The following is a 237423-nucleotide window of genomic DNA, read 5'->3' as shown; positions in this document are numbered from 1 at the left end:
ATGGAAAAGGAGAGGAAGATCCCAGAGGTCAGATTTATCTGGTTCTTAAGGTTTTTGAGTTCTTCTCTTCTGGTCCTGGTCACTCGATGGCAAATGCCCTCCACAATGTGGTCATGCTCAAGCACAACTGGTTCATTACCATAATTAAAAGGTTTACCATGTGTGATCGATCACACACTTCATCAAACTGTACTAGACACTGGCCATTCAGAACTAGATCAGTAAAACTATTCCTTTTAGAATAATCCAGAACCCAACACTGGAAACAGAGATTCTAGAGAACAGCTCCAGCTTCAGTCAGTAAACTCAGAAATGACCTGATAGATTCACAATAAATCCAGCTGTACGTTCAGTTCCTCATTAATTACTCCATACTCAACATCCTGTCTGTGAATTACAAGTGTTGGATAAATGAAAAGAGCGTAGGCATAGCAGCTCTGTCTCTGCACCTCTGAACCTGCAGGATCCTAGACACAGTGGAACCCAGGTGAGCATCACCACTCCTGTGTCTCTCTCAAACTCAGCACTGACCTCCAAACTCAGCTCGGAGAAGATCAGGAAGATCCAGCTGTGCTGATGGAGAAACTGCAGCCTCTTCTCAGAAATCTTAAAGCAAAAGTCCAGCACTAAACACTTTTACAGAAATCTGAAATAGAAACACTACAATCCAAACTCCAAATTATTGAATCAGAAATTAGGTTCTATCTGAACTACAACCTCTCCCTCACTCCATGTATTTACTGTTAGAATATTTAGTGAACTATGAAGATGAAACCTGCAGCAGATGATGTACAGAAGTGAAAGTTCTGGTGAAGTTCTGTTAAGAAGATATTTGCATAGACAGAAGACACGTTGCACTGAGCGCTCCATGCTTTAGTGCTCTGAGAGTGTTTATAGTCCTGTGGGTTTAACACTTCATGACTGAGAGCTGCTACAGCAAGTTCTTCACCCACAGCAGCCATGACTTTCATCCCCATCTTCATCTGGACTCTGATCCTCTGCACTAGAGGTGAGACATTGATTCAGACTGAATTTTCACAGCTAGCATGTAATGAACATATTCAGTTAAAATGTTATTAAACAAAGTTCACATAAAGTTCATAAGAGTCAAAAATGTGAAAATATTTCTACTCTATTTCTGTTTCTCCAGAGTCCAAAGGTCAGGTGACTGTGACTCAGACTCCTGAAGTAAAATCTGCTCTTCCAGGAGACACCATCACCATCAGCTGTAGAACCAGTCCTGAGGTGCATCAAGGCTGGGGTTATCAACCTCTTTCCTGGTATCTACAGAAACCTGGAGAAGCTCCTAAACTCCTGATAAAAAAAGCAAGCGAGTTAGAGTCTGGAACACCAGCTCGATTCAGAGGCAGTGGATCTAGATCTGACTTCACTCTGACCATCAGTGGAGTCCAGACTGAAGATGCTGGAGATTATTACTGTATGAGCGTTCACTGTCCTAGCAACTGTGTGTTCACACAGTGATACAGAGTCGTACAAAAACCTCCCTTACTCAGTCAGGCTGCACAGAGACTGCACTGCTGCAGTGGGATCTACTGCAGGTGCTGAGTTGGAGGATGTGAAACAGCACAATCACACTCTGTGGAGGAGAGAAAACACACCACACTGACTCTCTACTGATTATAATCCATATTATTCAGAATGGCATTCTTAACTCAGAGTATCATGTGGGTCTACAGTGTAGACTATACCAACTTCTGCAGTTTTCACAGCAGTACGACTGAATAATGATCAAATTCTTAGTGTAGAACCTGAACACAGCATCTTACTGTAGATCTGTGAACCATCATGGTCAAAATTCAGTAGAGGGTGAATTCTACAGTAAATATATTTTATCCTATGAATTACAAAACATACTTTTAACCTGGATTCATTTTTAAATGTTTCAGCAATAATCCATCTTAACCCAGAAATACATTCTCCATTATTTCCAACCCAGATATTAGTCTTTATCATCTCACAGACAGAAGGACGTCTTTATATCCTCCATAATCAGAGAAAGCTGCAGTCAGTGAGATGATAAGTAGTGAAACATACACAGAGAAAGACGTCCAGTCTTTTAGATAAACAGACATATGCTAGTGGTCTGTTTCCTCAGCTTACTAACGTTACTAGCCGAGCCGTTTCAGCTCATATGGTTCAGCTGGTAAACAGTCAGTCTGTGAAGATGTAGTAAACTGATAGCAAGTGTGAAAAGTGGAGCTGAAAGCTTAATTCCCTTCCGTTTATTCGAGTAGAGATTAATAAGGAACTCTCCATGCCGTCACTCTACGGTACATTGCTATGGTACGTAATGGTAGCCACACTGCACTGGGAGAGAGACGTTACAGAGAGGCTCTCCTTTCTTAGCTAGTGTGCTAGTGTTAATAGCATCACCGAAATTAACAATTTATACATGAAATTTTGATAGATTTTGTTTTCTGGAATTTAGTTGATGACATCACCATTTTGGAGATGCTAGCTAACATTAGCTAGCTTTATTTAGTAAAGATTATCACTCATTTTCTTTTGCTATCTATAACTAAATTAATTTACTATCTATACATTAAAACATTTTAAAATGTTAAAAATGATTATCATAAAGGTTTTCTTTATTGTACAGTATATCATTATTTTATAGAGCTTAATACACAATATTAAAATGAATTCATTGATGCCTTTAAAGGCAGTATAATATTCTGTGCTAAAATGTGATAGTAATTACAGAGCTATGATTATTACTGTAACCATGGTTACAGTTCTGTTATTCTAACTGTAATACAAATGACAGTAAATTTGCAGGCACAGACAGAAGTACCTTTCGAAGGCTGTAGAGCGGTCAAGAAGTGTCCTTTGTAATTTGTATCTGGTTTGTCAGTGATTGTAACGCTGCATGGAGCTTCTCTTTTGCTCATTTTAATCAAAATTGTTTTGATTAATGATAATAAAAAAATCATTATACTGACAACTTATGCAAATGTAACATAACTGGTGGGCCTCCTGTACTCAACTGTATTTAATTAGACCAAGTAAACTTCATGTTTCCAGCTTAAACATTAAACATTACCTGACAATAAACTGGCAATATAACCCTGTGGTAATGCAAGAGTGACCACTGCAGTAATCAGCCAGCCCAGAATCACACTCAGCAACACAGAACATGGTATCTTGCTCCTACAGCCTCCATCACTGAGGCCAGACAGTCAACCATTGTATTATATAAAAGAATAAATACACTCAGACATGAAGGTAGCCTGGGAGGATTAATTACACACTTGTGGAGAGTGTGAGGGGAGGACATGCCTAAAACACACATGGACAAAACTGTTGGTACCCCTCGGTAAATGACAGAAAAACCCACAATGGTCACAGAAATAACTTGAATCTGACAAAAGTAATAATAAATAAAAATGCTATGAAAATTAACCAATGAAAGCCAGACATTGCTTCCCAACCATGCTTCAACAGAATTATTAAAAAAATAAACTCATTATACAGGCCTGGCCAGAAATGGATGGTGTCCTAACGTAATATTTTGTTGTACAACCTGCAATCAAATGATTCCTGTAAGTGTCAAAGACACTTCTGCACCTCTCAGCAGGAATTTTGGCCCACTCTTCATGAGCAAACTGCTCCAGTTGTCTCAGGTTTAAAGGGTGACTTTTCTAGTTTCAGCTCCTTCCAAAGATGTTCAATAGGATTTAGGTCAGAGCTCATAGAAGTCCAATGATTACCTCTTAGCCATTCTTGGGTATTTTTAGGTGTGTGTTTTTTGGGTCATTATCCTGTTGCAAGACCCATGACCTGCAACTGAGACCAAGCTTTCTGACACTGGGCAGCACATTTCTCTCTAGAGTCCCTTGATAGTCTTGAGATTTAATTGTACCCTGCACAGATTCAAGACACCCTGTGCCAGATGCAGCCAAGCAGCCCCAGAACATAACAGAGCCTCCTCCATGTTTCACAGCAGGGACAGCGTTCTTTTCTTAATATGCTTCATTTTCCGTCTGTGAACATAGAGCTGATGTGCCATGGCAAAAAGTTACTTTTTTGTCTCATCTGTCCATAGGACATTCTTCATGAAGCTTTGGGGCTTGTCAACATGTAGTTTGGCAAATTCCAGTCTGGCCTTTTTATGATTAGTTTTCAACAATGGTGTCCTCCTTGGTGGTCTCCCATGAAGTGAACTTTGGCTCAAACAATGACGGATGGTGCGATCTGATACTGATGTTCCTTGAGCTTGAAGTTCACCTTTAATCTATTTCAAAGTTTTTCTGGGCTCTTTTGTTACCATTCGTATTATCCGTCTCTTTGATTTATCATCAATATTTCTCCTGTGGCCACATCCAGGGAGTTTGGCTACAGTCTAATGGATCTTAAATTTCTGAGTAATATGTGCAACTGTAGTCACAGGAACGTCAAGCTGCTTAAAGATGGTCTTATAACCTTTACCTTTAACATGCTTGTCTATAATTGTCTTTCTAATCGCCTGAGACAACTCTTTCCTTCGCTTCCTCTGATCCATGTTGAGTGTGGTACACACCATGTCATCAAACAGCACATTTACTACCTGTAGCCCTATGTATAGGCCCACTGACTGATTACAAGATTGTAGGTGGCACTGATCAAACATAAGGCAAAGCCTAAAGGTCCTGATATTTAATTCAAACAGCTCAGTTCACTCATGTAGTTTCACACAATTGAATAAATTCACCTTAACTCAAAATATTATAACATGTTTGTTTTACACAACTTTTATTCAAAACACATTTTATGAGTGTATCACACAAAATTTTTTTAATAAAACAGCAACTGCATTTTAATAGCATTATACAGAATTACGACAAATACCACACTCACACTGCTTTTCACTGAAATAAAATGGTGTTGCTGAAGATAAAAAAAGAACACAGAAGTCATGAATATCCTGAATGGAGAGAATAACAAAGCTTGTTGAATTTACAATGTTGCAAGGACCACACACAATAATTAAGTAAACTTGACAAATTTATGAAGTAAAAGTAAAGTTTTTGACAAAAACAAAAATTTGTAAAGTAATATCAATAAAAAGTATAGGCAGTATAGGCAACTGAGTTTATTTAAATAACTCACACGTACAACCTTCACACAAAAATATAAATACTTTATATACTGTATACTTAAAAAAAACATACTTAAATGTTTAATTTTGAAATAGTCTTTCCCACTTTGAGATCAATGATAGATTTGCCATGATTGACGAATTATATTTCTAAACTCAGGCTGGGAAGCTTATCTGGTTCAAATAACAAGCATTGATTCTATTAATTGTACTTAAAGATGAAAAAAAGTTAATTAGTAGAAAAAAAAAGTGAAATAATAAATAATAAAGCTCTGTTGAGAAGATATTTGCATAGACAAAGACATGTTGCACTAAGCGCTCCATGCTTCAGTGCTCTGGGAGTGTTTATAGTCCTGTGAGCTTAACACTTCATGACTGAGAGCTGCTACAGCAACTTCTTCACCCACAGCAGCCATGACTTTCATCCCCATCTTCATCTGGACTCTGATCTTCTGCACAAGAGGTGAGACACTGATTCAGATTGAACTTTAAGAGCAAACTTTTCTACATTAAACCTCAAAGTTAAAATATTCTTCATACAAAATTTAATAAAATGCATAAGAGTCTAAAATCTGAAAATGGTTCTACGTTTTCCATTTCTGTTTCTCCAGAGTCTATAGGTCAGGTGACTGTGACTCAGACTCCTGCAGTGAAATCTGCTCTTCCAGGAGACACCGTCACCATCAGCTGTAGAACCAGTCCTGCAGTACATTATCACAGCTCATATGGCCACTACTTACACTGGTATCAGCAGAAACCTGGAGAAGCTCCTAAACTCCTGATTAAACTTGCGAATCAGCTTCAGTCTGGATTTCCAGCTCGATTCAGAGGCAGTGGATCTGGATCTGACTTCACTCTGACCATCAGTGGAGTCCAGACTGAAGATGCTGGAGATTATTACTGTCAGAGTTACCACAGCAGTGGTTATGTGTTCACACAGTGATACAGAGTCGTACAAAAACCTCCCTCACTCAGTCAGGCTGCACAGAGGCTGCACTGCTGCAGTGGGATCTACTGCAGGTGCTGAGTTGGAGGATGTGAAACAGCACAATCACACTCTGTGGAGGAGAGAAAACACACCACACTGACTCACTACTGATTATAATCCATATTATTCAGAATGGCATTCTTAACTCAGAGTATCATGTGGGTCTACAGTGTACACTTTACCAACTTCTGCAGTTTTCACAGCAGTACCACTGAATAATGATCAAATTCTTACTGTAGAACCTGAACACAGCATCTTACTGTAGATCTGTGAACCATCATGGTCAAAATTCAGTAGAGGGTGAATTCTACAGTAAACATATTTTATCCTATGAATTACAAAACATACTTTTAACCTGTATTCATTTCCATTAGTTTCAGCAATAATCCATCTTAACCCAGAAATACATTCTCCATTATTTCCAACCCAGATATTAGTCTTTATCATCTCACAGACAGAAGGACGTCTTTCTATCCTCCATAATCACAGAAAGCTGCAGTCAGTGAGATGATAAGTAGTGAAACATACACAGAGAAAGACGCCCAGTCTTTTAGATAAACAGACATATGCTAGTGGTCTGTTTCCTAACTTACTAACGTTACTAGCCGAGCCGTTTCAGCTCATATGGTTCAGCTGGTAGACAGTCAGTCTGTGAAGATGTAGTAAACTGATAGCAAGTGTGAAAAGTGGAGCTGAAAGCTTAATTTCCTTCCGTTTATTCGAGTAGAGATTAATAAGGAACTTGAACTCGACTCTCGCTGCTGTAAAACTGCTGTAGTGGTTTATTGATTTGGTTCACCTGAGGTTGTGGTATTTAGGGAGCTGATGCGAACCCCCCGTTGCCGAGAATTTAGCGTTGGCGTCTGTCCAAGTAATCTAGTGTCCTGTTAGTGCTTCACGAGGACGTCTGCGAGAGTTCGTCATTTTCCAAGAGTCCTGCTGGGCTATCCATGTTCATGAGAGTACTACTGCTCTGGGTTGTTCTGAGTCGCCCCGGGGATACAGCGACTGATCCCTAGGCTTCGTGTTCACGTCTTGTAAGTTTGGTTGTGCCTGACGAGCGCTGTTTAGGCTTCTCCCTTGCCTTTTTGCTGTCACTGCCAGTGTTCTTAGTTCCTGATCATATCTCCCTGTTTTGGTTATCCTGTTCACACCTATCTCCCTGGCAATCCTCCAGCCTCAGGTTGCTTTCTTGTTTTGCCCCATTTACTTTGTCTCCAGGATGCCTCCAGTACTGGGGTGGGGACAGTCCTATCCCAAACACACGAGTGAAGCATGTTTGTTTTTTGTTACTAGTACTTCTGGTACTTTTCTGCTGCTTCTTGTTTCTGTTAATCCCCTGTTTTGTTTATTAAAGTTCTTGCATTGCACCGTCCCTGCGAGTGTTCACCAGTCATGGTCGGTCCTAGCCAGTCATGACACACTCATTTCCTTTTGCCATCTATAACACAATTAATTTAGTATCTATACATTAAAATGATTTAAAAATGTTAAAAATGATTATAATAAACGTTTTGTTTGTTGTACAGTATATGATTATTTTATAGAGCTTAATACACAATATTAAAATGAATGCAGTGATGCCTTTAAAGGCAGTATAATATTCTGTGCTAAAATGTGACGGTAATTACAGAGCTGTGATTAATACTGTAACCATGGTTACAGTTCTGTTATTCTCACTGTAATCTAAATGACAGTAAAGTTGGCAGACACAGACAGAAGTGTCCTTTGTAATTTGTATCTGGTTTGTCAGTGATTGTAATGCTGCATAGTGCTTCTCTTTTGCTGCTGGATCAGTCAGTGTAAATGATGCTGATAGTGAAAATGATTTCTGGTGTTTGGAACAGAAAGTGTCAAACAGAAATGAGAGCACTGTTTCAGATTCTGAAAGAAAAGCTTTTATTTGAATGAAAATTTGACATTTCCTCATTAAAAGACATTTAAAAGACAATTAAGAGAAAGAAGCTGATCTTCTGATGCAGAGTGAGGCGGAGGTGTGTGAGAGAGCTCACAGGCCAGAGCAGTGGTCTGCGCTCACTGTTTTGCTGACTGGAGTCTGGGAGTCCTTGGTGGCCTCACAGGTCACTGTGTTCTTCAGCCACTGCTGCTGGTCGAGGGTCAGGGTGCTGCTCCAGCTGTAGAGGCCATCGTCCTTTAGAAGAGCGGGACTGTAACTGACCCCCGAGCTCCAGCTGCTACTGCCCACCTTCCAGCTCAACTTCCAGTCAACTTCCAGTGAACATGTGTAGTACCTATAAATAATTGTCTGTGCATACTTTGCAAGTATATAGTTACTTATCTAAAACTACCCAGTATGTATAGAAATACTTGCTACAAAACAATAATTATTCAGAATTGAAATAGTAGGTACTAGTAGACTTTTGTTCATACGTAATGAATTGCATATACATGTACATCAGTACTTACTCAGAAATCATTACTAGTAGTTTTGTGGTACAAACGTCACACTTTTTCCAGCCTAGCAGGAATGTATAGCAGCACTTATTAAACTTTACCAAAGTCTATCAAAGATGTTTTATTTCTAAGCCATTTCTGACTTTTAGGAATGAGGCCAGGGAACTGCAGGATGCCTACCGTTGAGTACTAAAGTAGTACCTTTCTCCACTTTATTCTCCAAAAAGCTGAAGTTCAATGTTTCATTGTATATTAATTGATGTGTTTACTGATAAGTGCTCTGTAAAATTGAAGTAAGAGAGTTGTAAAATGAAGTGAATTCCTGTTTATGGTAATGGAAAAGAGTAAGTGTACTCTCATTGCCATATGCAGAATGCAACAAGACATAAAACATACTGGTATAATATGGTAATTAACCAGTAAGCACCAAAGATCAGTAAGTATCTTATGTCTTTGCAGCATGTAACTCAACACCATGCATACAACAAAATTACTAGGTACATTCACACAGTATGTACAGTGTTTTTCTATGGTGGTAGAACAGTAAAATATAATAAAAACGTATTGTTGTACATAATAATTAATTAGGAAGTACCTGTTCTCTTTTGTACCAGAATACTTCTACTAATGACTGCATGTTTACTAGCCCTAGTCATTTCTAATGTACATGTAGTTTTTATATGTAATTACTTAAATGCAAAGTATGAACAAAAAGTCACTAGTACCTACTACACAATCAATTCTGATTAATTATTGTATAGTAAAAAGTATTGCACAGGTCACTATTTTCAGTGCATTGTGGGTTTTTGTGTTTGCTGAAGTGTATTTTAAATGGTTTAAAGGTATTATTCTTTCTGCTATTATCTAGGCTGTGTCATCAGCTGCAGTGTAAAAGTGCAAGTATCTGTCTTTGTACAGTGAAAAGTGTCCTCTGCATTTGACCCATCTGTGGTAGTGAACACACACACACACACACTAGTGACCCAGAGCTGTGGGCAGCCAACTCCAGCACCCGGGGAGCAAAGAGGATGAAGGGCCTTGCTCAAGGGCCAAACAGGGGCAGCTTGTCAGGTATCGAACCCTCAACCCTGTCATCAATAGCCCAGAGCTCTAACTGCTAAGCCACCACTGCCCTAACTCATTAACCCTCAGTAGACAACAAGTCTTCCTACAGGAACACTATGCTACAAATGAGAACCCCCCACAGGCAGTTCAGTATAAGGATACATTTGCTTAAAGAAAATATAAAAATAAAAAAAAAATGTCACAGAACAAACGTCATTTTTAACACAGAACATTCAGATGATTTTAAGCCACTATTTGAAAGTCTTTTTTCACTACTCATATTTCCATATTTATCCGATATTCATCCGGTTCAAACAACACAGAATCATATTACATTATTGGTTGTATTGATTGTACTAAAAGAGGAAACCCCCGGCAGATGATGTACAGAAGTGAAAGTTCTGGTGAAGTTCTGTTAAGAAGATATTTGCATAGACAGAAGATACGTTGCACTGAGCGCTCCATGCTTCAGTGCTCTGAGAGTGTTTATAGTCCTGTGGGTTTAACACTTCATGACTGAGAGCTGCTACAGCAACTTCTTCACCCACAGCAGCCATGACTGTCATCCCCATCTTCATCTGGACTCTGATCTTCTGCACTAGAGGTGAGACACTGATTCAGTGAAAACAGGTTTTAAAAACAATGTTTCCACATGTTTAGTTTTATGTCTTAAAAGTAAATCAAATAAAATATATCTTGATTTATTTCTGTTTCTCCAGAGTCTATAGGTCAGGTGACTGTGACTCAGACTCCTGCAGTAAAATCTGCTCTTCCTGGAGACACCGTCACCATCAGCTGTAGAGCCAATCAGGCACTGCCTGACTGGAGTTATCAACCTCTTTCCTGGTATCTACAGAAACCTGGAGAAGCTCCTAAACTCCTGATAAAAAAAGCAAGCGAGTTAGAGTCTGGAACACCAGCTCGATTCAGAGGCAGTGGATCTAGATCTGACTTCACTCTGACCATCAGTGGAGTCCAGCCTGAAGATGCTGGAGATTATTACTGTCAGAGTTACCACAGCAGTGGTGGTGTGTTCACACAGTGATACAGAGTCGTACAAAAACCTCCCTCACTCAGTCAGGCTGCACAGAGACTGCACTGTTGCAGTGGGATCTACTGCAGGTGCTGAGTTGGAGGATGTGAAACAGCACAATCACACTCTGTGGAGGAGTATCACCAATAGAATAGGACTCACAGGAGCAGATAAACATAAACCTGCTGGTACCATGCGCTAATGCCAGGTGTGGGCTAAAGGGGTAAAAAGCATCTAGCTTTTAGCTGTGTATCAGTGGAACTGTGGTCTCTGGAGTGATGGTGCTGCTAGATGTAGGCTAAGCATGATATTATATAAGTTCAGGTGATGTTGGGCAAGTGTTTAACGGCAGAAAAGGAGAGGAAGAGCTAAGAGGTCAGATTTATCTGGCACTAAAGATTTTCAGTTCTGGTCCTGGTCACTGGATGACAAGTGCCCTCCACAATGTATCCATGCTTAAACACAACTTATTCACAATTACCAGGCTTGGTGTGTGTGTGTGTTTTGATCACACACATCATTAAACTGTACTGGACACAGGCCATTCAGTACTGAAACAAAAGAACCATTCCTTATAGAATAATCAACCCGACCCAATGCTGGAAACAGAAGCTCTGCAGAACAGCTCCAGCTTCAGTCAGTAAACTCAAACATGACCTGTTTGCCCACACACAGCAGTGTGGCCTTCCCCTGCTCCAGCTCTACACTGGATAGGGGCAGAACTGTCAGGGTGGGCACTGTGTCACCTAGGAGGCACACAAACTGATGTTCAAAATGACCCACTAAATCAATGTTTCCTACTCTGGAAAAGCAGCAGCTGGAACATAATTGTATTAAACTGAAACTGTGATTCTGATATTAAGGTACTCATATTTTAAGACTGTGAACAGCACTCAGGAGTATTCACAGTGTATTATGGGTATTAGTGTTTGCTGGGGTGAGCTGTTTGAAAACTGCCTATTTCAGTGCATCATAAGGGTACTAGATATGCAGTACCGAAGTAGGTAAGTCTGAGTAACTCTGACAGCTTCTACTGGAAAATGTTGTTACTTTTTAAAGCATTTTCTATGTCTTTCTCCATGTTGTCCATTTTCTCTCTGCCAGTATCTAAGCTGCATCTTCAGCTGCAGCATTAAACTCTTTAAGATTCAGTAGTCATTAAAGACCCTCCAAAGGAATCCACGAAGTCTCCCCCTGCTGGCAGTTCAGTGTAAGTTACACTAGCTCAAAGCTGAAGTGAAAACAAAAGACCATTTAGCTTCATGATTTTAATTCAATGAGTAATTATTAATTTAATAATCTTATGGCACAGCACAAAATACTAAAATGTCAGTTTTATGCAAATCAGGATATATAATATATAATAATACTTTTGTAAGGCACTGTATATAAATAACTCACAAGTACAACCTCCACACACTAAAACTCTCATTTTTGTTTAGTTTTTAATTTACAGATTTATTATATCAGGTATTAAAGATGTAATATAAATATTGTGTATTTCTATACAAAGTATATAAATTACATAAAATATATTTCAAATTTACCTCTGTGTGGTCACAATTAATATGGTATGATTAACACAGCCTATTTTTACTAATCATGTTTCTATATTAAGGTTGGTAAGCTCACCTGGTTCACATAGGAAAACATATAACTGTATTGCGTTATTGGCTGTACTGATTTTACTGAAAATGGACCCCCAGTAGATGATCTACAGAAGTTAAAGTTCTGGTGAAGTTCTGTTAAGCAGATATTAGCGTAGACAGAAGTCACGTTGCACTGAGAACATTTTTCCAAATGTTGCATACTTTTCTACAATTACTTTCCCGTGGCTGCATAGCCTTTAAACCTCTGAAGAAGGTCTTATTCAACCCAAAGTTACACCTATTTACAAGTTGATTGGCACACAATGGGCGAGTCCAAGACTGGCACAGACAGAAGTAGCTTGTGTCTATCCTGTCGAAGGCTGTAGGGGTCAAAGCGAACAAAAAGTGTCAAGATCAATACATTTGATCAATGAGCTGATCTTTCTGTATAGAGCTTCTCTATCACTGCTACATGGCTCTGTGGTTGTTTGTTTTTATGGCATTCATTTTATATTTGAAATATTTTAGTCGTCAAGTTGTCAACACTCAGCATTCATTATTGTGATGTGTATTATTGTCTATATATAGAATCAAGTTTTCATACCAAAATCTAAATCATGATATTAATGAAGGAACCATGTCCAAGAATAAAGTGTGTACTGTGTGTGTGTGTGTGTGTGTGTGTTTTCATGTGCAGTAGTTAGTCTACAGGGACTGGATCAGTCAGTGTAAATGATGCTGATAGTGAAAATGATTTCTGGTGTTTGGAACAGAAAGTGTCAAACAGAAATTTAAGCATTTTTTTCAGATTTTAAAAGAAAAGCTTTCAGACAGCAATAGCTCTCATTCCGTCTGTAAAAAAAACAGCTGTGGGAGCACAGATAGGACTGACTTTCTGCAATCTGTGTGTGTGTGTGTCTTTCACTTCTCTCATCTTACAGAGCAGAACTGTGTTTAACGGTGCATCACAAAGGTTTCAAAGTCTATATATCGATATATTACTATATCTGTCTATATCTTAAATCTGCATAACATTACATTTATTTGTCCGTTACGAAGTTGTACGTTAAGATAAAAAAAAAATGTGGACTATACAATTTTAAAAAATGAAATACAAAAAGTTTAATGTATACATTAAATATTAAAAGTTATATTTATGCAGGGACATACTTACCGTACTTAGTGTACTTTTAATGTAATTTTTATAATGTAGCCATGTGCTTCCATAACTTTTTATTTCAATCATTTAAATCACATATCCATGTTTGAAACATTTTAACTATAAATTCACATTGGTTTTGTATCTCGTTAAAGTTGACTAATAATTTATGTATCATTACTACCAAAAACATTTACATGAAAATTCTTGAATTCAAAATTAAGCTTCAAGACTTTCTAAACTGAGAAGAGGTTCAGCAGTTTTCTACTTTTCAAACTGTAACTATGTGGATTGTAATTATTGAGAGACTGGATTGTAGACTGTACCCAAGAAATTCAAAATAATTAAAGTTCTTCAGACTTTGTTGATGCCGAACTGAAATGATCTTAATGAGGCAATTTAATAAATCTATAAATGGCAACACTTAGTAGCCCACACACTTCCTCTAAAGGAAAATGGGTTACAGATGAGAAGCAGGAGGCTATGTTTGACATAATTTAGTTTTCACCTGATTGAAACAACAGAATTTTATCACATTATTAATTGTACTGAAAGATGACATCCCCAGCAGAAGAACTTTCACTTCTGTAGAGGTTCAGTTAAGAAGATATTTGCATAGACAGAAGACACGTTGCACTGAGCGCTCCATGCTTCAGTGCTCTGAGAGTGTTTATAGTCCTGTGAGTTTAACACTTCATGACTGAGAGCTGCTACAGCAACTTCTTCACCCACAGCAGCCATGAATTTCATCCCCATCTTCATCTGGACTCTGATCTTCTGCACTAGAGGTGAGACACTGACTCAGATTGATCAAAATAAGCTGGCCTACATTAAGTTTTAAAAAACTTTGAAAAGCACAAAAATTAAATGGTTAGAAAGTTCTAAAATAATAAAATAGTTCTACTATATTTCTGTTTCTCCAGAGTCCATAAGTCAGGTGACTGTGACTCCTGCAGTGAAATCTGCTCTTCCAGGAGACACCGTCACCATCAGCTGTTGAACCAGTCCTGCAGTATATTATCACAGCTCACACGGCCACTTTTTACACTAGTATCAGCAGAAACCTGGAGAAGCTCCTAAACTCCTGATCAAACTCGCGAATCAGCTTCAGTCTGGATTTCCAGCTCGATTCAGAGGCAGTGGATCTGGATCTGACTTCACTCTGACCATCAGTGGAGTCCAGCCTGAAGATGATGGAGATTATTACTGTCAAAGTTTCCATTATATCAGCAGCACCCACATGTTCACACAGTGATACAGAGTCATACAAAAACCTCCCTCACTCAGTCAGGCTGCGCAGAGACTGCACTGCTGCAGTGGGATCTACTGCAGGTGCTGAGTTGGAGGATGTAAAACAGCACAATCACACTCTGTGTAGGAGAGAAAACACACCACACTGACTCACTACAGACCATAGAAAACATATAAAAGGCAACACCGGTAATGATGATAAGAGATATTTTACATGATTCTATATTCAATTATTACTTATTCTAAAAATAGTAGTAAGTAGGATGCTGGACCAGAGAACATCTGGGCAATGAAGCTTGCTCACACTTACAGCATAAACATCTGCATAGAGATGTGAAACAGGTTCAGAATGAATAACTTCACAGGACCAACAACATATTTTGAATACTGTTTTTTTTATTTATGACTTCTGAGTACTGGCTTAATGTATATATGTTGTTACATTATAAATATATATACAATGACAAAGTGAGTGCTAGAGTGCTATTTATTTTCTTAATGAGGCTGTAATTTGTCATATGTACATTAGTGTGCACATCAAAACCAAAAGTGAGCTGAGGTGCATTTTGTTTCCACTGATATTGCAACAGGTAATATTCTGGCTCTGACTTTACATCTGCAAGGTGGACTAACTACGTAGCAGTGTGTAATAGAATGGACAGTGAGTGGACACAGTGTTTAAGAACTCCAGCAGTTCTGATCCAATCATACCAGCATAACACACACTGACATACTCCCCACCACCATGTCAGTGCCACTACAGTGCTGAGAATGACCCATTGGCCAAAATATACCTGCTTTGTATTGGTCCAGTGGGGTCCTGAGCATTGAAGAACGAGGTGAAGGAGGTGCAGAGAATTAGATGGACTACAGTCTGTAATTATAGAACTATAAGTGGAGCTGATAAAATCAAGTGGCTGGCCAGTGTATACTAATATATATAATATATATATATTAGTATAAATAATATATATATAATTCATTTTAACTACTATTATTTTTATCATGATTTTTAATTAATTTGGCTTGTTTATTGTCTAAAATATTACAATATAAAATATAAAACATATTTTATGCCATAATAATAAATTACAAACTAAATATTTACAAAAATAAATCAATTACATGGGAAATTAAATAAAATAATAGCAATAAAATAATTTTAAAACAATATCCAAAAACAAAATATTACTAATAAATAAAAAATGTGTAATTAGTTGCATAAAAAGTTACAAATACTTAGGATCCAAACTATTAATGCTCTGTACATCATTGTACACCAGTACCACCAGTGTTTTTAGAACTTAAATCGTGCTGATTTAATTTATTTGTTTATTATTTCCTCAGAGCATCAAAAATACTGTAGCTTTTAGTGAAACTCACATGCAAACACATGCACACATGCAAATACTTTCCTGTTGACAGCTACCGCACTGCCGCACATACTAAGAGAGCTGTAGTGCTGATCAGTGTGTTCAGTCCTTTCATAGCCTCTGACCAGGACGGCAGTGATGATGGTGTTTGTTCTACTGTTCCTGACACTGGGGCTCTTTGCTAAAGGTAAGATCAGAAAAAAAAAGGAAAGCTTATGAGAAGAATTGTCATCTTTTTGTTAAATTTTAGGATTAGGAATGATGATGATACTATTGAGCACCTAACTCTAAATGTGTCCATTGTTTCAGGATCTCTGGGGGGAATAGCTTTGAGTCAGTCCCCACAGTATCAGTCTGTACATCCGAGTGAAACTGTCACTATTGTCTGCACGGTCAGTAGAGACATATACAACTACAGAGAGCATTTTATCAACTGGTACATGCAAAAACCTGGTGAAGCTCCAAGAAACATTATGTATAAAGGAGTTCAGCGTCAGTCTGGAGTTCCCGACCGTTTCAGTGGCAGTCGCAAGGACACCGAATTCACTCTTAGAATCACCAGTGTCCAGCATCGAGATGCAGGGTTTTACTACTGTGCACAGGGAAATGTGATTCCCTTCACACAGTGTTAGAGAGCCATACAAAAACCTGCAGCTGCTGAAGTCACACCCATGTAGCTTAGGTAGTAGTTTTGAGGAGGCATATTTTAATGGATCGGGTATTGGCTATTTTAACCTCAACCCAGTTCCGAGTCTTTGTTTCAACAACAGTGTTCAGAGCACCGTCTGGTGTCCTTAACTACAGATGAACTAAAGTCCGGAGTGTGTACAGGGAGCTGATTGGTCAGGGACTTCATCCACCATGTGCAAAAGCATGTAGTACATCAGCAGAACAAATGGATAAAGCAGTTCAATCTGCAGACAGAATATCAACACATATAGAAACTAGGCAAACAATGTACAAATACATTAAGATTAAGAACTTGGCTACCAAATGTCAATCTGCATTATTATTTAATATAGAAAACACAAAGTATCACACAACAAAAGATATATATTTGTTGTCAAAATTAACATGCAAACTAAAGTCACAAGCTTTTATAACCTGATAAGTTTTGATTGGCTGTAATATATATGCAAGTGTTTCTCTTTCCTGTGGCCCAAATATGAATAGTCTAACTTTAGTCCACAGCACTTGTTTTTAGACCTCATCAGGCTTCTCTAAATATTATGTAGCATACTTTCCATTTTGAGTTGATTTGATAAAGATTGTGTTTGTGCAAACAACGCTGGACTGTGAAATAGTACACCACCACAGCTTTGGCACAGCTCCACTTTCACATAGGATCTTGGCAGTCATGAAGGCAGTCTGATTTGCCTTTTTACCAGCATATCAGCAGTTCTTAATCATAATCTGCACAAACTGGAAAAGCTTGGCTACCTTCCTATAGCCTTGTCCTGCGTTGTGAGCATCAAGTGCTTCTGTTTTCAGATCTTTAGGCAACTGCTTAGAGGAGCCCTTGGTTGCATGGTTGTAGTTTTAGAAAATCATAAAATTTAATTTAACTCACAGTTCCTAATTACAGTTGGTGACATGCCTCAGGCCTTATTTGTAGATTAAGGTCTAAAACCTTGTTAAAGACTCTCTGCAATACTTGTTTACTTGTTTATGTTAGGTTTAATTAGTTTTGGGACTTGTTGATGAAGATCTGATCACATTTCAGGGCAGATTTATGCTGAAATTCAAATGCAATGTATAATGGCCTAGTCAACGGCCACAACTAAACTCTATTGAAATACTTTATTAAGACCTAAAACTCACAGTAAATGATCAAAGGCCTAGAAATGTCAATGAGCTGAAGCAGTTCCAGGTCAGGCATTGTGAGATCCTAATTAACAACTACAGAAAGCCTTTGGTTGGCGTTACTGCTCCTAAGGGTTTGTCACAGCTGCACCCAGCTAATGAAAGAACACGTTTTCACACAGGGGGATCATATGTTGAATATCTTTACCTAATAAATACATACAAAGTTCCCTCAGGGTCCCTTTCAAGTGCTAGGTATGGGTATTGGTTATAGGTGTGGTGCCATTCAGTGTTTGAACTGTGCACAAATCAACAATCCAGATGGTTGTAAACACTTTTTACAGGACTGTACATTAAAGTCAGTAAAAACAAATAGTTGTGATTGCTCTGTGTGTGTGAGTGTAATAGCTTAACCAAAGCTCACAAAGCTCTTTTAGAATAAAGCCACTATTTCCAGTTTCTGTTGCTGGGTTCCCTGATGTTAATGCAGTTCAAAGACATGTTGTAATGGTCTAATCACTGGTTACTCCACTAGATGGAGACATTGACTTTAGGTTGGCTGAAAGGAGCTCAGTTGGAGAGCAGACAGGCATGACCTCCATTTAAAGAGCTGCTTTACATACATTTTAACATAATGAAACACACAGAAAAATAAACTTCAGAAGAGTTTGAGTCTTTATCCTGTATTTGAAAAGCATCCTAATCATAGGAACTGAATGAGAGTTGAGTTCCTAAACAAAAGGCTTTCCCTGCTGGAGAAGAAGATTCTCAAAGGTTCTCAAAGGTTATTGTCTCTTGAAAGTCAAAAAGTCTATGCTGTGATAGCTGCCAGAAACAACAGTGAAATAACAGGGAAATCTATGTATTGCTTTGTAGCTTAACAGTTATATAGGCACACACACAGCCTTCAAAGCTCCTGTAGCTGAGCGATGAGTGACGATGGGTAACCAGTATCTTCAGTATCCAGTATCTGGATCATTTATTTTAAAACCTTACTTATGTAGTTTTTACAAAGATTTTGACATTGACCAGTGTTTTCTAATTAAGGATTTGTTCAGTTTATGGGAACAATGGGATCCGTCATTATAAGAGCAGAGCTGTGGAAAACTGAATCTGAATTAATCTGATGTAGACTTTTCTCAAGAACAAATTTAAGAAAATTCTTAGGAAGACACTGGTAAATAAAACCCATTCACGTCAGATTCATGATGTGTTTTTAGACCAGAGAATTGTTTGCAGCTATGCTCTCATTATGATGGATCCCATTGTCCTCGTAAATTAAACAAATCCCTAATTAGAAAACATTGAAGCTATTTTCATATCAAAATTATCTTCTTTGTAAAAACCGCATAGGTGGATTTTAAGAAGAATGGCTGGTGAATGAGGTCTAATATTTTTATGTTGGAAAGATTTAAAGTGCAGCTTTGCGTTTAAAGTGCTACCACTGTGGCCTGAGGGGTCGCGAGTTTGAATCCCGAGCCATGCCGCTTTGCCATCAGCAATCAGAGTCTGACAGAGCACAACTGGCTGTGCTCTTCATGGGTGTGCAGATGGTGTTCTCTCCCCACATCACTCCTGAAGCGATGTTTACCAGCTTAGGTTTCTCTAAGCTGGTGCGGTGGAGCTGGGGACTCCAAACGTGCTTTCCTCCAAACGTGTCGACTGCCTGGCAATGCTCTTTGGCAGCAGTTCGAAAAAGGCAGTAACTGGTTTTGCATTTAAGTCCTTACCCTTCTATTCTCCTGTCAGGAGCATTGCTGGACCTAGGGGAAGCTATGAGTGGGTGGGTTAATTGCCAGTAGCAAATTGTAAAATGGAAAAGTTCTAAAAACATATACAAAAAGTGCTCTTTTACTAAAACATGTAAAAAACACAAATAATAACCTGCAAACCCACACATAGCCTTGTATGTTGTCAGTGGTGTGGAGACTGCAGCCGATACAGAGCTTCACTTCTTACTGAAGTTCTAAAATCTCACAATAGAGCATCATCTGTACAGAGTTAGACAGTAGAGTGAATAATAAATGGGTTAGAATTTTCTGGTATCAGACTGAGCGCAGTCCTACCAGACACCACAGTGCCAGCGATGATCCTGTGCTGAAGATTCCTTTAAATCGCAAATTCACTTTGTGTTTCGGGTTTGAGAAACGAGTGCTGGAGCAAAGAGCTGAGCTGAGACTGCACTGAAGTAGTAGAAGATCTCTCTCAACACAACGGAGAACAGTTTTTAAATAAAATCTTGAAGTCATAGACGTATAACGTCACATCAATATGATACTGTGATCCTGGATGTACACATAACCACAGTGTGTTTGAGAAAGAGAGAGAGAGAGAGAGAGAGAGAGAGAGACAGATTTTGCAACACTGGTGTGAGGATTTGACTGCCTTCAGCCATATCAGCATTGTGGTGGTCAAATATCACTCAAGTTCGTCCCAAAGGTAATGGATGGAACTCCATGACTCCGCAACCCAATGCTGGGGAGCTTTATGCCCTTCTAGCTGACACTTTGCATTGGACATGGTAGTTCTAGGCTCACAAGTGGCTGCTTGGGAAGTTGGTGATGATGAGGATGATGAGGATGATGACCATTTAACATCATGACCTCACTAACATTTGTGTCACTGAATGCAATCAAATTCTCACAGTAACCCTCCAAAAAAGCTGTCCCTGGACAGTCGAGACAGTTACTCCAACAAAAGTAAGATAAACTCTTTCTGATTTCACAGTGTGTTTGAGAAAGAGAGAGAGAGAGAGAGAGAGAGCGAGAGAGAGAGAGAGACAGATTTTGCAACACTGGTGTGAGGATTTGACTGCCTTCAGCCATAGCAGCATTGTGGTGGTCAAATGTCACTCAAGTTCGTCCCAAAGGTAATGGATGGAACTCCATGACTCCGCAACCCAATGCTGGGGAGCTTTATGCCCTTCTAGCTGACACTTTGCATTGGACATGGTAGTTCTTGGCTCACAAGTGGCTGCTTCAGAACATCTGCATTATCTGACAGGCTGTGCAGTATTCTGTAGGGCGGTCCTGCATCCTTCTGTATCACTGGTTTAACAGAATTCACTGTTGCATTTTATTTTCATGTTTTCATTCATCAATACCCAGCATGCACTGAGCAAATATGTCCTAAAACCATTGGGAAGCCCTGCGGTGCTCAACCAATCCTGCCTGCTGGCCTCATCTCTCTGATCTAGAGGCCCCCAACATTCACCCTGAAGCAGTTGTAGTTTTTCCAACTTTTCTTTCACCTTCAAGATACTTCATCAGGTCTGACCATCTTGTATTTTGCAGCTTATCTACATCACGTAGTTCACATGACCAATTACAGTTCCAGATTGTTTTTCAGGATGTTGTAAAAAGTAAACAATTTTTAACAATTGAATAAAACAATGTTACTCATTATTTTGTTTGTAATGTTAAATACTATATCATAAAAACTGTAAACAACAGAAACATGAAAAGCAATTGATGGCTTTAACTGCTTCTTAAACATCATATATTGAGTTAAAATACTGACGTCATCCAGTAATAGTAAATTATTCAGTCTGTGTAATGCACAGTAGAAGTAGGAGGAGGAGGAGAAGAAAAAGTTCAAGGCGAAAAAGAAGAGATGGAAGAAGAAGAAGAAGAAGAAGAAGAAGAAGAAGGATGAGGAGGAGGAGGAGAAGAAGAAGAAGAAGAAGAAGAAGGAAGAGGAGAAGAAGAAGAAGAAGGAAGAGGAGAAGAAGATGAAGAAGAAGAAGAAGGATGAGGAGGAGAAGAAGAAGAAGAAGGAAGAGGAGATGAAGAAGAAGAAGAAGAAGAAGAAGAAGAAGGACGAGGAGAAGAAGAAGAAGAAGAAGAAGAAGAAGAAGAACGAAGAGGAGAAGAAGAAGAAGATGAAGAAGAAGAAGAAGAAGAAGGACGAGGAGGAGAAGAAGAAGAAGAAGAAGAAGAAGGAGGAGGAGGAGGAGGAGGAGGAGGAGGAGCAGAAAGAGTAGAAGAAGAAGTAGGAGGAGAAAAAGTATTAGAAGAAGTATAAACAAAAGAAAATGGATCGTCTTTATAACATATTTACTGAATTAAGGTATTTCTATAGTTCAGTAAGCCTGTGGTCAGAATAATGGTGCAGCAAAACACATTACTCCAAGACATTCTCCTACCTGTGAAACATCTCATTCATAGTCTCTCGCCAGTAAATCCACAATACACACGCAAAGTTACAGAGTACACATTAACTTACCCTACATTTACACCACTGCACTGTTTTAAATGTACACGCTGTAAATCTACACATTATGTCCAAATGCATGTCTACTCCCTGTAGAGTACTGCCAAAAGAATAGGAGCTCTGAAGCAGATAAACATGAAACGATTTATAGCTGTGGAGCAGTGGAACTGTGCTCTCTGGATTCATTCATGATGCTCCATCCACTATTTTTGGGATGAGTTGGGAAGTTGGTGATGATGAGGATGATGAGGATGATGACCATTCAACATCATGACCTCACTAACATTTGTGTCACTGAATGCAATCAAATTCTCACAGTAACCCTCCAAAAAAGCTGTCCCTGGACAGTCGAGACAGTTACTCCAACAAAAGTAAGATAAACTCTTTCTGATTTCAAAAGAAACATTGAATGAACAGGTGTCTCAATATTTCTGTCCATATAGTGTATTTATATATAGGCACTAGTTAAGTTAATGATTCTCTAATGTAAGAAAAGTCTCCCCATCACATGTCATTTGAGCAGGGGGGTCTGTATGGACAGAATCAAGGTATTCTATGTGGTCTCACAGAGTAAAGGATGTTGGCCTGTGTAAAGCAGGTCAGTCGTGTGATGGGGATGTCACAGTGGCAGAGGTAATAGTGGTAATAGAGTGCGGCTCTAGCAGCCTGTGTTTAGTCTGAGCTGAGCAGCTGTATCTACAGAAGAGCAGCTCTTCACACTTCTGCCACTTCTGAGTTGTGGAGAACATGGCGGCATGCGACTTGGAAGATAAACTGTGCGTTAGCCCAACACACACACAGCTGCTGCCAACACCAGGCACTCTGTGTGTATGTGTGTGTGTGTGTGTGTGTGTGTGCACGAGCGTGCATGTGTGCTGCAGAGGGCATGTGAGGAGAGAATAACTCGGCCTGTCTGCGCTCAGTGGGTCACTCTGAGGACGACGACTCCCTCTCTCCCTCCCTCCGTCTGTTCCTCCCACTCTCGCTCATATCCACTCCCTCCTTCCCCCTGTCCCCCTCCCTGCCTGTCTCTCGCTCACTTTTAACTCCGCCCACTGCGCGAGTGTTGTGTTTGGCCTCCTCTGCACTCTGAGCCTGCAAACCCAATCTGTGCTTCTCCCTACTTTCTCTTTCATTCCCTCTCGCACACCACACTTTTCTCACTCTTTCTCTCGGTTCCTCTCACTTCTCTCTCTCTCTCTCTCTCTCTCTCTCTCTCTCTCTCTCTTCCTCCCTCAAACTGCTCACTCTCTCACAGTTCTTTCACTTTTGCTCTGTCACACTTTTTCTTCTTTTCTCACTCTTTCTCACTCATTCTCTCGTTCTGTTACTCTCTCAGGTTCTCCCTCGCATGTCTCTCACTCTTTCGCTTTGTTCTATCACTTTTCTCCTACTCATGGACTCTTCCTTTTCTCACTTTCTCCCATTTTTTCTTTCGCTCTTACACATCTATTACTCTCACTCTTGCTTTCTATGACTTCTCTCACTCTTCTCTCTCTTTCTTTTACTTCTCTCACTCTTTCTTTCTTTAGTTTATCTCACTCTTGTACTCATGTCTCACTTCTGTCACTTTCTCTCTCTTTCTCTTACACATCTTATTTTTTCTCTTCTCTTTCACACATCAGTCTGTCTCTCCTCTTTCTCTCTCTGTTTTCTCACTCACTTCTCTCACTCACTTTTTCTTACACTCTCTTTTACATCTATCACGCTTTCTCACGTACTTTCTGTAGTGTGTACTTATATGTCTCAATTCCTCTCCTTCTCACCCCTTTCACTTTCTCTCACTCTTCTTCATACTCATGTCTCTCATCCTTTCTCTCTCTCTTATACACCTGGATGCCTGTCTCTCACTCCTCTCTCTCTTTCACTTGTTTCTCTCACTCTTTCTCATAATCATGACTCTCACTTTCTTGGTCTTCTCTCACTCTGACTCTCACACATCTCAGTCATTCGTTCTCTTCTATACATCTATCACTCCTTTACTCTTTCTCTTTCACTTCTCACAATCTTTCTTTAATTTCTCTACTTTCACCCCTCTCTCTTTGTTCTCTCACTATTTTATGTCTCACTCTTTCTCCTTTTTATCTGTCTCTCACTCTTTCCAGTTTTTGCCCTTTCTTTGACACACTTCTCCCTTCTCTCTCGCTCTAATTTATGCTTTCTCTCTATAATTATCTTCTCACGTTTTCTCTTCTCTTGCTCTTTATGCTGGAAAAATGAGTAATTCATTATCTGCTTAAAGACTCCTGATACCAGATGACCTGATGTTGTAGTCCACACATCATACCTGTAGTGCTTAGTCCCGTATGAGCATAATTCTGTATTTAAAAATACAGAAAAGTACAGAAACAGATCAGGCTTTTCGTTGCAGGTTGAGGCAAGCAGGGGGTGACTCAGTCTTTTAGTTAGTATATGCTAGTCGGTTTGGTATAGGCTTTTATTACTTGTTAGCTACATTAGCCTCTAGTGCATAAACATGTGTAAACTGTCACTTGAAATATCCTCTTATATCTGACTCAGGCCCAGATGAAGCTGAAAGGTGATCTCAGGTGAGATTTCATATCTTCGTATCTTTCACACAGTTGATTTCCCCAGAACCAGAACTCCAGGCCTCATGACTGGTTCTCACGCCAACTTTGGCATTCCACAGAGCTTTTTTAGGCACCTAATCAGTTTACCAGATCATTACCATACCAGCGCATACACACACAACCACACCCACACATGCATGCATATCACAAGCCTTGTTCTCAGGGAGTTGACGGTATAAGCCATGGCTATGGATATGTGAGGTCGCCCTAACTATAGCAGAGCTTCCATGTGTGTTGAGGATGCTGCACACTCATGACCAACAATACAGACAAGCTACCAAAATATGCTCAAATAATTATGTAATAACCTTCCATTTTTACGTTTAATAAGTGTCTTATTTACAGCTCATTGAAAGGAGGGAGAGCAGCAGATAACCTTGTTTCCTCATTCCAGCCATCTGTGCTGTCTGTTTCCACCAAATCACCCAGCACATTTTCAGGCACCATTAAGAACACGACTGACTCTGATAGAGAGAAAACAGGCTGTAGGTATCTAGCATTAAACCTTACATACCTGCGCACACAATCAGACCTGCTTCAACTCGACTGCTTACCATTCCCTCTTCCAATCTCCGTACCTTTGCTGACCGAGCCTTCTCCAAACTTGCTCCCTGCCTCTGGAACCACAAGTTTAACCGTCCAAAGCTTGGTTTATTGCATTAGGCTTTGGTGAAGGTGAATGTGCTGAAAATAACTAAATCACAGCGCTTGCATCCCGCATGTTGGCCCTGTGTGCAGTCATGGGTCACGGACCTCATTTTTGTACTGTTGTGTACTGTTTCGTACCCAGTGCGCGAAGTCGTGCGTGGCACTCAGGAAAACAGTAAAAACAGAGATACATGTATTTTGCATGACAGCTACGACACTACGACAGCTATGATTATGAGCGGAGGCAGGTTGACAATGTTATGGTACTAGTGTGGAAAATCTCCCCAGCCCCCCACTTCCCCCGATGTGGACATCTGTGCTGTAGCCAGGCCAAGCTGAAAAAAATAGTTTTTATGTGTTAATTAAATTGTAATTAAATTTAAATGTTGCTGATTAGTTAAGAAATAAAATAAATACTGATTACAGTATTTCGGCCTCTCCCCATTCATAGAGACAAAAGCTTGGTTTTGTGTGACTGGAAATAACTGTCCACTAGTGTTGCAAACATGGCCAATAAGTGGACAGAGTAGCCTAAAGACTTTGGTAACACCCCCTTTGGCAAAAATGGAGAAACCCATTTTGGATCTCCATTTTTGCTGTAATTCGCAATGATGAATGGACCAATAGAAATGCTCACAAAAATGGCTTACATTGAAAGTTTTTCATTTTTTTCATTTTTTTCTGTTCTGTTTTTTGTGTGACAGCAGTGAAATACTTTTTAGAGCCAGCTAAGAATCTTTCAAGTCTTCTTTGTAAAAGGCATTTCGTTCTGTGAGATTCTTGGACCATGTTGCTGCACTGCTCTTTCGAGGTCTATTCACAGATTTTGGTACTGTGAGGGCCGTGGCAAAAGAGAGAGGACCAACTTGTTTTGATAACATTTTTACATTTGTAAAGAAACATTGTGAGAGCCAGTGTTCAAAAACCTTTGCCAGAGGAATCTACATGTAACAATAATTAAGGAGCAAGTCAGTCAGTGGTGGTGCTTGGTAATTGCCATGCTGACCATTAATGTGTTTTATCAGACTGTATTTCATAGCTTCAAGCCCTGTGTAGTAAGACCCAATGATGGTGGTTAAACCAATGTAAACATGGTCTGTCATGGTTTACTGCATGTTATGACCAGGTTTGGTGGAAGGCCCTCCCTGGTTGATCTGAGTACATAATGATGAGTGAATCTCTCAGTATTAGGTTTTGACCTAACTTAGAAAACACTGCAACCTGCTAGTGTGGGTCTCTGCAGACTCGCTCCACTAACACACACACACACACACCGCGTCTGGAGAGCACAAAGGCTGCATTCACACTGTGTGCTAGTGTGCTACTTTCTTTATTCAGTGTGAAGTCACATTCAGTCAGTTCTGGCCAAGTGCTTTTGTCCTTCAGAGGATCAGCTTTCCACCTGAGCGAGGCCAGACCATCTCACTGTCTCGTCTCTCTCTCTCTCTCTTACACACACACACACTTATTCACTTGCGCTCAGCCCTCTAGCAGGGTTTTATAGTGTGTGAACCCTATTCCTTTCCAATCTGCAACCTTCACCGGTCATTTCAGGTGGCCCGTTTTTGGAAGGGTATACATTTATCTTCAAACAGTAGAAGTTATGCCATGATTGTGTATCACCCAGTTGCCAACTTTACTTGTTAGCATAGGCTAATACAGGGTGAGCACACTTCCTCTTTTTTCTGGCCATATCCTGTTTTTGGGTTTTTGGGAAATGCACCTAGACAGGATTTCTAAATAGTGTAAAATATCTAGGACTTTGCATTGATATTACACCAGTGGATAGATTTTTACAACCTTAATCACACCATTACGTCCCACCCTCTCACTAGAACACCTGGTCTATACCTAGTTTACTTACATCTGCCATACCTATATGCAAACATTGGTCAAACAGCTTACCAGAGAAAGCAAGAGGCTGTTTAGCAAAAGCACATGGCGATTGACTACAGCCTAAAGATGCCTAAACACAAAAGTAAATGAATACAAATCGGTTCTAGATAAAAAAAAATCCTGTTTTTTTTTCTTGTTGGGACAAAATAAAGCAATATTCAAAGCAATATTCAGCAGCTGTAAAGTTCGCCTTGATGCTCCTTTAAAACATATCAGTAATTTATTAGCTGAGTGTGTGTAGATGCACAATTTGTCACATGTTTGAAAACCTTACAAAAATATTGTCTGAACATTTCACATTGAATGGACTGAAAGAAATTGACCCACCCACCACAAATATAAAAAATGTCTTAAAAAACTATTGTTTCGAGAGAGAGTGACCGACAGCAAGAGAGTGAAAAGCATCCTGATTTGTCAAAATCAAGACAAGCGTTTTGGTTATTAGTGGCTTATATCTTGCAACTCTCCCATGTTTTGGTCAGTGTCTTTCTTATTGTGAAATCCATTGTGAAACCCAATACACTGACTTTAATTTAGGCACGTGAGGCCTGCTGTACCGTAGATGTTCATTTGGGTTTCTTTTGTAATTCTGGATGAATTATTGATGTGCTCTTGGTGAGATTTTGGTCACTTCTGGGAAGGCTCATCACTGATTCAAGTTTTCTTCATTTGTGGATAATGGCCTTTCAACTTTCATCTAAAGGTTTTGTGTAGTTGGCCTTGGGACTGGCATCTAGATCATGTGCCTCAGAATGTTGCAGGTTATGACCTCCTCCTCTCACCCCTTTTTTAATAAGTTAATGTGAAGTATATTTTCCAGGGTCCACCATTATTTTAAAGCAATAAAAAAAACATACTGCTGCTCCTCTTAGGCCCGATACATACTTCACGCAAGAATGCCAATGCAGACGTGTGGTTGCATTTGCTTTTCCAGTCCACTGTCATGGCGGACCAGTTTTGATTTTAACTTGTCTTCCAAAAAGTGCCATCCTTGACATCCTTGAAGTCTTTGGGGCGATCTAGATTTTTTGGCAAAAGCAAGACGAGCCTTTGTGTTCTTTTGGTCAGCAGTGGTTTTGTCTTGCAACTCTCCCATAGATGCCATGTTTGCAGTGTCTTTCTTATTGTGAAATCCTATACATTGACTTTAATGTATAAGGCAAGTAAGGTCTGCAGTTCCTTAGATATTTACTTGGGTTCCTTTTGCGACCTCCTGGATGAGTCGATGATGTGCTCTTGGTGAAATATTTGTAGGCCTGTCACATTTTTGGGAAGGTTTACCACTGTTCCAAGTTTTCTCCATTTAAGGTTATGGCCATCACTAGCCACATTTACTGCTGCTCCTCTTAGGCCCATACATACTTCACGCAAGGACGCCAATGCAACCGCTTTGGGATCCGTGGCTATGTTTAAAAATGTGTTACAACACATTTCATAACACAATGCAAGTGCTAGCTGCATTCTGAGCGTTGTGGCAAGGGGGAGCTACAGCGACAGCCAATTTGTCTTGCACTGCCACTGTGCTTTTTCAGTCCACTGTCATGTCAGACCAGTTTTAACCACCACAGTACCATGAGTTTTCAGAACGTACACTTAGTTTATACAGTTTGCAAGTGTTGGGCGGGCATTGTCATTTGTGTTTGCGTTGAGTAGACAAGACAAGACAACCATATTGACCATTTGTGACGGACACAGATGGAATTTGGCTTCTGCTTTTATCCCGTCTGTGCAGTGAACACACATATACACACCAGTGAAACACACACAGTGGACAGTGAGTACACATGCCCAGAACGGTGGGCAGCCATTGCTGCAGTGCTCAGGAAGCAGAAAGGGTAAAGGGCCTTGCTCAAGGGCCCAACAGTGGCAGCTTGCCGGAGCTCTAACCACAGAGCTGAGCCACCGCTGCCCCCAGTACGTTTCAGATCCTACTTTGACTGGACTCACATGATGCTCATTATCATTATAATTATAATCATTATATGCTCATTATAAATGATGACCTACACTAAGAAGTATTCTACACATGCACGTCATTTTTGAGTACTTGTAGCGTGCAAGTAAAAAGAGATTTTCATCAGATTGTTGCGTAGCGTGGACATATAAACACCTCAGTCAGAATCTATAATCGGAATGAACTCAACAGATTGGAGAAAATCTCTGAATGTAAACATAGCCAGTGTGGTTCTCTGGAATTCCAGAGCCTTAGCGATGCACTGTAACCGTTTCCAGAATAAGCTTTGAATACATTTTTATATTCAATAAATGGAATGATATGGAATTGTAATTGAAATGTATCATATGTTCCAATTAGTTGATAGAAACTAGGAAATATTTTTTCCACAGCAGTATACCCATTTGCAATATGTCTACATACATATATTTTGAAAAAATGCCCTATATCTTTTATAGGTACACCTCAATAACTTAAATATGATACCTTCAAACTTGTAAACTGGAGCAATTCCTTTTGTCCAGTAATTTGGCAGCTGTGGCAGTGTGGCAGTGTTTGCTGGTGTGTGGCCCTGAAAGGGAGTGCGTGTGTATGCCTGTGTTTGTGTCACGTCAGTAGCCTCTCCAATGACTCTAAGAAAAACAGGTCAGGCATGGCTGTGCTGCTATATGCTGTCCTCATATGACCTCCAGCCCTCTGTGTGTGTGCACGCACACGCGTGTTTTAATCTCATGGCTATACAGCTGTATGTGTGTGTGTGTTTTTTTTCCATGTCACATAGCCTCACATCCAGCAGCCAGTTAGCAGAGTGGACACAGATTGAGAAAATGGACAGCGTTGACGCAATTGACACAAATATATTGTCACTGTCCTGCAAAGATCTCTTCATGTTTGCTGTGTTTGGCTTCTTGACATCATTTAAATCTGGCAGTTGTTCTTCACATTGTCTGACGTATGGACCAATAGAAATGCTCCTCTTTTTACATTGACTTTCATTGAAAGTTTAGAAGGTTTTTACCTCTCCTGTAAAGTTGACATTTGGGAGGTACAAGGTTTCTGCATGACGGTGATGCTACATTTGTATTAATATACCTAAGAGAAAATAATTGTAGTGTGACTAAACCTTGTTAATCCTAGGCTTAAAACTGACCACACAGTACCCTGGCCTAATGCCAGCAGCCATTACTTCAAACCTCAGTTGGCAAAAAATGTGAGTTTGCAAACACTACAGGAACAGTCTGAACAGGCATTAATGCATACATGAGGTCCTTACGTGGCCCCTACACGTGACTATGTGAGGGCACATTTGACCTGCTTTTCTAACACTACACACACTGCACACAGCACTCTCTCTCTCACACACACACACACACACATACACACACACACACACATACACACAGAGCTTATAGGCTACAGACTATATGCTAATGTTTTATGTCTGACCTCCTTTTCTAACACTGCACAGTCTACACACACACCCGCACAGCTGTATAGGCTAGAGCTTGTGTAATGACCGTATACATAGCGCTACAGCTGAAACATGTGACCTTCTTTTTTTAAGCACTCATTGCAGAAAGTGTACACACACACACACAGACACACACATGCGCAATAACACCCACACAGCTGTATAGACTAAATAGACTAAAGGCTTACTGAGGACAGAGAATGCAACGTCATAGCAGCCATGACTGACCTGCTTTCCAAACTCTCTCTCTCTCCCTCTCTCTAACACACACACAGAGAACTGTGTCTCCCTAAAGCTTCATAGGGTAAAGACAAAGTTAAAATCTTCTGTTCCTCTATATAAGGCTTCTGACATCACTGGGGGAGGAAGAAGGAGAAGCTCAGAGCTGGAAAGAGGGTATGTAAGGACACTGATGTAGTATTTAAACATGGTCTCACTACACACACACGTCTCGTATGATATATACATATGTATAGTATATATGTGCACACCTTATTAAGAACTTTACACTATTACTGGTTAAAGCCTCCTTTTGTTCTCAAAACAGCCTCCATTCTTCATGGCATGGATTCCTCAAGATGTTTCCACAAATTCCTTTGATATTCTGGGCCATGTTGGCACGATTGTGTCAACAAATTCCTTTACAATTTTCAGGGACCACATGCCACATGTTGACTGTGAATCCATTGAAGATCACTGAACTCATTGCCAAGTTCATGAAATCAGTTTGAGATGACCTTTGCTTTGTGACATGCTGGAAGTAGCCATTAGAAGATGGGTAAATTGTGATCATGATGGGATGCACATGGCAGTTCCCAAACTGAAGGCTGTGGCCTTTAATCAATGATTGATTGATATGAATAGCATCAAACAGAGCCAAGGAAACATTCTCTACACCATAACACCACCTCCACCAGCCTGGACTGTTCACAGTATTTCAGGTTGCTTCCATGGACTCTTGCTATTGATGATACATTTTTCCAGTCTTCAGCTGTCCAGATTTGGTGAGCCTGTGCCCAGTGCAGCCTCAGCTTTCTGTTCTTGGCTGACAGAAGTGGAACCTGGCATGGTTTCCCCCATTTCTATATAGCTCATTTGCCTCAAGGTTGGACGTGGCCATTCTCAGGTTGGACGTTCATTCTCAAATGCTTTCCTGCCCACCACAATTGTCCAGAGTGGTAATCTGATTACCTGTAGCCTTTCTGTCAGCTTCAACCACTCTGGCCATTCTCTGCTGACCTCTCTCATCAACAAAGCATTTCCTTGTGTAGAATTGCTGCTCACTGGATGTGGTTTCATTATTACACCACTCTGACTGAACTCTGGAGACTTTTGTGCTAAAAATCCCAGGAGATTAGCAGTTCTAGAAATACTCAAACAATCATGCTACGTACAAAATCACTAAGTGACGATGGTACATATAGTGATGCCTGACCTGCTTTTCAGATATACACTCACAGACACAAAATATATTCCCTGTAGAGACTTACACACAGCAAAAAATCCTCTGAGGAGAGACACACACACACACCAAACCTTTTATGCTTAGTTAATTCAGATAGTCCAATATAGATGGTCAGGAAATTCTCAGATAATGCAGAATATGCCGTCGAGTGAGTTTGAGAGTTACAGTGCGTTACTACATTGAGTTTAGGCCTTGGCTTGTGGTTAGTGTTTTAGGGAGAGTTAAGTTTAGTGTTTAGTTTAGTGAGTGTAGGTTTAGAAAATTGGGGTTAAAGAAATACTCCAGATGTTTTCATATAGTCAGTTATCAACAAAACACTGTTGACTCAAAACATTTGTAATCATGGTACCTACCTTGTGGTTTCCTTTATAACTGTTCAAAACATAGTCAAATAACTACAGATGCAGCCAGTTATGATTGCTGGAGTATACTTTTTAAAGGGAGCATACTTTTTAAATATCATTTCTTTAGATTTCCGATGTAGTACCTATGTAAAATGCATAGCTATGTAGTGCATACAGTATGAAAACTAAGCCGCATAAACAGCCCATGCAATTCATCATTTTTGTGATGTCATTAAAACCAGTATATTTATGTATATTGGCCTTTACTGTACAGTTACAGTCAACTCTGCACACCATTTCACCTATAACTTATTCTGCAATAGATTGAGTTAACATCTACACACACTCCCCAATAATTATGAAGACAGGTTTTTAGAAAATATGCAGTTTTATTTTACACACTGTCCCAAAAATAGATTCTTTAGGTGTTACGCATCTGTACACACCCTTAGCATAATTGCTTGATGCACCTCTGGCAGCAATTGCAGCTTTAATGTGTCTTAGGAAAGAAGCTACGAGCACACTTGTTTCTGGACATTTTTACCCATTACTCTTGGCATATCCTTGCAGGCTCTGTCAGATTGGATGGGGAGCATAACTATACAGCCATTTTCAGCTCCTTCCACAGATGTTGAATTGGATTCAGGTCTGGGCTCTGGCTGGGCCACTTAAGGACATTCACAGACTTTCTCTGAAGCCACTCCTTTGTTCTCTTGGCTGTGGGCTTCAGGTCGTTGTCATGTTGGAAGGAAGTCCAGAGCACTCTGGAGCAGGTTTTCTTCAATGATCTTGGAGTACGTATCTGCATTCATCTTCTCCTCTATCAGTACTAGTCGACCCAGTCCTGCTGCAGTAAAACATCTGATGCTGCCACCACCATGCTTCACTGTAGTGATGGCATTAGCCAGGTGATGAGCAGTACCTGGTTTCCTTTAGATATGTGACACCTCATATTCAAGCCAAAAGGTATCATTTTGGTGTAACCAGACCAGAGAATCTTGTTTCTCATGCTTTGAGAGTTCTCTTGGTCTTCTGGTTGTGTCTTTTGGCAAACTCCAAGCGGTGTCTTTGAGTGGCTTCCCTCTAGCAACTCTAACATTAAGGCCTGATTTGTGGAGTGCTGCCTGGATGGTTGACCTTCTAAAAGTTCTCCCAGCTCCACAGGGATACACTGGAGCTCTGTTGGAGTGACCCTTGGGTTCCTGCTCACCGCACTGACCAAGATCTTCAAGATCTTCACTGTTTGGCTGGGCGGCCAGGTCTAGGAAGATTCTTGTTGGTTCCAAACTTCTTCAAAGAGAATATCAAAGGGCGTACACACTTGTGTACATATGATATTTTACATTTAGATTTTTTATAAATTAGCACAAATCTCTAAACCCCTGCTTTCACTTTGCCATTCTGGGCTATTTTGTGTAGAATAAATCTGTAATGTTATAAAACATGAAGAAGGTGAACAGTGTGTGCAGACTTTCCTGGCTTAACTGGTTGGGTTAAGCTTGACAGCCCCCAAAAAATCAACAACTAAACAATGTAAAAGAACATCGGAAACAAACTTTTTTTGTTCCTGGCTGCTCCAAAGGCTTACATGATGTCACTTCCTCTTGATGTCATTTAAAGTAACAGTACATTAATCACACACAAAAAGAGTTGACGGGGTGGTAAGAGAAACTGATGGACTCAAAACATGAAAGTTTTACAAAAAATAGTTAGAAAAGTTTGTTATTTTGAATACACATACAATCCTAAAATGTTTAAAAGATTGGTGATATTTTAGATGCAAATATCATGTTCGATATGAACAATATGAATATGTGAAAAAGGTACTAATAATGGTACCCTACATCAAGCTTTGGGAACACATTGACACAGTTTTGGTCCCTACTGCATCTCATCAAAGGATGCAGATGTAAATGACACCCCTTTCTGAAAAAGCCTGAGCTGCTATAAAGGGTTTTTGAGCCAAACCTAGAGGAACCAGTTTTGGTTCCACAAAAAAATATTTCCAAAAGACATGTGAGTGTGAAGAACCTTTAAACTGGCCACAACCTTTACACCCACTTCTTTTAACATACACATCTCTTTTACAAAAATGGTATGAAACCAACAATGACTTAAGAGCATTGAGGTTCAGGTTGTGTATAAATGAATTACACTTATGTTAATGAATAAATGTAGGTTGTTGTGGACCACTCAAAAAAGCGTTATCCAACTTTCTGCATGGAAGCCCCCCCAAACACACACATACACAGCAAAAACTTTATCTGTGAAGAGTCTCTCTCTTAAACTCTCTGTGTGGACACTAAGTGTCCCCTGGTGCCCCACGTTCTCCTGCCCCTCTCAGGAGCTATCGCAGCATGGTAATCAGAGTGGCATTTCTATTGTGTCAGCGACGTACCTTGCCAACTGCATGCTCTCTTCCACTCTCTCTCTCTCTCTCTCTCTCTCACACACACACACACACACACACACACACACACACACGGTGAGGTTTATCTAGGTCACAGCTGACATGAAAGTGTGCGGAGTGTACAGACATTTTAATCAGGCGGCTCTAACCTCTCTACTGCTTCACTTTTAATAACCCACAGCATGTGCACACACATACATACACACACTCATTCTGTGCTTTCTTTTCTTCTGGGCTTTGTATTTAATGTTGATATAGCCCCCACCCCCTTCCCCAGTCACACTACACTGCAGCTCCATTGTGTGTCTCTGTCTGTCCTCGCACAACCTGCCGTGTCCTTAAAGAACCTCCGCTCAACGCTGCCCTGCTCCGCTCTACAGCCTGCAGGGAAACGCACTCTTCTCAGCTGATAGTTTTGCATACTGCCCTACAGCCTATAGCAGTGCTACAGGTTCAAACACTTTACAACCTATTCCACTGTTATCATGTACCAACTTTACAGACTTTAGCACTGTAACTGTCTAAGAACCTTTACAACTTTACAACTGTGACTAAATACCATTATTTACAGACTTCAGCACTGTGTTACTATCTTACTTCACAGACTTCAGCACTGTGACTACCTACCATTATATACAGACTTCAGCACTGTGTTACTGTTCCACTTTTTAACCCACTTTATAGAATTTAGCACTGTGACTACTTACCATTCTTTACAGACTTCAATACTGTTACCAGATACCATTCTTTACATCCCTCAACTGTTACCATATACCACACTTTGAATACTTCAGCACTGTTACCATATGCCACTCTTTACAGACTTCAGCAAAGTGACTACACTTTACCACACTTTACAGACTTCAGCACTTTGACTACCTACCAAACTTTACAGACCTCAGCACTGTGATTACCTACCACTCTTTACAGACTTTAGCGCTGTTACTGTCCCACTTTACAGACTTCAGCACTGTTACTGTCCCACTTTACAGACTTCAGCACTGTTACTGTCCCACTTTACAGACTTCAGCACTGTGTTACTGTCCCACTTTACAGACTTTAGCACTGTGACTGCTTACCCCACTTTACAGACTTCAACACTGTGACTACCTACCATTTTTTACACACTTCAGCACTGTGACTACCATATCTCACACTCACACTTTGTCAGTAGATGCCTATCCTACTCCACCCTTTCTACTATACTCCTAAGCCTATAGCATTGTTTGCGTAGACTAGTGTACAGCCTTTGTGGAAGGACTATCATATCCTATCAGACTGGAGATGTATGCAACTCTTGTCCTGGAATATCCTAGTCCAGCACAGTTTGGTGATTTCCCTGAACAAACACACCTGATTCAACGGTTAATTATTAGATTTGTAACAACTGGGTTATCACCACACTGTGCTGGACAAAGAGCCTCTAGGACTAGAGTTGAGGACCCTTACCCTATGGCACAATTAGCCTTTTTTACAGTTCTTACCATATGCTGCCGCTCTAGTCCACACCCCCTTGTTACCACACTATTTTACCACACTATATAATACAAACATTTACACTTAACACATGCTCTCATCTAAATAGACTCCAAAAATATAATCCAAAAATATGCCTAGATAGTGGGAATAGACTAGTGTCTAAAGATACCAAGATTACATACTGATCCAAAAGTCAATATGGATACTTAGATGAAAAGCACTACACCAACAGCAACATTCACTACACCAATACCTGACTGTCAAAGTAATGAAAATAAAGCATATAAGTGCAAACAATATTTTGGAGGTGCCAAAGAATGCATTTATCAAGTACTTTAGGTTGCTGTGGGCAGTGGTGGTTCAGCGGTTAGAGCGCCGGGCTATTGATAACAGGGTTGTGGGTTCAATTCCCGGGCTCGGCAAGCTGCCACTGTTGGGCCCTTGAGCAAGGCCCTTTACCCTCTCTGCTCCCCGGGCACTGGAGTTGGCTGCCCACCGCTCTGGGTGTGTGTGTGTACTCACTGCCCCTAACACATGTGTGTGTGTGAGTGTGTGTTCACTACCAGATGGGTTAAATGCGGAGGACACATTTCGCTGTACACTGTACAGTGACAAATACATGCACCTTTACCTTTACCTTTTGTTCAATGTATAAACAGTAGGTATGTGCCTTAGGTTGTGGTGAAAACTGCACAGATATCATTTAACAAGCCAATTTACCACCCTGTTATTGTACCTCAGAATGAAACTTTTTTCCATTTATGGACTGCTTGTAGAAAAAAAAAACATGATATGCTCTGATTTTATTGGCTGGTTTATAGCACTGGCGGCGGCTCACAGAATCTGTGTTTTATAGCATAGTTTTAACACTCCGACAAAAACACTGTAATTATTTTGAGTCTAACCGGACAGTATGGCTGTTCTCTTGGTGTGTCCTCCAAGAGCGATGTGCTGTTAGCAAGCTGAAGAGACTGTAGTCGGGTTAGCTTTTAGCCTCTTACCATATCCTATGTCGTTATTTCAGGTCTGGCTTTCTTGAGTCTTGCCAGTGAAAAACAAGCTGGTGCTTTCCTTCCTGATGTGTGTTTAGCCCCAGTTGGGTTCTGTGAGGTAGTTCAGTTTGTTTTTTAAGGGAGCGAACAATGAAGAGAAAAGATTGTAAAAGCCACGTGGCTAGTGTTACCTTCTAACCTAGCACAGATACCTGTTTGCTCCCCATGTCTTCTACTTCGCCATGTATCGATTTAGAGTACACTGGCACAGGTGGGCACAGCAGGGCACCTATAATAACTGCAAAATTAGTGTTAAGTGCTCTTAAATGAGAATGTCACCATTTGACTTGTTGTTTGTTATTTTGAAACTGTAAAAACTTTAAAAACAAATAAATATAGAAGTAATCTTTTATGTATTATTTCATTTTTACCCAATTTTCCTCCTCAGTTTCCCCACATGCCTCTTCCAACACATGCGCAACCAGCACATCGCCTCTTTTCTAAACTGCTGCTAATGCAACATCACCAAGCAACCAACACCCTGGGAGAAAGGGGCCAGGTACCCAGTCCTGATGCATCAACTAGCAGACACCAGCATCAAACCTTGTTGCCAGAACAGAGGAATATAGGTTATAACAAAGGTTATACCTCAGCCTATAGTTTTGTCAAGGTTATGCTCTTTTAGGTAAAGGACAAATACTGTATATGATGTTTAGTTACAGTTTATTTAGTTAGAGGCAGCATGCAGACACAGATATACAAGGCACAGCTAACTACAGGTATTTTGTTCTCACATCTCCACACTATTCAGGCCTCCTGAATATTTATGCTATTTTAAGTTCATGCTTATTATTTTCTGCTTGTCTTTTAATAGCTTTAGTTTACTACAATAGTCCTGGCCTAAAAGCTGGTTTTCTTTGAGGACTGAATTTAAGAGCCAAAAGACAAAAATGTGGACTTGCTGGAGGTCCTGTGTTTTATTCCACTGTGCTGTATCCTGTCATTCTCCAATTTGACACTTTTACTATACTCTAATTGGCCATGCTCTTGCTGGCAGAGAAGGACAGCAGGGGACCTTTTTCTCTCTGTCTAATCACTATGTGACACCACTTAGGCATCTGAATGGTTGTGCAGCAGGGTCAGACGCTCCTTCTCTGAGAGGAATGAGCTGCTTGATTTTGCTGCATGGCTGGGAGGTCGGAAGGGTGATTGGCTTCATACACACCATAGAAGAATCTAAGTCATTATCTACTAACAAATCAAGCAACTTTAGTCACGCCAAAATAATTTACTATACCTGCTCAAGTGACACTGTTCACTCTATTCTAAAAGGGTTTCTGGACTCTTCTGAACCCTTTTTTCTGCTGTTATGAGTCAAAGAACCCTTTTGGCTTGCAGAGAACAGGCCCAGTGTGGGACTGGGTGTAGTGAATTCTTTTGGTATGACTCAATAAAGAATCATCTAAAAATGGTTTATCTTGGGTATAAAGGATGGTATTAGAGTTCTATAGAGATGCATAATGCAGATATGGGCCAGCAGCTTCAGGTAACGTTCACATTGACCATCAGAATGAGGTGAAAAAATGTGATCTCAGTGATTTCGAACATGGTTGGTGCTACATTTGCTGTTTTTTTTTTTGCAGGCAAAACACCTTGTTTGGGAGAGAGGTCAACAGAGAATAGTGATATTCGTTGGAGGTGACAGAAAGATAACCACAGATAAAGCATCTCAGAACATACAACACAACATCCAACCCTGAGGTGGACGGGCTACAACAGCAGAAGATTATGTTGGGTTCTACTACTGCCAGCCAAGAACCGAAAGTTGAGGCTACAGTGAGTGCACACTCACTAAAACTCAACAGTTGAAGAATGGAGAAACATAGCCTGATTTGATGGATCACACTTTCTGCTGAGACACATAGATGGTTTAGCCCAACAGCATGACCCCATGGACCAAACATGACTGTCACCAGTCTAGGCAGTTAGGGGTGGTGTAATGGTGTGGTGAATGGTTTATTGGCCAGCTTTGGGTCTGTTCATGCAAATCAATTATCACTTAAATGCCACAGCCTATGTAAGTATTGTTGCTGACTATTTGCAGCCCTTCATGATCATATTTTACCCATCTTACCTCTTTTGCTTCTTCCCACAAAGAGAAAGCCATCTCACAAAGGTTTCATGAACATAACAATGAGTTCAGTGACTTCAGTGGCCGTCCCAGTCATCTGATCTTTGAGCTGAGGTAGATCATAGGAAATTCACAGCATAAAAGATCTGAAAAACCTACAGGAATTTAGTGATGCAATCTTGTTAATATTGACCAGATCCTAAAAGCAATGTTTCAAACTTGTTGTGGAATTGAGGTTGCTTTGAGTGAAAAGGGAGGCCCTATTCCCTGATTGTATAGTGTTCCTAATAAAGTGACTGGTGAGTGTAGTTTCCACCAGATTTTGATGTATACGTGTATGTATTTTCTATTTTCTTTGAGTGCCTCTAAGAACACTGTTGCAGGTGTAAGAAGATCTCATCTCATTTCTTGGAGGATTTGGAAAGAGAAAGGAAAAATGTGTTGGAATTGAATGTAGGGCAATGCTACTAGACTTTATTCCAAGCCATTTCTACTGGATCATTCATCATCAAACACTCACACAAAGTGAAGGGCAGCTGGTGTTTTCAAATGCCGTTAGAAAATAGCTTTTCAAATGACAGTTATGTTGTCACAGTCTTTAATCTTGGTGCTTGGTGTGAGATTCATCATTCAATTCAAATTGCCAACCATGCCTATTGCGGCAGGAATCATAACCAGCTCTACGCCAAAACAGCAATGATATGCAGATAGCCTGAATTCATAACGAGAAAACTAAAAAAAAAAATCACTAAAAAAGAAAACTCCCTAAAACTTTTTTTTCTTTTTTGGGTCAATTACAATTGAAGCTGCAAGCTGTGTGAAGCTAGAATCAAAGAGCTGGAGCGCATCCAAAGGAAATGCTTTGGTTTTTAGCAGTGTGGGCCACTGCTGACCCTCAAGCTTTCTCTCCCATCTCGTTCCCACAATACACACAGCATTAGGGCTGAGAAACTCTGATTAGGCATATTTATCTGAATGGTTCATAGACAATGCTTTGACTTTTAGCTTCTGCACTCAGTACAGTAATAGGTTGAACACCTTAAGAAAGAGTCACCTAAGTAACACAAGTCTTTCACTTATGTCAGCTGACAAACTTTGATTATCTGCTGGCTCCTGTATGTCTTTTGCCACTAGATTGTCATAATGTCAAAAATGATCACAGTGAGACTCTTCACTGCCCAGCACAGTTCCAAATTCCAATGACTGGATTGTTTAAAATCCAATCATACAATGTTTCCTTGGGAAGCAGATAAGGGGAACAAGCTTGATTGGATTTCCTGTCTATATGCAGTCTGCGAAGGCCAGCCTACAATACCTCAACTCAGAGCTTTATTTGTGAATGCTGAGGTCCCAGAACAAAGATGGATCTTTCAGATTGATGGGGTGGGAGGAGATCCCAGAACAAAACAAAACAAAAAGAGCTGGATAAGACACAAAGCTCAGTGGATCTTACAATTGACTAAACACTTGCTAAATGCACGAGAAGGTTGTAAAACAAGCCAACGGTAGATGGATGCTAAACCTACTGCAATCTAAGCCCTGTCTCAATTAGAAACAGTCCTGTTAGCTGAAAATATACATGTTGTGCAGTTGACTCCAGACAGCTGTTACATCTGTGGACAACTCTTCACCAAAAGAAAACTTATGGCAAGGATCGGATGGTGCTCCATCCAATACTTTTGCAATGAGTTGGGGAGTTGGAGATGAGGTGGGGTGGTGATCATCCAACATCCTGACCTCACTAACGCTCTTGTCCCTGAATGTAATCAAATCCTTAGTGCAATGCTCCAAAATCTAGTAGAAAGCCCTCCCTTGACAGTAGAGAAATGAACTCCAATAACAGCTGGATAAACTCTTTTTTTAATACCCTTAATTTTGGAAGAAACATTAAATGAGCAGGTGTCCCAATACTTTTGTCTATATAATGCAGTAAAACAAGTCAACTGTGTTTTCACTGTGAAAAGAGGGCAGACCTGGTGCAAATTAAACCCAGCATCAACTAGAAACAGCTACAATTCCATAAGTGTAGCTTAAAGTATACATCTTGTGCCATAGTTATTAGATCTGTGAGCAGCTCTGTGTCATAGGAAACATATGGCACTTCCTGAGGTCTACAGTTCAAACTGAGAGTTTTTTAGAGGCTGCTGGTCGAAAATTACCTCAACCCTTTTGAGAACTGGTATGTCCTTAAAGTTGGAGGCAGGTATTTCATCAAAGCCAAGTGTGAAGGCTGAAGTCTGGAAGTGCCTTTCTTTAACAGATTCAGAACTCAAGGCCACCACCCACTCTTTAAAAAAGGTGCTACAAAGGGTTCCACTGGCTGGTTCCCTGAAGATTAATGTTTTAAAATATGTGTGTGACAAACTTTTTAATTTTTGTTCCCTTCTCCCAATTGAAGACTCCCAATTAACCCATCTGTTCATAACTCCCTCTAGCACTAGCAATGCTTCAGACACTAGGAATGTGAGGACTTAACATATCTCCTCCGGCCTCCACCTTTTTTCATAATATACTCGGAGGAAAGCACAAGGTCCCTTAACTTCGCTGTGCCAGCTAAAAGACCACCTTTAAGAGTGATGAGCACCATCTATGCACCTAGAGAGAGCACAGACAATTTTGCTCTCTCTGACTCTGGCTCGGGAATCATACCTCTTCCCAGGGCCCCTCTGAGCCTGTGACAACATGCAATGTTTTTTTTTTTTTCTTTTTTTAAATTTAAGTGTTATTTTGTATAACCTTTTACATGATGTGACGTTTTTTTTTTAATTAGTCATTATTATTTTTAAGGAGACTGAAAGTGTGTCCAGTATGGCATCATCTTTATTTTAAAGAGTTCAGACCACCTTTCTGAACCCAGAGTAATTTTAGAAGTGAGATGTAATCAGTGTCTTCAGGGCTTTTAGAGAAGCCTATTAATTTCCAGAAAAATATATGTGTAATCTGTAGTTACTAGTTTATTATTTTCAATATAACAATGCTCATATTTCACCGGTATAAGCAATACAATCCTACTCCTTTTACTGTGTAGTTTTGGTTGCAAACAAAAGAGATACCAAATAAAATGAGAAGATTATTCCATCAGAAAATGTCCCACATAATAACATCTTTTCAGATACAGTCAAGCAAGTTCTTCTATTGGTTAGGTTTTCAGGAGCTAGTCTGAAAGCCTTTTACAGTTTAGTTTTTTCTGGTGAGAAAAGAGTACGATTGAGTTATTGATCACGTGATCAATGTCTACCACCAAGAATCCAACTAGTGTTTTCCATTTGTAACAACTTTGGTGGCTCTTTGAGTGTAAGTTAGAGGTCAGACAGTTCACAAATGCTGCAGAACAACTGAAATTTGGTGACAGTTAGTGGTGTAACAGATTACGAATAACATAACCTGTGGGATGCACACGAACTGTGGATTAGATCACCAAAGAACACAGTTTTACTGCTGATGTTACATTTTTCACGGGAATATTTGGCTCATCTTAGACGCAGAGCTGCAGTGAAAACAAAGTCTGAGCAGCTGTCTGTCACATGAACGAAGCATGCATCTAAAGCTGTTATGCCTGTAAACATTGAGCTACAAGATCTATAAGACAGCATGGCTGCACACTTGCAGTGCCATCACTCTTGTATGTGAGTGGAGAGCAGAGGTCTATTAGTGTGAGGTGTCTCATATAGAGTAATGTAAAGAGAGTAGTGTAAAAAGGAGAAATCTTCAAGTAAGTCAACCTCAGCGCGACAGACTCTACTGTTAACTTCTAATATGGAACGGAATGTAAAAAAATAAATAAAATACACATGGGGAAGTGGCAATCGCACCACACAGCCACTACGTCAAACAGACTGTGTCAAAATAAAAGTCACTAACACAAAATAGCTTAAATTACTGTCTGGCCTTTTTTTATTTTACCACTAATCGCAGTGGAATTAACCAACTACAACTTCCAACATATTCCAACAGACGGGACCAATTCCTTGAGGGGAAAACATGTCATTCTACACTATACACTATATGTACAATTGTATTGGGACACTCGTTGTTATTATTTCACATTCGTTATTTGATTGTTTTCAGCGACAAGAGCTTTAGAGGTCAGGATGTTGGATGATCATCACTGCTCCAGAGGGTCTAGACAAGCTGTGTCAGCAATGGGTGCAACTTAAAGTAGCTAAATGCATTCTTTAGAGGCTGTGTCCATTAACATTTGAATATATAGTGTACATTACTAACTGTAAATACAAGCCTTAGTCTAGCCAGATTTAGTCTGTTGTTAGAAATGGAAAACAGCATGTTTGTGTCTTTTACTAAAGGATCACTGAGCAATGCTCCATACAATATAAAACATCGGTTACAAGCTCCAAATAAAGCATGAAACGTCTTACGAGCATCAAATGTTAAATTAGTGCTAATACAGGGGCTCATTAATGGTGGAACAGTTGTCCCTATAGAAGATTCCCAGTTCGATCACCTGTGTTCCTACAGCCATGATCTCCTATCATCATTCTGGGTAATGCTAGCCAGTGGCAGTTAGTTTTATCCTCCAAGCATGTTTAGCTGTTAACAGTAATTTGAAAAGATGTGATTGGCTGACTTTATGGGACTCCGAGGAAGCACATGCTAGCCTTCACCTTCCCAGCACTGGTAGCATTGCGTGATAGGAAAGTATTTTGGGTGGACTAAATTAGAGTTGTACTAGAATCCCCTACATATCCACGTTTTATCAAATTTTCACATTGATGGCTCAAACTGAGGCCTAACTCTAATAGTCTAGGTTTGCCACTGAAGTCTGGACTTTGGTGCTAATCCTGTGATTTCAGTGCTAAATCAGCAAACAGAATCAACCCTTAAGCTAAGGGGAGAAAAACAGATTTGTCTCACATGAGCCAAGAGTACCTTCCAATGCAGTGATCCAGATTCGTCATGTTTATAGACAACCAGAAGTATCATTTTCATGTAGATATGCCAGGTACCTAGCTGTTTGTAGTGTACTGAGTGAAGTCACCATCAAATTCATCTGTCAAGAAGGTTTGTGAGGGGGCAGGAATCTAGTCCACTCTCTCGCTCTCTCTCACACACACTCACTCATACTCTCATCATGTTGCCCAGAGCAGATGGAGGACACTGAGCTATTGTTTCATTCAGTTCTCTGATCATTCTACTAAAGAAGCCTGTGTGGGGTGCTTTACCAAAAAATGCCTTCCCCTTGCATAGACGGAGTAAAATCCCTCTGAAACAGGGACTGGCTATTCCATAAAACATTATGTAATGAACAGACATTGCATAAGATGTAGCTCTGGCACCAGCTGCACTGTAACTCTCTGTACCACACTGTAAATCCCCTCTCAATGTTCCACCCATCAGGGTTAGCGTCCTGTATTTTACATCGCTCTGCCCTAATCACCTCTCTATACCCCTTAAGATATTTAAGGGAAGTGTTCCAGACACAGATTAAGCCCAGCCAGGGACTAAAGTCACCATTCATAAGAATTTTCCCATTCAAAATCAATTTCAGTCCTGAGCCAGGCTTAAGTGTGTCAGGCCTCCTAGCCCTTGGAGTTTTTTTTTTTTCAGTTCATGGAGCTGCGAAACGCCCAGCAGGCATGAAGAGGAAAAAAACTGTCAAATTCACAACTATAATAAGTTTTCTCATGACTCCAACATCTGCTCTCTTGCTGACGAAGGCACAGAACAGTTCTGGCCCTAAAAACATCCAGAAACATTTAATAATATGGCAGGAGGTTCAGGGCTTTCAAAGGCAGCACAACTAGACATGCCAACAGTTTTCTACCCCAGTGGCCCTCGTTACCACAGGGGACACCCTGTACTATCACAATCACATCACTTTTTGGCCTTTTTTTGTGCCATGGCTCATTTTATGCCATGCCATACTTAATATAAAGGATGCACTGATATGGGATTTCTGGGCAGGTCTCAACATTGGATACAAACGAAAACACATTATGATTTTATGCATATAGTTTTAGGAACAGCTCTAAAGCCGAGCAGTGGACTATATGTTCCTTTCAATGGACAAATCTCTAATCCAAATGTCGTGTAATCCAGGACTTGGCTTAACCCCTGCCTGGGAATTTGACCCTAAACAAATTTAGCAAGATAAAATGTTTACACATGCAAAATTCAGAACAATGCAACAAACGGTCATGTTAGCTTGGTTTTCAGCAGCAACCAGCAGGTTGCTTACAGGCAATATGAGATAATGGCTTAGACTGAGGGGATAGTTGTAACACTCACTAAAATGTCTGGTAAATTGATGCAAAGATACTCAATTCAATACACTTTTAGTGAAAAGAGAATGTGTTAAACACAGATTTTTTTTTTATTGCACTTATTTGCCATCAAATGCAGATTTAATCATTTTTGATGGACTACCTATAAATATGAACTGAATTTATATTTAAACTAGAAAATATGAAAAATAATTATATTGCACCTAGGCCCATAAGACCATTGACCCAGGTGGAATGTTGTAGAATAAATAAAATAATAAAATACTATACTTATTAGTGCCTTTTCTTATTGTGATAAAAATATAGCAACTATTTTAGGGTAAAAACCTCAACATATCATACCAATGATTTTATTATTAATAACTTTTATTTTATCACTTGAAATAAACTTGAAACTGCATTTTATTGAAGCTTTTGAGTTGTAAAATGGGTTGAAACAGATCTTTAGAAGCAAAATATCCACTTTTAATATGAGCTGGTTTTGTCATAAGCACTAACTAAGCACACATACATTTTGTATACACATTCACATGATGCTTCCAGGATGTTGAGTATGTATAATTTAGGGACTTCATGAGTTAAAGTGAAGGACAAACTGCTGTAATTTTCCACATTTTTAAAAGGGTCTTTGACACACGTCACCACGGGCGATGGAGATGGATGATGGGAAGCTTAGATGTAACAGTGTGGTAAACTAACCCCCCTGTGTGGAGGCTGTACTTTAGCCTGTCTAGCTCTCACTGTGGGTTAATTATGTACTTCAAAATGACACTATGTCACAGCCACCAAGAGAGAGATTATAATACTCCCTGAGTGAATGCTGCAATGTATGCTTACAACATAGTAATCAAACACACTTCAAAATTACGTTTATGTGAGGGAGGTTTTTGTGTGATATATAAAAAAGAAACATGCAGAAATATTCATCATGAATCTTGAAAAATATCTGTCTGATTACTGTCAACATGCACAGATGATGTTGCTATGGGAACATGAGAAGATGACCAAAAGCATGCTCTGCTTGAATCTGTTTAAACACACAAGTTTCATGTCTGCTTTAGTTGTGCTCTGCTCCTCCCCTGCGTTTACTGATGCTAATACATAAGAAATATAAATAATATAAAAATATAAAATATAAACACTGGGGAAGAATGGAGTTTTCTTTTTCATGTATTAATGATGATAATGTGGTTAATAATGCAATAAATTGAATTAGAGAGCCCAGCGTTGTCTTAAAATACATTCAATAAATACATAACCAAATATTGATTTGAACATTCTGTAAGAGGCAAATCATTTTGGATGCAAATATCATCCCTAATTATTATGCCTATTTTTTTCTTTTAATACTATCTGTAACATACTCAACACAAGAAACCAGCTTCTAAATATGTGACTTCAAAAAGCACCAATAACTATCAAAAACTGGGAAATCACAAGCAGTATCTATAAAGCAATGACATTAAAAGGCACATTTTCACTGACGAATCTATAAAGAACAATTGCAGCTGCTGCAGGGAAACACGTACTGAATGTTATGCTGCTGGAAAGTAAAGGCGCAGACTCGTCCTTGACCCAGGAAAATCCCATTCTTATCCAAAGCCAGGGGCAACACTGGAAGTTGCGTCCTAGTGCTTGGTTGTAACGATCCACATGGTCATCCTTGTGACTAGTAGAGAGTGAGAAAATATTACAGTAAATGTAGAGAGTGTTTTGTGTGCTAGCTTCATTTAAAAATGCCCTCAGTCCAACACCACTTCAAGACAACTCAGCTGTTGTGGAGTCTGGATGACACAAGAGACACTGAGAGCAATATTGGAGATAGTGTAGACAATAAGACCTGAACAGTATAACTGTTACCAATACTGACTTTAAACAGATACATAATTCATTTACCAATATTATCAGTTGAATCATATTTTAAAATATAAAAATGAAAGGCTGCATTGTATAAGTTGAATATAGTTTGTGTTTTACTAACTTACATGACTCATTCCACTATAATACATACGTACAAAAAGTACAAACAACTTTGACCAAGTTTTTTAGAATTTATTTCTAATCTTACCCCATTTTTCACCAAATGTTTCACCCCCCTCCGCCGTCACCATCACTAGCAATGGCCCCAAAACTAGGAGGATGAAGCATATGTCTTATCTGACCCATGAGAAGCCAGCTACTGCCACCTGCATGCTCTGAGGAAAGCATGGGTCCCCAGCTCTGATGTAACAGCCAACAGACACCTGTGCTGACCCACATCACACTAGGAGTGATGTGGGGAGGAAGTGACCTCAACCCACTCCTGAGAGAGCAAGACCAGGTGTGCTCTTTTGGACGGCTGCTGCTGACAGCAAACAGCATGACCCGCGTTACGCATATTACAGAGGTGGGCCAATGTATTGTTTGTTGTAGAGTCTTGCCCAAGAACTCTTATTGGTGTAGCGCTGCATTGTCACCCAGACTGTGAATCGAACCCCAGTCTCCCACGTTGTGTAGAAGCTCTCTGGCAGGTAGTGGTGTTATCTGTTGCACCACACCTTAGACCACTGAACCACTTAGAGCTCAACTTGACCAGGTTAACCACTCTGATTTTCATTTGTTCATTTTCCTAGAATTTTTATTTATTAATACTTTTGTCAGACTCAAGTTATTTCTGTGACCATTGTGGGTTTTTCCTTTATTAACCAAGGGGTACCAACAATTTTGTCCACATGTGTATAAGCATGAGAGACTCTTCTCCACTGGCTCCAAATAAACCAGAGAGATCTTAATACTAAAATTCAGTGCTGTACTGTGTAACCCGTAATTATCTGGTTTAATCACGCTAACTTATGTATTTTTAGACTTGTGGCAAATATGTTAGCTAGCATGCTAGATTTAAGTCAGTTTCACTTAAATCACCCTACTGTTGCAACCACCACTACTTTACATAGCTTTATGCTTAAGCTTAGTGTGGATACTGTTCTGTGGTGAGTATTATTTAATGACATGGCAATATTACATTCACGTTTGTGTTTTTACTGTTTATGGTAGCTGTATAAGCCAGTCTGTAATGACTGATTTAGTTACAAGCTAAACACAGCTACACACCACAGCAGTTCTACATGGTTTTACTGTGCCAATCTGTGCTTTCACCAGTATCAAGTTAGCAATTCATTGAATGGTGACAGTTATTTAAAGTACTTTTCTGTTTTTACTGTATATGGTTAGCAAGTTAGAACATTATAACATTAGCATGCTAACTGTACCAAAACCGAGGACTTTTCGTTATCCAGGCTTCTGGTCCGGCCTCAGTCATATCCATTTCACAAGGCAAAATGCGAGAAAGTCTTGGGCAGTTCAAACACGGCTTTAGAGATACTACATTTAAAGAGTGGGTTGAAAAGGGTTATTGTGCTTATACTTTTATAGATAATAGTCCACCAAATATTATCTAGCTGACTACAGAATGGCTAGAGAATATAGAATGAACAAGTTAAACATCCTTTTCAGCCTATTCAAATAAAACATAGGTCAATACATTGTCGCTGTCACACACACAAAATATATTTCTATTAGTCCAGACATAATGTAAAGAACATCTGCCAGATTTAAATTATGTCAAAAAGTGTGACACCAACAATATACATCAGGCACTTATTGTATATAGGTATTATACCTGATATTTACTTTTGTTTACTATCTACCAATCAAAAATATATGTCTGTATTATATGTCATTATGTCTGTATTATGCGTGTGCCCAGTATATAATACATACTGTATATACACATACTGTATGTACATTATATATATATATATATCTATATCTATATCTATATCTATCTATCGATCTATCTATCTATCTATCTATCTATCTATCTATATATATATATATATATATATTAACATCCTCAAAATGGTATTAAATTGCGGAAACTGTAATGAAGTTCTGTTATTAAGGCCTTTAAAGGGTATAAAATCAGTAAATAGGATCTAAAATCTAAAAAAAAAACTGCAGAAACCCTTTGTTACCTGCAACCTGTGGCTATCATGAAATTCTGGCTTGCTCAGAAATAAGTCATTCTGTTCATTATAATAAAAATCAGGCTCCTTCTATTTGCTTAATCGGCAGGACAAAAAAGATCCATGGAACCTGGTTTCTTCTATCGGCTTATTAAAAAACAAAAAGATATATTTCCCAGAAGTAAAATTTTCCACAAGTTTTTGAATAGGCTGTGTTTTATTTGATTACAGCAGACATGTCTTTTGGAGAGTAGTAAGCAGGACCTTGGTATAAGTACAGTATTTCTAATATATGTGATGCTGACACTACAGAAGCAGTACATACGGAGCGTGTATCTGGTAACAGGTTAACTTCTTTTTTCTATGGACGGAGTTGAACTAGCACTACGTTTACAAAGCCAACACGTATAAAGGCTGGCAACTGCTGTGTGTTTTCCTAAGCAGGACAGATCTGCAAGAGAAGAGTTACAGGTTAAACTGTCTTGTAGACATATCAGATAGGATTGTGTGTGTGTGATTGTTTTTGTCCATCAGTGTGTTTAACAGCAAAGTGATTTTCCTTTTTTTTTTTTTTTTTGAAACTTTTTGTTTTGTTTTTAAAATGTCACGCTGTAAGAACTGTAATTATAGCAAAAGCGACGGCGAGTAATATCCAGAAAGTATAACAGCACCTTGAATCAGTCGTTTAAAAGAAGTCCCTCCAAAGACAAACTGTAATGAAAGTCCGGCTCTGTAAAACTGTCTGATGTATTGCCCAACGCCTGTAGTGGTGCATGGTGTTATTACAAAATGTAGCATGTGTCCACTGAAAAGACCAGCCAGAGCAAAAACTGGGGGCCACTTGCTCCCATTATAAAATGTAACAAAAGTTCCCCCAACATTGTACAAATCTGTAGCAGTACAGAAAAAAATATTTACAAGAACCCTTTTTTTTATTTTATTTTTTTTAAGTGTAGTTATGCAGCAAATCCAGCTTTGGCACACAACGGTCTCCATCTCCTCAGTGCATTCACTCTGTCCCCTCCCTGGTGCCAAACCATCACACAATGCGGCGAAAGCGCTCCCACAACGTTCCAGTAACGCTTCACCAGCGCTCCCGACACCCAGCACTCCATGCAGTGATGAGGCCCCTTCCGCTTCTGACTGGCGCCGTGTGCTAGCTGGCACAATGGAAGAGGGCAAGAGTGAAAATCATTGGTTCCAAAAATACAACATTTCAAAGTAAGCTTCTGTTCCTCTTCTTTTCTTCCACTTCTGTGCAAAATGACAGCGGCAGCAGCTCCTACCTGTCGGGAATGGGAACAAAGCCATCATTACCACTCTGACAGCCTGAGTCACTCGCTACCCCAGCCCGCTGATGAACCCCAAAGGGAACCTCATGCTTGCTTCAATATTCCCTGCACCTGCACGGCTGAACTCAAGCTGCTCCGTGGACTTTAGTTACTCTGCCACATTTACAAATAATTGGATCATCAAAAAGACGGGAAATTACAGTGCCAAGACAATCCCGCTGAGTTTGACATCTTACCTCCAATCTTTTGTCTATATTTATCTCCCTAATTAGCTAAGAATGAGCTATTGGCTGAACCTTCAATAGCTACAGTAAAACAAATTGACACTTAACAAATCCTCCTCTCCTATATTTCACAAGGAACCTGTACAATTAAGGTGCAACTTCTAATTAAATTGAGACACGTATTAAAGTTGTATTAAACTTGTATCCAAATTTTGTTTTTTTCCGTGAACCATTTTTTAGTTTTACCATAAACTGTTAAACTGAACTCAAATGACAATGGCAAGTCACTGAGGCAACGTTAGGACAAGCGATAAATCAATATGCAACCTTCAGGCCAAATGCAAAAATATTAATTAATATTCCGTTAAAGTTTATGCAAACATTTGCTTAAGCAGCCTGAACTGCTAAAAATGTCCCTCCGCTCCTAAAGTTCATGAAACAAAGCTGTTTTTCACACTTCGGTAGCTTTAGCTTTTTGCGGTAAAAGCGGTGTCTCTTACAATGAACAATGTTGCTAGCCGTCAAGTCTGCATTATTTGCATAGCAACATCCCAGTATGTCTCAAATCCCTGCTGTTTAGCTTTGTTTTTTCTTAACGGAACAACATCAAAGAGTCCAACCTGGGTTCCAGTCCTCTATTCCAAATTTCCATGGCAACAGCCAAAAATGTCCTTTGATGAGGAGTGGTCTATTGTGTCCCCTCAGTCTCTATAATCACTAGACTGGAAAGGCATAAGAAAAAAAAATTACTTCATGATCAAACTTACCCTCTTCTCCTGCCCCTTCTCCCTCCTGTGGCCTAATCCGTGTCTGAGACCAGCTCTCGTGACGCCATCCTGGCCTTCACCCCTATTGCTTCCTCCATCCAACCCCCACACTCCCCTCCACCGCCTCCATTCTGACCTCCGTTCCTCCCCACTTCGGGCCCACGCTGGCCTAGGGTGTTGCTGAACCAGTCTTTGATCTCTTGGCTGCTTAGTTTGGTGCACTCTGCTCTAGGCATCTTCCGTTCCTGGCCTGGCTGAGTGACACCGCAGGGCTGCTCTGAGATCAGCCGTCCGTTCAGCTCGCTGCCGCTCAGCTTGTAGAACAGCTCCTTCCACTCCACAGCGCCGCTGCGAAGAGCCAGGCGGCTGTCTTTAAACCACCGGACAATGTCTGTACGAGCCAATCCTGTCTGTACCTCCAGACGACTGTATTCCTCAGGCGAAGGCCACCGTGTTTGTACAAAGACATCTTTGAGGAGGTTAAGGGACTTCCTGTCCAGAGGACCAGAGGATGAGGCGGGTGCAATGATGGGAGGGAGAGGGCTCATGGGCAGGCCACCCTGTTTGTGAACCCCGTTAAGCAAAGCATGTTGGTGGTGAGGACGTGATCTCCTCTCCGCAATGTCAGTTCTCTTTGAGCCCATGGAATTTAACAGGGCTTTTTCTAAGTTGTCTCGAAGTGCTCGTCGTTCCAGGAACCAGCTGTCAACCTCCTCTCTGGAGAGTCTGGTGGTAACTGCGATATGGTCAACCTCGTTGTACGATGGGAAACTATTCCTTTGAAAACTCTCCTCTAAAACCTTCAGCTGCTCAGCAGTTTTCCCTTTCACTCTTTCCAGGAGAGGGAACTGGGTTGGGACTGTTTTCGGACGCTCCTTTGGAGCAAAGTCACTATTTAAGTGCTGTGAACCATTGTGGGCCGGTGCACTCTGGTCAGTAAACCAATTCTTACCGTCCCCACAGGGGACTCTATTGCTGTTCTGACTCTCTGAGGGTCGACTCTCCGAGCCGGTCAGCTTTTGCTCCGCCGCTGGCTCTAGTGGTTTACACTCCAGAGAGAAAGTAGGGACAAAGGGATGGACAATAGGTTGCGCTCGTGCAGTCTGAATGATTGTTGGTCTCTTCAATTGTGAAGTCACCAGGGGGGGCACCAAGGGTAGGTTTACATCAGTAGGTAGAGGTGACAATTTATCCTTAGAAATGACCGAAGAGGAGGGCACATGATTCCTCAGTTGTTGGGGAACCATAGACCTCTTCAGCTCTGTGGACAGTAAGGGCACCATAGATAGTCTATCTCTGGGTAACAAGGGAGGGGGAGCCATAGGTATCTTATCTTTGGGAGATACAAGTGGGAATACCATTGGTAATTTTCCCTTGGGCATAACGTAAGGGGCAACAATGGGTCTCTTTATGTCTGGAGCAATCGAAGGTGGGGGCATGCATCTCCTACTATCTGGGGGTACAGGAGGAGGAGCCATGGGTAGTCTTTCTAAGGGAGGGACTGGTGGGGGTGCCATGCGTAGCTTCTCTTTGGGATCCTCTGGGGGAATCATGGGACGCTTTACTTCCTGGGCCACCAATGGAGTTCCAAGGGAACGCTTCAGATTATGCATACTACTTACAGTAGTCACAGTGACAGTTGCACATGTAGCAGGTGATCCATTTGCAGTGGTCACAGACAGGGTGGACTGTCCAAATACATGGCAGGAGACTGCTGGTGCAACAGACTGGCTGGTGGCGATTGGCTCGCTCACGGGCGAAGGCAAAATGGTGAAAGTCTGGTCAACAGGTGGCATGCAGCCATTGAACATTTTCTTCCGAGCTTCCTCTACCTCCTCTGGTGACCAGGTGATTCCCTGCTTCAGACGCTGCGTAGTGAACCACACCTTGATTTGCTCTTCTGGATGTTTGGATGCAGCAGTGAGCCATGAGAGCTCAGCATGAGTTGGATAGGGGAATTTGTTAAAGGACGTGATGAGTGTAGTGTTGCTGTCCAACAAGGGATTGTACTTACTTGCATTCAGAGGAACAGCGACTGTTGGAATGGAGTTAAGGTTGGGCGGGCGCTGCAGCAGAGGCATGACGTGGGAGAGGCCCTGCAGGATCATGGGCTCAGGGATGATGATTGTTCCATTAACATTTACCGCAGTGATCTGATCCTTGAACATTAGATTATCTAAATGACTCTCAACCTCATTTTCATTGTGAAATATTCCAGGCTTTCCAACATTTTGTGTGGTTGAAGAGCACGAGGGTAAAAAGCCATCATCATCATCGTCATTGTCTTGTACGTGTTTAGCGTCTACAGAACTTGAATCTTGCTCATTCTCAATGGTTTGCTCTAGGATGGTCTGGTTGTCGAGTTTAATTCTCTTAAACTTGAAATTGCTTTCGCCTGGATGCTCTGTTTCATTGTGTTCTGTAAGAGAGTCAAACTTCTTGGTGCTGAAGTTGCAGATGGCACACAGGTACAGTGGGTTCAGGATGACATTGGGGTGAGTAGAGTACACATGCTCTTTGAATTCGTTGAGATTCTGAGTGGAGAAAGAGCAGTACTTGCACTGGTAGTCCCTTCCTTGCTGTTTCTGTGGGAAAAGAGACTTCTGGATTTCCATCTTTCCTTCTGTCCCTTCCACATGACTCAGCTCCTCGTGCTCAGTCTCACCCTCTCTTGCTGACACTTGATGCAGATCTAATGAAGGCTGCAGAGAAGAAGACCTATCCTCTACTACTTCATCAGCCAAGATATCCATTTCCACAGGGCTGTCCATTGGCACATCGCTGACGCAGACCATGCAGGGAGTGAAGGACTTTCTTCGGCTGGACATGGTAATCGTAGTGACAGGGTTCAGGGATAAGCCTGACAGAGTAGATGGGAGGGGTTGCAAAGGAAAGGAGGGAGAGAGGGATGGAGGTGTTCAGAGTGGATTCCCGGCACGAGAGCGGGACTCTGCAGTTCCTCAGTCCGCTCCGGAGTCTCCCAGCCTTCGCTCCGGAGTCTCCCGTTGACCGGGAACATCAGCTCCAGTGCAGGGCTTCATAAGACCTCATCACACAACACACCTGCACACAGAGAACAGGAGAAAGGATGAATGCTTAAGAAGTAAACCTACTAAGTAACAAAGTTACTCTGTGCCAAAATCTGCCGTTGCTGTTTGTGAAACCAGATTAATTTGTATTGACCAAATGCAAGATTGCTGTTTTCTGTCAGATCCATGTAACCTCGACATTTGTGAGTGTATCAATCCTACTTTCATTGCATTTTGATAAATTAAGAACGAACGCAAACTAAATAACATTTAACAATGTATTATTATAAAACCCACACAATCATTTCTGTACAGGTTCATGTTAAAGTTTTGCTCCAGTGCTCTTCATCATAATTTATATGAAAAGACAAACAAAAAAGCACCACATACTTGAACAGTGGAAGACCCCCCTTCACTCCCCCCCCCATCTCTAACAAAACAGTCAATAAGATCAAGGAGAGCCCATCTTTGCCGCAAACCAGAACAGAGGAGAGGTCTATGAGTTTGCTGGAGAGGTCCACGAGTTCAGGCATTCCACAGAGCAAGCCAACACAACTCAGCACAGGATGCGAGATTTATCAACAGCCTCAGCTAGGGAGTGAGAGAGCGACAAAAGAAGACAAAAAGGAATTAAAGAAAACGAAAAAAGAGAGAGAGAGAGAGACAGTCCTGTGCAAAAGTTCAGGCACCTTTGAGTGACAACTTTTTTTTTATATAGAAAAGTAGTAAACAGCCTCTATAGCTAATCAAACACTTTCAACATTTTCAGCAAATGCTAATGTACAGTTACTCTGTTTATTATAACAAATAAATAATGATTAATATGCTCTGTGCAAGAGTCAAAACTTTGTAACCCCCTCTGGCAGAAATTTCAGCTTGCCAACGCTTTTGTAGCCAGGTAAAACTCTTGAGTTCTTGTAGTTCGGTTTTGCTCACTCTACATTACAGCAGGCCTCTAGATAGATAGAGATATTCCTGGGTTGTAATGAATATACCTTTTGTTTTAGATCTGTCCACAAATGTTCTATGGTGTTTGGGCCAAGGAGACTGTAAAGGTCATTTCAACAGATGCAGTTTTTCCAGGTAGATCATGGTGGATTTTGAGATATATTCTGGATCAGCTTCAGCCTTCCAACTGATGGTTCTTCCCTTCTGATGGTTCTTCTATGCCTCCCTCCACCTGTGCAGTATTGCCAATGCCACTGGCAACAACACAACCCCAAAGCATGATTCATCCACCATGCGTTTTTCTAGTCTTTATTACTAGATCACAAATCGGTCCAACGTTCATGCAGGATCATATGGGGGTTTTGATTTACCCTTCTTACCAGCATGTGAACGGTTCTCTCTGAGTTTTCTTGGTCTTCTAGACCTCATCTTGACCTTCACAGTTCTCACAGAGCCCGTAGTATTTGATGAGAGATACAAGATTTAAAGCCTCAAGAGAATTTATAGAGCTTGAATTTGTATAAATGTGTGAAGAAAATCCAGCTGACAGATTCTAATTGCAGAACTGCTAATTGAGGTCTGAGATCTTGTCAAAAAACATCTTGAGCCTTCGCAATGCGTCGGGTGCCCAAACCTAACAGTGATGATTGAGTGTTGCATTTGATTAGCTACAGAGGCTGTGTTTACTACTGCTGAGTTTAAATAAAAAGGACAGAATGTGTCATTCGGCCAAGGTTGCCAAACCTTTTGAATAAGATTGTATAACTGTATACTATATTCAGTCCAAGTGACTTTACTCCAGACTGTCCAAGGCAATCCCTCTCTCTTTTTTCCATTACATCAGATTCTACGAGGTTGATGAACACCGGGAATTTTTCAAGGGCTGAACCTAGTCTTTAATGCCAGATCACAAATCGCATTCAGTTCCTCTTACCAGAGACACAGCATTTTTGTGCTCTTAGGAAGGTCTGATAAAATCAGCGTAGATAGAACACTTTAGTCTTGAACTCTTACAGTAAAATGAAGTTTACCAGTTTCTGTTGTATGTAAATTCTTGGTATAGTTTTCTTTTTTTTATAAACATGTATGATGGTTGATGACATGAGGACCTGTAACTTCATCTGTTCTGCATTAGAATCTTTTCTTGGCCCGAAGAAGAGTTCAAATACAATTACTTATGTACATCTTTAATCAGCAGATGGCTCATTCTCTAACCTTTAAATTGTCCAACATCATTACAATAAAATGACTGATCAGCTCAAGCCTATGCCCACCCCATTCTACAGTACAGGTCACAATCCAATGTATTTTCATCATTTCTATCAGGCTACAATGCAGTATTTCAGAAAACAGAAAAGCTTCATGTCCAAAGACTGAAGACCCTTAAACGATGATTTACCTTCAGCTATATCTCAGAGCACAACCCACACAGTCAATCACAGCACCAGGATCATTTCAGGTTTCCTCCCAGTGAGTGACTATTTTCTTCTTTCTCTGTCTCCTTACAAATTGAACATAGAGAAACTGTCCACCTTCTTTGAGTAATCCCATGACAAACTCTTAAAAGGGCTCTAATCATGGAAAGCTTTTCCTCAGAAAAAAAAAAAATCTTTTATTTATTTTTTTATTTTATGTAAAGTATTTACATATATCCATCCACTCAGCCTACAGCAGTTTGGCCCCACCCAATAGGGGGATTTTCAGTCTGGAAATTTTCTACAGAAGACGCAAGACAAGACAGCCAACCAGAACAGAGCTCACATATTTCAGTCTTAAAGCACAGAAACAAAAACAGCCATTTAATTCTAAAGGAATTAAGAAAGATTGAAAAACGGGCATGTAAAAATGACCTACGACTTGAATGGACCTTAAATGAAATCAAATACAAAAGGAATGCAGGATATGGGCCATTGAGCTACCTTAAAGTGTTGTGTATTAACATGGTAATTGTTACAGCCATTTAATTAAGGCTTATGTTTGCATCTATCTATCGATTTATACTGGTCAGCCAGAACACTGAATCCACTGACTGGAGAAGTGGATAACACTGATTATCTGGTTACAATGGTGCCTGTCAAGGGGTGGGATACAGGCTAATCTAGGATTAGGCAACAAGTTCTTAAAGTCGATGTGTTGGAAGCTGAAAAAATGGGCAAGCATAAGAATTCGGAGACAGATTGTGATAGCTAGAGGACTGGGCCTGAGCATCTCCAAAACATCAGGCAGGTCTTGTGGGGTGGTCATGGTATGCAGTGCTCAGTATATACCAAAAGTACCCTAAGGAAGGCCAACCGGTGAAACAGCAGCTGGGTCATGGGAACCCAAGGCTTATTGATGTGATTTAAGCCGGCCCCACCTCGCAACTTACAGGCCTTAAAGGATCTGCTGCTAACATGAGGTGCCTTAAGAAGTCTTGTGGCATCCATGCTTCTGATGGTCAGAGTTGTTTTGGTGGCACAAGGAGGACCTACAGGCAGAGGTTGTTCATGGGATCCATGGAGGCCCACCTCACAACGACTCAATCGCTTGGTGCCAGATACCACAGGACACCTTCATAGGTTGTAGTCCATGCCTCGAATAATCAGAACTGATTTGGTGGCACAAGGGGGACCTACACAATATTAGGCAGAGGTCGTTGATGGGATCTATAAAGCCCCCACCTTGCAGTGTTCTGGACTTAAAGAATCTGCTTGATCTATTTAATTAAAAAATCTATTCAAAATGTATTTTTACAGCACCTTTCACAACAAATGTTGTCACAAAGCACTTTACAGAGATTCAGGTCCATGCCTCTTATAGGCAAGCACCACATCTCTTGGTTCGAGATATCACATAACACTCCTCAGGTCTTGTGGAGTGCATGATGTGCTGGTCAGAGCCGTTTTGGTGGCATATAAGGGATCGACACAATATTATACAGGTGGTTTTAATGGTATGGCAGAGTGGTGCACACTGACATTCTTATGGGGAAACAAAAAGCAGCAAACTACCGAATGATCGATTTGTCTACTTCCCCATCCATCTCATAATCAAGCCCTGAAAAGAACAACACAGCATAGCCAATCAATACCTCAGACTGACCACTCTGCGTAATGCTTTCATTATTAAAGAAGGAGGAAAGTGAGCCAGCCCTGAAATCCTCACCAGTACTTCATTCACCGTAGTCGACCTGCGCAACATAAGGGGGAATTGTACCATTCATTTCAGTGGGGAACACACCTCCACACACACACGCACATGCGCGCACACACACACACACCCTTCTTTAGATTAAATAAACTGTCTGCCGTCTTTCTGACTATTAAAAATGTTAAAATATGAAGCCTGGCTTCATAACCATGTTGTTGTTATGGCAACAGCAGAGCGGTGTGATGGTCCACTGTCACCTCTGCGCTGCATATTAATGACTCCGCCTCTCTCTCAGGTGCTAATTAGAAACACACTCACAGCCGTCCAGCGGAGCGGAGACGAGCCTGTACGCGTGAGAGAGAGAGCGAGAGAGAGAGAGAGAGAGTGAGTGTGTGATGGGTTGGTGAGGGGTGTGTGAGTGTGTGTGTGTGAGTGAGTAATGATCCGTTCCGGTTGGTGAGTGAAGCCGGCACGAGCTGGCATCACCGCGGTGACGGGGCCGCCGTGATAAAACATGCATGAGTCGTCTTCTGTCCTCAACTCACACCGTGTTCTCCTTAAAGAAAGACACACACACACACACACACGTGCACAACTGCACACAGAAAGGTCTCGGCATCTTCATTAAAAAAGGAAAAGGGAAAAGTTCCTCTCTTTAACACACACTCCCGCAGAGCCTCAGAACTGAGAATTTTAACACCCCGATATTACTTTCTTAATTTAAACCCACTTACTTGATGACTTCACTACTGATACGCATGTCTGTTATAGGTTTCTCCTGACAGCAGCAGACAGAGAGGGGGTTTACAGTCGGGAAACATGATATGCTATCACTATAATGATAAATTACATTACAATACATTTGCTGAGCACATCTTGGGCATCACCAGTGTTTAAAAAAACACTCGAGAAGTGCATGGATCAGACAGAACAGACAGATTTAGACCACTTCCAGAGAGCCTGTAAACAACAACAACCAGTGTAGAGTAGCTGCGTAAACTGCATAGTAACAAGCAGCTGATTGGATGTCAGCACATCCCACCCTTATCTTATTAGAATAGTTTATTTTCAGCAGCAGTGTGATTTTTCTTTCTGTATTTCAAACCTTTTTAATAAAATGTCTCACTACTGTTATGCTGGTGTATTTTGTCCCCTCCAACTTTGAAAAAGTCAATGGAAAATCAATGCATGTTCGTGTATACCATACCCACCACCCTTGAGGGTGCCATGAGATGTTAAATGAGTCTTTTAAGTTTGATGTACTGTATGATGTATAAATAGTAAGAATGTAATTTTGGTTGGGGCTAAAATAACTAGATGCCATTCAACAAGCCTATTTACCACCCTGTTATCTTATACTTTAACAAGCCTATTTACCACCATGTAAACAACAACAACAAGCTCTGCTTTTATTGGCTAGGTTTTCTGGCACCACAATGAACACAGTAGCCACATACCATAACATTATTTTTAACACTGTTACAAAAACCCTGTATTTATGTCATTATTATGTGTATTTATTGCCAAGTCTAGCGTTGCTGAGTTTTTTGGTTCTCGGTCAGCGTGGTGTACAGTTACCAAGCTAAAGAGATTGTAGTCTGGTATAAGTAGCTGTTAGCCTAGTACTCTCCTAGGAGCCGCTAGCTTTATCTCCCTCCCCTGTGACTCTCCATTATTCTTAGCCTTTTTAGTCTGGCTTTGATATTCTCCCGAAGTAACAGCTGTGTTAAGCCTAGTTGGCTGGATGTACAAGATTGGGCGGTATATTGGTAATATGGTATACCACAGTATTTGAAAATGTTGACGATCTAAAAATTGCAGAATTACGATGTCTTAGATGTGAAACATCCATTACAATATGGAAATGCAAATAAGCTAACAGAGCTAACCGCCAAGTTACTGCCGGTATATATTCTACACAATGTACAAAGTACTTCAAACGCCGTCGTCTTGAACACCTGACACAAATAACACAAGGCTAATACTGCACACCCCATAAACTAGCATTACTGTGGTTGTGTAAATTTTAACTTTAGGTAAATCTTACTCTCAGTGCAAACAACAGTATTTTCCAACGGCTTCAAATGGGTCTCAGTTAATCAAAGGTCAGAACCAGACCTACTCGCCCTAAATAGAGCTGACTGCAGTAACGGTGAAGCTCGATGTTGTAGGCTTAAAAGGACTAGTCCAAATGGTTAACAAATCTAACGTGTGAAACATTTGACAACACTCTTGGGATGGAATCACAGATAGGCTGAGTGAATCTCAAAATGAACCCTTTCTAGTAATAAAAGCTGTAAGTACAAACACCCAAAATAAAACCTGATTTTGATACCTTTTTTTGTTGTCAAAAAATTCGAACCTCACTGACTACCAGATCTTCTCTTTTGACACGTACTAGTCCCATTAAAAAACAATCAGGATCCAGTTTTCTTAGTGCCTTAGTTTTTAGATAGTCTTAACTGAAAGAGAGAGTGTTCAGTGCTCAGGGATGCTCACTCTATCATTTAAGAATCCTCTGTGAGCTAAAATGCTTTTAGGAAACCCAGCCTAGGATGGTGTTAAAGTTCACTGAAACAAAAAAAAGGTAAGTATAATGAACTCAAATTATCTGTTTCAACTAAACACTGAATCTATTTTACCAGATTTAGAACTCAAAAGAAACTTCTGGTTGAAATTACAGCAATCAAAGTACCTGTTTGACCAGACACACCATTTTAGCAAAAAATATCCTCAACAAGCCTGCCCAGCGACAACAAAGATAAATTGGTGCATACCAGTCCATGTTTGCATCATGAATTGTAGAGTGGGATGTAACCACACAAAAAAAACTCGAAAAAAAAACAACCAGTCAAGCAATGCTCAAACATTACAGTAAATAGTGGAACAGGTTTTAGGCTGTGCAATTCACTGGATCAATGAATGCACTTTCACCCAATTCGGTATTAAAGCCGCTAACACAACACACCAGCCAATGTTCACAAATCTATACATGTAGTGAGTGTATACTTAACAACAAGCGCAATTTCTGTAAAGGCTGAGGCTGTTTGCATTGGTTTTTAACAGCACTTGCTATACAGGCCCACAAACTTATAGGTCAGTCTGTTCACAGTAATCTCCAGTCCTACAAGACCAGGCTTCTATATCTACTAACCCCTTTAACAGCCCATGGACCGCTGACAGGTCGTAAGTGTCATTAAAAACTTCTATTACCAGAGAATAGCACCACCGGTTTGTACAAAAGTCCCTGTAGTTACTGAATAATATGCCTTAGTGTGTGATAAGCCTTGCTGTGTTAAGGTGTTAATGGGGAGAAACCCAAATGGTTGATACTGAAGGTCAGATTATCACAGTTTGTCCACATTGAGGGTGGCTTTCCCCACTAACACGTCGACCCTCCTTCTCTAGTAGCTTAAACGGCAAGCTGATCGGGACTTTATCCACAAACAGCCGCCATGTTGAGCGTTACGAGAACTGTCATTCATATTTGAACCAGACGCCTATCACCTTCTCAATAACATGTTTGGCCATGACAGTTTTATTGCTCTATCAGTACCACCAAGTCTTGTAGTATCAGCAGTTATCTTTAACTGTGTACAGGGCTCAACAGGTACCTTAACAAACATTCACTTAGTCTGTCCTGGTGGTTGGGTGACCAAATCACAGCCGTGATAGTATTCGTGATAATACACTCCTGCCCATGTTTTACTGCTCAAATGATTTTCTATATAGGACTAGAATACAAATCTATATATACACACACATTTCATACATGCCTAAAATCTTAATTTATTTCTGAAAGCTATGAAAAGATGACTAGAAGATATTTAAATAACTAATAAACATCATCTTCCACCTAATGTTTAGCTTTGTAGAACGATTTCACTTTCTAAATGGGCTACAATGTGTGGAACGATACAACAGATGAGGTGAAGGTTCTTGATCTGGTTGGTCAAAATGGCCGTCTCACCACACTGACTTCTCTGCACAAAACTAATGAAGATCTGGATGCAATTTAAGCAGCTTGAAGGAAGTTTTTCGGGCGTGTATTTACAGAGATGAGCTTGGTGGCAGTCTAAACCCTGTATTAGTTAATGTTAGCCTAGCAGCACCTCTTCTAAACTTAAGAAGCACACTTTAGATACTAAACATGCTGAACAGGCTGATCAAGTTAGTGATCCATCATTTGAATGATGTGTCTACTGCAGAAATGCATATCGTGATGATAAATATTTGATGAATTGTGCGGCCCTAAACCCGACTGGGAGACTGTCCGAAACGTATGACCAGTGTCCATAGATGGTGCATGCTGCTGTTAGATGGTTTGCTTATCACAATTCTTTGTTCAGCAGCCTTTCCGCCTGGCAGATGTGATTTCAATGCATGGCACACAGCTTTACACTGTAAAATGTTCATTGTGTATATGCACGCCACTGTAAACTCTCTCAACTGTGAAAGCTGTCAAAAAAAGGCCAAAAATATGGATCCAGTTTGGATCAAAACCATTCCAGCAGCTCATATGGAAAAAGCTAAAGGGCGCTTAATCAAATCAATATACACTGCACAAAACAAAGACAATCAAAGAAGATTGCATCTGAAAGAAAACGGACGAGCGGCCAAAAGCATCTCTCCATGATCTAAACTCCAGTTCACTCTGCTGTGAAGGAGGCTGCGTGTTGCTTGTGCAGTTGTTTTAATCTAAAGGTGAGGAGTTCACTGTCTAATGGCACGTTACAGCAACAGCACTGTGAGCGCAACTCTGACTGAGCTTAAAAGCCAAATTTACTGATATAATACAGGATAAAACCCATCTGTGTGCGAGAGAGCGAGAGTGGGAGAGAGAGACCCTGCGCTCCTTCTCTCTGTAGGATGCTGAATTTGAATGAGCCCAGAATTAATTTAAATCTTATCAGAAAGGTCTTTAATACATTATCAGTTCTGCAGAGACAATAGGCATAATCACTTTAATGCTCTGAACTGAGAGCCATGCAGAGACAGAGAGCGACAGAGAGAGAGAGAGAAAAGGTACATTGTACTTGTACTACAAACATTTAATAAAAGAGCCCAACAAGTGTGTACACACACACACACACACACACACACCACAGTGTTAGAAACAGAAGACAACGTGTTACAAAAACACGCTCTAGTGCAGCAATGCTTTACATTCATATTGTAATGTGGTGTGGTTTTAATGATTTAATGCAGTAAAGCTGTGGTGTTTTAATGGTTTAATGTTGTAACAGTACAGGTGAGTGTGTAGTAGTGTAACGGTACTGTAATGCTGTAACACTATAGGTGAGTGTGTAGTAGTGTAACAGTACTATAATTCTGTAACAGTACAGGTGAGTGTGTAGTAGTGTAACGGTACTGTAATGCTGTAACACTATAGGTGAGTGTGTAGTAGTGTAACAGTACTATAATTCTGTAACAGTACAGGTGAGTGTGTAGTAGTGTAACGGTATTGTAATGCTGTAACACTATAGGTGAGTGTGTAGTAGTGTAACGGTACTGTAATGCTGTAACACTATAGGTGAGTGTGTAGTAGTATAACAGTACTGTAATGTTGTAACAGTACAGGTGAGCGTGTAGTAGTGTAACAGTACTATAATTCTGTAACACTATAGGTGAGTGTGTAGTAGTATAACGGTACTGTAATGTTGTAACAGTACAGGTGAGTGTGTAGTAGTGTAACAGTACTATAATTCTGTAACAGTACAGGTGAGTGTGTAGTAGTGTAACGGTACTGTAATGCTGTAACACTATAGGTGAGTGTGTAGTAGTGTAACAGTCCTGTAATGCTGTAACAGTACAGGTGAGTGTGTAGTAGTATAACGGTACTGTAATGTTGTAACAGTACAGGTGAGTGTGTAGTACTATAACAGTACTGTAATGCTGTAACAGTACAGGTGAGTGTGTAGTAGTGTAACAGTACTATAATTCTGTAACAGTACAGGTGAGTGTGTAGTAGTGTAACGGTACTGTAATGCTGTAACAGTACAGGTGAGTGTGTAGTAGTGTAACAGTACTATAATTCTGTAACAGTACAGGTGAGTGTGTAGTAGTGTAACGGTACTGTAATGCTGTAACAGTACAGGTGAGTGTGTAGCAGTTTAACGGTACTGTAATGTTGTAACAGTACAGGTGAGTGTGTAGTAGTGTAACAGTACTATAATTCTGTAACAGTACAGGTGAGTGTGTAGTAGTGTAACGGTACTGTAATGTTGTAACAGTACAGGTGAGTGTGTAGTAGTGTAACAGTACTATAATTCTGTAACAGTACAGGTGAGTGTGTAGTAGTATAACGGTACTGTAATGTTGTAACAGTACAGGTGAGCGTGTAGTAGTGTAACAGTACTATAATTCTGTAACAGTACAGGTGAGTGTGTAGTAGTGTAACGGTACTGTAATGCTGTAACACTACAGGTGAGTGTGTAGTAGTGTAACAGTACTGTAATGCTGTAACACTATAGGTGAGTGTGTAGTAGTGTAACAGTCCTGTAATGCTGTAACAGTACAGGTGAGTGTGTAGTAGTGTAACAGTACTATAATTCTGTAACAGTACAGGTGAGTGTGTAGTAGTGTAACGGTACTGTAATGCTGTAACACTACAGGTGAGTGTGTAGTAGTGTAACAGTACTGTAATGCTGTAACACTATAGGTGAGTGTGTAGTAGTGTAACAGTCCTGTAATGCTGTAACAGTACAGGTGAGTGTGTAGTAGTGTAACAGTACTATAATTCTGTAACAGTACAGGTGAGTGTGTAGTAGTATAACGGTACTGTAATGTTGTAACAGTACAGGTGAGCGTGTAGTAGTGTAACAGTACTATAATTCTGTAACAGTACAGGTGAGTGTGTAGTAGTGTAACGGTACTGTAATGCTGTAACAGTACAGGTGAGTGTGTAGCAGTTTAACGGTACTGTAATGCTTTAACAGTACAAGTGAGTGTGTAGTAGTGTAACAGTACTGTAATGCTGTAACAGTACAGGTGAGTGTGAGGGCAGTAGGGTAACAGTGCTGTAAAGCCAAAGGTGTGTAGGAGTGGTAGTAATATAAGAGTACTGTAACAAAATAGGTGAGTGTGAGGACAGCAGTGAAACACCGTAACGCTTTAGGTGAACGCGAGGGCAGTAGTGTGATGGCGCCATTCAGGCAGAGCCAGAGCCAGAGCCTGATGCTGACGTTTGGATTTTCTGCTCAGTAACGGAGCCTCATTAGAATAATCAGAGTCTAATGGCAGATTTGGGGTGAAACCCCCGAGGAGAAGGACTCCAGCACAGAACAGGACACTCAAGTAGTTGCCTTGGTAACCACCAGCAAGCCTCAAGTGTGATTGGATGGCTGTCCTCTTCAGGCTCCGAAGCGAAAGCCACTCAAGACAAGCTTAGCGTTGATTATTGATCTGATTGATTAAACGCTGCAGATGGGACAAGCCTTTAAGATTCATGCAGAAACTTCAGGCGTCCGGAGAAAATTTCCACATCATATATCTGTATGGATCTCAGATAAACAGCACAGCAAGCAGAGTTCTGTTACACTAACGAGTCCCACAATTCAGGGGGAACATGCCTCAGTGCCTCATGATGAGCAGTCTGAAAGGGGACTGACTCAACAGCATTGATTTGAGAATGTTAGAACTGTTTACAATGATATTCAACAGTATGCATGGATTGTTTGAAATGTATACAACCAAAAACAAGCTTTCTATATTGTTTTCAACCATCTTTGATTGCCTTCCTCTAAGCATTTGTGAATTCTGTATACTAAAATAAAAAATATATATATGTCATGGAGAAATTGGAAATTTAATAATGCACTGAATTGTTTCTTAAGAGAACTGTCATTGATTTTTACGGTTGCGAGATTAGAGATTTGCACTTCTAACATCAACATAGAGAAGGAGCACAAAGAAAATGTGATAAATGCTGCATATCTCTATGTATATATTTATGTATATATACTTTTTGACATAATGACAATCGGGCATTTGTCCTTTACATTGTCTTAAATTTTAGGATGAACAGACCAATAGAAATGCTACAAAATTACACACACATATATACATATATACATGTATACATTGATTTCTTATATTTGAAATCTTCAATGAAATTCAGCTGACAATTCTAAACAATTCAGTTACCATGCAGTGCTGTTTTCAAGGTGGTTTTTAAATAACAGCTCGCTGCATTAATACAGAATTAAACTGATGTGTGCGCTCATGTGCATACCTCAATTATTCTATAGCGGCTTTAAAACCCGGCTTAGCGGATTTCAGAACTAATCAGATTTTGGACCTACTCAGAACTTCATACAGTTATTATTAAGGATACACTGAGCTTTCCAGTCAAAACAGACGTCTGCTGATTCATGTCTGGTCACTCGCACTGCGTGTGTAAACTGCTCTATATGAGGGTCTGGCGCCAGGCCACGAGCCTCTGCATTAAGCAGGTTTGAGAGCTGTACAGCCGGCCAAGCGGCAAATAGTTTGGCTGCACACTCTGTACAGCCTGTTTAAGCGGAGACGTGGAAAACGCCTGACTCCCTCATTCTTCGGCCTGCTCTCTGTGTCCCTCTCCCTCCTCCCTCACTCTCCCTTCATGGAGACACACATGCGGTATCGATCTGTTTACACTGGGGCGGAGCGCTGTTTGTAGCGACTCTAAACAACAGCAGGAACTACAGAAAAAGACAGAAAGACAGACAGAGAGAGAGGGAGAGAGATAGAGAGAGAGAGAGAGAGAGAGAGAGAGAAAGAAAGGAGAACAGGGAAAAGGAGAGAAGCTGTGGGCGCTGCTGACTGTGGAATAAAGGGGTAGGAATAATAAACACGAGGGCGTCTGTGTATATACGTTTGCGCCAGCGCTCGGCGGATGGTCGGGACATTTGAAGAAGCCTTCTGCACTTTTGGAGACACCGCCCCTACAGGCCACATGATGGGAATAGCACAGCCTCCGCTCTGCTGTGCATATGTGTATGTGTCCTTCCATCCATACATCCGTCCGTCAGCAGAGTTGATGAAGGTAACACAGACCGTGCAGATGTGTGGTTTGAGCAGACTGGGTTTTTCAGTAAATGTGTGAAAGCCTTCTGCACGAGAAAAAGGAAGGAAAAAACACAAACAGCTGTCCTCACCAGTACAGATGTCCAGCTGTAAAACACACCCGCACACACACACGCAAGTGAAGGTAAAAACACTAGGCAGCATTCACTTAAAGTGATAGTTCAGTGAAATATCTAACTCCGACACCAGTCAAAAGTCCAGTTTTTTGCAAGGTCAGTGTATTTGGTCATACCCAGAGATCTCAGACATCAATTACCTATCAGAGCTATGACTTGTTCACAATGATCGCTATGAAAAAGGCCAGGTGATGCAAATGTCCAAGCTTTATAAATACTCTGACTCCTCCAACCTTGTCCCAACACACATCATGAACTCCTCTAAACAGCTGTCTAGCACTTAAAATAACCAAGATCCACAAAGCAGGAGAAGGCTATGAGGCTGTTTCCTCAGTTCGTCTTAACGCAATTAAGAAAGGGCAGTTAATAGGAATGGTGGCAGTCAAGTTGAGGTGTGGAAGACCTCAAGAAAAGATTACAACTTGTAGGATTGTTGTCTGACTGTAAAATATGTTCAGGAAGATTAAGCAGAGTGGTGGTGCATGGTTCTACTATGACAACTGCACAAATGTGGCCTTTATGCATCACTCAATTCAGTGTCAGATGGAAAAACAAGCCTTATGCATCCTGGAAAAGTTCTTTGGACTGCTGAAGATTAAAAGCAGGTGCAAGATTTCATGAATAGAACACCTCTCCAACTGTTAAGAACGGGGGTGGATTGATCATGCTTTAGGCTTGTGTTGCATCCAGTGGTACAGGGAGAATTTCACTGGTAGATGGAAGAATGGATTCAATGAAAACCGATTTAAACATCACACCATCTGTAAAAAGCTGAAGATGAAAAGATGATAATGAGCCTGACCTTCCTCAATATCAACAACAGATTCTCACAGTCCTCCCACCTAAATCCCAGACCTCAGAAAAGCAGATCATAGGACTGATCAAAATCTCACATAACTAGAAGGCTTTTGGAGGAAGAATGTACGCAAATCCCATAAACAAACATTTAGAAGCTTTGATACTTGCCAATAGGGATATTACTAAGAACTGACCATGCAGGGCGCCCAGACTTCTACTTCAGACCTTTATCCTTTTATAAATTATACACAAATTTTAAATAATATTTACCCAGTAATAATAAGTTATCAAGTCATTTTTTGATTCACTTACAGTATATGGTGGGGGGGGGGCTGTATCTGTAGGAGTGATGCATTGGGATTAGGGAGACGTGAATTAGGGGCAAAGGTCCACATGGAAGACCTCCTCACCCTCAATTCTGAAGCCACACCTGGGACACATGCAGTCAGGACTTTACTCACTTATATGTAACTTGAGTAAAACTACCAATAATTAGTATTTCCTCATTAACAATATATGTACTGTGACTTTGGTACTAATATGCGACACTATTGTGTTTAACAAGTCTTTATAAGTGGCAGCCGACCCCCCGTCGTGGTGGTACTGTCGCACATGTATTCTGTGAAAATCAGCACCACTGTTGAAGTTCCACACGGTCACTTTCGAGTGAGCATCAAGTCAGAAACTTGTTGCTTTTGTTGTTCTGTATTTCTTGGTAAGCAACAACACACCCATGTGCTAGTTAGCCTAGTCATGAATGTATCCAGTGTATTGAAAATACTTCTCAATATTTTAAGTATTCAGTCCAGTCCAGAATTACAGTTAAACCAATGCATTACTACATGATAATTTATTTACTTAATAACAAGGGTCGCAAAGGGGTGGAAAATGATGGATTTCCAGTGATAGATTGATAGTTTTCCAGTGCATTACCGTTAACTTTCCATGGGAACTTCAGAAATATTCCAAATTGTAAACTTTCCATGGAAATTTGGGGAACTTTATTGAAAATTTATTGGAATTAATAGGAAATATTGTATAATTTAAAGGACATTTATCATACACTATTACCAATGTACTGTTTCGAAAAATCCTCTGGACATATGCTGTACATGTGATGGAGGAATGAACAGTGGATGCAGGGGCTGTGGTCTTAATAGGCCTGCAGTGTGTAATGTGCCATGTGCCTGGGATTGAGTGCTCGCTTTGCTATTCAACTGTGTTGGTATCATATCTAATTATTTTAGCCAAGATTATGCTATTTTTTTTATTTACCAACTATAGTTGTAGTACATTAGTTATAATATACTAAGTTTCTCACCTTTAGCTTTGAATATTCCCAAAATTACCCCTTTATTCCCATGGGAAATTTACAAACTTCGAAAATTCCCGGAATTTTGCAACCATATTATAATAAACAGATAAATTTTGCCTTTAACACTGAAATGTGTGAATCACGTCTATTCTAAATGGTTGCCCTGTACACCCTCAAAAATAGTGGTGCTTCAAAAGGTTCTTTAAGTTATGTCATAGAGGATAGAGATATCAACACCGTTCCACCTCCACCTAGCAATACCATAGCAACCACCTGGGATACCATAGCAACAGCTTAGGAACCATCAAGCAATGCCACAGCAATCGCCTAGCAACACTATAGCATCCATCTAGCAACAACGTAGTAACACCATAGCAACCACCTGGGATATTTTTGCAACCACCAAGCAACCACCATAATAGTCACCTGAACTATCACAGCAACCACTTAAAAAACACCATAACAAACACATGGGATACCATAGCAAGTACCTGAGTAATCAAGATATTAGCCACCTGGAACAAGCTAGCAACCACCTGAAATATCATAGCAACCACTTAGATAAACAGTGTTACTCTAGCCTAGCAACACCATTTCCTTTTGCCTTGCTTTTTCTATTTTAAATATGAAGGTGTTTCAATATAAATGTTATATGATGTGTTTTGTATTAAAATTCATTATATATTACTGAAAGAAAGGGGAATAAATGATTACTGCCAGTTCCATTTCACTAAAGGCCTTAGAAACGAGTGATTCTGTTAATATTACACGTTGATAAATATAAAAACAATATAAAAACAATAAATATTAGTATTTTATGGCAGCTAATTAATATCAGCCAAATGTCACAAGTGACTGGCTCGGATATACAAGACCTTTAATGGGATCTTCAAGGCTGATCTGATATTAGTGCTCTGCCTGTTGTTTGATACTGCACATGGGACTGCAGGCGTGTGCTCCTCAGACACCAAAAACCATTCTAGACTGAAGATTTACAATGGAGAAGTCCCACAGTGACAGTGCAGTTTTAGTCCAAAACTACATTTGGTGAGTTTTTGATCACTTTCTGCCTCGAATATCTGAAACCTTAAATCACAAAACGCCTCCCTCTGCCAGAGCACCGTCCCTCTGTGACTGTGCACAACAGGCCAGCGATACTTCTTTAATATCTGGGCCGTTTTCAGATCTGAAAAACAAGGCACCCAGTTGTGGGCAATTCTACAGAATCCCAGCTGAACTGAAATTCACAAGAACCTAAAACTGCGATTGAGCCCATTTTAAAAACAACATCTCACCTGCACTTCTCGTATTAAAGCTCTAACGTCAAAGAGCCGGCAGCTCTTTGGCAACAAGGATTTGCAGACAGTTCTGACAGGTTTTGGATCAGCGTGCAGTTTATAACCCTGCCTGGGTGTGCAATCTTCCTCTCGGGGTTGCTCAGCTAAACTGGGTCATGCAGCGAAAGAGAACCTCTTTACATCACCCTGAAGAAGGTCAGCTCCTCACGGGCCACTCTGTCCTCTCTGTGTGCTGTGCCCGTGACAATCGACTGGCTGGCTGAACCTCTGACCTGAGAACGGCAGAGATGACGCAACTCTGAGGGCACGAATGTTTACAAAATGTGAAACTGGTCCATAGGCCGAAAGCAACAGTCACTATTTTAGACTTCTGGGTGCTCTACATTCTGGGATGCTTTCACGCTTTAGCAACTGGGACTGTCATAAGGGTTATGTCGTCTATCGTGCCACTGGGCCACCTATATCCAATCACTACTTTTCCTTATGTGTGACCAATCACAGTGTTTCTGTAGGTTTTTCAATGAAGTATTCAGGTAACCCAACCCAACTCAAGTCAGTGGTCAAAGGTCTTATTCACCAAACATTCTTAAGGAAAAATCTCTTTTTAAAGCAACATTATGTAGCTTTCTTAGCTCTGTATAATTATGTAGCATGCTGATGTTATTACTACGCCGAGCTCGGCACACTGCTAGCTGCACTATGAAATTCTGGTAAAGTGAACGGGCCAACGCTCGACAGAACTGTGCCTGCCAGGAGTCATATTTGAGTAAAATCCTGTAATATCACTCTACCGCTTCAGTCCACATGCTTCTTTCACATTCAGGGATGGTTGTGTATCTCCCAGCTTGTCATAAAATGCTGTGTAAAGTGTGTCCGTTAGCAGTGGCCCATTAGACCTCATGACTTTAGGGGGAGCCCAGGAGGAAGACTCTGCAATTCTTGCATACTGCTGCTTTAAAACTCAAAGGATTCTGACATTCACCAATGTTTTCTTATTGAAGATTTGTTCAATTTATTATTATTATATTATAAGAGCACAGCTGCCAACCATTCTGTGGTTAGTGGTCAGTGTAGTGAAGGCCAGTTCTTAACAATTTCACATTACAGAGTCACCAGTGTGTTTGTATATGTTCAGTATTCGCTTTTCGTAATAAACTGCTACATAAGGTTATTTGGGAGAACCAACTTTTGGTTTACCTGAAGAACCTTTCGAAAAAGATGTGACATATGCAGAACCATTAAATTGGTACAATATCATTTAAATCAAACAAATGTGCACAGATCCTCTTTATAAACTTTGGCTGAGTGGTTTATGGAACCAAAGGTGGTTCTTCTACAGCATCATCTTTATTTTTAAGAGCGTACGAGGCTGTAGAACTGCAAGACTAGTATTTGAGTCCATATTGTGCAGCTCTAATAGCAGCTTTGACCTACAAGGAAGGAAAACAAAGCACAATGTGGCATTTCTTAAGTAACATAGCCAAATACTGAGCAGGAAACCAAAGATTATTGCTTAAATACAAGTACCATTTCGAGCGATCGCAGCTAGGCCAAAGGTGAAATACGTAACAGCAGGTTGTTAGCTAGCCTGGTAATGTGTCAACTGCACTTAGTAGTTAACTATTAAATGTGCACCTTAACATTGAAGTCTAATAAACAGCTGTATGCTGGGTCAAATCTCACCTCAGCTCACTTATAAGCTATAAAACTACAGCCAGAAATAAGAGGACTATAAGCTATAAGGTGACTGTTTCTACTGTCCTTCATATTTATCATATTTTTATTGTACTTTTTTATTTTATGTAGCCCTGTTCTGTGAAGTGTTGTTTTACACTCTTAAAAAAAATAGGTACTACAAAGGGTTCTTTAAGCAGTGGCATCAATGAACTATTGCTTTTAATGAAGAACCATTTTTTCTAAAATAAACTTTTTCGAAAAGAACCTTTAAAGCACAAATGGTTCCTCTATGTAGAGTTTTTCTGTAGAATTTATAGGAGTGTATGCTGCATCATGGTCCTTGAGGAACGTCATTCGTCCTTGTTAACAGTGTACGACAATAAAATCTCTTGGACGTGAACAACATAATTTCTACAACACTATTATTGTTAGGTGTCGGGGAAGAAGAGATCTGAACCCTTAAACCAGTGATTCCCAATGCTGGTCCTGGAAGAATCTCTGCTCTGCACATTCGAATGCCAACATACCATACATGATCCAACTAATCAGATGACGGATGAGGCTTTTCTGCGCTGAAGTGAGTGTTACAGCAGGAAAACACCAAATGTGCAGGGCAGAGGTTGTTCCAGAACCAGGGTTGGTCCCGCCTGGTTCTTCAGTTCTGGTGTCCAGGTCGTTTTGGCGATATCTCTGTTCTCAGTTCAAACACACACACACTAGTTTGATGTAATATATAAACTTCTCAGCTGCATGGTTCTCTCCCCAGTCTATACCGTCCATATATGGAAAGCAAGCTGCATAAACCAGTTTGTATTTCATTGTTTTACTGATGTCATCAAAAATTTTATATGTACCGTACATACTGTAAATCAGCCTATTCATCCTACAACTGTTTTGCTAATGCTGGCGTTTTAAGGAGAGTTTCAGGGTAGACTGCTTGTGATGGTAACAAAAACAGGCAGTTAAATGTGGAAAATGGTTGTATATTCATTTTGCCATTCTTCTGTTTTTGGCATTATGTGAATCTGGCAGTTCTTTAAAATTATCTTGATGAATGCTCTAATATAAATGCTCTAAAATGACTTGGAATATATATATATATTATTTTTACATTGAATTTTATTTAAATGTCCACTGAAAGATTTTTTTTTTTACCTCCTACAGTAAATGTATTATTTTGGAGATACAAGGTTTTTGCGTGACAGCAACAACATGCAAAGAGGAAAAATCTGCTTAGTTTTCAATAAAAGGTCAACAGAAAAAGTATTTCTGAAGCATTTCTATAGGTCCATTCATAATTCAATGTTGGTCCTATGTAAAGAACACTGCCAGATTCACATTATGGCAAAAGGTCAAAAAACATTTGTTTCTAAAATAAATTAAAAAAAAAAAAACTTTAGGTTTAAAGTGGATGTAAAGGTTCTTTATACGTCTGAAGGTTCTTCACAGTCATGTTTCTCTTGCAAAAATGGTTCCTCTATGTATAAGTTCTTTGTAGTACCTTTATTTCTAGGAGTATATGTTGCATCATGGTCCTTAAGAAACATTATTTTACTTCACTGTGTCCTTTTTAGCAGTGAATGACAATAAAGTTGGACGTGAAGTACATTGTTTTTACACCACTGCTATTGTTAGGTGTCTAAGAGAATGAATTTTTACATTTCTTTACATTGTTTGAATATGATGAATAGACCAACAGAAATGCTGCAAAATGACTTGGAATTTAAGCTTTTTACACTGACTTCCACTGAAACTTAAGAAGGTTTTTTTCCTCCTACTGTAAAGTTATCATTTTGGAGTTTTTGCTTGACAGCAACAACATGCAAGGGACAAAATCTGCTTAACTTTCAATAAAAGTCATCAGAAACAGTCTTTTAAAAGCATTTCTATTGGTCCAATCATAAATTTGATACAATGTAAAGACCACTGCCAGATTCACATGATGTCAAAAGATTTTTTGAGTGACAGCAATGATATGTACTTCTAAAAGGATGTGAATGCTCCTATTAGTTTAACATACAAACAAATGTAACTAATAAATGAAGGGGGTTGGTGGGGGGGCGGGGGGGGGTGTTACACATTTCACTATTTTCAGGGTCTTCAGGTATTGTTTCTACATTTGTTTGGGAGCAGGTTTAATGCAATTGCTCCACATCACAGCCAATAAGAGCAGAGGGCTGACCCTCTCTGACACTCCACAGAACAAATAAACACACTCGAGAGGAGTCCACCCCCGCCTCCTCATCCAACCAGATTTATTACAGCACATTAGCAGCACAGGAATTTCATCTGCGGCCAAGCTCAATATTGACTCCAAAGGAGCTGACTCCTCTGATAGATTCAGAGAGCAGGTCAGTAAGCGTATAGTGCGTTCACACATCCACATAAACTCATAGTTTAAAGAGCACAGCTACCGCATGGTACACAATTCACCTCCATTGACATCCATTCATTAGACTGAAGGCTGTTCTGCCCTTCAGTCAACAGTGTTACAAGAGCAATATTACAAGGCCAACGGCAACAGAGCTCTTTGTGCTCATTTCTGAATGCTACCTTCACGGACACGGCCAGATAAGCTGAGGATGCCCTCAGCTCAGAGTTACCAGTTATCAATTTTTTCTAACTCATCCTTCAAGCAAAGACACTAAATACACAACCACATCAGTGTGCTGCCCTGTAGTCCGGTCTTCTGCCTCAGCTGACAAAATTCACAACATACTGTACACAGTATTGCCATTCAGTACCGAAAAGTACCAGAAAAGGACTGGATGATGAAATCGAATATCACATTTAATATATATCAAGTATATTTTGAATGATATAAAATGACATACATTGACATTACATGAATAAATTCTATGCCAAAATAATGCCCTAGCTGACCCTTGTTGTCTTGCTAGACACCTCTATTTATGAGCATTATTGGGCCTGTCAGGATGATCATTTTTTTGTATGATAAACTGTCAAAGAAATATTTGTGATAAGTCATTTTAAGACACTGATATGTTGATAATATAATAGCATTGTAATGCAATTACACAATTTTAAAGAGCAGTGAAGTTTATTCAGTGGTATTGTGATTTTTAAAAATGAATATTAAATAAATAAATCACTGTTTTTAAACAAAGTCGACATAAAGACTCATGGTTCATGGGCACTACTCACTCATTTGCCAAAATCTTTCCACACCGGAGCTGTGGAATGTGCCTTTGACCCCATGTCCATTCGTTCCAAACGTTCTGGCTGGAATTATGCAGTCTTTGATAAAAAACAGCTATTTGCTTCGAGTATCGCGTATTTGCCTGTCGCTAGGGGTGTAATGGATCATAGAAGTCACAGTTTCATGGTGTCTGCGTCATGGATCGGATCATTTTTCGCAGAAAAAAAGAAGGGAGACAAACTTTGCTCTCCACTGAAACATAAGAGTGATGTCCCTACAGATGTGTGACCATGCTCAATCTATTGCCATTGTCATATGAATATAGACCAGTCGCCTTCTGTGCTGTTGTTGTGCTCAGGTTTGTTTCAGGTTAGTAGTGTTAAGTCTTTACTTTACTCTATCTCCACAAAGCTAGCTAGTTTTACACATTTTTACAGTTTTACTGTGGCTTTGTCCGAGTTTGAGACAGATAAAGAAAAAAAAACTGCAGTCTGTGCGAGGTCAGGAGCATGCATGACGGTTCGGAAACCTTTGCGGAACACTTGCTGTTTCACAACAGCTGCAACACACGCTTTGAGAGGTTTGTCTTGCATGGAATACAAGCTACAAATGTCCGTGTATTGCTTGAGTAAACGATGTGAAAGACCTGTCGCAGTCCACTCTGTGTGTATAGAGGCGCCATTATGGATGTACTGGTCACCTGCGACAGAGAGCAGACTAGGGAACAGAACAGCATGACTACTCAAAGGTATGAGGTCATGTTGAGGTCATGTCCATATATTGTATGATAAGTCGATAATGTCATTATCGTGACAGACCCAGGCATAAAATCACTAAAACCATATCTAGGACTCAACTATTAGCTATTAGTTAGCAATCAGGCAGGTCAGTATCCCAGTAAACCAGTAGGAGGTATTTCCACTCCCCATAACACTGATATTCAGCGTAAACGTTTTAAAAGTTGGCAAAACAGCTGGTAAACAAACACTCTAAACTGTTTAGTGTGTGTAAATGGATTGATGGCCCTGTTGCTCTATATCTTCTTTTCTTCTAAAAGTACTGATTAATGACTGGACTATATATTCTTAGTCAAACAGTAAATTCCAGTTTGCAGAGAATCAAGACCATTTCTCACTCAGATTCAAGTCAGTTTGGCATGTTTCTTGGGTCCAATTGTGCTTTAATCAGAAACGTACAGAACAAAACTGCAGCTAGTTTGAGTAAAACATTATAGAAAACAGCTGTAAGTCCACTGCAAAAAGGCTCTAATAAATCCTCCAAACAATGTATTACTCATCCCTAAATGGATGGCCAAACCATGTGCAGACAATAACCATACCATATAATTGATTTATTTAATAACAACTTCAATACAAAGTAGTTTCAAGCATGTAACTACACTGATCAGGCACAACATTAAAACCTCCAGCCTAATATTACGGTTCCCCTTATGCGGTCAAAACAGTTCTGACCCATCAATAAATGGACTCCACAACACCTCTGAAGGCATCCTGTGGTACCAAGACCTTAGAAGCAGATCCTTTATGTTGTGAGGTAGGGCCTCCATGAGCATCAACGAGCCTTGGGCACCCATGACTCTGTCACCAGTTCACCAGTGACTGTCCCTTCCTGGAGAACATTTGGTGGGTACTGACCACTGCAGACCAGAAACACTCCACAAGTCCTGTCAGTGTGGAGATGTTCTGACTTAGTAGTTTAGCCATCACAATCTGGCCCTTGTCAAAGTGTCTCAGATCCTTATGCTTACTCATTTTTCATCATCACCTTCACAATGCCTGATTTAATGTAACGAAGCAAACCAGGTTCTGGATGGTCACTAAAACTAATATTAACTTTCCTTAAAGAGAAGCTTGAAAATAGCCAAACACACACATACATACATCTACTGAGCTTTAAATGAGCTGTTTTTAAATTAAAAGCCGGCTCAAACAATAAGGATAGGGCTGTTTGAGGCCATCATTCTTGGGCTTAATCAGAGTATCCAATATCCTCTCCGCTTACAAAGATCTATATCATGGGACACCAACATAGTGCTAAATTCACAGTCATATCTATATACCTGCCACCCATCAGCCGCTATGCAATACATTAACTAACACCAGCCTCCTGGCGTCCCCTTCTACTGTAGAGGCACTGCTCTGAGGAAAATGAAGCAGGCTCAGCAGTGTGTGCATGTGTGTGTGTGTTCATGCAGATGAGAAGATTAATTTAGTTGGACTCATCTGGAGTGAGAACTGGTGCTCTGAGACAATAACACACAAGGCGCTTTCTCTCTCTCTTACACACACACACAAAACCTCAATTATCATGCATTTTGCTTTTCTCCCACACCAGCTATAGTGAAGGAGTGAACAGCCCAGTGCGCACAGATTGAGGCTGGGTGCGGAAGAAGTGTGTGCAGACCCAGTGGAGCGACTACAGGGCAAACATTTCTAATGAGAGTGATGAACTCATGCTGGGGAATCCAAATTAGACCCCCAGTATGATGAACATGCATAGGCAGTCTATTTGTGGACCGGTTCTGCACAGCCTAGCATGAGAACAGGCCGGCCTAAAAGCTTGATAATGCATTCATTCATTCATATACACACACACACACACACACACACACACACACACACACACACACACACACACACAGTGCACACAGCACACATACACACAGCATGTGATCCCTGTTGGGCTAGAGTGTGTGTGTGTGTGCAGGGTTTATTACTGTAGCACACTAGCTCATGTGTTTAGCAGCTGGTATTTCCATAAGAAACCATAGCCACACTTGACCACTGCTGCTATGGACCCCATTTTCATGCTGGCCCCGCCCCCAACACCAAACCCAACCAATGAAAATAAAGCATAGGGTGCAAAAACAAGCATTGCATACTCACAGAACTTCCTGGGCTGGGCGGGGCTTCACCCCAGGGGACGGCCTCCTGTAGGGCTCCTGCTTTTTCCCGCTCTCTCTCACTCTATCACTATTACTATTACTCTCTCTCTCTCTCCTTTACCTTCTTTTCTGTTCTCCACTGATGCCAGTCTCTTTCGGAAGCCCACTGAGTTTCTCTTTCCTTTCTGCTTTCTTCCCCCCTCTCTCTCTCTCTCTCTCTCTCTCTTTTCAGTATCTCTCTGTCTCTGGTCCAGCAGCTCTCTGGAATCTGAGACGAGAGAAAAATGTCAGCAGTAGAGGAGGGTGTGTGTGTGTGTATGTGCGTATGTGTGTGTCCTCTCCTAGACAGGCCCTGAGACTACTACGCTTTTGTGTTTGCCAAAAAAAACTAGAAGGCTGTTACCTGGGAAACGTGTGGTATGGCAGCGGGCTGCTCAGATTTGGCAAGGTTATTTGAATGACAAACCACAGCACATGATGCAGCGCTTTGCCGAGCTCGGATACAGCCCGGCTCGCTCAGCAGTGATGCAGCACTTCATATAGGTGACGTTGGCCTATAACTCAACAGCAAAACGGGCCTTTACAGAGCTCTCATCAATCAAAGCCATGTGAGTCAGCAGTGATGATGACACTGAGCCTTATGCAGGTTAACCAGTGATGGTCAATCAACACCAGTACTGAGAGGACAATGAAACTAGGCCTTTACTTCATTCAGAAAAAAATAACTCGCTCTGAACATAAAGGCTACTGTCTCTACTCTCCAGGAAAGGTTTTTTTTTTTACTAGATTTTGGAGGATCAGTCATGTGAAGATATGGTTGCATTTCTCAACAAGCGTGTTAGTCAGGATCAGGATGACGGATGATCGTCACCCTACCTCTTCCCCAACTCCCCAACTCATCCTAACAGTACTGGATGGAGTACCACCATCACTCCAGAGCACACAGTTCTCAGGGCCTTCATACCCCTGTTTATCTGCAACAGTCCTATTCTTTTGGCAATACTTCTTGCCGTGAAAATTTGATTGCATTCAACAAGATAAGTGTTACCAAGATCATGATGTTGGATGGTCATCACCCCACCTTATCATCCTCAACTTCCCAATTCATCCCAAAAATAGTGGATGGAGCATCATTGATAATTCCAGAGGACATAGTTTCCTTGGTCCACAGCTTAATACGGGGGGCCTTGATACCCCTCTAGCCCACACCTGGCATTAGGCATAGTGCCAATAGGTTCATGTTTATCTGCTTCAAAGAGTCCTATTCTATTGGTAATACTTCTCTACAGGGAATAGATTGTGAATGTAGTGAATCTTAAAATTCAATACTTTTATGGTATACTGAATATAAATAACATTGGTGATAAAACTGGTGATGGTTTTCCTAGACCCCCCTCACCTGTTCCAAAAAAGTAGGCCATAATGTTAACTTCTTATTTTTCAGTGGTTTGGAAATTGTGAATGGAATGGCTGTCTTTAATAATTTTATATATAAATATTAATTAATTAATTGATTAATGTATTTAATGTTTTAAAATCTTTTTTTTGAGTGAGAAAAAGTTTTAATGTAATTCAGTTTCACCTAAAACAAACTTTTTAGGCCTATGGATCAGCAGTATGTCTGAAGTTGGAAGAATGAAGCATATGCTGAAAAAAACAACCTGTCTACAGTGAAGCATGGCAGTGGCTCAGTGATGGTCTGGAGCTGCTTTGCTTCCTCTGGCGCTGGAAACCTGCAGCTTGTGGAGGGCAAGATGGATTCAGTCAAGTATCAGAAAATCCTAGGAGAAAACGTCATGCCTTCTGTGAGGAAGGTGACGCTTGGGTGGCATTGGACCTTGCAACAGGACTATGACCCCAAGCATACCTTAAAGTCCACCAAGGCTTGGTTTCAGAAGAAGTTCTGGAGGATTCTGGAGTGTCCATCACAGTCGCTTGACTTAAACCCCACTGAAAACCCTTTGAAGAAGGGGATTTAAAGAAGACGGTTGCTGCAGCAAACCCAAGAATATTAGTAATCGCTGACAGAAGCTGGAGTAAGGCGATACATCACTTCTACTAAGTACTAAAGACACTTGTCATGAAGAGGTTGAATAATTCTGAAACTGCAGAAGCCATTAAAGTGTCATTTGACCAAAGAATGACCAAAAGATTTGCCAACAACCCAACAACATGTTTATCACATTATATAATGCACCTGTAATACCATTAAATTATTTCCACTCCTAAAAACTACAGCAGAAGTAGTGATTGTACTGTTTTAGCACTCAAATAGCCTGTTTGTAGTCTCCATGTATTTTTTTAAGTGACTAAACTGAAAGGAAGAAGAAGTGGCTTCAAGCTGCTCGATGCACCGATTCAAACTACACTAAATGGAGGATGCTGTTTATGTGGTGTGTGGGAGAGCAGGATAAAGCTAGCTCCATTCCCAGGGCAGCCCTTACTTACTGTTTTCACCAGCTGGCTAACACAAAGTCAGTCCCTGTCGCACGTACAGTACACTGGTGATTTCTGCTACACTCATATTTAAAACAAAAGCAGATTATTTTTTCAGCTGTCTGGAAGCTAATGTTAGGCCAGCTGGCTACAGGTGCTAAGCTGTGCTGTAACATTTTGGTTGGGCTTTTGAGTCAGTTATTTGTGGTGTGAGAGAGCTGTGCATTGCTAACAATGAGCTACTATTCTATTCATAAGCGGAGAGATTATTCAGCTAATAGTTTACCACCTATTTAAGCAAACTGACCTAGCCATGACAGCCACCGGTTAGTTAGTATTTGCTAAGATTTGAGGTTTGTACACTCTTAAAAATGGTTTATTCAAATAGTTCTTTCAGCAGTGCACTAGAAAAACCACTCAATGTAAGTTTAGTCCAATGTAAGGAAAGGTTCTTCACACTGAAACACTCTTTCTCATTACAAACTCATGAAATATATGCTGCTCAACACCTTAACCAGTATGGAGATCTCAATGAAACTGGGCCTTTCATTATTAACTCTAAAAAAACACAGGAAATCCACTAAAGAAATTGTGTTAATAACCAAGAAACTGATATTTAGTGCTTCTGTACTTCAACATTTCCATTCAAATAATTTTTTTAAACGTTTAACGCTTTAAAAATCACCTGCTGATGTAGGCTGTGGAAATGGTAATTGTCAATAACTGTTGACAAAACATTTTTTCATTCAAAATCAGTAGAAAACCCAGCACGTCAGTACATCAGACACTTTTTATCTCTGACAAATTGTGCATTTACACATAAACTTAGTGCCATAAGACCAATTTCCCTCATATTCCTCTTGCATCAAACCCACTGGCTGCTTCCCAAACCAAACACATGCACACTATATAGAGCACTACCTTTAGTTAGTGTAGTATGTGCATTTACATTTACCGAATTTGGCTAAGCCTCTTATCCAGAGTGACTTACATTTAAATCACACTACAGAGGTAAGAGAACATAGAGTTAGGACTCTTGCCCAAGGAATCAAACCCTTGTCTGGCACAGGGAAGGCTGTGTTGTTACCCACTACACTACACTGACACGGACACTACACAAGTGTAGAAGTGTGTCATTTAGGATGTAGAAAATAAACACAGCCGCCACAGAGGAGAGGTGGAGCTGGACCAAGGATTAGGCCAGGGCATGTTTAAAAGTCATGCGGCCACTTTTCAGCTTTTGGTCCAGGAGGTCCAGAAAAGGCTGCAGATGCTCTAATCCCATCCAGCATTTTCTGCTGATATAGATGGTTAACAACTACAAAGTTCAATTGGCACCAGTGAAGTGGTGGGATATATTAGGCAGCAAGTGAACAGTCAAGTTATTGAAGTCGATGTGTTGGAAAATTAGGCAAGCAGAAGAATCTGAGTACAATGACAAGATATTCTCAAATGACAAATTGTGCTGGGAAGGCACCAGAGTCAGAGCATCTCCAAAAACATCAGGCAGGTCATGTAGGGTGTTCCCAATATGCATTAACCAGTACCTACCAAACGTGCTTAAAGACGGACAACTGGTGAACCTGTGCCAGGTTTATGAGCGCCCAAGGCCCATTGATGTGGTCCATGGAGGCCCACTTCACCTCAACTCACAGGACTTAAAGGATCTACTGCTAACGTGTTGGTGCCAGATGACACCTCTGACACCTTCAGAGTTCTTGTGGAGTCCAAGCCCTGACGGGTCAGAGCTATTTTGGCGGCATGAGGGGAACCTACACTGTATTAGGCTGGTGCTTTTAATGTTATGGCTGATCAGTGTATCAAATAAAAACAAAAATAACACAGATATGCCATCTCTGGTTCTATGCTGCTTTACTCAGGTAAACTAATGATGGTCGACCATCACCAACAGCCTACTGAGATTACAGTGATACTGGGGACTAAACAAATAAGTCTATGAATATGAATACATAAGGCAGCCAAGAGGGGTTTATCTCAGAAACTTGACTGTCTACATAATGAATCACTACATATGCTTGACATCAGCCTGACCCGAAAGTTAGCCCACCCAGGTAGTGACATGCTTTCACATTTTTTCCCCCCACGTGCCACGGGGAGCCATTCTATCCCACGCACTTTTGAGATTTCACACTTTTTCCAATTACCATCCTCCCCTGAGCTATGAGAGGAAAATCAGATGATAATTACAGCGAGATTCTCCAATACAATGCACAGTAAACTGAAACAAACAATAACAGATAAGCCAATCTTTCTGAAACTGCGGCTGGAAACGGCAACACCGCAAACTGTCCGAAACAGCAACTGTAGCAACAGCAAAGCTAAAGAGCATGTATTTAAGGATGGTCAAACCAGCATACTGTAACATAGGCCTTCAGAGAATGCTGGGCATCCCCAACTATGGATCATCATGGAGCATGGAGCATCACTGACTCGCATATTTAGAGCTTTATCTACTCTAGCACATCCACTCCACTTAAGGATGGGCTAATTAGCTGATTTTGTTTAATCAGGTGAGCTACAGCAGGCAACACACTAAAATATGGAAGTATGAGTGAGTGTATTCCAAGATTAGGATTGGCTACTCTTAACCCAGAACAATCCACTCAGGAAAAGGTCATCACTACCAAGCAGTAAGATACAACAGACTCATATTCAGAGGTGACGCATTGAGCTGCAACGCTAGATGCAGTTCAATGAGCAGACAATGTCATGTACTCCACATGCTCTATATGATATTCAGGTTCAAATGTTATTAAATATTACAGGTGAAGTAAATATAGCCTGTTCAATTCTCAAGGATAAAGACAGGTTGGAAAAAGGTCATAAAAATGATTGGTTATGGCTGCTTTTGGTATACTTGTAACTCAACAACCTAACAACAAACACGGTACATCAATTTCAAAGGAAAAATAAAACACATGAAAAATGAAGGATATGAGCCCTTTAAGTTTGCCTTGATAAACATAATGAACCATGGCTTCCTGAGCGCTGACCCTCTATACTAAAGGAAAGTCTTACATATCTGACATGGTTTGTTTTGATTGGACTGCCCGTGTTCTGTTTTCTTGTCTTAAAATGACGCCAATGTGAATCATAGTGTTGTAAACAGACATAAACCAGGTCTCCAGAAAAGCAACCTGTGGTTTATTTAGTTCTTATGCATTTTGAGCTGCTCTTTCAAAACAATCTGAGGCACCCAGCAGATGACATACACTGCAGTTAGCCATTTTTTTACTCTCTCTCAGAACTGCTAAAATAAAAATCACCATCACTCTGACAAGATCAGGATCATGGACAAGATCAGCCGGCACTGACTTACTGTACATTCTTAAAAATAAAAGGTTCTACAAAAGGTTCTTTAAGAAGAACCACTTTTGCTTCCAGAAAGAACCCGTGTTTGTAACAGAGATGTGTGAGTGTGAAGAACCTGTGTAATCTGAAGTGCAAGTGAAGGTTATTTAGGTCTTTAAAAGGTTCTTCTCTATAGCAGGGGAGGGCAACAAGAGCCAGGGTCCAGCACAGTCTGCAGATTAACCTGCTGTAACAGACCTACTAAACCCAGCAATTAACAGGTGAGCTGAATCAGTGGAATCTGGCCTTGCCGAACCGGAACTGCCCACCTCTGGCAATGGCACTCCAAGACCAGGGTTGGGTGCCTTTGCTCCAGACCAATCCGGGAGTGCCACTCTGAAAGTTTGGCACTGGCAAGTAAAGTTAAAGTATAGCATAACATAGCCATAGCCAGTAAAGATGCATTGCTGAACATTGGTTTACAGCGACAAGCTAGATTGTTCCTTTGTGGTCAGTATGGTGAAACTGTTTTTGCGAGGTGGCTGCAGTGGTGTTGTTACATGGCTGCCATGGTGTATCAGGTTGCTGTGGTATCCCAAGTGTTTGATATGATATTGATAAGTGATTATGTGTCCGCTTTGGTGTTGCTAGGTGGTTGCTATGGTATCCCAAATGTGGTTACGTTCTACTTATGTGGTTACTTTCAGGATGCTGGGTTACAATGGTGTTGTAAGGTGATTGCAGTGGCGTTGTTACACTGCTGCCATGATATTTCAGGTGGGTGCAATGGTGTAGCTTGATGGTTGTTTTGGTGTTGCTAGGTGGTCACTTTGGAGTTGCTTAGAGGTTGCTGGGGTGTTACTAGGCAGTAAGTTGTTTAGTCATTGGTAGGAGGTTGCTGCGTGGCTGCTATAGTGTTTCTAAGTAGTTGCTAGACGAGTGCTTTTTCGGGTGATTGCTCCGATGTCTCAGGTGGTTGCTATGGTGTTGCTAGGCAGTTGATATGGTGTCACAGGTGGTTTTGTAACCAGTTCATTCCTGTGAAATTTTTAAAAATTGAAAAAAGTCTTGCCACACGAAAACAGTGCATCAAAAAGCTGTCTACACGCCTGAATCACACAATCAGATCTTTAGTCAATTTCGCAGAAAGGAGATATAAATAAAAGAAAGCAAATTGTGTTTAGCTTATTAAGACCTGTCATGGGTTCTATAGAAGCTTTCACTTTTTTCCCTGGTGCTAGAACTTTTTAGCAGCAAGTAAAGTTTGTTTTTTTGAGCTCAAGCCGTTTTGGCCTGCAGTTGGGAGCTACTGAGTATGGGCAGCTAGAAAGCAAGCCAGGAACCAGCCAATTTGGCACTTTTGTGCAGTACTTCCATAACTGCACAAAATGAACAAAAATGGATATTAAACACACTGTTAAACTGCTTTTGCTTCATGCTAAACTCATCTACACCCAAGACCCAAGTTCTACATAGTGCCCAGAAAGCACTTTGGCTCTCAGTAACAGTAGCTGAACAATGTTATACACAGTCATTTTTTAAAGTATCACATGCACTAGTTTTTTCTATTCAACCTGACAGAGGACCATTTCAGCATTGACATTAGGGTTGCAAGATACTGGAAAAATGAACATAGCAATAACTTTTTTTCCTGCAATATATTTTACAATTCTAGAAATGACTGAATGTTTTTATTTTACCAGATTTCACCAGAAATCACCTGAAGTCAATGATCCACCATGTCATGATATTATTAATGTACTTTGTGTATACAAGATTGGAGAAAAATGAATGACATTGAGTAGATGGAATCTGCCTCTGGTAGATCTGTCATGGAAAATGAGAACAGTGTGCATTTTCCTTTTGTATTAAGCAGCAAAAAGAGGTGTAGCAAAACGTGTTTAGCCGATTTCATTGTACCTGACACCTGACATTCAACATCCCTGAGGGGGGACTTTTGTGCTTGTTCACATTGTGATGGCGACGCTAAAACAATATATTAAATTGATCAATATCAATTATAGTACACATTTCATTTTATACATACACTGGATCAACCATAACATTAACACCACTGACAGGTGAAGTGATCATTCTCATCTACAGTGGCATCTCTCTAGGGGTGGGATATATTGCGCAGCAGGTGAACAGTCAGTTCTTGCAGGTGATGTGTTAAAAGCAGGCAATGGCAAAAAATATATATATGGCAAAGCATATGGATCTGAGCCACTATGGCAAGAGTCAAATTGTGATGGTTAGACAACTGGGTCAGAACATCTCCAAAACATCAGGCAGGTCTTGAAGGCTTTGGTCTGGTATGCAGTGGTCAGGGCCTACCAAAAGTGGTCCATAGAAAGGACAACCTGTGACCTGGTGACAGGGTCATGGGTACCTAAGGCTCATTGATGCTCCATATAGGCCCCACTTCACAACTTACAGGACTTAAAAGATCTGCTGCTAACGTCTTGGTGCCAGATTCCACATGACGCCTTCAGAGGTCTTGTCGATTCCATGACTAGAATGGCCAGATCTGTTGTGGCGGCACAAGGAGGACATACTTAATATTTGACAGGTAATAATAAAGTTATGGGTGATTCACAATAGAGAACATCACTGTTCTGCAGCGAATCGGACAGGTGTTCTCTATATTGTGTCCAAAATGTCACAATGATTGGACCAATAGAAATGCTCCAAAAGTACCTACCTTGACTTCCATTGAAAGTTAAGTTTTTTTTCCCTACTCCTGTAATGTCACTTTTTTGGAGATATTAGGTTTGTTAAATATGTGTCTTGCAAACATATGTTTGTATATGTTGATATTTGGTTGAAATATAGTCCCGCATTTGAAAATGGTCAATTTCAAATGACTTGGCCTTTCAATCACATATATATGTATCAAGTAAAAGGTAAAAGTAACCAACTCCAATGCCCAGAGAAGCAAAGAGGGTAAAGGGCCTTGCTTAAGGGCCAAAAAGGTCAAGCCCGGGTATCGAACCCACAACCCAGCCCGGAGCTCTAACCGCTAAGCCACCACTGCCCCACTAAATATATGTTGGATATATATTTAAATTCCATAGATTATATATTTATTTATTTATTTGTAGCATTTAACTGAACTATATGTTGCCATATATCAGATTTCCATGGGTTAAAAGAACCCCAGAGGAAATTTGTGTAGGTAAACTTTGCCCTGTGAATTGACAAACTTTGGAAACATTAGAGGCACAGAAATCAAGAGGACAGTCTGTGGAGGAAGGGCTACTCCGCTGATACGTCGTCTCCTGTTATCAAAGTTAGCTTTTCATTGAACTATACGTCCCCTTCAAAATCATATCACACCAGGACAGCAAGACAAAAGAGCAGTGCCACCGTGGCTTAACTGCTGGGGAAGTTACATCAATTTGCTTTCTGGATAGCTCTCTTAATTATTTCACTCTGGTGGGCTTTGCTGTTTAAAAGTGAAGAAAAATGACCAATTTTATTCAGGGTATAAACTAATGAGGGTAAATTCTAGGTATCAAACAAGCCTCCAGCTGCTTCTGGGCTTTTTTATGGACCTACATGAAGCCACACACTGCTTCACAAACGTAAGCGTGTGTGCACCTTACACACACACACACACACACACACACACACACACACACACACACACACACACACACTACAGTAGGAACAGAGTGGGGAAAGGAGAGGCTCTTCTCTAAGACACCGCAGCAGAGGGAACACACCCTGAGGTGGAAACCTAACAGCTCTGTACAGTTCAGCTGTTGCGGACTGTAAAAGTGGCCTTTATCTAGCCTGACCTCATGGCCTTCTGTGTGGCCAATGGAAATGGGACAAGTGGTGTTATCTTCTGCAGTGGTAGCAGCCAACTTACAGCTGCAGAAGCCAAACTCGTGGCCTACAGACTTTCAGACTTCTACGGTCCTCGGCTATATTTAAATTAAAACTGCTATTGAGTGATCGAGGGAGCGATTATGGCAGTGATTAAACGGACCACACATGGTGAGCTCTGTATGGTGGATCGCTCTTAAGCCTAGTTCATGCTCATCTGATGAAGACGAGATGGTTTAAGGAGGTTTTAAAAGGCAGTTTGTTCAGTCTGAGCTGTCTAGTTTCACAGATTTGAATGCTGGTAGTTGAACAAACTACATTTCTGAGGTGTAAAGAAGACAGGCTCCTCCAAAATACCATCTAACCGTGTTCTAACCAGATGCAGCACATCAGCTAGATTCTAATCTATAGGCATTTGTAGTAATAAATGACTTTTCCCTTGCATTTCTATTGATTACATTTAAAGATTTTAAAAGGTTTTTCAGTTGTATGTGTTTACTTCGATTGCTTCTATCTTGTAATATTGTTCAATAAGTGAAGATCAAATGTCCAGATTTTGAAATACATTAAAAAAAGACGATGTTTTTTATGGAATTTCCAAATTTTTTCACATGACTACATGATTTCTACACCAGTCAACACACCTCAACATATACCTCTCCCCTGGTGAAATACTGTCCAAAGGACGTTTGTCCTGCACATACATTCAGTACCTCTGAACGTATGATGAAAGTCAAAGGATTCAAAAATCAGGAAAAGGCTCTGAATATGCTCAAACAGAAGACAACATGATGCCACATTTGCTTTTCCCATACTCATGTTGACATCTTTAACGGCTGTCTCAGAACTGATCCACTTCTTTATCTCCAAAAACTACCCAAACACCCTGCTACCCCATTAGACATAAGCCTATCATGATAATTAGAGTACCCTCCGTTATGGTTGGGACTAGACATGCAGCGGCTTGCAAAAATGTGAGCACCACTTGTCAAAATACACTATATGTCCTATATGACACCCCTTCTATAGACTGCATTCAGCTACTTTAAGTTGCACTCATTGCTGACACAGATGTGCAAATGCACACAGACAGCTTGTCTAGTCCCTGTAGAAATGCACTGCCAATAGAATCTGACTTTCTGGAGCAGATAAACATGAACCTACTGATATAAATACTTTTTGGATAAGTTGGGTTGATCATCAAACGTCCTGACCTCACTAACACTCATGTTGCTGAATGCAATCAGATCCTTGCAGCAAATCAAACCAAATCCTTACAGCAAGGCTTCAAAATTGAGACAGTTGAGACTCCAACAAAAGCACCTCTAAACTAGAGTATCAAGGGTTCTACCTCCGTGGCTGAAAACGAAACAAGAAAGGGAAACCAAAGACATGCCTGGTTTTTAGATTTGAACTGTGGTGGATTAGTTCACCTCATTATTTCTGTTCATACTCCAACAAAAAACAAAAATAAACCCTTTTAAAACCCTTGATTTCATTGAAGACACAACGAAGGAGCAGGTGTCCCAATACTTTTTTTTTAAATTATTTATTTTAATCATTTTAAATCAAGGAGCTGTGAGGGCTATGGCACAACCTCCAGCTTGCACCTCTTGCTGTGTTTATGATCATCACGCTGCTGTAGAAATCTAGGAAATTCACTGGAAAGCTTTTTTTTTTTACAGACTGTGTGATGTCTGCTTCCTGAATTTACCTGATGTGAAAAGTTTCCTGTGCCACTGGCTGCAACACAAGACTAAAGCAGGATCGATCCACTCCCATGCTTAACAGTCGGAGAGGTGTTCTTTTCACGAAACTCTGCACCCTCTCTCCTCCAAAAAATAGCTTTGCTTATTGTGGCCAAACGGTTCTGAAGTCTACAGAATTGCATCAGGCTTGTTCAGATGCTCCTTTGAAAATGTCTGACGCTGAATTTTGTGGTTAGCACACAGGAAAGAGCTTCTTTTGAGGATTCTTTCATGAAGGTCATGTGTGCAGGTGTTGCTGCACAGTAGAAATAATACACTAATCTTGCTAAAAATGCAGAAAATAATTTTTTTATCTTTGAAAGAGTCATGCCTTTTGGAAATCAGTTCATCTTCTACTCACTTAACTATTCACAGTGAAAGAACATCTGACCAGGGGTGCCCAAGCTTTTGCATGCCATTGAATTTTCTTTCTTTTTTAATCTCTGTACTCAATAGTTTTGAAATTCAGACTCAAAGTAATTCACATCTGGTTGAAGTGCACATTCTCTTCAAGGTACCATAATGTTTGACACATTAGGCTTCACGAGTGATTGTGATTACTTGGAGAGTTTATTTACTTCATTAGTGTAAGCACAGGAGAAGACAAGATGTCCTCCACATCTAGTCGAGATTCTAGGCCTTAAGTCGTCTGAAGTCTGCTCCAACATAAGGACCACAGTTGTGCCAATGAAATTCAAGGAAACCATAGGAAGGCTGAGAAACAAGAATAAAACAGTAAGAGACATCAGCCAAACCTTAGGCACACCAAATCCAGCTGTTATTAAAAAGAAGAAGGTTATTAAAAAAACAAAGAGAGCTGGTGAGCTTAGAAACCATAATGGGATTGGTGGGCCTCCACAGGTGATGATGGACGAATTCTCACAAAAATGAAAAAAAAAAAGAAAAAAATATATATAACTGTCCAACAGACCAGACACACTCTTCAGGAGGCAGGTGTGGATTTGTTAATGACTACTTTTTCCACAGAAGACTTCATGACCAGAAATAATGAGGTGAACTAATCCACCACAGTTCAAATCTAAAAACCGGGCATGTCTTTGGTTTCCCTTTCTTTTGTTTTCAGGCAAGGAGAACCATTGATACTCTAGTTTAGAGGTCATATAGGTGGACTGCAGCCCAGGTTCGAACCCATGTTCTATCTGGACCTGGACCCATGACCAATACATACTGAGAACTACTGAATTTTTATTTTGGTTTTCTTTTAACCGGCACACTGTTATTAGCCTTTATGGCACAGGTTTACAGGTCCAGGAGACTCACAGACCAATCACATGTAATTATCACAGGTGATGCTATACAGTCAATCAGATCTGTGCACCATTAAAGGGCTGAGGCTCGAAGAGGCGAGGCGAGAAACAGCAGTCAGAGAAGAAAGTGAGTCAGAGGAAAACTAATTCACATGCCGTCTCTAAAAAGAAGCGTGAAAACGAGCTTTTAATCAAGAATGGACAGACTGGTACATGTTTGTTCTTGCCATGGGCAATTCTTAACCAGTACGTCTTATATGTTACAATACTGTGGCAATTGTGAAAGGCAGTAATGCCAGGGGCCACCACGAGCATTTAACGAGAAAATGGATTTACGAGTATGTTATTTATAATTTGTACAGTTCAGTGTGAAAACTGACATTAGATATATACTGAAATATACTGCATATTATATATTGATGCACTGTGATCATGGCAGGTTGACACTGTGTTTCTGAGAAGTGATACAGTATTGCAAAACATATTACTACAATACTTTGATATGCTCACATTTTCTAATACTCCTAGTGATCGGTAGCATTCTCACAGTTCTAGTGCAAAAGCGCCATTTGAATTATGTAGGGGTGCTTTAAGCTGAATAATAGCCCCACACTCAACATCTCATTTACACAAATGGTTCTTTAAAAATTCATCCATTGTCCAGTATTGTTTTAATGGAAAACACACATAATCAAACACAGTGACTACAGGGTTAGAGGCTCACCTCCACATTACACACTTCTGTGAAATCAGTATTATGATGGCCAACATCACTATGATTATCCAACAGCATCTTGCACAGCTCTGCTCTGGAGACTCTTGAGTGTTGGTGATTTCTTAAAACCGATTTGTGCACCCAAAATGTTTACCTTCTAATCATCACGAAAATGCTGGTAACATACCCATGCTGGTAAACACAGAATGATCAACAATCAGCGTGCCGAAGTCCCACTGACGGAGAAACTGAAATCAGGGCAAGCAGTAACAGGTGCCTTTGCCACGCTGCTGTTTGTTCAGCAATAGTGTAAGAAGATTAACCTATGTGCCCATTGTTCCCACGCATTATGGCTTCAGAATTAGCGGTTTGCTCCAATCTGGGCTTGCCGTCTACCCTCACCGGCCCAAATACTTCCAGGATCTATGTGGGGCTGTCGCCACTGATTATATTAGTCAGAAAGAATGAAGTACAAGTAATAAGTGTTTACTAGGCCTTCAAAAACAAAGCATTCAATAAACAAAAATAATATGAATAAATGAGATCGTCCTGTTACTGTACGGGAAGAAATATGCATACTATTATACAACTTGTCAAATAGTCTACAGAGATATGATGATATCAGAATCATATCAGTGGATATTTGCATAAAAAAATTACACCGAACCGATGTTTAGATTTGGCCCAAACTAATATTCTGTAACAATTTTAGATTTATTGAACTCCAGGGCAGCAGAATGATTAGGCGAGGCTGGACTAGTTCATTAAATATCTGCATGTCAATCATTTTACTGAATTTGCTAGTGTGGACCACGCCCTGAGATGGAACAGAAGGGTGTTTGGAGTAGGGGTTGGCTTTCCTGTGGTCTGTGCATGAAGCCGGACCCCCGTTGGTGGTGAGTGATGGAAGAAAAAGAAGAGACGGGGTAGAGGTGGGTTCGGCGTTTGTTCGACACAGAGTTGAACTGAGAAATGGGGGGTATATAAGGGGCTCGAGAGCCAGGTGAAGGAGTTGCTCGGGGCGTGGTCCTTCTCCCACTCGTCATAACTCCTCTTAAAGAATGTTATAAAGAATGATATTTCTCTACAAAGGTAATCCAGGAGGAATTAGTCCTTGTTCCTATGTTTTTATAAATATTTATGTACTGATATCTGCAGGTATGCACATGAAAACTGTCAGATATCAGCCATGGCCCACAATTCCTGTATCGGAGCATCCCTAAACTAAATCACTGCCAAATACAATTTTACAATTTGACTACAATTTTAACCTGTGATTCGCTGCAGCCCTGGATCAAAGCTTAGCCAAAAGTGGGCATATTTGAAGCAAACCCATGAGATGTGGAGCCCCTGTGAGCAGGGTGGGGCGGCCTGCCTCTGCTTCTTCCTGATCGGAGTGAGAGATTTTTGGAGGAGGCGTTCTGGCTCTACGTTCTCTCTGGTTGGCAGTCTGCAAACTCCAAACTACGATTCTGGCAACACACTGTACAGCAAATATCTCACACCCGGGGGAGGGAGGGAAGGAGAGAAAGATAACGAGAGAGAGAAGGAGAAGGAGTAAAAAAAAAAGAAAGAAAGAAAGAAGAAGCAGCAGCTGAAGAAACAAATAAACAAACAGGCGTACAATTCATTAACAGAGGGCATAAGTCGTAAGTCCTTTAAAGTAGTCTAAAGCTCTAGTAAGGAGAGTAAGGAGGAGGTGGTAGACTCATAAAAATGTTGAGAGTGAGAATGAGGTTCGAGAGTGGTTTATGGGCACACAGTTCTGGAAGAGTAGGACATTTTACATTATGTGGAGGTTCTTTAAACTTCTCATTTGCACAAATGGTTCTTCAAAAGAACTCTTCAGCGAAAGCTTCTTCAGGAAACCAAAAGTAAGCCTAGTTCTTCTATGGAGTCGCTCCAAAGAATGCTATTTGGCAGCATGGTTTTTAAGAGTGTAGCTGTGTCTCCATGCTATTTACACTTCAGTTTAAGATATACGACACAGAACGTGGCATGTAAACACCTCTTCCAGTCCTACGTTCTGAATAAGACTTACAGTCTGTTGGGGTTACTCTAGACGGCACATTGCAGGAATATTAACAAGTCTTTTAATCGAACCCTGTTTCAGATCAACCAAAAAGGATTCTGTACCCACCTACTCTGGACTTCTCTGGCTTTTCGTGCATGTCCTTTTCAGCACCCTTTCGCTAATTGCTTCAGGACCACCCAATGCCAAGCACAGGCCAGCAACAGATAATTATGAGCACTGAAAAAACATGGCCAGTGCATTTCGTGGGCTGCTCCAGCAGGCATGCTCCGTAATGGCTCGGAGTCTTGGAGAAGTAAAGTTTATGTGCTACACATGACTTGCACTTTCTGGCAGCCCGGCCTCACTTGCACAATCATCCTGAAAAGCTCTGCAGTATGTAAACAACGGAATTATGCAAGCTGGCAATTCAAACGAGATACAGATGAATGCACGTCTTCATGCTGGAACAGAAATCTGACCCCCACACCCCTCCAGAAGAAAAAAAGAAACCTGCCTCAATACAAATAACACAAAGGAAAGCTCACTCAACGCTCCTCAAAACAAAACAAAATCAATATCAAACGGGCCTGATATTACAGTCCGAGTGCTAAAGGCCAAAGGCACAGTGTGCACATTTCTCTCGCTTCTCAAAGACTCGTGATAAAAGTCCTTTGTCGGGGAGGCAGATTCACATTTCTACTCAGAGCCATGTCCTAAAATCTAGGCCAGTAACCTAGAAAGTTCAATAGGCATTCCAAAACACAGACACGGTCTAGATTCGGATACCTACAGGGTTTAACATCAATGCTGACAGATACACCCTTGAATTAAAGGGCCTGCATCATGAAAAGCCATGCGTATTTGCATTTTACAAACGTCCACATTTGATAGCTAAGCTGTAATAACATATCTTTTTAACCCACTGCTTCTGTGACGTCACAAAAACCAACACATTTACATAAATCGGTGCATTCAGACATCAGCAGTTCAGCCCCACCCATTACTGTAGAACTCATATAGAATAAGCCATTCGAGTTTGCCTGGAATGTTTTTTGACCCAGAATAAATACAGAATCACCAATCAGAACAGAGCTCATTTACATATAGCAGTTTTACAGTTGGTTTTGGTACATCAACCCAACCAGGCATCACAAAAATATGTCTCAGGAAAATAAAGCACAAGAAAAAGGTAGAATATGAGCACTTTTTTAAATGACTAAATTACGTTTCAAAATGTACCACATGGGATCAGATGACTGCATATGGTTCTAACAAAGCTGCCTTATTTATTAATACAGGTTTGCAATGCTTCGACCTCTGCTGTCTTTTTCAGACAATCACAGCCCACCAACAATCATACAGTTAAAAACCTACATAGTAAAACTAAACTTAACCAAAGTCCTTATAGGAAAGTCTGTTCACTCTGCGGCCATCTTTGCAACACTGCCAAGCAGTTATCATCAGTCATACAAGACCAGGCTACTATCTCTCTGAATGTGGAAATCCCAAAATACTGAAACTGAAGGTCAGATTACGGCTTCAAAAACCTATTAAAAATCACTGATAAAATCTAACAAAAACCTCCTGAACAGTTAGTAGCATTCAGCTCAACGCAGCACAAAAAACGTGACGTGTTCTGGATACTGCGCTTGTGCACATCTCCACATCTTGGTCGTGCCGTAACCAGCAAGCTGACTGGCTCTTTTTGTTGAAGGACGGGACTTTGTCCATAAACAGACGCCATATTGATGGTTATGAAAACTCACATTCACATTTCAATGATTAGCAGGTCTCCTCATTTCAATCTCTCTGTCTTATCATACAGTACTATTGATACCGTGATGGTTAATAAGTGATACATTGTGCCACAATACACACCTAAAAACTGCAACATGAGGTAAAGGATATATCTGGAAATTTCTGGAAATAAAGGCTAGATTAGTCAATTAATGATAAAATTGGGCACCGAAATGAGCTGTTTATAGAAAAGCATTGACTTCCAGTTATAGGTTTATTCAATAGCACCTACTATGATGGACAGTAATAGGACTGTATGAGCAACAAATTAAATAAGTAATTAAATAAGTAACATGAATAAGTTATAATGTACATGATTGTTTGTAACAGTTGCATAAAAATTTATATAATATGCAGCCAAAACAGCCTATTTTTAATTCATTGATTTTTGTTATGTCACAAAACCCAAAGTTTAACCCCGTCCACTCAACCTAAACTATAAGGGCTGTCTCAGTATGGACTGCTTTTTAAAACAAGGCACAATTCAACAAATAAAGGACCCAATCAGAACAGAGCTTGCTTACATACTAAAAGCTTGACCTCTGCTTCTTCCATACACAGACATGGTACATTTGTGCTGATGATGAAGAGCAATGGGACTGTATACACAAATATATATTTATATATATATATATATATATATATATATAGCCAAAAGTATTTACACCACTGCATCCGACCTTTCACATTACGCTTGGATTATGCTTGTCATTAGGCTTGGATGCAGCTGCTCAGCCAATAGAAACCCATTCCATGAAGCTCTCTACGCCCTCTGTTCTTGAGCTAGTCTGAAGGCCACATGAAGTTTGGACGTCTGTAGCGATCGACGCTGCAGAAAGTTGGTGACGTCTGTGCACAATGCGCCTCAGCATCCGCTGACCCCGCTTTATTATTTCACATTTACGTTACTGACCACTAACAGCTGACCGTGGAATATTTAGTAGCGAGGAAATGGACTTGTTGAACAGGTGGCATCCTATCACCCATTCTTTTACAACTGTTTGTAGAAGCAGTCTGCATGCCTAGCTACTTGATTTTATACACCTGTGGCCACAGAACTAAACGAAACTCCTGAATTCAATGACTTGGATGGGTGAGTGAATACTTTTTGACAATATAGTGTATAAAATACAAACGCTTCAAAACTTACCATCCGCTCCCTGGTTTCCACATGGCAACTACGCTGTTTTTACTGTACTGTGTCCCAAAAATCAAAGCCTTCCAACAGCAGTTCAGCTCTGCTCATTCATGCAACCTTCAGTTATAAGGAGTGTCTAACCCAGAACAGCGCTCACATACATAGACCAGTCACAGCGACAACAACAGCCTATGTAATTTTAAGGAACATAGAGAGGTTGGATAATGGTGATGTAAAATTAATGACAACTGCTTTTGGAAGCTACATAAGCTCAGGATATGAGCCCTGTACAAACTAACGTCCTGCACTTCAACGTCAACATCACTGGATTTGTCCTACAGAGCCAAGACAGCATAAAACCGTATCACCGTCCAGTTCCTCACAGCCTGCGTCGGACAACTGACCGCAGAAAATGGCTGCATTTTTGATCCGTCTCAGATTCGTACTCCAAGAAAAACACAAATGCTCAAGTGTCACTCACTCAATCATTATGGCCATTCACTCAGTCAGGAAAGCACAGGGATATGAGGGCTGGCGTTCAGCTCTCATTTACCAGCAGTGTAAGTAAGTGGAGCTGTAGATCACTGTGCATTGTGCTCAGCAGTACAGAGATGGGAGCGACCACCTTCCTCTGAAACGTGAAGCATTACTCCCTACTTAGAAAGGAAATGAACACTCAGCATGTGACATTCTGGTTAAGTGGAGAAGTGAAGGACACTTGAATGCAGTAGAAGCAACTGAATTCATTAACCGGTGAAAGAATCCCAACCTTCCTGCTCACGAATACAGGCGAAACCACGCTGGACCATTTTGATGCCATGCCTCTTGGACTTCCACGCAAAATAACAACCGGTGTGGAGTGGTGAGGGTTTTGTTTAGTGTCTGAAGGCCAGTGGAAGAGGTCAGAGGGTCAAGTGCAATGTGCTTGGGTTGTAAATGCTGAAAGCTACTAACTGCAAAAAGGCTGTCCTTAACTTGACATGATGGGTGGATACTTTTGTCCCCCAAAATAAAACTTAAACTCCTGCTACAGTAGCTGGCTAACTAATTAACCAACTAACTAACTAACTAATTAACCAACTAACTAACTAACTGTCCCCTCATGTCAAGTTTAAGGACACTTCCAGTACACTGCTACTGCCATTAGCGGTCAGCTAGTGCCCCAAGACTTGCATTTAAGCACTTCTTTGAAGGCCTTAACTTAAACAGCGCCACATGACAACAACATAAAACTCCTCTGGGAAATGTTGCCAGGTAAACACAGTCAGGTCGACGCCATGCAGCCCCCCAAAAAAGCTGGCAGGCGGGCAGGCGGGCGGGCAGGCGCGGAGAAGACGGCTAGCAGAGCTAGCAGAATACCATGACAACTGTACTTGAGAGCTAACGCTACGTTAGCCAGCCTGCTAACCAGCCCGTGCCCCTCTAAACACACACCTCCGCACCCACAGCGTACCGGGGCTACTTTAGGGTATAAAGTTAATTTTCGCAGCTGTTTTGGGGGTTATTGTGAGCGTGTAAGACGGGACGACCCTCATCCACGTCTGGCAACGACGAAAAAGTCGTTTATAAGCTGGGAAAGTGAGTAAAAATCACGAAAAAGCCGCACACACGGACTACTACTACTACTGCTGCTGCTGCTGCTGCTGCTCCTCCTGCTCCCGCTGCCGCTGCCGCTGCCGCTGCTGGCAGTGTTGTTGACGGCGTTGAAGTGAAACCGGGCGCTGAACTTCGAGCCGTACGCGGATAAAATGACGAAGAAAAACATCAACACAAATGAAATAGATGCTTACCTGCTTCTAAACGGGAGTCTGCCGCTCTTCTGGGAAGCCTGAGATTAAGATTAAACACCAACAACAGCACTAAGAAATCTTTTCCGCCTCCAAATTCGCCGTTGTTTAAGAAGGAGGCAGCAGAAGCAGCAGCGGCGCCCCATAAAACACAATTTGTAATCCTAAAGATTTCTGGCGGATCCTAAAGACGAGCGTAGTGGGGAGAAAAAAATAAAAAAGCAAGTGGCTGTGCGACGAAAAACCCCACATGATCTGGTACGTCAGCATATATTTTCATACGACACCAAAAATATTTTCATTCAATGCATTAAGGAGCAGGACGAGCCCATGCATCTGCTCCGGCAGCGCGCGCAGCAGCACGGAAAGGGGAGTAGACAGCGATAATACCCGCATAAAAATCAACTTTATGCCCATAAAAGTGACGGCATTGCACGCTGGCATGAGCCTGTTTTATAAACACCGGGTTTTAACCCCACTAAAATAAGACAGCATGTACGTACTTTTCATTAATACTGTCCTTCTGCCATTCATTCCAGCCAGTCACTCCAGCAGGAGCCTCGAGCCTGTGCCTCGAGCCTGTGCCTAACACTCCCATTACTGACTGTAAGTTGCATAAACGGGAGAGCTGGTATGAATTTCCAGTATTGCCAGCATGATAGAGACAAAAAAAAAATGTTTTGTTTTGGCTGCCATTTGGCTGGCATTTCCCAGCTAACAGTAAGTATGCATATTAATTAGTTGTCATATTTTCCATGACGTCTCATTGTAAATGTCAAAGGGGGGGAGGAGGGGAGGGGAAGGGGGGGGGGGGGTGGGGGTAATAAAACAACAATACGATGCTTTTGGCAATGTATATGTTTTGGTTTCACTGGCTTCAAAAAGAGCGCAGGGAATAATGAGCAAACAGCGCCACCTGCTGTTAAATCTGTTAACTCACCACAGCTCCAGGCCTACAGAAGAAGTGGTCTGGAGACCTGCCTGTCAGCTTTTTTTTATCATGACATTTGCACATGGTGTTTGTGCAGAATTTCAGTTTTGACCTAGCCCAGCCCAAATGAGGCTGTGTTCCAGTACCTGGATTTGGACAAGGCATCTCCAGCATTCGACTGTGGTGTGTGGGCCAGATGAAAGCAATCCCAGTATCTTGGAATACCAAATTGAACCCTCCTATTGTCCAGCTCCAGTCATTTGGACTAGTGAGTCCCAACCCTGGGCTTGAGGAGCCCCTACCCTGCACTTTTTGGTGGTTTTCTGCTTAACACATCACATCATCCAACTCAGGAAGGGCTTGGTTTTATCTGACTAGCTGGATCAGGTGTGTTGGGTGAAGAGTAAACACTATACATGTGCCGGGCAGGGTTGGGAACCACCTGCTTTGGACCACATGCACTGGACAGTATGGTCTTCAGAGGTGTTTAGAGAGTGACCCAAGCCCAATTCTGAGATACTGTGACTACTCATGGCCTACAGTTGCTCCTTCCATCCAGCTCACACATGTGAGCCACATGTAGCCCAGAGTACAAAGGCCATGGAAATCCTTAAATGTGGCGGCCACAGCTGGGCCGGTTTGGGCACACAGTACACTTGCCATTGCCATTGAGACCCAGACTTGTCAGCTGTCTAGGTTGGGACTTCAGAGCAATGCTCACTCCAGTATAATTAAGCAGTGATCCTAAAGCAAATTTCAGTTGGACCCCTTTGAAGTTCAGCAGAACTTTGTATATCTTTGTACAACTTTCTTCAGTTGGGCACTCTTCTACTATTTTTGTGATCTGTTTGGTCTAACATAAGATGGTAACACTATGAAATGATGTATGCATGAGCAATACATTTACATTTATGGCATTTTAGCAGACGCTCTTATCCAGAGCAACCTACAAGGTTACTTATATCACAGAGGTGGGCCAATGTAGTGTTAGGAGTCTGGCCCAAGGACTCTTATTGATGTACCGCAGCATAGTCAGGAATCGAACCCTGGTCTCCTACATGGTGTTGTAACTCAGTGGCAGGTAGTGGTGTTATCTGTTGTGCCACACCAACCACATAGCAAAGCAATGCAGCTGCTGAACCAACAGAACAGATTGAAATGAACCCCTCAAAAGCTAGGGTGTAAATGTTAATGACTAAAATGCAACCAGGGCTGCCAATTTGTACTGTTTTCTTGGCATGAGATTTAGGTTGGTGTCTAGCCCCAAATGGGCTGAGCGGGGGGAGATGGGAGTGTTGGTAGCATCTCTCTGTTGTGCAGTTGGCTGGCTGAACAGGTTTGTAGTGGTGGGTGGGGGGTGTGCTCTCCTTACTACCTTCTAAAGATCAGAGCCAAAAAATCCAAAGCGACAGCTGTAGGAAACTTTATCAGTAGTCAAATTTATCCGGAGGTTGTTTTGGAATGAAAGAGCTTCTTAGGTTAAGTCTGGCTCCAGTCTCGTAGACCACCTGCAATGGACAGTTTCATGTTTTTGTCCCTCTAATACAAACACTCCTTATTCAGCTCCAGATAGACTTCATCATTAGCTAATCAGGGGAAACACCATGCTGGTAGACTACAAGGCTGCAGTTTAGTGATGAGATGAACCAAGTGTGTTACAGCAGGGCAAACGCAAAACTGCAGTGCAGGAGGACTATAAGATTGAAGCTGGCAAACACTGATCTGCCGAACACTAATGAGGCACACGTTGACTGCCTAAAAGACTGCCAGAGTCTTTGGATGTGGTCTTAGTCCAAGACTCTAAGGCTGTGTTAATGGGTGTTTTCACACTAGCGTTTTTTTTGCAGACCCGGGAGCACTTGCTTTGAGAGTTTGGTAAAGTGTGAAAGCTGCTTTCGAGCCTGGAAGCAGTCCAGATCACCATTCTCTGGTCCTCCTGAAATCGGTGGCCTGGGGTTTGCTTCAGGCAGACTCTGGTGCAGTCTTCTGTGCTTGTGGAAGCTGTCTGCTCGCGGTGCCACCAGTGAGGTAACGCGATTGCTTCATTTTTTCACGGGACTCCTTCGACTTATCGCCTGCATGTCTAAAAACCTTCTCCTACACTGTTAAAAGTACGGCTTTTCTTCTACACTGTTAAGGAACCTGAGGAACTTTTAGGGATTCTTCAATTTCAAATCTCTTAAGGTGCTCTGAAGAACCTTCAAGAAAAGGTTGTTTGAAGAAAAATGTCCTTAAAGGTTGCTCAAAGCACATACAGTTCATCCACAAAGCATCCACAGTTTCAAATTGAAGAACCCTCAAAAATACCTCAAGAATCTTCTACTTTTAACAATACATGAGAGCTTGACAAGTCCAGAATGGGTCCTGCGTGCAGACTTGAGTATTCAGGACAAGTGTGAAAACACCCTATATCTGTAGTTCTCCATCATGGACGATGATGGTCACCCACAACACACCATCATTATGGACCAAAGGAGCAAGTTCAGTGGCAGGTTGCTGTCACAGAGCTGCTCTACAGACAGACTAAGGAGATCCTTTGTTCCGAGAGACATCAGGCTCTTCACCTCTTACCAGTGGGGCTGGAAGAGGGAGGGGGAAGGATGAGGACTGAGTCTCTTATGTTTAATCATAGGTTTATTTATCTGCACTATTTACACTTTACTGTACATCCTGTACATCTGCACTCCTGGACACTATTGACACTTTAAAAACTATATGCACATATTTATTCAGTGTTGTCATCTGTCCTCATCATTCCTTATTCTTTATAAACAGAACTGCCTTTCATCTCTGCTTGATTTGCATATGTACAATAATTACAATATTGTTTTGTATTACTGTGCTGTATTGTGCAATTGCTACTGGCTGCGAAATTCCCCTTGAGATCAATAAAGTAAGTATCTAGCCATCCCTCCATCCATGCATTTAGTTAGTTAGTTAGTTCAATTCTCTTCGTCCTACCTAAAGCAGAAAATGATGCTTTAGTGCAGCTTAGTTCTGGTTCATTTAGGCTGCTTTCTGCTCAGAACGGGATCCGTTTGGTTTAAAACAGAATGGTAGCAATAGAGTGAACAATAGAAAAGCAGTACAGACGCTCAACCAACAGAACGGATTGAGATTGGCTGCCTAAAAGGTGTTAAATGTTAATTAATAAAATGTAACCAGAGCTGCCAACTTTTACAAAAGTTTCTTGGAGCGAGATTCAGGTCATGATGTCCAGCTAAATTTATTTTCAGCTATATTTACCATTAAGCGAAAATATGTAAACAAAAGACATATGGATAAAATGGATTGTGTGATTTACAGTGATTTTGCATACAGAACTTTCTGAGGCACACTGTCGCACAGGGTTTTATATAGTAGTTGATGAAGCACGGTGGGTACCAACACTGCCCTTCTCATGGCAGGTACCATGGCCAGACAAACATACCAAGGTACTAGAATAAGCAAAGCTTGAGAAGGACTCCTAACTGTATTTTGTCTACCTGTGATTGAAATGGCAAATGCCACAGTGCTACAAATGAACGTGTAAATGATTATAGAGCTGTAAATCACAAATGCTGTTTGGTGCCATGATTTTAAGGTGTGTTACATACTTTACAGAGATTATCAAACATGTCAGCATGTCAAAACAGCATCTGATGCTAATTGGTTGCAGTTACCAAAGTACCAAGGTCTCCAGAGAAGACACACTGCTCTCCTTTGTTTGGTCTGTTTAGGGACCTTTCATCAATCTTACATTCATATTTCAGTTGAATCACACTGGAGACTGTCCTTATTCACTTGTTTTAATAAACCATACCAACATCAGAGTTTGCTTTGATCAAACCCAGCCTGCCCAGTCTCAGCAAACCTAAAGTCAGGGGTGGAAGACTCGAGGGCCAACGTCTAGAACAGTGTGCTAATTTTCCTGCCGAACCATTTCTTTTATGTTGTTTTTTAGGCTCTCTTTGGACAGGCTGTTTATTGCAGGAGGTCTTTCCTGATTTGAGATATATTTTATGGTCAGATGCAGGAGCTGAGAACCAAAGCAAGGCCTTCTGGAGCCGGTGGGAGCTGCCCTTCTCTTTAATTGGGTATGTACCGGGGTGTGTGTGAGCGTGTATTGGCAGATGTTTGGTTACTAACATGAATTTATTCATGGATCTGCCGTGGAGTGCACTCGCATTTACATGCAGATTTGGCTGATAGATTGTCTGTTGTCTTGCCCCCTTGCTGTGTCTTTCAAATTTGAACTGATGTTTGGCCGGATGGGATCCCAATTACAGGCGCCACTGTGGAGACGCGGAGGAGCCGAATTCAAGGCTACAGAGAAATAGGCCTGATTTCTGCCCATGGAGAGCTAACTGACACTTAAAGTGATAGTTTTCCCCTCTCACTTCAGATCTTGTCAAACAGCCAAAACATGTTTGGCGTCTGAGGTTTGCTTCTTTAGTTTTACACTGGAGCAACAGATATTATACCTCACTGATTAGCATAGTGCTAATCTAAATGATCATACACTGTATGGAAAAAAGCATTCATGGTTTCTTCTGAAATCAAGGGCATTAAAATTAATAAGTGTTTATCCTGCATTTCTTGGAGTAACTGTCTCTACTGTCTAGGGAAGGTTTTCTGCTAGATATTGGAGCACTGTTGTGAGGATTTGATTGCATTCAGTGACAAGAACATTAATGAGTCTGGATGTTGGATGATCCTCACCTCATCCCCAACTGGGATGCCAAAATTATTGGATGGCGCACCATCATTCAAGAGAACACAGTTCCACTCTATGCCCTTTGCTAGCCCACGCCTGGCATTAGGCATAGTTCATTACAGGAACTCGACAAGCTGTGTTCGCGCATTTGCACATCTGTGTCAGCAACAGGTGCAACTTAAAGGAGCTGAATGCATTCATTAGTTTTTATGTACTTGATTTTTCAAGAGATATTTTAGGTTAGATAGAAGATAATGCTTAATATCATTAAATGTGTTTGAAAGGATTTGAATGGTGAAAAGCAGAAAATGCTCCTAACTTCTAACACCCTAGCAACCCCTAAACTCCATATTTTACACATCTTTCTGATCAGACATACAGTTTCCACATAGTGGCAAATTTCTTTTTAGACATTTTCCCATAGGAATTAATTGGGGGCAAAACACACAGGGGATACCACAACAACTAATTGCCAACATCCTAGCAACCACTAAGCAACTCCATAACGGCCATCTGAGATACCATATTAACCACCTAACAACACCATAGCAACTATCTAATAACACTATACCAGTAACACTCTAGCAACTCCCTAGAACACCTAGCTACACCCTACAACCACTATAACTCCATAACGAACACCTGGAATACCATAGTAACCACCCAGCACCACTAATGGACTGATCACCCCAGAGCCCAGACCTTAACATCATTGAATGTGTTTGGTAGGATTTGGATTAGATTGGATGGTGAAAATCAGAAAATCTTTTAAGACTGGACTTCACTGAACTTTTTCAACAGATTTCTGCTGAAAGCGAATCTCCTGAAAGCTGGAAGCTGTAATAGTAGTAAAAGTTGGATCTCTAAACACTTAAACATCTGATATAAAAGTTAGTGGAGGAGCATTCTGGGTCATGTTCTGGTTAAAGAGATGTTTTCTGTTTTTTACTTGAGGAACTTTGACTACAGTTTAATACAACAATAAAGGTGGTCTAAATAAAGGTGTGTTGTGTTGAACAAGCTCACAGAGACCGGTGTAAATGACCATTACCCCAAAACCAGTGAAGCAAAGTAGTGCAATACTTCCAGTCTTGCCTGGTTCAGTTTTTCTTCGTTGACCTGGAAAATGTCTTAGGGGGAGACAGTCAGTCTTGGTTTCCATGGCGAGAGACATTGATTATATCATTATCATTTATGGGCTCCTGCTGCGTAATATTAAGAAATGTCTCTGACCTGAACTAAAGATAATGACATTTAAAAGGCTTTTAATAGACGATTCTGCTGTGAAGAGTGTACACATCCTTTCAAGTTCTGTGAACCATAAAACACACACACCCTCTCATGGACTTACATAGACAGATTTGAATTCTGAAGCCATGGTTGTGGGTAGGCATGGTAGGAACTACTTTACATTTACTCAGTTCTCGGGTTCTGTTCAGTCACAATTTAGTGAGTTAGCGCTTTCATGGGTTTAGTCTCATTCCTGTTGTGTTGGTTCAGCATCTGGCCTGCTTTAGCGTTGTTCACACCTCTCAGTGTGGAGCTTCAAAGCTTTATTTTACACCAAAAGGATCAAAAAAGAGAAGACCCTATTACAAAAACATTACACTGCATAGGCTGTCTATAGGATGATGATCCTCAATGAGGGGTCTGATGATACTCTGGGGTTTGTGAGTTTACATCAGTTCATCTGAGCCGGTAGAAGCTCTGACATGTGCCAAAGGTTTAAGGACCCCTGCTAATCCAATATCACAGCAACCATTAAACAAATGTTTGCGAACCCCATATTCAGTCTAACTGTGTGATTCAGGCTTGTATACAGCTTTCTGTTTAGACATACAGTTTCCGCACAGTGGCATATTTTAGACATAGCAAATGAGGCCATTAAGCTAGCCACGCTACAATTGGTGACAAAGCACCCAGCAACACCAGCAAGGCAAAATGAAAATTTCAAGCGCAAGAATAAGACATTTGATCTTCATAAATAATGAATAGTGAGTCTGGACACTGTTAGAGGCTCAGCAGATTGCTGGAAGCCAAAGGCCACACATCACTGGACAAGAGCTTCTGCTCATATCAGATAAATATGATGGTTTATTGATGAACATACACTATATGTGCAAATGTTTGTGACCAGCTCTTCTAATGAATGCGTTAGGCTACTTTGTTACATCCATTGCTGACACCGATGTGCAAATGCACACACTCACAGCTTGTCTAGTCCCTGTAGAGAAGCACTTCCGTAGAATATAACTCTCTGGAGCAGATAATTATGAACATATTGGCCACATGTCTAATGCCAGGTGTGCGCTAGAGGGGTATAAAGTTGAGGTTAGAGTTTGGGGATGAGGTGGGATGGTGATTATTCAACATCCTGACCTCATTAACTCTCTTGCTACTGAATGCATATAGATTCTCACAGCAGTGCTCCAAAATCTAGTAGAAAGCCTATCCCTGGAGAGTAGAGACAGTTACTGCAACAAAAGGACTCTTTTTGTATCCTTGATTTGGGAAGAAATAAAAATAAACAGGTGTCCCAATACTTTTGTCCATATATTGCATTTACCTGAAATGTGGGCCGTTTCACTGTATTCATAAAATAAATCTGTGGGGATTTTTTTTACACTAAGGACTGCGTCCCTGGTCACCAACAGTGTGAGAACCCCTATCATCTGAAACTAAGTTCTCGAGGGTTTTTCGCTTGATGTGATTAGAGTTATGAATACTTGAAAATGATTCAAATTGACCTCATCAGTGTTGGCAGTGATTTGTGGAATATCATAGTGTTCATACTTACGCAAAACATTCAACTCTCTGGTCTAAACACCAAATGATTATTGGATTTAATGTAATTTATATCTATATGTTGTAATTACACTAAGTGTGTCGCCCTAATGGGAGAATTCTGAACTGGGATGTCAGATTTCACGAGTTTCAAAAAGGAAACTTCAACTGGAATGTCTAATTAAAGCAGTTGTGGACAGAATACTGTCCAACTTCTGTCTGTGGACATGTTTCCATGATGTTTGGATATACAAAATACTACTGAGTGTGTTTTTATCAACTAGTATGGTGGTTGGTGTGGCGCAACAGAGAACACCACTACCTGCCACTGAGCTACCACACCATGTTGGAGACTGGGGTTTGATTCCTGGTCTGGGCGACTATGCTGCGCTACACCAATAAGAGTCATTGGGCAAGACTTCTAACCCTACGTTGGCCCACCTCTGTAGTATCGCTGAAAGTGCTAACCTGGGGCATAAAAAGTGGGGCATATTTTGGTTAGATTTCCCATAAAACACCAGTAAAGGAGTGTCGAGGACTATTACAGGACAAATATGACTTGGGTTATGTGGGGTTGCACAGTTCTGGTGAGAGGTCTGGTGCAGCAAGGGTTAGGATTAGTTTGTGTTATTGTTGATTATTTATTCCAAACCCTTGTGGTCACTATTTTTTCTTAAATGTAGTAGTGTTGTAAGCCTTGTTGTGAGCCAAAACCGTTGTATGCCGGTTTTATGTTGCTCTATACACATCTTCCATAAGACACGCATGTAAAGGCAATTTCTATTTGAAGTTCATAAGATGTATTGAACCATATATCATTTTTTTTTATAATTATTTTTCCAGTTTGTCCCGTCACACAAATAAACAGTAAGTGTGCATTGCAATGTGTAAAGTGTGTCCCTGCAGAGAATGTGATCTTATTTTTACTCTTAACAGCAGATGTATTTTGGCTAGTAACACAACTTTTGCATATGACTGTAGACAGTCCTAAATCAGACCGGTGGACTACCAGAAAGAGGCTCAGGTGTAGTCCATTTTCCAGCCCTGCAGTCTCTTCAGATTAGTAAGGAATAAGAGCAGTGGAAAGACTGAGAGCGAAGCTACCTCTGAATCTTAGTCCCATGCCAACACTTGTATGTACCGCTTGTACTTACAGCCTTTAACCACTAGATATCAGTATTGTATTGCTGGCATTTAAATCTTTCCACAAACGAGAGTCACTCATCATAGGCTTTCTTCTACAGGCAACAAGCAATTCAGATTTTAATTTCAGATTCAAGCAGGACAGATTTTCTACAAACTGAACAGCAAGAGGTCACACAGAGGTCAGATTTCAAATGCCATGGGTTGCTCAATCAGCTCAAATCTTTTACTCCCACATTTTTCCTCTCCAAAACACTTCGGGATAAATCTGACTATGGATAAAGTTTCCTACAGCTGCCGTTCTGAGTTGCTTTGGTTAAACCCACTCTGGACTGGTAACACTGAGGCCATTCACGGTTGGACCAACCTGAATCGGATTCAGTTTGGATTTTTTAGACATGTGACTCAATTTGACCAGTCAGATTCGTTCTTAAGCAAGCTAGAAAACTTGAGGGGAAGCTTTGAATGATGTACTGTGGAAATCATTACTGTAGTCATAATTATTTGAAAATGAGCTGTTAACCATTTAACCACATTTCAAGTACAGTTTTCATTGTCTGTCTTGTTTCCTCATTCCTCTTTTCACAAGGCTGAAGGTTCCTTCTAATTTCTGTTCCACCTTGAATGGTGTTGACTCCCAGAGTTAATCAACAAATGCATTTTCACCTTGGCTTAGATGAAGCACGACCAAGAGGAAATGCAATTGCAAAAATGGGGGATTGGGTGACTGTTATTCCATTTTTAATATGTCAGAGACCCTCCAGTAAGATAAAGAAAATGAAATGTCAAAAAGACTTACTTTTTTAGTTTTCCCATATGAAATGTGTCGGCTTTGATGTACAGAAATGCAAACGCAAATACACATTTTGCATTTGAATTTGTATTATGTCTTAAATTATGCGCACCCATATGTGAAATGCAACACTGTTTAAGTAGGATTTTCACATTTGCATTGGAAATGAGTCTGGAATATGCTGATTAAATCTGGGATGTATGTTTTAATCTACATTGTAAGTCCTAGCATTTGTGTATTTGTGTGTTTTTTAGCCTAAATTGCAATGCCCCCTGCTTTGGGCTGTAGAGCAGTACAACGGTGTTCTCTGGAGTGGTGAAGCTCTGGGATGTGCTGGAGTGGCAGAACTAATTATCCATCATTAGCATGTGATGTCACTAATGTTCTTGTATTTGAATAAAGTCAAATCCTCACAGTATCTACTCAGATGTGTAGAGGCCAGTACTACACTGTTAAAAGTATCCTTAAGGATCCTTGAGGAACTTCTGGAGGTTCTTCAGATTGAAACTTAAATCAGAAGAATCGCTGTATGTACAGCTGTCTACAAACTTTTGACCATATAGTGTCATTTCTAGAGCAAGTGAAGCTCTTCCTAGTGTCATCAATATTCTGCTGAATGTAAAGGTGAAGGTTTGATAACTTGGTCTGCTAAGCTGCAACTGTTGAGCTTTTAAGCAAGGCTCTTAAACCTCTCTGCTCCAGTCTGAATGTCTGACCCTTCCTTGGGGGGAGCCGTGGCCTAAAGGCTAGAGAAATAGGCTTGGGGCTGGAAGCAGAAGAGTTGATCACAAGGTTGTGGGTTCGAGATCCAGGCTACTGATGCCACTGGTGGACCCTAGGGTCTGCAAAGCTTAACCTTAATCCTTAAACCTTAATCTGCTCCAAGGTAGCTGTAGCTTGGCTGACCCTGTGAGGGGGCTGCTGTGGACTAAAGCCAAGAAAAGTGATCTGGGGCCAAGAAGGTTGCTGGTTTGATCCTCTGGACCGGCAGGAAGTACAAGAGTTGTCTGGGTGGAGTGTCCACTAGATACCCGGTTGTGCTAAGTTGCCACTGTTGTCCTCTTGATCCCAGAAGGTTACCAGTTCAATCCCCTGGGACAGCAGGAATTGGGGCGGGTGAGTAAAGGAACAGTGCCTTTCAGCCCCTAATAGCTCCCCAGACACTGAGTGGCTACCCACCACTCCAGGTGTGTGTGTGCTCACTGCCCTTGTTCACAAGTGTGTGTATGTGTGTGTGTATGTTCATGGATGGGTAACAAATGGAGTCTAGATTCTGGAGTTCTGTTGTGCAATAGCCTTAAAGTGAGATCTTAGTCACTGATGTTCTTTTTACACCATAGGCTGTATTGGCTTTCAGTGTTCCCAGTATGACTCAGCTGTAGACTGGTGAGTAAAAGTAGCAGCCTGCTGAAGGTAAAGTGTAAAAACGAACATCTGTTTGCTTCTAATGAGCAGCAAAACCTTGTGCAATTCAACAGAAAACAAGCCCAATCCAGAGAGCACAGTGTGCTTATCACTCATAGGGGGTGCTCAGTGACAAGCTGTCCTGAAGATAGATCCTGTGGTCTGTGTGAACCCCTGAACCTATTAACACCTTTGATGACAAAGGTGCCTTGCTGAAAAGCCAGCATACACCAGCATGAATTCCATGCTGGAGATCAGTATAGGAGCTTCCGTTGTTAGAGACTTGCACTCAAAACACAACATTGGCCAGCTGGTATTTGCTGGTGGTCCATGCAGGGTGTAAGGAAGCCTGAGTGTAGAGAAAAAAAGGGATGTAGAATGAGAAATAGAAGTGTGTGTGTGTGTGTGTGTGTGTGTGTTACTTTACATATAATCAAGAATCAGTTCTGAGAAGTGCATGTGTGTAAATAACAGGGTTGTTGTTTCTAAGAGGTAGCAGAGAAAACATCTGCCTCACAGTGCTATTTAGATCTGTCTCTGTCCTCCTCTTCCCCTATCCCTTCTCCACGCCTTTATTTGACCTAAATACTTTACAAACTGTGTTATCATCATGACCCTACATGCCTGAGACAAGGAGAATTACTGCTGAGAGAGAGAGTGAGAGAGAGAGAGAAAGAATGTATCTCTTGATACATGTCCCTAAAGGGCCCATATCCTTTAGTTTTCCCTCAGGTCCACTTGTTTGTGAGGATTTATAAACCACAAACAGTAGAGATGTTCTGATCCAGTTATTTTTGCCCCTGATCTGAGTATCTTAATGCTGAGTGATGGCTGATATAATACTGATCTGATCTTTGTAATTTTATAAATAATAGAGCAGTTTAGTTATGATGTCCAGAAATGAATACTGATGTGAAATCAGTTTTGTTTCATTTAATGGCCTATTTTGTTTAATCACAAAAAATATATATTTAGAAAACGATAATCTGTTCTTACAGCTTTCAACACCGAGGGCCAGCAGGCAACAATTACATGAAATATAAATGTGCATCCAATAGAATGTAGCCAGGGAGGAAGGACTACATACTGACCGGGAGTAAAGGATGTGGTGACACGCCCAGTATGCAAATAGATGATGCCAGGAGCCAATAGGAAAGGAGTTTTACTTCAAGATGATGCACACTCAAACCCACTGTATATTATATATTGGCAACATCACGATATTATGGGTATTAAGAGAAATAAAGAAGGTTATTGTGGTGGTACTTTATTATATTTTTTATTGCTTTAAAAATAAGTTTGAGTCAAAAAACAATGAATCCTTGAGAGTGTAATGATGATGCTCTCCATAAACACCTGTAAATGGTTTAAAAATGGAATAAAACAAATCTCTAAGCCAGGTAATCACACTGACACCATAACACGATACCCACAGTTTATGGGCAAACACAATTAAGAATCTACTGTTCAACAGATTCCACAAAGTCAATCTAAACATATATATATATTAATACATTTAGCACCGTTCTATTCCATAAACTTATAAGCATATGTGAACTGGAATGTACAACAGCAAGAAAATCATGACTGTAACGTCTAGCAGGTTAAGGAAGTTCTGTTTGATAGATGTTAATATTGTACCGCATCACACTGTAGAGACCAATGAAACAAAATAAATAATTTGAAGGATGAAAACGAAAGCTTGCTCTCAATAAAAAGAAAAACAACAAAACTTCAGCCAAGATTTCTGTTCTTTGTCATCATAGTTGAGAGAAACTCTTATCAACATACTTATCTACAAAATCCACTAGAATCAACTTAACATACATGTGATTAATATTATAAACAGGCACTTAATACAGAGGCATTTGAACTCTAGACTTTACATGGGGATTAAAAGAGGATGAATTAAACAGCCTGGAGGACGAAGGACGTGTCCGTTGGTTTAAAAAAGCCAGTTTCATGTGATTGAAGCACAATTTAGATCTTATCTTAGCGATTAAATATTATCGTAAACATCAAAAAGTGGTCTGTACATGATGGCTGATATGCAAGTTAATTTACAATGACCGAAAGAGAGAGAGAGATCGAGAGAGAGAGAGATAGAGAGAGAGAGAATCTCTCCTGTGTTCACGGTATATCAGGCACTTAGATACTTTCACACAATACATCTCACTGTGCTACTTGACCCCAAACACTTCTCTTAATCCTACTCATTCATCAACACCCAGGAGTGTTGTTCGTAAAACTCTACAGCTGATATCTGCAATAATGAACAGGGTCACAGAGCCCTGAATCTACTACGGAATTTTACAGGAAGAATCACATTTGCACAGTTTTAACTGTTTTAAAGTAGTTGACTAGCTAGGACATGTTTGGTGTCTGAAGCACGCTGGAGATACAAGGCTAATGTAGCTAACAAATATTAGAAGCACGCTCAATACTTACGCCACAAAGCAAACATCAGTATCTTGTTTATCTGCTACTTATGGCGGCATTAAAATACAGGAATAACTTCTGGTAACGAGACTGTGTGAAAAATCTCTGAAAGGCTCACTGTTGTGCAACCATAATACGACCATATTTGCTGCTAGCGTTTAGCTGGTCTACCTTGGAACTGATAAGGCCTGACAGCCTTAGGCAGTATAAATTCTCTGTGAGAGACTGGAGACAAAAGAGATTTGAGACAAACTTGTGGAAATACAACATAAACGTCACACAGCTCATTCCTCCCAACTCAGAATACAGCATATGCCACTATGTTGGCACTTTTTACTAAGTGAAATTAATAATTGTGCAATCTTGCAAGACCTAGTTGTCATAGTAACAGCAAAACTTCAAAAACGTTCAGAAAAATATCAGTATTGTATGTATAGATAGATATTTTCATTTAATTTGTTTTAGTTTTGCCTTATGCTATTACATATGGAACTGTCTGGGGAATAGGAATAGACAAATGGTGACTTCGTTACCATGAAACATTGCGGTCTATCAACTTCACACTAGCCTCCCCATAGGGGCTCCAAAAATCAGCGTCATCAGCATATGGACATCAAAGTTGATGGAAACCAATGCGCTTCGGCAAATGTGCATCAAAGACGAATAAAAAAATAGCTGATTCAAAGTGTGAATGGCACGTAATGCACGGTCATTGCGTATTTGTAGGGTATAACAAGTGTAACTGACACTGTACAGCAATGTTTTTGTCAGACGCAGTTCTGAAGCCTTCCGCTGCCGTTGCGTTTACTGCAGTTCGAGTTGATTGTTTAAGCATGGAAAACCACAGTAGGTGGTAAAACTAATAACTGACAAAAATGGAGATGTTTTTCATTGGACAGCAGTGATTTTCGATAACTGTGCACTTTAATAATCAGAAAGTTGAGTGCATGTAAATGCACTCCCTACTTAACCCTCATAAGCAAGTGATGATTCTACAATGTTACATTAGCCTTGTAGCTTCAGCTCGTAGTCTCTTGTCTACCAAACATGTCTATGTTAACTGACCACCTTTAGTGATAGAAAAACTGTGTAAACGTGATTGCCACATTATCCCTCTAAGGGTTAAAGAGGGTTAACAGAAGGTTTTCAGAAGTGAGCGGTCATTTCTGAGTCTCCTTTCTGACCCCGTCTCCACTTCGCTATGCTGCGAGTCCGCCGCTGAATCCCTGGTGACCGCAGCTCCTCCGTCTCTTCCGCTATGACTGGGTCATCCGGTTCGACTGGGCGAGGCTGGGGGTAGTTGGGCTGGTAGTAGGAGGGGTACGTCCCGTAACTTCCGTAGGGGTCCTCCTCTCCTCCCTCTTCCTCAGGGCCGTACGTTTGGTACGTGTTTGGCGGCAGTTGGACTATGGGAATATCGCTGTCAGTCACTTCACGGTCAAACTCCCTCTCTGACCACCACCAAGCGGCACGGAGGCGAAACGGCGAGAGCACACACACATACGCATAGAGTGGACGGACAGGACACACAAGCACATGGTTACTGGTGACATCACTGCACCCGCAGCAGCAAGCAGGACGTGGAGTTAAGAGTGTGAGTGATCAGTGTGTTTGTGTTTGTGTGTGTGTGTGTTTGTGTGTGTGTGTGTTAGCTAGATGAGCTCATTCATGAACACCAACACATATGACCCCCGCCAGTCAGTACATTAGCAACATGTGGCTGGGTAGCAACAATGCAACCGAATGGTCAACAGGTGTGTCCAAGGCAGAGCAAGCGTTGTGTAGGTGTATGTGAGTGTGTGTGTGTGTGTGTGTGTGTGTGAATGTGTGTTAGGAAAAGACTCCAGGCATCTGCACCATCAACAACCTACACAGAGTGTGTGTGAATGGAGCCTACTGCTCAGTACTCATTCACAAACTGAATCTGGTCGTCAACTAGAGAGAGAGACAGACAGACAGACAGACAGACAGAAAAAGAGCAGGAGGTCAGTAAGACAGTGATCTCTTCATGCGGGATTTCGTCAGATTCACTGGTGACACCACAGTGATGATGCTTCTTTATCATTCAGCTGATAAAGATATCAATCAGTAATGGTCAAACACACTCAAAAACACACACACATACACAGAAATCTGTACGCAGGGTTGGGTAGTAATGAAATACGTCTAACAGCATTCCATAATCAGGATATTAAAAAAGGTAACTGTAACCCCCAAGAAATGCTGCACTCTCATTTTCACTGTAAAAGAGATGCAGATGAACATAAATACAGTAAAGTCACAAGAATTTCTCATTCTGAAGAAATGTAATAGATTTGGTGAGCTAGTCTGAAGAATAAAGCTTGGTTTAAGGTTTCTCAACTGTGCAGAAAGTAGGGTTTATTAGGGTATTATTATACAATTTATTTTAGATGAATTTTAATGATTGAATGAATCATGTACTATGCACTGAGAGTTATTCATATAGTACATAATTGGAGGTCTTTTGTGTGAAAATTGTAAATAACTACATTGTTAGTTGTAATGATGCCAAAAGTAAACTTTGTTAAGACCATATTATTAAAAAAACTACTGCTTTCTGAAATGGAGTAGAACCTATAGCACCTGAAATGTCCAATAAGCAACATAGAAGCTAAGCAGATATCAGTCTAACCCTTAAAATAAACAATGCAGATTATATGAACACATAATGACATAATGGAGATTTTGTTTTAGCAAGTAAAAAGCAAGTACCGTCATTAGAGACTATATTTGTGATGTAAATTGACTTATTAAATGCTTATTTACTGCTTTTTATTTAGGACAATTAAAGTATTAAATAATGTTTTAGTTTCTGTTAACATAAAGGAAATAAAATGTTTAAAAAGGTTTTAGTTTTGGTTGAAATAAAGGAAATAAAGTGTTAATACAGTTATTTTTGTCCTTGTAATAAATCAAATAAAATTAGGTTTTATGTTTCTTAAAATAAAAGAAATACATTGTTATTATAAAGTTTTATTTTTCCTTCAAATAAATTAAATAAGTAATTAAATTATGTTTTATTTTTCCTCAAAAAAATTAAATAAAGCATCAAAATTAAGTTTTATTTTTCCTTAAAATTAAGTGTTAATGTTACTGACTCGCTTTTTATGGTCTTCATTTTTATGGTCTTCATTTTTTTCTAGGTCTTTATTTGAAAAGACATAGAAAATTCATGTTAATGTAACCCCTCCCTACCCTGTCTGCACGTAAGCACTGCATAACTTACATGCTTGGCATAAACTCTTATGTCAACAGTTGGCATGAACCTCTACGCATCTGACACACCATCATCACATCACAACGTGACCCCCATCCGAATCCTGATAGTGTTGACATAGGTGCTATGCTTATGGAATGCTTAAGTGGAGAATACACTGAGCACTTCAGTATAACTGCAACACTAACACACAAACACACACACATTCATACACACTGCTGTTTGGATCTGAGGTGACACACATTCTTGAAAATAAAGGTGCTTCAGATGATTCTTTGAGTGATGCCACCTTCACTTGCTGTCAAAGTCCTAAACTAATTTCCAAGGCTCTTCACATTAGCTTCTTAATAGGACCAAACTGGGTCTTCTGTGGCATCACTGAGAGAAGCATTTGAAGCATCACTGTTTTTAAGAGTGTAGGAAGATCCACACAGTACTGAAGGCCACAATACCAGCGAGAACTTTTTAACAGATCATTAACAGATCAATCTTCTGTTTAAAGCCCGCTCCTCATATCCAGCATGGCTTCTCCATCAGTGCTGATGAGGGGAGCACTGCAAAGATGCCATCATTACATCCCTATTGCTGTTGACCCACACACCTGCCATCCTGTCCTTTAAAAAGCTCTCTGCACATCAGTGGCCTTCATGTTCTGTTTGAAATGCTGAACTCCACCATGCAGTAACACTTATGGACTGTATCTGTTAGAACTGCTAAAGCATTGTGTTCTGAGAGACCCCGATCTTCAGACTCTCATAACAGAATGCAGAGTTCTCAATTTCCATGCAAGTTTAGGTACAACCACGTGCAAGAAAACTTTCGGAACATCAAAACAGTTTGATGTGTTGATATGATGGTGTAAAAACAATGATGCATGAATAGGTAATGTAGTAGTGCATAGTCCTGACATATCAGGAAGCATGTCATGGTATGTTTAAGGACTGATCTTTAACGGTTTATTACTGCAATACTGTTCATACCTGGTATTAACATGCGATTCAGATCTGGACAGTCTGAATTCTGTTGACACTTTTCATTAAAATGAGTGTCCAGTGTGACCAGAGGGGTATACCACAAAGCAGGATTTGTCAGTTTGCCAGATAATCTAAGCCCAAAGTCAAATCTGTCCAGTAGGAAAAAAGCTGAGAACAATCCTCAACTTTGGGCTTAAGATATCTGGCTAATAGAGAAACCCTGCTTTGTGGTACACCCCTCAAATGAGATCCCTGTGTAAAAGGTACCCTTCAGGGAGTCCGGAAGTGTGAATGGTGAAGAGGAATAGTGATGGGTTTCACAATGCAGTGGAACAATAAATGGTCCATACATTTCAATTACAGCTCTCTATACAGCTCTATAGGTCAATCCACAAGGATACTCACTCAGTTATACTACCAGCTGTGGTTGATCATCTAATGGCAAAGAAGCACATAGGCAACATGGAGAGAGAAACCAGTGTCCATAACAGTAATAATTATGTTTTCAACAGACGGATTTTTTTTATTTTCTACTGTCCTAACAGTGTCTGCACCCGGAAAATGCAGTCCATTTACGTTTCTGTTAAATGTGGTCGAGATCCGTCTCTGATCACCTCCGAATGTGATCTGATCACATTTTCTGTCCCGGTTGTGTTTACTGTAGGTTTATCTGTGGTCAAGTAAAATGGTCTGAGCGTGTTCTGATCATCAAAGGCAGCTGGTAATGCCAGGTGTAAACAGCCTTAATGCATGGTGATTAACTAATGCTATAAACAAGTGTGTGCATGTGTGTGTGTGAGTGTAAAAGTCCAGGATAACACCTGTTTAACACCATGTCTCTGAGCAGTGAGTGTGTTTAATGTCTAATACTGGATAAACATTAATGCAGGCAAAATGAACAATGTCTTGCTGTGATATCTTCTAAGAGATAAAGCTTCAGCTACTGTATGGATCTGTTCAATTCCATGCTTGCACTCTTAGAGCCAGTTTCCCAGGCATGGATTGAGCATAGTCCTGGACTATACATCTTTTTGAATGGAGATTTTCCACTAAAAGGAAAATATAGTCCCTGACTAGGTTATATAATCCCTGTCTGGGAAACCAACCCTTAAAATAAAGTTGCTGCAAAGGGCTTTTTGAGTGAAACTAATTTGTGGTTCCATAAAGAAATGCCTGTGAAAGAGATATATGTATATGTGAGGAATCTTTTAAAGGTTTAAAGTAATGGATGTTAACTTAAAGCTTCTTTATGGAACCAACTAAGGTTCTTCTATGGCATCTTTGCTCTCGCTAACAGCTTGTAAGTTCTTGTTAGAGTGGAGGCTCTCAAGATGAACTGGAGCTCCACTTTGCTGCTGCTTTAGGTAGTTTGCTGCTGGTTGGTTTATGTACAGGTCTCTTGCAAGGGCTGTCCGGAGTAGTCTGCTGATGGTGTCACTGTACACGCTGCATACAGCAGATAAGCACCTGGGCTTAGGAAAATATGTTAATGGTATTAATTCTCATTTATTGATTGATTAATTGCATTAACACTATATTATTATGTTGACTAATTTTATTGCATAACATTTTATTTGTATTAATATAAGCACTCACTTCCCAGATGAACAGCTTTAAATATCAGTTCTCTCAAATCTTTTGCCAAGCACTGTATGCTCTGTGTATATGTGTGTGTGTGTGGGTGACTGTGTGTGTGTGAGAGAGAGAGAGAGAGAGAGAGAGAGAGAGAGAGAAAGACTCACCTCCAACGTTGTATCCGCAGGAGTTTGGATCACAATAGCCCGGGGGTCCGGCAGGTCCTACTGGCCCAGGCATGCCCGGCCTGCCCGGGGTTCCAGAGTTACCAGGGCGACCAGCGGGTCCTGGACCACCAGCCCTTCCCTCACCAGGTGGCCCTGAGAGCACACACACACACACACACAACCACAAATGCATAACATAGTCACACACACACACACACACACACACACACAATAACTTGTTAAGGCATATTAATTGAACAATTAGCATAGAAAAAGCACAATGTTGCCGTGTTCACTCTGCAACACACATGTAGAAATGAGTGCTGAGTGTTTCTGACAAACGCTGATCCACAGCTGCTGCGGTAATGGGTTACAGACCTCAGTGAGGTCTCTTCATTTCCTCTGTGTGTGTGTGTGTGTGTATATATGTTTTTGTGTGTGTGTGTGCTGGCAAACTCTGCTTCTGTTTAGGGCTGTTTAGCATTGACTACAACACCCATGATGCAATGCATTCAGCTCAGGACTTACAGGTGTAAAAATATGGCTGCCTGTTTGATCCGGTACAAGTCTTGTGTTAAATCTATTCTGGTAATTAGATTTTAGGGACTGGTTTGGTAACCTTAGCATCAGAAATATAAAGCTTGCTTATGCTTTTAGCTGTAGCAGGGCCAGCGGCAGGACCGGCTAGATAAGAGGACAAAATACATAACCAAGGGCTTATCTTTACCCAATGAATGGCTGGAGATATACTGATATCAGGGAAACAGGCTAATCTGCTGCAGTTAGCGTACATTTATCCCAAACTAGCATACATTGTCAAACACACAGATACACCTGGCCCAATCTGGCAACATGATAAATGACTGTAAGTGACTAATGTTTTTACTATCTGAAGGCCTGGCGGCAGAAGTACACAGCCAGGCGTGGCCTAGAGGGAAATAACAACCCCCACCCCCCCCCAAGCATTGAACTGTGGAGCCGTGGAACTGTGTGCTCTGGAATGATGGTGCTCCATCCAATATTTTTGGGATGAGTTGTGGAGTTGGGGATTAACATCCTGACCTCAATAACAGTTTTGTCACTTCATACAATCGAATTCTCACAAAAAATGCTCCAAAATTTAGTAGAAAGCATTACCTGGACAGTAGAGACGGCATAAAACATTTTAATATCCATGATTTCAGAAGAAACAATGAATGAGCAGGTGTCCCAATACTTTTGTCCATATACTAAATGTATATATATATGAAGTTAAGAAGTTATTTACTTCTTTTTGTGCTTCTTGTGATTGAAATTTTATGTTACACAGGTTAAATGTGGTTTATATAAAGGTGAGTAGAGTGGCCTAAGCCTATACCGAAGTAGAAGTACTGTTACTTCTGTGAAATAATGACTAAAGTAGAAGTATCTTGAATACAGGTTCAAAAGTTAAGTACAAGTACTGAGTAGAACGGTCAGCTTGGCTTTGACACTTGAATCTGTCACTTGTTTGTCAAATATTCAAATATATTCATCTTTTTTAAATACAGTGTTCTTCACTTCAATGAGTGTGTGTGTGTGTGCTCATAAATGTCAAGAATCCCCAAAGGGAACAACAAACCAGCTGTTCTCCGTGTGTGATGGTCATCTAAAAAGGCGCTTAGGTTTAATGTGAACTGTTTAAAGACTCAGACATGACCTCAACCAGTGATACCTTAGCTTGAAAGGTATGTAAAGGGTGTAAAATGTACAGGGTGGAAAAGCTGAGAGCTTAGTGTTCTCTGCCTGTATTGTACAGGTTTGACGTTGAACTGCATGGTGGTGTAGGAATAGCAGCCTTCCTATAGTGTTTTATCATTCCCTCTTCATCCTTAAAGTTCTCCTTTCTGATCTTTTTATCTCTTAGAGTTCAATAGTACCCTTGTGTGTGTGTGTGCGTGTGTGCGTGTGTGTGTGCACATGTGTTTACCTGGAGGCCCTTGTGGTCCTCTGGGGCCCTGGACACCCACACCTGGGCTTCCCTTCTCTCCTTTTTCACCTGAAAGACCTGATTACACACACACATATACACACGCTCATTACCACTCCTTAGTTATATTCAGCAGTGGAACGCAGGACACATTCCTTTTCCACACGTCTCACTCCTGCTTTGACAGACACTTACTTCTTTCCCCAAGAGCCTTAAAGGGAAATTCCATCGCAAAATATTTTCATATTCACTTCAATTGTCTGTCACCGATCAGAGAGAATGTGATCTAAACTGCTGCATGGTTCACTTTCTAAGACAGATCTCACACAGACAAGCTCAGCATGGAGTAATGCAGAATGCATATGATAAATGAACTGCAAAATAGGATGAAACAGACTGTAAAAACAACGCAGAGCCAATAAAAAGGCTAAAATGAGAATTCTGTTATTTATGTTGTCTATTATCAAATGATATATTGATGAAAGTCAATTGTGTCACACATAATGTCACACATTCTGGTAGATTTGTGATTTTTTTTTTTTTTTATTTAACTAATTTTCTCCCCAGTTTAATAATTGCCAAGTAGCTAGGACTCACATGATGCTACCAATGCTGAGATGGTGAAGGCTAGCACATATTTCTGCTAACACAAACGGCCAATTCTGCTATCAGCTATTCATTCTGCCACATCAGCTATTCGTTCTTTTACATTGATTTATTATTCATTACTGTATACGCCCATATCAGCCACATCAGTAGCACCACTGAATTGAAAACCAACAAGCTCATCAGAACATCTCCAAAACATCAGACAGGTCTTGTGGGGTTTTTCTGGTATGCAGTGGTCAATTCCTACCAAAAGTGCCCCAAATAAGGACAACCGGTTGACCGATGAGAGGAATCATGGGCACTTAAGGTTTACTGAAGCAATCCATTGAGGCACAACCTTACTGGTCTTGGTGCCAGATACCACAGCACACTTTCAGAGGTATTGTTGAGTCCATGGTATGAATAGTCAGAGCTGTTGTGGTGGTCACCTGTATATGACACTACTGATTACATGCCAAATACTTGCCACGACCCTGGATCTAACAGTTGCTGCTATTTTCACTGTGCTGCTGCTAAAATCATTTCAAGATAGATTATCTAATTATCTCCCAAATCTCTTTCGCTCATCACATCTGCACTCAAGATCCCACTTCATCCATGATCTCCACTGTAATCAGCACCTCTGGTTCCGGGTTGGCCGTTCTCTCCATTAGTTCCAGGAAATCCTGGTCGTCCAGGCGGACCCTGCTCTCCTTGTTGTCCTGGAGGACCTGGGCGGCCTGGCTCTCCAGGAGGCCCGGCAACTGTGCGGATCGACACCGGCTGACTCGGAACTTGATTCAGGAGGGAGTTGTAACGGGCCATGTGACCTAAAAGAGTGAAAGAGGAAAGAAAGGCTTCAGAAGCAGTAGCACAAACATACACACAAAACACATTTTGATCAAATAATTGTAAAGCCCAAAGATAACTGGGGAGGTGGTGTTGAAATACACGTGGGAACCCCTGTGAGATTCGTCAGAAAATAAGCCTGTGTTGAAAAACCAACAGTGTTAAAATCTCAAGAGTCTGCAGGGCTTTCATTGAAGAACAGAATATCCCAGAATAGATTAGAATATCCCAGTATCTATGCTGATGTGATAATAAAATGTAATGTGAAATGGTGTAAAATGTTAAGATCACCTCCATAATGATAACTAAACAACTGATTTCCTTCTTTTAGTTAATTTCCAGTCAGAACAGACGTTCAGCTCAAGTCAAGTCTGAATGTTCTTTCTACTGAAGTCAATTTGGCTCCTCAGGGCCTCCGAGTGTAAATGCACAAAGTATGGCTCATGAACATCTTTCTCATAAATGTTTGCTGTATTTCAGCAGTATTGCTCTCGATGTGGCATGGGCACTAAAAGTGGGCCAAGTGACATTAGCATACCCCTGATCAATCATAGGAGTCAGAGTAAACCTGAGCAACCTGGATAGCTAAAGCTAAACCACGGCCCTGATGCGGCACCTTGGCCCGGGAGGTCCACTGGGGTGTCCACCCGTACCCCACCCTACTGACACATGTGTAAGTGGCTGCTGAAGCGGAGAAATTTCCCCAGTTGCAGCTCGAGCTTGTATCTATCTATCTTATTCTATATCTATATCATTGAACCCTAAAGATCAGTGAAATCACAACCGCAGTTTAAAGTAAAAAAATATGCGTGTTGCCATGGTAACGCAAAAAATTTTGTTCACCAGTGATGGAGGGCTGTCAGCCATACACATTTATTACCATATTAGAATATAAGAATATTAAGACCACACCCAGACGTTGTCTGAGAGGTCTGATGAGCGCATTTTGGTATTTTCATATTTCTGCTTTGTGTTTTCTATTTTAAACTGTGCTGAATGTTTTACTTAAGTTTAGTGTTATACAGCAAAAAGTTTATGCATCAAAATGTGTTCCCCATGGGCCTTAAACTCAATTGCTATTTGACTGTAAACTGAATAAAGGACAGATGGACTGTATGTAGCTCTGATATTTTTACTGATAGGTTACTGTATCGCAAAAGTCAAATGATCTGAATACCAGATGATAGAAATGCATGTGATATCTAAATATTTGAATAACCAAGCCCCTCCCCACTGAATGCACATCGTATCAGTGCTGTAGACTCACTCTGTATGAGCTGTTCACAGACTTGTCTGGCAATGGCTTGTACTGAAGACGTAGACTGCAAATCCCCCTGTAGAACACATACACACACACACACACACATTCTCACAGGTACAGCTGAGACTGATTTACAGTGCTACCTTACACTGCTTAGACACAAGCTGGGCTTTTTTGCTACAGCATGTAAACAGCAAGCTATGAGTCAAGATGCTGCAATAATCACTGTAATGATGGAGCTCTGGAGATGAGCCAGAACTCATCTTCACCCGCCGTACATGCGGGTCAGCACACTTGTACACACACATGCACACAGAGAAACATTAATGCGGCTGTGATGAGTCAAGTACAGCTGTTCTCTGTTTTGCCTGTATGTCTCTCTGCACATACTACACTAGTCTATACCAACATTTCAAAGCATGGTACTGTTAACAGAACGCATTGCAAACACTCATCAGATCAGAGGACCTACCCGTTCTCCTTTCTCTCCTTTGGTGCCTGGGGAACCCTAAGAGAGACACAAAGCAGGTTTGTTAAAACATTAGTCTTGATGAGGTGAGTAATGTGTATTAGAGCAAGTAAAGTAAGCAGATTTATGCATTGGGGATTGTGGCCATGTTCATCCTTTTGAGTTCACAGCTTACCCATCTTCCAGCAGCTATTTCCAGCATGATGATGCACCATGTCACAAAGCAAAAGACTCTTATACTGGTTTTATGAACCTGACATGACTGTTCTTCAGTGGCCTTCCCAGATCTGAATCCAGTAGAAAACTTTGGGATACTTGGCACAGCTAGAGATGCACAGCATGGAATTGCTGCTAAACAATCTGCATCTGTGTGATGCCATCATGTCAACTTGGCTACTGCTGTAGACACTGATCATAAAGCTATGCTAAACCAACATTCAAATGGGCTATTTAGTGTTATTTAGAGCTACGTAGAGCTTAGTGAACTAGCTTCCCAACCCAACAACAAGATCGGAGTGTTGTGGGGCACCACATCCAAAACAGAAGAGGACCTGTGTCTATGGTTGAGGCGCTAAATGTAAAACATCCACTCAGTTATTACCACTTTGTGGAGGGTAAACTCGGTTTTGAAGCTCTGGTGAAATGGACATGTCAGGTGCTTGTGAGACTGTCAGATAAGACATTAGCCTAAGAGCTAATCTGGCTAACACTGTTAAAGTTCTCCACTTCTTCCAGTTAATGTAATGCCCTCTAACTGAGCATATTATAGTACACTCTGTATTTTTATGATCTCTGTGGGTGCAATTTATATCAAGCCCCCCCCCCCATTGTTCAATGGCCAATAAGGTGAATATTTTTTTTTATATTACACCCAAACTGGTTTAACTGAAATTTTAAAAAATATCTCAAATTTGCAGATAAAGGAGTTCCACAGACTTTCAGCACACACCATCGTTTAAGAACCACTTTTCATAACCTCAGTAGTTTTTGAAAGAATTGTTGGACTTACCGGTGGGCCTTGCTCTCCAATGGGTCCAGGAGGGCCGTTCTGACCCGGTGCCCCTGGAGCTCCTGGATTTCCCTGAAAAGAAAAGAGAGCAGCTGTAATAGCAGATAACCACTCCAGCCTCCAGCTGGAAAAAGCATGGAGCAGTTAAATAAGTGTTTATCTATGAGATGGTGGTGGGATGAAAGAGAAAGGATTGTGAAATCAGACAGAAGAGGACTGTGTGAGCACTTGGGCAATAGCACGAAATGTCCACACCAAAAATGAATAGTAAGCCTTAGTGAGGCTTTAGAGAAGCATGAACAAACAATGGGTGGAACAGTAAGGCTGTGGGTGAAAGAGATGAAAGGAGAGCAATAAAGGGGGGTTTTTAGCTAGCAGAACAACTTCATGGTACTTCAATAGTAGATACTTTGCATACATGTGTACTGACATCTAGTTTAACCCTTTTTTTTCTAAATATGTGGCTTTACAATAATGTACTCTTATTCTCTTACTCACAGTAGCAATTCATACATAACATTAATTATACATTGACATACAGTGCATCATATATTAACCATTTTACTTTACCCATTCCTCCAACTATAGTTGGCTGTAATGAATCTGAGTGTAGAGTGATAAACAGAGCCCAGGGGTGCAACCCAAGAGGGCAACACCTAAAGCATGCATATACAAAATGTATACAGTCCTCAAGAAAATTCACCTATTTTTCTGAGACAAAGGAAAGCATACTTTGTTTGCAGAAAATGAATCATTATTTGCTTTAATTTGCCTCTAACTTAGTTACCATGATGATCTAAATAGGTTTCTCATGAAGCCAGCACCTGCAGAGCGGTACGGAATCTAGAACTGAACAGGTCTCAGGATTGATCCTTATGAAACACCTGTGGAAAAACTGTCACTTTGAATACACTGAGAGTAAATGTGAACGATGCCTTTCAAACTCTGCTGCCCTAAATAAGCTGACCAAGACCATCCATTTTTTCTAAACGAACTCTAAATGAACGGTGTGGTTTGTTTGAAGCATGAACACAATACAAGCCTAACACTTTTACACAGTACTGTAATATAGTAGTAAATAAGCTCACAATGCAAAATGGGTGAGGGTAGTGAATGGCAGACAACCAAGCAGAACAGGTGACTGACAGGAGAAATAGGATGCATGGGCAAAGGTGTGTGTGTGTAGGTGCCATGTATACTCACAATAGACCCTGGGGGACCCACTCTGCCCTGGGGTCCATCTTTACCCGGCAAACCCTGTGGAACAGGACACATTCATTGATGTCTAGGGCTATGTGACCACTTGTTAAATAACGATTGACATGACTTTTAGTCAATCACTTCTTAAGTCTTTCCCCTCCGTCATGGACATTTACACTGCCCGCTGCATCCGCAAAGCAACCAGCATTGTGGATGACTCCACCCACCCTTCACACAGATTGTTCTCTCTCCTGCCATCAAGAAGAAGGTACCGCAGTATCCGGTCCAACACGACCAGACTCTGCAATAGCTTCTTCCCCCAAGCCATCAGACATCTCAACTCAACTCAACTTCTGAACTGATGTCTTTTCTGTTACATGCACACACTCTCTCTCTCCAACCATTTACCCCAGATAAAATGGGAAGCATTTTTGCACAAAGCATTTGCACTAATAACTTTACTACCTCACTGGACTCAATATTTATTACACACTGCATAATTTGCACACTACCCCCAATTATTTATTATTCTCTGTCTGTACTGTGTTGTGTTGTCTGTCCGCATTTGTATTGTGTTGTACTAACGTTGTTTCGTTTCACTGTGTACTCTGTGTGTAGTTGAAATGCCAGTAAAACCCACTTGACTTGACTTGACTTGTTTGCAGCTGTTTTTAGGTACAACTATCAAGCAAAGTGTCACACTCTGACAAAACTCCTCAGAGGAAACCTGGAGTTGACAGTGGCAGTATATTAGTCACAAGTATTAGACTAAGAGTCTGTTAAATGGTGGTGCTGAGTTTGGGGGACATAGGGACATCAAGAGAGCAGCTGATCACATATTCTATTCAATTCACCAACGCTTGAGCAACTCACAGAGGTGGGTTTGTGCAGGGCATTATGACTGGCTTTTAAAACCAGGTGGAAATCTGCACAAGAGTCTGAAAAGACATGTTATTGAGAGACTTCCTTCAACAATGACAGCAGACACAGCAGCGAGATGGAGGCACAAACACATGTTGAACCAGAGAGCCAGATGTTCTCTGCAAGAAGATGCAATCCTGTTGCACTGATTCTCAAGTCTGTTTTTAGCTGAAGTAGAATTACACAACTGTAGGACGTTCTGGTGGAAAAGAACTTGACTCAGACGGGAATCTCTTGAATCTCACTGAACTTTCAGTTTCAGGTTTGTCTCAAGCTTGTTTACAGTCCCACTCAAACCCAGTTCCAAGAATGCACTGTCAGTAGGCCCACACATCCGCTGCATCGCTCTCACTTACAGTTTTATAAAAGAATGTGAACAAGAGGACGAGCTTTCCTCAGAATATAGTGTGGCACTGACTTCGTCTAGGGTTATCTTTTAGGATTTTTAAAAATATTTTCAGGACATCTCCCATGACTTCCCCATGACCACATACATACAATGAGCATCCCGAAAAAAAAACAAAAAAAACAAACATTAACCATATAGGATTGTTAACATTTTGAATTTAATGCAAATATTTTCTATAAAAAAACAAATCCAAATGTAAATTATATGGTGTTTTTCAAATGTGAGGCTTATTGGCATCCGAACTGCCGTAGGAGAAGACCTGTATCCACTTGGCATTGCTGCATTACAAACTCCAATTAACAGGGTAACATTGGCTAAAATATCCAATCTTAATGGCCTAATAGCTCATTTTTTCCAGGACGTCAGTAATATTAACAGGACCACCACTGCCGGCATAGGCTCAATGGTATTTAAACAATTGCGAGTTGGGGCCAAAGTATATGCACTTTATTTAGAACAGGGCTCTGTGGCATAAAAAGACTTCTATTATGTTTCAGGTGACCCTGCCTGGAAAAAAATAACTAAAGCCCCGCTCTCAGAACCACATGTTGTAGACCACATATTACTAGTTTTTAGATAGTAGTAGTAGTGTTTCTGGGCAAAGCCAGCGGTCACTGATATAGTGATGTTATAGCGATTGTAACGCTGTGATATCAATGCTAATGCCACAGTAGTCTTCGCACCACTCCTTTACAATAATACTTCAAGCAAAGAGACCCAACCTCAGCTTACCTAAGACTACATCTCCTTTCAGCAGCACAGATACTTGTTAGTTTTGTGGCATAATGTAGTCCTCAGACCATTAGTATGAGAAAATGTCTTTTAACTCTGGTCCTAGAGAAGCCCTTGCCCTTCCCAGTGTACCCATTATACCTGCTCCCAACACACCTGAACCTATTAATAGACTAATTTACTAAATTATAATAATAAATAATAATTATCTAAATTGTTGTGCAGGAACAGGAAAACACTAACATTGGTAAACAGGAAACATTCTAGGACCAGAGTTGTGAACTTGTGAATGTAGCTACCAATTAGGTAATAACTCTGGTAATGACAGTCAGTCAGCAACAGGAACATTACCCTGGGTCCTGGAGGGCCCTCTCGTCCTGGAGACCCTGGTGATCCTGGTACGCCCTGCAGACATACACAAAGGGTGAGAGGAGGGAGATGAGATAAAATGTATACAGTCTGGTACAGTTGTGCAGTCATACACTGACATACAGACATACTGACACAGCTTATGCAGTTCAAGCAGATATAATAAGTTTACCTGAGCCCCTCGAGGACCTGCTTCACCTTTCTCCCCTCTCTCACCTGGGCCACCCTAAACACACACACACAGGCACATTAGTAACCCACAGTTCACTTGCCTGCTGCATTCTCCTATTAAACATGGTGGTGGTTGCTCCTGCTCTTCCTGGGATTCTTTTAATTTTAGATGTAAGGGTTCATTAAACAGTGCTGGTTTAGCTAAATGATTTCACTGCCTGCCCATGTACTGCTATTTAAAGGCCATGATTATGCAGCTCCTTCATCTATAAACCCTTTACAAGATAAGAGAATCTCTGACACCTGTCAGGACAGCAGTGAGACAGCAAACCCTATCATTACATTATCATATATCATTCTTAACAGCAGTGTGGATGTATGAGGGGTATTAGGGCACAGAAACCTCCCACTTACTCACGAACGTACTCTCTCACACAGACACACACACATATTTATCAAAGACAGCACCAGTTGCAAATCTTTGTATATTACTGTGACCTTTCGGACATGAACAGAATCAACCGAAAAAACAAAAAAAAAAATTATTCATCCGTTTATTTGAAACTCTAGCACCTATAAGACCTACCATGCAAAGTATTCCAGACTTTGACTTTTTTACTCTATATATGTCATTGTAAAACTAATAACACAATCAGTTGTGATGTTCTTTTATTGAGCACACTGAATTTACATCCACAGTACAGGCTAGAAAAAGTAAGTGAACCCTTTGTTTTTTTGGTACTTGAGGTTCCGCATTAGTTACAAATAAAATGTGGTCCGTTTGTTGTCTCAATTCAGTCACAATTATAGACAAACACAATCTAACTAAACTAAAATGCTAAAAGGTCATTAGCAATCTTGTGTAGCTTGTGTGTGCTTTTCCAGCTACTCTGCAAATTGTTTGCATCAAGACATGGTTCACCAGTCTTTAACCAGTCTTTCTGGAGAAGGACAGATTTGTTAGTAACCATAATATGGGTGCCCTTATTTATTGAGAAAAGGTCCTTCCAATCTCATCTCCTTTATTGAAAAAACAATTTGGCAATTTGTTCTTAGAGAAGTCATTAACACAGATGTTCACTTTTCTAGCCTGCACTGTGGATGTTTACTCAATGTGCAATGTGTTATTAGTTTTAGTTAGACAGTGTTTGGCTATTATTGTGAATTAGATCATGGACAGACCATTATATAACTACCAAATATAACTACTCCCAAGGGCATATACAAAGGTTTGGACACCTCTGTGTCCAAACCCACCTCTATATATATTTATTAATATATTTATTACATTTATCTTTTGGAAGAGTAATAAAACAGAACATGTGTGCATGAGTTGTTGTTGTATGTATGTTACCGGCGGGCCTCTGATAGATCGTCCACTGGGCCCCTGGGGGCCAGGAGGGCCCTGAGGCCCTGATAAACCAGCATCCCCCATTGGACCCACTGCTCCCTACATAACACATAACATCATTATCATGAAAGAGCATCCACATGTATTAAGTGCAGTCTAGTAGGGCAGTTTAGATCATGCATAAAACTGTACCACAGGGCCAGGCTCTCCTCGGTCACCTCTCGCTCCCCTGATACCAACACTTCCCTGTCGAGCACACACACACACACACACACACACACACACACACACAATTAACTTCAGTTGAAAAACAATGCATAGCTTCGAAATCTAGATGTTGCAGTTATGAGTTAATATAAGAGAAGAATGCTGTATTTTTATATTTTATATTCATTACTCTTTCCTAGGTCATGTTTTTTTTATTTTTACAACAAACTGTAAAAAGTGCTGAACGCAACAACACATATAACTGCATTCAAATACTAATGTTAAACGAATGGTACAATAACAACTACAATAGTAATAGAGTTAAGGGTAGCTGATTGTGAGAGAATATGAGGTGACATTCACAACTGCAAAAATAAAATTCCTGCCTGTCAGAGTGTTTTATTACTAAATCAGCAGTGTGTGTAATTAATAGAGTGGACATGTTGGTCAGGTGCATACCTGTGGTCCAGGGGGACCAGGAGGGCCTTTACTGTCCTGAGTGCAGGTGCAGGCCCGAGGAAGTGCGGGGCAGTCTGCCTCCTTTCTCTAGAGTTGCCAACATAAATCAAATTAATGACAACAACAGCAGTTTTAGAGCTAATACAGTATTGATACAGGGTTTACCAGTTTACCAGTGAGATATGGGAGCTCAATCTGAACGTCTGAAAAATAACAATGGCTGCCTTATTCTAAGCCGCTGTATTTACTTTTTGTGGATATCGGAAACAATGAGTGGGGCTTTACTCCTATAGGTCTATATAAAGTATACGTAGAGAAATAAAGGTGTTTCAAATGGCTCTTTAAGCATTAGTACAGTAGAAGATTTGGTTCCATAAAGAACCATTTCACAACCCTGTTATCGATATCCCGGCGCTCTAACCGCTGAGCCACCACTGCCTCAGAACGTTCATACAAAGTACATGTTACTCCTGAGGCAACCAATCACCACTCTGTCTGACGCTCATCCTCACCTGAATACTAACTATTGTCACCTGTGCCTGATTTACCATGTCCTATATAACCTGTGGCCTTGTTCACTTCTTTGTAAAGTATTGCCACTGTTATCCAATGACACACTGAGTGATTGTATCTCTGCCATTTCTGTGTTTGACCCCTGTCTGTATTTTGACCATCTTTTTGGCTCTTGTCCTTTGGCTCAGTCTGCTGTATTTTGCCTGGTTGACCATTTTTCTATAAAAGCAACAGAACACTCAATTTTGCCCAAAACAACCTGGATGTTCCACCATGTTTCTGGGAAAATGTTCTATGTACAGAAGAGACAGAAGTGAAACTTGTTTTAGCACACATGCACACCAATACCAAAACCTCATTCCACATGTGAAGCATGGTGAAGGGAGCATCATGATTTGGGGCTGGAAAAAACAATGAATTCAAAGGTGTACTAAACAGTTTACATGAGAATGTAAGGGCAGTAGGTCATGTTCTTAACCTGAAGAGCCATTGGGTGATAATGCAACAAGAAGCCTTGCCTGTTTTTTGACCATATTCTCAAATTATGAGTTTTTATGAGCAGTTATGATTATGAGCAGTTTTTTGGCCTCTAAGTTAATGTCAGACATTGCAAAACTGTTGTATAAATCTAAAAGAACACTTGAGAACATAGAACATCACAGCTGTGGTGATCTACAATAAAATCATTACAGATGTGATGTAATGCATACTGTTTTCCATGCTCTTTTCCACCAAACAGTGGGATGATAAACTTACCAGACTGGGAAGATCACAGCACTTGTCCCTACGAGCCCACGATGTACTACACACAATATCAAATGACTGCAGCTGAAACTACACATACACACACACACACACACAAACACATACACACAAATAAACACATACATACATAAACATTGTGAGACCTAGGTCCAGCATTATTTATATAAATGTCTATATATAAATGTACTTAAATAGATATAAGGTATTGGCATTCACACTCCACACACCACATACACACTCAGCCCTTCAGCATACCGGTGCAGAGTTGTCCTTGTCTCCTCTGGAGCGGACCATCCTGCCCAGAACCTCCAGTCCATCAATGGTGATGTTGCCAGCAGCATTAATAGGTTTTTCCCCAGCCAGGTTACAGTCCACCATCACCTGAGCCAGCGTCTTACTCACCGCTATGTGCAGCTACAAACACATAAGCGCAAAGCAGACATAATAAAACACACATAACTATTTACAGCATCACTGCAAGCTGGATATCTGAGGGAATAAGACACTCATATATAGAAAACCTTGGTACAATTCCCTGTACGACACAGCTCTAAAAATGTTGACCACAGCTCATTCTAATGCTACATTCACCCTAATGTGACTGCATGTGTAATTTGAAGTGTTTAGCTACTGCAGTCCTTCGCAATATGTTTATTACGGAAATCTATATAATAAACACAGTTAGTTTTGCTGCCTCAAACAAGACTAAGCTAAATGACTAGATATGAGAAGCAGAGTCAAACACTGAAAAACAAACTGTAAACTGATATGATATTAAAATCCATTGTTAAGCATAAATGTATACTGTGTTTCATTTCATTTCCTGTAAAAATTTTTTAACTTGATTGAAGTACAGGAGATTGTGTGTTGGTGTAATAGCAGTAGTAGTAGAAGTAGTAGTTGTCATAGTAGTAGCAGTAGAAGTAGTAGTAGTAGCAATAAGAGTAGTAGTAGTTGCTGTAGTAGTAGCAGCAGTAGTAGTCGTAGTAGTAGTAGTAGTAGTAGTTGCAACAGCAGTAGTAGTAGTACTAACAGTAGTAGTAGTAGTAATAGTAGTAACAGTAGAAGTAGGAGTAGTAACAGTAGAAGTAGCAGTAGTGGTAATACTAATTGTTGTAGTAGTAGCAGCAGTAGTGGTAGTAGCAGTAGTAATAGTAGTTGTAGTAGTAGTGGTAATAGTAGTAACAGTAGAAGTAGGAGTAGTAACAGTAGAAGTAGCAGTAGTGGTAGTGGTAATACTAATTGTTGTAGTAGTAGCAGTAGTTGTGGTTGTAGTAGTAGTTGTAGTTGCAGTAGTAATAGGCAAACTGTATGTGTGTGTGAGTATGCATACAGTTGCACATCTGTATCAGCAATGTGTGCAACTTAAAGTAGCTGAATGCATTCATTAGAAAGGTGTGTCCACAAACATTTGGACACATTGTATATATAGAGTTTCGAGCACTCATTTTTTTATTGCATCCTGAATTTCCATTTTAACCAAGATTGTTCAATTCAGTCAATCACTACTAATAATAATATATTAAGCACAGTGCAGTAATACAGAACTACGAGTTATCAGGAGTGTCTATGAAGAGTTCGGTGTTTGTTGGAGTTGTTTTCTCTCTTTGTTTTACTGAGCAGTGGCAGTGAACGGACCTGCTGTATGATTTTTTACAGGCTGATCTGTGAGCTGTCAATCAGGACTTTAACAAGCCCAAGCAGATATGATCTGCAGCGCCGGCACTTCTGCAGGAAACCTACAATAACTCCATCATCAAAACACGAAAGCTAGACATTACAGAGGAATCGGCTCCAGAAATGGACGCTTTCCTTCACACTCCTCGACTGGAGCAGCAGTAATATATACTGTGTTGTGTATGGGGTATGGTTTGGGGGTGAGGTTGCTGAACGCTACATTTAGAGTGATTTTGCAGCTGTCAGCACCACAACCCTGCACGCACACACACACAAACATACACAAAACAGACCTTTCTGGAGAGTTTCCAAAGGACTGGAGTTTTAAAACTGGCCACATACGGTAAACCAAACCCAAACCAAACCAAACTCCAGACATACTGTTCTTTATCACCACACTATTCCCTTAAACAACATCAACCAGGACCCACTACAGAAGTAGAAGTACTGTCATGTGAAAAGATTATAACACCTCATGTCTTAAGATACACTAATTTTCTATAACATTAGAACCACCTGTCTAAAATGAGGTAGGTCCCCCTTGAGCCACCACAGCAGAGTTGACCAATCCAGGTATACAAGACCTCTGAAGGTCCAAGATCCTTTTAGTCCTGTAAGTTGTGAGGTGGGGTTTTCATGGATTGCATCAATGAGCCTTAGGTGCCCAAGGCGTCCCTGTCGCTGGTTCACTGGTTGTCCTTTCTTAGGACACTCTTGGTAGGTACTGACTACTACATACCAGGAAACTCAAAGAAAGGGTCTCAGATCCTTATGCTTGCTTGTATTTCACTTCGCCTGTCAAGTGTACTAATGCTATGGCTGATATTTTGAACATATGGGCGTTTAACCTTCATTAGAACAATATTGAGGGATAGAGGTCATATAACTAAACACATACAACTGGAGCAAATCATTAGTAAAATATAATAAATAGAAAAGTAATTTTCCTGTGAGGAAAATGTTAGAACAGCCCCACATTTATTACTACTAAACATGTTTAACATTAGAATCAGCTGCTCCACATCAGCTGCAGATGATCAGAACATGGTTAGAGAGGATTTTGGAGGAGCCTGTCTTAGTTAAACCTCAGACATTTATTTGGTTTGATCATCACTGTTAAAGTGAGTGGTGTCTCTATGGACAGATACAAAGAGCTCCCTGGGGCCTTCAGAAATTAGACTATAGATGCAGGTGAGTCTGGGAGGGGATTTAAAAAGATCTCAGAACAGTGTGGGAGAACATTTACATCCACTTCCAACAGGGCCAGGTCAGTTCGGCCCAAGAGCAGACCACACGATGTGTAAAGGAGTCTTAAACAATCCTAAAATATCCTTATAGGACCTCCAGGTAGCTCTTGCTACAGTTGAGGTACAACATCTACCATCAGAAAATGCAACTTTGAGGAGGCAGAAAACTTTTTTCACAAGAAATGTGCAATTGTTTTGCAATTGAATTTATTTGGTTGTATGTGTTCAGTCATATCACCTCCATCTTCTCATATTGTTTAAAAGAAGATCACATGCCCATGTGTTTAAATATGTTGAAAACACGATGGTTATAATGGGGTGTCCTATTTTTTTCACATAGCTGTACACTGTGTTGTAATCATGGATTCTGCATATCAGGCACTATTCAGTTATTTCAAAGTGACAAACTGAGTGAATTTTTTAGGACAACAGTTCTCCATCTTGGCAGCTCATGTGAGTAGTTTTGGAGCTAGCTCCTCTAACATAATGCTGGAGAGCAGTATTTGGCAGGATTTCTCATGGATTAGACTAGTTCTGTGGTTGAATGAATCATTAGTTGGTAACGAAAGCATATTTTGGTTGTTTTGTTGTTGTTGGGTGTTTTAGGTTGGCCGAGGTTCAGGTTTAGATGTAACAGGTGGAAACAGATGGCTATTGCAAAACCAAAACCCTTCTAAAAGTCTGAAGCACTGAGAGTGTGGGGGTGTGTGAGCACTGACCTTGTGGAAGCTGCCATAGAAAAGTTTCTTAATCTCTGGGCCCTCGAATGTTACCGTCTGAAAATCACCCCTATAATCGTTATTGAAGAACGTCAGTGTCTTCCCTGAATCTGCAGACAGAAAGAGAGAGAAAGAAAGAGATTTAACCACCAAAACATTTGTATTTATACAGTCATGTGAATTATACAGTCAATTGTACAGTCATGTAAATAAAATATGGACACCCCTTGTACTGGATGCATTCAGCTTTACTTTATGCTGAACCCATTGCTCACACAGATGTGCAAATGCACACAAACAGCTTGTCTATTTAGTATAGAAAAGTATTGCCAATAGATTAGGACTCTCTATAGCAGATACACATACCCATATTGACTTCAAGCCTATATATTTGATTTTGGACAGAACAATGAATGAGCAGGTGTATCAATACTTTTGTCACCCTTTGGCTGAAATCACCCCAATCAGACATTTCCTATAAGCATGTACCGCTCTCTAACATTTACTGGAAGAACAGTTTTCCCAGTCCTCCATTAAGAATTCTTTCAGCAGTGTGAGGTTTGAGGGGTTTCTGACATGCACTGCATTCCAATAGGATTAAGGTCTGAGCTTTAGGCCATTCCTTTTTTAATGATGTTTAAAGACATTTCTTCAGTTGTATGTGTTCAATTATCTCCATCTCTCAATATATATATATATATATATATATATATATATATATATATATATATATATATAATGAAGATCAAATGTCCACATGTTTATAAAGGTTAAAGAAGCCTAAAATGCTTTCCATGGAGTGTCCTATTTATATCACATGGCTGTTTTGCTTGTATACAAGCTTCATAGTTGAATGGTAGACTCTAGGGCTTTACAGATGTTCAACAGATGTTCAAATTGGGTCTCTCTACTCACTGTCCAGGATGACGCCCACTAATGGTTCATTTCTGCTGTTGAGAATCTCCCATAATGCAAAGGGCTCCTGGGGGGTTTCAGGCAGCAGGCGGAACAGCATGGTGATGGTGTAATCAGACGGCAGACCCTCAGGGTGGATAAACCTGTTAAAAGTTCGCTCAGATCAGCTACTCAGACTGTACACACACCTAAACAAACTCAAAATGGAGCTTGAGAGCTTGTGTCTATATATATATATATATATATATTTTTTTTTTTTTTTTTATAATAATTTATTACTTTTTTATTAATTGTATATTTTTTAATAAATATAAATGTTCATTGTTCATTCATTATTATGTATGTAACACACTTGAAGTTGCAATATGCGAGTGAGTGAGTGAGTCTTTATTTAGATATTTATGTTTAGATATTACGTTTTCTACAACTTTTCAAAAAGTAAATTTTAGTAATTTAGTAGTAAATTAGCTTCTGTCTAACGTGGCACATTCTTAGATTGAACAGCTATGAGATGTCTGAACACCATGCTCCACCGGAGGAGAGTAAAGAGCCTGTGTCTTGTGTTTTGCGTTTTAGCTATAGGCCGATTCTCAATCTGCAGTCTTGTCTATGCTTGTGTTTCTGTGGACTTGTGAAAGGGCATCAGTTACAGCCCAAGTACCGAATGCCCGGATGTGTTCTTCTTCCGCCCGTATCATGGAGGATGCATCAGGACATGACTTCTGTGGACTTTAGAAGTTTTTTACTCGTGAGCCGAATCAGTAATACCAAGTACACAAGCCCGCACTTTTGGTGTACTTTGTATGGGTTATTTATTCATGGAGAAACTAGACTGATAAACAGTTTATAAATGTAATAATCCACTGTTTCAACATTAAAGAAGAAAATCTCACATATAAACATTATTTAATATTACTTAACAGGCTTTTAAAAGTCAGATGAAGAGTCCTTCATAGTTCTCTCTCAGTCCAGGTTTCCCAAGACAGTCATTACCACCATTAAGACAATCACTGCTGATAGCCAATTACATTGTCTTATAGCTTAAGCCTGATAGGAAGCATCACCGTAACACTGTGGCAGCATTTGTAGTGAATGTACTGCTTGGTATCATTAGGAAAAGTTTGTTTCAAGAATTAATATTCCTTTCAGAAATTCAGCCTAAGGCACCAGTGTAACTGTGTGTGTGTGTGTGGGTGTTGGTGTGTGTGCTCTGTAAAGAGCAGGATGCAGTATTACCCTGTGATTTTCCAGCATACACTGTGCTGCCCACATCAGAGGCAGGTGGAGATGTTAAATGAAGCAGAAAGAGTTGGAAAACTCCGCAATTGTCGTTGACAATAGTGGAGGATGAAAAAACTAAATCTACATTAGACACGGCTTATTAAACACAGCGTGCCATTATAGCCGCGTATTGTCAGAGTGTGTGCTTGAGTGGTTCTGACGGAAAGACGTAGGCAGTAAGTAATTGCTTACACTTGCTTACACTGCCTGTGAAGAGTCTGAGGACACCTAACTTATTATTTTTTTCCTGTTTAATAAAATTGAGAAACTTTTCACTTCACATTATGAATTTCTGCTACACAAAAGTGATGCAAGTCAAGAAACAATAAAACCTGGTCTATTTATCTCAACTTAATACTAGGAATGAAACATTTGGTTCAAAGTAGTTGAAGTTGAATACACCCAGATCAACTGCTTATTACCACATACAGTCATTTTATTGATCTTATTAGGTTTTCTCTTTTTTTACAATGTAGGTGAAGTCTTAAGAAATCTTAATATAACATAAATATTTAAGACTGTATTGGTGACCGTACTTTAGAGTCTTTTTAAGTAACACAGAAGCTCACCAATTTAATCCCCTGGTCATGAAGACAGTGCTCATCAGTGCTCATTCAACCCTTTTAGGTGGCTAACTCCTTAAAATTCCACCTATATTACACCCTGAGCCTTATTATTATATGACCACAGTGACTGCAATGCAAACAAGCTGCTGGCTAATTCTTAAAGTACAGAAGAGTGTAATTAGGATTAGGGCCAGGGTTGGGATTAGGTTTTGGGTTGAGGTTAGGATTAGGGCCAGGATGATGGTTAATATTAGGTTTTGGGTTGAGGTTAAGGTTAGGATAAAGTTCAGAATTAGGGGTTAGGCTCTGCATAATAGATGTAACATATTAAATCTACAGTAAATCTACATTCATGTCATTGTGTGGCAACCTAAGATTATTTAATCCAGAAAAAAAAATTTAAATCTGTGCTTTTAATAATAGTTTGGGGGGGGGGATAATTTTTTAGGCAAAACCATGAAAGACACTTGAATGAACTTGAATGAAGCTGAGTTCTAAATATACTTACTCGCAGGGTTAACATATACAGTAACAGCTTCATACAAACAAAACCTTTGCAGACATTTTTTTGTACTTAAGTGTATGTGTGTGTGTGTGTGTGTGTGTGTGTGTGTGTGTGTGTGTGTGTACCTTGTAGGCAGTGCCAATAGTGCATCGCTGGCTAGTCTGTAGCTGTTGAAACTGTTGAAAGTTCCTGGCTCCATTGAAATGCCCTCCAGATTACTGTACAGATGCTCCACCAGCCCAAACATTTCCATCATCCTAAAGCCTGTGTGTAAAATGTGTTAATCATGAGAATTTGGCAAATGACAAACGTTTGACCGGTAGTGAGTCTGTAAACACAGACAATTCTAGGTGGATAAATCTGGGGTCAAAAGTTTGATGACACTTTATGTGGAGTGGTCCTTTGTAGATGTAATAAAGTCTTAACAGAGTATCAGTAACACATCAACATCTGAATACACTGATGTCAATATCTTGAAGATGTTCAGTTGATGCATTAATGAAATGAATGTAGATTTACTGTAGATTTAATACGTTACTTCCATTATGCAGAGCCTAACCCCTAATCCTGAACCTTATCCTAACAATAACCTCAACCCAAAACATAATATTAACCATCGTCCTGGCCATATTCCTAACCTCAAACTCAACCCAAAACCTAATCCCAACCCTGGCCCTAATCCTAACCATAACCACAACCCAAAACCTAATCCTGACCATCATTCTGGCCCAAATCCTAACCTCAACCTCAACTCCAAAACCTAATCTTGATCCTCCTTCTGGCCCTTATCCTAACCCTCAACTCCAACCCAAAACCTAATCCTAATCCTAATCCTAACCCTAATCCTAATCCTAACCTTAACCTTAACCTCAACTCAAAACCTAATCCTAACCCTAACCCTGACCCTAATCGTAACCTTATTCTCAACCCATAACCTAATCCTAACCTTCAACCCAAAACATAATCCTAACACTAACCCTGGCCCCTAACTTTAACCTCAACCAAAAACCTAATCTTAACCCAAATCCTAACCTTAATCTTAACCCAAAAGCTAACCCTGACCCTCATCCTGGCCCCTTCTCCTCAGCCTAATCCAGTGAAGCTCCAGTTCCAGTCTGGTGTCAGCAGCAGGTCTGTAGCAGATGGTTGAGGGTGTGATTTGTATTAGAGCAGAGATTAGAGAGATGTTCAGTAATTTATCAGGTTAATCTACAGATCTGAACTTCTGACTTTCCAAATAAAGTGAAGAACAACTGAATTCAGTTTTGAGTAAAAGTCTCTTGATGATCTACTGAATGTTCAGATGCTGCTGCATCACTGATCTGGAGTTGGTATGTTACTGATGAGTGTTTATTTAATCTAAAAAGGAACACTCCAAATCAAGTCACCAAAACTTCATCAGCCTGGTCAAACCCTCAGAATCAAAGACGTAGATGCTAAAACCTCTACAACTACTCATTCCAAATATAATATCAGAATGTGGTTGAACTACTGTGTGTATGAGTTCCCAGCTGTGTGCCCAGTGGTGCGGATGTGTAACTGACCTGGTAGTGTGCTGCCACTCATTGGTACAGATGGACAAGCTGCAAAACACAAGCACAGAATTAAATGAGTCAGAACAGACGTGTCTTTCTAAGTCACACACTAACACACAGACGGATGTAGCTTTGAGACGTACTCGCTGTCGCAGCCTCACAGACAAAAGTGATGAGCTTCTCCTCAATCTTTTTGAAAGCATCCAGATCGTCCACAAAGAACACGTGCCTTTCACTAGGCTTGCTGGCGATGCTCACCAACTCCCCGTAATCAGCATCAGCAAATCCAATCGCAAACACAATATAACCTGCACACACACACACACACACACACACACATTTCAAATACATATTTAAGTGTAGCATTTCTATATCGTCACTATGGTGACAGAGTGGTCATTTTTATTAAGGCATAGTCACAACAACAACAATATTAAGATAATATACTGAGGCCACAAGATAATATATATAAGGGTTGCAAGATAATCTATTAAGGCCACAAGATACTATATTAAGCCTATGAGATAGTATATTGAGGCCACAAGATAATATATTAAGGCTATGAGATAGTATATTAAATCTATTAAGGCCACAAGATACTATATTAAGCCTATGAGATAGTATACTGAGGCCACAAGATAATATATATGAGGGTTGCAAGATAATCTATTAAGGCCACAAGATACTATATTAAGGCTATGAGATAGTATATTGAAGCCACAAGTTAACATATTAATGCTATGAGATAGTGTATTAAGGGCACAAGATACTATATTAATGCTATGAGATAGTATATTGAGACCGGAAGATACTATATTAAGGTGATCAGATAGTATATTGAGGCCACAAGTTAACAAATTAAGGCTATGAGATAGTATATTGAGGCCACAAGATACTATATTAAGGCGATGAGATATTATATTGAGGCCACAAGATAATACATTAAGACTGCAAGATATCATATTGAATCTGTAAGATAACTTATTAAAGCCGCAACATAATATTTTGAGATCACAAGATAATACAGTATAGTGAGTTCACAAGATAAAATATTAAGACCACAAAATAATATACTGAGTCAATGAGATAATATACTGAGGTCACATGATATGACTCACTATTTCTTCATGACTACTAGAACAACCATATCACCTTCAGTGGTAAAAAATCTGTGGTTAAGTTTCAGTGTGGTTAAATTTGAGCATTTTTAGTGTTCAGTGTTTTAAACAGATGTTTGTGTTTTTGTGAAACACTTGTTCCTTGTTCCTGAAAGAAAAATGAATTTAAAAATGTCTTTTGGCAAGAATAAAATGTCCTAACATCAACATAACCGCTGTTCTTCAGTTTGCTTTTTCGGCAAGGACTGTGCTGAAGTAATTGTATCCCGGTTCAACCCATTCATACATTCTAATCATGTAAATTCATTCATTTTTCCATTTTATGTTTAATAAATTACATTCTACAGGCTTCCGAGGAGATAGTGGGAGACACATTTACATTTGTAAGGCATTTAGCAGATGCTCTTATGCAGAATGACTTGCTTTATACGTGAGAAAGATTAGTAAAGCTGAACTCAGGCAGGCAGGACTGATTTCTACATAGATTAGCAGCAAGATAGATAATAGTTAGACCACAATGCAGATGTGCCAGACAAAGTGCCAACAGTAAATAATACAACACTTTGTTTATTGGGGAGTTTGTTCCACCACATGGACGACTGGGCAGAGAAAAGTCTTGGTACCTGACTTGACCATGTAGCTTGAAGGAATGTGGGTCAAGCCAAGATGTACATGAAGTTTAAAGAGCTTAAGGTACCTTTGCATTACAGTCATATGTTTGACATTTGGCTGATGCTCTTATCCAGAATGACTTACATTTAAATTATGTTACACAGGTAGGAGAATGTAGAGTTGGTGTAGAGTGGTGTGGACTTAAACCAAAGTCTGCCTGCCAGTGATTTACTCTTAGTTGCCAGTCACACAGCAGATCTAATGACAGATCCACAGAGACAGAGAGATCCATAGACACCAACAGGTTACTCACCCTCCATCTGAATCTCCCGGGAGATCTTGTTGACATCATCTTGGGAACGGCCGTCTGTCAGGACCACCAGCACCTTTGGCACGCCCCGTCTACTTCCTCCCGCCACAGTGAAGATAGCATCCTTTACATGCTGCATGGCTCGTCCTACAGGTCAAACAGAGCAATTAACAGAGGTCATTGGTCAGTTAACAACAAAGAGCTATCCGATATTAAGTTTTATGGGGCCTGCTTTGGTGTGTGTGTGTGTGTGTGTGTGTGTGTGTGTGTGTGATGGGTGTCCTTTCAAACTCTCTCAAGCATGCTTCTTGCTTTGTTGTTTATGGGACCACTGTGACTGAAAAGCACCCCTCTAGACTGCACAATATGCTCATGTTTAAGCTGAAAATCCATCAACTATGATGATCAAGACTGAGGATTATTTCTCTCTAGACACTTTTCCTACAGCTTCATTTCTATCCACCATATAGCAGCACTTTGTAGTTACAGAGTTGTAAAGTTACAGACTGTAGTCCATCTGTTTTATTATTTGAGTGGTGGATCATTCTTAGCACTGCAGTGACACAGACATGGTGGTGCCGTATTAGTGTGCTCCTATAAGCTGATACAATGGGCAATGAATAAAATAGACAGTGTAGAAACATGGAGGTGATATTAATGTTATGTCTGAAGTTATTATTCTGGACATATGAGGTTATGTTTCAACACTGACAATACGTACTGTCATTTTACAGAAGGATATCTAACTATGCCATCTACAGCACCTCTGAAACACACTCGGTACAAAGTAGAGAATAGCTGATCCTGCCTGTTTTAGTGTTTCCTCCTTTGTATGAAATCCTCTGAATGGCGTCCAGCAGACTCTCTTTGTTGTCATATGAGTTTAGTTTAAACTCAGTGCGAGCGTCATCGCTGAACTGGGCTATGGCCACCTGCCAGGAGAGAGATGAAGAAAGAAAAAAGATTAAGGAAACCATTACACTGTAATGAGATGTAGAACCTGATGTCCTCAGAAACTTCTCGACGTTTTCCCACTTTTCTGAAAGGACATGGGAATATATATATATATATATATATATATATATATATATATATATATATATATATATATATATATATATATATATATGTGTGTGTGTGTGTGTGTGTGTGTGTGTTATTTTTATGTATATAATTATATTTTGTAAGTTGATTAAGATATGAAATGAGATTTGATGTAGTGTCTTAACCAAGACAAATGTAGTCTAATGAAGCCTATGGAGCAGTGAAACCCCCACCCAGGCCTAGCTGATAAAACATTAAGTGATTTGATTGCAATCATCAGCTGATCACCGAAATCAAAGAGGTTTTCAATATCAGTGATTCACCTTTAAACAAATGAAGCTTATGTCTTCAAAAACTGATACTAGAAGAAGTCTAGCCATTCACTTACAGCAGCACACAACCAGTGGGGCAGTCCTCTGAGTTAGTAGGCAGCTAAAGTGACTGAGCTCTAGATTTTATTTATAAAAAAGAGACTATGTCCTCTGCTCAGCTTTCTGAAAGGTGGCACAGAATACATTTATTAAGTATTTTCTTGTTGAAGTGTGTGACTTTGGTTGGGGTGAAAAATGTTCAACTGCTGCTTAACGAGCCTGACACTTTACAACCCTGTTATTTTATCTCAGAATCAAATACATATCGAGTACTCACTGATGACACTGATTATACTGTAATAAGATTTTTGCAGTGCTGCCCTGTCCAGGTCTGACCTGTGTGCCTCGGGGGCCAATTTCATCCAAAGCTCCAGTCGTGCTGTGCAGGAAGCGGATGATTTTCACAAAGTTATCATCACCGATACTCCACGATCCATCAACCAGGAACACCAGATCAGCCTTTGCAGCTCTGCATACTGATAGGGAGAGAGAAAGACAAGGGCGGAGGGGGATGTAAGAGCTTTTGCTGTTAATGATGTACCTAAATATCTTAATTATACATAAATAATAAAAATCGTAAAGAGATGGAAACTAGACAGTAAAAATGACAGTAACTTTTAGACTTCTAACAGTTTTAACAGTTTCACAGAAAATGTTTCCCTTCAGAGGCTTGTTCTACACACTCTCTTACAAACTCTCCTACACACTCTCCTACACACTCTCCTACACACTCTCCTACACACTCTGATCAAAAGAGAAGAAATATTCTGATTTTCTATAGTAGAGACTCAAGCACTCAGGTGGAACTTCTGCTCTTTCTCTCTTTCTATCTAAGTCTCTCTATCGCTATCTCTCTCTCACACACACTGTCTGTCTCTCTCAATGTATCTCTCTCTTTCTCTCTCTGTTTCTTGGTCTATCTCTCTCATTAGCTGAAGTGTGTGTGATTTCAGAATCAGCGTCTTCAGGACTGAACGTCAGAGTCTAACAGATAGCGGGAGGCCGTCTCCATGGTGACAGTCGGATGTTGATCCTTCAGTCTGAGTCTCTGATTAAGCCTAATTAGCAGATAAATTATGATATTGATCGTCCTGCTCAGCTACTTGGGGCCGGAGATGACAAAGACCAGACAAACTGACCTTTAAAACTGTCAGGAGTCAGGAGAGTTTTCAGAGCACAGACCTTTACCATGATCCACAATTCTCATAATATAATAATAATAATAAAAAAGACAGTTATCATAATTAATTCAATATTTGTTCATAGTGTGAAATCAATTTAAATCATTCAGAGTTTAAGAAACGAGAAGCAGATAAACTCACGAAACTGGACTTTCGAAAGTTTTTCAATCATGTTTTGACTGTTTATTCTTAAATGGCAAATAGTGCCATATTAATAATTTCGCAAATATTGAGTTTTCCAGTCGGGTGGCTTATCTTCTGCAATAAAGTGGTGTGTTCCAAAAGGAGCTTTTTTAAAGTTGACGTTTTAAAGCTTACCTTCTTTAGCTACAGGAATGGTGGGCAGGGGGGTGGTGGTAGGGGGCCTGGTGGGAGGTAGAGTGGGTACAGGGACTGCAGAAACGCACACACACACACAAAAGTAAAGAAACAGAGGAAGAAGGTGAATGAGTTTGGATTATGCACCTCAAATCAGTTTGTCACAATGTCCTGATTTTGGAGGAAAACCAACAATACATACAACTGAACTGAACTGGAACTGAACCAATACATACAGTGTTGGGTGTCTTAGACCAGTGTTTCTCCTCTGTGGTCCAGGAGGCACCTTGTTTGCCCTTCACCCAGCACACCTGATTTAACTACTGAGTTAATTAACAAGCAGGTGCAGGGTGTGTGTTAAATGTCCAGGGCAGGGTGCCTCCAGGACCAGGGTTGAGAGACCTTTGCACAGTAATGCATGTAATATGTACTGAATAGGACATGGTGCCATGGTGTATACATTTTATTTTTCAGTGGAAATAACAAAAAAACAGATATAAATTAAAACATAAAACTTAAATATGACATTGTTTTGGTTTTCTGCACATTTTGAGCACAATTTATGTCCTATTATATTTGCTAAATTTAACATATTGGAAAAATAAAGCATATAAAGCATAATAACAGTGTTTTCCATTTTATTGGATTTATCATTTACATTCAACAGTGCATATTATTTGACCAGAGGTGCACATTTTATATATATATATATATATATATATATATATATATATATATATATATATATATATATATATATGATATAACGGTATGATTTTTAATTATTTTTAATGTCAGATATCATAGAGCACCTTCAGAGGTCTTGTAGAGTGAGATGTTTTGGTGGCACACAGAGGACCAACAGCACATGCATAACATCATCATGTTTTCATAAGGTCATAATGTTTTGGTTCATTAATGTATATACAATATAACACGTGTGACATATGCATTATCTTTTGATCTGACGTGGCAGCTCTAGTCTCTCTGATCTGTCTGATTATGGGTGTGATTGTGTGTGTGATTACCCCCAACCATGTATCTCTGTACTGAGTGTGTTCCTGGTGTGTGAGTGTAATGCTGCTGCAGACAGCATGTGTGTGATGAGGGCAATTACGGGACCTGCCCACACCGCCGCTGGGAAACACGCAGACACACAGACAACCGCAATGTTTTACATTTTAGGATCGACTTCAAAACAAAGCCATAAATCCAATGTATGGCTGAGTGCTGCCATACGAAACCCCACCACAAACACAAAGACTGGGGCAATTATCACTCCAGTCTCTGAGTGTGTGTACATGTGTGTGGATGTGAGGGTGTGTTTACATGCCAAAACGTGATGTGTGAGTAATCTTGGAGGTTCCAAAGCTGGCGTGATCAGTTTTAGGTGAAGTATTCTGAAGAGCAAGTGACTGGAAGCAACAATAACTTATATAATTATATGATAATGAGCATGAATTTTTAATATTGCTGAATAGTGAAACTGATCAGGCGTTGGAATCCCTAATCGCTGTTAGCAAGTACAGTATGAATTTGCATGGTATTGTGGGAATTGTAGTGGACTTACACGTATCACTATGGTAGCAGTTGTTGGATTGTCTCTCTTGCCTCCTTCTCCTTCATTCCTTCTATATTAATATTCATTTCTTATATATCAAGTATGTGTCTATGTCTGTATGTTTTCTAAAGAGTGTATTTTGCTTCCACCTACATGTTTTCTGAATGGTCGTGACCGCTGGCCCCTCGGTGTCCTGCAGCTGTGCATAGACGGTGATCTTGTACTGTGTGTCTGGACTCAGGTCATTAAAGCAGTGCCTGGATTCGGAGCCATCCACCCTTACCTCTTGCTTCTGACCATCTGGAAGGGGAAATGACATTAGTTGACAGCTGCAAAAATCAGGGATGAGGCAGTTTACAAAGCTGAAAAATCTATAAAACACATAGAAAACATTGAGTAATCACACCGAGGCTCAGATAATGACTCTCACTGTGGTTTTCAGGAGTTCCACAGGCTTAGCAATGGCTTAGTTTCACATCTGCATGTGCTGCTTTTTGAGACCTTATAGCCTGCTTCCCATTGTGAGTCTAATGCGCTACCACTATGGCCTGGGGGTCAGAAGTTCGAATACCAAGCAATGGTGCTTTGCCATCGGTGGCCGGAGTCAGAGAGAGCACAACTGTATCACTCTTAAGCAGTGTTGGCTGGCACAGGCGTCTGTTAGCCGATATGGTTAAGCTGGTGACCCAACGCTTTCTCCTGTGTTGGTTCCCTGGCAATGTCGCATTGGCGGCAGTTTGAAAGGAGGCGATGGCTGCCTTTGCCCTTCTAGTGTAGGGAGCACTGCTAGTGCTAGGGGGGAGTTATGAATGGGTGGGTTAACTTGCAGAACCAAACTGGGAGAAAAAAAGGGAATTTTTAACAAACAAATTATTATTAAAAGTAAGTAAATAGATGGATCGATCTGAAACATTTAAATGTGACAAAGAGGCAAAACTGACTCAGGACTGTATTTGTGGACAGGATACATTCACAAATGGACTTAATGATATTCCAAATAAGGTATATACACAGTGTTGCATATATTTGGGGAACAATCTGCACACGTGTTAGTGTTGAAGTGATTTTTACTTTAGTTAATGCACTAAATAGCTTTTATAGCCTCATATTCAGTAGCTCACCTGTCTATATCCAAAAAGACTATAACTTTCTTTTTCTAAACTGCAATACTGAATGCAGTGTTAAATGGAAGAGCATAACAATATAACATATTGTGCTACTTCCAGCCATACAACATTGGATTTTGCAACTGTTTGATAAGGACCACAGTGTTTATCTCCAACCGAATCAGATAAAGCCTGCTTCTAAAAACAGGTCTGTGGCTTGCAGTCATTCCTTTCATTACAATTCTTTGATTTATCTGTGCTGATGTGATACCAACCCAAGTGCTAAAATAGCAGCGTAAACAAGCAGCACAACAGCTACATATCTCCTCTCCTATCTCCTCTCCTCTGTTTTCATGTGTTTGTCTTTTTGTAGATCCCAAATTTCATCCAAAATACAAAAGACAACAAAGACTATGGTGACTTGCTTTGGAAAAACAGTACATCTCCAGGAACTGCTGTAACACTCGTTTTAAAGGCTGGTATTCTTATTATAACCTTAAGACTATATTTACACATTAGGAAGTCAGCTAGGAAGTCAGAAGTTTCTTTTTTATTTAAGGAGAGTCTGACATGCCTGGTCTTTTTTAATCATTTCATTTAAGTCTCACAGTAAAAACAAATAAACAAAATAAGCAGCTTGATCTTCTTAAATTTAATTCCCGCCATGGAGACTAGGTCATTTTAGCGAGCCTGATGTCAAAATCCTGAAACTTAATCAGTGAAAAAACTAACCACAACCAGTTCTTATGCTTTATGTCTTAATGACATGGATTCCACAAGATGTTGAAAACACCCCTATGAGATTCTGGCCCATGTTGGCATGGTTGCATCACAAAATTCCTGCAGATTTTTCAGGAGCTCTTTCATGCTGTGAACCTCTTGTTCAACCACATCCTAAAGATGCTCTACTGCTCACTAACATGCTCATGAGATGACTTTTGCTCTGTGATACGGTGGATCATTGTGCTAGAAGTAGTCATTAGAAGATGGGTACATTGTGGCCATAAAGAGATTAACATAGTCAGGAACAATACTCAGATAGTCAGAGGAATTTGAGTGATAATTGATTGGAATTAATAAAACCAAAGTGTGCCAAAAAACATTTCCCACACTGTTACTCCACATCCATCAGAAATCAAGATTCATCAGACCAGGCTACATTTCTCCATTCTTTAACTGTCCCGTTTTGGTGAGCCTGTGCCTGCTGCAGCCTCAGCTGCTGTTGGTCTCTTGCTGATATTGCCCATTCACTTCAAGCTTGGACTTTTCTGCTTAACACAATTTTACAACTACTGCTCACTGGATGTGTTTTCTTTATTAGACCATTATAAATAAAGGAATTGTGCTGAAAATCCCAGGAGATCAGCAGTTCTAGAAATTCTCAAACCAGCTCTTCTGGCACCAACATTTATTCTGTCCAACTTAATTCTTATATTAGTAAATTCAGCAGATCAATTCTGGCCTCCAATCCATAGAGAGCATAAGCTGACAGACAGTGGATGCAACCTGCATGGTATTAGACAAGGTATTAGTAATGGTATTAGTAAACAAGACGCATGTCTGTGTATATGCCAGCCATCCCACCGAAATCATTCTTCCCAGCTTCTGCCCACCAGCTCAATTCCCAGGTAACTGTGGATCACTCTAAAGGCCACTACACACCAAATCTGACCCGGATAATCATGAAATTGCATAAAAAAAATAAAAGTCTGTAGTATTTTGTAGTAAGTTCTAAGTTTATGTGTGTAGACATTCATTTTACAGCTCCAGAAAAGTTATGGATGCTAATGAGTTATGGTCTCGGGTCAGCAGTTATCCAGGGCTCCTTTATACATGCCATGCTACTGCAGAGCTGTGTGGAATGATAATCGCCGTAAAGATTAGAAAAATGTTTGAGAAGCTTTAGGAGTAAATTATTTCACAGTTTTGTGCTTATTTTGTTCCAAAGAAGAAAATGACAGACTAGGATTATAAACATTCACTTCCACAGAAAGGGAAATCTGAGCACAGTTCAGTGAGCCGGCATGTCTAAGCATGACTGACTTCTCCTCACTAGTTGTCACTGCTGATACACACACATTCACTCCAACTCTATATCATTAAGCAATATAAAGTTTGCAAGTGTGTGCATGCATGCCTACATATACAGTTATATATATATATACACATTAACTGTCTTTATATAGTTATAGAGTGCTTGAAGCATCCTTTTTAGCAAGTACTTCAAATTGCTCTGTGTTCATGTTTTGACAGCAATAGCTTAGTAGCTTAGTTCTGATTGGCCCATAACAAAATTAACTATATCTGTTGGTTGAGTGAATATTGACCACGAGCTGCTGCAGTGCTGTGTTTGAAGTAAAATTCTACCTCAGAATATTTAGATGGCAGCATCATGCCTCTCACAAGTCTAAGTCTGTTTCTTGTAAAGAATCTGTTCACTTGTACCTTTCACAGATAATCAACAAAGACTGTCTTTTGACCAGGGTGTCAAAATTTCTGAACATGGCTATATATGACACTTACACTATATGGAATGCTGGGACACCTTCTCATTCCTTGTTTCTTACGAAATCAACAACTATCTATACTGTCCAGGAAAGACTTTCTATTAGTTTTTGAAGTCTTGCTGTGAGGAATTGCTTGCATTCAGCAACAAGCGTGTTATTGAGGTCAGGACATTAGATGATCACCACCCCACCTCATCCGCAACTCAACCCAAAAGTATTGGATGCTCCACAGCTCAATGCTGGGGGCCTTATACCCCTCTAGCTTTAGACACCTGGCATTAGGCATGGTGCCAATAGGCTCATGTTTATCTACTATAGAGAGTCCTATTCTATTAGCAGTAGTTCTCTGCGCACTGGACGAGCTGTATGTGCATTTGCACATCTGTGTGCCTCCACCCCCACTGTAATAACTTAGGAACAACTCAGCTAGCTTGCATTGCTTTTCATGTAGTTACTGAGTAGTAATCCTTAAAAGTCACAGCGCGCAAGAGGTTAAAGTAGCTGAATATATTTATTAGAAGAGGTGTCCACAAACATTTGGACATATACATACAAGTCATCCACACACACACACTCTTTGTGATGTCTCATCAGTATGCAGTGCAGTGCATGTGTGTGCATGCTCAGAGTGAGTCTAATATCCGGCTGAGCCTCTGGCTTCTGTCTCCCTAACTCCAACAGAAATTTACCAACAGCTCCCTTATCCCCATAACCAGAGAGTGACACATACATAACCAACCCTACACACTCATAGAACTCTATGCACTGCCTTTCCCTCATTGACTTAGCACTTCTCAAATAAACAAGGTCAGTAAGTCAGCTGATTACATGTCTGATGTGATGTCACACAACAAACAAACTGATGTGATCTGATCTAACTCATCCCTGTTCGTTTTTGTAAGATTTCAAGATATCTTGGGCTTTTCCTTAACCAGTGATAATAGAGCAAGATAGATTATAATCAGATCAAATGTTCTCAAAACATATTTTTTTATGCCAAAAAGACAATACTTTTCTTTGTAAATGTCTGTGTTTTCCTGTAGCAATTTGTTAAATTCTCTTTGTACTTTTTGGTATTGGCGGCAAAACATAAAGCAAATTGTACATAAAGCAAATTGCATCAACCGAACATCTAAACCGCAACATCTGAACCACAACAACTAAACCACAACATCTAAACCAAAAAATCTAAACCGCAATGTCTAAACCACAACATCTAAGCTGCAACATGTGGTTCTTGTTGTTTTTGTTTTGGTTACAGCAGTAGCTGTTTAGCTTGTTAGCAAAAAAAACAAAAAACAAAAATGCACTGTTAAAGGTTGTAGAAATGCTCCATGAAGAGCACCAAACAGTGCTCATTTCCATTCGTTTCCGCTGTAGGTTTTGCACAGCAAATTTACCTGTGTTAAGAGCTCTAATGAATTAGTTACAAATCCCGCATCAGAAAACTGTACTGCAGTGTAGTAAGGCTTTAGTGAATCTTTAAATAATATTATTAAAATACAGAAAATACACAAAATACAAACTACACTAACTGACTAGATCAAATACTGAAATCCCAGGATATCTGCATTAGTTTAATCAAAATAGGTAACTACTGACAGTGGCGCCTAGTGTTTCCGGGAAGAAAGTGGATAAGAAAATGAATGGGTAATTTTACACAAAATAATCCAGACAGGACACCACAGCATACCATACCATATCATGTCATATCATATCATATCATATCATACCATCATATTATATCATATCATACCATACCATACCATATAATACCATACCATATCAAATCATATCATATATCATATCACAGATGGCATTTGGCCTCTGCCTTCAACATACACACTAAGCGACAGCACATGTGTCAGGAGTGGTGGGCAGCCATTGCGGTGGTGCCTGGAGAGCAGGTGAGGGTGAAGGGCCTTGCTCAAGGGCCCAACAGCTTGCTAAGCCTGGGTACTGAACCCACAACCCTGTCATCAATAGCCCAGTGCTCTAACTGCAGTTGAGATTCCCATGTTTGGGGAATTTGCAGGGGTCAAGTGCAATGGCTGAGCTTCACTCTGGGTGAACCACCTTCTTGATCATGGTATCTCCCCTGCCAGGTAACGACTACAGATTTTAAAAACAGTTGATAATACAATGAGCATAAAAACGAATACATTAGTGGCTTGATCAGCATTCTTCCATTCAGTCACAATGTGACTTGTGTGAATGTGTCTGTTTCAAGGACTTTTCAGTAAGAGTAAGGACTTGCATTAGAAACAACCAAAGTTTTACAGTCCACTCACTCAGCAATGACTCGATGACCACACGGTACTGGTTGGCATGGCGATGAGGCTGCCACTGAGCACACATGCTGTTCATCCGCACCTGATAGGTGTTCAGATTAGTCACACCCAGGTAAACTAGAGAGAGAGAGAGAGAGAGAGAGAGAGAGAGAGAGGCAAAGAAACAGATACAATAATAATTATTCAGTTGTAAAGTTTTGCTTGGCAACCAAACATCTACATTTTGTAAAAACCAAAATTTGTTCAATCAGTTACAAGCTTTAAATAAAATATTTCCATTTTTTTTCACAAGCCTTGTTAGATCCAGTCAATCATCTGAGCTCCGGAAAACTAGCTGATGAACTGCCGAACAGCAGAGTTGCTCGCTTTCTTCAAACGCAGACTGAAGACCTATTTCTTCCAAGAGTACTTGGGCAAAGTGTAGTATTGAGTATTATCGTCTCTAAACTGGCTTATGTGGTAGTTTCTAAGCATAGCATAGCTTATTCTGTACAAATTAGCTACGGGTATTTTCTGAGTAAACAGTGAAGCACTTTTGTTAATCGCTGTGGATAAGAGCGTCTGCTAAATGTAAACTTAACATTTAAATGCAGGGGTAAGTGGGTTGTTACAGTATATCTACCAAACTATGATCTGCAAACTGTAAGAGACGGGTTTAATGGGGAAACAGGTCAGTGTACTGCGCTGCACTATGGGTTGTGTGCTTGCACTAAGGCCACGCTTTTGGCTGAACTCACGTGTCTTGGCTCTGCCAGTGAGTGCCTCGCTGGAGCCGGTGGTGTAGGTGGCGATGACCTTTACGCTGTATTCTGTGCCGCTCAACAGGTTTAAAATCAGCATGGTGTTCACGTCGTCTCCAACAAACGTCTCCAGGGCTCGACCGGGTGCTGCACACAAACACCATCTTTTCACACTGACCTTCAACAGTGAGGGACTTTAACCAGTACACACAGTGCTGCAGTCATGTGCAAAAGTTTAGACAAAGTTTTTAATAAACATTTCTCATTATTAGGAAAAAAAGAAAACACAAATCGTGCCATGACTTTCACAGATGCCACATTTCATGATTGATGTCTTCTCAATATGGTAAAAGTTGCAAATCAGCAAATTAGAAAGTGTGCATAAAAATGTGCAGAGGATGTGAACTTATACAGTTGACCAGGGCTGCCCAACACAGCCACACACAGGCCAACTAACCAGGAATAATGAACAATTCTCATGGCTACTGTAGAAGGTAGAAGGTGAAATAGTAGAAGCCTGTCAGCCAGTTCTGGAGATGAGAACTGATAGCATTAACCATGCTAATAGGGTTTACCTGAGACTGGCTGGTAGACAATCCTGTAACCCATGGTGGGAGAAGGGGGGGTGTCCCAGGTGATGCGGAAGCGATTGTACCATTCCTCTGACACCCTCAGATTCTTAGGAGCAGAAAGGGGCACTGAGGAGAGAGAGGGAGATGCAGTGAAGTTCGATTGGTTTATTGCAAACAGCTGAACGTTCAAACATTTTGCTAATAAATAGAATTTGTAATGGGTTAGTTTGCAACTGTACATTATGGTCAAAGCTTATTAAACAGAATAAACTGCATCATTAATGAACGCCACAGTGTAAGAATACTTACAAGTGCGAGCAGTGCGGGTGACGGACGGTCCGTCTCCATCAGCATAAACAGCTGTCACGCTCACCCTGTATTCTGTATCTGACAGCAGAGGCTGCAGCACAACTGCATTCTGATTGCCAGGAACCATCATCTATACAAAACACACAACATCACAGATATCATACACATGTAACAGGAGGTAAAGGTAAAGTAGGGAAAATGTGTTGTATAAATATAATAAAAGAAACTCACATTCAGGAAACTTCATGTTATTTATGTGTTTTAAAGCCACAGTATGTAGCAATTGTACTTTAAAAACAGCTTCTAAATCATGTAGATGCTCTACTGACTGTAATAGGGACAATGGTGACCCTATCATTGCCACTCCAGGCCGAAATGCTTTTACTGAACTATGAAGAACTGCATAATGCTGCGTAACCCGAGTCATATTTGTGTAAAATCCTGTAATATTACCCTACCGCCTCAGTCTACATGCTTCTTTCACTTTAGATACCGCTTCTGCATCTTTCAGCATGTCCACAAATGCACATGCACTGCTGTCCACAAGGGGGCGCTCATAGCATGATTTGTATTTACAGCAATGGTGTAAAAGTAAATTATACTCCACAGCTGTAGGGGAAGCCCAGAAGCAAAAATGCCAATTCTCAATTATTGTTGCTTGAAAGGTTGTGGTTATTGTCCTCAATAAGTGTCTTGATAAACTTTAAACTATGTAGCGACTGATGATCATATCTAAATTTTAATAGTTTAACTAAATCTATTGTAATCACTTTATTTTGGTCCTATCGGATCTCAATGCAGCTTTGATACAGTTGATCACAATATTCCAATCCTCCCTCTTGAAGACAGTATGGATGATTCTGGTACATTGTTAGAGTAGTTTTAATCATGTTTACTGGACACACAGTTTTTTGACGTCCCTGGAAAATCATTAAATTCAATTAAACTCTATTTCAACTTTATTGTCAAGCATTGAGCATGTAATGCAATACGACAAGGCAGAGTGCATAGACAATAATAAATACAAAATATACAAATATGTCCATGTCCTTATTTCCTCTTCAGCAATCACTTGTGGAGTCCCACAGGCACAGGGGTCTTTGCCATTCACTTCTTATAGAATGCCTCCAGGTGATCATCAGGAAACATGAGATCAACTCAATCAATGTACAAACAAGATAATTATACATTTGTATTTCCTAAAAAATATCTCTGTTGAGAGTCCGGTCAGTTGTGTCTCAGATATTTCACCCTACTGGTACAAACATTTAGAGAAAGCTGCACTGTAATTAATTTATACTCTGATATCTGTTTGATGCTGCATGTAAATAAACCCAGTCACACACAAAAAGAAGCTTTAATTTCAGAAGTATCACCACAATACAGCCTTTTCTATTTTAATGCAAAGCATTAAAGTAACTCCTGCCTGTATAACCCTTACATGCTTCCCATCCTGCCTGCACACTTCTCCTTCTGCTTGTCTGCCTGTCTGCCACCTCTTCCCTCTCCTTATGCTGTCTTCGCACCTCTTAGTCTCCAAGTTCCTAACATCCAGAGACTGAACTTTTCCCAAACGAAACACGGACTCAATTGTGTGAAAACATGCATGCAATAAATAGTGTAAAGAGCATTTACATTTACATTTAAGGCATTTAGCAGACGTTCTTATCCAGAGCGACTTACAAAAGTGCTTTGTTATTTACCCAAGAAAAACCTCAGCTAGTTTGAATAGACTAATAACTCAAAGGTACCTCTAAGCTTAGACACTACTAAACACAAATCAGTAAGGTGACCACTGTACTATTCACCCAAGTACTCTCGGAAGAGGTGGGTCTTTAGTCTGTGTTTGAAGACAGCGAGCCACTCTGCCGTTCGGACACCCAGGGGAAGTTCGTTCTACCACTTTGGTGCCAGGACAGAAAAAAGCCTGGACGCTTGTCTTCCGCGGATTTTGAGGGGTGGCGGGTCAAGCCGAGCCGTACTTATAGCTTGAAGGGCTGTCAGGTAAAGAGCATTTGTTGACTTCTGAATAAGTCATCTGAACTCTTCAGGGTTTAATTAAACACTGTTTTGATCTGTCGTTGCCCTGGGTCTGACATTGCTGAACTGTTTTGGGAAGCAGAAGGGTACACCTATAGCCAAAGGGCAGACATTTGGACAAAACATGTTGAATCAAAATATTGTCTCATATGTTCAGCCTTGAATGTAGCCTTGCTTGTTTGTTTTAGTGCATTAAGGTTGAAAACCTTAAGAGAAACAGCAAAACAAAAAAAACAAAGCCATCAAAACTGTTTTTCAGAAACACGTTGAGGTGCTGCCAAACATACTTTCATAATATGTGCCCTCAGTGTGGCACAGGGCCCAAGTTTTTTTTTACAGTGCAATAAAACGTGTGTCTTAGCAAACGCTGTGGCTTTTGGCGATAACGACCGCTCATATTTCTGTCCCGCCACTTTAAGCAAACACTTTGAGTTAAAGTCCGGGTCAGGAATTTCAGAGTAGTTTTGGTGCTGCAGTAACAAAACAGAAATACTACTTACTTAAATATACCCTAAGTGCCATTTACGTAATCGTAGGGATGCACTGACATGGGATTTGTCAGCCAAATGAAGGTGATGCAGATGCTGGTAGATGAACATTTAGAAATAATATATAGAAAGTTCAGAAGGATTATTAAGGACTCCACCCACCAAGCCACTGCCTTGTTCTCACAGCTGCCCAGCGGCAGGCGGTACAGAAGCATGAAGCCCAGAACCAGCCGGTCCCGAGACAGCTTTTACCCCCAAGCAATTAGGCTACTGAACAGTCAGTAGTACAGTGCCAGTCTAGCTTCCTCCTTCAACTGAGTTTCGATAAGATGTGGTTGGCTAGCTCCATGGGTGTCTCAGAAATATAGGGTGAAAAACTTAAAGTGTACTTTTTTGGAATATCAGTCAATTTTGAATTTCTGTCCAGTGCTGACGCTTTTTACAATTGTCCACCAAAACCAAGTATTCCAGTATCGTCCTCTCTAAACTGTCTTTTAGAAAACTCATTTGGCTAGTCTCCTGCTAAACAGGCTGCAAATGCACCAGCGTTAAAATGCCTATATTTATTTTCCCTGAATTCTGTTTGTGTGGGTTTACGTATGAAAACAGTCACATTTCAGTCCTGCATGACCACATTCCAACATCTCTTTATCCCTTAGAGTTAAACAGGCTGTTTTGCCACTGTGCCTTTAAGCCTCATATATGTAAATGACTTCTGTTCCGACTGGCTGACTCCTTCTCAAGTCTACTGAGGATCGCTGTGTTCGAAAAGCAGTCTGGGCTGAAATGTGTAACAAATAGTTAAGTTGAGACTAAAAAAAACCTCAGCCAGATCAGAAAAAAGGCACTTCAGCTGCTCGGTTGGGATGTGTTGATCTTTGGGAGACTGCAATATACATTTTCTCCCTGACAGCCAAGAACATCACTGTTTAATTCCTACATCTTCCACTCCAATAACTCTAATGCCATCGGCTGTCTGCACCAACAACACTCCGGTTCACTTCAGTTTGACAGGGTCGGCTTAGACTGCTGTAGGCTGTAGGGCAGTCATTTGTATGCAGCTTAATTTCCATACATGGACTTGAGAGTAATCAGATGTGTTAATTAAGTCAAAAAAAAAAAAAAGTCCATGTTTAATCCAATAAACATTTGGCGTTCGGACACTGAGGTATTAGTATCTATATGTGTAATGCCTAGTTTGTGACACAACATAGCCAAAACATGAGTTTTCTGGATGTCTGAGAACAGTGTTTTGCTAATAATTTGCTAACATGACTATGCAGCAATAGATGCTGTGGTCTGAGGTAAGAGGTCCGCCCTGTAAATGAGTTTCTGCTTTGTTTCAAAGTATTTTCATCTTCATTAACTTTTATGAAGATAAAACTCACAGCTCTCAGAATCTAGCCTCTAACTAAGGGTTTTAAACAGGCTATGACAATCTACACTCTTATTAATAAAGGTGCTACAAAATTCACAAAGATGTGTGAATGTGAATAACCTTTACATTGGTAAAGAAACTTTAAATCAAGTGAAAGATTCTTTAAACCTAAAAAAAAGGTTCTTTATCACTCACTCAAAGAATCATTTGCAGCACCTTTATTTATAAGAGTGTATGCTTTTGTGCACCACTTTCTTCAGTCGAATTTAAAATAAATGACTTGTTTATCAAGCTAAATGCTTGTAGTTACGGACTGTCCTCTTCTCTGCACACCAGTGAGGCTTTCACAGAGAGATACAGTCCATGTACTTGGAAACGTATACACTGTCCTATTTTCCTGAAATTAGCTTGAAGCTATTAGCAGTAAGTAAACAAGATGTCCTCAGTGTTTTGCCAACTGCACCATTTTTATTTAACACGAGTTTGTCTTAGTTTCAGACACAGCACACCAAATGGTCTGTGATTGGCCATTTTCCTGTCAAACTCAGCAGTTATTAGAATGTGCCCCATTTGGCTCAGCAGGCTAGACCACAGGTTGAAGTCTCATATCATGTATTGCTGGCTGAGTGGATCATTATATGATGCGATTAACAGGACTATACTCAAGTAAGCTGCAGTCAGCAGTACTGCATTAATGAAGGTGGAGAGGTGAGTGAGAACAATGGCCGTCAAAGGCTGCGTATTACAAAAGATTTGCCTTGTAATCAAAAAGTTCAAAATAACTACCTTGAACTCAAGGTCACTTTATAATAATGATGGCAGTGTTTTTGGAAAAGCCCCAGATTAGCTACACCAGGAAAATGAAGGTCAGAATTATGGCATGCTTTACCCTGTGTAATTATTAAGGAGATGGTTCAGCTAAAATGGCAATGTAGAAATGTAGAGAATTGGAGCTATGTGGTCAATGTAGCTAACGAGTAGTGGAAGCTTTAACTCCACCAGTTCGGAATTGTGCTGCATGCCTAAATCCTCACAACCTTTCCTTAAAGCATGTTGGCTTGTTAGGCAATCTCAAAGCAACTTGCCTATTTGTCCACTCAAGGATACACTATATGGTCAAAAGTTTGTGGACACCTGCTTATCCTCTGTTTCGTCTAAAATCAGGGGTTTTAATGGGCCCCATTTGCTGCGGTAACAGCCTCTAATCTTTTTGTAACATTTCTGTAATGAACTGAATGAATTCAGCCCCTTACAAGATCATTAGTGAAGTCAGGTACTGATATCGGATTATTACTTGCTACTCCAACTATACTACTGAAAAGTATTGGAATGGCGCTCCATCACCCCAGAGACCACAGTTCCACTGGTCAATAGCTCAGTGCTCGGGGGGCTTTATACCGCTCTTGCCCATGCTTTAGAGCAACCCACTGTATTGGCAAGTGAACAGCTGTATCAGCTGTGGGTGTACCTTTTAGTAATTAGACAGAGTGTCCACAAACTTTTCTATCAGTATGTCATACTGTGCCAGAACAGCAGGGCTGCAAGTCTAATGGAGAAAAAGAGAAAAACTCGGACGGCTGCTACTGCTGTTTTTATCTTGGTGATGTACAAGCGTCCATTTATACATAAATTATGCAGCCAGAAGTTTGTGGACAACTGCTCATCCAAAGGCTTTGTCCCTCTTTGATGCTGCAACAGCATCAACTCTTCTGGGACGGCTTGATCACTAGACGGTCTAACACTGCTGTGAGGATTTGATTGCATGTAGTCTCTCACAAGATTACATCATTAGTGAAGTCAGCTGGAGCTCCATCACTTCAGAGAACACAGCTCCACTACTGTTCAGCCCAGAAATTGGGGGGCAATTTCCTTCTATTCCATGCTCCAGAGCAACTCACTGTATTGGCAACTGAACAGCTGTTTCACATATGGGCACGCTTAATGCAGCTGAACTGACTAATTTGAAAGGTTATCCACATATATACATTGTTAACATATAGTGAATTAGTATGTCATACTCTACCAGAAACTGCTGCTGGTACTGCCATCTTTAGCTGTAACACTCCAGTTCTCCATTTTATATAGAACACTATATCAGCCAGTGTTCAAATTTATAGACTAGGCAAGTAATCACCTTCTTTAATGCTCCACTGCAAAAAAATTAAGAGCACAGTGAAATAGGGCAACTTTTGATCCCTATTAAATGAGTACTGCAAACTAGGAGCAGGGCCTCAGTGGGACTTAGTGAAAATAAATAATAATATGCAGGTTTAATTACTACGATTACTCAGGATAGAATGTGATATTTGCACCACTGTCTCACCATCTCTCCTGTCTCAGTCTGCTCTCTCTCTTCTTCCCTCCCTGTCTGGTCCAGCTTGCCCTCCAAAACTCTCAGCACTGAGACACCAGAGGATTTTTAAGCCTGACGAATCAATTTTTGAGCCTTAAAAAGGCAGCTCTGGCACCCAAAATAGCACATCCCCAAGCGCACACGCACACACACTCTAAATCCAATTCGAATGAAATTTTATAGTGTGTGCACTCTTCATGAAGTATTTATACTTTGGGCTGAAAATTACATTTGAGCCAGGCGGCAAAGCGGTCCCAAATCAAAGAGGGCCTGGAAAGCATTTTAACATCAAACTCGACGGACCAAAACCACCGTTACGCCCACGGAGCTGTCCACTCCATGTGGGGTGCTGATGCCCAGCAAGTTCATTTAAATACACACTAATGCTTTCAAATGGACGTTTTAATTAGAGATATCGGCACAAAGAAACTGTACACTGAGCCCTAAAAAACTGCTCTGTGAGAACGTGTAATTTAGCTTTTATAGCAGCAGACCGTTACTGAAAGCTGTAGCACATAGCCTCCTGGCCACGCATCAAGCAGGCCCAAATAGGACATGTAAAACCAGCATGCTCATAAAGATGGCATGTTTAAAACTACCCAGCCTTAGCTTCAGCTCTCGCATAAACAAATCCAACAACCTGCTCACTAGAGGCCAGAGGGATTCAGTCTCAGCACTGTGGTCTGAACATTTGTGACATTTCTCATTCTTTTCACCTTACGAAGGGTTTTAGAATGGGCTTAGATTAGTTGAAGCAGGTGCGTTACAACTGAACAGTGCAGTGAGACACTAAACCAGCCGACAAACACAAAAGAGGAGTGATGTGTGGACTGTACAGGCTGATGCTTGTTCTGCATTAGTAGAAAATGCTATATTAGGCCTCTTAGGGCCAGAGCACTCCGACCAAACAATCTAGGACAAAACCCAACAGCCCCTGTTTTAGAATGTTCTGGGAAATAACTGTCTTTGGCACGCTGGTCAAAAACCATCCAACAAAACAGCAGATCTTCATTATTACAAACATATAAATAAATGGAATGATGAAGACTTGTACGTTTTAAGCCTCATTCAGACAGGATTCAATTTCAACCAAGCTGTGTTTTGCTCTGTAGTCCTCTGAGAAAAATACAGTCTAAATTGCCAGCTGATTTGCACTGAACAGCACTGAGCAATCGTCTGATCATTTTAGACCCGTCCGGATTCACATCTCTGTATGGCCTTACATTGGAGAAAATGTGTTTGGCTACATCTGAGCTCCTTCAACGGGTATTAAAAACTTTATGAATTGCTAAAGAAAACTGTAAAACAAAGACTAACCTGGTTTTATTTTCTTCATGCAGTTTTCACCAGAGCAGCTTTTTAAAAAGGTTGGCTTCACCCCATATAAGATGGCAAAACACCAATAATAGGACTACATCTGTTTGTATTTTGAGGTGTACTTTGGGCTTTTTGGCCATAAGTAAGTCCTCTCGATCTAAAACAATGCCAGTATTAGTGTCTTAGCTTGGACAAAAAGCAAGCTAAACAGCAGAATCAGTGAGATGTTCCATATGGTAAACAGGAAAGTGTGAGGTGATTTTTAGTGGGTCAGCAGCTGCATGTGGAAAGGCCTGTTCAACAAACATCAACAAACACCATGTCAAATTTAACCAAACATTTCAGAACAAACACAAACATCCGTGGTACACCAACTGACCATTTCTGTTTGATCATGTTAATTTGTCCAGTCGATCTGCTCTGGCCTTTAAAAATATTCTATATACATTGAATGATGAGCCAAAACAGTCAGTTTTCGTAGCTAATGTGTTAGCTATTGGTGAAATGGACCAATATCACCAAGACCTGAGCAACTCTGGGCAAAAGGGCACCAAAACAAGATGTGCTACTGCAGCTCAGAAATTCACCGAATTTACAGAACTGTTTAATGATGTTTACGAGAGGATTGTGACAAAACTCAGAAGCCTCAGAACAGACAAAATGCCCCTACTAACCCCTGTCCGTCACTGAATGTGGCTACAGTAGACATAGAAGCATCTGAACTAGACCTTGGAGCGATGGAACAAGAAGGTTGTCTGGTCTTGTCCTATTTTCTTTTACATCACATGGGCAACTACGTATGTTTGCGATGTTAACCCGGGTAAGTGAAGGCACCAGGATGCATGATGGGAAGAAAACAAGCCTGTGGAGGAAATGTGAAGCTCTGGGCTAAATGTTCTACTGGGAAACCCTGGCTCAGGGCATATAAATGGACATTAATTTGAAATGTGCCACCCACTTAAGCCTTGTTGCGTATCAGATACACTCCTTATTGGCAATGGTTTTCCCCAATTGCAGTGACCTCTGTCAGTTGCATAAACACTCATAAAGCTCTTGTCCCAAAACACACATGTTTTGGGAAAGGTTTATCGAACAAGAGGAAGTGTACAAGGTGCTGCTCTGGCCCTAGAATTCCACAGATCTCAATACGAGGCTCCACCTTGCACTTTACACAACTTAAAGGACCTGCTGTAAGGTCTTGGTACCAGATACCACAGGACACCTTCAGAAGTCTTGTAGAGTCCGAGCATTGGCAGGTCAGAGCAGTTTTGGTGGCATGTGGACCAACAGCATATTAGATCATATCGTTTAGGCTCATCTGTGCACAATAGTTAGTTCTGGAGTCATTATTTATACTGTATGAATATGCCATCATGATCAATAATAAAACCATGATTCAAACACGGTAATACATACTTAGTAAGGAATGGAGCTGAGGGCCACCACAGAGAGCCTATCGGTCTATCAATAGAACATTTCTGTTGAACCTGAAGGTGGAGAGCTGTAGTGTAAATGATGTAGTCTAGCAGCAGGGAGTGCTGGTTGGAAGGAAGGATGAAATCTGCACTCACCACCTGTTCGGCTCGATCTCCGCGCGCTGTGATGTAGGATACTCTGTACTGACGCACATTGGAGCGCAGCGGTTCCCACGACACACCCATGCTGAACGTAGTAAAATCACTCAGCTGCAGACCCCTTACGCCCAGACGAACGACTACACACACAAAAACAAACACACACACACACACACACACACACACACAATGTTAAACACTAAAAGGTCTGTAAGACTGTATCCAAAACAGCACTGTTCAAATAGGCCTCCTACCCTTCACTGATTGACGACAGCATCATTCGGTGGTGTGGTGAGCTACTTTCTCAATTAAGGTCAACAGGCTAAGTGTGTTGTCAGTGTGCAGTGGTGCTGGTGTCTTTTTAAATGTCCTTATTTAAACATATGGTCATTTGCTCTTCATTTAAACAATATTAAAGGATGAAGGTAATAGAACTAAACCAAGAAAACTGAATAAATGTACTGTATTTCCTACAATGGTCTTTTGCGTATCAGATACACTCCTTAATGGAATAGTAAGCCCCAATGGCAGTGGCATCCTCCAGCAGCATAATGTTCTTGCTCCAGTACACACATTCTGGGAATGGTTTATACAACATGATAAGGTGCTCAAGGTGTTGCTGTGGTCTCAAATTTCCAAGGTTTTCAATACAAGGCTCCACTTTGCACTTTACAAGAGTTACAGGATCTGCTCTAAGGGAGGAATTGAGGAATTGGGGTCCATTACAGATGACCTAGTAGTCTATCTGACATCAATTGGGAAAAAGTTTCACCCACTCCTCCATGCAGAATTCTTTCAGCTGTGTGATATTTCAGCTTTAGTTTTTAGACAGATGGTCTCACATTTTTCTCAAGTGTCCTCTGATACAATAAAGAATTCCTAGTGAATTCTATGTTGGAGAGCTCTCAAGGCCCTACTGCAGAAAAGCATCCCCAAACCATGACATTTCCACCTCAATGCTTCACAATTTATATGTTTCTTGTTTTTTCAAATACTGCGTCTGGTTTACGCCAAAAATGTCCTTTGTTGCTGTGTCCAAATACTTCAACATTAGATTCATTTATCTGAAGCACACTGTTCCAGATATCCTGCCCCTGATCTCTGTGTTCTCTGGAAAACTTTAGTCTTGCTGTGATGTTTTTTCTTTCAACAGCAAGGGTTTCCTCCTTGAACACCACCCAGGAAAATCAAATGTGGAGCTGTTCTAACTTTTTCCTTGTTTTATGTTTAAAGTTATATTGCCTCCATCTCCCAATATTGTTCAAGTAAATGTCCATATGTTTAAATATATTAAAAAAGATAAAGGTTTTCATGGGGTGTCCGAACTTTCATGACTGTATTTTAAGGTAAAATGCTACTGCTAATGCTGCTTAGCATAAGTATAATTACTGAATTGGATATTATTGGACTTGACTATAACTGGATTTGAGCAACTCGAATACAATTACAAAAAATGCTTTTGCCTCAAAAAAAAAAAAAGAATTTGTTTAATTTATGTCACCAATGTCCATCTATTTTAAATGAGGCTATTGCATCACTCAAGCCTTGTAGAGGGTGCTGCGCAGCTCCAGTCTCATTGATTTAAACAGATTGTTATAACTGACACACATAGATACCGGTGTGCGAGTGTGGGACCATTTTACTGCATAAGGCGCTGCGTAAGGCGGACAATGAAGTGCACTGTAAAACGGACCTGGCCTACCATAATAGTACTTCATCAATGCTGCAGCACCTGAACCAAAAGCATCCTCACGTGAACTGCACTTCTCCAAGCGGACTCTGAGCCTCTACAGTGTATGTTTACGATTGCTAACCTTTTAAAATGAATAACACCCAATTGCTTAGCGGCCCAGCTTAGTGGACCCGGGTCTCAACCACACAACCCTGTGATCCATAATCCAGCGCTTAAACAACTGAGCCACATAAATAAATATAACAAATATGTTTATTTACCTGCTGTAGTAGTGGTGGTAGTTGTGGTTGTCACGGTTGTTGTTCTTGCAGCTGGAAGAAAGAAAAGGAAGGTGTAAAAGTCAGTCCGCAGTGTAAAACAGTCATTTCATAGAAAGATACGCTACTAATTCTCATTCTTGGACTCCAAGAATCCAACACATGGAATTACTGTAGCCAGTGTACATTAGGTTAAATGAAGTCAATAATAAACAAAACAATAATTCTACATTTAGATGCACAACACTTAGCAATGCAAATCCCTGCTGATTAAAGATGCGAATTACGGTGAACTGGAACAGGAAAATAAATCAGCAAAAACAAGCTTATCTCTGCGGTTCTAAGCCCAGTATGTACAGTGATAAACATTGTGCCTAAGCTGTCATCAGATCTGAAAATGTGCCTGGAGATTTGCTTCCATTTGTTTTGCTTATTTTTGCTACTTCTATTAAAATGATGTCTTCCACAGCAGAGAAATGGCTCTTCCAACTGTAGCTAGTTTAAACATCATGTGACAGGAAAACATCACTCTGCTGCTACCTGTAGCTTCAGTAATGGTTTGTTTAAGGTCCCCTGTGGTTTAAGTGATGTTGGCAATAGTGTGTTGCTGAGGTACCTTTAGTTTAAAAATAAAAAGGTTTGTGTGTTGCTAGGTTACCTTCAGTTCAAAATGGAGGTGTGTGTGTTACAGTGTAACCTTTAGTCCGAATGTTGTGTGTTGCTGTAGTTTCAGAGATGGTAAAATGTTTGCAGGTATTGTGTAGTTTTAGTTATGGTGAGACTGTTGTGTGTTACAAGGTTACCTGTAACTGCAGGGATGGAGAGACTGTTGTGTTTTAGTATGTTACCTGTAGTTTTAGAGATAGCGTAAATGTTGTGTTGCTAGGTTACTTGTGTTACTTTTGTGAGCTACTAGCCTACCTGCAGTTTCAATTACGTCAAGACTGTTGTGTGTTGCTAGATTGCCTGCAGTTTTATAGATGGTGATACTGTTGTGTTGTGTTACTACGCTATCTGTAGTTTCAGTGGTGGTGATGAGTTTCAGTGATGGTAATACTGTTGTTTGTTCCTACGCTACCTTTTGTTTCAGTGACGGTGAGTCTGTTGTGTGTTACTAGGTTACTTGTAGTTTCAATGATGATGAGACTGTTGCATGTTGCTAGGTTACCTGTAGTTTAAATGGTTACTGACTGTTGTGTGATGCTGTATTTTCAGAGTTGGTGGGAATGTTGTGTGTTGCTAGGTTACCTGTGGTCTGGCTGATCTCGAGTGTTTCACTCTCTGCCTCATCTTTGTATATGGCTGTCAGGGAGACCTCATATTCCGTCTGGGGCATCAGACCCGTAATCACATAAGAGTTGGAATTACCGCTAATCACTGACTACAGAGAGAGAGAGAGAGAGAGAGAGAGAGAGAGATGCAGAAGGTCAAGCAAGAGAGTAAGAGGAAGAGAAAGAGAGACAGCGAGAAAGAAAGAGAATGACACCAAGAGTTATGTTTGTGTGCAAGTGTGTAGTGTTGATTCTGTAGAAGTTAAGGCAGGTGTGTGTGTGTGTGTGTCTGTATGTGGTTGCAGTACCTCTTTGGTCTCTCCTCCTCCCACAGAGGTCCAGGATAGTTTGTACAGGGCGACGTCAGATGCTGCATGCTGCCAGCTCACTCTGAAACGGTCTGTGGATACATCACTGCTCTTCAAACTCTGCGGCGCTGGAACCGCTCCTACAACACACAACAGGAAAGGTTCCGCTTACCGTACATCTTTTCTCAAAAGTGATGAAGCAGCTGCTGACATGAAACCCATGTGCAGGGTCTGTGTGTGTGCACGAAAGTGGTTATTCTCACTAGTTGTGAAGCTGTCGGTAACAGAGTCGGCCTGTCCTTCATCATAGATGGCAAATATGGCCACAGTGTATTCAGTCAAAGAGGTAAGGTTGCTTAGCAACAATGTTGTAACGCGCCCCACTTCAACCTAAGGGCAGATAAAGTAAAAAAAAAGCTGTAAAAACTGTCACAACAAACTGTCACAAGATGAGCTCCCCCCTGTAACACCCTCGTCTCCCCTAAAAAAAATACACACTCTGTTAATAAATTTACTTTTTGATAATCAATTTTCCCTCCGTCAATCAATTTACCCTGTTAATCAATCTGCCTTGTTAATCAAATCACCTCTTTTAATCTATATATATATCATCTTAATCAAAATACCCTGTAAATCACATTACCCTGTCAATTAATATATCATGTCAATCAATTACCCTGTTAATCAATTTATAATTAGTAAATAAATTTCCACTCTGTTACTCAATTAATTTACTCTCTGTTAATCAAGATACTGTTAATGAATATACCTCTGTTCACCAATTCACTCTCTGTTCATCAATTTACCCTGTTAATTAATTCACCCTCTGTAAATCAATATACTATGTTAATCAATTTACCCTGTAAATCACATAATCATGTTAATCAATATATCATGTTAATCAATTACTCTGTTTATCACTTTACTCTGTTAATCAATTCACCCTCTGTAAATCAGTACAACCCCTGATTTATGTGTATGTGTGTATGAATTTATGATGTGTGTGAGGGTTTCAGCTACAGATAGGAGAAACCGAATCCCACGTCTGACTGTTCTTCATCAGTGCTTCCTCAGCACAGCCGCCACAGCCGCCTTTACCTCGTTGGTCTGAACTCCGTCCGTCTTCACGTACATGATCCGGTAGCCGTTCACTTTACGAGACGCTGCCTCCCAGGTGAGCTTTGCCGAGCTGTGAGACACATCAGTGATCCGCAGATTACGGGCAGGAGTGAGAGGAACTGGAGCGAGAAAGAGAGAGAGAGAACTTTTCACACCCAACCAAATGTCTGACAAAGAACCCACTTTAATTTGGTTGCTCTCAATTATAACATTCTAATTAAAAAGGTGATATTTCCACAATTCTTTTTACAATTTTAATCAAGAGCAAACCCTTTTTAACATTCACAGCATAAAAGACACATTCATCCTCCAGGAATCATATTTTCCCATCTTAGGCATAAAATCCTTATTAATAGTATCCTTTTTTTCAGACATAAAAAGCCATAGTCACAGGTGGTGAATTTCATTCTAAAATGGCCATAGTTCTTAATGTGGTCAAGTGCCTCACCTAGCACATGTGCCAATCAATGTGAAATATCATTTTCTTTGTATTAATAGTCACAATGTTATGAAAATCATTGTTTTCTATGACAGGGTTGTTGGGTTGAGCAGTGTACAGCGAAATGTGTCCTCTGCATTTAACCCATCTGGTAGTGAACACACACACACACACACACACACACACACACACACACACACACACACACACACACACACACACACACACACCCACCCAGAGCGGTGGGCAGCCAACTCCAGCGCCCGGGGAGCAGAGAGGGTAAAGGGCCTTGCTCAAGGGCCCAACAGTGGCAGCTTGCCGAGCCCGGGAATCGAACCCACAACCCTGTTATCGACAGCCCAGAGCTCTAACCGCTGAGCCACCACTGCCCCATATAGGTCACTATCAAACACTCATAATGCATCACAAAATGTAGCGTACAGACAATATATGCATGCAATGTGCTCCTGTCTTACTACTGATGAAGAGTCTTATAGAAAGTCTTATAGAAAGGTCTGATCATTTGATGGCATTTTGGCAACACTGGACAGTTATTTGTAGTCACAGAAGATCTCTACGAAATAAGGAGAGACCGAAATACTAAAAACTGACGGTCTAAAATTGCCACCTTGTTCTGGCTACTGCACTACTGTAGATCTCCAAATCGAGGGGGACTTTCCCCACTGGCTCGTCACACCAACTCTCCTCAGCTCAGGACATAAAAGTAAGCTAATGGGCTCTTTTTGCTGAAGGGCGGGACTTTATCCATAAACAGATGCCATGTTGAGCGATATAAGAACTCTTGTGGCTGGTATCCCAGAGCGGCTGGAATAGCTCAAGATGTATACAATACTATATATATTGCAACACTGACATCAGTGCCTTTTTCTAGGACTTAAAGGCCGTTGTGCAACAAGCAAACACAAGTCTTGCTGCTTAAGAATCATTACTTTAATGTGCCCAAAGATTCTGGGGAGATTTGAATCCTCCAAGTGCTGGGTAACCTTGCAGAGAGTATGTAGTTCTGCTGTATACCTGTACACAGTTCTGCTGCTGGAAAAGCGAATGAGCAGTGATGCTGCATTACTTATAAAGGTAAGCTAGTTTTTATATGTATGTATAGTTAAACTTCTGTCACTGCTGCAAGTTGAATCTTATTTATTGACTTTTCTGATGGCATAGGTTCATGTGTCCTATCATAAAACTGCATTAATTACATACCTTGAAAACATTTTGTTGTGCCACAAAACTCCATACATTCTAAAATTTCCTTCTTAATCTATAATAACACTTACGTGTTGTCTCCTGTCCAGTCCTGGGGTCACTGGCTTCATCTCCATACATGGCATAGACAGTGACTGTGTACTCAGTTGCAGGAGTTAGACCCTCCAGCTCTATCTCAGTTACAGTGTCTGCAACTTTAACCTACACACACACATACGCACACACACACATACACACATGTGTATGTGCAATTGATGTGACACTCTTTTCATATCTGGAGATAATAAACTCAAACATGATTCTATTCTTGATTCCTAAAGTAGGTCTAAAATCAGTACTAGAGCTTCTCTCTCACCTCCTTCTCGTCTGCTACATCGGCCTCAGTCAGCGGAGCGTACAGGATCATGTACCCAGAAGCCCCTTCTGCAACTCCCCAGCGCACACGCATGCTGCTGTGTGTGATGTCATACAGCTCCAGATTATTCACCATGGGCAAGGCCACTGAAAACATGCATACACAAACACACACACACATACACACACACACACACACAAATAGAGACAAGTGAGAAAGATATACAGTCACTGGCCACTTTATCAGAAATACACCTTGCAGGTCATTTGTTGATGCATAGGTTGTGTTAAACAGCTTCTAGGCTTTCATCAGTGGTCAGGTTCTGACCACAGATCCCCCTGGGTCTGAACATTGTTGGGTGATAGATCACTCTGAACCTAGGGCATGTGTTAAACCCCAGCTACACTGTTATACCTGATAACACCACACACATTCCATTAACACTATAAAGTCAGTATCACTGCTATGCTAAGAATGGACCACTACCCAATTAATATCTGGACAACAGTAGTCCTATGGGCTGAAACTGACCAATGTTGAATGGTGTAGAGAGGAAGGTCACAGTTAGGAATTGTAAATCTATACAGCTGGAGCGCATTCTCGGTCTTAACCCCAGACGTCAGCCACTTGATCTCCTTAGCTCCTGAAATCTCATGTGAAGCATTGCTCTTTGTATTTATGTCAGTTTAGGAGCGTGAACTGTTCATGTGAATGTTGCATATAAGTCAGATTAAAAGATAGGGTGACCAGCTTTTGGTGGAAAATCATCTTTTGGGCCTCTGTTCCTGCTGTGTGAAAGTAACCTAATTGACCAGAAAATCCTGCAGAAGAACACCTGCTCGGCAGTCCAAGATCTGAAGTTACAGCACATTCGGGATATGCAGCATGACAATGATCTGAAGCACAAGAGCAAATTCATCACTGAACAGCTCAAAAGAAACACAATTAAGGTGGAGGTGAGTGGCCTGACCTGAAGACTAACTCACGTAGACACTGTGGCAGAACTTAAACAGGCAGTTCATGCCCGAAAGGCTTTCACTGCACATGAATTAGAACAATTCTGCAAAAAAGTCCTCTACAGCGCTGTGTAGGACTGATATCCGGTCATTTATCTATTGTCTATCATGTAGCCAGACAAATCAGACACTAGTGACTGGAAAAACAAAGTCCTCAAGCTCAGCTGCAGCTTTAGAGGATTTTTTTTTTTAGTCCGTCCACCACTCTATCAGTCTGTTTGTCTGCAGGGGGACCATACACACACACACACACACACACACACACACCTGTTCTTTCTCTCTAGTTCCATTAACTTTCACATAAGGTCAGTTAGAATCACAGCCATCTATCAGCCTTGTGTGTGTGTGCATTAATAAGAAACCAGGGACTAGGGTATTAATCCTGCTAATATATTTGATCCCTGCTGAATTCTCTCTGTCTGAAACACAGCAATGGGGTTAAATGGACTGGGGGCTGAAGTTTGGTCCCCTCACTGCATATTTTAGACTAAAATACCTGAATACAGTCAAAGGTACACACACAGAAGAGCCACAAACACATTAACAACAGTGACAGAGGACTGTCTATTTATAGATCACAGGGGTTTAAAGTTATTAATAAGCAGACCCTCATGTGTTTTGTTGAGTTATGTTGAGTTCAGACTGCTTAGGATTTTTTTTTGTGCCTAACAGTTTGTTTGCTATATTGTCTGATATGAAAACATATAAATAATTGTCAAGTTACATAAATATTTTACATTTAGTTGACGCTCTTATCCAGAGCGACTTACAAAGTTACTCGTATTACAGAGGTGGGTCAGTGGAGTGTTAGAAGTCTTGCCCAAGGACTCTTATTGGTGTAGCACAGCACAGTCACCCAGACCGGGAATCGAAACCCCAGTCTCCCACATGATGTGGTAGCTCAGTGGCAGGTTATGGTGTTATCTGTTGTGCCACACCAACCATTTGAACTACTCCTGGGTGTGGTGGTGCATTACAAAATAAAAAACACAATGCTAGAATAAGAAAATTAGTAAAAAATGGAACAGGGTCAACATGTGCAAACAAATGGTCAAGTGCAAAGCAGCAGAGATACCCCACAGTGATCTGCTATGTCCCATGACTTCCCCCTCCCATGGGGGTCTTTGATCCTTCATGTCTTACGTTATTTCCTTTTTGTCTCTGTCTTTTACTAATTACTAATTATGTAAAGCTGCTTTGTGACGACAACAGTTGTAAAAGGCGCTATACAAATAAATTTGACTTGAGTTGACTTGACTTGACATGACTTAATAGGTGCCAGACTCAATCCATGCATACTAGCAACCGAGTTCAAGCGAGATATTGTCAGGAAACAGAGTAGCTTTCTTGCAGCAAAATCATTCCAAATTAAAACAGAAGCTGAGCATGAAACATCCTGTTCAACAAAAGTTGTGAGATCGTCAGCAAGCTGATGCCAGAATTTAAGAACAGCCAGACAGCACCAAACTAGGTGCATAAAAGTGCCAAATTCCTCTGAGTAGCAATGATTGCAGGTAGGAGTTTGAGTCAAGTGCATATAATATTGTTTTAATGATGTTCAATAATACCTATGTAAACATTTCTGGTGCATCATTTTGTGATCTGGGGTCTCAGAAGGAAGTAATATCACACACCATGCCCTGCTCAAGAAAATGTAGGTCTATGGACCAAACTGAGCATATTCTGAGCTCTGTATATGATGTTATATATTTATATGAATTATAAACACTAGACGCTGAACAGACTTGCTCAGTGGGTGATAATAATCTTAAGCAATGGGTGTTCCTTTAACGTAGAGTTCCATGGCACCCCATATGCCTGAAAGGTCGACCCTCAATTGTAAAAGTGTGAAAAAAAAGGTGCCAGGTAGCTCAAAATGCCATCTTAAGTCTTAAAAAGATGACATTGGAATATTGGAATCCAGCTGAACTGATCAGCTGACCAAAAAGTAAAAGACATATAGTAGACATAAAGGCATATCGTTTCAAATTTGGGACTGCTTATGATCAAGTTATAGCACACATGGCAGAGAGGTGGGTTCACACTATGAGGCAGATGATACAGGGCTGGGCAATATATGACAATATGTCATCATTATCATAATAAATTACTTTGAAATGCACTTTTTTCGGCACATTGGAGCTGGCTTTCAAATTTCTAGGACACTTGCCAATTATATGTCTCATAAAAATACTTTCAGACAACAGTCATTGCTGTTAAACTGTCAAATTAAAACTGCAACAAGAAACTGATTCAATGTCAGCTTTCAATATTCCTCATTATCCTGAATAAAAAGAATAATATACTATTGTAAACATCTACTAAACATCTACAATATACTATTGTAAACATCTTCACTGTTACACTGTTAACTCAAAGGGCCCAGCCCATTCCCTTCCTCTATACTCTACTCCCTTTCTATGCTGCTGTGGTCGTTTACGATCTGACACTTAACATTTAAGTGAACTGATACACAAACATGAGCAGATTCTACACCCCATTGGAAGGCAGCTCCCTTCTTCAGTGTTTTCCTGAATTAAGCCCACGATATATCTGGAAGACTCAACATTGAAGTCTGGCATTCTCCTCCAAGCTCACTTTACATGATTTCACAGGATTTTACTCCCAATCTTGAATATAATATGAATGCCAGAATGTGCACCAAGCAGCCTATATCTCCCACCATACTACACCTTCAATCACACTAATGCCCACCTAACCTCAGTCCTTTTTAGCTCCAACCACTGACTATATCTTATCCTCATGGCTACCCTCAGCACACAGCCTCTGGATCCAAATTCAACCAGCACAGATGAGCATAAACTTTACTAGAGGTAAACGTATGTCCATATACTCAAGCACCTAGCAACCGCAGCATCAGCGGGTTTGAAACCATGGCTTTGTCTGAAGGCAGTGCGAGAACAAACAGAAGCAGATAGCAGTCTTGTGTTGAACCAAACTGGAGTATCTCAGATTACAACTGATCACATTAGGTCATGATTATTTAGACTCAGCCATTCAGCTAAATAGGCTAACGTTAGCATATCTGGTATGCACTGATTGTGGCATAACCGAAGGATGCTGGATGAGCTGGTATCCCACTCGCTATTAGCGATATGTAGTCCATATTGCAATGATGTCTTCAATTATTTAAATATTTCACATCAACTGTAAGTATCTCACATCACATGTTATATCTCATCTATTTACAACATGTCAGCTAAGCACTCACCAGGCAATACTGTACACTAGTCAATGCTGTACTCTTTTTACAATATATTTCAGATGTATTATTTCCAGAATGTTTGAAATAAAATTTTTTTGTTATGCGATTGAAGAAGTGTTCAACAAAGCCAAATATGCTTCATTTTGCCACTATTTTATTTCCTTTTTGCAGCTGTGTATACTTTTCTCAAGGGGCTTCACAAGCAGCACAGTGGGACGATAATTAATAATTAATTAATTTGTTTGCTTTGGAAATATAATTATACACAATAGTGAATTTTATGATTCACAATTACAATTAGTAATTTAAGGAAGCCTCTTAGATAATTTTGGGGGTCTCCAAAAGACAGTAGGACAATAGGAGAGTCATGTGTCTAAAGAATCAGTTCACCCCCTGTGAGCTGCAAGGCAATAATCAGCTCCTAACCAAGAGGACACATAAAAACCTCCCAGGTCACGCTACATGAGAAACATGAGAAACATGAGAAAGACCTGTAGACTAGACTGGTTATTACCCAGCAGAGGAACCATTAAAGCAGTGGTGTGTCACAGCAGGTCACTCACGTGTGGTCTCCTTTCCTCTTAACGCTTCACTGGCAGAATTACTGTAGACAGCAAACACAGCCACCTCATACTCAGTCAGAGAGTTGAGATACTGCAGCACAACGGAGTTCTCATCACCATTCACTACAACCTGCAGATACAGATAATACACACACACAGCATGCGGTGAACACGTACAGTACACACAAAGACACACGTACACTAGAGCCTGAGCAATAAATCACTGGCCAATTACTCAGCCAATATTAAGGCCACAGAGATTTAATTGCACTCAGACTCTTAACCAATCTGGACAAGCGAAATTAGAACAGAGGGTTTATCTTATACTTTGTCACTAAATCGACACAAACTAGGTTACACACATCTGAGCTGCGTGCGGCTCATATTGTAATATCTATTTTGCTATGTGTAAAATCAGGATATCATATGTGTAACCCAGATTATATTGTTTTGTGGTTATGATGTCTTTCCACTCTGTAGGATCTGGGCTTAACATACACTATACTGGGCCATACTTCTTAATCATTGAATTCAGGTATTTCATTCAGCATCACTGCCACAGTTGTATAACATTAAGCACCTAGCCATGCAGTCTGCCTTTACACACTTGTGAAGAGAATCTATAAAACTAAATCATAAAACTTCTTCCCTTTGAGATATTCCACCATTAACTGTATATAACATTATTATTATTATTACTATATATAATATTAGAATAAACCCAAATAAACATAAAGCCAGTGGTCAGTGAGAGTGTCTACCTGTAAAACTCTATATAACATTAGAATAAACCCAAATAAACATAAAGTCAGTGGTCAGTGAGAGTGTCTACCTGTAAAACTTTATATAACATTAGAATAAACCCTAATAAACATAAAGTCAGTGGTCAGCTGATTTACTTTAATGAGTAGTAAGCATGTAACAGCACACAAAGACATATGCATGCATATAGTTCACACACACACACACACACACACACACACACACACACACATGTGCATGCATTCCTTCACACACCTCATCTGGCTGGGCTCTAGAGGCGTAGTATACCACTCTGTACTTCTCCACAGTGCCAGGGGCGTGAGTCCAGGATACCCGGAAACTCCTGGCTGTGACCTCTGAGGTGACAAGGTCACGGGGTGCAGCCGGCGCTGTTGCTGGGCCGGATTCTCCTACGTGTATGCAGAAATGTGAGAGTTACAGATGGATTACACACACACATACATATCAGCTGGTAGGTAAAGTGTATGGTTGTTACCATTCCAGATTAATATTGTAAAGTTCTGTGTTTAAAATCGATATTTCATATTTAATTATGAATATTTTAGTGTCTATTAGGCTCTTTGTTAGACTAATAGATGTACGACACACTAATACTCTGAGGTACATACTGTACACTTATCCTAGTAGTGCAGTTTAGTTAGTACAGCAAAAATTAACATACTAACATGTTTACCCCCTAAAAGGCCTATTGATCACTGGCAGGCCAAAAGTGTTATTACAAACTTCTATTACCAAAGAATAGCCCCACCAGTTTTTACAGGAGTCCCTCTACACCTTAGTGTGTAATATGCCTTGGTGAGTTAAGGGGTTAATCCATTTAGTACTAAGAGGAAGTGGGGAAGCTTTGCTATGCCAAAATACACTGTTCTCCTGCCACTGTCATCACTGCACTTGCATTGTTGTCAACTATTTTTTTTTTGAGTAGCTCTCCCATTTTTGTTTCGCATTACAATGTGAGACAATATTATCCACCGAAACCATGTTCATAATTCATGTTAATAATGCTACTAATTAGTACACAATTGGGACACACCCATTATCTTTTTTAATACCAGTGCCGATACTGAAATATTGAGTGTTGGCAGACACAGATACAGGTTAAATGTTTATTATTATTAGAATATAACCTTTATTACTATTACTATTATTAATAATAATAATAATAATAATAAAGTATTCCATTTACAAAGCACTTATCTCTAAACCAAGGACACCCCACATCAACATTTCTTCTTTAAGAGCTACTAAGCTTTAAAATGAGCTGTGAGTGTGTGCCTCTTCCAGGATAGATGGTTGTGCAGATGGTTGGTGGCTTGCTAATATCTAATCGATGATTGAGCAGTTTAGAGTTTTCTAATTTGAGTCAGATCTTAACATAGGACTAAATTTGAGACTCACCCCAGTCTGTAATACAGACACTGGTGAAGTCACTTATATACACTAGTGAGTAGAAGGTTTAGGCACCTATTCACATGATTTAAATGCATCTATCTAAACAATAAGCGAGTTCTTGCTTGTAAAAACTCCAGATCTTGTTAAAACTCTTCTGCAGGTAAACATAAACATAAACATAAACATAAAAAGGAACAAGAATTTCTCATATAGAAGAAAATAGTTGAGATCTTGTGAGCTACTTTAAAGAACACAGCTGGGTTCCAGATTTCTCCTGGACGCCCCCAGCCAGCACAGCGTAGATGTGTTCAATCCCATCAGCAGCTCACCTGCTTTACCATCATTAAGCACTGATTTACCTAACCAGGGTTAAAGGCTTACAGTTGCTTTGCATGTTTGTTCAGTTATGTTTATGTTTATCAGCTGCTCCAATGACTCATCACTGAAAATAATTAGTAGATTACTCAATTAGTAACATAGTAGACAGTCTTTATTGACTGCCCTTATCAAGTGTAATCAGTGTGCTGACCTCTGATGTCCTTGTAGAGCTGCTCCACCCGCCCACACACCGTTCGGGTCAGCCCCTCAACTATCGAGCTCATCACACTGAAGTCAGCCACGTTATACACATGGGTGTCCTCTGGGGGAGAGGCGATCGCCTTCAGCTCGTTCTCATCAGCATTCTTCACACCTACACACACACACACAAACACACACACACAAAGACTCGAAATGGACACTGATCTAAAAGCCAATCAGAAAGCCTCAGATCAATATCTTCAGTTGTATGAAAAGAGCTACAGCACTGCAGTTCAGTGCTTCGACTGCTCCAATACACCTCATTCAAGAAGTGAAGAATCTGATAGCTGAGCCATTTAATCACGCGCTGCTGATAAATATTTCACAAAGCAGGACTTCTCAGTTAGATGGATAATTTAAAGCCTATGTTGAATCTGGTTCAGTGGGAGAAGAACAAACGAACACTGCTTTTGGATAATTTTGCACAGTGGCTTTTTAAGCTATCTAATTTTACCTCGTTTTCTACCCAATTTAAAATGCCAATTACCCAATCCCCATTCACGTGAACTACTCCATCACTAGCAACGCCCCTATAAGATATGTTATAAACAGTACATTACATGGTACGTGAACAGTCGTTTGTCATAGTTGACATGTGGCAGAAATGGTCAGGTGCGAAGACCTGATCAAGAACCAGAACCTTTTTTAAATACCCCAATTTAGCTGAGCAAATTAACCCACCCACTCACTTGGAGGGTGAGGACGAGCACATGCATTCTTTAAAACATGTGAAGTCAGCCACTGCCTCTTTTTTAACTGTCACCAATGCAGCCTCACTAGGCAACCAATGCACTTGGAGGAAAGTGCTGGATCCTCAGCTCTGAGACATCAGCCTACAGACGCCTGTGCCAGCCAGCATCACACTGGGAGTGATAAGAGACTCACAATCCTCAAGCCATGGTGTCAGCGCCTTAGTCAGCCGAGCCACTCGGAGCCAGACACATTTGAGAAGAACCAAATCATTAGGCCCAGACAACTGGGTCAGAGTACCTCCAAATCGGCAAGGCTTTGAGAAGAACCAAATCATTAGGCCCAGACAACTGGGTCAGAGCACCTCCAAATCGGCAAGGCTTGAGGGGCTGCTGGTTAGCAGGGGTGAATGGATGCTGACAATCTGTCAATCGGTCTGAGAGGGGACAAACCACAAATCAGTGCCCAAGGCTCATGGATTCTTGAGGCAATGAAGGTTATCCCCTCTAATCTGAACCGACAGAAATGCTACTGTGGCACGTTTCAGAAATGTTTAATGATGGTTACTGAGGGAATGTGTCACAACACACAATGTCATGCCCATGCTTATGTGGGGCAATGTACCTGTAAACATGTCAGAGTGCCCATGCTAACCCCTGTCTGCCGTTGGACGTACCTATAATGGAATTCTGAGAGTTGGAATAAAGTGGTCTGGCCTAACTTAGAAGACTTAAAGGATCTGCTGGTGTTCTTATCTTGGTACTAGATACCACAGAGCACCTTCAGAGGTCTTGTAGTGGGTGGTACTACTGTTTGGGTGGCATGCAAGAACCAAAATCTTATTAAGCAGGTGACCATAATGTTCGGGCTAATTAGTGTATTTCAATGACTTTCCAAATCCCAAACCCTCCTTTTCCCAAAACAGCTCTTAAAAAGAGTGTTTTGTATTTTCCATTTTCTGTGTTGTCCATATTCATGATTATTTCCTGATTGACAGCCTCTGCATAACAGACCAGTCTGAAGAGCACAGCAACACAGAATATGAACTACAGTTATTTGAATATACAGATAACTGAACTCTAAATAAAAAATTTAAAATGTTCCTTTGAGCAATGCCATAGAAGAACCACTTTTAGTTCCATGAAGAAATACACAATATGGACAAAAGTATTGGGACACCTACTGATTCATTGTTTCATCTTAAATCAAAGGTATCCTACTTTTCTTGGAGTAACTTTATATACTGTCCATGGATGAAGGCTTTCTACTAGATTTAGTAGCATTGCTGTGAGCATCTGATTGTATTCAGTGACAAGAGCATAAATGAGGTTAGGATGGTGAATGATCATCATCCCACCTCATCCCCAACTCCCCAACTCATCCCAAAAGTCTTGGATGGAGCACCATCATTCCAAATTTCACTGCTCCCCAGCTCAATGCTGTACGTGTACTGTGTGGAGGCGCAATGGAGGGGTACCGATGGCAAACAGCTCTATCCCCGCCTCCCTCAGGCTCCGAGCAGGGCTCTGGACATCATCCTGAGATTTCCCATCTGTGATCAATACTCCGATTTTCGGAACACCTGTCCTGGATCCAGACTCAGGCTTAAAGCTGTTCTCCAAAATATACATCAAAGCAAGACCTGAAAACACACACAACATTATGGTGAGCGGATGAGGGTAATTGAGATTTTAAAGGAGGAGAAATAAGGAGAGCTGGAAATGTGTGTGTGTGTGTGTGTGTGTGTGTGTGTGTGTGTGTGTACCTGTTAGTGTATTTCCTCCTTTGTATGGCAGGTTCTTCACGGCATTGATAACAGCATCTTTAGTGGCGTGTGTGTTCAGGTGCCACTCAATCCTGGGGTCTCCACTGTACTGGGCCAATCCTGTCAATTCAAGTTTTTTTTTGTTCTCACATCATTTGAGTTTGGCAGTTGCATTAGGTCACAATTTCATGATGAATGGATCTAGAATAAAATGTTTTGACCGTTCCATTGAAAGTTTGAAAGATTTTTTTCTTGTCTTGTAAAGTTGGCATTTCTGGGTTTTGTACTGACCATGACAGAATGTAAATGTTTTTTTTTGTTTGTTTGTTTGTTTTTTTACATGTTTATGTACAGTCTTATGCAAAATATCAGGCACCTCAGTAGACAAATTATTTTCTATACATTTTTTTCTGCATTTTTTAGACATAATTCTTTATATATATATATAAAGTTGTATAGTTTTTATATTGTGTCAATTATGCAATGATGCTTTGGAATGTATAGAGGTGTGTTATCGGTAGAGGATGGGAACGTATTTACACTTACACAGAAAATCAACAACATAAGTAATTTGACAAGGGGTGCTCAAGCTATTGCATAAGACTGCATTTACAGTATGTATAACATATCTTGTGTACATGCTGTATGTCATATAAGATGTCAGAATAAAACCATATCTTACAAATGTTATTTTACAGGAGAAGCAATAACATTCTTAGCTTTCAATTAAAGTTATTGTACGAATGTTTTATTTTAATGAGCACCTGTGGACTGTTTACATGCATCCACTCATCATGTCATTTTAGCACAGTGTAAAGAGAAACACCTGAACACGAAAAGTGCCTTTATTGAGGGAAGAGCAGAATGGCTGCACAGCTGAAGTGGTTCCCATTTCCAGACAGTTGCAAGGTGTCTACGAAGTTGCTATAGTATTTCAGATGGTTTCGATGATGTTGCTAGCTGGTTATTATGGTGCTGCTAAGTGGTTGTTACATGAGTGCTATAGTGTTGCTGGTTGGTCGCAATAGTCTTGCTATATGGTATATGGTATATGGCTATATGGTATATATAGCCATATATTGCAGGTGTTTGCAATGGTGTTGCTAGGTAATTGCTATAGTGTTGCAAAGTGATCAATATGGCCTTGCTAGGTGGTTGCTATGGTATCCCAGGTGGTTGCTATGGTGTTGCTAAGCGGTAACATAATAATAATGCTGATTATTGATGATAATGCATGAATCTCCTTACCTATGCGTGTATGGTCAGAGCTGACAGAGAAGGCATTCACCAGGCTCTCCAGGAACATGCGCACCAGCCGGAAATTGATACGACCAATGCTCCAGGAGCCGTCCACCAAAATCACAATATCAGCTATTGCAGGAGTCTTACATACAAACACATCTATTGCAGACAGAGAAGAGAAAAGAGAGAGAGAGAGTGGAGGAAGAGAATGAGAGAAAATGTGCATGGGTTAATCATACCTCCAAAACATATAGGTATGGGACCAATAGAGGTTGGTCAAACAGACACAGCTTGTATAATCTCCATAGAAGTGTCCAGCGGAACAGAGCAGAGCTGATCTTGGCAACATTTTACAGTCATGGACATCCTGGCATTTTAAAAGGTGATGATCTTCACTATCAGTATCACACACGGGTTTGTTTCCAATAAGAAAAGGCACAAGTGTGTCTGCTCTCCTGCTAAGTCCTTCTTTTGAAGGTGGCAATAATGAATTAGAGAGGTAGTGTTATCTTTAATATACGGATGCTTTGATGGTGTGTTCTCCTTCCCTCAGAAGTGTTATGTAAACTAATTACAGATCATATCTAATCAGGTTTGGCTGCAGTGCCGGAGAACGAGAAGAAGCTGAAGAGAGAAACAAACCAACAGAGAGAGAGAGAGAGAGAGAGAGAGAGAGAGAGAGAGAGACACATTTAAAACATTTAACACATTGAAAACACAGAGCCTGCCGAGACACGCAAAGATATGAACCATTCCTCTCTCTCTCCCTCTCTCTTTATCTCTCGTTCACCTTATATTTGATCAAAGCTGAATTTTAAACCTGCTGTGTGAATGTGTGTGTGTGTGTGTGTGTGTGTGTGTGAGAGAGAGAGAGAGAGAGAGAGAGAGAGAGAGTTTAAAACACACAAGAAGACAAAGAGGTCGAAATGTATTAAGACTTTTTTTACTTGGCAATCCATCAACATTCTTCTGCTGTTCAAAGTAATAATAAAACAATAACAGAAATTCATTGATTTCAGAGCATCCATTTCTCAAGCTGTCGGTACTAAATCACCCATCACCTGCAGAGGAAACACAACACTAAGTTAGTGGACTGTACATACCTTTAAACATTCAGATAACACTTCGCTTTAAGGCTGTCTACATACAGTATTTGCACTGATCAACCATAACATTAGTACCGGTGGCAGGTGAAGTGATGGTATCTGCCAAGGGGGGGGATATATTAGGCAGCAAATGAACAGTCAGTTACTGAAGGTTGTGAAGGTGAGCAGGTGACAAGTACCAAATTGTGATGTCTAGATGACTGGGTCAGAACATCTCCAAAACATCAGGCAGGTCTTGTGGGGTTTTTGTGGTATGCAGTGGTCAGTACCTACCAAAAGTGCTCAAAGAAAGGCTCATAGTCCATGGATGCCCCACCTCACAGGCTACAGGACCAACTCAGTATTAGGCAAGTGGTAGTATTGTTATGGCTGATTGATGTACCTATGGACTTCATAATGCATGCATAAGTACTGTATAACAGTGTTATTTAACTTCATGGATTACTCTAGGTCAGACAGACATATAAGCACAGGTGAATTGTTCCAGGTGGTTCTCATACAACTGCTGTGCTGTCATAAGTGGTTGCTATGCTGTTTTACAGCAGGTGGTATTTTGTCACAGGATATTGCTAGTTTTTTGTTAGGTTGGTGTGATTGCTATGTGGTTGCTATATTTATTATAAACTATCTGTCCAAATATTTGTGTACACCCCTTCCAATGAATGCATTTAGCTACTTTAAGCTGCACCCACTGCTGACACTGTTGTGCAAATGCACACACAGACGCAGCTTGTCTTGTCTCTGTAGAGAAGTACTGCCAGTAGAATAGGGTATAAGCCTATTAGCTCCAGGCCTAATGCCAGGCGTGGGCTAAAGGGGCAACAAGCATTTCTGCAAGGGGTTGAACATCAACAATTCAGACTCATAAAAATGAATGTTACATTTAACCATCAAGTCTGAAGAAGCCCGGCAGACTGCTGCAGACAGCTACGCAAACTGACACGCTACACAAATTGACTAAAAGACTACTTTGGTTTGGCCCAGACATCGTCTTACAGGTTAGTGTTTTTTTTTAGTTCAGTGTAAATCCAACACTGCATGTCTCTGGAGCTGCAGACAGAGCGCCTGAATGAACACATCATTTGTCTGAGAGAATGAACGACGTCCTAATCCCCCCACCATCCCCCCCGTTGCTGATACACCAGCTGAGTTTCTTACAGGGGATTATTTTTGTCATTGAGTTAAACATTAGTATGAAGATTTGGAACTGCTTAGTTTTGACGTAGCAGCGTCCATAAAGGCCTTTAGAAGTCACATTTATCACCAGAGAAAACCAGAACCATTTCAAGGAGAACAAGCAGTTGGAGGTTCTACACTTCAGTACGAAAGTGGCAGCAGCTACAATATGGTGCAGAAAGTTTCACCATACATTTATTTTTACTGCTGGAGTTTCTTCTTCTATATATATATATATATATATATATTGTTTTTTTATTCATATATTATATTCTTTTTATATTAATATTTATAAGATTGTTGGTAAATGGAGGACTGCAAAGTAAGAATTTCATCGTACAGTTTAACTGCTTGTTTCTGCTGTACACATGACAATAAACTCTTGAATCTTGAATCGTGAATATGGCAGTGGTCATAGATAGATAGATAGATAGATAGATCACTTTATTTATCCCACAGGGAAAGTCAGTTTTTACAGCAGCAAAATCAAACAAGAGAGCAGCATGATAGAGGCATAAAAGCGTAAAAAGCGTAAAAAGTCATGGTGGTTACACCATTTCCAGTTGTATGTAACTGTATGTAAGCTTTCAGAGAATGTGCACAAACACAGACAAAATGAGCACAGAGTACAGACAGAAGGCTTTAGCCATTGATATACTTTGAAGCTTTAAACTTTTTTACTCCAACCCAGATAGTACTGAGCTTTAGATGTGTAACAGACAGATATGCAATTCAGTGCCACTAGTTAGATTTTTACTGATTAACAATATTAAGCCTGGTGTCACAGCTTTAAGTGTCCCTGCATGCATGAACTGAAGATCCATCCAAAGCTCAACAGAGGGTTTACTCACAGAAAAATAATGTAAATAAAAGAAGAGCTAGTTCCAGGTGTCTTGTTGTGTACAGCACAACTCTCTGTCTATTCAGTGCAGCTGCACATCTGGGCCATTACACTGCATTCAAATCTGTATTCAATGTTGAGCATAAATGAGCCTTTACAGTAAGTGAGAAGAAAGCCCTATTCAGATTGGATGGGTTTATTAGGGGACGTCTGTAATAAACATTGAGCACATTTAAAACAGGGAGATGTGTATCTGGACTAAAGTAAAATTCAGACCACTGCTGAATTCTGTGAAAACCAGCAGGTAATTCTGCCAGTAATATTTTCAGAAGACGAGATGAAAAGAAAAAACACAGACATGGCGAATCTGGACAGAAATAAAATCCCAAAAGAAAGAAAGAATTACCCCAGGACCCCATGTAACCCAAATCTTGTTCATCTGGCTCCTCAGGGCCCCCAGTGTATATGTACAAAGTATGGCTTATGAAAGTAGTCATGCTTACATCACCATAACCCTGACCAATCACAAGGCTGGCATGCGGCACATTTATCATTTAGTATTTAAGCGGATGGGTGGGCCCAGCACAGCACCATAGCCGGGGAGATCCATATCCTGTCTTAGTGGCACGGTGCATAGCTGCCCCCCCACCCGCTAAATGCCGTAGTGAAGACAGGAGGAACAGGTGGTAAAAGCTTGTATCTGTATATGAGCTGGTTAGTAATGAACCTCAGTACATCCTTAAGATCAGTCAAATCACAAAATCAAGTTTAAAGTAAAAAGCTATAATACACAGCTTCTCTGCCTCAAGGCTGGGTGTGTTTCCATGGTAACATAAAGATATTTTGTCTGTAAAAGAAGGCTGTCAGTCATGCACATTCATTAGAATATTAAGACCATGCCCACACCGTTCTCAGAGAGGTCTGATGAGTGCATTTTGGTGATTTTTGAGGGTTTTATCATATTTGCGCTTTTTTTTTTCTATTTACACTTTGCTGAACGCTTCATATTTAAAAATAAAACATTCTTTTCAGCGTTTTAAGCAAAATTGTGCACTGTTCTACTGTGCAGCGACTACTGTGCATGAACACCACTAAAGAAACATCAGAAGAAGACCTTTCCTGCAACCTCACCACAAACGTCAGAGTCTGAAGTTTCCAAAGGAACAACAGGAACAAGCCTGATGCACTTCAGAAACAAGGTCTGTAAACTGCTGAAGCTAAAATGAAAGAAATCTGGTAAAAGACCTCAAAATAGCAGTGCATGCAAGATGGTCCGAGAATGTCACAAAACTTAAAGCCTTTGACAAGGAAAACTGGGCAAAAATCCCCCAAAACAAGGCCCACAGCGTATTACCACCCTCATGGTTCTGAAAAATGTAAATGATGTAGAATATTGTGTAACTTGTTCAGTCATTTCATCCATAAGGTCATGAATGACAGCACTGCACTCAAGCGAGCTTTACGTGTTCAATGTAAACGAATAAATGTCTGCCCTTATCGGTCGTGCTGGAACTCGCCTCATAGTTAAAGCTGTGTTTTCCTGACCTCACCACAATTTTCTTCCTCTCCCCAGATTCATCTCCCCTTCACTCATAATACCATGCGCTATCAAGTCTGTACAGATGTGGAATGCACATACTTAGAAATCAACACATGCAAACACATATACACTTAAAGGAGCTGAACTCACTGAGATCTGTCAGTTACACAGTAAAATCTCTTTTTAAAATAAAATAAGACTCCCTGGAGTCAACAGACATTTATTATTTGCACCCTGCTTACAGTCAGGCGTGGACTAGAGGAGTATAATATAGAGGGGCATGCATTGAGCTGTGGAGCAGTCGAACTGTGTTATCTGGAACGATGGTGCTCCATCCAAAACCTTTGGAATTAGCTGCGAAATTGGGGTTGAGATAGGTTGCTGATCATCCAACATACTCTTGTTCCTGAATGCAATCAAATCCTCACAGCAATGCTCCAAAATCTAGCTGAAAGCCTTCCCTGGACAGTAACTCCAACAGTTACTCCAACTCCAAGCAGGATAAACTCTTTTTAATACCCTTGATTTCTGAAGAAACAATAAATTAGCTGGTGTCCCAATACTTTTGTCCATATAGTGCTTTTCACATCCTCTACAGAGACACACTTCTTCACACAGTAGACCTGAATTGCTCTTATACAGAACTCTGTGTCCTATTTTAGACAATCAGACCCACAGAAACACTGAGACTACCACACACACCTATGGGAAATCAGTGGGATGCTGTGTGCAGTCACACACTTCATGGATGCTCAACACTACACAATTAACATCATCAACACCTTTTAGCCTATTATCACACAGCGTATTTGTGTGTGTGTGTCAGTGTTCTATTCTCACATCTAATATGCTGTAAGACTCCACAACTGCATTTCTTGTAGAACAAATAACAGCAAGGAGGTCTATAAAGGTAAAGGTGCACATATTTGTCACTGTACAGCGAAATGTGTCCTCCACATTTAACTAGTGGCAGTGAGTACACACACACACTCCCAGAGCAGTGGGCAGCTAACTCCAGCACCCGGGGAGCAGAGAGAGTAAAGGGCCTTGCTCAAGGGCCCAACAGTGGCAGCTTGCCAAGCCCGGGAATCGAACCCACAACCCTGTTATCAACAGCCCGGCGCTCTAACCGCTGAGCCACCAGTGCCAGCTCGGAGCAACACACATAGAACTGGGCTGCAGTTTCTCCTTGTCACTGATGAGCTGAAAGCAGAGAACAGAGAGTAGGGCTGGATGACATGGACTGAAATACTATATTGCAATAACCTGAAACCTTGAGTATTGGCTAATATCAGTGGGAATGACAGAGACACCATTCTTTATCCTAATACGGTGAGCGGAGCATCTACATGATTCTGAAGAAGCTGTTTGAAGGTAAAAACAGCTACATCATGTTGCTTTAAGTCCCAACAGACATTACTTGACAACTGACATGCCTCTCAGCCAACCACAACCGTCTTTAAACACAACTTCTTATGGCGGAGTGTAAATTAAGCAATCATTTTATTATAATATATTTATTATTTTGTAAGAATATTCATAGAACTCCTAGAATATCTCTCAGCCAATCACATTGCGCATCGGAAGCAACTGTTATTATCAGCCGGGTGTAAGTATTACAACAATAGTGTTAGTTATTTAATTGCTTTCCTATAATGATGATTTCTTAGTGTTTGTTTGGAACCAGGTGTTAACTTCACTGATTATAAATGATAAATAATGTTTGACTGTGAATGCAAGGATTTTTCAGTAAACCCACAGACTCATCTGAAATGCCTGTGATTGGTCAGGATTTGCTGGGTGAACAATACAGATGTTTGTGGACGTAAAACCAATTGGTATATTTAGGAAAAGGGCAATCTAGAAAAGAGGTGTTAAAGCCAGGTCAGGCCAAGCATGGGAGGAGCAAAACACAATGCATGGACTATATCAAGGTGAGCAGACAAGCAAGGGTTCAAATCCAGAATGCAAATGTATGAGAAATACAAAACAGCAACTCCAAAAGACAAAACCCAGAGAGTAAAAATTGGTCATAAAACAGGGAGTCTGACAAAAGCTACGATTCCTAGTACACACTGAATACGTGAGCACCGTTATCCTGCAGGAGGCGCTAAAACAACAAGTCCGATCCACAGCGGCTCCATCTCGCAGTTTACGTGACTAAAGGAATCTGCTGGAATGTCTTGGACTAAATATCACAAAGCCCCTTCAGAGGTCCAGAAGCAGGTGCAGATAGACGATGGAAGCGTAGCTATTATCATCCATTTGAAATACATTAAACAAGTGTTAAGCATATTAGAGATTTCAGCACTGTACCATGATTCATCTGCTATTCATCTGAAAAAAGATCATCATTGCGTCCAACTGCATTAAGTTATCTTCACATATTAACACAGGCTGTTATGTGTGTATGTGTCTAAAGAGCATACTGCAAGTTATCTCTTACCTCAGGGTACAAATACTCTAGTAAATAAAGGGCCTACAGCCAACAGAAGAACACAAACACATAAACACACACACACACACACACACAGAGTGTGGTAAACTCTGCCATGACTACAGTGATTCAAAGGGTGTAATATGTAGGTAGCAGGTGTTGAGGGGTAAAGTATAACCCTGAAAGGTCTATTAGAGGTGCCGTATTAGTGTCTAATATCCTTCCTGCCCTGAGAGAGAGCGAGAGAGAGAGAGCGCGAGAGAGAGGGGCAGTTAACACAAACGTCAGGGTGTAGAGAAGTCCAGGGCACACCTGTATGCCCCCAGGAAAGAGGGTGTGTGGATGTGTGAGACAGAGAGAGAGACAGAACTGAGGAGAGAGAACCAAAAAGAAAGAAATGAACATAAAGAGAGAGAGAGAGAGAGAGAGAGAGAACACCCAGGACCACTCCACATTCAATCTCTCTCTCCTCTCTCTCTCACTCTCTTTCACTCTCTCTGTCTGTCTCAGAGAGAGTGGTATTTGAGCTGTATGGTGAATCTTCAGCTTTCTCTCAGTCTACTGCAGCTTTCCTCATAATGACAGCCCTCCACTAACACACACACACACACACACATGCCTGCACACACACACCAAGTCTCCCACTAATGCCATGTTAGCGTAGCCAAATGCCTTTAGCAGAATTCCTGCTTTTATCTAACTCCGTCTAAATCCATGAATCAAACAGCGAGAGACAAATATGTGACAGTTTAACACACACAGTGATGCAGGGATGCAAAACCGCCAGCAGCTTCTCCTCCTCACACACCAACCCCGAATCCACCTTTCTCTGCATAAAAACCACTCCTTAAGCTCCTTAGCCATACACATACTGCTGCGTCTCCTCGCACAGACAACACCTAAATCACACCATCAATCATGATTCTCAGTCCGGCTCCCAGTAATCACCTCAGGGTCAGGGTGACTCTGTTCCAATTTCAGTCTTAAATTGAAATCTATACCATGAAGGTCCATTTTCCAGGGAAAAGACTAAAATGAACAGCTCCAGTCAGCTTTATGTTTATAAGCTGCTGTTAATATGCAAATCATGACTGGCCCAAACATCAATTCACAGGCCTCACATACCTATTTAGGTTCTGAACAAATAACTGAATGCTGCTTGACAGACCAGCAGATGTTAGATTATCTGTTGCTGAGGGGCTCTTGAGTGGCACAACTGTCTAACTGTAAAAGCCAAAGAGATTTAAAAAGTTTAGGACCCCTGCAGTGTCAGCCATCAGGATTCCCAGAGAGCATAACTGGCCTCGCTTTATCAGGATGAGTAGGATGGACACCCTCTCCCCCATCACCCAGCGCAACGCAAGCCAGCGCAGATATCAGTGTTTATCTGCCCAATGATATTGTGTTAGCAGCAGGTTGCACCTGAAGCTCCACCTCCTCCCAATCTAATGTCCTATACATTTCCATTTCTGCCTTCCATGTCCCTCCTCCCTGTCATCTCCTCCCTTCAATTCGTCATAGCTCTCAGCTCTAGCTCCATTTACTGCAGCCACCTGAACTGCAGCCCAAGTTCTCAGCGTTCTATCATGCTCATTTAGCAAGCATTACTCTGAGTGATGTGGTCAGAAAGATCATTTCCAGAGTTATGGTCTCCTGGACTCCTGGCCATGGACGTCTATGGTATCACTGGAGGTCAATAATGGATTGATACTGTCAACACTTAGACAGCTGCACCACTTCGGAGCCCTGAAGTTTTTTTGTTTTTTTTGCCAGCTTCCACTTTTTTTTCACAATTTTCCATTTGCCAACTGGCACCACAATTTAAGAAGCTGGCAAATAAGAAACTTAGACCAAGCGCAGGACTGATTTTGAGCGGGCAGGCAGAGTAAGAGGTTTGTTGACATTTGAATGAATAAACATGTCTGAGCTGAGCTCGAGTTTAAGCCAACTGACAGGTGAGGCTATATTTCCTGGTATTCATAGATGTAATAAAGATTTTAAGGGGCCCAGCTGCCACAGGCGCCTCTATGCCATGGGCCTTATTGTGACTGCACGTACCTGCTCAGGCCATCCCTGATAATGGCCTTATAATATTAAGCTTACAGTAAATCAGGACATTTTTCAAACACACAGAGGGACATAAAGTGAACACAAAGCAAACTATACATACCTGTGTGTGCGAAAAGTGTGCAGCTTATTGATGGGACTGATTACAGTTCCTCTTAGATTTAGTTAGTTTTCCAAATCACTTTTGTTGTCCTCTTTTCGGGCTGGCTCTCCTGGTGGAATAAATCACTGGTAGCAGGTGTCATTTTCAATGGGATGCCCTCTGCTTTTCAACCAGGCTTTAGAAGGCTATAGCTCTTCTCTTCGTCTGAGGCTTTTTCTGGGTTTCCATGGTAACTCTACAGCACTCCTATTTGACAGCTGGGACACACACACACACACACATACCACAGCTGCACACACACACACACACACATTTCCCAGCTGCCCCTGTGTAGTGCACTACACTGGAATGGGTTCAGTAACTGTCCATTCAGGGCTGTAATTGACCCCACTGTGCTGAGGTCACCTCCGGCATGGCCTTTGACCTTACCTTGGCTGATTTCATTGTCCTGTTCAGGCTCACTGTTCTGCTTTTCTCTGTGTGTCTGCGAGCTGCTGTCACTGACCTCTGACCTCGATGCTGTGGGTCAATAAACACAGTTATAGTCACCCATAAACTCAATTACACTAATCAGACCTAAACACTTAGCTGTAAAGCACAGAACATCAAGACAAGGGTATTTGAAGTGTTGATGGCATACTATTGCATTGTACCATTTGGGGAAAACTCATAAAAATGCTCTGCCCGAGCTGCCATGACATTAAAGTAGTAGTTCGGTGTGAAATCAAATGAACTTGATAAATTAGTTACCTTGATGCAGTTAATCAGCATATAAACGTTTGATATATGTGTGCTTCTTTAGTTTAGAGCAGCAGGAGATGCTAGGCTAATGTTGCTAACAACATTAAACACTGGACTTAGACTTTCACCCACATTGTAAATACTTTTCTTAAAAAAAAGGTATATATATATATATATATATATATATATATATATATATATATATATATACAGGGTGGGCCATTTATATGGATACACTTAAATATAATGGGAATTTAACTTCCTGTTTGTGGCCCTACCCTATATCTATATAAACTTTCATATATAGACTTAACCTCGCAAACCCTAGGATTATTTCTAATAATTAATCATTTCAACTACTATTCAGATATTTCTCTATAATTTTCAGAAACTACTAATTATTCAGTAACTGCAATAAAGGATTCAGTTCCATCTACAAAACTAACATGTAATATTTTTGTAAGTATGTAAATATGTATATGACTCCACATACCGGCCTTTTACCTTTAACTAAATCTGGATCTACATAACCGTCCACATAACGTCTCACTTTGAAGAACTATTCTACTTTTAAAGTGTGAGCCAGAATGTGTGGTATGATACCATATACTGTTCTGAGGTAAAAGTACTTCTGGTTAGTCAATATGACTGCTCCACCAATTAGTTAAGCACAGAGGTTTATATGTGTTATTATAGACTAAAGTTATTCTAGTCTAAACCACATTGGTTTGTCTGCTCGAAACTGATGAGGATCTAAAGGCATTCTGCTATCTCCCATGGAAACAAGTACAACACAAAATAGACTGAATTAACCTAATGTGGGTCAGGGAGATTTACCAAAGAGTGACTAGAAGCATGAGCATCTGATCCATACAAGCTCTTTGCTGTTTTCTCTCGAACCCCCTGCTCCCCCCACCACTCACTACCCTCTCCTCAGAGACTTCAAGACTGCCAGAGTGGTTCCCATTTTGAAGAAGGCAAATCCAGCCGCGCTGGATTCTTTCAAAGGTTCTTTCAATCTTCTTTCCTTCACAGGTTCTTGAACATTCTGTCTACAATCGACTGTCTCTCTTATTCACTCAGAACAATCTCCAGGAGCCCAACCAGTCTGACACTTCAAACTAACACAGTCTATAGAGACTGCTCTTATTGCTGTTGCACAAAAGCTCAGTTCTGCACACTCAGCCAAACCATCATCAGTCCTGATTCTACTTGCCATAATCGTCAATGTAAACAAATGCCACTGTAACTTCAAGAATACCACACATTGTGAAAGGCATAGTGCAGTTACCTCATGAGTTACAGTCATATGAAAAGGTTTGGACACCCCATGGGAACCTTTGTCTTTTTTAAATAAATATTAACATCTATAAATTTGATCTTCACTTGAACAATATTGGGAGAAGAAGTACAATATAACTGAACTAAAAACTATTTTTTTTTAATCATTAGTTAAATGTAATTAATAGAAATACTATATTCCTGTGAGGAAAAAGTTAGAGCACCCCCTCATTTATCACTACTTAAAGTGTGTAAAATTGGAATCAGGTACAGCACATCAGCTGCAGATGATTGGAACATGGTTAGAGAGCATTCTGGAGGAGCCTGTCTTTTTAAACCTCAGACATTTAGTTTGGTTTGCTGTTGATTGCTAAAGTGAGTGGTATAATAATGGTGAGATCCACAGAGGTCTCTGAGGTCTTCAGAGCAGACAAATAGCAGTCTAAGAAGGGATTAAAAAGATCTCAGAAGAATTAAAAAACGGCTGTTCCACTGTCTGCTAAATCATTTACTAGTGCAACAACTGCCAACATGGCCAGATCAGGCAAGCGAGTTCAGTCCAACAGCAGACTACAAGATGCTTAAAGAAGTATCCAACAGTCTTAACATGTCAACTCAGGATCTACAAGTATCTCTTGCCACAGCTGAAGTCAAAGTACAACATCTACAATCAGAAAGAGACCTACACATGTTTGGGACACACTTTCATGGGAGGTGCGCAAGAAAGAATCCCTTGCTGACAAAACAAAACAGAGCAAGACTACAGTTCTCATGAGAACACCTAGACCAAGACCAGGACATCTGGAACAATGTGCTTTGGACAACTTTGGACTCCAAAGTGGAGTTATTTGGACTCTGTAACAGAGGACATGTTTGGAGTAAACCAGGTGCAGCATTTGATCACAAGAACCCAGATCAGCTGTGAAGAATGGAGGTGGAAATGGATTGGGGCTGCTTGTCTACAGTAGGGCCTGAAGAGCTCTCCAACAGAGAATCCACTAGATATTCTTTATTGTATCAGAGGACGCTGTGGAAAATGTGGGACCATCTGTCTAAAACTAAAGCTGAAAGAATTCTGCATGGAGGAGTGTGAGAAACTTTCACCTAGTTGATCTAGTAAAAGCTATTTTAAAAATACCAGCTATTACGGCCTAACTGTTTCCTCACAGGACAATAGAATTACATTTTACAAATAACAATTCTTAATGTGTTTAGTTATATTACCTCCATCTCCTTATATTGTTTAAATGAAGCTCATGTTTAAATATATTAGAAAGAGCATTTCATGGGTTATCCAAACCTTTTCACATAACTGTATGTTCTTAATTTGTTCTTTTCTTAATGTAAAAAGATTTGATTCCAAGTCATTGTGGAGTATTTCTATTGGTCCATTCATTATAAAAGGTTCACACAATGTAAAACACTACTGCTCTGATTAAATGATGCAGAAAACTGGAGCAAAAGTTGAAAAGTTGTTTTCCAGACAGTGATGGTGTGTGAAAAACACAACACAGCACTTAACACAAAAATGCTAACGTATATATATCATGAAGAATGGTTTACCTTTATAACTGCCCAGTAATGGTTTACTCTGCTGAACGCCACTGAGGGCGATGACTCTGAAATTGTACTCTTTATTGTGATCATAGTCTGCAATCACAGCTTTGGCCTCATCTTTGGTCACCTGGACCTCTCTCTCCCGACCTCCTGCAAATCAGAAACACAGCCCAAAGCAGACCAAATTAGACCAAGTTCATGATCCGATGGCAGACTGGAGTCGACTTGAGGTGTAAAAAGGTAAGAACATTAAGAGGAGAACATGCTAGAACAGTGTGAAAGGGAAGAACGCTCTAGAACTGTGAATAGAGGAGGATGTTCTAAACCAGTGCGAGAGGGGATAAACCATCCACAATGGAGTAGAACGCTCTGTGAACAGTCAAGAACATTTTAGAACAGTGTGAACAGCCGTGGACATTCTAGAACAGTGTGAACAGCCGTGGACATTCTAGAACAGTGTGAACAGGTGAGGACATTCTAGAACAGTGTGAACAGCTGAGGACATTCTAGAACAGTGTGAACAGGTGAAGACATTCTAGAACAGTGTGAACAGCTGAGGACATTCTAGAACAGTGTGAACAGACGAGGACATTCTAGAACAGTGTGAACAGATGAGGACATGAGAATGAAGGAAGGGCATTCTGTAGCGTTGTTAGAGAGGAAGTTCATTCTGACAAAGTGTAAATTGTGGAGAACATTCTAGAACAGTGTGCTTGAAAGGAAGGCATTCTAGAACAGTGTGAATTGGGGAAGAACATTACAGAAAAGTATGAATGGTGAAAACATAGTAGGACTGTGGCCAGAGGAGAACATTCAAAAAGAATATGTGAATACAGAAGAATATTCTAGAAGAAATGGAAAAAGCATTGTAGAACTAGAGAACAGTGTGAATTCTAGAACATTAGAGAAGATTCTAGCACTCTTATATGCCGTTCAAAAAGAACAGTGCAACATTTCTTTCACATTAATTTATCATTTCACTTCCTGTGCAGAACTACGGCACTACGGCTCTCTGGAGAATAAATATGACTATTAATTACATCCCAGATCAAAAGTTTAAAAGTTTTAAAAGCCTCTTCCAGACTGAAACACACAGTTGATTAATGATGTGCAAACACTCACAACATGCTCCGAAAAGCTGAGATATCCTTTATACTGACAGACGTTATTGTGATAATGATGTCCTGTGATTTCATATTCAGTGGTGAAGTGTGATTATTACAGCTAGGCTGTAAATGTCAGAAATATGAGATAACCCTAATTTTACTTTCATGGCTTTAATGTAGCATTTAGACACACCTTGAATTTGCATTATTTTAGACAAAACCTCAACTTAACCAAAAATCACTTCAGGGAACAGCAGGTGACGTGCAAAAACATTGTATCTTCATTGTTGACCTACTGTGAATCTGGCAATTGTTTTTTACAATGTGTCAAAATTTCATGATGAACGACTTTACATATCGTTGCTGACATCCATAACCCTTGCATGTCCAAAATGGCATCTTTGCAGAGAAAGAGAAAACAATCTTAATTTGTTCCTTTAATTTTGATGTATTTATATTGGTCCATTTATCATGAAATTTAGACTCAATGTAAAGAACAACTGCCGATTATGATTCACCTGTACACATGTAAAAAAGTGAGTGGTTCGTGAGATGGCACATGCTCTGTCCCTTATCACTCTTAAGCGTTGTTGGTCGGCACAGGTGTCTGTTAGCTGGTGTAGTGCAGCTGGGGAAAAAAGAGGCGGTGGCTGGCTTTGCATGTATCGAAGGGGGCATGTATTAAGTCCTTACCCTTTGAGTGTTGGGAGCATTGCTAGTGATAGGGGGAGTTACAAAGGGGTGGGTCAACTGGCAGTACCAGAATCGGATCAGAATCAGATCAGATCAGATCAGAAGACTTTATTGGCCAAGTACGCTTACACATACAAGGAATTTGTTTTTGGTTACAGTAGCTCACAGTGCACGATAACTGACATTACAGAAGTAACAAACACACCCAACCTACACACACACACACACACACACAGTGACATACACGCACAGACACACCTGTAAACCTAACATGTGCAGAGTTGTATATTTAGTAAAAAGTAAAGTGCTATGTGCAGCAGAAGAGAACAGTGCAGACTGGATTAAGTAGATATAAATATGGAGAACAGAGGAGTCACTGGTTGAGACGGTAGTACAGATTGTTCTGAGACACTATCAGATAAATAAAGTGCAGTACAGAGAAAGGAGAGTGAGAGAACATCTGGATAGGATGTATGTATGTAGTAGACTGTACCAAATTGGGAGAAAAAGGAAAAACTCAACAAATCCATTAAAAAAAGAGATAAAAGGTTTCTGAGTGACATCAACAATAGATATTTTACCATGAGTGCTGCAGCGTAACAGTCACTTTTTCGGTAAAGGCTTAAGGCTGGAGGTTCTCACTTGGCTGTATCGACCCATATATCACTTTTCGTTTGGCAGTTTAGGAATTTAACCCTTTTTGTTTCCACTAAAAGTGAAAGTCAAACTATTGTTCTAAAGGTGTCTGTGATGATTTTTTAGCAATCATTTGTTAGAATGTGTCTCATAAAGCAAAATTACTTACACACAATGCACATTCCTCTTTATTTACTACCTGAGTCTGTTCCTGTATATAACATCCATAAGCTCTGTGAGTAATCTGCTGAAGCACCTAACCAAGCTGAAGTGAGAAGTGGTTAAGCTGGTTTTCGTTGATAGTTTAGTCTGGTCTATAATCATGACAAACCAGTATGACCAGCATCACCAAAATCAAATACACAACATCCAGTATGCTGGCCAAGAGCTGGTTAACCAACTAGCCTACCATTACAGGGTATGTTTTGAACTGGATGAGCAGCTTTCACCACCTTAACCATCAAAGACCAACTTAGACCATCTGAAACCAGTTACCAGCTAGTCTTAAACTGCGCACTACATTTCCCACAACCCATCTATTCAAGAGGACTCTGTCACGTCACCCAATCAGAAACTGCTAGAACATGCAACTGTGCACATTCTGAACATCAACAACAAGCATGCTCTGAATGAAGAAAATAAAATGATTTGCCAGATCACATGTCCAGAATTCTTGTCTGAATCAGAGAAAACATAGATATCCAGTCATGCTGACAATAAACGGCATGTGGCAAGCTATGGACGAAGCAGTCACATGGTGGACGAAGACTGATTAATGTAACAGAGAACCAAATATAAGCTCTTAGTCTTTGGTAAATAAAGTTTGGATTGGCATGGTATTGTGGGGATAGTAGGGGATTTGGGGGTTTCGCTATGGTAATGGATGTCCCTCCTGCCCCCATTTTGTCCAGTTGTACTGAACTCATACCAAACCATGAGATCCAGACCACAGTGTGAACCAACCATGGCCCCTGCTAAAAAATACTATGTAATGTAATCCCATTATAGTCAGTAACTGCCCTGAACACCTAGTGCATTTGAGTCAAATATAAACACCAAAAGCTTTGACCGCTATTCTAATTTGTTTTTCATTACTCCACCTAGCATATTCTGTAGGAATGTATCAATTCATATCTTGTATCTCCATCTTTGCTGTATTTGACTTTTTGACATGTCACACTTTCAGGCCTCTCAACTGCCTCCACCGATTCCACACACTACATTTCCCACAATCCATCTATTCCAGAGGACTCTCTGTCACGTCACCCAATCAGAAACTGTTCCCACGCTCATCATCCACCGAGTACTAATGACTCTCAGCTGTGTTTCATTATCCCCTATGCATTAATACCTGTCTGTCTGTCACCTGCTTTTGTGAAGTACTGCCAGTCGTTTCATAGCATACTGAGTGGGGCTCTGTTTTGTACTTTTCTGGTTACTGACCCCTTTTTCTTCTGGTTTTCTCCTGTTTGGTCTTGACCGTTAGGTTTTGTTTGCTTGGTTTAGTTTGGCTCTTTTCATGGTGTATGATTCTGACTCACCCATGTCTGTTGCAGTCACCCTAGTACTTCTAGCTCTGAGTACTGTTTACAATACTAACCCTTATTTCACCCTTTTTAACAGTGAGCATTTGACTACTTATGCAAGTGTTAAACAATCAGTGAATCTAGCAGTTGCTCTTTAAATTGTGTCAAAATGTCTGAATTGAATAAACCAATAGAATGACTTTTTTTTCTTCTTCTGTAAATTTTGAATTTGGGAGATGCAATGTTTTTGCGTGACAGTGGAGATAGCATTGCCAATTTAACTGGGTGTAACTGGTAGGAGAGAGGAAACCAGAGAACCTGTAGGAAACCCATATGACCACTGCAGGACAGAACTTCTTACAGGCAAAGACCAAAGAGAGCCACAATATTCATCTAGTTCTAACTACATATTCTCCTCATACTGGTCAGTAGAACTTCTCAGGGCCTAGTCTGCGACCCCCAGTCCCTCTCTACCCACTTTACTCTCATAGGCTACACCCAGATGCCTTGTTGACAGCAGTTTCTATAACGAGAGAAGCTCAGAGCAGGTAGAGAGTTGTACCGCTGATACACTGTTAAATACATTTATTAAACCCTTATTATTTGGCCACCATGTTCATCTCACTGTTCATCTCAATACGCTGATTGGCCAGACCAAGAAATGGCCACAGAAGTGGCTCCCAGCTGGAGCGGTACCAGATCTGAATCCACAGAGCCAAAGAAAAAAAGGCAAGTTGTGAGCTGTCGAGTGTACACACTTCAGTTTAGACTGTGAGTCAGCTCATCATCTAATTATGAAGTCTTTCATGAGCGTAATCAGCCTGATATAAGCTGAAAACACAATGTTGTTTTGACTGGATTTTATATCAGTGTAGCCATTCAGACACTGCACTTCAGTCAATTTACCCTCATCGCTGCAGAATGCTGGTGGAAACCGAGGGCACCAGTATGTGCACACCCCATGCAGATGGGCCCATTCAGAAAGATAATTAAAGCAAGGAGACATGGGTACAGAGCAGTCAAGAGGACTGGAGCAAGGCCAAAGCAATATGGATTGCTGGAACTAAGCCAGGTGAGTGTGGCTACTTCAGTCATGGTTGTGACCCAGTTCTTTGTTAGAGGTGACATGATAATTACCTGAACAGAGAGGAAGAGAACAGAGCCTGGTGAGCTAAACACTCAAACATTCAGTCTACAGCATCTACACCCAAACACATGAACCAAAGGGTTGTTTGATTTCCGAAATGTTTACTAAACAGGTTTCTGCATACAGGTATTGTGGGTCATTGTCTTTATCCTATATTTGAAATTAAATTCAATTAAATTAAATTAATTCACATAATCTGAGCTGGAACTTGATGGTCAGAGTGGTTGAAAAGCTAACGGATAAAAGCTGGTTATAGCTTTTTCTTACGTCCTCTCCTCTGTGAGCCGGAAACCTGAATTTTGTGACCCTATCTTGCTGGCTGTCCAAATACTGGAGGAGATGAGAGAAATGTCTGTAAACTGCTGATAAAGCAGCTTCTAGGAGCAGTAGCAAAAGTCTCTGGACTCAGCCTCTACTTGAATGGCCCTGTCAGGACTGGCTCACTCCAGATCACTTGACTCTTTATAGCTCTGCTACTTACGCCCCTCTGTTTGGCTTTGCAGGTTGAGAAACACAACCTATGTCTCCTGAGCATTTCTGAGGCTGCTTCTTCTTTCATGTTCAGTTCTGGTGTTTTCTTGGTATTGATTTTTCTGGACTATAGATTTGTCTACCAGCCTGCTTCAGTGACACTGAGTGTTAAACTGAAACTAACATCCTTAAACTCATCCTCACACATACTGAAGAACAACAGGTATTCTTCATTTATTATGATATTACACTTACACCACCTCTGCTGATGTCATTATCTCTTAACCCTGACAAAATAATAATAACCCTAATTTCACAACATCTGTGTTCATGTGAGAATAGCATCTATCATAAAATGACAAATCTCTGTGCATTAACTCTCTCTAATTCTTCCAGCTGGCTGATCCAGCGACCGCCATACAAACACCCAAATACAAGAGCTACTGCACAGCATTCTCATCAGAATTTCATCAGCGTCAAGTTAAAGAGATTTTGAAGTGCAGGAGCAGCTACACGTGTTGTCTGAGTTTTGCATGGCTTGATGCTTTGGATGCCTTATACACCAGAAGGCAGCTCATGTAACTGTAGAGGAACACTGGAGCAAAACGCCAGACACTGGAGATGCCAAATAATGCATAATGTATAATATTAATAGCATAATGTGCAAAATTAGTATTTCTTGCTCCTGGGCTCTTTAGGCCACCCTTAAAAAAAAAAGACTCTTTACACATGCCTTTCTGGACAAGCTGAAAGATACAGAACCGTCACTGTGAGAGAAGCATGTGTCCTTCCTGCTTCATAGTGTTACATAGTGCAGTTAGCTGCATGTTGAGCAACGAGAGAGACACTATTCTCACTAGTACAGTCAGTGGAGCATCAACATGAGTTGAACTGCCATTTTAAGGTAAAATGTTACATAATGTTCCTTTAACTCAATAAAATTCTTTCATAGTATGTGGAGAAGGCAAATTTGTTGCTAGCTGAACCCGTGGCTACCACACCGCATGATTAAATAGGACACTATCCATGCCTTTTTAACAATGAAGGTGGATCTGGTGTAACACGATTGGCAATTTGTTAGTTCAGACCATGCATAGATGATTTGGTGAAAAAGGTAGTGAGGGTTACTATAGGACATTCGATTGGGAGCATGTCCCTCCTCCCAAAACTTGTATTATTCCATAACATCACTTCACATTACACCACTGTTCTCCTCCAAAATTGTTCAGCTGTCCAATAGCGTTGCTTTAGCAGCAGTTCAAAAAGATGCAGTGGAGTGTCACACTCTGGAAAAAAGCATGTGCTGGCCTTCACCCGCCCCCACCCTCAGTGTTGGTAGCACTGTGTGATAGGGAGACCTAGCTAGTGGTTGGGAATTGGACATGACTAAATTAGAAGCAGGAAAATCCATTAAATGACTGTTATAGGAAGTTATTCATTAATCTTTATGGACTGTCTATGAATTGTTGTCATTACTCATCAGTCACTGTGTCCAAATTTGAGCGCCTCCGCATTGTTGTCCTTCTAAAAGCTCTGCGCACGCCACACATTTTTTACAGCACAAATTTGTCTGGAATGTACTGATAGAATATTCAGCCCCCAGAGAGAGAAAGAGTGAGAGCGCGCGCGCGAGAGAGAGAGAGAGAGAGAGAGAGAGAATGAGACAGAGAGCAAGAGGGAGAGGTCTAAGGTTAAACTACAGCTAATCTATAATCATAAAGACATAAAGCAAAACAGCAGCCAGCTGGACCTTCTGTATAATTAGCCCAGGAGGAGGAAAGGTTAATAAGAAGATGACGCTTCAAATAGATAACAAATTTCTCTTGCATTTAGATTATGATCTAAAGGCAACTTTGCACCGACAGTTCAGCAGCTTTCACGAATCATATTTAGCATTTATAAGTTCAAACAGATAGTTCATGTGTTGTTGGTTCAGGAGGGAGTGATGCTCAGCAAATGCCTCATAGTTCTGGTTACTGGTTAAACTTTGAATTTGATCAATTTGATCCTTATTTATTTATTTATTTATTTATTTATATTTATTGAGTGCATTCTCGTATGTGTTTTAGTTTATTCTTCCACAAGAACGTAATACTGTAAGTTAGATCAGTAATTTTGGGTGGGCCCAGTCAGAGCACTGCCACTGTCCAAAAACCGAGAAAAAAACACACATTTTAAGAAGATGTCCTACATGTTCTATAATGATAGAGCAGGGCAGCCCTCTCAAAGGAAGGTCTGTGTTTAAATAAGTGGGAACAAGTGAGTCACCAGTTATTGTGAATCCTTACCTGAGCTGTAGATGAGCCTGTAGCTGTCAAACTCTCCTTTCGGCTCCTTCCAGGACACGCTGAGCATGCCTGAGCCTAGCTCCTTAAAACGCAATCTTCTAGGAGCAGGCACTGCTTGCACACACATACACACACACACAAACAAAACAAAACATTTTCTCAGTCTGCAGGTAAATATAAATATGAAAATTCTTTTAAATTTAGATTTTTAAAAAAAGAAAATTAGGTGCCACAAAGAGTGAGCATCAAGCACATGGTCTTCATCCGCACAGCTAAAACACACTGCAAAAAATGACTTCATGTGATGTGAAATCATCTTGCACCTGCTTCAAATATCTAATATGTCTATTTTTTTTCAAGTGATTTTATCATTATCTTTAAAAAAAAGCCAAATGATCTATAATATTTATTTAAAAATGCTTACATTATCTTCATTATTTCTTGAAAAATGCAACATTACCTGCACTATTTCCTAAAAAGCACAAAATTAGTCATATTATTTCTTGTAAAAAGCTAAATTCTATGCTTTATTTTTTTCACAAAAGCAAAATGATCCACATTATTTCTTGAAAAAATAAATGACTTTCTTAAAAAAAGGTAATTATCCACGAAAGTAACTAATTTTTTTTTCAAGCAATAATGTGAATGATTTTGTTTTTAATGGATTTTGATGTATTGAAAAAAGGCAAGGTAATGTGCATTATCATTACAAATCTTTTTTTTTCTAAATGATCAGAATAAGGCACTTTCAATTCACAACAAACTGGCTAATATTTCTCACAACCATCAAATAATGAAAAATATTAGATCTTCAGATTAGATTTAAGATCACTTCACTCATCAGGACGTCATCTGTTGCAGTGAAATCTGAATGGAGCGCTCTGGATAAAAGACCAAAATTGTCTGACAGGCAGATGGTGGTTAAATCAGTGTAAGCTCTATCTGTAGAGAGATAGGCAGTGTTCTCCATCTGTGTTTGAACCAAATCATATCTACACACCAGGACGGAGACAGAGGGAAAGAAAATGAGAGAGAAAGCGAGAGAGAGAGATAGAGAGAGGGAGAGAGAGAGAGAGAGAGAGAGAGGTGGGGAGGGGGGCGGTGTGAGAGAAAGCACAGATGTCACTGAGTCAAGTCACACTCTTGCCCTTCCTTTCAGACAGGTGCATTTATAGGAGAGCTTTTTCTGTGTTAGTAATGAGTTCAGATCATAGTTTGGGCTCTAGGTGACAGCCTCAGGCACAGAGTGTGAGCTAACCTGAGGAGGAAGTGGGAGACAGAGGGATAGAAGATACAGACTGAAGGCTCTGGAATAGCTATGCTATGAGTCTATTCCTGTCATGGTGAGGAAAATGAAGGAACTTCATTTAGAGACAGACAGGCAAACCACATCAAACCACATTCACCATTTAGTGTTTCTCCATTCTGCTTCAGCTCCTCAGGCAAAACCACAATCAGACCCATCCCAACACACACACCCATACTCACACACACACACACACACACACACATCCAAACTCTCTCACATTCACTTATGAACACTCTTAAAAAAGGTGCTATAAAGGGTTCTTTACGCAATTTAAGATTTGTGAGTGTGAAGAACCTTCACAAGCAGTGTTTCTCAAAACAAGTCCTCAGGGACTTCCAGCCGTTTTTTGCTCCAACTTCCAACACGGGAACAGAGCAAAAATGTGGATCATCTGGGTGTTCCCTGAGGTTCTGCAATGCCTGGAGGCTTCCTTGAAACACTACATTATTTGAATTTGAATCTTCACACTCAATCATCACATTTACAGAGATCGTTTTAATGCTGGAGCGGTCATTCTTTGTCCCGGGGCTGGTTGCAGCAACAGAGAAAAGATAAGTAGGTCGTAACTTTCTGGGCACTAACATTAAGACCATTGCACCAACCAGTTGTAAGCTGAAGACCAGACATAGGAGAGTATTTAAGGCTGCTTAATTAGCAAGATCGTTGGCAGGGCTAAACAGTTCTGAGTACGGAGGGTAACCGTTCAAGGGTTGAAAAGTGTGAATTACCACACCTGGGGCCACAGAACCATTCAGTGGGAGGGCTCAATGATGAAGGGACCCACAGATTAGTTCCACATCCTGGGGTCTTTATATTTCCAGGACAGAAAATGCCAGAGACCATATCTTACCATTCAGCATTCTGTGCTTCTTTGTACACAAAAAAAAATGGAAAACAATCCCAGAAACCTCTTCTAATTCTTCATTTCGCATTTGCTGTACAAAGTTAGCATGCTAACTTGCTGTGCTACAGTACAAAGGTGGCAGTACAAAGGTGACGCCAATGTGGAGCCAATTAGCGGATCTCTACGTCATCAAGCCGTCTCACCAAACAGATCTGTACCCCCAATGCGGTTTGCATGTTAACTTGCTACCTTCGTAAATTGGGGCGAGAATGTGAGATCTGAAACATCCGACAGGAGCAACTGTTGCATAATTATTATGAGACGCAGTGCCTTTCCTAGTCCTACTTTAACAACAAAAAGAAGTAACCAGTGAAATGCATGGTACAGTGCCAGATTAGTAAACATTTGGCCCTGCAGCTGAAAAAAATCCTATATATTTGGAAAGTGGACTTCACTGCTACGACTGGTCTTAGTTCTGCCCATGTGTAAGTTTGGTTGGTGCAATGGTATAAATCTGAAAATGGTCTAAGCTACAACCAACTAAGCAGTTGAGACCCTCTTAGTTAAGACCTGTTGGTGCAACCAGCCCAGGGATCAGAATCAGGCCCCACTGTTCTATGGCATCCTGCAAAGAGCTCCTTTTAGCACCTTTATTGTTAAGAGTCAACGTCCCCACTTGAACTAGCAGTTTCTCTACTTCTAAACTATATGCAGCAATCCGTTCCCACAAACTCATTCCTGTGTTTGTGTCTCAGTTAGCAGGCAAAGCTGGACAGATAATGGAGTGTTCTTTACAGACCCACACAGACTGCACAACCGGGTCCGGGAGTCTTGTGTGGGTGTGTAAAGAATGTTCAGAATGGTCTATCTACTGCGGAGATTAGAGTACAATTCAGGAGGATGCATCAAACCAAGCATTGTGTAATAATATTCCAAGCACACCAACCTTAATTGTGGGGAGGGCTGTCGGCACTGCTTTTTGTGATTCTGTGAAAAATGAAGGTGTCTCTGCTCTGAACGGGAGGATAAAATACATCCCACTTCAGCCCAAAGTGGGTTTGTTTGACGAGTATTTTCCACTGTTCGCTTTTAGCTCACCCGGTTGAATGAGCAGACATAGCGCCAGACACGCACGAGTTTGCTGAAGTGAGTGGTGCATGGCGAACAGGTTAGCTAGTGAAGGTAACTGTATAATTTTGAAGCAGTGGATTGTTCAAGCTCTGGTTATGTTGATGCTAAGAAGTCCTGAGAAGAAGTAAAGTAGAAACTAAGAAGACTTAAGTTTTGTTTGGGTTCTAGAAAAAAAAAGCTGCTAGATGCTACAGGATGCAGGTTGTGTATTATTACGAGTCCGATTTGATTGCAGTCTAGTGTAACCATAGCCTGCTCTGGGAAATCACTGAGGAACGCATGGCTGGAATCCATGAACTGGCTTTAGTGGATTTTTAATCCAGTTAGCATGCTTATGTTCTGTAAACTGGTAGCAGACAGCATAATTAAATAAGAACACTGACTAGACTGTAGGCTTATTTGTGACGACTCCGCATGGCTGCACACGGAAATTGTATATATACCTACAGCGTGGTTTGATGTGCCTACAGTATGTGTATATACATTTATCATATAAATTATATAATATATTATATAAAACAAAAAACAAACAACTTTAAAACTTTTAAAATTAAGTTTTCACTGAATAAAATGACCTATGACCAATCGATTGCACAGATTCTTTCAAACTTTACTTCTTATTTCATTGTATTGTCAATGGAGACAGTTTCTCAACACAAGAAAAATATTAGATTATTAATATATTGACTGGGTTCTTTTTGCAATGCATGCACTTTTCATTTCAATACACATTAGTACTACAGATAGTAGCAACTAGTTAGTTTTTTCCACTTGGCAAGCTCGACTAGCCAACAAAGAAATTCTGTAGGTATGTTCCAATGCAACAATTTTTAGTGATGTAACAACCAGGAAATTCAGCCTAGGTTTTGGGATGTAGCTACTTAAAGATCTCTGAATAAGGGTAGTCTCATTTCTATATTGATTGTTCTTACATCCATTCCCAAGATCCACTGGATTTTCTGAATTATGATTCTGAAATATGAATGTTGCTACATGCAAGCCAACTGAACTGAGATTATTAAACTGGCAACCTCCTCAAACAAACAAAAAAAGCTTTGTCAAATGAGACTGAAAAGTTTTGTTGGCAGCAGTAGAGTACAGATAGAGAGGCTGCTGTTGTATAAGAGTCGAGTAATAGTCAACTTGGCTTTGTGTCATGTGATGTCAGTACATAGGCCGTTAACCTATAATTCAGAGGATACAGTGGCATCAAGGAGAGAAATGTCCACACAACAAAACGTTTTAAGTAACAGGAAGGTTCGGAAAATTTTTAGCAAAGGGTGAAATAGCAGCAAAATTCCAATATCATTACTCTCATAGAGAATTTAAGCTTAAACCTGGAGTTTGTAAAAAGGATTTGATGGCAACAACAGAATGGCAACACAACTTTAGATATCTATAAGAATGTCAGTGTTACTTTTTTTTACAATTTCATGTCAATTTAACAAACAATAGTAGCCATGTCCACTGTTGCTGATTTTCCTCTGTTAAGTTTATAGCACAATCTCTAGAACTGAATCGCTTCTTAAAAGGTTCATGTAGGTCTGCCTGGAAATATATACATGTTGTAGATATTTAACCAGCACTGGACATTTTGCTGTGTGTGTGAATCCCTTTTCTACACGTTTGGGGCTTGGTGCTAGTCTTGGAAAGCAACAGCATTAACAGAATTTGTATATTTTTACTGAGGAGCTGAGCTGAAAGCCATTCTGGTGGATCACACACAGCATATGTGCAGGAGATTCAGCCACGTCACGTCTGTGCTGTTGCTAAATCCGCTAGAAGAAAATGACAGTCTCATTTACCATATGGGGCGGCTGCTTCCACTTCCGTGGCTCAGCTTGTCCAGGTGATATTTGCACCTGGAAATTGGGGTCTAGCGCTTTGATAAAACTGTCACTAAGATGTGTAAACATTGCCCTGTGGTCTAGAACTAGATCTCAGATATTCCTCTGCCTCCGGGGTTCAGATTGCTGTTTGTCTTTGCGCCTGTAGACCACAGGTCACCTTCATGAGGGTTTCATCTCTAACCCCACATCCCCGAACACTACCCCAGCTAATCAAGGACTTCTGAAGACGATAATTTGCTGGATCAGGTGAGGTAGATTAGCACCGCAGCAGAATTCTGCAGGGCCATGTAGTTCTCCAGGAGTAATGTCTGTAACCACTGCTCTAGACCAGAGAGAAATTACAGCGTTCTTTTCAGCCCACAGTGGCGAGCAGTGGGATACAGGCCAATTGGAGCTAACACTCTGCAGGAAGCAGTGGAGCAACATCAAAGATCAAGTACAGCTTCATTATGAAGCTTATTATGTGAAATATGGAGCATGTTTTCTGTGAAAGAACATTAGAGGACGTGCCAGACTGGCAGATGTGAATGTAAGCGCCAACTGCTTCAGTCAGCTTGACATGTTGAACGAGCTTTAATGAAGTGTAACTCTTACATCTCCAACAAAAAGAACATCAGACAGGTTCTGTTAGAATCGGTCGTCAAACTGGCACTGATTGAAATGGTTTAACATGGCTTTAAAGTGATAGCTTGGTGAAAAAAAGAAGTGTGAAATTCTCCCCTTAAACCAGATACAGTGAATCTACTAAGATCTCTTTGGTGTCTGAAATTTGCTTTTTTAGTCTTAAACTGAAACTGTGAGGCTAATGTTGCTAACAAACACTAAAAGTCAAGAGTCACCCAAATCTTTGCTAGATCCATCAAAAATACAGTCTCAGTTGCAACTTTAATTCACCCATCATATTGATGACACATGGGCTTGTGTACAGCTTTTGGATAAGTGCAATATTTTTTGTACAGTAAGCATCCAAACTAAATGCTTTTTATTGTGGCCAAAACACTCCTGTAGGAATGCACTGCAATTCGTCCCTAAACTTTTTACCAAAAATTCAAACTTCTCTACTGGTCACATTTTTGAGCTAAAAACACTAAGAAAGCACAATTGTAGAAATAACATCTTGGTTTTATGTTTTATGCTTTATGAACCAATGTGGCATATGGTTTTCGTGAGATTATCAGACATTTTTTCTCATAGGAATAAATGGTAAAAATATTCAGAAAGGTAACACAATGGTCAGCTCTCCCAAAAGTTTGTGGACCAATAATCTTTTAGGCAAACGTTTTGGCACCCTACATTTTAGCCAAATGTTTGTGGACACAGCTCTACTTCGAACTAGCAACACCTTAGCGACCAATGCCTAAAGTAGAACTGCTGAGCTGCAATCACACTCGCAGTTTCTGCAAGAACTGCACCTTCTAGTTAATTATTAGTTGCTAATGTTGACTTCCACTGATCTTGCATGATATTACATGTACATGTGCCAACCTTTAAGTTTAGAATGGTCCAGAGGTTCTGTCATATTTGTTCTTGGCTTAATTTATAAGACAGTCCAGTTTTTATACTGTCTGCAACCAAAATATCAAATCTTTGGCAGCTGCAGTAATTTAAAAGTACCTAAAAAATGCAACTATCATTTTGACTGGCACCGGTATTTCTAAACAAGCTCAATTTGATGAAAATTGGACAATGGACATGGAATGAAATTTGGCAGCTGTCTAAAATCCCAGCTTTCAGCTACATGTTGAAATTTAGATTAGTTTCATTTTTATACAGTCAGTCGTACTGTGCTCCAAACCACATTACAAGTCTGTGTGAGCATTACTGTGCGTCTGAGACAAAGGTGATAAAAGCACAGGCGGCAGATTTGGGGTGGGACTCAATGCCTTTATTTTCATTCATTTTTAGGAAGTAAAGTTAAACAGTAAACAACGCAAATTGAGCACTCTGAGACTAGGCATGGGCATTATGACAATATTTTATCGTATTGTGATAAATTTTGTTATTGTGATGCACAATATGCTTTTATGAGTGTATTGTGAATATTGTCAGTGCTATTGTCGGATTTGCATCTCCATTGCTTCCTGTGGTAACGGGGTCAGTATTATAGACGTCACTCTGGATTTGACAATTGACGTGTTGCAAGTAATGCAAAAGACACTAAAATCCATACTATCATTAATCAGTCTGGATACAATCTAGATATACCTGAAATCAGATCTGGGCTGGAAGTCTGAACATAGCCTAAAGGTCTAGATCTTGTTAAGTCTACTAGGCACTTTTGGTCAGCTGGAAGATAAACTGAAAGGAAAAAAAATATTTCTATTGATGTTCGTTCAAGTAGTTTTCCCGACCTATACACTCTTCTCTACTGGACCTAAACACACTTCTCTTCTGGACCTAAACATTCTTCTCTTCTGGACCTAAACGTTCTTCTCTTCTAATCCTAAATGTTCTTCTCTACTGGACCTAAATGTTCTTCTCTACTGGACCTAAACAATCTTCTCTACTGGACCTAAATGTTCTTCTCTACTGGACCTAAACAATCTTCTCTACTGGACCTAAACGTTCTTCTCTACTGGATCTAAACACCCTTCTCCACCTAACCTAAATGTTCTTCTCTACTAAACCTAAACACTCTTCTCCACCGGACCTAAATGTTCTTCTCTACTGGACCTAAACATTCTTCTCTACTGGACCTAAATGTTTTTCTCTACTGGACCTAAACGTTCCTCTCTACTGGACCTAAATATTCTTCTCTACTGGACTTACATGTTCTTTTCTACTGGACCTAAATGATCTTCTCTACTGGACCTAAACGTTCTTCTCTACTGGACCTAAATATTCTTCTCTACTGGACTTACATGTTCTTTTCTACTGGACCTAAATGTTCTTCTCTACTGGACCTACACGTTCTTCTCTTCTGGACCTAAACGTTCTTTTCTACTGGACCTTAACACTCTTCTCTACTGAACCTAAACATTGATTTGACAATTGACGTGTTGCAAGTGATGCAAAAGACACTAAAATCTGATTTGAGCGCCCAGAGCATTCAGACTGAGGCGCATTTTGGCTGTTTTTTGGCTGTCCATACTATCATTAATCAGTCTGGATACAATCTAGATATACCTGAAATTGGATCTGGGCTGGAAGTCTGAACATAGCCTAAAGGTCTAGATCTTGTTTAGTCTACTAGGCACTTTTGGTCAGCTGGAAGATAAACTGAAAAAAAAAAACACTTCTATTGATGTTTGTTCAAGTAGTTTTCCCGATCGTAATGCATCAATGTAGCTAACATTGACTAAGCAAATGTAGTTAGTTTGACTGTGTTGTCTGCAAATACTTGACTTGAAATGCTCATAAGTGACCAAGTGAGAACTGAGACTGAGCAATTTTACTGGCAGCAAGATAAGGAAGACCTGGAGCTGGACATGGCAGTTGAGGAGGCTGACAGGAGTGTTTAGGCATGTATTTATGGAGATTAAAGTTGTGGTGACCATTTACTTCTAGTGTTTGTTAGCAAAGTCCGCCTCTTAGCTCCAGTGCAAAATTGTAAAAAATAAAATTTGGACACCAAATCTGCCTTAATTGAGCAACTAAATCTGGGGTAAGTAGAAAACTACTTTTTCACCAAACCATTCCTCTAAGGTGACGCTCATCAGCTCTGAGAAACACAGCATCAGAGGTACTACATAGATAGATATTTTATTGATCCCAAAGGAATCCATTAATTTAATAAATATGTACTAATACCAACATGATTTCTGACTGTGGCTACAGATGAGTACTTCATTCCGAGAAGCTATCCTGGCTGACAATGAATGAACCACCTGTGATTCCCAGTGTGACTGTGCCAGACTGGAGCCTTCTGTCTGCATTAGCAGCTCCCGCATCTTTGTGTGAAGTACAGCTCTGAAGGCAGATGAGGGGGTGCTGAGCAGTAGGCGTGTGCCAATACGGCAGGTGAACGAGGAGCGAGCGTTTGAGGCTGAAAATGCCTGCCGCTCCTCGCTCAGTCAGAGACAGATCGTAACCTGTCCACTGGACAGACTCCAGCTGAGACAGCTTTCTGCACCAAGCCTCGGCGGGGCACTGAAGGAATGGGGACAGCTGCTGCTGTCTTTGAAATACCTGAAACTGCTAACGTTCAAATTAGACCAACAGTTGAAGGTGTCAGCGTCTGAACTTCACTGAGCTCCTTGTTCCAAACGTTCCTGAAGTGATTAGAGGGGAGCTGTGAAGGGGCACGTGGGTAATGAGAGTGTAGATAAGTATATGAATACTGTATATATGTGTGTATTAGCAGTTATGTATTATCAAATTCCTTTTCCTCTCAAGTCAGGTCATGTATTGAAGTGTGTGAGGAACTCTCAGTCCAAACAGTAACTGAGGAAGAGGTTAGGGTTAGAACCAACACAATCAATAAAACACACAAGTTTAAACCAATGCATTAGATTAATAAGATTGAAAAAGTACAACAATCACAACAGTGCATCATAACGTAAAAGTGTGTGTGTGAGACAGAGAAAGAGAGAGAGAGAGAGAGAGAGAGAGAGAGAGTTTCAGAAAGACAGAAAGAGAACATCATAGATCTCTCTCATTCATTCTCATTCATTCAACTCATGCAGCCTTTTAACAGTACTAGATATATGCCCATTTTTTTCTCCATTTGATCCAAATGTTTTTCTCTACTGGACCTAAACAATCTTCTCTACTGGACCTAAACACTCTTCTCTACTGGACCTAAATGTTCTTCTCTTCTGGACCTAAACATTCTTTTCTACCGGACCTAAATGTTCTTCTCTACTGGACCTAAATGTTCTTCTCTACTGAACCTACATGTTTTTCTCTTCTGGACCTAAACACTCTTCTCTTCTTGACCTAAACGTTCTTCTCTTCTGGACTTAAACACTTTTCTATACTGGACCTACATGTTCTTTTCTTCTGGAGCTAAACGTTCTTCTCTACTGGAACTTAACACTCTCCTCTACTGGACCTATACACTCTTCTATACTGGACCTACATGTTCTTTTCTACTGGAGCTAAACGTTCTTCTCTACTGGAACTTCACACTCTTTTCTGCTGGACCTAAACGTTCTTCTCTACTGGAACTTAACACTCTTCTCTACTGGACCTAATCACTTTTCTCTTCTGGACCTAAATGTTCTTTTCTACTGGACCTAAATGTTCTTCTCTTCTGGACATATATGTTCTTCTCTACTGGGACTTAACACTCTTCTATACTGGACCTAATCACTCTTCTCTTCTGGACCTAAACACTCTTCTCTTCTGGACCTAAACGTTCTTCTCTTCTGGACTTAAACATTCTTTTCTTCTGGACCTAAACACTCTTCTCTACTGGACATAAACACTCTTCTATACTGGACCTACATGTTCTTTTCTTCTGGAGCTAAACGTTCTTCTCTACTGGACCTAATCACTCTTCTCTACTGGACCTAAACACTCTTCTATACTGGACCTACATGTTCTTTTCTACTGGACCTAAACGTTCTTCTCTACTGGAACTTAACACTCTTTTCTACTGGACCTAAACGTTCTTCTCTACTGGAACTTAACACTCTTCTCTACTGGACCTAATAACTTTTCTCTACTGGACCTAAACACTCTTCTCTTCTGGACCTAAACATTCTTCTCTTCTGGACCTAAACGTTTTTCTCTACTGGACCTAAACATTCTTCTCTACTGGACCTAAATGTTCTTCTCTTCTGGACCTAAAGGTTACATTATGGTTACATTATCACTGTTGTAACAAAGCCCTGCGTATCCAAAAGATGAACTTTACAGAAGGTCATTGGGTCTCGGCCTAATGTCAATACGATTAGGACCACCCGAAATGTAACTACACTAAGCTCCAGAAACAAACCTGAGTTAGGAGGTTTGATATGATGCTCTGAGATCTCTTTTAAAAAAGCTCTGCAGAAGCATCAGGTTATATCAGTCCTCTCACCGTTTATCAGTTTACCAGCCTGAGGTTTTTTTTCACGCAGGTCCAGATGGTACAATTAGGAAAAGTCACAGCTCAGACTTCACTAATTAATGGATGCACAACCGAACAATGCAGCACAATACACACACTTTACACACTCAGAGAGAGAGAGAGAGAGAGAGAGAGAGAGAGAGAGAGAGAGAGAGAGAGGGAGAGAGGGAGGGAGAAGTGAAATAAGAAAGAGAGCGAGAGAGGATATAGAGTGAGTGAAAAGTATAGACAGAGACTCAGAGTAAGAGAGAGAGAATAAAGAGAGAGATAGTGAGAGAGAGAGAGAGAGAGATGATGAGAATAAAGCCAGCAAGCAAGAGAGTAAAAGAACAGAGAGAGAGAGAGAGAGAGAGAGAAAGAGAAAGACAGAGAGAGAGAGAGAAAGAGAAAGACAGAGAGAGAGAGAATAGAGAGAGAGAGAGAGAGAGAGAGAGAGAGAGAGAGAATAGAGAGAGAGAGAGAATAGAGAGAGAGAGAGAGAGAGAGAGAGAGAGAGAGAGAGAGATGATGAGAATAAAGCCAGCGAGCAAGAGAGTAAAAGAACAGAGAGAGAGAGAGAGAGAGAGAAAGAGAAAGACAGAGAGAGAGAGAGAAAGAGAAAGACAGAGAGAGAGAGAATAGAGAGAGAGAGAGAGAGAGAGAGAGAGAGAGAGAGAGAATAGAGAGAGAGAGAGAATAGAGAGAGAGAGAGAGAGAGAGAGAGAGAGAGAAAGACAGAGAGAGAGAAAGAGAGAGAGAGAGAATAGAGAGAGAGAGAGAGAGAGAGAGAGAGAGAGAGAGAGAGAGAGAGAGAGAGCAGGATAGAGAAAGAGAGTAAAAGAAAGTAGGACGAGCGCGAGAGAGACAAAGACAAATACGGTTAGAGAGCGTGTGTGAGAGGATGCTTCATATGTGTGCTCGTGAGTGTGTGTCTGTGTGTGTGTGTGAGAGAGAGAGAGAGAGAGAGAGAGAGAGAGAGAGAGAGAGGGAGTGTAGTTGTGTTATTGCTATTGTTGTTGTTGTTGTTGTTGTTTACCTTGGCCCTGGGTGGGTCCGGCGAAAAGTGACGTCAGCGCCAGGAGGAAGAACGTGCTGCTGCCGCGCGCCTGCATCCTCATCCTCATCTACTGCTGCAGAGAGACACGAGGAGTTTAACACTGAGGCGCGCGAGCTGAGGAACTTTCTCTCTCTCTCTCTCTCTCTCTCTCTCTCACTCTCTCTCTCTCTCTCTCTCTCTCGTGGTTTACTTGTTCACTAGTTCGGTCTGTCTCAGAGCTCGTGCACAGTACAGTGCTGCACAAAAGTGCACTGAAGGCAGTCGTTCACGCGCCCATCTGTGCGTCCTGCTCAGATCCGAGGAGCGCGACTAAATCCCCCACCCGCTTGATCAATACCCAGCCTGAACACTGCAGTAACCGCGCACGCGCTCCTCCGGGCGAGCGTAACAGAGTGAAGGGGATCAGGCCGCGCGCTCGTGTCTTACCCTGTGTAACGCATCCAGTCGCGGGGACCTCTACAGCAGCTCTGCTCGCGCGCTCTTCTCCTCCAGCTCGTCAAAAAGACTGTGAGCTCGCGCCACCCCGGTTCAGGCGGGTGTGCAGGTGGGCGGGGCCGAGGTACCTCTATCCATTCAATCCTCCAGCTGCGGTTCAGGGTGGGCGAGAACTGTCTGCCCCGAGGACGCCTCGCCTGATTGAGGAGCTTCTCTCTTTCAGCGCCGGGGTTAAACACTCTCAGCGGCCTGTAGGAGGAGGGCAGGGGTGGACTGGCAAAGACATCCAGCCAAGGAATCTCATTCAGACCCGGGCCTGCACTGCAGAACAGGGCTCGTCCTTTCAAACGTGCCAGTAGACAGTTCACTAAGTTTGTTCAACTCAGATAAATATTTGCAGCCAATTAATTACATACTTCATATGGGAGTTTTCTTTTTAGAACAGTTTATTGTAAAATTATTAGGATGTTTTTTTACAGTGTACTGTAAAATTATTGAGATTTGTGTGTACTGTAAAACTGATATTTTTAGTACACTGTAAAACTACTGATATTTTTAGTATACTGTAAAACTACTTAGATTTAAGTGCACTGTAAAACTACTGAGATTTTTAGTACATTGTAAAATTACTGAGATTTAAGTGCACTGTACAAATATTGAGATTTTTAGTACATTGTAAAATTACTTAGATTTAAGTGTACTGTAAAATTACTGAGATTTAAGTGCATTGTAAAACTACTGAGATTCTTAGTACTCTGTAAAACTACTGAGATTTAAGTGCACTGTAAAAAATAATAAGATTTGAGAGCACTGTAAAACTACTGAGATTTAAGTGCACTGTAAAACTACTGAGATTTAAGTGCACTGTAAAAATATTGAGATTTTTAGTACTCTGTAAAACTACTGAGATTTAAGTGCACTGTAAAAAATAATAAAATTTGAGTGCACTGTAAAACTATTGAGATTTGAATGTACTGTAAAAATACTGAAACTTTACAGTGCACTGTAAAACTATTGAGATTTGGATGTACTGTAAAAATACTGAAATTTTACATTTGTGTGTACTGTAAAACTACTGAGTACCACTACTTTTACTGTAAGTAAAATTATACTTTTACAGGACACTAAAAATCTCAGTAGTTTTACAGTGCACACAAATCTCAATAGCTTTACAGTGCACTGTAAACATCTCAGTAGTTTTACAGTGCACACAAATCTCAATAGTTTTACAGTGCACTCAAATCCCAATATTTTACAGTGCACTTAAATCTCAGTAGTTTTACAGTGTACTAAAACTGTAAAAAAAAGTTTTACACAGTAACAAGCAATTGGACTGGGCTGAACTAAATACTATATATATATATATATATATATATATATATATATATATATATATATTTGATTAGAAATATTTTTATTGAGTTGGATAACCCCAGTTTAGTTGCTTGTTACCACATAAAGCAATTTTCTTAGGTTGGACGGATTTGTTACAGTTTGTGCAGTGTAATGTAAAATGTATATTTGTGTTGTGTTGTGATTTTTTGTGTGTAAAGTGAGATGTGGAAACAAGCAGTGGAACCAGTTTATTCATTTCAAATAAATAATTTAAATTACTTTACAATACATTGTTTCATTCAAATTGCTTATTTGATATGAAAAAAAAACTTACCACATGTTTTATAATACAAAAAAATGTTTGTTCAACTTAAAAACAATACTTCAAGGAGTAACAGCCAGTTTAACTAACTTTGTTTAACATTTTGAATGTACCGTTTGGTCCTTTATTTTTTGGGTTTCCTGTTTGTACAGCATAAAGAAAACTCTATAAATGTTTTACTTTACAATGGAAACAAAACTGTATAAGCTTATGTTTTATACTACAAAACATGCTTGTCACTTTAACTTAAACTATACTTCATAGGGTAGTTTATTTAACTGTAGATGAAAATGTCTTTACAGTGTAAACATACTGTAGTCAAAGTAATTGTGTGAAAGAAGTGACTATTGTGTGAAAGGAGAAATATCCTTGAAAAATAACATAAATACAACAAAAAATCATCTATTTATTGTTCTAGATGTAAAATACTGTAAACACTGTAAAAATGTTTTAGTTCAGCATAAAAAGACACAAGGTATTACAGTGTTCTGTTAAACGTGTCAGAGATGTCTCAACTTAGTTGGTGTTGCTAAGCTACAACAGGACAGTTGCTATTGAGGAGTGGGATTTTATGAAAGGTGCGCTGTGATGGATTTGATTTCTCATATCCTCAGTGGTATTACAAAAAAGGCCAGTTTCCACCCACGCCAGAGTAATCATACATACTGTAAAAAAAGGAGTAAAAAAGTAGATTATTAACACTACAAAATGTATTAAAATAAAAAATAAAGAAATATGCTATTGAATTACAGATATGTTTTTGAGCACAGTAATGAAGAGCACATACTTACAATTATTTTCCAAGACTGATTCTAACTGACAGTGTAAAACATGGGTCACCAGATTTATCCACAATGGGCCACTTAAGCTGTAGGTTTCCATTCCAGTCAAGTTAAAGCACACCTGATTTCACCGGTTTAATAAGTTGGTCTGAGTCTTCAAACAACTGGTTAGTTAAATGAAGAGGGCTTGTGCTTGGTTGGACTGAAAGCATGCAGCCATACCGGCCCTTTGCAGATAAGATTGGTAACCCCCTTCTGTAAAGTCTGTCCTACACTGTTACCTTTATAAAGCATTGGTATCATAATCTACTTTACAGTGTAAATTAGTGTGTGCACATTTCTGCTTCATAGAACTTTACACAACATTCCTCTTTACAGTGTAAATTAGTTTGTACACAATTCTGCTTTACAAACTTTTTACAGTCCTGCATTCTGTTTTACAGACTCATACTGAACCTGTACTGTGATCTTGTAAACAATGGATTGCACCCTAATATCCTTTAAACAACTTTCAACTCTATAGTGTAAATATTGCACTGAATTCTATTCTCTAGACTGTTGTGCTTCACAAAGCTTCACAAAGCTTAACAAAACTAAACTGCATTCTGCTTTTCAGTGTATACTTCACACTGCTTTATGCTTTTCAGTGAATCAAGTTTGTATACTAGATTCAGTCAAAATGTATTTCCATTGTATTCCAGTTTGCAATTTACACTTTACAGTGTATGTTTCTAAAAACACACTGTATTGAAGGGCCTTTTCACACCTATAGGTTTTCTCTGCTTTAAATCAATTACCGAGTTTGTAAACGTGGAATGTTTCCCCTTGGTTTGGTTGTGTGCCACAGCAAACCACGACAGAACGTTCTCTCGCTTATTGGTCCGACCTGTCTGGGGCGGGAGGTGGAAAGTAAATACAGGAAGTAGCTTCTGTGTTCTGGACTAGTGCACATTTCAGATTTCTGATTTCTAATATGGAGCAGCGGCAGAGATGGCATTAGTTCATAGCTGTAGTAATTATCAGTGCAATATACCAGGTTAACTCCTGGCTACGGGAGCCCTTTAGCCTGCAGTGCACCTGATAATTGGGTTGGATCAACATTAGATCATTTTCTAAAACCACTCTAGAGTTCGCTTGGGATCGGACCAAGACCACCTCCTCTTAATGGAAGGGTGATTGTTTTGGTCTGCATTCAAGTGCAGTGCACTGTATTTACACCTGTCCCAATGAACTGCATGATAGGCGAAAACGAACCATAGATCAGTTTCAGAACAGAACTGGACTAAAAAGTGTAATTTACAAATTACTTTTGAACTCAGTTCTTATTACATGTAGCAAACAGTGCAAATTCTACTGAAACTACTGACATTAGAGTGTTCATACTGGACTGGTTGTTGCACAGGACAGATTTCTGTGTCAAAGATACTTTTGTGCACAAAATAAAAGGAGCTATAGCTTATTAAGATATACTTTCTGTTTTGTCAAATACACACAACCCAGCCGGACATGTACTTGAGGAAGAATTGAGAACACAGCAGTGCTGCAGCATTCTGTTTTTCTCCACTATAGAGCTTCTACCAAAAAAAAATAATAAATAAATAATGGTAAAGGTGCACATATTTTTCACTGTACAGCGAAATGTGTCCTCCGCATTTAACCCATCTGGTAGTGAACACACACTCACATGTGTTAGGGGCAGTGAGTACACACACACGCCCAGAGTGGTGGGCAGCCAACTCCAGCGCCCGGGGAGCAGAGAGGGTAAAGGGCCTTGCTCAAGGGCCCAACAGTGGCAGCTTGCCGAGCCCGGGAATCGAACCCACAACCCTCTTATCGATATCCCGGAGCTCTAACCGCTGAGCCACCACTGCCCCTTGGGACCTCCTGCAGAAACTATACAAATTTTACATTCTACTATGGTAATGTTTAGGGTCAGGGTTAAGGTTAGAGTTCAGTTGAGTCTAGCTTACGTTTAAGTTACGTGCTTAAGTTTAGGTTGAGGTGTAGGTTCAGGTTATACAATTACACAGGTTTGGAAATGGGTTACGTTAGGTTTAGGTTAGGTTAAGGTTAGAATTGAGAATAGGTGTAGTAGGTTAAGTTTAGGTTCAGGTTGAGCTTAGAATTAGGTTAGGTTAAGGTGTAGGTTCGGGTTATAAATATTATACAGGAAGGTAAGGGTTAGGTTAAGGTTAGGCTAGGTTAGGTTAGGTTAAGGTTAGAATTAGGTTTAGGTGTAGTAGTTTAGTTTGGTCTTTAGTTTTTTTTTATTCAGGTAAAAAAATACTGGTTGCTTTGTAAAAATCTCTTTTCAAATTGTTTGATTTCTGCATCAGTAATTCATGCAAATGTACGAGGGTCAAACTATATTTAATAAACATTGTATGAATCCTGAAATGGCCTTCAGTCACATATGTATGAATTCCTCTCTAAACCAGGCTGACCTTGTTTCTTAGTGAGCAACAGCAAACACACCAGTTACTACCCACCTCTGTCTGTTGATCAGGTAGTGTTTCGGGTCCTCATTTTTATTAGGCTATAGAAGTTGAAATCATCTTTTGTATTTATAGGTGTAGACACAGCCTTTGAACTTAAAATGCACCAAATTAACGGGTCATTGACACCACTTATGGCTTTTCACTGACCTCTCTTTTACGTTGCTTGCTTGGGGGTTCAGGTTGAAGGTCAGATTGCCAGTTCTTCACACACCTGCAGCACGCGACTACCTTTGTACACGTCAATCATAGAATCACCAATGAGCCCCATCAGAGTTGTTCTTGGCTCAACATCGGACACGCAATATCAAGTTCTCATTAGTTTGATCAGACAAACTGTGTGAATGTTAGATTTGGAAGTGCAGATTTGAGGCCAGTTGTTGTTCTACAGTATACATATTTTTTTTTGTGTAAATAAACAAATATAAAACCGGTGTATAATATTTTACTCCTCTTACACCAGTTGTGACACAAGTTGTGACCAGAAGTACGTGGATCATTTCTTTCATTTTCAGTTAGAGGGTTCTGCTGTCTGCTCCAGAGCTGATGAATGTTGCTGAGCGATGATTAAGGTGGAACTCATGGTGTTAAGCCCTGGGGATAGATATTCTACCCTCCACTAATATCCTTTCAACCCATGAGTGAAGTAGTTTTTTATGTGAATTAAGATGGATCCTATGTTGAAAAGAATCTACAGGTGCTTTTGTCAAGGCTTCCACTGTGAGAAGACAAGTCAACACCACACTGTAAGCAAAAACTGTTCTGTAATTAAAAAAAAAAAGGTTCTGACACTAAAAGAAAAGTGTAACCTTTAAATTTTCGCTTAGACAACTTAACACCACACTTGAAGCAAAAATAGTTCTGTACAGAAAAAGTGTTTCTTGACACTAGAAGAAGATGTTTTAAGATGTTTTCCACCACAGAGAAGAACCTTATGGTCATGCAAACAATCAAATGGTCAGCTGTATCTAGATACTGGGCCTTTTTTTAAAGGACCACTGCAGATTTGAAGAACCTTTTTGTCTAAAAGGATATGGTGATCAAGAAGCTCTTACTGAAAAAGGTAAATAGACCAATAAGAATACTGCTACTACTACAGACCTCCAGACTTCAACATTATTAAATGTGTTTGGGAGGACTTGGTGAGAGTCGTGGTGAGAAGGAGAAAGAGTTACAACTTCTGGCACTGAACTTTGGAAGTGCACAAAAGTGTGCAGGTTTCTGCAGAAATGTTGAAAGTCTCCTGAAAATAATGGAAGCAGGAATTAAGGTAAAGGATTGAGCCCCAAACACTCTAATTATCTCATCGGATATTAAAGGTAGTGTTTGAGGCTTCAGTGTAATTTTCTGCAGTTTTTTTCCTGACATTGAAAAATGGATAGCTAGTACTTGATATATTGTACATGTATCTGCAGTCAGATTTAATATCATTGAAAGAAGAGATTCCAGACTATTGAATGGGAATGTATGGATCACAGGAATGCACCCCAGGAGTTTCCTATACTGTACTTGTGATGTTGTGTAAGTGAAGCTCCTGTGCGCGGCTGGGGGCTATGGAGCAGGGCAGCTCTCTCTTTCTGTCAGCCATGTTGGATGTGCCTGAACAGGCCGAAATCCGTGCAGAGGAATGTGTGTGCTCGTCATTACCATGACAGCTGGGTCACAGCCGTGACAGAGCGGGAACGGTGCTCCATAAATCCCAGCACCAGCTTTCCCCTTTGGCCGAGGAACACTGGTTGGGTGTGTCCGTATGTGTGTGTGTGTAACCTTGATGCAACACTCAGAGAGCAAAAGAATGCAGGCCAATGGGTGTAAAAAAACACCGTTTAGGTTATGTAATCCGGAAAGCAGCGTTTTAAACACAACATCTTCATTCCACTGGATATCTTGCAGAATTCTATGTCACTGAAAGCTGAAGTGAGTGCATTTAGGCCTAATATTTCAATCTTTGACACCATTCTGACTCTCATTTTGACATTTGTGCACTGTAACTGAGTGGGTCAAGGACTGTAGGCTACACCTGAGGTATTTGGACACTTACAGCTGCAAATATATACTCGTTTTGTGCTGACCCAGGATCAGATTCTTCATAGACAAATTCTTAAAGTGAAGAAAAAATCGATTTTACCCAATTTTCCTCTCCGCCCAAGTGTAGTCGATCAGCCAAGACATGTTTGCAGTGGGGAATCTTCTGTGCCTTCGGAGAAAACTTAATGACTTAAGTCTAACAGAGTCAAAAAATTCACATCTGTCATTTTCTTTTGCATACATGCACACTCTAGGTATTCCGGTACTAATCTTAGCATCACTGTACAGTTTGGTTGGAAAAAAAGGGTTCAGTTCAATCCAACAGAAATGTATCCAAACAGGATTCTTATTTTGCCTTCCATAGCTAGACATTTTACAACATCTTATTCTGAGTGTCCAATAAAGTCACTCTTGGGCTTCTGGAAGTTCTAGAGACGTCATTTAGTGTGACCATACTGTGATAAGGTCAAACGCGACAGCCACTTCAAGAGAACACATTGTTGATACTGGAGAGCAGCATATTATCTCCAGGCCTTGCTAGTCATGGGAATACGGATCTTGTCTTTAATGTCCGCTCCCCCAAAAACAAGTTGGAATACCTCAGCTGATTACCAACCTGGAGCTAAACAGATAGACCTGGGAAAGCATGCAGGTGCTGGTTGGGTGCTAGACTGAAAGCTAACCTGGCCTCAGTGTTGTCAGCCTGCTAAGAGGATCCAGACTCTGGGAAAATTACAAAAGATAAATACAGTGTTCTTGATACATTTCTAAAAAGAAAGCTATGCTATGTGATGATATGCTATGTGGCCTCTGTGCACCGTTGTGTGAGATAAACCAACCAATGAAAACGGAGCTCATCAGAGCTCATCCCGTAAAAGGGAAATCACCATGATTCAACGAGAGGTAAAATAACAATGGTATTAAATAGGCTTGTTAAACAACAGTCTATGCATTTTATATGTGCTTTTCACAGCCTTTCACATGAATGCATTCTATGGCACCTCTAATGTATTTCATACACTATAAGCTTTATAAGTTTCAAATGGGTAAAAGTAATGTAATGAAAAGTAATGAAAGTGTCTACTTTCAATAGTTTGTTTCTTCCACCTTTTAAATCATATCATATTCAAAGTGAAAGCAGTCTGAAGTAGACTACTGCTGTGGACACTGATCATAAAGTAGCTAGCTATGCCAACCAAATATTCCAACATGCTATTTGTTGTTATTTAGAGCAGAGCTAATTAGCTTTCCAACACAACACAAATAAAATTAGGGCACCATATACAAAGAAGAGGGCATGTTTCTATGGTTGATGCACTAAAATTAAAATGCCTGTACATAAGATGTTAGCCTAAGAGCTAACCTAAGAGCCTTTCAAGCACCTGACATGTCAGCTTCACCGGGGGTTCATAACTGAGGCATTTCTCTGGATAAGAATGTTCTGGTATTGGTTTCCCCTTCCACAAAATGGAAAGAGCAGACGTATGGACCACAGATTCAACCACAGATGCAGGTCCTCTTCTTTGGAAGGCGGAGGACATAAGCTACATGGTGCTTCACAACCCTCCGATCTTTTTGTGTTGTGTTCGAAACACTGTTGTTCAAGTGAAATTTTCCTCTTCTTCCAATTTTTGTGACTCTCTAACTGAGCATATTATAGTATTTTAACCCCCTAAAAAGCCTACGGACCACCGGCAGGCCAAAAGTGTTATTACAAACTTCTATTATGAAAGAACAGCCCCATCAGTTTGCACTTAATGTTTAATAAGGGGTTAAATTACATAAACATACAAATAACATTGTATGTTTATTATCACTGTGGTTGTAATCAATAGGTCCACTGTCGCAGAGGAAGTTCCAACACTAAGTAAACAAAGATGACCCCCATTTAATGGAAAATAAGGTTGAATAGTATAAAAGTCAAAGACTTTCACTCTGTAAAACTCTTTTTTGCTCTTGCTTCATTAAGTAAATATTAAATAAATTAACATGTCTTTTTTACGGCACTTAGGGAACAGTACTGTTTAGTCAGTAAATTTACACACATCAGAGAGTCTGTGCAAGTAAGAGCCGGTAGCAGACCACTGCTGATCAATGAATCATCACAGCTGTATGTTCTACACCCAGTGAGTCAATTTACTTTACTGTAAGTGGGTCTGACTGCAGCTTCTCCACCATATTTTCAGAGTTCTGTTCTACATTCTGTGCAAGCATGGACAAGCACATAACAAGATTAAGAACAGTTGCTAATGCGCATAATTTGATTATCAGGCAAAAAAAGCATGAGAGCTATAGACACACCCTGAAATAACCCACAGATATCACGAGATCATTTTTAATTATAACTGGATCATAAACTTTTGTATTTGAAGAGGCCAATTTTTAAATGATTAAAACATTATCACATATAGTTTATAGTTATCAAAGGCAAATGTCCCCAATGTTTCAGAATTTTAACACAATTTGGTGGTTAGGGTTTAAAAGTCCTTCAAATGGTTCATTTTAGAGAAACTTTGGGACTGATTTTTACAGTGGCAGTGAACCATTCTATTTATTATGCACACACATGGTGTCTCAGACATCAGGCAGCATAATTCATAACCATATTATGCTATAATGTATGTTATATTAATGTAATATTAATACTAATAGCTAAACTCCTAAGATGTCTAGTTCCATTCACCACCGCTGTGAGCAATTCTAACCCAGTATGTTTCTACAGAACAGAACATTTCACATCAAACCACTCAGAATGGCTTTGGGTAAATCTTAAACTGCTTCATTTTTCAGAAACATCAGTGGAATTCCCTTTTAGGTAAAATGAATTGTGGTGATCTCCAACCCTCTCCCGGAGATTCACATTCCTGCAGGGTTTAACCTCCAACCTGAATCTAATACCTCATTCAGCTAATCAAGGACTTCTGAAGGCAGTAATTAGATGGGGTCGGGTGGGGTGGATTAGTCTGCAGGAAGGTAGATCCAGGAGCAGATTGGTGACCACTGATGTATGGTATCTAGTATAGCAAACAATGGAGACTTAAAACCTTTGAGGCCCTGAACTTTTGTTTGTTGAACTTATCTACTTAAGCTCTAAGCTGCTACGGACTACAGTCATAAAAAGCTGCTGCACCCCAGGTTAAAATGTAAACCTGACCCTTCTTAACATCTGGCCTTCAAACTCATTAGAGTTGCACCCTACAAAAGTGCCTTAGAGGTAGGGATGCGGTCAAGGTAGGCTGTACTCCTTTGATACCTCGAATGATAAGTTCCTGAAGGGTGTTCCGTTTTAATAGGATCCTTTGAACGGCAAGAAGCACAGCTTTCATTTGTGTGAGGTCACAGAAATCAAACTGGTATAGCTTTCAAACAGCCACCCACTAGCTAGAACCCTATCACACGTTGTCACCAGCACATCTTTTCAAGCTACTGCTAATGCAACCATAGCTGCCAATTCTGTTACGTCAGGTGAGAGACACATCAGTTAACATCTTTGCACTGAGTGACTGGGGATGTGCAAGGCCAATTATGCTCTCTGGGACTACATTTACATTAGATTTGTGGTTTATATCTGATGCTTGTATCCAGAGCAACTTTCATTTTTAAATGTTCCACAGGTTGGAGAATGTATTGTCAGGAGTCCTACCCAAGGGCTCTTACTGACGTAGAGTGATGTGCTTGTCTGACCTGAGGATTAAACCCTAGTCTGCCATGAGGAATGCAGTGTTGTCACCCACCACACTATGAAAACCAACCACAGATGGCTAAGGCATCACTTGGATTTGAACTTGAATTCTCCTCTTGACTGAAGCCCTGAGGTCCTTAAAGTATACATCCGTACAAAAAGGCTTGATGATTCATCCAAAAATACAAAATCCACCCAGATTGTAAATTTTCTCCCCAAACTAATAAACCCATCCACTCACTAAGACTCCCCTTATCACTTGCAATGCTCCCGACACTAGTAGAGTGATCACTAGGCAACTCTCCAACTCATCCCAAAAGTATCGGATGGAGCACCATCATTCCAGAGAACACAGTCCAACGGCTCCACAGCTCAAAGGCATGACGCCAACAGGTTCATGGTTATCTGCTTAGGAAAGTCCTATTCTATTGGCAGTACTTCTCTACAGAAACTAGACAAGCTGTGTGTGTGTGCATTTTCACATCTCTGTCAGCAATTGATGTAATGTAAAGTAGCTTTATGCATTCATTAGAAGGGGCGTCCGCAAACATAAAGTGTATATTTAGCCTATATTGCCATCTAGTGCTCATAGCATTACAGTACATCTAGCAGCTCCAATACTGGAGTGATGTACCATCCCACATGGTCTTAACAATTAATAATAAAACAGGCTGTTTTTGCTGAGCCTTTAAGACAGATATATGTAAGCAAGCTTTTTTGCAGCTTAATTTTCATACATGGCTTGTATGCATTGGTACCTTTTGATCATTTAAGAATTTTTCCATAGTACATTAAACTCTTCGCAAGGACATTTAGTGGTTTTATGTTATGATATGGTCCCTTTAAATAGGATACATTTATTGAGTACTTGAAGTTGCCTGATGTATAAATAATCAGTATGCGACTTGCTGTGAAAAATGCTGAGACGTGATGTGATGGTATAAGCCTATTTACAACCCTGTGATTTAATCTCAGGATGAAACACACTGATCTTTCTGTAGTGGAGGTCTCGTGGACAAAAAAATGCTGAGCTCTGCTTTATTTGATTTACAACGACGTGACAATTCACAGCTGAATAGCATATTACTACCTAGCCTAACCTAGCCTAGCCTAGTCTGACATAGTAAGACTTTTGTACTTGTACTTGTACTTTTGTAACATTTCTTCATACGGCCAGCAGCCTCGCTTCCTCCCTTCTCAGAGCAGTGCTTCACTCGGTTGGCTAACGTTAGCTTTAAGCTTTTTTAGCCATGCTTCTGTATTACTCAGAAGGCTTTTGATAATGTGCTGGATTTCTGTAAATGTTGGGGATGTAAATATAACAAGGTTTTGAAATTGGCCCATTTACAGCTCTGTTTTACTGACATGAAATTGCTTTGGAAGGAGGAACGACCGTATTTAAGGTTCATGTTTTGTCACTGCCATGTACCAAACTCTCATTATTCAACATTGTCTGGATTCGGACAGTTCCCTATTCTAGGGTACCTTTAACTTTGGTGCTCATATATGTCCTGGTACTGTATAAGAATAGAGACCACAAAAATGTTGTTTTTAAAGACATTTATTTTAAGTGCACACACAGTCAAAATGCTGTTTGATACATTATAGAATAAATTATAGATTATAGAACACATATTATGATATGTCAAAGAAATACCAATTCATTGAGTTAAATGGGTACATTTGAGGTCTAGGGGCCATTCATTAGAAATGATTGACTTAAAGCTTATGAGTGACATGACTAAACACTAAAACACACAAACACACAAGTGCAATACTCCAACACAAAAAACACATCAAACAGCTTGTATGATTAAAGACTAAAGCCTACATTATGAGCACAGACACATATCAGAATCATATACAGATTTCAAAAGCGACAGTACTGTGCAAAAGTTTGAAGCACCTAATGAGGTGATGATGGTAGAGAATGATGATGGTAAATCGGGTAAGCTGGTGATGGAATTGAACACAACCACACACTGGCTTGCAGCATCCAGAAGAAATCTGCAACCAAGCTTTGTTCTTTAAACTAACTCACAAGAACTACTTTCTTCAATGTGAGAACTTCTTGTTAATTTTTACTGTATTTATGTTCACCTGCATCTGTTCTAGTGTGATCCAGGGCCCTATCTTACACCCTGCCAACTGTCTGTTGAACAGCAAAGGTGCTTGTGAATATCTCTTTGCCGATGGGCATGGTGGTCTCGAAATGAGGTGTGTTCAGGTAAAGTTCTGGTGTATTGCTATCTTGGCAACGGAAAACACAGGTGCACCACTGACTGAAAACAAACTAGGCAGATATCAACAGTCAGACATTCATTGCTGTCTTGCGTGCACCTTCACAGTGTAAACGAGTAGGTCATGTTTCTCTGCTGAGAAGCGCTGGACACGTCCAGGTAGCTGCGCCATTGAAATAGCAATACGTCAAAGTCAGACCGCACCTGGCTCTTAAAAGGAAATTGCAAGTGAGCTGCGGATTGGTTTATTGCATGTTATGCCCAAAACACACCCATGATTAATCACGAGACTTAGTGCAGCCTGTTGCGCATTTTGAGCTGCACATGGCAAACTCTTCCCATTGTTTCAATAGCAAAGACACACTGAGACGCCCTAATTTAAGCTGTGCCGTGTGCAGTTGACGGCTTGCCTAAGATCGGCCTAAAATAGGCCCCTGAAGTTAAATTCACCTGGAGATAAATCTGGAGATTATATAGAGATAGCTTCTTTATTAACATGCTTGGGTGCCTAAAACTTCTGCACAGTGCTCTATATCTGTTGAATTGTCTATTCAGTTGTCAATTGTGTTTATTGTTGCAAATGTAAGGTGAAAATTCTTCATTATTGAACTAAAAAATGTAATACGACTGAAAACGGAAACAACTGCTTTCAATAGACGAAAAAATGTAACAGAGAGATTATGCTGAAGGACATTTAGACTTAATGCTTATACATACATTTGTTGACAGAGAGGCCTTTTGGGGTATTTGGTAGAACCCTTTTTGCTTAGAGTGTGCTGCAGGATTCTTCAATTGTCCAGCTCAGAGTGGTGATATTCCTGCTCAGACACACCCATTAAACTCACCAATTAACTAGCCAGTCAAATTAGATGTGTTTAAGCAGGAAAACCATCCAACTGTACTGGACAACTGTCCTCCAGAACAGGAACTGAAGACCCTGGTTTATTGTAAAGCCCAATAACCACTTTTCTAACACTTTTCTAGTTTTCTATCACCCTTTATCACTCGTAATGGTGTTCGATTCACTGCTGAAGAGTCATTTTGTTAGATTCTTTACAGGACAACAGAACACACTGCACTCTGACAAATGAAAAGGAAAAATGAAAGGAAAGAAGAGAAATCCATAACTGAAATGAAATGTGTGCTGAGTTATTGCATTGGGCCCCTGATTCTGTCTCTAGTCACTAAAAAAAACTACAGTACAGACAGTAGCATGCCTAGGCTCTGATTCCTGAGCTATAGTCAGGAATCATTTTTAGTAATTATCATTATGATGGCTTTCACCAACACTACACTGTTAAATGTAGTGTCATACTGGCAGTTCTGCTTTTGCGGGTCGAATGATGTTATAAATCAGCTATTGTTTTAATAAACACAGACGGGTTCAGATAAGGCCCAATCATTTCACTGTGAAGTGGAGTTGTGAAATAAATGAAGGAGGAACAAGCCCGAGACCTATCTTCCTCCCAAACTAATGTCCTATTATTTCCATCTTTTTATCCCACACCTCCACTTCATAACCTCCATTTAACTTTCAGGGGGTCTGGCCTTCTACCATGAAGCAGAAACCATCTGAACTCTCTTACTGTTTCCTTACAAATTATCATATGCTGATCCGGGTTGTAAAGTTTGGGTTGGAAACCAAAAGGGGTTAAATTCTTAAAACAAAAAGTCTTAAAAAGATTCTTAAAAAGCTTAATTATTAAAAATTTTACAATTATTTTTCTTCTCAGTGGTATCTGGGTATATACTATGTGGTGTATACAGCCAAACATCAGATTAACCACCAGTAAATTTAGAAAGTGACAGAATCAATCAATCACTTTTTCATTTTCAATGAGTGGGACAGGTTTTCCTAAGCCTCTGCTTAGAAAAGTTCAAGATATACCATTGACTCTAAATACCAATGAGAGTGTAACCAGGATTCAGGTTAGAAATAGAAAACACTGGTGGCAGCTCTCAGCCTGAGCTCTTTGCTAAAAAAGACTAATACATGCAAGGTCTGATGTATATCAGCAGCTTAGTTACAAGCTTCAAATGTCGGTATGATCTAGAAAAGAAAAGTAAACTGAAGCCCTTACTCTAATAGTCATGGTGCACCACTGGAAAATAATCTAATACTGTATTAAATAGATTTTACTTCTGCAACATAGGAGTAGATTATGTACGGTGAAGGTTTCAGTGGTACTAATAGCTCACAGCCCCTCACAGTAAGATCTATCTTTTTAACATTTAACATTTTGTACTGTGACTTTCTTATCTCAGGCTGAGCCCAGGGTGTTTGAACAGTCCAGACATGCCCCTGACTACAAATGAATCAAAGTTTGCTTGACATCTGAGGTGGCCAGTAGCCGAGTGATAAGAGATGTAAGCCAGTAACTGGAAGGTCAACAGTTCAAATCCCAGGACTGAGGTTATTTCTGGTTATGCCCTTGGGCAAGACCCTTTATCCCGCAATGCCTTAGGCAGTGGGGCTCTGTTGACACTGTGCTGGTCCTAGATTGGGCATAGATGCAAATTGACCAATTTCCCTTGTAAACTGGAGCTATCTCTGTCTGTGCTCCTCCCCTACATCGTTCTTTACAGCCAGAGGGAGAGCAAATATTAAAGTGATCAACGTTTCCTACATTTTCATCATCACTATTACATAAAAAACATTGTAATTTATTTACTTGTTTTATTTTTTTAAACAATTTGAAAATAGCAGATGCTCTAGCACTTACTATTTAAAGAATTTCCCAATAATGCAATAATCCTGGAAATGTAACAACATGTTGCAGTTCACTCAAAACTCAATAACTCACAATGTAATAAAACCCCAATTATGTCATTAGTGGGTAACGTAAAATATATTACAAATGATCAACCTGAAAATGTTATAAATGATCAATAATATAATAAAGTATTACTTTACTGGTAAAATGGTATTACAGTAACAGTATTAAATTATTAGGTAGTTACTGTCACATTATTAAGTTTTATTACATTTTTGGGGAATTATTACAATATTACATGTAGCTGCCCTTTGCATTTTATGAATATCATGTAATGGATGGACCATTAGAAATACAACCTCATGTGTATTAACATGGAAAACATTCATTTCCTCCTATAACAAAGTTTTCAATTCTGAGATGCTGCAAAACTATGATTTTGATAAGTGAAATCATCTTAAATTAGGCCCGTATGTCCAACATGGGTTGTAAAATTGTTGGTTGTACATGTGATACTGTTGGAGGAATAACATAAGATCATTTAACTTATTTGCTTATTTTATTTAGCTTGTTTAAGACATAATGCTTGCGGGTTAATTATGAGGTTATCTGACGATGGAATTAACTCATTTCGCTATTTACTTAAAATGTGTTGTAAACATGTTGAAATAAGTTAAGAAATCTTCAGTATCAATGTTCTTCTAAAGTCTCTTAATGAAACATAGAAATATGGATTAGGAGTGAAGATGTCAAAATGAGTATTAGACTAAGTGAAAAGAGTTCTACTGTAGCTTGTCCTGACAATGGTTCTTTGACTCATAATGACATTTAAGAAGAATGATATTTAAAAGTTTCCATATAAAACCATCTCCAAAAAGCTTTCCAACCAATCTGAAGAACACTTTAACCAGGTAAAGAACCATGTAGGTATCCAAATGATCCTTTATGTTGTACTGGTTCTTCACAGGGCTGTCACTTTTATCACATAACCCTTGAAGAACCCTTATTTAAAGAGTGCACTCCTAAAAAATAAAGATGCTTCAAAAGGTCCCTTGAGTGATACCATAGAAGAACCACTTTTGATTCCATGAAGAAGCATTTTTGTAATGAAGATGAGTGAGTGTGAAGAACCTTTAAAGCAACAATATGGGTGTGTCCTTTCAGCAAACCCCTAATCCTCCCAAGCTAATCACGGCTGCTGCACACAGCCAGCACATATTGGGCAACTCTGTCTAATGAATTATATTAACTGTGAATGTTTGAATTTGAACACTCTCTCATAGCAAAGACACAGTGAACAGTAGAATCTAACTATACTTCTTGCATATGTTTTGATGGCAATTAATGCCATTGCATGTCACTCCATAAACTTTAAAAGACATCCTGAGTAGCATACTCTTGTGCATCCTCCACTGGAAGCTGCTTCAGTGGATATTTTAAACAGCTTCATTCATCTCTTCCAGTATTTAGAAAGTTGGCAAGATGGTGTCACAAAATCAGTTTCCAGGTCACATAGGAGAGGAGGAGGATCGGTAGGAAAATCAAGAACTTTTAGTTTTTTTTTTACATACTTTATGAATAGTTGCAATTTCTAGCTTTTGAGCTCCCCCTTTAAGTGGGAAGCGCAATTTGTGCTTCAAGCCACCACTAAAGGACAAAAAAAGGACCTTGCTTGTTTTTGGATGAGCTGAGAGATACAGAACCATCACTCAAAGTGAAAGACATCTAGACTGAGGTGGTAGTGTAATATGACCGGTAGTGTAATAGAGAAATATGATGCTGATTATGCAGCATTACAATGTTCTCGCGAGCATTGTCCTGCCTGCTCCATCGAAGTTACATACTGCAGTTAGCAGTGTGCCAAGTCTGGAGTAGCAAGTGCCGCAACGTTATTCTACCTATTGCAGGTCAGTGAAGCATCTTAATAATTTTAAAGCTACATAGTGTTGCTTTACATTTTACATTTTGGATCTTTAAAAGGTTCTTTACACTAAAACCCTCTATTACAAACATGCTTCTTTTATGGAACTAACAGGCATTGCTTAAAGGACCACCTGAAGCAACTTTATTATCAATAGAGTTTCCAACTGCAAATGCTCAAGGTCTCTCTGTAAAGACCATGACTGGTAGGATTGTGATTCTGGGCCATGGATCAAGCTCTAGTTGCTCTAGTGAGCTCTGCCCTTTCTCCCAATTATAATTCTGTGACGGTAGATGATTCTGACACTGGCCTGTGTATTGGGCCTTTATGCCTACTGTGCAAAACCTGCATACAGTATACTCTTCAGTAAGTCTAGATGGTCCTAGCATGAGAGAGAAATGCTGTAGTCACTCTAGTACCCTACAACCAGAATAGCTTACAGAGACATTTCTTCAGTGGTATCCTCAGCAGTCGACTGGCTCCATCACCTCCATGACAACAGTGCGTGGTCCAGTGAGGATAAGGTGACTGACCGTTCGATAGTCCATCTCCAAAACGTTCACGCCATTTACAGACACTACAAACTGACAAACCTAGACTCACACATACACACACACACACACACACACACACACACACATTCTCCAGCTTTGTCACAAAGTTCAGAAAACTGTCCTGGATCCTGGTCTGATTTGAGACTCTAAAGGCTCAGTGGATCTAATGGCTCAGGGGCATTATCAGTGCCATTAAAAACATGATATAATGTTCTGGAATGTTCCATTGACCTTGCCCAGGGCAGTAAAACTGCCTCCGTCACACAGAATCTTATCTATAGTGTAATACACACAAGGTTCGAATGTAATGACAACTTAATGTGCTGCTGATCTGAACAGATTTTGAGGAAGCAGGCCTACTTGTATAAGTATCAGTTTAGAGGAAACCGTGTAAGAGGTTACAGGAATGGTCTGTGCCAAAGACACCATATATTTATTTTGATTAGTTCACGATGGAAACATCAATAACCAATAGATCTAGTTCTGTTGCTGAAAGAAATTTGACTATAAATTCTTCTCTTTACCAAACTACATATCCCAGTCTCCCATTCTCACCTTCATTCCAACAGCAGCTGCAGGTCCGCTGGGATCAACAGCTTGAATGTGACATGGACTACAGCCCCTCACAACAAACCCCCAGCCCACGGCATCACCAACAATCTATACACATACATACAAGGCTTACAGTTTGTTCTTCATGCAGATTAAACCGACAGTTTAGTAAACATTATTACAGCTCCCCCCTTACCCCTGTTGTAGTCCATCAGTTTGGTGTCTGAAGTTAGCTTCTTTCATTTTAAAAATAAAGCTAAAATGCTAATGTAGCTAACAAATTATGGACACTTATGTATTGGTTTTCAAAAAAAACAACAAAAAACACTAAGGATACATGGTTGTCCACGGTGGTTAGAATGCTGTGTCAGGGGGGCTTCAAGTGGGCCTAAGTTTAAGGACCATGGCAGTGTGTCTGTGTGAGGATGGGAGAAAGATAAATACTTAAAAGCATGCATCTATGTTAAGTATGCCAAGCGAATTAATTAACTTAATCCCTAAACATTTACTTTTTTACAGACACTAAAAAAATAACATTAACAGCCTAAATCATCTCCTTTCATTTCAACTCTCGTCCTCCTGCTGTCTCTGACAGCTATAAAGAGCTTTTGGATCTCTCAGAATATTTGTTCCACTTGGTTCCACCAAGACAAAACCACAAGATTTTTTAGCTAAGAAGTAATTGGTGTCTATAAGCGTATATTACTTTTTAGCTATGTGAGATAATAAGTAATTGGTGACTATTAGCATCCATTACGTTTTAGCTACATTAGCTAACAAGTAATTGGTGTCTATAAATGTCCATTACTTTTTAGCTACATTAGCTAGGAAGCAATTGGTGTCTATAAGCGTATATTACATTTTGGTCACATTAGCTACCAATAATTTGGTGGCTGTAAGCGTCCATTACTTTTTAGCTACATTAACTAAAGAGTAATTGGTCTCTATAAGTGTATCTACATCACACATCACAAACATTTACAAGTACAGACCAAATTCAAGCTTCACTATTACTATTTTTAACCATGTACTTTTTAAAAAATCCCAAAAGCAAGATTAGAGTTTAGATATTACTGAACACCTTTCAGACCCAGTGTGATGATTTAGGCATGCAGTCTGCATCATGCTATTTTATAGATATAAGCTTTGATTACTAGTTAGCTAGATTAGCTTTGATTAGTCTTGTAGCTCCAGTGCCAATTATGCAGAAGCAAAAATATCAAACTTCAGACATCAAACAAACTGGACTGCGAAAAAAACTGTCTAAAACTGTCTAAAAACTTTAGGCAGTGTGTACTGTGTTCATGATTAGGGCAGGTGTTGCCAACCCTGATCCCAAACTTCCAGACCTCCCTGTCTTTAATAGCATCTGAACTCTACATTAAAGAGTTTTAAATTATAGTTGGATCTACTCTAAAGCATCTGTGGATTTGGGTGTGGTGAGTGTGTCTGTGTGTCGCTCACCGTGAACGTTCTCTTTATGTACTTCCCCCCGGGTTTCTGAAGCTCCTCTGGACTCACCTGCCTCTTCAACACTGACACATAAAACACACATGAATGAATGTCTGCACACAATATACACTATTACTCTGTAATGCCACGTGGACACAACATGACTTTATAAATCTCAGAACAGCTATACTGCTCACACTACTTGACATTGACCACATGATCTCTCACCTGGAGGGACCGTGAAAATGTGCTTTTTTTCATGGAAGCAAACGTGAGAGGTGTCCTGTACTCTGTACGGATCCCCCTTCCCTTACAGTTCGGCCATGTATGCTGCAGATTAATTGCCAATGTTTAACTTAAACAGTGTGGTAAACACTGTAACTTTTTACAGTATTGATCCTTTAAATCTGGATGCAGAGCCACAGTGAAAATACAGACTGAGCAGCTGTGTAATGTTACACAAAAGTCACGGTTCGGGTCACACCACGGTTTGGACCTCACAATTCGATGTGAGTTCGGGACAATGAAAAAAAGTTGGAGGTACTGTTACACCACTAATGCCATCAGCCAATATTTCTCCAACCAAGCCGATACGAAGGGGCTGACCAGTGAATGAGTTAAGGATTACAGCTGATGGCTTGTTGGTCACAAGAGGCTGCTGTTTCTCGTTCATCCACTAGATGGATGACATGCACGACTGTGGAAACCCCACTGGAATGCAAAGCTACGTTTGCCTCCCTTTTCTCCGGTCCGTAGTTAAAAACTGATTGAGTTTCATTGTCCGTTTCACCCCTAGTGACAGAAAAAATGGGTCTGGTGGTGGTTACTCTGCATTAGCACTCAAAACCTCGCCTTATCTCACACTTAACGCACTGAGCAACCTAATTTGAGTAATCATAGTTCATGAAAGACACTCATCATAGTTAATGATGGTGTGATATCACACATACAACAATGGTGGTGCAAAGTTTATTAGTTCCAATTATTGAATAAATAGATGTCCTACTGCGACTGATAATTCTTTCTTTTTGCATTACAGTACAAAAGGCTGTGGACTGAGTGGTTTTACTGTATATCACGGTCATTGTGAAGCATCCTTGGTTTTGAGAAATCAATTAAATCTATTATTATTATTATTATTATTATTATTAGTAGTAGTAGTAGTAGTAGTAGTAGTATCACATATGTAGAGGAAGATAAATATGGTGTAGGAGTTTAAATAAAAACACACACACATACCTGACTTTGGGTTATTGAGCACCGGAGAATCATCTTGGTAACTGTCTCTTTTGCTACCATGACTACCTCTAGACATCAACTTTTCCTGTTTGGATGGCCCTGCTGAGAGAGAGAGGGAGAGAGATCGAGAGAGAACTGTACAATTGATTACTGCTTCGCACAGAGAAGCACCTTGGTCGCTCGGTCCAAGGCCAAAAACTGTTAAAGGCCGTCTGTGCGCTACACTCTGAGTGCAGTGGTACCATGTCTGCAGTGTTTATCACTGAACCTGTTAACAGGCTAATATTTATCCACTGCATTGCACCCCTGATCCCACAGTTACATAACAGGTTTATCAGAGAGGCCTTCACACACACACCACACACACACTGGAATAAAGCACTTGTGCACAGTGGTGCACCCTTTTTATGTAGTTAAATAGATTAAAAAACAAAATAGTTTTGGTCATCTTCTCATATTTCCATAGCAACATCATCTGGGGAT

The 237423-nt window shown here is 40.3% G+C and overlaps 3 protein-coding genes, 2 long non-coding RNA genes and 1 gene segment (V, D, J or C); 3 read left to right on the top strand and 3 right to left on the bottom strand.

The window, feature by feature from the left end:
• Nucleotides 1-960: 960 nt before the first annotated feature.
• On the top strand, nt 961-1482 carry LOC140549258 (Ig kappa chain V region K16-167-like). The segment is given in 2 exon segments: nt 961-1009; nt 1151-1482. Coding segments are annotated over 2 exon segments (381 nt in total).
• Nucleotides 1483-16079: 14597 nt separating this feature from the next.
• Nucleotides 16080-39688, top strand: LOC140549807 (uncharacterized). The gene is made up of 3 exons (XR_011979032.1): nt 16080-16158; nt 37685-37795; nt 38880-39688. It is a non-coding gene; the product is annotated as an uncharacterized lncRNA (long non-coding RNA).
• A 10123-nt stretch (nt 39689-49811) lies between these two features.
• LOC140544210 (zinc fingers and homeoboxes protein 2-like) lies at nt 49812-99996 on the bottom strand. 4 transcript variants are annotated; one of them, XM_072667650.1, is made up of 3 exons: nt 99890-99996; nt 51897-54959; nt 49812-50899 (listed from the first exon to the last, which is right to left on the bottom strand). In XM_072667650.1, the coding sequence occupies exon 2, from the start codon at nt 54722-54724 to the stop codon at nt 51929-51931; it is 2796 nt and encodes a 931-aa protein (XP_072523751.1). In that variant the 5' UTR covers nt 54725-54959; nt 99890-99996; the 3' UTR covers nt 49812-50899; nt 51897-51928. The 4 variants fall into 4 exon arrangements, with proteins under 4 accessions (XP_072523751.1, XP_072523742.1, XP_072523768.1 ...); XM_072667641.1 differs by lacking the exon at nt 99890-99996 and adding an exon at nt 99390-99629; XM_072667667.1 differs by lacking the exon at nt 99890-99996 and adding an exon at nt 94791-94809.
• LOC140544233 (uncharacterized) lies at nt 99275-169029 on the top strand. 2 transcript variants are annotated; one of them, XR_011978230.1, is made up of 5 exons: nt 99275-99644; nt 102165-102345; nt 104327-104393; nt 119551-119677; nt 167942-169029. It is a non-coding gene; the product is annotated as an uncharacterized lncRNA (long non-coding RNA). The 2 variants fall into 2 exon arrangements; XR_011978229.1 differs by lacking the exon at nt 167942-169029 and having other exon boundaries at nt 119551-121054.
• On the bottom strand, nt 112403-215795 carry LOC140544167 (collagen alpha-1(XIV) chain-like). Of its 8 annotated transcripts, XM_072667608.1 has the most exons (49): nt 215616-215795; nt 215169-215262; nt 203025-203135; nt 195164-195307; nt 192008-192097; nt 182315-182467; nt 181067-181186; nt 180779-180943; nt 178562-178723; nt 176875-177029; nt 175858-175987; nt 171053-171198; nt 170769-170898; nt 169014-169153; nt 168179-168305; nt 167916-168055; nt 167585-167717; nt 166340-166390; nt 164384-164526; nt 155237-155366; nt 154931-155053; nt 154353-154502; nt 153616-153732; nt 147865-148011; nt 146151-146225; nt 144988-145127; nt 144045-144168; nt 143240-143383; nt 141340-141504; nt 141206-141244; nt 139787-139925; nt 137310-137452; nt 136395-136504; nt 133007-133165; nt 132743-132820; nt 131474-131560; nt 131000-131053; nt 130811-130906; nt 129458-129511; nt 129268-129321; nt 126858-126911; nt 125655-125726; nt 124649-124684; nt 124183-124249; nt 122708-122896; nt 121479-121556; nt 119531-119683; nt 118194-118223; nt 114934-115511 (listed from the first exon to the last, which is right to left on the bottom strand). In XM_072667608.1, exons 2-48 carry the CDS (start codon nt 215254-215256, stop codon nt 118198-118200), a joined length of 5331 nt encoding a protein of 1776 aa, XP_072523709.1. In that variant the 5' UTR covers nt 215257-215262; nt 215616-215795; the 3' UTR covers nt 114934-115511; nt 118194-118197. The 8 variants fall into 8 exon arrangements, with proteins under 8 accessions (XP_072523676.1, XP_072523684.1, XP_072523692.1 ...); XM_072667575.1 differs by lacking the exon at nt 118194-118223 and having other exon boundaries at nt 112403-115027; XM_072667583.1 differs by lacking the exon at nt 118194-118223 and having other exon boundaries at nt 112403-114982.
• Nucleotides 215796-233194: 17399 nt separating this feature from the next.
• Nucleotides 233195-237423, bottom strand: part of LOC140549806 (DEP domain-containing mTOR-interacting protein-like) — a 5854-nt gene continuing 1625 nt past the window's right edge. Inside the window, exons 2-5 of the mRNA XM_072673551.1 lie at nt 236941-237042; nt 235714-235784; nt 234253-234357; nt 233195-233736 (exon numbers count right to left, since the gene is read on the bottom strand). Of these exons, the coding sequence (XP_072529652.1) occupies nt 233608-233736; nt 234253-234357; nt 235714-235784; nt 236941-237042 (407 nt within the window). The 3' untranslated portion in view covers nt 233195-233607. The remainder of the gene's footprint in view (nt 233737-234252; nt 234358-235713; nt 235785-236940; nt 237043-237423) is intronic.

This window comes from Salminus brasiliensis, chromosome 2, assembly GCF_030463535.1.
Source record: "Salminus brasiliensis chromosome 2, fSalBra1.hap2, whole genome shotgun sequence".
Taxonomy (NCBI): domain Eukaryota; kingdom Metazoa; phylum Chordata; class Actinopteri; order Characiformes; family Bryconidae; genus Salminus; species Salminus brasiliensis.
Note: the sequence above shows the minus strand (reverse complement) of the source record. Positions and strands in the feature narration are given on the sequence as shown.

What these genes read in the sequence shown, in the direction of transcription:
- LOC140544210 (XM_072667650.1), bottom strand. Translation starts at nt 54,724, where the DNA reads ATGTCCAGCCGAAGAAAGTCCTTCACTCCCTGCATGGTCTGCGTCAGC.
- LOC140544167 (XM_072667575.1), bottom strand. Translation starts at nt 215,256, where the DNA reads ATGAGGATGAGGATGCAGGCGCGCGGCAGCAGCACGTTCTTCCTCCTG. An exon ending in CAGGCTCATCTACAGCTCAG is followed by an intron (nt 195,308 to 203,024) that starts GTAAGGATTCAC and finishes TCTGATTTGCAG; the next exon opens with GAGGTCGGGAGAGAGAGGTC. An exon ending in GCTCTACAAGGACATCAGAG is followed by an intron (nt 177,030 to 178,561) that starts GTCAGCACACTG and finishes GCATACACGTAG; the next exon opens with GAGAATCCGGCCCAGCAACA.